At 42.5% G+C, this 288,358-nt stretch overlaps 1 protein-coding gene across 2 annotated transcripts; it reads left to right on the top strand.

Annotated features, from left to right (window-relative positions):
- Nucleotides 1-107,793: 107,793 nt before the first annotated feature.
- LOC117531108 (carbohydrate sulfotransferase 15-like) lies at nucleotides 107,794-281,459 on the top strand. Of its 2 annotated transcripts, XM_034194146.1 has the most exons (9): nucleotides 107,794-107,969; nucleotides 149,309-149,444; nucleotides 203,995-204,582; nucleotides 213,154-213,493; nucleotides 245,014-245,157; nucleotides 265,967-266,123; nucleotides 272,386-272,542; nucleotides 280,423-280,570; nucleotides 280,996-281,459. In XM_034194146.1, the coding sequence occupies exons 3-9, from the start codon at nucleotides 204,142-204,144 to the stop codon at nucleotides 281,193-281,195; spliced, it is 1,587 nt and encodes a 528-aa protein (XP_034050037.1). In that variant the 5' UTR covers nucleotides 107,794-107,969; nucleotides 149,309-149,444; nucleotides 203,995-204,141; the 3' UTR covers nucleotides 281,196-281,459. The 2 variants fall into 2 exon arrangements, with proteins under 2 accessions (XP_034050037.1, XP_034050036.1); XM_034194145.1 differs by lacking the exon at nucleotides 149,309-149,444.
- Nucleotides 281,460-288,358: the final 6,899 nt, after the last annotated feature.

Genomic DNA, 288,358 nt, shown 5'->3' with positions numbered 1-288,358 from the left:
GGGGTGTGGTTTGAACCCAGAACCTTCTGCACCAAAAGCTCACACACAAACCACTTAGCCACCACCCCTGCAAACAGGGGTGTAGCACCAAATTCTGGGCCCTAGGTACTAGCCATATTGAAGCCCCCCCCCCCCCACCCTCACTGTTATGTTCTTTTTTATTAACGCAAAAACCAAATTTCTAATGTGTAGTCAAACCAGGTCTAAATCATGTATACCTTAGATCACACCTGGGAGTCAGAACCCTTTTAAAGTTGGGGGAGCAATATTGAGTTTGGGGGTCTGGGGGACCAAATTGCAACCATTTTCTAGAAAAATGGTGCAATTTGGTGCATCCCCCGTCTGTTAAAATGCACAGGAATGCACCAAATTGCGCCATTTTTCTAGAAAATGATGCAACTTGGTCCCCCAGACCCCCCAACTCAATATAGCTAGCTTTCAAGCTCACCTCTCTTTTCAAAGAATTTGGTTAGCAGCTGCTTTCCCTCATTTAGTTTTCTTTCCCTGTCCTTTTTTCTCTTCTTTTTTGAAATCTAGACTTTGATTTTTTAGGAAAGACATATTTTATTTCAGCCTAAACACTAGGGCTGCAACTAACGATTATTTTACTAATCAGTTCATCGGTCGATTATTTTTCGATTAATCGTTTTGTTTGTTTTTTTACTTACATGTGAGTTTTGCCATTATATCTTGAAGTGAGTTATTATTAAAAGGCCTTTATCACGTAACATAAACGTTTGACCTTGTAACAAAGTTATGTTATATTCTTGTCAAAAACATACCTGGAGTAGTGTTTTGTTTTATTTTGCACATACATACATCACCGACACACCACAAAGAGATTCCATCAGGTTTCACCCGATTATGAGCATTTTAGATGCCTACAGTAACTATCTCAACCACTGACAACATATTACAGCAAGAGTCCACAAAACTATTAAAGGCCTGACTAAAGTGTAATATGTTATATTTAAAAACATATTTTCATGAAAAAAGACACAAATGTGCAGTTTATTGCATTTTATTTTTTTCTTTTGTAAAGACACAGCTTAGATGTGGTTTGACTGAAACAAATTGTTATTAAACTTAAATAAAACAGGGATGAAGTGGAGGTGTAAGAGTCCACTAGGTATTCACAGGAAACAGTTATTTCTATATTATGTATGTTCATTGTTAGTTGGTTTAATCTTTTCTGTTTTGTTTTATCAGATTCTTTTAGTCCGTTTCTCTAAAACTGTATTGTGGCATTATTAGTTATTATATTACTATTGTTGTTTCTACTATTATTATTATTGATATATAAATAAAAATAAATGAATAAAATATTACAATTTGTAATACATTTGACTCTTTTATGACAACAAACGCTGAGCCATGAATTATTATACAGAAAACAAATGTGCTGTACTGCAACAGCTTAATGCTAACTTTAAAATTGAAAACGCCATAGACATGCTAACGCGTTAGCATCGGTCCCGTTTTTAAGTTATAAAATACATCTATCAACTGTTTCAGAAGACCATAAGAGGTCAGATTAACATAAAAAGGTGAATATTACTCACAGACATATGCCATTTGGGGTTTTAGTGGGGAAAAGATTAAGTGAACTAAAACACTGAATCAAGAAAGCACCAGATCAAAGCACTGCTGTATTTAATGCCAGTTTTTTGTGCCCCCCCCCCCCCCATGCTCTGGGCCCTGGGTACATAGTACCCTTTACCCCCCCAGTCCGATGCCCCTGCCTACAAAGTAGAAATAAATAAAATAAAACCAAAATTGTTCAAGAACAATGACAACAGCAACACTTCACATGTATTTGATCAGACCCTAAGAAGAATTTGATGTGCCTACCCCACTACCTCATTTAGGATGTCTAGTTAAAATTTAGTGAGGGGGTGCACAGCTTTTCTTAGATTGAAAATAGGGAGCCTATAAGGACAAAAATGTTGGGAACCACCGTCTTTAGAGAAACTTGATCATGGTGCCGTTGGAACTCATCCAAGATACAGTAATCCTACGTCCAGTTCAAACTTTGTGAAAATCTGACAAATCTTTACAGTTACAGTGCATCTGGAAAGTATTCACATTGCTTTACTTTTTCTACATTTTGTTATGTTACAGCCTTATTCCAAAATGGATCAATTTTTTTTTCCCTGAAATTCTACACACAATACCCCATAATGACAATATGAAAAAGTTTTTTTAAATAAAAAATTAAGCAATCAGCCTTTACCATGAAGCGCAAAATTGAGCTCAGTGACATCCTGTTTCCACTGATCATCCTTGAGATGTTTATACAGCTTAACTGGAGTCCACCTGAGGTAAATTCAGTTGATTGGACATGATTTGGAAAAGCACACACCTGTCTAAATATAAGGTCCCGCAGTTGACAGTGCAGGTCAGAGCACAAACCAAGCATGAAGTCAAAGAAATTGTCTGTAGACCTCCAAGACAGGATTATCTTGACGCACAAATCTGGGGAAGGGTACAGAAACATTTGTGCTGCTTTGAAAGTCCCAATGAGCACAGTGGTCTCCATCATCTGTAAATGGAAGACATTCGGATCCATGAGAACTCTTCCTGGAGCTGGCCACCTGTCTAAACTGAGTGATTGGGGAGAAGGTCCTTAGTCAGGGAGGTGACCAAGAACCCGATGGTCACTCTCAGAGCTCCAGCATTCCTCTGTGGAGAGAGGAGAACCTTCCAGAAGGACAACCATCTCTGCAGCAATCCACCAATCAAGCCTGTATGGTAGAGTGACCAGACGGAAGCCACTTCTTTGTAAAAGGCACACGGTAGCCCACCTGGAGTTTGTCAAAAGGCATCTGAAGGACTCTCAAACCATGAGAAACAAAATTCTCTGGTCTGATGAGACAGAGATTTGGCGTGAATGCCAGGCATCATATTTGGAGGAAACCAGGCACCATACCTACAGTGAAGCATGGTGGTGTCAGCATCATGCTGTGGGGATGTTTTTCAGCAGCAGGAACTGGGAGACTAGTCAGGATTGAGGGAAAGATGAATGCAGCAATGTACAGAGGCTCCAAGAGAGACACAATTACTCCATATTTACTTGTCATTTTGCAGCTGGAAGACTGTTGAAAAGAAGACGAGGACTCACTGGCTGGTCAGCTATCCATTGTCTGCTTGACTGCTGCTTACAGATTTGGGAACCCTAATTTCCCTAATTTTTTATGAAATGGAGGATCATGTTGCTTATGACAAAAGAAAGAAAGGAAGCATGGATCACCATCACCAGAGGAACGAAAACATGAAGAGAATCAAAACTGTCACTGGCAGGCCAGTGTCTGCACCCTCACCACGAGATGGCACTACATCTTACATACTGTAGCTTTAAGAATCATCCCAGATGTCCATCTGGCTCAATAATTAAGGAACTGATCTTTGACCTTTTCCACACAAACTTACTTATTTTTCCACACAGAAAACAAAAAACATCCTGTGGCAATAAAACAACAATTAAAAAGATAATAAAACATCATCTCCATCAGGTCATGAAGTGCGTTTGAGTCGGTGTTTCTGGACCAGGAGCTTGGAGATCAGTGACCTTGCCCTTGTGCCTGTAGTTGTCAGCAGGCTGTGTGCTCTTGATGCTGCTTCAACACCTGTTTGAGCATGAAACAGCACAAATTGTTCAAGATGAACAAGGTGCGAGTGTGGATTTATGGGTTTCCGTGCAGCGCATACGAGAGCATTCATGTGAACCAGCTGTTCAAGAATACAACAGGCGCTGTCGCACGCACACACAAAAACAAACAAAAAGACAAATCGTCCTCAAAACCTGAGCTTTGCATTAGTCACTAGTCAAAGCAAACAGTGTCATCGTCAATCATCAAGATAACACTGTTTTTTGTGTGACAATGATGAGCCAAAGTGTTGTCAGTTTCTAATTTCAGGTGGTTTCAGTTATTTTCCCTGGACATGTCAAGCCGGTGTCATCCCAGGATGACCACACAGTTATGTTTTTATCTATAAACACAGTCAGGCACTGTAAAAATGAGGAGTTACCTGGATGTAACTCCTGTTCTCAGAGTATGTTGCAGCCTTCTGTCCGTCCGCCTTAAAGACACACATATGTTGGTGGGTTATGAAACTATCCACCTGACATCAACTTTTCCACATGTCAATCATTAGAGTAAATGCCATTGGGGTCAAAGGTCAAATACTAAGTTTTTCTTTTTTAAAACTCCAGTTTTCACCAAAACCTGGCACACACATGTAGCTGGGTTCTGAAGTGCCCAGCAAGGTCACATATGCAAAGATACATAAGTGTGACCAAGGGTCACGTCTGCCTGTCTGTTTGCTGGCATTACCAATACTTGTGTTGTACTGAATCATTTTACCTCTCCTCAATGTGTCTTAACAGTGGAGGCAGGTCTCAGCCTCATTATATCTAAATTCTGGGTCTGTTAGTGAAGCAAAGGGCTAACTGCCAGAGACAACATTAGTATCCTGTGGTGTACTCTGTTGGTTTACTGTTGGCAAGTAATGCTTATATGGGCTGATGGTGTCCTCTGATTCCTCTATCTTTCTCTCTGTTTGAGGTACTATACTTACCTATGACCCCTGCCCTAAGGATACTAAGGGGTGACATTTATAACAACCTATAAATTAGACTTTGAATTTGTTTGCATAATTGATGATTCTTTGTTTTGTACTTCATCTCTGTTATTGTTAGAATGGCCTAAGCAGTGGATCACCCCTGTCTGCTTGAGGTTTTCTTCCTAAAAAAAATGCATTTTTCCTTACCAATGTCACCTAGTGTGCTTGCCCAGGGTGGTTGGTATGGTTAGACTTTACCCATGTGAAGCATATAGGGGTGACCTGTGCTGTGACGTGGCACTATATACAGTTGTATGTAAAAGTTTGGGCACCCCTCATGATATCCATGATTTTCCTTTATAAATCATTGGTTGTTTGGATCAGCAATTTCAGTTAAATATATCATATAGCAGACAAACACAGTGATATTTGAGAAGTGAAATGAAGTTTATAGGATTTACAGAAAGTGTGCAATAATTCTTTAAATAAAATTAGGCAGGTGCATACGTTTGGGCACCCCAACAGAAAAAAATAAATCAATATTAGTAGATCCTCCTTTTGCAGAAATAACAGCCTCTAAATGCTTCCTATAGCTTTCAGTGAGACCCTGGATTCTGGTTGAAGGTATTTTGGACCATTCTTTTTACAAAACATCTCCAGTACAGTCAGGTTTATTGGTTTCCTAGCATGGACAACCTGCTTAAAATCACACCACAGATTTTCAATAATATTCAGGTCTGGGGACTGAGATGGCCATTCCAGAACATTGTACTTGTTCCTCTGCATGAACGCCTTAGTAGATTTTGAGCAGTGTTTAGGGTCATTGTCTTGTTGAAAGATCCAGCCCGGGCGCAATTTCAACTTTGTCATTGATTCTTGAACATTGTTCTCAAGATTCTGCTGATATTGGCTGGAATCCATGTGACCCTCAACTTTGACAAGATTCCCAGTACCTGCACTGGCCACACAGCAACACAGCATGATGGAACCACCTCCAAATTTTACTGTAGGTAGCTTTTCTTGGAATGCTGTGTTCTTTTTCAGCCATGCATACCGCCCCTTGTTATGTCCAAATAACTCAATTTTAGTTTCATCAGTCCACAGCACCTTATTCCAAAATGATGCTGGCTTGTCCAAATGTGATTTACTATAGCTCAGCGACTCTGTTTGTGGCGTGTACGCAGACAAGGCTTCCTCTGCATTACAGCATCATGCAGCATGTCTTTGTGCAAAGTGCGCTGTACAGTAGTGTTCAGAATAATAGTAGTGCAATGTGACTAAAAAGATTAATCCAGGTTTTGAGTATATTTCTTATTGTTACATGGGAAACAAGGTACCAGTAGATTCAATAGATTCTCACAAATCCAACAAGACCAAGCATTCATGATATGCACACTCTTAAGGCTATGAAATTGGATTATTAGTAAAAAAAAAAAGTAGGAAAGGGGGTGTTCACAATAATAGTAGCATCTGCTGTTGACGTTACAAACTCAAAACTATGATGTTCAAACTGCTTTTTAGCAATCCTGTGAATCACTAAACTAGTATTTAGTTGTATAACCACAGTTTCTCATGATTTCTTCACATCTGCGAGGCATTAATTTTGTTGGTTTGGAACCAAGATTTTGCTCCTTTACTAGTGTGCTTGGGGTCATTGTCTTGTTGAAACACCCATTTCAAGGGCATGTCTTCTTCAGCATAAGGCAACATGACCTCTTCAAGTATTCTGACATATCCAAACTGATCCATGATACCTGGTATGCGATATATAGGCCCAACACCATAGTAGGAGAAACATGCCCGTATCATGATGCTTGCACCACCATGCTTCACTGTCTTCACTGTGAACTGTGGCTTGAATTCAGAGTTTGGGGGTCGTCTCACAAACTGTCTACGGCCCTTGACCCAAAAAGAACAATTTTACTCTCATCAGTCCACAAAATATTCCTCCATTTCTCTTTAGGCCAGTTGATGTGTTCTTTGGCAAATTGTAACCTCTTCTGCACGTGTCTTTTATTTAACAGAGGAACTTCATGGGGGATTCTTGCAAATAAATTAGCTTCACACAGGCGTCTTTTAACTGTCACAGCACTTACAGGTAACTCCAGACTGTCTTTGATCATCCTGGAGCTGATCAATGGGTGAGCCTTTGCCATTCTGGTTATTCTTCTAATCCATTTTGATGTTGTTTCCATTTTCTTCCATGCATCTCTGTTTTTTTTTTTTTTTTTTGTCCATTGTAAAGCATTGGAGATCATTGTAGATGAACAGCCTATATTTTTTTGCACCTGCTTATAAGTTGTCCCCTCCTCCAGTCAACTTTTTAATCAAACTATGCTGTTCTTCTGAACAATGTCTTGAACGTCCATTTTCCTCAGGCTTTCAAAGAGAAAAAGCATGTTCAACAGGTGCTGGCTTTCATCCTTACATAGGGGACACCTGATGCACACCTGTTTGTTCCACAAAATTGACGAACTCACTGACTGAATGCCCACACTACTATTATTGTGAACACCCACTTTTCTACTTTTTTTTTTTTACTAATAGCCCAATTTCATAGCCTCAAGAGTGTGTGCATATCATGAATGCTTGGTCTTGTTGGATTTGTGAGAATCTACTGAATCTACTGGTACCTTGTTTCCCATGTAACAATAAGAAATATACTCAAAACCTGGATTAATCTTTTTAGTCACATAGCACTACTGTTATTCTGAACACTACGTATAGAGGACAATGCCAATAGGGATGGTAAGATGATAAGATTTTATCGATATTGATGCCATTATCGATTCCGCTTATTGATCTGATTCCTTATCGATAAGGAATCAAATCGATAATCGATAAACTTTTAGTACACTAAAAGTGTACTAAAAGTAGGCTTTACAAGTTTCATATGTCAACAACATTTTAAATTGGTTACTGGATCCTTGATCTGTGGACATAAATAAAAATAAATAAAATCTGTAGTTTTTGTCAAAAGCAGTTCCTTTCAGACATTTTGGCATGAATGTCCTCTCCGTACCTCTGAGCTGAGTTCAGCCAGCTGCTGTACGTCAGCGCAGGATGTCTCATTTGGAGGAAAAAATGTTTTGATCGATTGCAGCTTGTTTGTATTACAACATTTGGAAAGAGGTGTCATTTGATTTAAACAGTGTTTCACTTTGAATTAATTCTGACTGGACTCTATTGTTCTAACTTGACTAGGCAGAGAGCGGCGCAGTGTTTGGAGCTGTGTGAACAGAACAGGGGACAATTCTTGTTTCTTTCTCCCAGCAAGACAGGAGACCCAGTTAGTGACTTTAATCTGCACAAAAGTGAGTCACGATTGACATATTCAGGGATAAAAGTGGTGAAAACAAACAAACAAACAAAAAAGCTGAAACCCAAAATTACTCCCCAACACCACCCGCATGAAAATGTTTGAATTGTAGAACCTCTGAAATACAATCTGGGGCTAGTTCAGATAATAAACTACATCCATTTAGGTGAGAAAAACCCAACTTTCCTTATTCAAATTCATTCCAGTAGTATTCTGCTCTTACTAGGATGCAGCAGTTTTCTAGCTTGGCAAATAGTTCTGGAGGAAATCACTGAAAAAATTAACACATTGAAAATATGGTTTGACCAAAACAAACTGTCATTAAACTTAAATAAAACATGGATGAAGTGGAGGTGTAAAAGTCACTAGGTGTTCACAGGAAACATTTATTTCTATATTTATTTATGTTCATTGTTAGTTGGTTTTATCTTTTCTGTTGTGTTCTGATTTATCAGGTTCTTTTGGTCTCTTTCTCTAAAACTGTATTGTAGCATTATTAGTTACTATGAGTTATTATTACTATTATTGTTGTTGTTGCTATTATTATTAGTATATAAATAAAAATAAATAAAAAAATACAATTTGATTGTTTTACGACAATGACCGCTGAGCCATTAATTATTATACAGTAAACAAATCCACACAAACGTGCTGAGATGCGAACAGCTTAATGCTAACTTTAACATTGAAAATGCCATAGACATGCTAACGCTTTAGCATCGGCCCAGTTTTTAAGTTATACAATACATCTATTAACTGTTTCAGAAGACCATAACAGGTTGGTTTAACATTAAAAAGGTAAATATGGTCTTTAGTGTTTTAGCGGGGAAAAATTAAGATAAAGCGAAATAAAACAATGAATCAACAAAGCAGCAGATCGAAGTACTGCTTCAATCTGTGAATCACTGCTTCGATTGGTTCAAGGTTCAAAGCAAAGCTGCACTGCAGAAAAGTTGATTACAGACCCACTGAAGGGTCTATAATCATTGTACAGAAATGATCATTTTCCTGACAAACACCCCCAAAAACAACGGCCACTCTGATGGACCGATAAGGGAATGGTTAAGCAAAAAGGTCATTGATGTCGGTGGATCGAATCATTTCTTAACGATACCTGAAAGGAACTGGTTCTCGATACCCATCCCTAATGCACAGAGACACTATCTGCAGCAAGATCATGTTGTAGGTTTTTGGAGCAGGTCTGTGGGTTGACTATGACTGTTCTCACCATCCTTGGCTTCAACTGAGATTTTTCTTGACCTGCCACTTCGGGCCTTAACCAATATTGTGCCTGTGGTCTGCCATTTCCTCATTATGTTCCTCACAGTGGAAACTGACAGCTGAAATCTTTGAGATAGCTTTTTGTATCCTTCCCCTAAACCATGATGTTGAACAATCTTTGTTTTCAGGTAATTTGAGAGTTGTTTAGAAGCTCCCATCTTGCCACTCATTAGAAGAGAAACATTAGAAGAAACATTTGCAAATGGCCACCTTAAATACCCTTTCTCATGATTGGATTCACCTGTGTAATATAGGTGGGCGATACCGGAAATTTTGGTATTGATCCGATACCAAGTAAATACAGGCCAGGTATCGCTGATATCGATACTGGTATTTTTCATATTTAAGCTTCATAGATCCAAAGGATCCAAAAGACCTAGGATAGAATTTCGCCAAACATTGTACGTGACAACAAAATACTTTATCACAATCAACATTTTTGTTTAAAAAAATACCACTCAACACAACTTAAAATCTCCTGAGGTAGAGGGCTGACAAACTACAATACAAAGGTGCGCTGCTCCGTGTTGTGTGACACAGCGCAGCGCTGCTCTTACAGACAGAGAGTAGACTTTGATGAATCTGCATGCGCAACAGTCAGTGCATGCGGGAAAGAAAAAAGCTTGAGTATCGATCTTTTTACACGAGGATCGTTCAATATCAATACCAGTGTTGGTATCAATATTATTGATATTAGGATTGATCTGCCCACCTCTACTGTGTAAAGAGGTCAAGGGTTAATGAGCTTACCAAATCAATTTTGTGTTCCAATAATTAATGCTAAATGTATTCAAATCAATAAAATGACAAGGGTGCCCAAATTTATGCACCTTCCTAATTTTGTTTAAATAATTATTGCACACTTTCTGTAAATAATAGAAACTTCATTTCACTTCTCAAATATCAGTGTTTTCGTCTGCTATATATTTAACTGAAATTTCTGATCCACACAACCAATGATTTATAAAGGAATATCATGAAATTATCCGGGGTGCCCAAACTTTTACATACGACTGTAAATAAACTTGATTGAACTGCTGATTTCTAAGCCTCACCCTGAAATTGCTGTTAATTATTAACTGCTGTTAATCATTAATTTGAGCAAAGGTGAAGGAATTTGATTTTCAACCCAGCCTGCACTAAATGTTACACTTATTAGGTGGATTCCAGAACTTCCCTGACAAAGTCAGCCAGGAGAAGGTCAAGGTCTTTGGAGTCAAATGTCAGATTGCTGAAGTTGTTAAAGTCTTCATGCCCATGGGTATTATTAACTAGTATTACAGATTTGCAGCACATATTTTGTTTTTAGACTTGTTCTATACTAATAAATACTTTATTTACTATTAATGAACAGTTGTTTATTCTCCATAGCGAGTGGCAAAGCAGATTCTTTCTAACACAACACAGGTTAACTCCAGCAGCAGAAAATATGCCACAAACAAATTTTGTGCAAAATATAGGAACTGTCATGGACTTATTTAAAACATCAGTGCAAAAGCACAATACATATGCAACATTGGCAATAAATGCAACTGTACATGGAGTCCAGCAATCAGCAAGCAGATTATCACCCACAAGCATATGGAAGCTACGAACCCTATTGGTTGTTATTTGAGTACCTCACTCACACTCACTCATCTTCAACTGCTTTTCTGGGTTCGGGTCACAGGGACAACGGCTCCAGCAGGGGACCCCCAGACTTCCCTTTCCCGGGCCATTGACCACCTCTGACTGGGGGATCCCGAGGCATTCCCAGGCCAGTGTGGAGATATAATCTCTCCACCTAGTCCTGAGTCTTCAGGCCCGGATCCAGACCGGTTTGGACCAATGCAGTTGCATCAGTCAAATTCTTTTCTGCATCATTCGTCATTGGTAAAAAAAAAAAAAATCTTGAATAATCCTGAATAGTGCCGAACGTGTCCTCGCGGTGAACACAGCTTTGGTTTTCATGTCAACCTATAGTCGGTAAATTATACGGATTTTTCCGAGTTTCAGAGTCATACAGATGTACAAATAAAGTCAGATATTCAGGGCTAGGTCTGCAGCGGGTCTGTAATCAACCGTTTCTGCAGCGCGACTCCACTTTAAAGCCGTGAACCATTAAAGCAATGCTTCGATTCAATGGCTCGTTGGTTCTTTGATTCGCTGCTCTTCAGAAGCAGCAAGTACGCTTCTTAACTCCTCTCAAAGCCATTAAAATATCATGAGTCACTTTTGTGTGTATTAAAGTCACTAACTGGGACTCTTGTCTTGTTGCTGTCAAGAAAAGAGAATCGTCCTCGGTTCCGTTCACACAGCTCGAAACGCTGAGCCGGTCTCTGCCGAGACAGAGTCCGGTCGGAATAACTTCAAAATGAATTGCCGCTTTAAATAAAATGACACCTCTTACAAACGTTGTAATACAGACAAGAAACTACAATCAACTAAAACGTTTTTCCTCCCAAAATGAAACGTGCTGTATTTCTTTACAAATTACATCCTGAAGTGCGCAGCAGCTGAAAGAGCTCAGGTCAGATATATGGAAAAACATTCATGCCAATAATGTCTGAAAGGAAATGCTTTTGACAAAAACTACAGATTTTGTTTATTCCTGTTTATGTCCAGAGATCAAGGATCCACCATGTAGAGTTTATTATGTCCAAAGTTTAAGGATCCAGTGACCAATTTCATATTTATTTACTTTAACACTCAATAAAATGTTCAATTTCAATTTAATCAGCTTATAAAGTGCCAAATCACAACAAAATCTAAATATACTAAAACAGATACATCACAATTGCACACATATCACAGTTGTGATATGTGTGCAATTGTGATGTATTTGTTTTAGTATATTTAGTCATGGACATGAATATTGTTACCTGCTGGACTGTTTCTAATTTTGATTGGTATAGTGGAAAATGTCTTCTGTGAACTGTCTGTATCTCAATATTATTAAGCAGTGGTGTCAAAAGTACACACATTTGTTACTTAAGTAGAAGTATAGATACTGCAGTTTAAAAACACTCTGGTAAAAGTTGAAGTATCAACTTGACCTCTTTACTCAAGTAAAAGTGAAAAAGTATGTGCTCGAAAACCTACTTAAAGTATAAAAGTATAAAGTAACCTTTAAAAAAAAAAGTAAAAAAAAAAAAAAAAAGGTAGATGCCACTATATGAATTGAAAGCTTAATTTAAAAACTGATTTGTTCTACATGTGGCCCAAGACCCAAAACCCAAAATTACACCACCTGCACAAAAATGTTTCAATTCTAGAAGCTCTGAAATGCAATCTGGGACTATTCCAGACAATAAACTGCAGTGTGTGCAGCATCCATTTAGTGAAGAAAAAAAACAAACAAACACAACTTTCCTTATTTAAATTCATTCCAGTAGTATTCTGCTCTTACTAGGATGCAGCAGTTTTCTAGTTTGGCAGACAGTTCTGGAGGAAATGTTGTGTGGGCCGCTGAAGAGGAGGTACTGCTGGCCCACCACCACCAGAGGGCGCTGCCGCCTCACGTGAGCAGCCAGGGTGACAGCTGTCACCCATCACTGGACACAGCTGTTCCCCTCAGCACGGAGGTATATCAGCAGGACAGCGTCTCCACCTCAGTGCCGAGATATCGCCTTGAGATAGAGGTAACCTTCTCTGCAGCATATTCTGTGTTATCTGATAATACTTGTTAAACCTTTCAGGACAGCTGACTACCGAAAGCCGATTGCTTGGATAAGTACTCACCTTCCTGCTTTATTGTGACGACAGGTGGAGGCCGGCTTCCTCCCCTCTCCGTGTTACTGGGTGCAGCCGCATCCACACCTGTGTGTTTGTTGCTCTCTCTTGCCAGCAGTACCGGATCCGACGAGCGGAGGCAGTGGCCACCTGGGAATTCGGGACTTGGCGGTTCCAGTACTTTCCAGGGTTCGGTGGCAGAGGAGATCTGGGTGGTTCCGGTTCGACTTGGACGGACGTCTCCTACCTTCGAGCCTGCCCACACGACACCAGCAGAATTCGGCTTAAACCCCAAATTGTTGATTGTTGTATTGGTTGTGCTTGTTTCACAACAGTAAAACTTGTTTATTTACCTTCTCCATTGTCCGTTCATTTGCGCCCCCTGTTGTGGGTCCGTGTTCCTACAACTTTCACAACAGAATATCTCGGCCAGCGTCATGGATCCCGAGGGGCGTCAACCGGACTGTTGAACGGCCAATGGAAGAACAGGGCGCGTCGGCGTCTTCGGGAGGGGTAATCGGTGAGTTGCAGCGGATCCTCACCGCTTTCACCACTCGGATGGATTTAATGACCGAGCAGAACGTTCTCCTAAACCGCAGGGTGGAGGCTCTCGCCGCACAAGTGGAAGCGCGCCCCCCCGGGCGCCGCTGCGGCTCTCCCTCCCGAGGACCCTGCGCGTAATAGTGACGTTTCACTGGTCGTTCAACGGCCCCTATCCCTCCGTCCCCAGAAGCATACATAAGCCCTCCAGAACCGTACGGAGGCTGTGTGGAGACGTGCGCGGATTTCCTTATGCAGTGTTCCGCATCGTCTTCGCACAGCGTCCCGTGATGTACGCGACTGACGCTAGCAAAGTAGCTTATGGTAATAAACCTGCTTCGCGGGGAGGCACGCGCTTGGGCTACAGCGCTCTGGGAGCAGAACTCACGGCTCCTTCATACATACGATGGGTTTGTGCGGGAGCTCAGAACGGTGTTCGATCATCCCAATAGAGGAGAGACCGCTTCAAACCGTGCTACTGTCTATGAGACAGGGGCGTCGGAGCGCAGCTGCCTATGCAGTCGCCTTCCGCATCGCGGCTGCGAGGTCCGGCTGGAATAGCACTGCCCTCCGCGCCGCCTTTGTAAACGGACTGTCACTGGTCCTAAAAGAGCACCTGGTGGCGAAGGACGAACCGCGGGATTTAGATGGGCTCATCGATCTAGTCATACGACTTGACAACCGGTTAGAAGAACGCCGTCGGGAACGAGGCGAAGGGCGTGGCCAGGCACGCGTCGTCCCTCTCCCTTCCGGTTCCGACCGAGCTCCCGCCCTCCCCACGCTCCCACTGTTCCTGCGCTCCGTGCGGCTTACGGCTCCCCCTGCTGAACGAAGCTATGGACACGAGCAGGGCAACATTTAGGGCACCTGGAGCACAAAGGAGGCGGGCCCACGGAGCTTGTTTGGTTTGTGGCTCGATTGAGCATCTTACAAAACGACTGCCCCGAGCGGTTAAACTCCAACGCCCGCCCCTAGAGACTGGGGCCTGGGGTGGGCCGAAAACAATTCACGTGGGACACACCCACATTGCCACACGACTCCCATCACGATCCTGTATGAGGATTCACCCTGAGGCCCCAGCACTGGTGGACACGGGCTCTGAGGGAATCTGCTAGACAGTAGATGGCCAGGGAGATAGGGCTCCCTCTGGTGGCTCTTACCTCGCCTGTACAGGTTCGGGCACTAGATGGCTCCCTACTCCGCCGATCACGCATAAGACACCACCTGTAACTCTGGTGGTGTCAGGTAACCACCGGGAGGTGATCGAGTTCTTTGTGACTCAGGCCACCTCCCGTGTGGTTCTGGGTTTTCCCTGGATGTTGAAGCACAATCCCCGGATCGATTGGCCGTCCGGGGTAGTGGGTCAGTGGAGCGAGACCTGCCCATCGGGAGTGTCTAGGTTCCTCGGTTCCTCCCGGCTCCCAAGCTAAAGAGGAGGGTCAGAGTCCCGCCCAATCTGAGGACGGTGCCGTCGGAGTACCACGGTCCTTGCGGACGTGTTCAGCAAGGATCTGGCTCTCACGCTTCCTCCTCACCGCCCGTATGATTGTGCCATTGATTTGGTGCCAGGCAGTGATTCCCGTCCAGTAGGCTGTACAACCTCTCACAGGCCGGAGCGCGAATCAATGGAGACCTACATCCGGGACCTCATTAGCTGGCCGGTTTGATCCGGAATTCCACCTCTCCGATGGGTGCTGGTTTCTTTTTTGTGGGTAAAAAAAGATGGCGGGCTTCGTCCATGCATTGATTACAGGGGTTGAACGAAATCAACGGTTCGCAACCGATACCCTTGCCCTTATTGGATTCAGTGTTCACCCCCTTGCATGGAGCCAGGATCTTCACCAAGCTTGATCTTAGGAATGCGTACCATCTGGTTCGGATCCGGAAGGGAGACGAGTGGAAGACGGCATTTAACACCCCGTTAGGTCACTTTGAGTACCTGGTCATGCCGTTCGGTCTCACTAATGCTCCCGCGACGTTCCAAGCGTTGGTAAACGATGTCTTGCGGGACTTCCTGCACCGGTTCGTCTTCGTGTATCTAGACGATATACTCATCTTTTCCCCGGATCCTGAGACTCATGTCCGGCATGTCCGTCAGGTCCTACAGTGGTTGTTGGAGAACCGCCTGTTTGTGAAGGGCGAGAAGTGTGAGTTCCACCGCACGTCTTTGTCCTTCTTGGGGTTCATCATCTCCCTGAACTCCGTCGCTCCTGATCCGGCCAAGGTGGCGGCGGTGAGAGACTGGTCCCAACCCACAAGCCGTAGGAAGCTGCAACAGTTCCTCGGCTTTGCTAATTTCTACAGGAGGTTCATTAAGGGCTACAGTCAGGTAGTTAGCCCCCTGACAGCCCTGACCTCACCAAAAGTCCCCTTCACCTGGTCGGATCGTTGCGATGCCGCGTTCAAGGAGTTGAAACGGCGCTTCTCGTCTGCACCCGTCCTGGTGCAGCCCGATCCTAGCCGCCAGTTAGTGGTTGAAGTGGACGCCTCGGACTCAGGGATAGGAGCGGTGCTCTCCCAGAGCGGGAAGACCGATAAGGTCCTTCACCCGTGTGCCTATTTTTCCCGCAGGTTGACCCCGGCCGAACGGAACTATGACGTCGGCAATCGAGAACTCCTTGCAGCGAAAGAGGCCCTCGAAGAGTGGAGACATCTGTTGGAGGGAACATCGGTGCCATTCACGGTTTTCACTGACCATCGGAACCTGGAGTACATCAGGACCGCCAAGCGGCTGAACCCCAGGCAAGCCCGCTGGTCACTGTTCTTTGGCCGTTTTGACTTCCGGATTACCTATCGTCCCGGGACCAGGAATCAGAGATCGGATGCATTGTCCCGGGTATACGAAGACGAAGTCAAAACGGAACCGTCGGATCCCCCGGATCCCATCATCCCGGAGTCCGCTATCGTGGTCGCCCTCACCTGGGACGTGGAGAAGACCGTCCGGGAGGCCCTGACCCGAGACCCGGACCCCGGAACCGGACCAAAGAACAGACTCTACGTCCCACCGGAAGCCAGAGCTGCAGTGCTGGACTTCTGTCACGGTTCTAAGCTCTCCTGTCACCCTGGGGTGCGAAGGACCGTGGCAGTCGTCCGGCAGCGCTTCTGGTGGGCGTCCCTGGAGGCCGACGTCCGGGACTACGTCCAGGCCTGTACCACCTGCGCCAGGGGCAAGGCCGACCATCAAAAGACCTCAGGGCTGCTACAGCCGCTGCCCGTTCCACATCGCCCCTGGTCCCACATCGGCCTGGACTTTGTCACGGGTCTCCCGCCATCCCAGGGAAACACCGTCGTCTTCACGATAGTGGACCGTTTCTCCAAGGCGGCCCACTTCGTGGCCCTCCCGAAGCTACCAACGGCCCAGGAGACAGCGGACCTCTTGGTCCACCACGTCGTCCGTCTGCATGGGATACCATCAGACATCGTCTCCGATCGCGGTCCCCCAGTTTTCCCTCGCACATTGGAGGAGCTTCTGCCGGGAACTGGGGGCCACGGTCAGCCTCTCGTCCGGGTATCACCCCCAGACCAACGGGCAAGCAGAGCGGGCCAACCAAGAACTGGAGCAGACACTACGCTGTGTGACAGCCGTGCACCCGACGGCCTGGAGTACCCACCTGGCCTGGATCGAGTACGCCCACAACAGTCAAGTGTCGTCCGCCACCGGCCTCTCCCCTTTTGAGGTGTGCTTGGGGTATCAGCCCCCCTTGTTTCCGGTGGTTGAGGGAGAGGTCGGTGTGCCCTCGGTCCAGGCCCACCTACGAAAGTGCCGTCGGGTGTGGCGTGCCGCCCGTTCTGCTTTGTTGAAGGCCCGGACGAGGGCGAAGAAACATGCAGACCGGCGGCGGGCCCCGGCCCCCACGTATCGTCCTGGGCAGGAAGTGTGGTTGTCCACCAAGGACATTCCTCTGCAGGTGGACTCCCCAAAACTCCAGGAACGATACATCGGACCCTTCAAGATCCTTAAAGTCATCAATCCCGCCGCAGTGAGGCTCCAGCTCCCGGCCTCACTGCGGATCCATCCAGTATTTCATGTTTCCCGGATAAAACCCCATCACACCTCACCCCTCTGCACCCCGGGTCCGGCACCACCTCCTGCCCGGATCATCGACGGGGAACCGGCTTGGACTGTGCGCCGGCTCCTCGACGTCCGTCGAATGGGCCGGGGTTTTCAGTACCTGGTGGACTGGGAGGGGTACGGTCCCGAAGAACGCTCCTGGGTGAAGAAGGGCTTCATCCTGGACCCGGCCCTCCTGGCCGACTTCTACCGTCGCCATCCGGACAAGCCCGGTCGTGCGCCAGGACGCGCCCGTTGAGGGGGGGGTCCTGTTGTGTGGGCCTCTGAAGAGGAGGTACTGCTGGCCACCACCACCAGAGGGCGTGAGCAGCCAGGGTTGACAGCTGTCCCCATCACTGACACAGCTGTTCCACTCAGCACGAGGTATATCACAGGACAGCGTCTCCACTCAGTGCCGAGATATCCCTTGAGATAGAGGTAACCTTCTCTGCAGCATATTCTGTGTTATCTGATAATACTTGTTAAACCTTTCAGGACAGCTGACTACCGAAAGCCGATTGCTTGGATAAGTACTCACCTTCCGGCTTTATTGTGACGAGAGGTGGAGGCGGCTTCTCCCCTCTCCGTGTTACTGGGTGCAGCCGCATCCACACCTGTGTGTTTGTTGCTCTCCTCTTGCCAGCAGTACCGGATCCGACGAGCGGAGAGGCAGTGGCCACCTGGGAATTCGGGACTTGGCGGTTCCAGTACTATCCAGGGTTCGGTGGCAGAGGAGATCTGGGTGGTTCCGGTTCGACTTGGACGGAACGTCTCCTACCTTCGAGCCTGCCCACGACGACACCAGCAGAATTCGGCTTAACCCAAAAATTGTTGATTGTTGTATTGGTTGTGCTCGTTTCACAACAGTAAAACTTGTTATTTACCTTCTCCATTGTCCGTTCATTTGCGCCCCCTGTTGTGGGTCCGTGTTCCTACACTTTCACAACAGGAATCACTGAAGAAATTAACAATTGAAAATATGGTTTGACCGAAACAAACTGTCATTAAATAAGACAGGGATGAAGTGGAGGTGTAAGAGTCACTAGGTGTTCACAGGAAAAACTTATTTATGTATGTATGTATTTATGTATGGGTGATTCTTAGACTACAGGCACTTATTATGGTCCTTTGATCATATTGTATGAAAAACAGAAAAAAAGGGGAAATTTCACACTTTTATAGTTTATCTTTACAATGAAAGTGTGTTAAGAAATTTGTTTCTAGTAGTCTATGATGACTTTTTCACCTTTTTTCAGCATCATTATATGCAAATATTGCCGTTTTGTGCTTGTCCCACACCCAGACTTTTGCTCTTCAATGATAAAAATGAATGGTAAAAAAACGTTTTTCTAATGTTTTAAAATATCTCTGAATAAAATACAGTACAATAATCAAAACATAATAGGGTATTCAATGTCATACAACTGTTTGTGATTTTTTTTAAACAAAATGTAGCTGTCCCACACTATTGCCGTAATTTCCACCACAACACTGTAATGTCCCTTTAAACAGTTTGTATGAAAGATGTTTTGGGTAGTTTCTATGGAGATAAACAGTGACATCAGAGCACATGTATATAGCGCCAAATCACAACAAACAGTCGCCCCAAGGCGCTTTATATTGTAAGGCAATGGTGTGGTGGAAATTACATTTACAAGGCCAATACTGCCTGTAGTTAAAGAATCGCCCGTATGTTCATTGTTAGTTGCTTTTATATTTTCTGTTGTGTTTCAATTCAGGTTCTTTTTGCCTCTTTCTCTAAAATTGTATATAATAATCATTAGATTATTAATATATAAACAAAAATAAATTTAAGAAATATTACAATTTGAAAACAATGCACCCAAACGTGATGACAGCTGCAATTGCTTAATGCTAAGTTTTAACATGAAAATGCCATAGACATGCTAACCGCGTTAGCGTCGCTCCCGTTTTTAAGTTATAAAATACATCTATCAACTGTTTCAGAAGACCATAACAGGTCGGTTTAACATAGAAAAGGTAAATAATACTCACAGAAGTATGCTCTTAGGGTTTTAGCGGGGGAAAATTAAGCGAAAGAAAGAAGCGAAGCAACAGGTCGAAGCATTGCTTCAGTCTGCGAACTACTGCTTCGATTGTTCATGGTTCAAGAGCAAGCCGTGCCGCAGAAAAGTTGATTACAGGCACACATGACGTGAAATATATATATAAACATTAAACTGAAGCCAAGAGTAACGAGGCTGTTTGTTTTAAAATGTAAGGAATAGAAAGTACAGATACTTGTGTGAAAATGGTACTGAAGTAGAAGTCAGAAGTAGGCAGAAAAATAAGTAATGGAGTAAAGTATAGATACCTAAAAAGTGTACTTAATACAGGACGAAGTATTTGTACTTCGTTACTTGACCACCTCTGTTATTAAGAATATATGCAGTCATATCTTCATTGATTTTATCAACTGAAAAAAAATCATATATAGATTCAGGTATAATTGAAAGATTTTGGCAGTAAATTTGATCCTGTTTACAGTCAATTTTTGTTATAGTGTTTTTTTTTAGGACATCGTATTTATACAAATAAGAAGTGTTCACTATGGTCCATGAAGTATAATAAATATATTAAAAGAGGTGTGACAGTGTATGTTGCACATGAATAAAAGAATGATTATTGAATAACAAGAGCATATGATTTTTATTTTATCATTGGGCAAAAAATGCATCTGTCAGATTTTCACTCTGGATCCAGCCCTGGTCTTCCCTGGGATCTCCTCCCAGATGGACGTGCCTGGAACACCTCCCTTGGGAGGCGCCCAGGAGACATCCTTACCAGATGCCTGAACCACCTCAGCTGGCTCCTTTCAATGCGAAGGTGCAGCGACTCTACTCCGAGCTCCCCATGAATGACCAAACTTTGAGTACCTACAACCCCTGGCAAAAATTATGGAATCACCGGCCTCGGAGGATGTTCATTCAGTTGTTTAATTTTGTAGAAAAAAAGCAGATCACAGACATGACACAAAACTGAAGTAATTTCAAATGGCAACTTTCTTGCTTTAAGAAACACTATAAGAAATCAAGAAAAAAATTGTGGCAGTCAGTATTGGTTACTTTTTAGACCAAGCAGAGGGAAAAAAAATGGACTCACTCAATTCTGAGGAATAAATTATGGAATCACCCTGTAAATTTTCATCCCCAAAACTAACACCTGCATCAAATCAGATCTGCTCGTTAGTCTGCATCTACTCGTAAAAAGGAGTGAACACACCTTGGAGAGCTGTTGCACCAAGTGGACTGACATGAATCATGGCTCCATCACAAGAGATGTCAATTGAAACAAAGGAGAGGATTATCAAACTCTTAAAAGAGGGTAAATCATCACACAAACTTCTTTCATTTATGGATGATGGAGGCCACTGTGCTCACTGGGACCTTCAAAGCAGCACAAATGTTTCTGTACCTTTCCCCAGATTGTGCCTTGAGACAATCCTGTCTTGGAGGTCTACAGACAATTCCTTTGACTTCATGCTTGGTTTGTGCTCTGACATGCACTGTTAACTGTGGGACCTTATATGTAGACAGGTGTGCACCTTTCCACTTCATGTCCAATCAACTACATTTACCCCAGGTGGACTCCAGTTAAGCTGTAGAAACATCTCAAGGATGACAATTGGAAACAGGATGCACCTGAGCTCAATTTTGAGCTTCATGGCAAAGGCTGTGGATAGTTATGTACATGTGATTTCTTATTTTCTTATTTTTAATAATTTTGCAAAAATCTACAAGGAAAACAACAACAACAACAAAAAACAACCTTTTTTCACATTATCATTATGGGGTATTGTATATAGAATTTTGAGGGGAAAAGTTAATTTAATCCATTTTGCAATAAGGTTGTAACATAAAATGTGGAAAAAGGGAAGAAACACTGCAAGTACGTCTAGGTGCATTGTATATTTGGGTGAAACCACCAAGGTGTAAACATTGGATACCTTCAGCAGCACTGAACAGTAAATACTTCAGTATCTGAGGAAGGCTGGTTGCAGCAGGTGTATGGTTATTTCCCAGAAGTCCGGATGGACCGTTTGTCTACCTGGGAGTTTGTTGTCTAGGACCTAAGATGATTCCGTAGAGCCTGACGCTGCAGTTAATGAGATCCTGCAACACAAGACAGAAAAACATTTCTTTATAACTTTGTAAAGTAACAATGCTGCACAGGTGGACAGAACCATGAATAGTGTTAAATATATAAACAGCTGTCAATTCAATTTAACACATTTAAAGTATAATTGGAGAGTAATAGCTCACAACCAAATCAACAAACATCAGTTCAACTGAATACACTCTTGTTTTCTATTTTAAGGGTTTAATGAGCACAATGTGTATTTTTGCCAGTTTTTTGTGCTCCTTCCATTCTCCTGCTCCAGCCCTCCAGTTGTGAATGAATGAGGCTTAGTGTTCCTGAAGGATGTGAAGTCACACTATTGGCAGAAGAACACAGGTTGACACCTGGATGGAGCAGCTGTCTGTGACTGATAGATTACAGTTTGGGAAGCTGGACAGAAAACCACACAGCTGGGCGGACAGCGCCATGGATACGGGCCAGACAGTTAATCTCCGCCACAGTCGGCATCACAGCTTTTACCTCTGCCATTGCTGCCTTCGGCTTTATTCACCTGCGTTCCCACTCCAGCCCAGCGAAAGGGCTCCACATGCACCCCCACTTAGACAACGTCACCTCTTTCCCAACTCTAGAGCCGAGGACGACGAAACACACGTCCAAATCATAACCAGTTCAGAGCAGTGTGAAGTTGGCACCAGGTTCGATATTCGAATATGGAGCTAGCTTTTGTCAGATTGTACTTGAAGAGCATACTTCAGTGTGCCATCCTAAACTTACTGTCCTGCAATACTGTCCACAGCATTGTTGATGGTTTGTTTGCCATTGACCTTTTCTGACATATCGGAATTTTCTGTAATGGGAGGGATTGCCATCTTTGCATTGTTGTTGCATGCTAAATTGCCGCTGTTCCACCCAAGACACCATCTGATTTTGACCATCTTGGATAGGTGGTTGGAGAGCCATCTTGTCTAGGGTGGCAGAGTGGATGATTTCTTGGCCATTGACTTTATTGTTGGACTATTGGGATTTTCCAATTGTTACAGAACTAAATTGCCCCTGCGCCCTCCAAGACACCATTTGGTTTTGACCAACATCTTGGAACTGGAAGTTGGATGGATTGTTGCAGGGCAGTAGTGTGCATAGGATGGCACACTGGAGCATGTTCTTAAAATACAGTCTTACAAGAGATAGCTCCATATTTGAATATTGAATATCACACCCGATGCCAACTTCACACTGCGCCAGTTCAGCTGCTGATTTATGCACAAATCTGTACGTCTCCATGCTTGTTTGACAGGCCTGTTCACGTACGCCCAACAGCATGCGTTCCTCCTGTCGTTTCATCAGCTAATCTTTTGCACAGAGATTGATTTTGGCTCTTGCATGAATATGAAGAGCTCTGTTTTCCACAGTCTGCAGCAAAACAACACTTTCAGTCACTGAATGACTGAATCTGTTGAAGTTGCAGCGAAACATTACGCTTCCATCAATGCCGACTTGATTTTTCTCTGTGTGGTTGACTCAAAGTTTGAATTTTGGAGGTGAAGTGCGTTTCAATTTGAACTCCATTCACGTACCTGCATTTATAATAAAGGAAGAAAAAGAAGAAGTAGAAGGAGAAGAAGAAAATCATCACATCTATTTAACTTGGCACCAAAAGACAATATGCGAAAATTAGTTCGGTTTTTCACCGGTGTCCCTTTATGAGCAAAGCTTGTCCAATTTTACGCACCGCTGTGCACAGTAGACTCAGCACCTGCTCTCATTTTACTCATCACTTAAACATATAATATCTGCCTGCGCCCTGTAAGCGTGCACAGTCTTTTCTCTCTAATGGGACTTACCTTCATGGCTAATCTGCGTATTGCATTTTCCAAAAGTTCCAAAGCTTTTATGACCTTGTGCTCTGTGAAAATCTCTTGTGATCACAGAGCTAAAAATCCAATTTAAGCTCTTCACGCAGGCCGTAATGTTAAATGAAATAGGTTGCTGGTGGCCACTCTGGTGGGGGTTCCTGCACCCACTGGATCACACAGCAGCCCACAGTGTGTTAACCCATTAAAACCACCTTCATTTGCCTGTGAACGAAAGTGGAGGTGACACACAAAAATGTTTTCTTGATTCCAGTTCAAAATTCAAGTTTGTTACTTTGACACCCTGAGACCCTTTATTTAACCAGTTTAACAATGATTTAAGTGCTTTAAATCGGTCTGTCATTTATGTAAACCTGTTAGAGTTTAAATCTAAATATCGTTAAATGAATTTTTGTTGAGTGGTTCAAATTAAACACACAGATACAATACCAAAGTTGCATTACTACTGGATAGGAGGATATACATCATTTAATGTTAATCTTTGGTCAGTCTTGACTAATTATCGCACCACCGTTGCTTCACAGCAGTGAGCTGCTGTAACAAGAATAAAGGACCAACAGACTGAAAAACTCCTTTGTCCTTCAGGCCATCAGACTGTACAGCTCCTCACTTGGGGGAAGGAGGAGTAACAGGAAGACAGAGGACAGGAAGGAGAGGAACAGTGGTAGCCAGTAAACCAGTATTGATCAGTATGTCTGGTATTTATATTGTGTATTTATATTTACATTTGCAAACTGTTTTTCTTTTTTACTTTCACGTTTGATACTCTGTGTGCTTCTTACCCTGTGTGCTACTATATAATGCTGCTGGAACCTCAGTTTCCTGGAGGGGGTCTTCCCATGGGATCAATAAAGTTCTATCTAATCTAATCTAATCTATTCTAATTTCATCTAAAGAAGCTGTGCAAAAGAAGAAGAGGGCAGTGTGAATCTGGCTTCAGCTGCAGTTCCACAGAACCCCAAAACTATTGTTTAGCACAGTGGTTCCCAAAGTTGTGTACATCCTGAATAAAAACAGGAAACTCCTTGTTGCCATTGACCCCCCCCACCCCTTCCCCCATCACAATAACCAGTCCTGTGCACAATAGCAGGTATGAAAGCTGCCTCATTAGTCCATCCAAGATGTGGTCTTGGTCCAGATCAAGGTGAATCATGGTCCAGTACGTTTGCAGTGTGAAAACTTTTTTTTTGTATCGTTTGGACTTTTGGACAAATTGCAGAAAGTTGGCAAGGTACTGTCACCCATTAAACAGCAGAAAAAGAAAATAAAAGGTCAATATTGGGTTCAATATAGCTGATTAATCCCAGGTGCCTGCACCCCTGTCCATTTTTCTCCTTGTTTAAGATAAAATATCAGTATTGTGTGGCAGCAGGCAGCAGTTGAAAACATTTCCCCTTTGATGGCAAGTTCTGTGAAATTGCTCACCACTCGCTCCAAAAAAGAAAACAAAATGTTCAACATTCAGGGAAATGCTGTCCAGTGATGGCTATATGAGTCAGAAACAAACAAATGCTGAGCACACTGACTGGACTCAAACTAAATGCATGGAGGCTCATAACAGACAAAAGTAAATAGTGATCATTTGTCCAAAACCATTTATTATTTTTTTTTCCATTCATACTGAAGTTTTTGTGTGTTCAAACTAAACTATACACCAAACTGCAAGAAGTCGATGTCAGACGCACACACGTCAACAAGCCAATCAGTATGCAGAGACACAGTCTACATAAATGATGTCAGGACATAATTATGTCATGAAAAGGTTTTTAGTTGTACCACAACATTGCAGCAACTAATCAGATCAAATGTATATGAACATGAACACTTCAGATTCAGTCTTTGTTCTGGATTTTTATATGTGAAAATGCCCTTAACTGTTTTTCATAGATTATTTATATGTCGAAATGTTCTCTTGGGCACCCCTGAGTGGCAATCCGCACACTCCCATTGATGCATGCGCCCCCAGTTTGGGAAATCCGGTGTTGTGGTCTGCTCGGTCCCCCCTAAAAATCGATCCCCTTTGGCATACCGTGCATATGCCATTTCGGTGGGTCAGCAGTGGTTCACCGATTATTACCTCGTTTCTGCTTAAAACTGCACTCAAGTCATCATCTATCTCAGCGACAGATATCTGAAGCTTTTGTACAACAATCATTTCCACATAAATTCAGCATTATTTCAGAATAAAACAAGGGCGAAGCGATCAGAGTGCGACACATCTGAGTCTGACACTCTATACCCAAAGAGATCACAGGGAATAATGTGATAATTAACCATCAGATGACAAAGTAAAACATCTTAAATCATTTTTAAGGTGAAATGAGGTGATAATTGGTGAATCACTCCTGATGCTCCAAAATGATGCATGCACAGTGAAAGCAGGGGACAAATTTGTAAGGGAGACCGTTCAGTCTGCAATTGCATCTAGAGATTGACTGTTGCTCAGGTCTGACAACTGTTCTACATCAGATTTTCTTAATCTAATCTAATCTATCTATCTATCTATCTATCTATCTATCTATCTATCTATCTATCTATCTATCTATCTATCTATCTATCTATCTATCTATCTATCTATCTATCTATCTATCTATCTATCTATCTATCTATCTATCTATCTATCTATCTATCTATCTATCTATCTATCTATCTATCTATATATATATGTTATATATATGCAGTGAGGAAAATAAGTATTTGAACACCCTGCGATTTTGCAAGTTCTCCCACTTAGAAATCACGGAGGGGTCTGAAATTTTCATCTTAGGTGCATGTCCACTGTGAGAGACATAATCTAAAAAAACAAATCCAGAAATCACAATGTATCATTTTTTAATAGTTTGTTTGTATGTTACTGCTGCAAATAAGTATGTGAACACCTACCAACCAGCAAGAATTCTGGCTCACACAGACCTGTTAATTTTCCTTTAAGAAGCCCTCTTATTCTGCACTCTTTACCTGTATTAATTGCACCTGTTTGAACTTGTTACCTGTATAAAAGACACCTGTTCACACACTCAATCAATCACACTCCACCTGTCCACCATAGCCAAGACCAAAGAGCTGTCTAAGGACACCAGGGACAAAACTGTAGACCTGCACAAGGCTGGGATGGACTACAGGACAACAGGCAAGCAGCTTGGTAGAAGAAAACAACTGTTATGATTATTTATTAGAAAGTGGAAGAAACACAAGATGACTGTCAGCCTCCCTCGGTCTGGGATTCCATGCAAGATCTCCCTTAGTGGGTTAAGGATGATTCTGAGAAAGCTCAGAACTACACAGGAGGACCTGGTCAATGATCTGAAGAGAGCTGGGACCACAGTCACACAGATTACATTAGTAGCACATGATGCTGTCATGGTTTAAAATCCTGCAGGGCAGCAAGGTCCCCCTGCTCAAGCCAGCACATGTCCAGGCCCGTTTAAAGTTCACCAGTGACCATCTGGATGATCCAGAGGAGGCATGGGAGAAGGTCATGTGGTCACATGAGACCAGAATAGAGCTTTCTGGAATCAACTCCACTTACCATGTTTAGAGGATGAGAACAACCCCAAGAAAACCATCCCAACTGTGAAGCATGGGGGTGGAAACATCATAGTTCTGTGCTCTTCTGCAAAGGGGACAGGACGACTGCACCGTATTGAAGGGAGGATGGATGGGGTCATGTATTGTGAGATTTTGGCAAACAACCTCCTTCCCTCAGATTACTAATGTAATCTTTGTGACTGGTCCCAGCTCTCTTCAGGTCATTGACAAGGTCCTCCTGTGTAGTTCTGATCTTTCTCAGAATCATCCTTACCCCACAAAGTGAGATCTTACATGGAATCCCAGACCGAGGGAGATTGTCAGTCATCTTGTGTTTCTTCCACTTTCTAATAAATAATTTGTAACAGTTGTTGTCTTCTATCAAGCTGCTTGCCTGTTGTCCTGTAGTTCATCCCAGCCTTGTGCAGGTCTACAGTTTTGTCCCTGGTGTCCTTAGACAGCTCTTTGGTCTTGGCTATGGTGGAAAGGTTGGAGTGTGATTGATTGAGTGTGTGAACAGGTGTCTTTTATACAGGTAACAAGTTCAAACCGGTCTGTGAGAGCCAGAATTCTTGCTGGTTGGTAGGGGTTCAAATACTTATTTGCAGCAGTTACATACAAATAAATTATTAAAAAATTATACACTGTGATTTCGGGATTTTTTTTTTTTAGATTATGTCTCTCACAGTGGACGCGCACCTAAGATGAAAATTTCAGACCCCTCCATGATTTCTAAGTGGGAGAACTTGCAAAACCACACACACACACACACACACACACACACACACACACACACACACACACACACACACACACACACACACACACACACACACACACACACACACACACACACACACATATATATATATAAATTTTTATAGAAAAAATAAATATATAAAAATAGAAAGTTGGTATTGATGATGTGTAGCCAAAGAAGGGAAGGTAGGAGAATTCAATTTCCAGGTTCCTCAAAAGCAACCAGGCTTTGTGCCTGTAGCTTTTAATAAAAACGAGCTTGCTGCTGGCTTCCCCCACAAATAGTGTGGATGTGTCACATAATTCAGACTGTATCCATGGGTGTCTCACACAGAAAGGAGCTCAGACATATGTCACAAAGGGCTAAAATGAGACATTTCCACAAATTTTGTGTAAAACTGGATCGTGTCTACAATTACAGACAGAAATACAGGACACGAAGTTGAAACCTGAATGCGATTGATCTGTATATGATAGATTAGAAATGATAGTATATGATCCCTTTAAAACAGTTAAAAAACCCCATCTGAAGGTTAACAAAATATTTGAAAACATTCTTTCCATGGTGTGAAACAGTTCAAAAAATTGTTGTATGTTCTTGTTTAAGTGGCTGAAAACCAATTTATGACAAACAAACTAAAACTTATTTATTATTATTATTATTTTATTACCATTTGGAATTCTGGAACAAGTCAAAATGTTGGTCAAATTTTGATCAAAGTAGTTGCTTATTATTTTCTCAGGTGACAAATCAGTTTGTTAACTAACTACAATTATTGCATGGAAAGACATAGTCAGGTCCTCCAGTATTTGGACACAGCAATATTTTTGTTCAAATGCTTTAACTTAAAACTGAACGTCAAAGCAGCTAAATGCACAAATGCCTGTTGATTGTTCCATTTCAACTCTATCACAAAATTACGTCAATGTCCAAATACTTATGGACCTGACTATATTGATTGGCAGCAATGGCAGCAGAGCCTGAAGTCAAGTCTGTCACTGGAAATATTCCTTTTTTAGTGCCCACACTGTTCTCTCAGGGAACACAACAGTCATGAGATGAACAGGTGGTCGTGAAAATGTTTGAAAAGATGTGCAGGGCCTCAGATGTTGAAATCCAGCGGCAGCAGCAGAGGAGATCCAAAGGTAAGGATATCAAACCGGATACGCCATCCGACTGTTTCATATGAAACAGAGGAAATGTAACCCCCCCCCCCCCCCCCCCAACACCACCACCACCACGGCACTAGATTTGAAGTGCGTTAAATAAAGAATAATGTGTGCATCCAGACATCACTTCAAAAAGCCTCCATGTGGTCTCGCTCACTTCAAACATGTTGTTGTTGTTTGTCTTGTTCTGATCCCTTTTTGTTCAGAGTCACCACAGCACATCCAGCACAGATCCGTATTGGGATTTCGCACACGTTTTACGCTGGATGCCCTTCCTGAAGCAACTCCAGGTTTACCTGGAGAAACATCTCGCTTCAAACATAAACATCACAAAAACGAGAGCATCCAAGATTTCTGACGTCCGCCAATCCGGATCCGGATTGCTTCCAGAATTCTGTGGCATCTTTCTAATATCTATCTGTGGTGTAAATCTGGTGAGAATCCATAAACTTGCTGTTTTTGACGTAAATAGTTTTGACATAATCTTTCAAAGCCTATACAAAGTGAAACCTTGATCCAGAATCCAAATCCGGATCCGGATCACCTCCAAAATTTAATGGAGTCTTCCGTGGCCTAATATCTGTCTGTGGTGAAAATTTCATCAAAATCTGTGCAGTAGTTTTGATGTAATCCTGCTAAAAGGCAGACAAATAAATAAACAGATGATTTTATTAAGTCCTTGGCATACATAATACTAAAGCGCTCTTGCTGCGCATGTGGTGACTTAACTGCCATCACCGAGTGGATGCGTCTGACCAATATGTCTGCAAACACTGCTCGTGTGACTGACACATTTCCATTATGCCGCCATCATTACTTCATTATAACCCCGTGAGTCGATCCAGTAAATTTCTACACCAGTTCCATTTCAAAATCCCATTAAATCTCACTCAAAATGCAAATGGAAAGTAATTTTATTTACCTCCAGCTGCCTTAAATTTGGTGTTTGTGTCTCAGCTGCCATTTGAATTCCTTTGTCGACTCTTTAAAACCTTCTAAACCAGTGAGATTTGTTTCCTGGCATCCAGTATGCTTCAAATTTTCCTCAGGAATACACATCGCATGAGAGTCAGAATTGATTATGCATTAAAATACAGTTTATTTCTCCGTATTAAGCACTTATCAGCAGATTTGGTGTGGAAAATGCCAAAAAAAAAACCCAAACAAACAAAAAAAAGAAAACCCACAAGCCTGCCAATATTATCATCCTAGAAGCAGAGGCTTGTTGCAAGTTATTGCAGGTGTTATATGTAAAAACATGCAAAGTGTGCAGAAAATTATTCTTTCAGCCTCCAAGGAGACCGCTGCTGTCAATGCACGATATCCAAGATAACTCCTGCAGGAAACTCCATGATTTTTAACACCTTTGACTACAAGCACCTCAACACAGAGGATAATAGTTGAAGATGCTTGGAAATATCAGTTCCATTAAGTAAACTTGATGAAGATGTGACTGGATGAGTCCCCTTCACTCATATTTCAAAAATAAGAAACCCCAGTGCTGAAAGGTTTAAATTCTGGCTTCACACTAAAGAAATCAACCACATCATTGCTCTGCAAGTATTCCTGGAATACAATAACAAAATTTAGCAGGGAAGAACTGTTTCAAGGTGCCTCCTGGAAAGTCAGCTGCTCTTATTTTATTCCCAATTAGCATGTTGACTACCCATGACATAGTGACGTAAATGCTACTGCTGATCATCTATATACATAAAGAGGTACATCTGTCTGTCTGTTTGGGATAAACTCCCAAACTATAATATGTAGCCCCAAAAACTATATATATTCTGAATCCTCATGACATGGGGAACAAACTGGTACCATTTTTAAAAAAGTTGAACTGAAAATTACTCCCAAAATAGCCGGCTGTGGGTGTGACCAGGCAGATTCAAATTCCCAGCCCTGTATATGTGTTGGCCATCTCTGTTTATTTAATCCCTTTCTTCAGCTACTTTATGTTCTCAACTGTTAAGCACCTGACTGTCCTGTACAACCCAGTTCGCCTTCCTGTCTGAATACATTCATTTTATGTTTGTAAAATTGCAATGTAAAAACAGTGAAATACACCACTATCTCAATTTTGATTCATTGATATTTACATTTACTGTTACCTACCTTTTGTGTGTAATTGTGTTATAAATTGGATTGCAAAACAAAGTCTGCATGAAGGACTTCAAATGTGTTTGTCTTTTAACCAAGTATTTCCACTTAGTTTGGGGAGTCCACCTCTTATAGTTCTGCTGGACAAACTTTAGCCCATTATCTATTATATTTATAAGACATCAGCATTACAAAAAAAAAAAAAAATGTTGTGCAATTGTTTGATTAAAATGACTGGCATCTGGCTTATGTCTAAAACAGGTTAACCCGGACAGCTCCAGGTACCCCAGCTAGTAACTAATAAAAAGAGAAAGAGAACTAATATTATCATGTTAAAGCCTCTTTATATACAATATTTTTGTTACATTGACTGTCACATGAAGCTCTTTGTCTGGCACTTCTTGGATTTTTTTTTTCTTTCCTCAGTTTGGATGATCTTTCTCTTTTATCCTGCAGGAACTCTTCTTTTTCCTCACCAGTTTTTGAATGTCTTTTAAATTGTTTCCGTTTGCTTTGCCAGTTCTTCTTCCTTTCCTTCAGCTAACATTTTCCTTCTTTTTTAGTGCTGTTTAACTTTCCTTTGATTTTTCCATGAATTATGTTTCCTTCACGACTACACACACTCATGTGTAAAACAACAACAACAAAAACCAGCAAACAAACAAAAAGTTATCTTGGAGTAATAAGTAGACATCCTTTCCCACCAGTCATGAAAGCATTTTGTGTTTCAATTGTAGTTCCAGTGGCACTGTGGCTTAGTGGTTAACACTGCTTCCTCACAGCAAGAAGGTACTTGGATCGCTTCTCACCTGGTGCTTTCTGTGTTCAGTCTGCATGTTCTCCCTGTGTTTGTGTGGGTTCCCTCCAAGTGCTCCGACTTTCTCCCACTTCCAGATTAGGTGAATTGGTGATTCTAAATTGACTGTAGATGTGAGTGACAGTATGAATTTGTTTGTCTATATGTGGCATCTTTTCTAGGGTGTACCCTGCCTGTCACTCCCTGTGACCCTTAATTGGAGTAAGCGGGTATATAAAATGAATGAATGAATAAAAATAAGATCAACAGCGTACCGAAACAGCGAGCGTAAACAGTGAACTATTTTTATTAAAGACATTTGCACAAGATGTTTGACAATATTGCACATAACTCTGAGTAACTGAATAACTCTGAATAACTCTGTTCATTATGTATTCATCCTGCAGATGGGGGAGGAATTATACAGTCTGATTGCCACAGGTAGGAAAGATCTCCTGTGGCGTTCTGTGGTGCACCTCTATGGTCTCAGTCTGTGGCTGAAGGTGCTCTGACATCATTGTGGCATGCAGGGGGTGTGAGGTTCTGTCCCAGATGCTGAGCAGTTTCCTCAACATCCTCCTCTCTGACACCTCCACCACAGAATCTAACTCAACTCCCAGGACAAAGCCAGCTGTCCTGTTGAACTTGTTGAGTCTTTAACTTGAAATTAACCTTGCATTTGTGACACTACATATTTGTGTATGATCATTAGCTGCACACTAACAACACAGCAGACACGGTCACCCCCCCACAAATAAACCTATAGAGTGTCTACACTTGGCCTGCACCCCACGCTCTGTGACTGGCTCTGAGACATAATGACTGGCAGGAACCCAGTCTGTCAGGACTGGTAGTAGGACTTCAGCGAGCATTATTACAAACACAGGCACTCCACAGGGATGTGTCCTCAGCCCCATCCTCTACACCCTATTCACCCATGACTGTGTCGCCTCCCACAAGGATAACATCATCCTAAAGTGGGCAACACCATAGTGATAGGATGCATCACTGGTGGCCTACAGGAGTGGACAGTCTGGTGTCATGGTGGAAGAACAGTAACCTCACCCCTCAACACGAACAAGACGGAGGAGATGATAGTAGACATGAAGAAGGAGAAGGGACAGTGAGGACCTCACTTGGAGACTTACCACACAGCTGGTTCAGACGGCTCAACAACAGCTGTATTTCCTGAGGAGTCTGGTATGCTGCCTAGGATCCTTAGCAACATCTACAGTTGCACTGTTGAGAGCATCTTGACCAGCTGCATGACCAAGTGGTATGGCAGCACTACTGCAGAAATGCCTACAGAGTGGTGAAGACTGTTGAGAAGATCACCAGGAGTCCACTGCAGAGCATCTTCAGTCAACAGGAGAGCTAGCTCCATCCTCAAGGACTCCACCCACACCCAGCTGATGTAGCTCACTAGTTTGCATGAATATGTACATAGTTTATTGCAGCTCTTATTTTATCCCCATGGCTAAATTTTATCATACTCATATTTTATTTTTCATATGTTGCCTTTATAAGTTTTTTTTTATTGTGTATTATTGCTATTATTTTACTATTATCTATTCTATACGCTGATTCTCTATATTCTTTTGCATTCATTGTGGGCAGCAAAGAAAGATTTTCATTGTACAGGGAAACATGTTTGCTTACTGTGCATATGACAATGAACTTTGAATCTGAAAAAACATCATTAACATCATCGTACTACCAGTGCCATATACAGACTATATGAATAAAACTCATGATGATGATCCCCTGAGTAATTGCAGTATAAAACTGTGTAAAACTATTCAACTACGGGTCTCTTTCCAGAGTTGTTCATGGGACCTTTATGGGTGCATCCCAACACGATATCATACTTTTATTTAATGATTTGAAATACCTCCATCACCCTCTGTGGAACTGTGGAACCTTGAATGCCTGTCAATGTCCTTTGTAATCGAATTTCCTCAATATCCCTCATCATATGACCTCATTATAAAGTGAGTGACAGCCTCCCAATGTGAATTTCAGACTGACTGTACTGCTGGCAAAGCAGGGGCCTCATTTATAAAACATTATGGAGGGTTCATACTAAAAGTATACATATGAACAAAACTCAAAAATTCACGCATTACTTTAAATTGTGTGCAGGTGCTATGGGGGAGCTTGGCATTTTTATAAGGGTGCTATGGACTTGTGTGTCACGACGGCTTTCTGCTACACCTCTACTTGAGCTAATGGTTTGTGATATTTTGACAAAAAGCGCCTCATTTTTGTCACGGCAGCACAAATTCATTCTAGGAGTGGCTGTGGTTAGGGTAGGGGTGGGGGGTGGGGGGGGGGAGTAGGTTCAGTAATAGTGACTTAAAAAACCCCCATCACGAAAATTTGACTCATTTCGTGATGGGAGCATGAAAAAAAAAAACAAAAAATGTGAGACTGTGGCTGCCACATTCGCGGGCATGCGTACGCATAGCCACATTCTGATCTGCGACAGTCACTAATGACATACAGAATGACCAAAATCACACACAAACCTAGGCTACTGTCCAATATAAATATTCACAGACTTCCACATGTAGCCTATAGCCTCAGGAGAAAAATGTCAACGGCAGGCAGAGAGAAAATCTTTCACCTATGTCTTCATAACAGCACAATGTGCCTCTTGTTATGATTAAGAGCAAAAGCATCAATGATTTGGTTGCTGTCCAGAGGCCGTGTTCTGTGAGGGTTAAATGCCAGGAGTGACACTGGGTCACTGGTTTGTCCATGCCTACTGCTGTTTTTCGGGTAGTTCTTTAGGTGACACAGGCTTCACTTCTTCCTCAAGCCCCACACATCCTGTCGTTCACTCTGTTTATGCAACACTAATCTTCTCCGCCCCCCTTGCACAAAGCTTCACACCATGGGAGACAGGGCCTTCTGTTCAGCTGCCCTCCATATTTGGAACTCCCTCCCTGACCATTAGAGGGCTCCACAAACTGTGGAAGCCATCTATTGAGATATTCCATAATCCTTTGCACTCCAGAGAGTTGCTGCGGTCTAAACAGCACAGAGAGAATCCACATGACAACAATTGTAAATGAACATTATACAACTAAATAGATACATTTTTATTCTTTTCATCATGTTAATAAGAGACTGCAGCAACTCTCTGGCACGCAAAGGATTATGGAATATCTCAATAGGGCGAATACTGCCATCTACTGGCCAGTAGATGGCAGTAGAGACCCTGAAAACTTGCTAAAACAAATATTCCAAATAATCTGTGTTTGATACGATTAATCTGCGTGGAATTTAATAAATTTCAGACATCTTATACAACCCCAATTCCAATGAAGTTGGAACGTTGTGTAAAATGTAAGTAAAAACAGAATACAATGATTTGCAAATCTTCTTCAACCTACTGTATATTCAATTGAATACACCACAAAGACAAGATATTTAATGTTCAAACTGATAAACTTTATTGTTTTTGTGCAAATATTTGCTCATTTTGGAATGGATGCCTGCAACACGTTTCAACAAACCTGGGACAGTGGTATGTTTAGCACTGTGTTACATCACCTTTCCTTCTAACAACACTCAACAAGCATTTAGGAACTGAGGACACTAATTGTGAGTGTCATGCTTGGATATAAAAAGACCCTCCCCAAAAGGTTCAGCCATTCACAAGCAAAGATGAGGTGAGGATCACCACTTTGTGAACATCTGCATGAAAAAAATAGTCCAACAGTTTAAGAACAATGTTTCTCAATGTTCAATTGCAAGGAATTTAGGGATTCCATCATCTACAGACCATAATATAATCAGAAGATTCAGATAATCTGGAGAACTTTCTACACGTAAGCGGCAAGGCCAAAAACCAACATTGAATGCCCGTGACCTTTGATCCCTCAGGCGGCACTGCATTAAAAACAGACATCATTGTGTAAAGGATCTTACTGCGTGGGCTCAGGAACACTTCAGAAAACCATTGTCAGTTAACACAGTTCGTCGCTACATCTACAAGTGCAAGTTAAAACTCTACCATGCAAAGCGAAAGCCACACATCAACAACATCCATAAACGCCGCCGCCTTCTCTGGACCCAAGCTCATTTGAAATGGACAAATGCAAAGTGAAAAAAGTGTGCTGTGGTCGTATGAGTCCACATTTCAAATTGTTTTTGGAAATCATGGATATCGTGTCCTCTGGTCAAAAGAGGAAAAACACCATCCAGATTGTTACCAGAGCAAAGTTCAAAAGCCAGCATCTGTGATGGTATGGGGGTGTGTTAGTGCCCATGGCATGGGCAACTTACACATCTGTGATGGCACCATCAATGCTGAAAGGTACATCCAGGTTTTGGAGCAACACATGCTGCCATCCAAGCAATGTCTTTTTCAGGGATGTCCATGCTTATTTCAGCAAGACAATGCCAAGCCACATTGTGCACGTGTTACAACAGCATGGCTTTGTAGTAAAAGAGTGCGGGTACTAGACTGGCCTGCCTGCAGTCCAGACCTGTCGGCCATTGAAAATGTGTGGCGCGTTATGAAACGCAAAATACGACAACAGAGACCCCGGACTGTTGAACAACTGAAGTCGTACATCAAGCAAGAATGGGAAAGAATTCCACCTACAAAGCTTCAACAATTACTGAATTGCTACTGATGCGCCAAATTGATGCATGCGCTGTAAAGGCAGGGCGGACTGAGTTTTAGGGGGGACAGTTCAGCCGGCGACACTGGCATTCCAAAAGAGCAATCCTTTCCTCATCCTTTTCTTCCTTTTACTTTCTTAGGTCTTTAATATCTGCCATTAAGTTCATAATAACTTTTTGCTATTTTGAAATTTTTATTTTTCCAACATGAAGTTCAGTGTGTCATGATCTGCCTTTGTCTGCCTCTCTCCTTCCCCTTTTTAACCTCTTGTGTGTAGTTTGTCTGTTTTCTCTCCAGGTGGTGTGCTGCAGAGCCGAGAAACACCTGCAGCTCATTTTCTCCTTGCAGCTGACTTGCATGAGTGCTTGATGAAGAGCCAGCTACTTAAACCCCGGTTCTGAGCTCAGTCTTTGCCAGAGTCTTTGTTCCGTGACCCTGACCCACCAGATTCGGCTCTTTCGTGAGTCTTCCATGATGAATCCGTGTCCTTGACCATGCCAAATTGTTGTGATTCGACAACTGTGTGATATAACTGGGCGCCAGTAGATGTGTTCTATGCATTTTGACCCCGGTTGTATCACACGGGTGTTGACCTGAACCACAAAGTAACACACTTTTTGGTTTTTGGTTTTGCAAATGCCAGATTTTACAAAGCACATTTATTTGTAAACACACACACACACACACACACACACACACACACACACACACACACACACACACACACACACACACACACACACACACACACACACACACACACACACACACACACGTTACTTTAACTTGTGCTGGTTTTTACAGAGAATGAATTAGTCAACCAATCAGTATGAGTGGAGGCTCAGTTTACCCATAATCCCTTTGGGCATCTGTGTGTTAATGTTCAAATCTTCAGAATTAGTGCATCATTTTAAAATGAACAGATATGTGTTATATTTTCACTTTTTACATTTTAAGAGTTGACATTAATGTAGTTATTCTATCCAGATTTATAAATCAAAACCATAAGTCAAATCTGCTTTCCTTTTCAAAACATCGGCCTCATGGCTGGACCGCTGTATGCTGTTAAGGGTAATGACTTTTTTTCTGTGGCAGCCTGGCGGCCAGCCCCTTCTGCTGGGGTAGAGTTGAGCTCAACTCCTCTCAGTTTCCTCACTGCTGCAAAATACATAGCAGACATGAGCCAACAGGGTTTATAAATGTTTTTCACACGTTACTAACTATGTAAAAATCATTAGCGGTCTAAACGTTATCGGAACTAAATTTATCAGAAGCTAAGTGGTTCACTGATGGTTTCTGAAGTTATCTGAAAAGCTAATCCACAAACAAAAAAGTTAGCTTCGCTAATTAGCGGTTAGCGGATTAGTAGAACTGTGCCCAACACTGTACGACACTAACAAAAGACACCGAAACCAAAACGAAACAAGAAATCTTGACTTATGTTGACTTTCGGAGACATTGTTTAACCGTCGTCCAGCTTCGTTCCTGTAGCTGGCATCAGAATTTTCAAACTGTTGAAAAATGTGAATGAATCCTGATGACAACCTCAGTTCATCCGTATTCTGTTTTGCTTTCTGTGTTGACAGTTCCTCATCGTTTGCGTAGTTCCCATATCGTCAGCGTTCTGTTTGATTGTCATCCAACTTCATCCAACCTTCCAAGATCGACGTCTTGCATGAACATTGACGATATCTGAACGGTATCAATAACTAACGCTCAGACAAGCTGAACATCTCACACATGGACATGACTCGTCCATGTGTGAGACAAAAACATTTTCATACAGAAACAATAGCGGCAAGAATGTTTTATTAACTACTTTAACTATTTACACACACACATTGCAGCCATCTCTGGCTGAAACGTGCGTGTGCGCACGCATGTTGCAGCCGTGAAGACAAACCTGTTGTCAAGACAACTAAATCTTGCACCTGGAGGTGCTGTGCAGATCACAGGGTGGCTGCAGAAATTATCACAGGCTGGCGCACTGTCTGATACCCGCTGTCAAGTCACGTCATCAAGAATGTTTCTTTTTGATTTTGTTTAAAGCATCAAGGTCGCCATTTGCATTGTTTTTCTTTTGCTAGTTTTGTTTTTGTTTTGTTCTTTTATGCAGTCTGGACTCACAGGCTTTTCAGTGATGGGAGAAGTGCAGGATCATTCGTTCACTTTTTCTCAACGATTTGTGACTTTTTTCCTTCATTCAGCTGTTGCCGTGTGCCATTTGACTGGGCCCTTAGTCAAATGATGGCAATAATCCAGTCATGTCCAACACTATATTTCAGGAGCTGTGGAGAGCTCCTGAAATATTTAATGTGTGGTTTGATGCTGCTCACACTTTCTCACTCTCTGGCTTCACTGAATCCTCTCTGTCACCTGGATGCAGCAGATACAGTGCATCCAGAAAGTATTCACAGCGCTTCACTTTTTCCACATTTTTAAAGGTTACAGCCTCATTCAAAAATGGAGTAAATTAATTTTTTCCCTCAAAATTGTAATCACACAAATTTATTACAAATATAAAACTAAGAAACCACATGAACAGAAGTATTCACACCCTTTGCTCAATACTTTGTTGATGCAACTTTAGCAGCAGCAATTACAGCCTGACAGTCTTCTTGAATATGATGCCACAAGCTTGGGGTACCTGTCGTTGGGCAATTTTGCGCATTTCTCCTTGCAGCACCTCTCAAGCTCCATCAGGTTGGATGGGGAGCGTCGGTGCTCAGCCATTTTCAGATCTCTGCAGAGATGTTCAGTCGGATTCAGGTCTGGGCTCTGGCTGGACCACTCAAGGATATTCACAGAGTTGTCCTGAAGCCACTCCTTTGATATCTTGGTTGTGTGTTTAGGGTCATTGTCCTGTTGAAAGATGAACTGTCGTCCCAGTCTGAGGTCAAGAGCGCTCTGGAGCAGGTTTTCATCCAGGATGTCTCTGTACATTTCTGCATTCATCTTTCCCTCAGTCCTGACTAGTCTTCCAGTTCCTACCACTAAAAAACATCCCCACAGCATGATGCTGCCACCACCATTCTTCACTGTAGGGATGGTGCCTGGTGTCCTCCAAACATGACACCTGGCATTCACGCCAAAGAGTTCAATCTTTGTCTCATCAGACCAGTGAATTTATCTCAAGAGTCCTTCAGGTGCCTTTTGGCAAACTCCAGGCGTGCTGCCATGTGCCTTTTACTAAGGAGTGGCTTCTGTCTGGCCTCTCTACCATACAGGTCTGATTGGTAGATTACTGCAGAGATGGTTGTCCTTCTGGAAGGTTCTCCTCTCTCCCCAGAGGAATGCTGGAGCTCAGACAGAGTGACTATCAGGTTCTTAGTCACCTCTGTGACTAAGGCCCTTCTTCCCTGATTGCTCAGTTTAGATGTGCAGCCAGCTCTAGGAAGAGTCCTGGTGGATCTGAACTACTTCTATTTATAGATGATGAAGGCCACTGTGTTCATTGGGACCTTCAAAGCAGCAGAAATGTTTCTGTTAAATAATATCTGTGCTTTCAGTCTTTTGTTCATGGTAATGAGTCATTCACGTCATCAGGAGAGTCGTTAAGGGAGCCATCAGGGGAGGCTTCCGTCCCATCATTAGAAGGGACAGCTGCCCTGTCATTAGGAGGGTGCTAACTAGAGCACAATAGGTGCTAATTAGAACTATTGTTTAGTCACTAGCCTATAGCAGTCGGCCTCTCCGTAAGAGGGGTCTGGTTAGGTTTAAAAAACTCCAGCTTTTGTTGGCTTCTGTTTATTCTTCTCTACAAGAGACAAGCCAGAAGTCAGACTACCAGAGCAACAATTTTAGCTGAGGAAGCTTCTGCGATTTGAAGCGAAATGTCCTCGCGTCAAGCAACCCAGTCCAGTCGACGATTCAAGCTTCTCTACTATGGAAACCACCTGGACAACTGAGAGCCTACACAGAAATATCTGTGCTAATTCTTTTTTCTGTTAGTTATCAAGTATTTGTCTGTGTTAATTGTTTGGAAGTTCTGAGAAATATAAGTTAAGTTTCACTTCCATCTTATGTCCAAGTTTCAGGCACAGGGAGCGCTCCCCCTTTTGGTGAGAGCCAGTAACATTAGAAATGTGAGACTAAACCACACCCATTGTTAACACCCACATTGTATAAAAATGTTGTACAAGATACTTTGTGTGCCTTCACAAGATGGACATTGTCTGTGAGGGACACAGGCTTGGTTTTTGCCGTGACCTTTAATAAACTAAATGAGGAATACAATGGTTTGGTTCTTGGTAATGGGCAGTAAATTATATGAAAGAACCAGGTAGAAATAACAATTCTATACCCTTCCCCATATTTGTGCTTCAAGACAATCCTGTCTCTGAGGTCTACAGACCATTCGACTTCATGCTTGGTTTGTGCTCTGACATGCACTGTCAACTGTGAGACCTTATATGTAGACAGGTGTGTGTGTGCCTCCAAATCATGTCCAATCAACTGAATTTACCCCAGGTGGACTCCAGTTAAGCTGTAGAAACATCTCAAGGATGATCAGTGGAAACAGAATGCACCTGAGCTTGATTATGAGCTTCATGGCAAAGGCTGTGAATACTTACGTACACGTGATTTCTTAGTTTTTAGATGTTTTTAATACATTTCCAAAAATCTCAAAAAACCTTTTTTCACATTGTCACATTGTCAAAATGTGGGAAAAGTGAAGCGCTGTGAATAGTTTCTGGATGCATAGTAGTACACAGTCAAATATTTGGACACACGTTCTTATTCATTTGAATGGAAACGTGTGTGTTTGGGTGTTTTCTAGTGGTGTTAATAGAGTGGTTATCTGTCAAGGTGGTTGTTATCCACATTCCTAGATGTTTTCTGTACTGTGGTGGATGCGGTGATGCAGCTGACAACCGGACCATCAGCCCACTTCATCTGTTTGTGAAATGTGGACGTCTCCTTGTTGTTTTTCAGTTGCTGTGATTCCTCCACACAGATGCACTTGCATGCTGGAATACACTCCAGGAAGTGTACCACATGGCCATAGTACCATAGCTGATGTTCCTTCACAGACAAGTAGTATGCTTCACCTGGGTCTCCCTAGGTAACCACTCATGACGGAGAAATCACAAAGACGGGTTTTGTTAAAAAGATATAAAATTTTAGCTGTGCATTACCAGAAGATACCAGGAGATACTTAAGCCTAGATTTAATCTGTTTTTGTAAAAAAAATAACGAAAAAAACCTTGTGTGCGAATCTACCATAAAGGTATACTTGTTGAAGCAATGGACAAAAGTTGCCCTATACTCAGTTTCTACAGTCACACCCTTCTGAGTTGTTATTGGTGTCCTGGAAGTTTCCCTCATTAGTTTTCTTTGTCTACTATCACTGTTTTTGAAGTGTATCTCCTGTAATCTTAACAGATCCTTGTCTCCAAACATGAGATCGAATAATGTGGTGGAATAATTCAGTCTAACAGTGTTTGGTTCAACACTTTCTTGATTAAGACTGATTATTCAAGAAAACGGTAATTGATCAAAGTATCAATGATCAGTTTTCAAAAATGGACAACATTTTTAATTATAAATGTACTTGAGATAACGTGTTACAAAACACAAAGCATCTGCAAACGGGATTATCTGATGACTAGAGCAAGTGTATATAAACTAGAGCAGGGGTGGCCAAGTTCGGTCCTCGAGAGCCACATTCCTGACACTCTTAGTTGTCTCCCTGCTCCAACACACCTGAATCCAATGAAAGATTCGTTAGCAGACTTTTAATGAGCCTTTCATTGGATTCAGGTGTGTTCGAGCAGGGAGACAACTAAGAGTGTCAGGAATGTGGCTCTCGAGGACCGAACTTGGCCACCCCTGAACTAGAGCCAAACCGATATTTGAGTTGGCTGATGATATCAGCTAAGACTAATCTTTCACAGACATATTATTTTTACTGATTCATTTCCTGAATAAACGATGATGAAAAACCCGTAGGGTGTTGGAAATTGTGTCATTAAATAGTTAGAGTACACTCCAGAGGCATTCTTTACAATGTTGTTAAGCATGGCTGGGACCCCATCACCCCTTAGTCACATTAGCTACAAGAGCCAGAAGCAAAGTAACCAGCTGCCATTCATTTTCAACTGGAGTGAGCATTTTGCAGCAGTAAGAGGCAAGTGATCGCTACTCCTCCAGCTAGGTAAATCGATTTTATGAAGTCTGTTTTATGCAAATACTGAGTGATGCAACATAGCAACTGCCAGTCTGAGTGAAGGTTGTGTAACATCAGTGTGATTGATGTATGCTGGTTGGTTGTTGGTTATGTTTATAGTTATTTTTAATAAAACATCAAGTCTTAATTACAATTCTTTGTCATAAGGGTTTGATAATAAAATGTTAGGATTTATTCCCATTTTTATGTATATATCAGCAGATCGGTATATCAGAACTGTAAATTTCTCTACAGCATAATATCAGTATCAGTATTGGCTCCCAAAAAAATTGGTAGTGGTTGGGATCTATTTTAAATGGCATAAATGACTATTTGATTATCAACTGATGTAATTTAATATTCTCTCCAATCAATGGAAAACAACAAACTAACCCTTTAAATATTGCTCTGCATTTTGGTTTGCATGCAAGATTTGCCGCCTCCACTGCATTTCATTATCTCATGTTTGTGTTGCGTAACCACACTCCCTGTTTCTACTGTTTCAAGGGTATATGGAAACACGTGTTTGCCTGGAAACTGATGTGTGGCATCACAGTGCTGCAGCATTGACTCTCTCCAGAGACAAGACCTCTTTAGTACAAAAGTGTTGCCTTTGCTGTGAGAAGCAGCTACAAATACAAGCAGCAACTCATAAATCAAACATGCACTTCAAGATGAAAACTCCTTGCTTTCCATCCCAGCGCCTCTCGGAGCTCAACTTATCTAAAGAATGTTGCACTTCATTGATTCTATAGAGCAGTGGAAATGCACAATTTTGACTCTCGTCTACGGCTCTGAAAAGAGCGGCGTGAAAAGCAGCCAGAGGTATGACAAAGACGGAGTGCGGCAGCGTCGATCAGAATCCCCAGCAGTGCTGAGGCAGCGCTGTTCTCAAAGGAGTCAGGTACTGACGTCTAACCTCTTGTTCACTCAAGTATCTTGGAGAGATTACAACAGATTAACACATGCAATACTGTTTCTTTTGATGTGGGTTTGGGCTGGACGCCAGCTTTCACTGCTTTGACAGCCCTGAACTCACAGGAAGCTCCGTGCACCAAGAGGAGCGTTGTGGTCCCAGCTGCTCGACACGCACCGCGGTAAATTTAGCTTCCTCTGTGTCAGGCCATGAGGGGGTTTTGAATTATTTATTCACATAATGTTAGCCCATCTCAAACTAGACTTGAAAAAAGTACGAGTGCATTTAAGATCTCTGTAACGCCACATCGTTTCCTTAAGATATGACAGTTCTCTTGCTATCGGGCTACAACTCCAGCTTTTCAGATTTTGCACCAAGGATATTTGTGCTAACTCTCCCTCTCTTGGCTTGGCTTTAGGCATGAAAATTTATGCAGGTGCTCCTGCCCTGGTGCAGACTTTTTTGGTGTCTAGTAAAGTCTATGCCAGACAGGCACAACCTGCCAAATTCCTATCCTCCGGTTTTGAAAAGCAAATGCCAAATCTTGGAGTTCCTAAAATGGCCGGTTAAGGCTGGCTACAAATGCACTTCACTCCCTATAGAAGCCCATGTTAAAATCTCAAACCTTACAGCAGAAATAGACATATTTACAGCCTAGGACATAAACAGGTTTGGTCTCCATACAGTTTTTCATGGGCCCTCACAATCCCTTGCAAATGGTGTGTTTCCAATAGTCTCTGAGCCAGTAATCAATTTTGACATAATCAGTAAGTAAGTAAGTAAGTAAGTAAGTAAGTAAAGTTTATTTAAATACCTTTCAAGAAACAATCACAATTATCTTACTGCTTCACAGTAAGATAAAAAAGTAACACTAAAGGGTCTGCCACACCTTCAAGATTTAGCTTATGCCGACGTATTAAAAAATACGCGAAATATGCTGGTGCACATCTAATAACTTATGAGTACGTTTCGTATACGTTAAGAGCATGTTGAAGCATGCTGTTATACATCATAGTACAGTAAGTTAGTCGAAACATTTTGGGCATGCATAATATTTTTGACGTATGCCAGTGTGTGTCTCATATGTCCTGCATACATGGGCCATACGTTGTAGGTAAGTTATGCAATTGTTGACACATGTTACTTGTAAGTTGCTCATAAGTCAAAATATGTCCACTGATGCTGTCCATTGATTGGCTCAACAACTGAAATCTGCAGTCCTCATGCAAACAGTTCAGAATGTTTCAAATATTAAAACCATTCACACATGGAGTAAATATAAAGTCTTAATCTTACCTGTTACATCATTTCAGATTCATCATCACAGCCTGACAAAAACACATCTACATAAAGTGTCCAGATTTTGGAAAACGACATCTGAAAATACTTTAGTTCCATGTCATGGCTGAAGAAACTTAACGTTTAGGTCCCTCGTTAGTTTATCTGCTCCCAGTGCATATCTCAGCCTCTTCAGCATTCTGCATGTGATGAAAATAAATCCCATCATCCACTAAGACAAAAATAAAATCAAATAAAAAAGTTAATTACTCTGTTTGGGCATTGTGTGGAGGGACGAGGCAGCGCAACAGAGTAAGCGTGCTTGATGACATACATGTCAACATCTACATGCTCTGCCTAACAACACAAGGTACTGCTGGTGGTGGAAATGCAAAGGCTTAACCTTTCCGAACTGTACCACACTGTGCCTTACCAACAAGGACGGCTCCTTGCAAACAGGGCTGTCGGCATATGCTGGCTAAATCGTCAAGATGTGACAGGCCCATAAATGACACTTATAATCCACCCTCAGTGTACCATGAACTACACAAAAATGTATGATAGCCATCCCAGGGTGGTAGCTATAGCCACGTAGAGGTCAATGAAGAATTTCACAGAGGTCAAAATTTATTTATTTATTTATGTATTTTTACCAAAATCGGAGCAACTTTAACTTTTTGAGCCCTGTACAAACTGAAATTGACCTTTGCCACCATTTTTCCTGTTTTTACCCCATAACTCCATAACATTCAGCTATAGTTAGTACAAATGATACCTTTTTGAAATCATTATCAGACAAAAAAGTGGTATAGTTTTCAATATGATTGGAGCATTTTTAAATTTTTAATTTTAACTCTTTATTGGTCCCTACCTGGCTACAGCTGCCACCCTGGGATGGCTATACTACAACCCCAATTCCAATGAAGTTGGGACATTGTGTAAAACGTAAATTAAAACAGAATACAATGATTTACAAATCCTTGTCAACCTATATTCAATTGAATACATCACAAAGACAAGATATTTAATGTTCAAACTGATAAACCTTATTGTTTTGTGCAAATATTTGCTCATTTTGAAATGGATACCTGCAACACATTTCAAAAAAGCTGGGACAGTGGTATGTTTACCACTGTGTTACATCACCTTTCCTTCTAATAACACTCAATAAGTGTTTGAGAACTGAGGACACTAATTGTTGAGGCTTTGTAGGTGGAATTCTTTCCCATTCTTGCTTGATGTACGACTTCAGTTGTTCAGCAGTCCGGGGTCTCTGTTGTCCTATTTTGCGCTTCATAACGCGCCACACATTTCCAATGGACAACAGGTCTGGACTGCAGGCAGGCCAGTCTAGTACCTGCACTCTTTTACTATGAAGCCATGCTGTTGTAACACGTGCAGAATGTGGCTTGGCATTGTCTTGCTGAAATAAGCAGAGACGTCCCTGAAAAAGACGTTGCTTGGATGGCAGCTTGTGTTGCTCCAAAACCTGGATGTACCTTTCAGCATTGATGGTGCCATCACATCTGTGATGGCACCATCAATGTGGACTCATTGAAACGTGGACTCATCCGACCACATCACACTTTTCCACTTCGTGTCTGTCCATTTCAAATGAGCTCGGGCCCAGAGAAGGCAGCAGCGTTTCTGGATGTTGTTGATGTATGGCTTTCGCTTTGCATGGTAGAGTTTTAATTTGCACTTGTAGATGTAGCGATGAACTGTGTTGACTGACAATGGTTTTCTGAAGTGTTCCTGAACCCACGCAGTAAGATCCTTTACACAATGATGTCGGTTTTTAATGCAGTGCCGCCTGAGGGATTGAAGGTCACGGGCATTCAATGTTGGTTTTCAGCCTTGCCGCTTATGTGTAGAAAGTTCTCCAGATTCCCTGAATCTTCTGAATATATTATGGACTGTAGATGATGGAATCCCTAAATTCCTTGCATTTGAACATTGAGAAACATTGTTCTTAAACTGTTGGACTATTTTTTCACACAGTTCTTCACAAAGTGGTGATCCTCACCCCATCTTTGCTTGTCACCGGCTGAGCCTTTTGGGGATGCTCCTTTTATACCCAATCATGAGTGTCCTCAGTTCCCAGACACTTATTGAGTGTTGTTAGAAGGAAAGGTGATGTAACACAGTGGTAAACATACCACTGTCCCAGCTTTTTTGAAACGTGTTGCAGGCATCCATTTCAAAATGAGCAAATATTTGCACAAAAACAATAAAGTTTATCAGTTTGAACATTAAATATCTTGTCTTTGTGGTGTATTCAATTGAATATAAGTTGAAGAGGATTTGCAAATCATTGTATTCTGTTTTTATTTACATTTTACACAACGTCCCAACTTCATTGGAATTGGGGTTGTATATTTTTGTGGAGGCCATAGTACACCGAGGCCAGATTATAAGTGTTGTTTAGTCCCCTTAAATGATACCAAAAACCTCCTTGGCCCACATACTACAACAAGCCGAGCACACGCAAACAGAAGCAGTACCATGCTTTGAGTTGAATTAATGGCAATCTTTACTTGGTATTTATTTGAAATAAAATAAAAAATGAATATGAAGTGGCTTTTCAAGGTATCCCAGCATTCCCTGAGCTCTGATGTGGTTCAAATGTAAACAGACCCACTGTGTGTCTTACAAAGTTTTTGCAGCCCTATGTGGCAATACGCCGAGGGACACAAAGGGGTTCGCGAAATGGATGCAAAAAATTAAACATTTAATTTTTTCGTGGACTTTCAGCATAGATCACTGGACACAGCGCTCTATGCAAGTCTATGCAACACTGCACTACTGTACACCATACCTCCGCAATTGTACGCTACCCGACGCCAGTCCGGTGAATAATCCTTTTTGTTTTTTTTATCAGTACATACCTGCATTGCTATTTTTTTTTCCATCCCCCTGGACTCTGCTAAACTTTTCTGGCAGTGAAGCTTCAAAACTATGGAAGAAGAAGAGGCGAGCACAGCTTCCCCCTATGCGCAACATACACAGCCATTCCTGCGTACTAGATACGCAGCACAATGGAATTCTATGCAGGCCGGTATGAAAGGGGCTTTAGTAACCTGTTCTTGGATACTGTTCTGTGAAAACCTTCACAATAATGTTGCATTTTTCTCACAGAAAATGTGCTTGAAATCAAATAAAAATTCAATATTTTACTTTTTAAAAACATTTTAAAGTAATTTCCAAATAAAACATTGCTGTTATAAACTACTGCTTACATGTGCTTGGCTTGTTTGAACCACACCAGCCGCAAAGGATTGTGGGGAATCTCAAAATGTCTATAGCTAGTTTCTTCATTCATGACAACTATAGGGGGCAAATGTTTATATAACATATAATTTAAGGTATTTTAATCCATCAATTTATGAATAATTAGGGGAGTGGCAGAGTGAGTGACAGCTCATGTGTGTCGACAGGTTTAGGACACTGCTAGCTGCTAGCAGAGGGAGTTAGCTGTTCAAAAAGATGATAATTAGTCCTGCATTGAATTATAATGCTAATGGCTGCAGTGTAAGCCTAAAAGTGACAATATTATTAGATGGGATTATTCCTGTTGTAAATAAAAGACTGAGGCCCTCATTGAGAATCAAACTGTCTGTACTAAACGGGAAGAAGCCTACAGTAAGTTCATCCATTCTAACTTATCTGAAACAGTGGATGTGGGTGACAGGGATCATAAGTTATTGTTACCTGAAAAGTAACACTGAGAAAGAAACTCTCCTTCATGTGCAACTGAGGGGTGTTTTATCCAAATTTGTTCAGTCCAGATTTGACATTAGGGAACATGAGCGGCACCAAGGGGGCTCTCGGGGTTGCTAGAGCTCCCTCTGGATTTGTCATAGCACCCCCAAGAAAATAATTACTCATTTATTATTTTAATTTCATTTCATCCCATGTTTTTAAGGCCTTGTCTACACTGAAACTGAACTTCTGCTATACAATCTTTTTTTTTTTTTTTGTTGGTCATTTTCAAGAAGTGTTCCATTCAATAAATATTTCCATTGTCACAGATCCAGTGAAACTGCGTGAAAATACTGTAGTACACATGCCAGGCCTGTATGTAGCGCTGTAACGCTTCCACAAAAAATGAAGAAGATGACGTGGGGCTAATGTAGCAACGAAAGCTAACACGTTAGAAGCTGGCTCAAGGATTAAATAAAGTCTTTTAATCTGACCTGTTGCCAGAATTCATCATCACAGATGAAAACTGTTGTGCACATGACACTTATTTTGGAAGATGATGTCTGGAAATGCGCTAATTAATCAGAGTTTTAAAAGAAGTCCCTCAGCGTCTCTCTGCTCTGGGTGAGTTTCTCAGACTGAACTGGAGGACACCAGCACTTTGTCCCACCACCAAAAAAGAAAAAAGAAAAAAAAAGAAAGAAGCTAAATTACACTGTTAAATTACACTGTTAATATTATGTGGGGGCGCAAGTTAAAAGGGCGATCCAAGGCCCAATGGAACCCAGCATAAAATAACTAGAAGCAGTTCCAAAGAAACAAATTTATTTATCACCCTGTCGTGCTGTACATAAACGTCAAAATAAAATACATCTGGTGGTGACTAAACAGGCGGCGCGCTCTCTCTGCGCCTGGACTGACCGGAGCCCGAACATTTAGGACTCAGGATCTCCGCCGACACCCCCCAGGTGGCCTTTCCCGGACTATACTCTGTGAGGAGGGAACAAAGGTGATATCCTTTAATATAAATATCAGAAAACTATTAGAGGCTTACTTATCAGCAACACGTTCAGTTTGATCTCAGCGTTATTTAAAAAAACAGCTGCTCGCAGCCGGTGGAGGATTATCACTCCGCACGCCACCGCCGCGAGGAGCAAACAAGACACTGACTTTTAGTATTTAAATTTAGCTACGCAAAATTGCCACATTATTTTCATAGATAAACATTCAAAGAAAGTCACCTCTGACGTGTGCTGACAGCATTTGCCTCTCACCCTCGTCCTCCTTCACAGACGTACGGTCAGGCTCTGGAGCGACCCTCAGCGTCCCCAAACGGTTGACACAACGTTGTTTTGAGCTGTGAAAAGTTGAATTCTCCGGCAGCCAGCACTCATCACCGCTGGCTTAAATGCAGCTCCTCATTTCTCTATTGACACCAGCTGAAAGTCCTTACTCTGCATGTGAATGCCACAGGTGCAGCAGATTGTCCTGAGTAAGCGCTGCACGTGAATGCCACAGGTGCAGCAAATCCTTGTATCAGAGGTGAGAGACTCTTTTGCAGCACAATTTACCCAGAGAACAGTCCCAAACCACCTGGAAAGGAAAACAAACACAAACACCAACACAATATCCAACCCCGCCCCCAACACACAACAGTTAACATGTTACAGAGGCAGGGCGATGACATCATCATTTCACTTTTCCACAGTAAGACATTTCAGGCATTTTCAAATAAAACCAAGGATAAATAGGAGAATAAAAACATAAAATCTTAAGATAAAACCAGTCACCAGTATGTAATAAAACCAAAATAAAATAATAGAATAAAAAGACTAAGATGCAACAGATTCAAATGATTGAGACCTGTGATAAGGCTGTCTAGGTATGTCTAGAGACTTTTTTAAGTTAAGTTTCCACAGTCTGTGGAGCCCTCAGATGGTCAGGGAGGAAGTTCCAAATATGAGGAGCAGCTGAACAGAAGGCCCTGTCTGCCATGGTGTGATGTTTTGTGTGAGGGAGATGGAGAAGATAAGTGTTGTATGAACGGAGAGAATGGGAGAGTGTGTGTGGAGTGAGGAGGTCTTTGAGGTATGTGGGGGCATTACCATGGATGCATTGGTGGGTGATGAGAGCAATCTTAAATTGGATTCTATAGGTGATGGGGAGCCCGTGAAGGTTATGGAGAATAGGTGTAATGTGCTCCTGTTCACATACTCTCATCAGAATTCTAGCAACACTGTTTTGAATGTATTGGACCCTTTGAAGGTTTTTTCCAGAGAGCCCAAAGAGCATGGAGTTACAGTAGTCAAGCCTAGAGGACACAAAGGCATGGACAAGTTTTTCCAGCATCAGTGATGACGTCGTACTGCAGTGAGTGTAGTTTCAAGTTGTTGAAATGGTTCAGGTTTTTGCTGCCCAAATATCCATGAGTGGAACTGAAAAGAAGTGAAGTCTGTGTCACCTAAAGAACTACCTGAGGAACAGCAGTAGGCACAGACAAACCAGTGACCCCTCAGAGAACATGGCCTCTGGACAGCAACCAAATCATTGATGCTTTTACTTTTAACGATGAGAACAACAGGTGCATTGTGCTGTTATGAAGACATCAATGGTAGGCGAAAGATTTTCTCTCTGCCTGCTGTTGCCATTTTTTCCCTGAGGCTATAGGCTACATGTGGAGGTCTGTGAATATTTGTATTGAACAGTAGCCTAGGTTTGTGTGTGTGATTTTGGTCATTCTGTATGTCATTAGTGACTGTCACAGGTGAGAATGTGGCTATGTGTACGCATGCCTGCGAATGTGGCAGAGGTTTAGCAGACAGCTGTCACGACACATGAGCCCATAGCACACTCATAAAAATGCCAAGCTCCACCACAGCACCTGCAGAAAAAAATCTCTGGAGCCGCCACTGTTAGGGAAACATGTATTGCATAATGATGCATTCCTTGACTATATTTACCATTACAACCATATTTTACACCCAGCACAAAGCATCATTTCCACCTGACGAGGTTATTGTTTTTATCCTTGGAATAACAACACCACTTGAAGTATGATCAGGGAATAGAACAGGCGCATTGACATCGTCTAGTGTTGTACGTGTTGTGAAGGTGTCGTGACACGGACCCACAACAGGGGGTGTTAATGAAGGGACAATGGAATAGCCAAAAAGTAACAATTTAATGTTGTATTAGGAAGTCCGCGCACGTCTCGACACAACCTCCGTACGGCTCCGGAGGGCTTATGTATGCTTCAGGGGACGGTAGGGGGGGTCGTTGAACGACCAGTGGAACGTCTGTGTCTGACAAGGGACCAGCAGGAGGAGGTGCTGCAGTAGCGCCTTGGTCGCGCGCCTCCACCCTGGCGGTGAGAGCCTCCATCCTCCGATTGAGGATAACGTTCTGCTCGGTTACCAGATCCAACCGAGCAGTGAAAGCGGCTAGTATTTGCTGCAGCTCCCCTAACACGCCTCCTGCTGGCGCCTGTGCACCTCGCTCTTCCATTGGCCGGTCAGGCTCGAGTTGACGCCCCTCGGGATCCATGACGCTGGCCGAGAAATCCTGTTGTGAAGGTGTCGTGACACGGACCCACAACAGGGGGCGTTAATGAAGGGACAATGGAATAGCCAAAAAGTAACAATTTAATGTTGTGAAGGTGCACAACGTAGTACAGCTGAATACAAATAGGCGGAATATCAATTTGACACCAGGTGACGTGTGGCAGGCTCGAAGATAGGAGACGTCCGGTGCGAGAAGAGCCGGATCCCACACAGCTTCCACCACCAACGGATCTGAAGAACACCGGAGCCGCCAAGCCCTGCGCCCCAGGTGGCCACTGTCTTCAGCAGTCAGACCCGGTACTGCTGGCAGAGAACAGAAACAGTTCTTGGATGAGTGTGAGTTCGCACACTCAGTAATCCCACAGTCTGTATACAGTTAGGAGGGAGAACCTCCACCTCCAATCACACACTCGTGCAGCTCCCGAGATAACCACTTATCTGAGTGGGGTGGGAGGCGAAGCCGTCGCAGTCCACACCTAACGCCAACTCAGCGGACAGGGTATCCGTCCCAGGAAAACGGCTGCAAAAAGAGATCAGACTAATGCTTGAATTAAGGTTCAGCAGAGAATTAATTACCTGTATGGTAGAAGATTTCTCGGCGAGGAGGTGGAGTTGCAGTCCGGCCTTTATAGTGGTGGTGATGGGTGACAGCTGGTGTTGATAGATGACAGCTGTCACCTCCAGCGGCTCCGACGCCCTCTCGTGCTTGGAGCCCGCACTCCAAGCAGGGCGCCATCTGGTGGTGGTGGGCCAGCAGTACCTCCTCTTCAGCGGCCCACACAACAGGACCCCCCCCCCTCAACGGGCGCCTCCTGGCGCCCGACCAGGTTTGTCCGGGTGCCGGGTGTAGAAGTCGGCCAGGAGGGCCGGGTCCAGGATGAAGCTCCTCTTCACCCAGGAGCGTTCCTCGGGGCCATACCCCTCCCAGTCCACCAGATACTGGAAGCCCCGACCCTTGCGACGGACGTCCAGAAGCCGACGCACGGTCCACGCACGGTCCACGCTGGCTCCCCGACGATGATCCGGGCAGGAGGCGGTGCAGGTCCAGTGGTGCAGAGCGGTGAGGTGTGGTATGGCTTGATCAATGACACATGAAAAACAGGATGGATCCGCAGTGAAGCTGGCAGCCGTAGCTTCACTGCGGCCGGGCTGAGGACCTTGGCGATGGGAAATGGTCCGATATACCTGTCTTTCAGTTTTTGGGAGTCCACTTGGAGCGGGATGTCCTTCGTTGACAACCATACCTCCTGCCTGGGCTGGTATGCAGGGGCCGGGGAACGCCAGCGGTCTGCATGGGCCTTGGCCCTCGTCCGGGCCTTCAACAGGGCAGAACAGGCGGTCCGCCACACCCGGCAGCATCTCCTGAGATGGGCCTGGACCAAGGGCACACCGACCTCTCCCTCCACAAGCGGGAACAATGGGGGCTGGTACCCCAAACACACCTCAAACAGGGAGAGGCCGGTGGCAGACGACACTTAGCTGTTGTGGGCGTACTCGATCCAGGCCAGATGGGCGCTCCAGGCCGTCGGGTGCGCGGAGGTAACGCAATGGAGGGCCTGCTCCAGCTCCTGGTTGGCCCGCTCTGCCTGTCCATTCGTCTGAGGGTGATACCCGGACGAGAGACTCACGGTGGCCCCCAGTTCCCTGCAGAAACTCCTCCAGACCTGAGAGGAGAACTGAGGGCCACGGTCCGAGACGATGTCCGCTGGTATCCCATGCAGACGCACCACGTGGTGGACCAGGAGGTCTGCTGTCTCCTGGGCCGTGGGGAGCTTCGGGAGGGCCACGAAGTGGGCCGCCTTGGAGAACCGGTCCACTATCGTTAAGATGGTGGTGTTGCCCTGGGACGGCGGGAGGCCTGTGACAAAGTCCAGGCCGATGTGGGACCAGGGGCGATGAGGCACCGCTAGGGGCTGGAGGAGTCCTGAGGTTCCCTTGTGGTCCACCTTGCCCCTGGCACAGGTGGTGCAGGCCTGGACATAGTCCCGGACGTCGGCCTCCATAGACGCCCACCAGAAGCGCTGCAGGACCACTGCCATGGTCCTGCGCACCCCGGGATGACAGGAGAGCTTGGATCCATGACAGAAGTCCAGAACCGCAGTTCTGGCCTCTGGTGGGACGTACATTCTGTTCTTCGGGCCAGTTCCCGGGTCCGGGTTCCGTGTCAGGGCCTCCCGGACGGTCTTCTCCACATCCCAGGTGAGAGTGGCCACGACAGTGGACTCGGGGATGATGGTCTCTGGGGGGTCTGACAACTCGGCCTTGGCTTCCTCTTCATGCACCCGGGACAGTGCATCCGACCGTTGGTTCTTGGTCCCGGGGCGGTATGTGATCTGGAAGTCAAAGCGTCCGAAGAACAGTGACCAGCGGGCTTGCCTGGGGTTCAACCGCTTGGCGGTCCGGATGTACTCCAGGTTCTGATGGTCCGTGAAAACCGTGAAGGGCACCGTCGCTCCCTCCAACAGGTGTCTCCACTCCTCAAGAGCCTCCTTCACAGCTAAGAGTTCCCGATTGCCGACGTCATAATTCCTCTCAGCCGGGGTCAACCTGCGGGAAAAATAGGCACAAGGGTGGAGGACCTTATCGGACTCCCCACTCTGGGACAGCACGGCTCCTATCCCTGAGTCAGAGGCATCCACTTCCACTGTGAACTGGCGAGTAGGATCGGGCTGCACCAGAACTGGTGCAGTCGAGAACCGGCGTTTCAACTCCCTAAACGCGGCTTTGCACCGATCCGACCAGGTGAAGGGGACTTTTGTGGAGGTCAGGGCTGTCAGGGGGCTAGCTACCTGACTGTAGCCCTTAATGAACCTCCTGTAGAAGTTCGCAAAACCGAGGAACTGTTGCAGCTTCCTATGGCTTGTTGGGTGGGGCCAATCTCTCACCGCCGCAACCTTGGCCGGATCAGGGGCGACGGAGTTAGAGGAGATGATGAACCCCAGGAAGGACAAAGAAGTGCGGTGGAACTCGCACTTCTCACCCTTCACAAACAGCCGGTTCTCCAACAACCACTGTAGGACCTGACGTACATGCTGGACATAAGTCTCAGGGTCCGGAGAAAAGATGAGTATGTCGTCTAGATACACGAAGACAAACCGATGCAGGAAGTCCCGCAAGACGTCATTAACCAATGCTTGGAACGTCGCGGGGGCGTTTGTGAGGCCGAACGGCATGACCAGGTACTCAAAATGACCTAATGGGGTGTTAAATGCCGTCTTCCACTCGTCTCCCTTCCGGATCCGAACCAGGTGGTACGCATTCCTAAGATCAAGTTTAGTAAATATTTGGGCTCCATGCAGGGGCGTGAACACCGAATCCAACAGAGGTAAAGGGTATCGGTTGCGAACCGTGATCTCGTTCAGCCCTCTGTAATCGATGCATGGACGGAGTCCGCCGTCTTTCTTACCCACAAAAAAGAAACCCGCGCCCATTGGGGAGGTGGAGTTCCGGATCAACCCGGCAGCTAAGGAGTCCCGGATGTAGGTCTCCATTGATTCGCGTTCCGGACGTGAGAGGTTGTACAGCCTGCTGGACGGATGCTCAGCGCCCGGGATCAAATCGATGGCGCAATCGTACGGTCGGTGCGGGGGAAGGGCGAGTGCCAGATCTTTGCTGAAGACGTCAGCAAGATCGTGGTACTCACTCGGCACCGCCGTCAGATTGGGGGGGGACTTTGACCTCCTCTTTAGCTGTCTCACCGGGTGGAACCGAGGATCCTAAACACACCTAGTGGCAGGTCTCGCTCCACTGCGTCACAACCCCAGACGGCCAATAAATCCGGGGATTGTGTTTCAACACCCAAGGAAAACCCAAAATCACTCGGGAGGTAGAAAGTGTTACATAAAACACAATCTCATCCCTGTGATTCCCAGACACCACCAAAGTCACTTGCTGTGTCTGGTGTGTGATTACTGGAAGAAGAGTGCCATCTAGTGCCCGTACCTTCACAGGGGAAGGCAGAGCCACCAGGGGGAGCCATACTTCCTTTGCCCATCTGCTGTCCAGCAGATTCCCTTCTGACCCCGTGTCTACAAGTGCTGGGGCGTGAAGGGTTAAATCCTCACTAAGGATTGTGACTGGGATTCGTGCTGATTTTCGGGGTTCCCCCGCGTGCGTGTTATGGCCCACCCTTAGCCCAGTTTCTAAGGACGGGCGTTGTAGTTTGACTGTTTGGGACAGTTCCTCTGTATGTGACCACTATATCCACAGAAAAAACACTCCCCGCGGGCCAGCCTCCTTTGTCTGCCATTTGATTTGATTTCGGCCCTGCTCGTGTCCATAGCTTCGTTAGCAGGGGGAGCTGTAGCCACATGGGGCCCTCTGGCTGTGGAGCGTGGGGACGACGGCACCCTTTCGGACCCGGAAGGAAGAGGGACGGCCCGTGCCCGGTCACGCTCCCCGCCCTGCTCCCGACGGTGTTCCTCTAAATGGTTGTCTAAGCGTATAACCAGGTCGACAAGCCCGTCAAAATCCTGCGGTTCCTCCTTAGCCAGCAGATGCTCCTTCAGGACCGGAGACAGTCCGTTTATGAAGGCGGCGCGAAGCGCAACGGTATTCCAGCCAGACCTCGCAGCCGCGATGCGGAAGTCGACTGCATACTCGGCTGCACTCCGGCGCCCCTGTCGCATTGACAGTAGCACACTCGAAGCGGTCTCGCCTCTGTTGGGGTGATCAAAAACTTGTTTGAACTCCCTTACAAACCCAGCGTATGACGTTAGGAGCCGTGAGTTCTGCTCCCAGAGTGCCGTAGCCCAGGCGCGTGCCTCTCCTCAGAGCAAATTAACAACATAAGCCACCCGGCTAGCGTCTGACGCGTACATGACGGGACACTGTGAAAAGACGAGCGAGCACTGCATTAGGAAGTCCGCGCACGTCTCGACACAACCTCTGTACGGCTCCGGAGGGCTTATGTATGCTTTAGGGGACGGTAGGGGGGGTTGTTGAACGACCAGTGGAACGTCTGTGTCTGACAAGGGACCAGCAGGAGGAGGTGCTGCAGTAGCGCCTTGGTCGCGCGCCTCCACCCTGGCGGTGAGAGCCTCCATCCTCCGATTGAGGATAACGTTCTGCTCGGTTACCAGATCCAACCGAGCAATGAAAGCGGTTAGTATTTGCTGCAGCTCCCCTAACACGCCTCCTGCTGGCGCCTGTGCACCTCGCTCTTCCATTGGCTGGGCAGGCTCGAGTTGACGCCCCTCGGGATCCATGACGCTGGCCGAGAAATCCTGTTGTGAAGGTGTCGTGACACGGACCCACAACAGGGGGCGTTAATGAAGGGACAATGGAATAGCCAAAAAGTAACAATTTAATGTTGTGAAGGTGCACAATGTAGTACAGCTGAATACAAATAGGCGGAATATCAATTTGACACCAGGTGACGTGTGGCAGGCTCGAAGATAGGAGACGTCCGGTGCGAGAAGAGCCGGATCCCACACAGCTTCCACCACCAACGGATCTGAAGAACACCGGAGCCGCCAAGCTCTGCGCCCCAGGTGGCCACTGTCTTCAGCAGTCAGACCCGGTACTGCTGGCAGAGAACAGAAACAGTTCTTGGATGAGTGTGAGTTTGCACACTCAGTAATCCCACAGTCTGTATACAGTTAGGAGGGAGAACCTCCACCTCCAATCACACACTCGTGCAGCACCCGAGGTAACCACTTATCTGAGTGGGGTGGGAGGCGAAGCCGTCGCAGTCCACACCTAACGCCAACTCAGCAGACAGGGTATCCGTCCCAGTACGCATGTACACTCTTCTTGCCTGTACATGTCATCACCAGTCACCTGTATATGTAAAAAAACAAAACAAAACAAAAAAAACAAGTAATTTTATGAAAGAGCTTTCCCTTTATGAAAGTATTAAAAACAGCCATGAAATGAAATAAGAGTAAAAACTCATGGTAAAACAAAACAAAACAAAACACAACAAAAAAACACCTCACCTTGCTGCAGGCTTCACCTCAGGGAGCTTTGGTGGCCACTGTGTGCTGTGCTGTTTGACAGGTTGGTGTTATTCTGTTAATGCGCCAGAAATCCTATCACTTGTATCCACTTGCTCGATATTAAAGGGCTGAGCAGCTGGTGCAATCCAATTTAAATGAAAGAGCAGGTGCCATTCTGAGTAGTTGACATCATGTTTGGTCTACAATACCTCCAATCCTAGTGAACAAATCTGTCCAACCCCTTTCTATCCAGCACCTGGCTTTATGTGTCAGCATTTCTTATTTTCTTAAGTAGCAAAGCTTGCTTGGACACCTTCCAAATGAATCTCCCTCCTCTGCATTACTTGGTTTAGCATCTTTTGTCAAAAATACTGCCTTTAGTGTTACAACTATGGATATCTGTACCTCACCTCAAAGGTAGTTGTGTAGAAATTCTCTTTAACACAGTGATGAAGATGTGTGGCATCTTTTTGAAAACCAAATATATGATGGAATGACAAACAATGGCTTTTCTCAGATGTTCTATAATTCCTATTGCATATCTGAAAATACTGCATATAAAGTACAGTAGTGCAATAAAGATAAAGATACCTGCTGAAAACCTGGATTGGTCCTGCAAGTGTCCACTAGAAAAATCCAGTGAGTCTGAACTGTCCAGAGACATTCATTCCTGTCTAAATGCTGGTCTCAGTATGCACATTTCTTGGTCCGTTACATTGCCTAAGCAAAGTTACGCCATTTTACAAGTAGAAACACAGGCGGACAGGACCTGACTGTGCTTACAGTCTCACTGACTTTATTGGAAAAATCGTAACCGCTCCATCAGCCACTCATAGTAATTTTTGCAACCATATTTAAATATTCATAAAGTATCTGGCATGTACATGAACACAATCCTGCAGCGGTCATGATGGTCACACTATTAGCATGCTAACAGCACTTTATTAGTGCCAGTGTGTATCTGTGGCATTTCCATATGGTTCTTGTTAACATTTGAGCACATTATATACAAGAGTGTATTGTTGCCATCTGTCAGCACATAGGCGTCTGGTCAGAATGACTGCTGACTGCACGGAAACAGTGACAAGATTAATCAGGCCTAGCTGTGAGGGTGGCCATTTCCATAGCAATGAAAAGGGGGACATTTTTCAAGACTGAACAAAATCCAGATAAAAACTCAAAAATAACATTAAATCCATACATAAGATGACTCTGGTGTACTGAACAAAGAGGTAAATGTCTATTTTTTTTTATATTTTAGGCCTTTCCTGGCTGCTTCCAAGAGTTTTTTGTTTGCCAAGAATTTTTGGTGCATGTCTGTGCACTTAAATGTGAAGTTCATACAAATCTGCAGCTCTCCTCAAAGTGAAAATATCTCAATACTGTAGGAAAACACTTGATCGTACCTTTATTTGATGCATCAGTTGTCAGTGAACAGTGCCGTTTTTCTTTTATGTAGTCCACATGAGCCTGGATGGAGTAGGGTGCTAAGACATTTTCACACAAAACTTTAGCCCTTGTTTTTTCCATAGGTTACCGCCTTAGTTGTAGATGTCTCGCTCAACTTTAATGCCACAGTCGACACTCCTGTATGACTGGTGATGCTTGACAACGTGATAAACTTTACAAAGTTTTGCAGCAGAAATTTTGTCATCCTGGGCTGATATGGCTTCACAGAAAAAACAAAAAAGTGAAGATGCGTCCGCGCTTCGATTGTCTCTCCGATGCTTGTCTGTGCTAGCATGTCGGTCGATGCCTCCTTTACCTTTGCTGCTTACATCCACATCACAACACAGTGTGCAATAAGCACGGAAGTCATCCTTTCTACTTTTGGACATGAATCCATACTCTTTCAAATTAAACCAGTGGCGGCACTAGGAAATTTTTGTGTGGGGGGGGGGGGGGAGCTGAGGGGGAGCTGGGGTAAAAGTTGGAGGGGCTCCACAAAATGTTGTCGAAATGAACAATATATAGTAAATTGCTTTATAAATAACAAGGTATATGTTTTAGTCACCTGTGCTCCTCTAAAATGTGGCATCAGTGCACACACACACATCACTTAGAATGATTGCAAGTTCAGTAAACTTGCAAATAGGTATACAAACTGAATTCATTGAAATGGTACTCAAGACAATGCATGGAATCAACCTTACACAAATCATCTATATCAAAGATTTATTGCCAATTTAACACCAAGGTCATAACCATTAAGTAAGCAAAAGTAATTATTGGCAGAATTATTGGGGGGCTGAGGGGGGGCTTGGCTCATTATTGGGGGAGCTTGAGCCCCCCCCAAGCTCCCCCCTTGGCGCCGCCACTGAATTAAACAAAATCTTTTGTTTCGGCATTTCTGTGGCTTGCTACCGCTGCAGGTGGACTGGGTGTGTTCATGTCACCTGGCACGACCTGATGTTAACCACATGGCTAATTTGGATATGTTCAGCTGTTGGCCAATAGAATAAGAGATATTTATTTGACACCGCTTTCATCCAATAATTTGTTAGAACAAACATCAAAAGGGGATGCGTAATTGCATGTAACATGTTCGTTATTTATTGTTTATTGATTTATTATTATTTAGACCTACGAGGTCTGTTAAAAAAGTATCGGACCTTTTTATTTTTTGCAAAAACCTGATGGATTTGAATCACGTGTGCTTGCATCAGCCAACCTTGAACCTTCGTGCGCATGCGTGAATTTTTTCACGCCTGTCGATTGTGTCATTTGCTGGTAAGCAGCCTTTGTGTGATGACATGTGTAGTGCGCTCGGCGGATTTTCATTGCAAGGAAAAAGACGGAACAACTGGAGCAGCGCCGCATCAAATTTTGCCAGAAACTGGGCGACAGCCAGGTGGAAACCATTTGGATGATTCAGACGGCTTTCGGTGACTTTTCAGTCATGTGACTATCCAAGAAATTGTGGAAGAGGTGGGCATGTCACAGCATGTCCTGTGAGACGTCAACACGGAGGTGCTTTTGCTCCGCTGTCAGCAGCTTTGGCATGAATTTCACAGCCACTCTTTTTATGGCCAAATCTTCTGTCACAATGGAATGTGCCGAAAAAGTGCTGATGTCCACCTCTTCCGCAATTTCTCGGATAGTCACACGACGGTCCCGCATCATCACAGCGTTCACTTTGGAATTATCTGGTCATTTCAGCATGTTGATGGCTGACCGGAGCGTGGCTCGCTCTCCACCGTTGTGTGGACGTCTTTAAACCGGTTGTACTGCTACTTAATCTGTGTGATGCCCATAGCATCATCACCACAAGCTGTCTGAATCTTCCGAATGGTTTCCACCTGGCTGTTGCCCAGTTTCTGGCCAAATTTGATGCAGTGCTGCTCCAGTCATTCCGCCATTTTCCTTGCAATGAAAATCCGCCAAGAGCACAACACATGTCCTCACACAAAGGCTGCTTACCAGCAAATGACGCAATCGACAGGCGTGAAAAAATTCATGCATGCGCACGAAGGTTCAATGTTGGCTGATGCAAGCACACGTGATTCAAATCCATTAGGTTTTTGAAAAAAATAAAAAGGTTGGATACTTTTCTAACAGACCTCGTATTTACTTTTTCATTATATACAATTAGATGAAATACAAAATAGTCATTATCTCAAAAGGAGGAGAGGCCTTTTTAAAACTGGACTGTCCGACTTAGAGACATGTGGTCACCATACTAGCTGTTAGCTTGACCTGTAGGAGGCTATCTGCACACAACATGCCTGTGTGGTAATTTATGCACCTCTGCCTTCATAAAACCAAATCACATCTTAATTCAACAAGGATACATGGACAATCCAGCCTTAATTAGCTGTCTAGGTTTCGCAAATACCCCTCTAGTGAGGTTCAACAGTGGGATAAGGCGTTGTGCTAACAATATGTACTGTAGCTCAGGGTTCGATTCCTGGTCACACTACTTGTCTGTCTCCTTGGACAAGACACCTCATCTGCATAATCTCAGTCTATGCAGCTGTAAATTAGTACCGGTGTCACTGGCCGAACGACACCCCCCCCCCCAAAAAAATGGGTCCGCCCTTCCTTCACTGTGCATGCATCATTTCAGAGCTCAGCAGCACGTCTGAGATGCTCTACACCCAAAGCGATCAAAGGGAATAATGTGATTATTATCCATCAGATGACAAAGTAAAACCTCTGAAATCATTCTAATGCCGCATTCACACCAGACGCCACACGAGCGACAGCGTCGAGTGGTTGCCATGTAATCCCTATGGAAGGACACAATGTGGCGCCACAAAAATCCAAGCCATGCAATGTGATGCGATGGATGCGAATAGAGCAATTTTGAGCGATTGGCACGTTTGCATTGCCCTCTTCCCCAAGTTGAAAAATCTGAACTTTTTCATCTTGTTGTGTCACGATGACCAATCAGGGACTGGATATATAGTGACGTGGAGATGTCTGTTTCTTTGTTCACATGTACGCGTGCGAACGAATCGTCCGTGAAGACAATTTTATTAAGTACATAGCTGTATAATAAAACAAATAGTGACTGGTTTATAACACAATTATGACAGAGTTTGAGGGGAGAGTGATGAACTGCAGCAGCAGCCAGTTTTTTTTCTTTTTGCTCACATGTGCGTGCGCGAACGGGACAGGAGGTCCTCAAACTGGGTCCTGTCAGAGGCGGAAGTACCGCTAAAAGAGGTCGTTATCCAGACGCAGCTCCTGCAGCAAATGATGAATTTGTGGTGTTGACTTGCATCCGGTGTGAATGCGGCTTAAAGTCAGTTTTAAGCAGAAAGATGCTATAATCAGTGAGTTGCTACTGACGCTCCAAAATGAGGCTGCTGACGCTCTGAAATGACGCATGTGAAGGCAGGGGGGACCGATTTTTAGGGGGGACCATTCAGTCAGGGACACTGGTGTCCTGACGAGATGACCTAACCGTGGAGAGGATCTCCACCGCGCAACTGCACATATGCACGCATGCGCAGTTCTCTCTACCTTGAACTTTAACACCTCCCCCCGTCGAGTTTATCTGCCTCTCTTTACCTCGCAACTGCATGTGCGCATCTCCCCGTCATCTAATGATCTAATGACAATATTCTGCTTTAAAGACAGTGGGCCTCATGTATCAACGTTGCGTACGGCGATATTTCAATCAATCAATCAATCAATTTTTTATATAGCGCCAAATCACAACAAACAGTTGCCCCAAGGCGCTTTATATTGTAAGGCAAGGCCATACAATAATTATGTAAAACCCCAACGGTCAAAACGACCCCCTGTGAGCAAGCACTTGGCTACAGTGGGAAGGAAAAACTCCCTTTTAACAGGAAGAAACCTCCAGCAGAACCAGGCTCAGGGAGGGGCAGTCTTCTGCTGGGACTGGTTGGGGCTGAGGGAGAGAACCAGGAAAAAGACATGCTGTGGAGGGGAGCAGAGATCGATCACTAATGATTAAATGCAGAGTGGTACATACAGAGCAAAAAGAGAAAGAAACAGTGCATCATGGGAACCCCCCAGCAGTCTACGTCTATAGCAGCATAACTAAGGGATGGTTCAGGGTCACCTGATCCAGCCCTAACTATAAGCTTTAGCAAAAAGGAAAGTTTTAAGCCTAATCTTAAAAGTAGAGAGGGTGTCTGTCTCCCTGATCTGAATTGGGAGCTGGTTCCACAGGAGAGGAGCCTGAAAGCTGAAGGCTCTGCCTCCCATTCTACTCTTACAAACCCTAGGAACTACAAGTAAGCCTGCAGTCTGAGAGCGAAGCGCTCTATTGGGGTGATATGATACTACGAGGTCCCTAAAATAAGATGGGACCTGATTATTCAAAACCTTATAAGTAAGAAGAAGAATTTTAAATTGTATTTTAGAATTAACAGGAAGCCAATGAAGAGAGGCCAATATGGGTGAGATATGCTCTCTCCTTCTAGTCCCCGTCAGTACTCTAGCTGCAGCATTTTGAATTAACTGAAGGCTTTTTAGGGAACTTTTAGGACAACCTGATAATAATGAATTACAATAGTCCAGCCTAGAGGAAATAAATGCATGAATTAGTTTTTCAGCATCACTCTGAGACAAGACCTTTCTGATTTTAGAGATATTGCGTAAATGCAAAAAAGCAGTCCTACATATTTGTTTAATATGCGCTTTGAATGACATATCCTGATCAAAAATGACTCCAAGATTTCTCACAGTATTACTAGAGGTCAGGGTAATGCCATCCAGAGTAAGGATCTGGTTAGACACCATGTTTCTAAGATTTGTGGGGCCAAGTACAATAACTTCAGTTTTATCTGAGTTTAAAAGCAGGAAATTAGAGGTCATCCATGTCTTTATGTCTGTAAGACAATCCTGCAGTTTAGCTAATTGGTGTGTGTCCTCTGGCTTCATGGATAGATAAAGCTGGGTATCATCTGCGTAACAATGAAAATTTAAGCAATACCGTCTAATAATACTGCCTAAGGGAAGCATGTATAAAGTGAAAAAAATTGGTCCTAGCACAGAACCTTGTGGAACTCCATAATTAACTTTAGTCTGTGAAGAAGATTCCCCATTTACATGAACAAATTGTAATCTATTAGACAAATATGATTCAAACCACCGCAGCGCAGTGCCTTTAATACCTATGGCATGCTCTAATCTCTGTAATAAAATTTTATGGTCAACAGTATCAAAAGCAGCACTGAGGTCTAACAGAACAAGCACAGAGATGAGTCCACTGTCCGAGGCCATAAGAAGATCATTTGTAACCTTCACTAATGCTGTTTCTGTACTATGATGAATTCTAAAACCTGACTGAAACTCTTCAAATAGACCATTCCTCTGCAGATGATCAGTTAGCTGTTTTACAACTACCCTTTCAAGAATTTTTGAGAGAAAAGGAAGGTTGGAGATTGGCCTATAATTAGCTAAGATAGCTGGGTCAAGTGATGGCTTTTTAAGTAATGGTTTAATTACTGCCACCTTAAAAGCCTGTGGTACATAGCCAACTAACAAAGATAGATTGATCATATTTAAGATCGAAGCATTAAATAATGGTAGGACTTCCTTGAGCAGCCTGGTAGGAATGGGGTCTAATAAACATGTTGATGGTTTGGATGAAGTAACTAATGAAAATAACTCAGACAGAACAATCGGAGAGAAAGAGTCTAACCAAATACCGGCATCACTGAAAGCAGCCAAAGATAACGATACGTCTTTGGGATGGTTATGAGTAATTTTTTCTCTAATAGTTAAAATTTTGTTAGCAAAGAAAGTCATGAAGTCATTACTAGTTAAAGTTAATGGAATACTCAGCTCAATAGAGCTCTGACTCTTTGTCAGCCTGGCTACAGTGCTGAAAAGAAACCTGGGGTTGTTCTTATTTTCTTCAATTAGTGATGAGTAGAAAGATGTCCTAGCTTTACGGAGGGCTTTTTTATAGAGCAACAGACTCTTTTTCCAGGCTAAGTGAAGATCTTCTAAATTAGTGAGACGCCATTTCCTCTCCAACTTACGGGTTATCTGCTTTAAGCTACGAGTTTGTGAGTTATACCACGGAGTCAGGCACTTCTGATTTAAAGCTCTCTTTTTTAGAGGAGCTACAGCATCCAAAGTTGTCTTCAATGAGGATGTAAAACTATTGACGAGATACTCTATCTCACTTACAGAGTTTAGGTAGCTACTCTGCACTGTGTTGGTATATGGCATTAGAGAACATAAAGAAGGAATCATATCCTTAAACCTAGTTACAGCGCTTTCTGAAAGACTTCTAGTGTAATGAAACTTATTCCCCACTGCTGGGTAGTCCATCAGAGTAAATGTAAATGTTATTAAGAAATGATCAGACAGAAGGGAGTTTTCAGGGAATACTGTTAAGTCTTCTATTTCCATACCATAAGTCAGAACAAGATCTAAGATATGATTAAAGTGGTGGGTGGACTCATTTACTTTTTGAGCAAAGCCAGTAGAGTCTAATAATAGATTAAATGCAGTGTTGAGGCTGTCATTCTCAGCATCTGTGTGGATGTTAAAATCGCCCACTATAATTATCTTATCTGAGCTAAGCACTAAGTCAGACAAAAGGTCTGAAAATTCACAGAGAAACTCACAGTAACGACCAGGTGGACGATAGATAATAACAAATAAAACTGGTTTTTGGGACTTCCAATTTGGATGGACAAGACTAAGAGTCAAGCTTTCAAATAAATTAAAGCTCTGTCTGGGTTTTTGATTAATTAATAAGCTGGAATGGAAGATTGCTGCTAATCCTCCGCCCCGGCCCGTGCTACGAGCATTCTGACAGTTAGTGTGACTCGGGGGTGTTGACTCATTTAAACTAACATATTCATCCTGCTGTAACCAGGTTTCTGTAAGGCAGAATAAATCAATATGTTGATCAATTATTATATCATTTACCAACAGGGACTTAGAAGAGAGAGACCTAATGTTTAATAGACCACATTTAACTGTTTTAGTCTGTGGTGCAGTTGAAGGTGCTATATTATTTTTTCTTTTTGAATTTTTATGCTTAAATAGATTTTTGCTGGTTATTGGTAGTCTGGGAGCAGGCACCGTCTCTACGGGGATGGGGTAATGAGGGGATGGCAGGGGGAGAGAAGCTGCAGAGAGGTGTGTAAGACTACAACTCTGCTTCCTGGTCCCAACCCTGGACAGTCACGGTTTGGAGGATTTAAGAAAATTGGCCAGATTTCTAGAAATGAGAGCTGCTCCATCCAAAGTGGGATGGATGCCGTCTCTCCTAACAAGACCAGGTTTTCCCCAGAAGCTTTGCCAATTATCTATGAAGTCCACCTCATTTTTTGGACACCACTCAGACAGCCAGCAATTCAAGGAGAACATGCGGCTAAACATGTCACTCCCGGTCCGATTGGGGAGGGGCCCAGAGAAAACTACAGAGTCCGACATTGTTTTTGCAAAGTTACACACCGATTTAATGTTAATTTTAGTGACCTCCGATTGGCGTAACCGGGTGTCATTACTGCCGACGTGAATTACAATCTTACCAAATTTACGCTTAGCCTTAGCCAGCAGTTTCAAATTTCCTTCAATGTCGCCTGCTCTGGCCCCCGGAAGACAATTGACTATGGTTGCTGGTGTCACTAACTTCACATTTCTCAAAACAGAGTCGCCAATAACCAGAGTTTGATCCTTGGCGGGTGTGTCGTCGAGTGGGGAAAAACGGTTAGAGATGTGAACGGGTTGGCGGTGTACACAGGGCTTCTGTTTAGGGCTACGCTTCCTCCTCACAGTCACCCAGTCAGCCTGCTTTCCCGGCTGCTCGGGATCTGCCAGGGGGTAACTAATGGCGGCTAAGCTACCTTGGTCCGCACCGACTACAGGGGCCTGGCTAGCTGTAGAATTTTCCACGGTGCGGAGCCGAGTCTCCAATTCGCCCAGCCTGGCCTCCAAAGCTACGAATAAGCTACACTTATTACAAGTACCGTTACTGCTATTTGAGCGTATATGGGGTGTACGCCAAAACGGCTGCACTACTTGGCATTTATCAATGTGGTCGTTGGTGTACGCTGCTCTGAAAATATACACCAGGTCGAGAGGTGGCGTAAATTATACACCAAAATGAACCAGTGCTGGAATCCACATAAAAATGAAGATGATCAACATGATAAACAGTGCCATTATACAAATCAATGCATATGTTACATAAATAACACTTTCCTGATTATACTACATAATAATCAATACAAATCCCACCTTTGCGAGATTGTTATGGAGCACCATCCGTGGCTACAGCGTTACTGCAAAGAAAGCGCTGCTCGCCTTTTTCTCCAGACTTAGAGCCTGGAGCCAGAGCAGCGCTGAGCTTAACTTTATGTGGTGTGTTCGCTTTAGACTATGAAATTGATAATAACAACTGTAGTTTCATCATTCCCTTAATTCGCCCGTGCTGCAACCAGGTTTTGTCGTCTCCATTCGGTTGTCACAATAAAATAAATACAGAAATACATTTAAAAAATAAAGAAATCTGACAGATTAGGCATGTCTTATTAATTGAGCGAGCAAATATCCACATGTCAAGAATTATTGACGTGAAAAGAGAATACAGTGGTGCCTCGCTATAACGGCGTTCACCTGTCGTGGCCTCGGAGTCTCACGGAGTATTTAGTCCAATTTTGCATGCCTTTGTTACAGTGTTCTGTGTTCTGCGTATCTGTTTATAAGAATGTTGTCGCCCAGAAGAAAAAAGAGCGCCAACAACTACTCATAACTGTGTTTGTCACACGGAAACAAACACCTGCTGCAGCGAGATGTGAGTGGGAAAAGGCGCAGCGCCAGGACGCAGAGGCCCGATCTGTGAAATACTGGTGAGTCACTATTAATAATTTCTTATGTGTCCGACCTCGTTCGTTGATCGTTAAAATTAATTTGTTAGTTCTAAATGCCATCATAATTATTTATAGGAAAACGTTCTATTTTTATTTCTCAAACAAATGTTTGGGCCTGAAAACAGTTTGGTATTATTTTCCTACTAAGGTTTGAACTTTGAGAGTGTTTACACATGAGAGAAAAGTGAGAAAATGTTCATGCCTGATTGAGAAAGTGTATAAACTGTGTAGTGAGGGGTTTTACAGCTTTGAAACATCTATAATAATTGTAAAAAATAACGCTGCCTAACGTCGCGGTTTCGCGTATTATGGGATATTTTTTAGAACATAACTCCAGCGATTAATGAGGGACCACTGTAACACTTTACTGATTATATACTACAAAACAATTGATACGACAGCCGCTTTTGACGCTCTATTGGCACGCGTCGTGATTGGTGGAGTTCTTTTTCATTGCCGTCTTTCCGGCTTCCATGTCGTAAAATGAGGGTGTGTCTGAAGCAGAGTCTGAATATTTATGGGCGTGTTTATTATAATTGCAATCGTTTCCACCCGCCGCATTTATCAAGATCACGTCACGCGTATGCCAGAAATGGGCAGGTGCGCACTGCTTGATACATGTCACGGCGACTTTGGTGTATTTCAAGTTTACGCCGTAAATTTACGCCACAAGTGCACAACATTGATACATGAGGTCCAGTGTGTGTACATGCAAGTCTTTACTTTTTCAAATTGAAAAGACACATTACTGTATTTTTATGTAAAGACAAAACTTACGTTTGCTTTCTACTTTTCTTCGGTGGGTGAGCTCAGCTTGACTGGTGAGGTGCGCATGCGCAGTTGTGCAGTGGAGTTCATTTCGAGGGGACACGGTCACCCGTCGAGATGAGCTCGAAATGAGCCCGTCGAGATGAGATGTGTGACCATGTCCCCGCGACATGAGCTCCACTACTGAAGAAAACCCATGTAAGTTTTATAGGTACATAAAAATACAGTAACAAGTGTCTTTTCAATTTAAAAAAGTAATACTTACATGTACACACGCTGTCTGTAAAGCAAAAAATATTGCCGTTCGATTATGGGGAACTCAGCTCGACTGGGGAGCTTAACTCAGCACACGCAACTGTCGATTTGCGCTACAGGGAGATCAACTCGAGGGGGAAGTTCATCTCAACAGAACGCCACTATCGCAGACCGAACGGTCCGCCCCTAAAAATCGCTCTGCCTTTTGCATCTGCGCATGCATCATTTCGGACCACAGCAGCACGTCTGAGATGGGGTCTCTTCACTCAACGCAATCAAATGGATTAATGGGATTATTAACCATCAGATGATAAAGGTAAAAAGTAAGTCCCTTCAGCTGCTCCCTTGTTTGCACTCGGGGTTGCCACAGCAAATCCAAGGTGGATCAGCAACAGTTTGTTTAGCCTTTTAGCTCTGATCGCTTCCTCCGCAAAAAAAAAACACAAAAAAACCAGAGACTCGTGGAAGAAAACAGAAAACAACCATCAAAATGGATAGAAGAAAAACCAGAATGGCAAAGGCTCACCCATTGATCAGCTCCAGGATGATCAAAGACAGTCTGGAGTTACCTGTAAGTGCTGTGACAGTTAGAAGATGCCTGTGTGAAGCTAATTTATTTGCAAGAATCCCCTGCAAAGTCTCTCTGTTAAATAAAAGACATGTAATAAAAGACAGAAGAGGTTACAATTTGCCAAAGAACACATCAACTGGCCTAAAGAGAAATGGAGGAGTATTTTGTGGACTGATGAGAGTAAAATTGTTCTTTTTGGGTCCAAGGGCTGCAGACAGTTTGGGAGATGACCCCCAAACTCTGAATTCAAGCCACAGTTCACAGTGAAGACAGTGAAGCATGGTGGTGCAAGCATCATGATATGGGCATGTTTCTCCTATTAATGGTGTTGGGCCTATATATCACATACCAGGTATCATGGATCAGTTTGGATATGTCAAAATACTTGAAGAGGTCATGTTGCCTTATGCTGAAGAGGACATGCCCTTGAAATGGGTGTTTCAACAAGACAATGACCCCAAGCACACTAGTAAACCAGCAAAATCTTGGTTCCAAACCAACAAAATTAATGCCTCGCAGACAGGGTTGGGATGGTTACTTTAAAAATGTATTCCGATACAGTTACTAGTTACCTGTTGAAAAATGTAGTCAGTAATGTAATCCAAGTACCATAATATTAAAGTAATGTAATTTGATTACTTTCAATTACTTCTGGATTAATCCAATATCAAATATGCTAATACAGACAAAAGAAACTAAATAGAAATAGTCTTGAACATTATTAAGTAAAAATAAAACTGTTTCTTTTACATGGCATGCTCTGTTTTACTTCACATTGTGTATTAAGAGCGCCACAATATTGTTTTAAACACACCCAGTGTTCATCTGCTAAATTTTCAACAAAAAATGCCAAACAAATGAAGGATAATGAAAACTCAGGTGGTGGGTGGATGAATTTGTAATTAAAAGTGGCTTGCAGAACAATATACAAAACAAAAAAAGTCTACTACTTGTTCAGTAAACATAAAATTATGTTACTTTAGTCGTTCACATAGCATTCGCACCATGTTTAACATATCAGTCCACTTATTGAACTTTCAAAATAAGAACATCATCATAATGAAAACCATTAAGTAAATACTGTCAGTAAGGAGGCGTGGTCACCATTTTAATTCCGGGCAAGTTAGTGATTTGCGTGCATAGAAGTTCAAGAAACAGGTGGAATGTGCCGGAAAGCTGCGCATGTTGGCAAAGCCACAAATGGAGGAACAAGGGAGACAATATTTCCTTCCATAAGTAAGTGGTTTTGGTTCTTCTTGTCACTTTGTCCGTGATATTTGGATGATAAACAGCTGTATGTTTCCTGCCGTATGTTGTGAAGGTGTAGGAACACGGACCCACAACAGGGGGCGCTAAATGAACGGACAATGGATAAGCCAAACAGTAACAATTTAATGTTGTGAAGTGCACAATGGAATACAGACAAACAGTTTTGGTACCACAGACAATTAAATGTTGAGTGACGTGTGGGCAGGCTTGAGGATAGGAGACGTCCGTCTAGAACCGAGCCGGATCCCACACAGCCCTCACCACCAACGGATCTGAAGAACACCGGAGCCGCCAAGTCCTGGAGCCCCAGGTGGCCACCGTCTCCAGCTGTCAGACCGGGTACTGCTGGCAGAGAACAGAAACAGTTTTGATGAGTGTGAGTTCGCACACTCAGTAATTCCACCATCTGTGTTCTTTTAGGAGGGAGCACCTCCACCTCCAATCACACGCTCTTGCAGCTCCTGTCTAACCACTTATCTGGTTGGAGTGTGAAGTGAAGCCGTCGCTGATCACACCAAACGCCAATCCCCCAGATAAGGCAACACCACAGGAAAACGGCTGCAAAAAGAGTTCAGACTATTTGTCAAAGTTGAATACAGCAGAGAAATTACCTCCAAGGTAGCTGATTTCTCAGCGGGGAGGTGGAGTTGCAGTCCGGCCTTTATGGTGGTGGTGGTATGATGTGGATGAGTGACAGCTGGTGCTGATGACAGGTGACAGCTGTCACTCCCGGTTGCTATGACGCCCTCTCGCTTGAAGCCCGCACTTCAAGCAGGGCGCCATCTGGTGGTGGTGGGCCAGCAGTACCTCCTCTTCAGCGGCCCACACAACAGGACCCCCCCCAATGGGGCGCCTCCTGGCGCCCGACCAGGCTTGTCCGGGTGCCGCCGGTAGAAGTCGGCCAGGAGGGCCGGGTCCAGGATGAAGCTCCTCTTCACCCAGGAGCATTCTTCGGGTCCGTATCCTTCCCAGTCCACCAAATACTGGAACCCCCGGCCCTTCCGACGGACGTCCAGGAGCCGGCGCACAGTCCAAGCCGGCTCCCTGTCAATGATCCGGGCAGGCGGCGGTGCCGGTCCGGGGGCACAGAGGGGAGAGGAGTGGCAGGGTTTGAGTCTTGACACATGAAAAACCAGATGTATCCGCAGTGAAGCTGAAGCTGCCAGCTTCACTGCGGCTGGGCTGAGGACTTTTAGGATGGTGAAGGGTCCGATATATCTGTCCTTTAGTTTTTGGGATTCCACTTGTAGGGGAATGCCGCTCACAGTCACACCCACACATAGAGATGTGTACCAACACCACTGACTTCATTAATGAAACTCAGTCAATAAAGGATAATTGTGTAAAAATATAATATAATAAATAAATGTATTGAATGGTTTTAGGAGCTGCGTTGAAAAGCAGCTGCTGCTGCAGGATGCCTCAGCTCAGCAGCTTGAACAGCGCAGATCCGTGTAACTTTCAACACTAATATTTGAGAATGTGTGTGTGTCAGAGTAAGTTTAAAGCCCCGTTTATACATAGACGGTTTTGTCGGCAGGTAGTATGTAGACCGAAGTTCGCGGTAGTTCCGGCTGTTTTCGCGGTGGAAAGGGGCGGAGGATTTCGCCAGCGTTTTGACCGCCGTACTAGCTGCAAATATGCGGATAAAACGCCGCTAAATCCGCCGAATAAAGCAGCGTTTTGACGCCGTGGCATCCGGCACACATCAGGCAATGTGTAATACCCAGTTCTATCCTTTACAATCGCAGGTTAAGACGCGCGTGAGAACGGCGGTGTTCTGCTGCCGCCGATAATGCCCTGTGTACCGCTGGATTTATCCAGGCAAATCCTGCGTTACTCCAGGAACTTTTGCATATAGGCACCGCCCCCAGAGTATAATAGGCTGAAGCAGCAGGAATACATGCCTCTGTCACTGCAGGGGGAGGGAGATCATACTCAGCCTTTTCTTCTCCTTCCTTTTCCCCCTCCTCAACGTGTTGCTCTGTCTCCACCACAGGGCTACCCTCTGCTTCTGAACCAGACCTCTTGGTAAGTCCTTGCCGCTGCCAATTTTCTTTTAGGAGGCATACTGGAGCTTCTCTGCAAAAATATCTGGAGCTGGCTGCGAGTGAGAGGCCTGCATGCAGCGTGCTAGCGTTTTTATATTGACCGCCGCCTATCAGCCGTTTGGAACGCCGTTAACTGGGAGGTGGCGTTTAGAACGGCGTACTGTCCGCTAGCGCTGCCGTTTTGTTTGCCTCTGTCACCGGTTAAAATGCCCTTGAGGACGCCGATGTGGGCTCTATCGCCGTTTTACACGCTGTTGATTAGGGATACAACGCCGGCCGCCAATTACGGCGGTGTGAACTGTGGCACTACAGGAAGGGGCAGGATGAAATGGCGATTAAAAAGTATCAAACGCCGTTGTTCGAGTTGTCTCCGTCGTCACGCGAATTCTCCGGGAGCGCTCCCGCAATTATTTGACATGTTGAATAATTTTTTCAACGATTCCCGGTAAAGCCGGAACTAAGCCATGCCCCCTAGTGCCGGTGTTAACAACGGCGTGTGATCCTTAAGATGGCCAAAAACTGTTCCGGGACGCTTCCGGGAGCTCTTACCGTCTATGTGTAAACAGGGCTTAATACTTTCCTGACATAATGTCATTCAATTTTACTGGCTCGACATCCAGGTCAAAATAGCATTTTTTACACGTATTTTGCGAGCATTTTTCTGAGTATGTTCAGTCATGAATCTGCATTGAAAATGCATTAACATCCGAGTACTTCATCAATATTTTGCCCGGTTAGGAGACGTCATGCTGTCCACATTTTCGTTTCAAAGAAAAAAAAATTATATACAGATATCAGGGTTCTAGCTAAGATAAAATTTTAGCGTAGTGGTAATGTCAGGGAGCGAAGCGACCAGGGGTGGGGGGTGGGGGGTACTGGGGGATGGTGCGGAAGGGAGGAAGGTTTTGAAAATTCAAGGTACAAATTGGCCATTCTAGGGGTACCCAAAAGGGGAAAAGCCGGGTACGACAGCCCACGTCCCTTCATCATGTCCATAAGGCTGGGGAAGTTTGTTGAGTGGGCAATCTCATTCTGGGTTAGCCAGTACATGGCCCTCAGTGAGGCAGTCGGAGTCCGTGGACATTTTTAAGTCAAGACTTAAAACCTATTTTCATTCTCTTTCTTATGAGTAGTTTTTATTTTGTTAAGTTTTATTCTTTTACTTCTGTTTTTAATTAGGTATTTGAATTTTTTATTTTTATTTATTTATTTTAATTTTTTGTGTTGAAATGTTCTGTGTGAGGCACCTTGAGATGGCTTTTGTTGTAATTTGGCGCTTTATAAGCTGATTAAATTGAAACCGAACAACATTTTATTGAGTCTTAAAGTAAATAAATAAATTGGTTACTGGATCCTTAAACTCTGGACATAATAAACTCTACATGGTGGATCCTTGATCTCTGGACATAAACAGAAATAAAATCTGTTAGTTTTTGTCAAAAGCATTTCCTTGCAGACATTATTATTGGCATGAATGTCTTTCCATACCTATGAGCTGAGCTCTTGCAGATGTGCTGCAGGTCAGGTTTATAAAGAATGCAAGACATCTCATTTTGGGAGGAAAAAACATTTTAATCGATTGTAGTTTATTGTCTGTATTACAACATTTGTAAGAGGTGTCATTTTATTTAAAGCTGCGATTCGTTTTGAAGTTATTAATTCCGAGTGTTATTAATTCAGAGAGCCGCGCAGCGTTTGAAGCTGTGACAAAACGGAGGACGATTCTCGTTTCTCGACTGCAACAAAACCAGAGTCCCAGTTAGTGACTTTAATCCACACAAAAGTGACTCATGATATTTTAATGGCTTTCAGAGGGGTTAAAAAGCGGACTTACCGCATCTTAAGAGCAGCGAATCAAAGAGCCACGAGCCATTGAATCGAAGAATTGCTTCGATTCACGCTTCAACTGGAGTTGCGCTACAGAGACGGTTGATTACAGACGCTGTATTGAAAATAAGCGTAACGGTCCAAAATTATAGCGTAACGGGCCGTAACGCAAGTTTGCCCTAGCTAGAACCTTGGATAATATCATAAAATGCATTAAAATCCTGCGAACTAATCCCCATTTTTACTAAATATACCTGTAATCTGAATACGTCTTTTTTTCTGTAACTGTAGCGGAATACAGCTACCTTTTTTGTATCCTAATTACGTAACGCCGTTACATGTATTCCGTTACTCCCCAAGCCTGCTTGCAGATGTGAAGAAATGAAAAAATGTGGCTATACAACTAAATACTAGTTTAGTGATTCACAGGATTGCTAAAAAAAAAAAGCAGTTTGAACATAATAGTTTTGAGTTTGTAGTGTCAACAACAGATGCTACAATTATTGTGAACACATTATTATTGTGAACACACATATCAAAGAGATAACAAGGATTGCTTTTTTATTTGCAAATTATTGCAAAAAAATTGACACCAATTCTGTCCCAGGCTGATGCAGAGGTTTCGATTCATACATTTAATTCATATCATCTGGAGTTGACTACTGCAACTTCATGTGTGCTGCCTCCTGCTGAAAAACATTACAAGTCTTCAGATGTGCAGAATTCAGCTGTTGGAATATTGACAGGGACAAAGAAATTGATCAAATTACGCCACTGTCTGCCTGTTCATGCAAGGGCCGATTTTAAGGTTCTGTTGTTGACCTATAAGATCCTGAATGGTTGTGCACCCTCTTGTATAACTGAAGTGGTGCAGCCATATGTATCGGTGTCGCAGATCAAACGGTCCCCCTAAAAATTGGTCTGCCCCGCCTTCACTGCGCATGCGTTGTTTGGGACCACAGCAGACGACAAGGTAAAATGTCTTAAATCATTCTAAAGTCAGTTTGAAGCAGAAACGAACTACTGACACTTTGAAAATGAAGCTTCAGATATCTGTCGCTGAGATAGATGATGACTGGAGTGCAGTTTGAAGCAGAAACAAGGTGATAATCAGTGAACCGCGGCTGATGCACAGAAATGATGCATGCGCAGTGACGCCAGCGGGGACTGATTTTTTTGGGGGAGGGGGGGGTGTTCAGTCAGCAACACCGGCACCTACACTGCGATCTCCGGAGGCTGGGCTATTTTGTGTTCCTAGGGCTAATAAGAAGGCGACAGGTGGTAGAGCATTTGTGTATCGAGCACCAATTTTGTGGAACAATCTACCAGCTGAAATTAAACAGTCAAGTTGTACGAGTACTTTCATGTCCAGACTCAAGACCTATTTATTTTCTACTGCTTAGAGTTAATGTGGATGCATACCTGCACCAGGGTCTTTGAGGGTTTTTTTTATTATTAACTTTTTAATTTGAGAGATTTTTATGTTTTTAATCACTTTTTAATGTGAGATTTATTTTATGTGTTATACTATTTTATATATGCATTGTTGTATTGTAGTTTTATTTCAGGGGTTGATTTTGTTTAGTGCTTTGATTTTTGGAACGTGCTATACAAATAAAGTTATTATTATAGATTCAACTTGTGGATCTGAATAACATTTAAAGTAGCCAGAAAACCCAAGTGAGAAATTCCAAAACTGAACTTTCTAGGTAATAATTAACCCAGTTTCAAAATACCAGATGAACTTAGTACATAAATATTAAGTTGAATATCCTGTTTGAATGATGAAATTTCACAATGTGGTTGACATCAAAACTACAACCGTTATGACACTACCCTACACGATTTCATACAAAACTCATATTGTAATAATTATTGTAGGAATTATTGCGATTTCAATATGGAAAACATGAATTCATAAGCCCATTTCTCAGTTTATCAGTTAATGAGCAAAATCACTGTGGGTCACGTTTAACAAGAAATAAAAATATAAAGCATCTCCCATCCTCCCTCTGATTTATGAATCCTATCTAAATTTATAACACGGCCATTAAACTATTCAATTAAAGCAGAAAAAGAGCTGGAGGTGTTGCTGTGTGGTGCCAGTTTTCACTTTGAATATTAGGGTTATTTCTAAGATCTTGAAATAGAGTGGTAATCCCAGCCTGTTGAGTGAAGGTTGGTGTTTTAATAATTTGACATACTATGTCACAGAAGCCTGAAATGAGATTTGTCAGATCTGCGTTATGTTCATAGCGGGAGAATGCCTTTTAAAACAGACACTGAGGTTTTTTTGGACATTTTCTCATGAAAACTCATACTTATGAAAATTTAAAAAGGATGTAAAGACTTATTTTGGTGGAATTATGGTGCTTAATCAACTGTTTAATATGGACTGTTTTTGATTTCAGAGCTTCTCCTTGAGTGTTACCACCAAACTGCTGATATGGTCTATTTGATGGTGACACGTGCACTCTAAAACTGAGTTGATTTGTAGATAAGTTTAGATAGTATTTTATTAATCCCTCAGTGATATTGAGGTTCCAGCAGCATTATATAGTAGCACACAGGGTAAGAAGCACACAGCGCATCAAAAGTGAAACAAAAAGAAAAAAAAAACATTTTGCAAATATAAATATAAATACCAGACATACTGATCACTACTGGTTTATTGGTTACCGCTGTTCCTCCTTCCTGTTCTCTGTCTTCCTGTTACTCCTCCTCCCCCCGAGTGAGGAGTTGTACAGCCTGATGGCCTGAGGGACAAAGGAGTTTTGTATTCCAAAGGCTTGAATTTGCTGAGTACCTATAACAGTACTTTTATTTTGTAATGGTACAAGACATCTGTGGCAGGGGTGTTGGCCAAGCGGTTAAGTGTACTTGTTTCCAATGCAGAAGGTTCAAGCCCCCCTCCCCCATCCATTCTCTATGTAGAGTTGCATCAGGGAGGTTTAAAACTTACACCAAAACAGCTGTGGCGACCTTGAGTGAAACAACGGACAAACCGAAGGGACTTATTACAAGACATTTGTCCTGAAGGACCAATAGAGCTTGCTGAATTAGTACTGTCGAGTAGAGGGACAAGAAGTCAGACACTGGTGCACATTTGAATCCTTCTTGACTTGATCCGGAAAATAAAATTCATCCCAAATATCTTAGGTCTGTGACAGTTTGGTATTGAGAAATCATACAGACACACACAATTGGGCCTCATTGTGTTATCAAGCATACAGTATATCTACTTGTTTCTTAGACCACCTTTGCCAGATTATTCTGCCTTGCTGTGCGGTACGTGCTGGATCAGAGTTACTTAATAAACAAGAACAATCAGAGATTCCCGACATCCGCCAATCCAGATCCGGATCACCTCCAAAATGGAGTGGAGTGTTCCATGCCCTAATATCTACGTATCTGTGGTGCAAATTTGGTGAGAATCTGTGAAGTAGTTTTGAAGTAATCCTTCAAGCTTATATAAAGTGAAATCTTGATCCAGAATCTGGCTCTAGATCCAGATCCAGATCATCTCCAAAATTCTGTGGAGTCTTCCATGACTTAATATCTATCTGTGGTGCAAATTTGGTGAGAATCTGTGAAGTAGTTTTGAAGTAATCCTTCAAGCCTATATAAAGTGAATTCTTGATCCAGAATCTGGCTCTAGATCCAGATCCAGATCATCTCCAAACTTCAGTGGAGTCTTCCAAGACTTATTATCTATCTGTGGTGCAAATTTGGTGAGAATCTGTGAAGTAGTTTTGAAGTAATCCTTCAAGCCTATATAAAGTGAAATCTTGATCCAGAATCTGGTTGTAGATCCAGATCCAGATCATCTCCAAAATTCAGTGGCATCTTCCATGCCCTAATATCTATCTGTGGTGCAAATTTGGTGAGAATCTGTGAAGTAGTTTTGTAGTAATCCTTCAAGCCTATATAAAGTGAAATGTTGATCCAGAATCTGGCTCTAGATCCAGATCCAGATCATTTCCAAAATTCAGTGGCGTCTTCCATGACTTAATATCTATCTGTGGTGCAAATTTGGTGAGAATCTGTGAAGTAGTTTTGTAGTAATCCTTCAAGCCTATATAAAGTGAAATCTTGATCCAGAATCCGGCTCCAGATCCAGATCATCTCCAAAATTCAGTGGCATCTTCCATGCCCTAATATCTATCTGTGGTACAAATTTGGTGGGAATCTGTGAAGTAGTTTTGTAGTAATCCCTCAAGCCTATATAAAGTGAAATGTTGATCCAGAATCTGGCTCTAGATCCAGATCCAGATCATTTCCAAAATTCAGTGGTGTCTTCCATGACTTAATATCTATCTGTGGTGCAAATTTGGTGAGAATCTGTGAAGTAGTTTTGTAGTAATCCTTCAAGCCTATATAAAGTGAAATCTTGATCCAGAATCCGGCTCCAGATCCAGATCCAGATCATCTCCAAAATTCAGTGGAGTCTTCCATGCCCTAATATCTATCTGTGGTGCAAATGTGGTGAGAATATGTGAAGTAGTTTTGTAGTAATCCTTCAAGCCTATACAAAGTGAAATGTTGATCCAGAATCTGGCTCCAGATCCAGATCATCTCCAAAATTCGGTGAATCCTTCCATGCCCTAATATCTATCTGTGGTGCAAATTTGGTGAGAATCTGTGAAGTAGTTTTGTAGTAATCCTTCAAGCCTATATAAAGTGAAATCTTGATCCAGAATCTGGCTGTAGATCCAGATCCAGATCATCTCCAAAATTCAGTGGCATCTTCCATGCGCTAATATCTATCTGTGGTGCAAATTTGGTGAGAATCTGTGAAGTAGTTTTGTAGTAATCCTTCAAGCCTATATAAAGTGAAATCTTGATCCAGAATCTGGCTGTAGATCCAGATCCAGATCATCTCCAAAATTCAGTGGCATCTTCCATGCCCTAATATCTATCTGTGGTGCAAATGTGGTGAGAATCTGTGAAGTAGTTTTGTAGTAATCCTTCAAGCCTATATAAAGTGAAATCTTGATCCAGAATCTGGCTCTAGATCCAGATCCAGATCATCTCCAAAATTCAGTGGCGTCTTCCATGACTTAATATCTATCTGTGGTGCAAATGTGGTGAGAATCTGTGAAGTAGTTTTGTAGTAATCCTTCAAGCCTATATAAAGTGAAATCTTGATCCAGAATCCGGCTCCAGATCCAGATCCAGATCATCTCCAAAATTCAGTGGAGTCTTCCATGACTTAATATCTATCTGTGGTGCAAATTTGTTGAGAATCTGTGAAGTAGTTTTGAAGTAATCCTTCAAGCCTATATAAAGTGAAATCTTGATCCAGAATCTGGCTGTAGATCCAGATCCAGATCATCTCCAAATTCAGTGGCATCTTCCATGCCCTAATATCTATCTGTGGTGCAAATTTGGTGAGAATCTGTGAAGTAGTTTTGTAGTAATCCTTCAAGCCTATATAAAGTGAAATGTTGATCCAGAATCTGGCTCCAGATCCAGATCATCTCCAAAAGTCGGTGAAGCCTTCCATGCCCTAATATCTATCTGTGGTGCAAATTTGGTGAGAATCTGTGAAGTAGTTTTGTAGTAATCCTTCAAGCCTATATAAAGTGAAATCTTGATCCAGAATCTGGCTGTAGATCCAGATCCAGATCATCTCCAAAATTCAGTGGCATCTTCCATGCCCTAATATCTATCTGTGGTGCAAATTTGGTGAGAATCTGTGAAGTAGTTTTGTAGTAATCCTTCAAGCCTATATAAAGTGAAATCTTGATCCAGAATCCAGCTCCAGATCCACATCCAGATCATCTCGAAAATTCAGTGGCGTCTTCCATGCCCTAATATCTATCTGTGGTGCAAATTTGGTGAGAATCTGTGAAGTAGTAATCCTTCAAGCCTATATAAAGTGAAATCTTGATCCAGAATCTGGCTCCAGATCCAGATCATCTCCAAAATTCGGTGAAGCCTTCCATGACCTAATATGTATCTGTGGTGCAAATTTTGTCAAAATCTGTGCAGTACCTTTGATGGAGTCTGTTAGACAGACAGACAAATAAATAAAGGAAGATGATTTTATTAGCAGTCTCTGCACCTTTATCGCTGCAAATATTTTTCTCCCCTATGTTCTCGTAGTTTTCCCACCAGGTTTCCACCAGCTTCATCCCTGTATTCCTGGCTCCTCCCGAATTCTCCTCCCAGTGCTTCCTGCTCTGTGCTTCAGCCAAACCAAAGAGATTCGACACCATTTGCACGTTCAGTAACCTGTTTACAATAAATCATTGTTGATCGTGCCTCACCTGCCTGCTGCAATTGAGCCATCACCCTTCACTCTGCCAATTTACAACATCACTACAGCGGCAGGAGCTGCAAAATGGAAAAGCATGAACAGTTCTCATTTGAAGGCATCAAACAGCGCTGCTGCATGCCCTTTGGAGAATGAGGTCTGTTGCGGTGCAGAGAGAGAGTTTGGTGTTGGATTTCATTTTAAACCTAATGAATTTCCCTGAAAAGAGTTGAAGATGACGGCAGGGCTCACCTGATTTCCTACACAGACAAGAATATCAGCAGATTTTATTGCCTACATGTCTACATCAGCGTTACCTCCCCGAGATTTGGCGTGCTTGTTTGGGAAATTGCATTCCACAGTACGTATTGCGTTCCTCTTCTATAGAAGCCAGATGTAAGCAATAAAAACATTCATAACTAGAGGAACTCATACTCTGGCTTTTTTTCTAGGACATTATCTGTTCACCAAATTTCATCAACATCAACCTTTTGAGCTAAATGCTGCTATATCTGCCAAAAATTCTTCTGGAGCTCAGAATGTATTCTACATCACTTCTGTGTAGGCTCTCAGTTGCCCAGGTGGTTTCCATAGTAGAGAAGCTTGAATCTTCGACTGGACTGGGTTGCTTGACGCGAGGACGTTTCGCTTCAAATCGCAGAAGCTTCCTCAGCTAAAATTCTTGCTCTGGTGGTCTGACTTCTGTCTTGACTCTTGTAGAGAAGTACTTCTTCTACATCACTTCCAAAATTGAATCACTTATATTTCCTAGAACCTTATGCACCTTCACTCACTCATCTTCAACCGCTTACTCCAAGTAAAGGTCATGGGGGTGGGGGTGAAGCTTATACCAGCAGTCATAGGGCGTAAGGCGGGGTACACCCTGGACGGGACGCCAGTCTGTCACAGGGCCACATATAGACAAATAAACACATTCACACTCGCACGCACGCCTATGGACAATTTAACATTTACATTCCACCTAACCTGCATGTCTTTGGATGTGGGAGGAAGCCGGAGCAAACACAGAGACAACATGCAAACATCACACAGAAAGACCACAGGTGGGAACACGATCCCATGACCTTCTTGCTGTGAGTCATAAAATAATTTTCTGTTGGGGAAGTGTAATGACACGGACCCACAACAGGGGGCGCAAATGAACGGTCAATAGATAGTCCAATAAATACAATTTATTGTGGCAAATGTGCACAACAGGTCGAATACTGCTTTTATACAGTCAATTACAAAATACAACAGGTGACGTGTGGGCAGGCCCGAGGGTAGGAGACGCCTATCCAGAGAAGAGCTGGGGCCCACAAGGTTCCGCCGCCAACGAAGACCTGCAGTACACTGAAGCCGCCAAGTCCCGAGTCCCCAGGTGGCCTCTACTTCAGCTGTCAGATCCGGTACTGCTGGCAGGAACAAAAACAGGTTAATGGTGGGTGTGTGGACACCCAGTAAGCAGTCAGCAACTCACAATGTTTATCCACTTGGAGGGAACACCTCCACCTCCAACTCTGGAACCAGTTAACGGCAGAGCCTGAACTACTACTTATCGTAAGTGGAATGAGGAGTGAAGATCGTCACTCCCCCACCATCCACAAACCCAGCTCCAGCTGTAAGTAGAGTTCCAGGTACTCCTGCAAAAAGTTCAGAACAAACAAGGTATGTGCGTTCGGCACAGAAAACAACGGCTGAGAGAATTACCTGAGTGGTAAACTGATATCTCGGCAGAGATGTGGTGTCTCCTCCAGGCTTTTATGGTGCAGTGATGATGATTACTGACAGCTGGTAGTCCGGGCTCCTGGGTGGTGACTGCGCCCTCTGGTGCCTGAAACCCGGCTACAGGCAGGGCGCCCTCTGGCGTTGGCCAGCAGTACCTCCTCTTCGGGCGGCCCACATAACATTTTCTTTGGCACCACTATAATTTTATTCCTTAGCATTTAGATAAGGGATTCATGATACGATATTGCCAATATGATCAAAATTCATGCTGTCTGGAAACAGTTTAGAGTTTCAACTTTATTGTTAATTCATACCTGTATTCCACAGAGCGCCGTTCCTTCCCATTTCATCCTGAATAGCAAATTGGGGAGTGTTTTGAAGCATCACAGTAACTTCTTGATCCATCTTTTGTCAATCTTGAACAAACTTGGTATAAGCAGTAGTTATGGCCATCATCATGGCCATTTTTGACAGGAAGCAGTATGATTGACCACATTACACCCATTTTGGCATCTCTTCACTGGCTTCCTGTCCCTGTGAGGTCAGATTTTAAGGTCCTGCTATTAACCTCTAAAACTATTCACGGACTAGCACCTCCCTACCTAGCTGACCTAATTAAACACTACGTACTGGCCGGGGCTTTGCGTTCTCAGGGTGCAGGACTACTTTGTGTCCCTAGGGTGAATAAGAAGTCTATGGGTCATAGAGCTTTCTCTTATCTTGCCCCTGTTCTGTGGAATGATCTCCCTGTATCAATAAAACAGTCAGATTCTGTAGAGATTTTCAAGTTGAGTCTTAAGATGCAATTATTTTCCCTTTCATATGGCTAGCATACAGGCCATAGTATATTACTATGCTTCCTACCCTTTTAAATTAATTTTATTAGGAAACAGTGTGAGCTGTGGCCTCAACTTTATATAAAGTCTGGATCTTTTAGTGAAGCTTAGTTTTTCTGGTTGCTTAATGCTGAAAAAATATACCGTATTTGTTGTCTTTCTGCCACCTGATTCTGTTTTTTTTTCTCTCTGTTTGAGGTGCGGCCAGAAATGGGGGTGGCGTATTCTTCTGCAGGGCTCCCGTCCTGTGCACCAGCATGGACTTCCAAAATTTCCTGTATTTTTATTTTGTCAATTGTGTTTGTAGCATGGCCCAAACAGGGGGTCACCCCTCTGAATCTGGTCTGCTTGAGGTTTCTTCCTCAAATCATCAGAGGGAGTTTTTCCTTACCACTGTTGCCTGTGTGCTTGCTCTAGGGGTTGTTAAGGTTAGACCTTACTCATGTGAAGCGCCGTGAGGCAGCTTTGTTGCGATTTGGCTATATAAATGCTATATAAATATAATAGATTGAACTGAATTGAAATTGAATCATCTGTGCCAGATTTAAAGTCAGCATGAAATTTTCAAACAGACAAAGAGAAAAGAATGTTACAACATCACATTAAACTGCTGACGATTCCTATGAAAGTGACGGTCCAACATTCATTCAAATCAGTGGACCTGCAAGTAGATGCTTGGAAAAAGTCGGGAATACATTATTTTCAGGAGATAATGGACGTCTACCAACTTGTGGATGTGCACAAGCATAGTGTGCCTCCCGGTTCAGTGCTCTATACAGAGAGGAGGACAGGACACTTCACTTCCAGTTCTTTTAATTTTTGAGGAAAGTCTGTTCTGTGTTACCGTGGCAGGATGCTATTTTAATTTATAATTCCTGCTGTGAATGTGCACGTAAAACACTCCATGATGCTCTTTTAACCCATTTGGATATGTATCTGAAACTCTGCCACAACGCTGTTTTTACAGGCTGCCTTAACATCCATGTGTTTGTTACATTGGAAAAAGTTGGGAATATGTTATATTCAGGAGATTTAGGATTTTATCAGCGTGCGGATGCACACTCGCTGGATTACCGGAATGGATTTCTCGACGTTTTGTAGTGGGGAGTTTATCACAGGGGCGAGACTGAATTATGTCAAGTCCTGTCTATGTGTAAAGTGCACACTATAAAATGAATTATGGCCACCAATAATGTGGAATGATGACACCAGTTTAATGGATAGCATAAAACTCATCAGGAAATAGTCTTTTTACAGTAGACCGGAAATATTACTGCCACTATTGGCTCTATGATCCTTGGCAGGCCATTTTTTTTAAAAAGTAGTGTGTGACCAAACAAGCAATTGAATCCACAGAAATGCTGGGGTGAAATGGAATGTTTCCAATATCTGGTAACTTATTTCACAGAAACTGGCTTAAAAGTGGGGGGGAAAAAAGGACACAAGGTGAATGAGCCCAGAGGTCAGCACTTTTCCATCTGTGCTCCTGTGTGCCGGTCCACACAAAATCAACACTGGTATCCAGAATCATTTTCAAAACTCCAAATTATCATGAGAGGAAATAAAGAAGGCAGACGGGTTATTTTTAGGACTACATTTCATTTTAGATACTGTCTACTGGGGCTTTGAGAGACAAAGACAGGCTGCTGCTGTGAGGTGGTGCGCTGCAGGCGCGGTGACACGTGTGCGCTGGATATCCCTTCATCATCATCATCATCTTCTTCGTTGTTGTTGTAGCAGCTACACTCTCTGAGGCAGAATACCTGCAAAATGTCTTAACAAATATCAACCGTGATGAAATTCGTCCAAAATATACCAGCCCTTGAGATTGTTTTTATTGCAATAAATGAAAGCAAATACAGCCAAAAATGATGAAACTGAAAATGAATTTCCTTTGTATGGCTGCTGGAATCAACCTAAAAACACCTGGGCAGAGCTCAGAGTAGAACTGCTGCTACATCTTGGTTAAAATGAGTTCCCAAGTGAAAGGATAACTGTGATAATGCTAAGCTGATAAACTGATAAAACATTTAGCTGGAGCTACTGTGAACTGCTATCTTTTATTATATGCTTTGGCTTGGTTTTTACAACAGTATCAGTCTACGGCCTGGAAGACTACAGGACACTTAGATACAAACAGACACACCAGAACGTGCAAACTTGACACAGGAAGGGGTTAGCAAATGTGGCTAAAAGTATTTGTTCAGAAGTATAGAAAGGGTTAGTTTAGGGTACATATGCTAAATTAAGATAAAGTATAAGATAAGACATTCCTTTATTAGTCACACATGAGGAAATCTGCAGCGTAAAATCAAATTTAACACTGGTCTACTAATTAAACATCTAAACCAATGCGGCTAAAAGTTAGCCACATTTGTTCAGACGTTTAAAAGGGGTTAGGATAGGGTGCATATGATACATTAAGTAAGATAAGATATTCCTTTATTAGTCCCACGTGAGGAAAATTGCAGTGTCAAATCTAAAACACTGGTCTACTAATTAGAAGTCAACAAATGTGGCTAAAAGTTAGCCACAAGCTGAAGTTTAAAAAGGGTTAGGTTAAGTTACATATGATAACATATAAAATAAGATTTTCCTTTATTAGTCCCACATAAAGAAATACGAGGTCTGTTAGAAAAGTATCCGACCTTTTTATTTTTTGCAAAAACCATATGGATTTGAATCACGTGTGATTGCATCAGCCAAGCTTGAACCTTCATGCGCATGCGTGAGTTTTTTCACGCCTGTCGGTTGCGTCATTCGCCTGTGAGCAGGGTTTGTGTGAGCACTGGTCCACCCCTCTCGTCGGATTTTTATTGCGAATAAAATGTCTGAACGATTTGGAGCTTTGCTGCATCAAATTTTTCCAGAAACTGTGAGAGACCTCCAGGTGGACACCATTCGGAAAATTCAGATGGCTTTCAGGGACGATTTTATGGGGATTACACAGATTAAGGAGTGCTCCAGCCAGTTTAAAGACCGCCCACAGCGGCTGAGAGCGCGGCGCACTCTGAGCGCCGATCGACAGGCTGAAACCCTGCTGAAACAACCAGATCATTTCCAAAGTGAAGGCTTTGTTGATCTGGGACGTCGTCTGACTTCCACAGAAATGGCAGAAGACGTGGACATCATCACTTTTTCGGCACATTCCACTGTTACAGGAGTTTTTGTCATGGAAAGAGAAGCGGAGGGATGCGCCACGGAGCCGCTCATGGCGCGGACAAAAGCACCTCCATGTTGGTCTCACAGGACGGCTTTCAGATGGCTTTCAGTGGCTTTTCAGTCGTGTGACTATCCGAGAAATTGTGGATGAGCTGGACATGCCAGAACATGTCCTGTGAGGCTTCATCACGGCGTTGCTTTGCGCCATGAGGCTCCGTCCCAACGCGCGAATTTCTCCGCACGTCTGTCTCAATGTGCCGAAAAAGTGCTGATGTCCATTTTTTTTCAAAAACTATATGGATTTAAATCGTGTGATTGCATCAGCCAAGCTTGAACCTTTGTGCGCATGCGGTTGTTCCAGCCTGTCGATGGCCGCTCGGTGCGCCGCGCACCCTCTGCTACTGTGGGCTGTCTTTAAAAAGGTTTTAACACTCCTTAATCCGTGTGACGCCGACAGAATCTTCACCGAAAACCATCTGAATCTTTCGAATGGTTTCCAACTGGCTGTCTCTAACAGTTTCTGAAAAAAATTTCATGGAGCAAAGCGGCAGTCGCTCTGCCATTTCACTGACAATAAAAATCTGACGAGAGGGGTGGACCACTGCTTCAAGCTTGGCTGATGCAATCACACGTGATTCAAATCCATATGGTTTTTGAAAAAATAAAAAGGTCCGTTACTTTTTGGACAGACCTCGTATGCAGTGTCAAATCTAACTTAACATTCGTCTACAAATTAAACATGAACAAATGCGGCTAACTTTTAGCCGCCTTTGTTTAGAAGTTTGAAAAGGGTTAGGTTAAAGTACATATGATACATTTAGGTCAGATATAAAATAAGATATTCCTTTATTAGTCCCACATGAAGAAACTTGCAGTGTCAAATCTAACTTAGCATTGTTCTACAAGTTAAAAGTCAATAAATATGGCTAAAAATTAGCCGCCTTTATTTAGCAGTGTGAAAAGGGTGAGGTTAAGGTACAAGGTACTCTCTCTCACAAGGATCCTGGAGGGTGCCTGGGAGTATGCCCACCCAGTCTACATGTGTTTTGTGGACTTGGAGAAGGCGTATGATCGGGTACCCTGGGAGATACTGTGGGAGGTGCTGTGGGAGTATGGAGTGAGGGGTCCCTTCTCAGGGCCAGCCAATCTCTGTACTCACAAAGCGAGAGCTGTGTTCGGGTGCTTGGCAGTAAGTCGGACTTGTTTCCGGTGGGGGTTGGCCTCTGCCAGTGCTGTGCCTTGTGACCAAATCCTGTTTGTGATATTCATAGACAGGATATCGAGGCGTAGTCGGGGGAAGGAGGGTTTCCGTTTTGGTGGTCTCAGGGTCTCATCACTGCTTTTTGCAGATGATGTGGTCCTGTTGGCTTCATTGGCTGGTGACCTCCAAGACTCACTGGATCAGTTCGCAGCCGAGTGTGAAGCGGCTGGGATGAGGATCAGCACCTCTAAATCTGAGGCCATGGCTCTCAGCAGGAAACCGATGGATTGCCTACTCCGGGTAGGGAATATGGCCTTGCCCCATGTGAAGGAGTTCAAGTACCTTGGGTCTTGTTCACGAGTGAGGGGACGATGGAGTGTGAGATTGCATTCGCTCTGCCGTACTATTGTGACGAACAGGGAGCTGACCCAAAAGCCGAAGCTCTCGATCTACTGGTCAGTCTTCGTTCCTGCTCTTACCTATGGTCATGAGTGTTGGGTCATGACCTAAAGAACTAGATTGTGGGTACAAGCAGCCGAAATGGGCTTCCTCGGGAGGGTGGCTGGTGTCTCTCTTAGAGATAGGGTGAGAAGTTCGGTCATCTGTGGGGAGCTCGGAGTAGAGTCGCTGCTCCTTTGCGTGAAAGGAGCCAGCTGTAGGTAGTTCGGGCATCTGGTAAGGATGCCTCCTGGCGGCCTTGCAAGGGACGTCCATCTGGAGGAGACCCCCGGGAAAGACCCAGGACTAGGTGGAGAGATTATATCTCCACACTGGCCTGGGAACACCTCGGGATCCCCCAGTTACAGGTGGTCAATGTGGCACAGGAAGGGAAGTCTGGGGTCCCCTGCTGGAGCTGTTGCCCCCCGCGACCTGAACCCGGAAAAGTGGTTGAAGAAGAGTGATGAGAGTGATAAAATAAGATATTCCTTTATTAGTCCCACATGAAGAAATTGAAGTGTCAAATTAACTTAAAGCTGTACGGCCTTTCACATTTCACAAAACGGCAAAATTTAGTTCTGCGCTTAAATCCAATGCATTACCAATGTCAATTTATTTTTGAATCGTGTTTCAGGAATTACAGCTCATTTTAATGAAGAAAACACATTATCTGGTGGCAATTCCATACAGCGTTTTTTGACTCCAAGCTACCCACTTTTGCTACCGTTCTGGACTCATGCTTTTGCCTTGCCGTTTTTTGCTCTCGTTTATAGCGACTCCACAACATAAAATCATCTCCAGCCCCTGCACACACGAAAACTTGATAAAATTTAAGCAAAAATAATTAATGAGGAGACATGAGGTCACGGACTTGAGTTGGCTGACCTCACTGTTGCCCTACACATCTCTGTTGCTATTGACCAAATTTGTGACTATAATATTGCCTATTGAAACATTTGCTTGTATCAGAGAAATCCTGTTTATTTTTCCAATGCAAATCATATATTAGTTCAAATATTGGTTCAGTTCTTTTTCTTTTTTTTTTAACTTCTCCTCCTGCATCAGTTCTATGACCCCTACCTCCCACCTCCAGGTTTGGGAATTACAGTATTATTATTACAGTAGAAGAAGAAATAAGCTGTGTACAGTGTCTGAGCCCCATTGGTACCAGTGCTTATTGCTGAAATATGTAATGTGAAGTGGATGAGTCTACAACTCCCAAAAGTCATTCCGGTACTATCAATATGTGGACCTGAGTTTGATTGTTGGTTCATACAGAGAGGTAGACTGGCCAAAAATCAAACCCAAGTCTCACATATTGGTTGTCCAACTCTTTATCCCACTGAGCTACATGCTTGATTAACCGTCTGTTTTAGGCAAGGTTATACGCTATAGCCCCGGAACTAGCTGTGGTTCCAGCATTCCAGCATGCTGGAGATATACAACTCAAGAGAACTTTAGCCTAAGATGCTTTTTGGCATTTCAGAAAAAAATCATCTTAGTATGTGAGTTGCAGTTATGTTTGAAAATAAATGACAAATTGAGGTTGCACAACAACCAAAAAACCCCCAACAACCTCACATTACCCAACACGGGAGACGGGAGCCTTAAAGTCACACTGTGTTAAATGTAGTCACCATCATTTTGCTCCTGGACTTCTAGTATGCCGACGACAACAGTGTGTCATCCTTTACGCGTCTTCAGAAAATCCTTGAAACCTTTGACGAAGCCTACACCAAGCTTGGTCTTCCCATCACCCTGAAAGAAGACACAGATAATGTACCAGCCTGGTCATGATAGTCAAAGCTCCCTGCTGTGAAACTGCACAAACATGTCCTGGAGAACATGACCCACCTTCCATATCTGGGCAGCCATGTGTCCTCAAACGCTGACATCGATGAGGAGATCAACACCAAACTAAAGTGTGCAAGAACTGCCTTCTGCCGGGTATGTTACCCGTTTTCAACAACAGAGACTTTGTCATGAGGTTCAAAACTCCTTGTCTACCATTGTGCCATCATGCCATCCCTGCTGTATGGATCTGAGACCTGGACCTACCTACCGCCACCACCCTGAAGGACTCTCAAGCAATGGACTACAGTACCAACATTAGCGTCCAGGTTGGAGCTAAGCTCCAGAGCATCGAAGTGCGTCACCATCATCATCATCAAGAACCAGCTTCAGTGTATGGGTCTCATTGTTAGGATGGATCACAGCCTGCTTCCAAAGCAGATCTTCTGTTGCGATAACACCACTTAAAGGAATAAGTGGACCCCAGGATGCTGAGGCAGTAGACACAAGAGGTAAGGTGCGAAAAGGCAGGTGTTTATAATCCAAAACTTAGAAGTAGCAGTGATAACAATATGATTCAGAGGCCAAAATCCAAATAATCCCACAATATTGCAAAACATCTTGGTGAGGACAAAAAGTATGGATAACAAAAATCTACTGTTCAAAATCACAGCAAAATGTCACTTACACAACAGGGATTTCAAATGTAAGGAAATCCAAAGGCAAGATAAAACAGGAGACACAAGGAACCAGAACAAACCCACCAGCAACTAGCACAAACAAGAAGGTAACTTAAATACAAGTTCACTAATTGATCACATGTGTGATGATACATGAGGACATGGCCAGCACGAGCAGACTGAACGTGACACAAACAAATTACAAGTGACCCTAATAACAAAATAACGGTGATCATCTGGTAAGAACCTTAGACATCCCCAAAATGATACACCTAAACCTAAACAGAATGGCCAAAACAATAAATGAGAGGAAATCAAAGACATAGCAAAAACGGTGGGACACGAAGTATATGTGAGAGGCGGGGGGCCCTAGACGCGAGCACCTGCCAAACGCATGCGCAATCCTGAACCAAAGAGCATGACCGCGGACCAGGACACTAACAGGTAAGAGTAGAAAACAGGAATACAAGCGGATCAAAATGAACAGAGAAGTGAGGGAAATCAGACCTGATCACAGGGGCCGGGAGCCCACAAACACAGACACTGACACATGCTACATGCAGCCGCAACAGACGGACTACGTGCAGCCAGAAAACATTCATGCACGTATACATTCCTACATGCACAATCAAGGACGGGATATGCAGGGAGACAGACACTACGGCGCATCCACACCACACTCACTCATGCACACCCTTACCCGACCCACACTACCGTTGGCATGGTGATTGCACTGTTCCCCACGTGCCACCAAGAATAAAAGGGACCCTCGGCAGGAACCACATAAACAGAGCCCCACCATCTTTCTACTTTTAGTTCGAGCAAGAAAAAACTGTCCAGCAGAAACCTCTACAAGGACCTACTCTGAAACCACAACTCCAAGAAACTGCTCCGTTGAATTGGAAGACCTGGGACGATCATAGGCGGGAACGAGGCCCGCGGTGAGGCGTGATCTGTACTGGAGGTAACTCTTAGAACCAATGTGAACAAACACACAGAGGAGAAGCGGCAGACAAGACGAAAGGAAAGAGGAGCAAGATCCTGACCGCTAGACGCTTCCCGGCGAAACCATGTTTCAGACTCTGTAAGAAAACAGGCACATCAAGACTGGGCTTGTTCATCTCTTCCTCCACCATCCTGTCTGGGAATCCATCAAGAGCTTATCTCTTGTGCCACCGAGGGGCAGCCATGATATTTAGTACCATCTAGTGGTGAGGTTGCAAATTGTATTATGGCGTAGCTGTCCTAATATTGCTTCCTTTAATATTTTGCTTCTTTGGTGAAGGGATTGCATGCTCCCTTTCCTCCTTGTGAAAAATAATACGGACAATACCACACTACACCACTACCACAAAAATGACAATTCTCAAGGTGGTTAGCCTCCACTAACACAGTGGACGGTGCATACTGAACAAGCGCACATCACAGATTTCTGATGTCCACCAATCCAGATCTGGATCACCTACAAATTCAGTGGAGTCTTCCCTGCCCTTACTATCTATTTGTCGTGCAAATTTGTTAAAAATCTGTGAAATGCTTTTGAAGAAATTTTTTCAAAGCTACATAAAGTGAAATCTGATCCAGAATCGGATCTTGATCTGGATAACCTCCACAAATTCAGTCGAGTCTTCCAGCCCTAATAACTATATGTGGTGCAAATTTGGTGAGAATCCGTCAAGTCTGTTTTTGATGTTAATTCCTTCAAAGTCTATATAAAGTGAAACTTGATCCAGAATCTGGATCTGGATCACCTCCAAAATGTAATGGGCTCTCCATGGCCTAATATGTATCTGTGGTGAAAATTTCACAAAATCTGTACAGTAGTTTTGGCGTAATCCTGCTAAAAGACAGACAAATACAATACATGAATAAACGCCAATGATTATTATGTCTTGGTGGACGTAACACCCCCTGATTCCTATTGGACCACTGTAACAACATATGCGGCACTCTATGAGGTCCACAATTGAAAAGAAGGCCTCATTCTAACCTTAAGAAAACACTGATTTGTTATTGGTCGTAATTACACATAAGAACAGAAGGTCATGAATGCAATATTCCATTTATGCTAATAAACATCCCTCATTTATAACACTATAGCTTTAAATACTACATTACAGAATAAATAGCCTCAATAAATGAAATTATGAGTTTGACATCATCCAAGTATGGACAGCTCCCAGGCTAATGTTCTAAATGGATAGATAAAGCACAAAGAAAAAGGGAACCATATTATACTTAGAATTTCTTCTTCAGATGGGATTCAAGATCTTGCCAGAGGAAACCTCAACATGCCACAGCAATTAAGGCTGTCTTGGAATTCTCGCATCCGCTTTTGTGGAAAGGCAGATTCTACAAACAAGTGCAGAGACCACATTTTCAAACATCCTGATATTTGTTAAAGCCTTGGTGAGACTGCCGGATTTTTACATCCAGTCGGACACTGGATGTGTGCAGCATTGTGACCAAAGACAGAGGGGAGATCCTGGTGGGTGAGACCAAACAGATGACTCAGAGCCTTGTATCATTAAAGTTTTTTTTTTATTTTTTTTTTCCAAAGTATATGGGGGATCCAGTCTTGTCTGGTGTAAGTTTGGTTTGGAAGACGCCTGCTGACTACACATTTATTGAGGCCTGTTTGATCTACCATACGCCAAGTCAACGCTCAATCGTCAATCATGTTGGTGGTGATGCTAATTAACCCAGCGTAAGCACTACGAGTCTTGGTGGCTGATATGGAACAAATGATTCATCTGAATGTGCCTTTAATGAAACCTCTCGAAGGCAGAATTGGAACCACATGCAGCTACAATGTGGTCAATCTCTGATTCGCTTAGACCCCAAATGGTACCAATGCGTCACAATGAATCATCTGCCACATCTATAGCTGACATAGAAACCTCGGCTAATCCCTACTTTGCTGTGCAATCCATCAGAATGCATCACAGCTGGATTTATCCCTCTTGCAATCATTATCCCGCTTGGATAAACTTTGTTACTGTAAGACTTACTCAATGTGAAAAAATCTGTTTCAGTGAAAACACCTATTCAGCTGCAGCTCCTTAAAATAAAAGAATAATAATACAAAAAATTCTTCTTTACCTATAATAGTTTAGATAACCACCTTGTGCAGCTGCCTTGGTTGCTTTAATCGCCTCTCCCACATTATGCTCCAAAATAATCCAATGATATTATAGGCCAAAACTGAACACTGGGTTAATGGCCAATTTGCTGGGTTGAATGATGTACAATAAATTCTACCATTAAGTCTCAGGAGGTAAACGACTAGAACATTTATTCCATAAATAAAATTGTACAAATGAGATGGTCCCCTTTCCCTATGCCATCGGGGTATATTACACTTGAATCCTGCCGTTGGAAGAAGCCAGGGGTGAGGTCTACCCACAGGCATAGGATGGAGACCAACTGGTGGTGGTATGGAGGAGGGCGTAAGACAGGATGGTGACCAAGGAAGATGCAGGAACCAGAGAAAGCGACACAAAGAGGAGGCAGAGATGAGGCCAGCAACAGACAGGGACCAATGGGATGCAGCAGAATACAGAGGCACATCTGGAAGCAACCAGGAGGCGGCGGGGTGGAGGGGGGAAAGCCTCAGACAGCTTCTGTAAACAGGCAAAAGGTGAGTCAGGATTGGCATCTATAACTGGCTTCAGCATTTACTATTGGTCGCCGTTGATGCCGAAATTGAGAACAGCTGTTTCTATAGTAGAGAAGCTTGAATCTTCGACTGGACTGGGTTGCTTGACGCGAGGATGTTTCGCTTCAAATCACAGAAGCTTCCTCAGCTAAAATTCTTGCTCTGGTAGTCTGACTTCTGTCTTGACTCTTGTAGAGAAGAATAAACAGAAGCCACAAAAGCTGGAGATTTAAACCTAACCAGACCCCTCCTACCGAGAGGCAGACTGCTATAGGCTAGTGGACTAAACAATAGCTCTAATTAGCACCTATTGTGCTTTAGTTAGCACCCTCCTATGACAGGGCATCTGTCCCTCCTAATGATGTGACGGCGCCTCTCCTGATGGCTCGCCTGAAGACTCTCCTTATGACGTGAATGACTCATTACATGAACAAAAGACTGAAACTGCGTTGACCTGGTACCCCATTTAAACAGGGGACAAAGCATGTCTCAGACCCCCTCCCCGGTTAAGGCTGGGTTTCAACTGTTTCACATAAAATGCCTCCTTCACTCCTCTCTCAAACCAATTCCTTTCTCTGGCTAAGATTTTAACTTGAACTGTCAGTGCTGTTACCGGATGTCATGGAAGACAATGCTCTATGAAGCAAACTTTCTTTTGTGAGATTTTTGTGGTTAACATGCACACAGTGTGTCCCTTTCCGACAGTGCCATGTGAAAGAAAGGATATGAAACATGTATTTCATTGAAGACATGAAATTGGTGTAAACACAAACTTTATTTCCTTGGAATAACAACTTCCAAATAACAAAATGACAAGAATCCAATAACACGATAAATTCAGCGGTCATAAAAGGATGACATACGAATGGTATGAAACACGGCATAACCCTTCTGTCAACCCTTTTTAGATCAAGAAATTTAACCAAAACAAAGGGTAACAGGAATGAAAACCTAGTAACAGTACTGACCTATGTCAGTGCTGTGACTTGTCATTCCTGTCACCAGTACATTACCAATTAAATTCAACACATAAACAGAAACAACTTTTATTCATAGAATAAGGTACTACACACCCTATCAACATTTCTTTATATCTTGAGTTTTTTACTTCTTTTCCATAGATTTGCACACTGAACAATGACCATCACAATGTGCCTCTCCTCCAAGGCAATTTGTGCCTTCGAAATGCCATTATCAGCTACTTACGAGGTCTGTTAGAAAAGTATTCGACCTTTTTATTTTTTTCAAAAACCTGATGGATTTGAATCACGTGTGCTTGCATGAGCCAACCTTGAACCTTCGTGCGCATGCGTGAATTTTTTTCACTCCTGTCGATTGTGTCATTTCCTGGTAAGCAGCCTTTGTGTGAGGTGCGTGTCATGCGCTCGGCATTTTTTCATTCCAAGGAAAATGGCGGAACAACTGGAGCAGCGCGACTGCATCAAATTTTGCCAGAAACTGGGCGACAGCCAGGTGGAAACCATTTGGATTATTCAGACGGCTTTTGGTGACGATCCTATGGGCATCACACAGATTAAGGAGCGGTACAACCGGTTTAAAGACGGCCGCACAACAACGGAGAGCGAGCCACGCTCCGTGCGGCCATCAACATGTTGAAATGACCAGATCATTTCCAAAGTGAACGCTGTGGTGATGCGGGACCGTTGTGTGACTATCTGAAAAATTGCAGAAGAGGTGGACATCAGCACTTTTTCGGCACATTCCACTGTGACAGAAGGTTTGGCCATGAAAAGAGTGGCTGTGAAATTCATGCCGATGGCTTCGGCACGAAGCTGCTGATGGAGCAAAAGCACCTCCGTGTTGAAGTCTCACAGGACATGTTGTGACATGCCCACCTCTTCCACAATTTCTCGGATAGTCACACGACTGAAAAGCCACCGAAAGCCGTCTGAATCTTACGAATGGTGGAAGAGGTGGGCATCATTTTTCAGAGTCCAGCATGTCCTGTGAGACTTCAACAAGGAGGCGCTTTTGCTCCGTCAGCAGCTTCGTGCCGAAGCCATCGGCATGAATTTCGCTCTAACTCTTTTCATGGCAAAATCTTCTGTCACAGTGGAATGTGCCGAAAAAGTGCTGATGTCCACCTCTTCCGCAATTTCTCGGATAGTCACACGACTGTCCCGCATCATCACAGCATTCACTTTGGAAATGATCTGGTCATTTCAGCATGTTGATGGCCGCCCGGAGCGTGGCTCACTCAAACGTCAACTCAAACATTTGCAACAATACCTTAGCTTATGTGGAGTTTACCAATTCAGAGTTCAAACCCCACCATCAAAACGTTTGAGAAAATTACAACCTCAATTCAATTAAAGTTGGGACATTGTGTGAAATGTAAATAAAAATAGAATACAATGATTTGCAGAATACAATGAAAAGGATCTTACCGCATGGCTCAGGAACACTTCAGAAAACCATTGTCAGTTAACACAGTTCACTGCTACATCTACAAGTGCAAGTTAAAACTCTACCAAGTACAGCAAAAGCCATACATCAACAACATCAAGAAACGCAGCTGCCTTCTCTGGGCCTGAGCTCATTTGAAATGGACAGACGCAAAGTGGAAAAGTGTGCTGTGGTCTGATGAGTCCACATTTCAAATTGTTTTTGGAAATCATGGACGTCGTGTCCTCCGGACAAAAGAGGAAAAAGACCATCCAGATGGCACCATCAATGCTGAAAGGTACATCCAGCTTTTGGAGCAACACATGCTGCCAACCAAGCAACATCTTTTTCAGGGATGTCCCTGCTTATTTTAGCAAGACAGTGCCAAGCCACATTTTGCACGTGTTACAACAGTGTGGCTTCATAGTAAAAGAGTGCGGGTACTAGACTGGCTTGCCTGCAGTCCAGATCTGTCACCCATTGAAAATGTGTGGCGCATTATGAAGCGCAAAATACGACAATGGAGACCCCGGACTGTTGAAACAACTGAAGTCGTACATCAAGCAAGAATGGAAAGAATTCCACCTACAAAGCTTCAACAATTAGTATCCTCAGTTCCCAAACACTTATTGAGTGTTGTTAGAAGGAAAGGTGATGTAACACAATGGTAAACATACCACTGTCCCAGCTTTTTTGAGACGTGTTGTAGCCATCCATTCCAAAATGAGCAAATATTTGCACAAAAACAATAAAGTTTATCAGTTTGAACATTAAATATCTTGTCTTTGTGGTGTATTCAATTGAAAATAGGTTGAAGAGGATTTGCAAATCATTGTATTCTGTTTTTATTTACATTTTACACAATGTCCCAACTTCATTGGAATTGGGGTTATACTCCATATCATGAACAAAGTCCTCCACAAGCCTCCCACAGTAGGCCTAGGCTATAAAAAGCACTGTTTTCAATAAAATATCTGGGAAATATAAGGGTTAATATTAGAAAACTCAGCCACATGAGGTGTGCAGCCAGTACATTCTGAGTGCCGGTCCCAAGCCCGGATAAATAAGGAGGGTTGCGTCAGGAAGGGCATCCAGCATAAAACAAGCCAACCCAACTATGCAGACTAAGAATCGAATTTCCATACCGGATCGGTCGCGGCCTGGGTTAACAACGTCTGCCACTGGTGCTGTTGCCCAACAGGGTGCTGGTAAAAATTGGGCTACTGCTGGGTGAAGACGGTGAAGAAGAGGAGGAGAACGTTTCCACAAACGGCGGGAGAAGAAGAAAACTAGAATGGTGGAAATGAGAGCAGGGACTTTGAATGTTGGTAGTATGACTGGTAAAGGGAGAGAGCTGGCTGATATGATGGAGAGGAGAAAGGTACACATATTGTGTGTGCAAGAGACCAAGAAGAAGGGAAGTAAGAGCAGGAGCATCGGCGGTGGGTACAAGTTGTTGTACCATGGTGAGGACAGGAAGAGAAATGGTGTTGGGGTCATTTTAAAAGGAAAGTATGTAAAAGTGTGTTGGAGGTTAAGCTAGTGTCTGACAGGGTGATGAGTGTGAAGTTGGAAATTGAAGGGGTGATGATGAATATCATCAGTGCATATGCCCCACAGGTAGGTTGTGAGATGAAGGAGAAAGATGTCTGGAATGTGTTAGATGAGGTGGTGGAGAGTGTGCCCAAACATGAAAGAGTGGTGATAGGGGTAGACTTCAATGGACATGTTGGTGAAGGGAACAGAGGTGATGAGGAAGTAATGGGTAGATATGGTATCAAGGATAGAAATGGGGAAGGACAGATGGTAGTTGATTTTGCAAAAAGGATGGAAATAGCTGTGGTGAATACCTACTTTAAGAAAAGGGAGGCGCACAGGGTAACATATAAGAGTGGAAGAAGGTGCACACAGGTGGACTACATGCTTTATAGGAGATGCAAGCTAAAAGAAATCAGAGACTGTAAGGTGGTGGCAGGAGAGAGTGTCGTTAGCATAGGATGGTTGTTTGTAGGATGACTTTAGAGGTAAAGAAGAAGAGAGTGAGAGCTCAACAAAGGATCAGATGGTGGAAGCTGAAGGAAGAAGACTGTTGTGTGAAATTTAGCGAGCAGGTGAGAGAAGCACTGGTTGGAGGGGAAGCAATTTTGGACAGCTGGAAAAGTACTGCAGATGTGGTGAGGGAGGCAGCTAGGACAGTACTGGGTATGACATCTCAACAGTGGAAGGAAGACAAGGAGACTTGGTGGTGGAATGAAGAGGTCCAGAAAAGCATAAGGAGAAAGAGGTTGGCGAAAAAGTTTTGGGATAGTCCGAGAGATGAAGAAAGTAAACAGGAGTACAAGGAGATGCGGCGTAAGGTGAAAAGAGAAGCGGCAAAAGCAAAGGAAAAGGCATATTGCGAGCTGTACAAGAAGTTGACTAGTAAGGAAGGAGAAAAGGACTTGTACCGATTGGCCAGACAAAGGGACAGAGCTGGAAAGGATGTGCAGCAGGTTAGGGTGGTAAAAGATGCACATGATAATGTGCTGACAAGAAAGGAGTGTGTGCTGAGAAGGTGGAGGGAATATTTTGAAGAGCTGATGAATGAAGAAAATGAACGAGAGAAAAGGCTGGATGATGTGGTGAGAGTAAATCAGGAAGTACAAGAGATTAGTAAGGAAGAAGTGAGTGCTGCTATGAAGAGGATGAAGAGTGGAAAGGCAGTTGGTCCAGATGACATTCCAGTGGAGGCATGGAAATGTCAAGGAGAGATGGCAGTAGAGTTTCTAACCAGATTGTTTAATAAAATCTTGGAAAGTGAGAGGATGCCTGAGGAGTGGAGACAAAGTGTGCTGGTTCCTATTTTCAAGAACAAGGGTGATGTGCAGAGCTGCAGTAACTACAGAGGCATAAAGCTGATCAGCCACATGGGAAAGAGTAGTAGAAGCTAGGCTTAGAAAAAAGGTGAAGATCTGTGAGCAGCAATATGGTTTCATGCCGAGAAAGAGCAATGCAGATGCAATGTTTGCTCTGAGAATACTGTTGGAGAAGTACAGAGAAGGCCAGAAGGAGTTACATTGTGTGTTTGTGGACTTAGAAAAAGTTTATGATAGGGTGCCAAGAGAAGAGTTGTGGTATTGTATGAGGAAGTCTGGAGTGGCAGAGAAGTATGTTAGGGTAGTGCAGGACATGTACAAGAATAGTGTGACAGCGGTGAGATGCGCAGTCAGATTGACAGACTCATTCAAGGTGGAGGTGGGATTACACCAAGGATCAGCTCTGAGTCCTTTCTTGTTTGCAGTGGTGATGGACAGGTTTACAGATGAGATCAGACAGGAGTCCCCATGGACTATGATGTTTGCAGATGACATTGTGATCTGTAGTGAGAGTAGAGAGCAAGTTGAGTCTAGTCTGAAGAGGTGGAGATATGCTTTGGAGAGAAGGGGAATGAAAGTCAGTAGAAGCAAGACTGAGTACATGTGTGTGAATGCGAGGAAGCCCAGTGGAAAAGTACAGTTACAAGGAGTAGAAGTGGTGAAAGTAGATGAGTTTAAATATTTGGGGTCAACTGTTCAAAGTAATGGAGAGTGTGGTAGAGAGGTGAAGAAGAGAGTGCAGGCAGGGTGGAGTGGGTGGCGAAAGGTGGCAGGAGTGATTTGTGACCGAAGAATATCAGCAAGAGTGAAGGGGATATTTTACAAGACAGTAGTGGGACCAGCTATGTTGTACGGCTTAGAGACGGTGGCACTAACAAAAAGACAGGAGATGGAGCTGGAGGTGGCAGAGCTGAAGATGTTAAGATTCTCTTTGTGAGTGACAAGAATGGACAATATTAGGAACAGGGACAGCTCAGCTGGGACGGTTTGGAGACAAAGTCAGAGAGGCGCAATTGACATGGTTTGGACATGTGCAGAGGAGGGACCCAGGGTATATAGGGAGAAGGATGCTGAGGATGGAGCCACCAGGCAGGAGGAGAAGAGGGAGGCCAAAGAGGAGGTTTATGGATGTGCTGAGGGAGGACATGCAGGTGGTTGGTGTGACAGAGGAAGATGCAGAGGACAGGGTGAGATGGAAATGATTGATCTGCTGTGGCGACCCCTAACGGGAACAGCCGAAAGACAAAGAAGAAGAAGAAGAAGAAGAAGGGTTAATATTAGAACATATCCCTGAACTGTCATTGCTGTTACTCTGTGTCAATGATGTTACCACATGCAACTTAACAGCACTGAAAAAAATGACAAAAATACACTTTTATTCATGGACCACAAGCTTACTGTGCTGATACTTTCACCTTGGTTGCATCTCTCATCATGCCTCTTACGTCCCTAAGTTGTTCCTCCTTTCTCTCGAGCATATAACGCAAATTACAGTAACAGCACTGACAGTGAATTAACATACTGGGCCAAAAATCAGGAGTACTTACCAAATTTAGAAGACACAAGCCACCATTTCTGCCATTTTTAATTCCCTCCAAAATTAAGTCCAACCTTTTGGCCACTGAAAGAACTGAATTAATAGTCAGTCTGTTCAGCCTCTCTGGAAAATGTGGTTTGGTAACAGCACTGACACTGAATCGCAGAACAGAGACTGTCAGTAAAAAATAAAAATATACTTTGTGAATTAGTAACCTTGTCCCTGGGGAAATGAACTGACCACAATCTTTTTAGTAGATTAAGCCAAAACTACTAAATTCACGCTAAATTCGACAAAAAAAGGCATTGCAAATTTTAACCCAGCCCATTGGACAGCCCAGTTTTGTGAATTACTAATTTTATATTTATTATTTCTAAAATATAAGATAAGATAAATTTTATTGATCTCAGAGGTGAAATTCACGTTACGTCAGCTCTTAAAAACACACAAAATGGGTGCAAGTAGAGTAAATGTCATCAAACAGCGTGTGCAAGGATAAGCAATATAATAATAATACTTGTAACAGTACAAGACAAAGAAATGAGGTAGAAGATAGAATATATATATATATATATATATATATATATATATATATATATATATATATATATATATATATATATATATATATATATATACACACACACACACACATATACATACACGCATACACATATGCACACACATACCTATACACCTACACATATACGTATCTGGGTAGGATTACTTTGAAAGAATACATGTGGATTACATGTGTGTATGTACATACATTTGGATTACTTGTAATCTGATTACTTTTGGATTACATTTCAAAGTAATCCTACCCAACCTTGTACATATGCATATATAAACATGATTGGGATTGAAAAGGAGATAGGAGCATCTTATTTACAATATGTGAAATGGAGTTTAGATGTGGTAAGGTGACATTAGTGCAGGGATTTGTAAACAAGTTGTCATTGCACATGATTTGTGGACATATTATTGCATGTGGTTATTTCACAGTGTTATTGTACAGTCTGACAGCAGCAGGAAGGAACGACCTGCAGTATCGTTCCTTCTTGCACTGAGGGTGCCTCAGTCTGTCACAGAACGAGCTGCTCAGCTCCACTACAGTCCAGTGCAGTGGGTGAGAGGAGTTGTTCATGATGGACTTGAACTTGGTTAACACCCTCCTCTCACCCACCTCCTCCAGAGACTCCAGAGGACAGCCCAGGACAGAGCTGGACTACCTGACCAGCTTATTCAGTCTCTTTCTCTCTAGCGCTGTGCTGCTCGGGGCCCAACAGACGACAGCATAGAGGAGAGCAGAGGCTACAACAGAGTTGTAGAAGGTCTTAAGCAGAGGCTTGCTCACTCCAAAGGATCTCAGTCTCCTCAGGAGGTGGAGGCGACTCTGGCCTTTCTTGTATAGGGCGTTGGTGTTGTGAGTCCAGTCCAGTTTGTTATTGAGATGAACACACAGGTATTTGAAACTGTCCACACTGTTTATGTCCACCCCCTGGATGTTCACCAGTGGGTGAGGTGGTGGTTTCCTCCTGAAGTCGATCACTATCTCCTTCGTCTTACTGGTGTTGAGACACAAGTGGTTGCGCTCACACCAGTTCACAAAGTCTGTGATGACCGACCGGTACTCCAGCTCGTTCCCCTCAGACACATGACCCACAATGGCGGAGTCATCAGAGAACTTCTGGAGGTGGCAGCTGTCCGTGTTGTAGGTGAATTCCGAGGTGTAAAGGGTGAAGAGGAAAGGTGAGAGGACGGTGCCCTGGGGGGCCCCGGTGCTGCACCTTACCACCTGAGACTGACAGCCGCGCAGCCGCACGTACTGCGGGCGGTCAGTGAGGTAGTCGATGGTCCAGGCGGCGAGATGTCCATCCACACTTGCGTTTTCCAGCTTCCCCCCCAGCAGCGCCGGTCTGATGGTGTTGAAAGCGCTGGAGAAATCAAAGAACATGTTCTTTGATGAGAGTCATGTTCTTTGGACTCCATCTCCAGAATATAGTTCTTCTTAGTATTTTAGGGCGTTTAATTGCCTTACATGAGTTGTCTGATGAACCTTTATTCCAGCAGCTAGCCGAGGACACAAAATGTTCAGTTACTGTGAAATGACCCTCCTGTTATCATCTATGGAACTGTGGGTACAGGGTTGTGGATACAAGCAGCGGAAATGAGACTCCTCCCTCAGGTATCTCTCAGCGATCATTTATTTTTGTGTAACACCTGAATAGATCGTCATTTGATAGGTGGATCATGTGGCATACGTCCCATCGTATAGAAAATATTCCATTGTATGATTTAAGCAATTTTCATGCAATTTGGTTTGATTTCCTGTTCATTTTGGGTCCATATGTTTTGCCCTGTTGAATGACCTTTTTGGAAAAATATGTTCATGATACAGAGGATGCTATCTACAGCCTGTGGACTTTGCCTTGATTATGTGGTTACAGCATTGGATCTATTTAGGTGTTTTATAAAGCAAATAATGAATTTTCCCAATTGTGCAATGGAAAAAATGTTTTAATGCTTTTAAAGCATAGACAACATTGCTGCTCTGTTTGTTGCCACGTTGGCAGCACTTAGTCTGTCTACATCACCACAAACCCATATTTGGATAAAGAGGTGGAGCATAGGCAAGAGTGTGCATGATGTGGGTGGGACGAATGAAGCACTGACATACCTCCATGTTTCAGTCCAAACCCAAAATCAGCTAGCAGGCTCAGATTGGTTCTGGTGGTCATTAAATTAGATTTTTGAGGACTGTGTGGTGCTTCTTGTAATGGTTTGCTTTGGTGTAGGCATTCAAAATTATGACCCGCTTCTTTCATCTTAGATGATCTGTTGGGACAATTAACCACACAACAAGCCATATTATTCCAGATATTTGTAATAAAATGCTCAAAAATGACACAACCCTCCACAGCAGCCACTGCCACAGCAAGTGGCCTTTGAGCAATCGACGCTCAGAATCTGAGGTCTTGGCTCAGTGACATCACACAAACTGTCACTCAAAGTAGCCACACCCCAATTAGGCATATGTCTTAAGTAAGGATTAAACAACTCGAAGCTGTGCATTATACGGTTTGAATGCACGACGCGGAGTCTAAAACACCACGACGTGAAGCGAAGTGCATTCAAACCGTGTAATGCACAGCTTCGAGTTGTTTAATCTGCTTATACCATGGTCCCACACAGTGAGCTAACACACAAATATTTATTTAAGTTAACAGAACTTGATAAAAATGCGTAAGTATTTGGGACTCTTTTATGGCAGTCTCAAGATATTTTGCCTCCGATGCGCTTACCGAGTCTGCGGGCTCGGTAAACGCTGCAGCGGGCCGCTCACACCGCCCCCCCTCTCTGCTTTGTGGAGCTGCGGTCAACTCTGGAAACAGGTCCAGAAACTCCGACAGCCCGCAAGGATAGAACCGTTCTCTTCTTCTTTCCCGTCTTCAATGTTGTCCAGTTCGTCCAATGTTAAATCTTTACGCCGTTTTATTTTGGTCAAAAATATTAAAATTCACTTGGAAATCCATGTTTTATCACGTTTCTGTCATTCACCTGTCAAAACACAGCTGATCTGCGCCAGCTGATTTGCGCGTTGCTATGGTGACAACCAGAGCGGAGTGATTATAATAGTGACTTAACTCGCCAAACTACATGTGCGTATACACAAAAATAATGCACGCCAGTTATGGAATTCTCACTGACCATGGTATAAAAGATCTTAAACTAAGACAGTTGTGATAGAGGGAGAAACGTTTATTTCTTCTCAAAGGTTGGACATTTTAACATGGGCTTCTATGGGACGCTGTTCCTTTCTGGAGCCCGCCTCAAGTGGCCAGTCAAGGAACTGCAACTTTTTCTGCTTCCTGCTGTGTCTCACTTTGGACCAAAGCTTCCTGCTTGGTTGAAAGATGGAACATTCCATATTTCAGCACATGAAAATAATCTTTCCATTGCCCTCATAGACATTCATTATTTGTGTACTAAAGTGAGTCATAGTGCATTTAGTGGTTTGTTTGCGATGAGGTTAAAAGTGTATCTTATGACCTCCACCACGGATGTTATGGGATCACTCCCATCTCTGTCTGTTAGCACGATTGCTTAAAAAGCTTTCAACCCATCTGAACCCATATGAAACTTAATGGAATTATCAATCTTATGAAGATGAAGAACACATTATACCCATTACACTTTAGTGTGGATTAAGATCCATATTTATGACAGCAGCTATCTTAGAAATGTGCAGTTTTGCATGAGTTAAGAGGTATATTGAGTAAAAGCGTGTTACATGAATGAACGTGTGAGAATTTATGTGGGAAAGGTATAAATAAATCTATGTGCAGAGTGTGGAGATGTCAAGAAGCATGTGATGAGTTGTGAATTATTGCGAGGGGTTCATACAGCCAGAAACATGCAGGTGAAGCCCCACGGCTTCATAGGGACCAAAAACTGCGGCAACACCATAGGGCACAGAGTGCCCCCTGCTGCAAGGGAGGGGCTATAGGATCAATACGCACCGTTGCAAGGGGGAGAGAATTGACCCTATAGGAACCATAGACCAACCTGCAGGTGTGTGAGCTAGCAGCATCTCCAAGCATGGTGTGCTAACATACAAAGTAAATAATACTAAACTTTTATTCAACAGAAATACTGAAACACAGACTTCTTATAAATGGTTCATTAGTACAATTAGTACAATTAACCACACAGTAGGCCATATTATCTCAGATATTTGTAATAAAAGGAACAAACACGGTCAAGTCTACAGTAGCTAGCAGCTAGTGCTAGCAAGGCCCTCTGAAACATTAGCTGTCACTTAAAGCGACCACGCCACTAATTATTCATACCTATATGTCTTAATACATATAGGTATGAATAATTAGTGAATAATTGTAATAATAAAAATATTACTAAAAATATTAATGAATAGTTAATGTGCCTGCCGAGTTAGCAGCATGTGGTGAGAGGCCGCGCGATGGGTGCAGTTGAGTGACGAGTGTTTTGAACATGACCAAATCACTCGCCATGATGTGGCATTGAGTGTCGTGCTTGTAGCGGTGATGTGGTGAATGCCATGCACACGCCTTCTGTGTGAGAGGGACTTTATACAAAAATTAATATCTGTACATTTATTTATAGAAATCAAAATTGTTGTAATTGTTGTAACTTTTTGTTTTTTCAGGCTCACTTTTGCTAGTGGCCATTCAAGGAACTGCAGGTTTTGCCACTTCTGCTGTGACTTCATTTTTAAGCCCCGGGAGGATGTCTAACCCAATCGCACACCAGTTCATGATGGCATCACGAAAAGTGATTTAATCTATTAGTTCACGATAACGTCAAACAAGCGTAACACAGAATTTGTGGGGTGGCACGTGGGGTGGTTGTGGTTATGGTTGGGGTTAAAATTGTGAATTAAACTTGACTGTGTCACAAAATGTGGCATTTTGTGACAGAATCATGAAAAAAAAATACGAGACTATGCTAAGACAAAATTGAAGGACACCCTCTAATACCCCGTTTTACATCTTACTGAGACCTATATAAGACCCACAACATCATGACAATCTGTCACCTCTCACAAGTCTTGGCTGGTCTCCGTTGTGATCTGTTAACTGCGTTTACACCAAGCTTGCATTGTGACTGAATTGTGCAAGTGAAAAAATATGTTAATATCCGCGATCATTGACTCAACCCCATGCAGAGCCAATTGGGAGTCTATTATGACCCATAGGATCAAGCTGAGAGTGAGTTGAAACGTGAGAGTTTAACAAGACCGATTATGAGACCCATAACTGATTAAGTGAGAGTGAACATTTTTCTATTGCAACTCGGCCGTGGACACGGTGTAAACGGGGTGTTAAAGTGCCATATGTACTCAGTTTTGCATGCAAAATCAAATTTGGCTGAACTGTGAGTGCTCCGAGTGCCATTCTAGTTAAACAGTTTAATTTTGGCAAAGAAGCCCCCTCCACTGCTCCCTCCCACTGTGGCTCACCCTCACCTCACCCCTAAAGGAGGGGGGGAGAGAGAGAGAGAGAGAGAGAGAGAGACAGAGTGTGTTCATATTTGGAGCTGCAGACAGACAGAGCAGCTGTCACACACACACACACACACACACACACACACACACACACACACACACACACACACACACACACACACACACACACACACACACACACACACACACACACACACACAGTCTCCAACTCACGTTTCCACCAGCGAGGAGTGACAAAAAGACACAGTGACAAAGGATTTACTGGCATTAATGCTGTGATCGGAATGGAAACCGATCCACTGGCATTCACAAGGACTTTGATCCGGATGCTGGTGTGATCGCGCGCGCCGACGACAAGCACATGGTAGGTTTACTTTCCGTTCAAAACCACGTGCAGTATGAATTATGTCATAAAATCTACGTTATAGGGTGAAGTCCGTGCTGTGTGTGTGTGTGTGTGTGAGAGAGAGAGATCGGAGCTGTTTGGATGCAGCATAAATGGAAGTTTGTGTGTGTGTGTGTGTGCGCGCGCGCGCGTGTGCAGAGCCGGTATAACGGGCTCCTTTCAGCGGCGCGGCGCCGGCTGCTCCTTCACAATCAATGGCTCACTATGTTATTCTAATCCGCCTCTTGAGTTCACTTTTTCACTTTAAAGTGGTTTAAAAAAGAGAGAGAGAAGCTGCTGCTTATGTCGGAGAATCAAGTCAAGAAAATCTTATCAAATGTTGTTGCGCTCGGCTCGAACACACGCTTACATGATAAACCAACTCATCCTGATTTTTTTCCATCATCCCCATCCTGATTAAAAAAAAAAAAAAAAAAAAAAAAAAATCAGATTCAAATTCAAAAAATTCAAACCCTGATTTTTTTAAAATAAAAAATTCAGGAATGAGTTGGTTTATCATGCCAGCTCATCCTGATTTTTCCCTCATGCTTCCTGATTGTTTTCATCATCCTCATTCTGATTAAAAAAAAAAAAAAAATCAGATTCAAATTCAAAAAATTCAAATCCTGATTTAAACAAAAATCAGGATGAGTTGGTTTATCACGCTTGAGATGCATGACAGGCAGAACAAAGGGGTTTTACCTGCTGACCAATGGGAGATACCAAAACCTGACTGCTGTATGGGCTTAGATTTGTGTCAAAACATATATTTTAAAAGTTGTAAAACAGAAGTGCCATTTTATTGTGATATATTAAAAACAGGTAATGTATTGAAGAGGAGCCTAAAAGCACCTTGACACTTGCATGAATTTGAACTCCACACTGCATTTGTCATGCCAATGCGTCGCACTTTGCCCCATTTGACACCATGCTATAAAATAAAGCCTGCGCCGTGTCATTTCGTAGCCGATGAGACATTTGCTCTCTTGGCTGGCTCTCTTGAGTCAACTTGGCTGATGAAGTCATTCTCTCATCACTCCCAAAATCACAGAGAAATTATCTACAGCTACTGGTTGTCTCGTGTGGTGGAGAATGCACTTGAAATCTCGTCGCAAAAGTAATTATTTAATATATATATATATATATATATATATATATATATATATATATATATATATATATATATATATATATATATATATATATATATATATATGTATGTATTGCAATGGATTGGTAAAAACGTTGCATTTTCATTCCTTCTTATGAGTTAGATAATGTATCTGTAAAGTTATGTTTATTATAGATGTAACATCTCTTCATAATCTAATTTCAGGTCCAGGTGCCCTGCAGGCAGTGACACGCAATGACACACATTGACACGCAGTGTTTTCGAATAGGTTGTGCAATGGTCACGACTAGTTCACGCAAGTGGCACGAAATTAATGCATACCAGAAATTTTGAACATTTCAAAAGTTTCTTTGCACATTGGCACACAGCCACGCACAGTTCACACACAGTTTATGACGAGTTTACTCATTGACGCACAACATTGCCTGCCAGTGTGGGGGTCAAATTTGTGCAAGTGTCAAGGAGGCTTAACAGGTGAGTTTGTAGCATAATTGACAAATATGACGTGTGATGTAATATGATTTAAATATGATTCATAAAAAAACTCAAGCAAAGTCCAATCCTCTGACCTTGACAATAACCAACCAATCAGAATTATTTTCTTTCCTTCATGCACACTCCACACATTCCAGCCAGATAGTTTTCAGACTTGTTTTTCAAAGCAAAGCTGAGAAAGTATGTCTCTAAATTTCTAACAGAACATCAAATTTGAGTTTTTCTTTGTGTGTGTGTGTGTTATAGATAAACATATTTTGTCTTTAAATATTTAATTTCGGAGATCAGTATATCTTGTACATTTGCAGGGATACTTAAATGCTGATAAATACTGGTCATCAAATTACATCTTCAGGGTTTTTCAACGTTTAATGTAAAAAATGAAGGAACGCTTCTTCTTCTTCTTCAGAATGGTACATCCCAGTGTGGTACAGCATTGTGTGGTGCAGCCCTGTGTAGTACAGACTGCTATAGTTCAGTATTATGCAGTGCAGCCTAGTGTGGTACACTAATGTGTAGTACAGCCCAGTGTGGTAGAGCCCAGTGTGGTGCAGGGTTTTGTAGTGTCCAAGTCACACAACCCCCCAGTCACTGATGACTCCTGTTTGGATTTCGTCCACAAGTGCAGAGACAGAGACACATTGTAGTGGGAACACTTTGGAATTGACCCTGGCTCATAGGGTCCTATATCACTGGGCTGCGACCTTCAAGTTGGAGATGCAAATTAACAACTAAACACAGTTGGTATCTCACTGAAGTGGTACAAATGACACGTCAGCACATGTTGTCTGAATGCCAGCCGAATTTCACATGGACCCACGGCGAAGACGTCCATATACATATCGTGTGAGTGCCGCTCGAATGCCAAGCACAGACTTTGTTGATCCAAGGATCTGCTACTTTGCACACGAAATCCGTGCGGCACTTTCACAGATGACTTAAGGTGCCCTGACACTTGCACAACTTTGATCCGTGCACTTGCACGCACTCTGCCGTTCAGGAGACTAAATTTGTTGTAAACTGTAGTAAACCGTTGTAAACTGTGTGCGGCTTCGTGCAAGAGGGCAAAAATGTCTGTCACGCATTAATTACGTGAACTTCACATGACATTGTTTAAACAATTAAAAAAACACTGCGTTTGAGTGCAAGTGATTGCGTCAGTGCACCGCATCACAGCGCAGCTCATTTGAACGATTATAATGAGATGTTAAATCTATCATAAACATTCTTTTACAGCTACTCATAAGAAAAAATGAACACGCAACAGTTTTACCAAGCTATTACCAGTGGTGGGAACAGTTCCGATAATCCGATAATTATCGAAGATAATGTCTTCATTATCGGATTATCTTTTCAGATAACTTTGAAAACCATTATTGGACTAATTATCTTCCGATAATTTTTAGACCATTAACGTGGTAAACAAAGCTGAACAGCTACAAACACTTAGAAAATTTTAAATCAGTTGAGCACCTACTTGTTAAATGTTTTGTAGCAGATGTGTAGTTCTATCCTCTGCAAACAGAGCAGAGCTGCTTCTAGAAGAAACTACTCTATTCTCTGCAGGGAAAGTCTTTGGGAAAGTCACCCAAGTCTTTGGCTTTTAACACCGCGTGAGTGTGTGGTCTTCTGTGTGTGTGTGTTTTTTTTTTTTGTACAGCACTTTGGAAACTATGTTTGTGAAATGTGCTATATAAATAAAAGGTATGGTATGGTATGGTAAGTCATCCAGAGGCATACATTTTTAACTTATGGTTCAAATTTTAACCAAACTAATTTCGGACAAGTTATTTAAATTAACGTAACGTCTGAAGTTTTATAAAGTGAAAATATCAGATATATGTTTTAGTTTTAAAGTAATGCGCTAATTTTTAAGGTTTTAGTGTGGACATGCTGTGTCCAGGTGCCTTATGGGTAGCATAGGGTAATCTCAGTACGTTCATGACATGAGAAATGCATTTGAGACACTCTGATCAGGCTCCACGGACAACAGCATTAAACTCTAGTGCCTAAAACTCTCGTGAATATATTCTCTGCGCTTATAGATGTTGTTATTGTGTTTGCATTTATTAAATTCCATGCATCTTAAACGTAGCAACACAGATTATCTGGAATTTTGTTTTGGCATGTTTTCAAGGTCTCTACTGCCATCTACAGTAGATGGCAGTAGTGTTCATGGCAGTATTCGCCCTGAAGCTGGACTGATATTTTCAATCACTGTACTCGGTTGTAGCTCAAACTGTACCACAGAACCGCATGGTGTAAAAGTTCAGAGCGCACGATTTATGTTCTCACACACGTATGTTCAAAAATCACACATCGGACTCATGTTTCCAGAAGCAAAATGTAAACAGAAGCTTTTTTCAAACTTAATTTACAAAAACTCTTGATGGGAGACATCAAAGTTAAAAAAAAAACATTACAAGACAGGTCTTTGGTGTTTGCACAGGCACAATGCAAGAGGTTGGACGCCTGTAGCACTTCAGCAGCAGGATGTCCTCACGACGGCCGACCAGAATATCAAACAGGTTTGATTTTCATCTGACCATACGATCGCCGATCAGGAGGTGGTCGTGAGATGTTAAACACAGCTCGTTACTCCATGTATACTAAACAATGCAGGACGTGCAGTTAACCTGAAACTCTGTGCAATCCAAAAAATTCTCACATGAAAGAAAAATCAGATGAAAAAGGGCCGAAACTCACACTGGCACCAGTAGATCATGGCAGTGTTCTATTTATTTTGACACCGGTTATATCAGATGGTTATCTAATTACAACTTGGCTTTTTTTTTGAAAATGCCTTTTTTTTACAAATAAAAAATGGCATATTTTACAAAAGCACATTTATCTGTAAACACCAACACACGACACACCTCACATTAACGTGTTGGTTTACATAGAATGAATGAGTCAACCAATCAGTGTTAGTGGAGGCACATTTTACCCAGAATGCCATCTGTCTGTGTGTGTTATAAAACTTCAGAATTAGTGCATTATTCAACCTTAAAAAGATATATGTTATATGTTAAATTTGCACAAATGACAGAATTGACATTAATGGAGTTATTCTAGCATCCAGCCCCTCTCCAGGAGTTGGGTACCAGAGCCCAAGCTGTGCATGGAGGTGAGCCCGACTATCTCTAGTCGGTATCTCTCAACCTCCCTCACAAGCTCAGGCTCCTTCCCCCCTAGCGAGGTGACATTCCACGTCCCAACAGCCAGGGGCTGTGAGCATGGACCGGGCCGCCGAGCCACCCTCCCTCGACCGCCACCCAATCCTCTCTGCACCCGACCCCTATGGCCCCCTCTGCAGGTGGTGAACCCACAGGAGGGTGGGCCCACGTCACTCTTTCGGGCTGAGCCCGGCCGTCCTGAGTACCTTAAGTCTCTGGATGTTGTGGGACTGTCTTGGCTGACACGCCTCTGCAACATCGCGTGGCGATCGGGGACAGTGCCTCTGGACTGGCAGATCGGGGTGGTGGTCCCTCTGTTTAAGAAGGGGGACCGGAGGGTGTGTGCCAACTATAGGGGGATCACACTCCTCAGCCTCCCCGGTAAGGTCTATTCCAGAGTACTGGGGAGGAGAATTCGACCGATGGTCGAACCTCGGATTCAGGAGGAGCAGTGTGGTTTTCGTCCTGGTCATGGCACACTGGACCAGCTCTACATGCTCCATCGGGTGCTCAAGGGTTCATGGGAGTTCACCCAACCAGTCCACATGTGTTTTATGGATCTGGAGAAGGCGTTCGACCGTGTCCCTCGGGGCACCCTGTGGGGAGTGCTCCGAGAGTACGGGGTCCGGGGCCCTTTGCTAAGGGCTATCCGGTCCCTGTACGACCGCAGCCGGAGCTTGGTTCGCATTGCCGGTAATAAGTCAAACCTGTTTCCAGTGCACGTTGGCCTCCGCCAGGGCTGCCCTTTGTCACCGGTTCTGTTCATTATTTTTATGGACAGAATTTCTAGGCGCAGCCATGGTGTAGAGCGGGTCTGGTTTGGGAACCACAGAATCTTGTCTCTGCTGTTTGCGGACGATGTGGTTCTGTTGGCTTCGTCAAATCAGGACCTTCAGCGTGCACTGGGGTGGTTTGCAGCCGAGTGTGAAGCATCTGGGATGAAAATCAGCACCTCCAAATCCGAGGCCATGGTTCTCGACCGGAAAAGGGTGCTTTGCCCTCTTCAGGTCGGTGGAGTGTCCTTGCCTCAAGTGGAGGAGTTTAAGTATCTCGGGGTCTTGTTCACGAGTGAGGGACGGATGGAGCATGAGATCGATAGACGGATAGGTGCAGCATCTGCAGTGATACGGTCGCTGTATCGGACCATCGTGGTGAAGAGAGAGCTGAGTAGGGGGGCAAAGCTCTCGATTTACCGATCGATCTACGTTCCGATCCTCACGTATGGTCATGAGATTTGGCTCATGACTGAAAGAACGAGATCGCGAGTACAAGCGGCCGAGATGAGTTTCCTCCGCAGGGTGGCTGGGCGCTCCCTTAGAGATAGGGTGAGGAGCTCGGTCACTCGGGAGGAGCTCGGAGTCGAGCCGCTGCTCCTCCATATCGAAAGGAGTCAGTTGAGGTGGCTCGGGCATCTTTTCCGGATGCCCCCTGGACGCCTCGCTGGAGAGGTGTTCCAGGCACGTCCCACTGGGAGGAGGCCCCGGGGAAGACCCAGGACATGCTGGAGGGACTACATCTCTCAGCTGGCTTGGGAACGCCTTGGGGTTCCCCCGGAGGAGCTGGGGGAGGTGTGTGTGGATCGGGAGGTCTGGGTGGCTTTGCTTGAGCTGCTGCCCCCGCAACCCGACTCCGGATAAAGTGGAAGAAAATGGATGGATGGATGGAGTTATTCTATCAGTATTCATTTTATTTACATCAAACCATAAGTCAGCATTGCTTTATTTTCCAAGACCTCCGCCTGACGGCAGCGTTGTGATTGAGTTGAGAGTTGAGCTTTGTGGCTCCTCTCAGTTGCTTCTGTGCTGGAAGCCATGTAGTAAACAGGAGCTTCCAGCAGGGGGCAGGGCGCTCAAAGACAGAAGTGCTCACTCATTGTTTGGGTCTGGGTCTGTCATCGCCTTTGATGCTTCCGGCAGCAATCATGGTGTTAAAACTCAAACTCAGCTTGTTAGTAGTTGCAAGTGTACCAGAGACAATACTGGAATTTATCAGTTATCTGTAACGTCCGAATCATTTTTGGGTGGTTTATCATTTTAACTTCATCAAAGATAACTTTTCAGTTATCTGATTATCTGTTATTGAAGTTAATTTTTTGGTTATCTGTGCCCACCACTGGCTATTATAATATAAACATAACAAATAGTTACCTTTTAGATGGTTCCAAATGCATTCTCCACCTCATGAAGTGCAGAAAAGTGAGAGAGAGAAAAAAAGCTGCAGATGAAACAGTCCTCTGTAATTCTGGAAGTGATTAGAGGTGTTTTCAACAGCCAAACTCTGAGAGAAAATGATTAATCTACTAATAAATAATTATTTTATATATGCAGTGTCCACCGCACAAAGTGCGGCATCCAGCTGGGAACACAGCAGGTGGCATTGTCACAACGACGTGTGCGAGAGTGTGGAGCCAAAATGCGTGCAAGTGTCAAGGCACGTTAACACCACTTGCAGCTGAAATGATGATACATTTGTTCAGCTGGTATTATCCTGCTATTATGTGGTTAGACACTGTGGAAATTCCCCTGACTGTACCCAATAAGTAACAGCCCTGTAAATAATAATAAAATAAAATAAATAATAATAATAACAATAAAAATAATAACAACAACAACAAAGCCTAGTGTGGTTCCAGTGAGGAGAAAAAATATAAAAGGAAGAAAACTGTGAACAGGGCAGTCACCCACTTGTACCATGGTTTCCCTCTGGATGAAATATGTAATGTCCAGCAGGCCGCACAATCAAATAGGCCCCTGCTGGCACCGTTATGAATGGATGGCGTACAGTCACCAGCTGGAGGATGAAATATGTAATGTCCAACAGTCCACGCCATTAGGGCCCCTTCACACATAGTGCGAATACGTACAGCTCCAGGGTGACCCACAGCAAACAGCTCATATGATCGAACCACAAAACATTACGCCGACGGGCAGGTGTGCACAATGCTGGTGCGACAGTTCATGCACATGGGAACACACTGCCAGCAGCTGCACCACATCGTGCAGCTGGTGTGAAGAAGAAAAAAAAATACATGCTGCAACTGTTTTCTGCACGCGGGAACACAGCCAATTTTCAAAATTAAAAAAAAAAAATTACATGCCACCCACAGGACTCGAATCTGTGCCTTCCAAAAGCTCTGATTGCCAGTCAGAAACTTTACCACTGAGCTATGATCACAGTCCTGTGAAAGTTGCAAGAATCTGCCTCATATGAGGAAGGAGATGGACGTATTTAAAATGAAATAAACCCACACGCCATATAAAAACACAGCATTTATCAAGCGGGCAATACAAATATGATCCGTCTGTTAGATGACCCATGGTCACAGACATACAGTTATGAAGGGGCAGTTAAATAACTCTGGTTAAATAAAAAGAAAAAAATGCTACAGGATTTGAACCCACACACTCTGATTACCAGACAGAAACTTTACCACTACACTACAATCACTATCTTACAATAGGAGCATGAAATGCATAAAATCAACAAGCAGATAAACGCATATCGCAAAAGCGATATATGATTTTATGTATTTCCACACAAGCACACATGCACGTGTCCGTCAAAACATGGGATGTGTGCTGCAGCTGTGATGTCCAGAACCTGAGATGTCCCAACAGCTGTGGGCAGCCAGCCACGCCCCCTGTCCTGTCAGCATACAGACCAAGATGTCACTCTGTGATCAGATGAGAGATGCCTCATCTGCGGGGGCAGCAAATCACACGCACAGATGTGTTGTGAGGGGGGAGCAAAACACACGCACATGTTGTGGGGGGAGCCGACACTCTGGCACGCCACATGTACACTCGGCAATTTCACAGTCATAGGGCACTTAGACAAATTTCACATCCAACTCAATAGTGATTGTCTGCAGACTGTTTTCATGATGATAGTACGAATGGCTACACCTTTTCTAAGTGCTATGCGAGCGGTGTTAGATGTTAGTGTGTGTCAGTTGGAATTTGGCCGACATCTGCCGTGAGAGGGTTCAGTCGGCTCGCACAGTGCACACTCAGCTGCTGGTTGTAGCAACAGGTGTACAGGGCGTTGGAGGCAGCTACAAAATTACACGTTTTGCACACGATTCTTGCTTCATGCACACTTTCTGTGCAAATCGACCAAATTGGCACTATGTGTGAAGGGGCCATTAACGAGCTCCTGACTGGGTCAGTCACGAACAGATGGTGTGCAATTTCCAGCTGGAGGATGAAATATGTAATGTCCAGCAGTCCATGCCATCAAAGAGCATGTGGCTGGCACATCATACACAGATGTCGCGTGATCGCCAGCCGGAGGATGAAATATGCAATGTCCAGTGGATGAACCTGTGGATAATTTTTGTGTGAATATGGACTGAAAACCAACCAACCAACAAATGAATAAATGAAAACAGTAATGAGCAGCCTGGATTAAAAGTATTTTTTTTTAAATAGATCCATTATCAGCCTATTTAACGGCTGAGTGGATTCTTGTCATTTGATTGGTGCTTTTTATGTCACATGACATGGATTATTTGTTCCATTTCTGTTGTTTTGCATTTAGCGTTGAGCGTGACCAGACCATTGAGTCTGGTCTGCTTGAGACCTTACTTGTGTGAAGCGTCTTGAGGCAACTCTGTTGTGATTGGCACTATATAAATGAAAATAAATTGAAATTGAAAAAAAATTTAGTGTGCAAATATGGTTCCATTTATGGTGCAAATTTGGTTCCATGTGTTCTGTACCATTGCACACTGCAAACACCACCCACGCACACACCAGTGGGGGCGCCATTTAGCTAAACATGGCAGAGTTTGTTTTGTTGACAGACGGCAATTTGAATGCGCTAACTGGCAGTGTTAATTCTTCAAACACACATAACAAGCTGTTAGGATGAAAACCTGGACAAATTTCTGATGTGATTTTTCGCTGGACCGAGGAAGTACACAAAGTCTTTTTTTTTAAGTATCTTGGACTACATCTGATATTCCAAGTTGACTGAAAACAATTTTGGACTCCTATTTAAAGTTCCTGTTGGGCTGTTGACCTCAAAGCACCAGGGATGAATACCAAAATGTAAGTCCCTTTTCTTTTGTCTATAAATTAATATAATGTCAAATGACAAGGATCTATTTTAGCCGTTATATAAAACAAATAATGAATATTTTTACATTCTTTCAGTGGAACAAATATGTAATTCGGTGAACGATGGAACATTCCATCTTTCACCTCATGAAATATTCATACCATTGAAATCATAAAAATTCATTATTTGTATGCTGAACTATATTTTAGTAGTTTTGGTCAAAATCTATAATTTTGAATGTAATACACCTTAGTTGGGATTTGTGACGTACATCGAATAGTTAACTGAAAACGGTCTGACAGTTTGATAGTGGAGCTTTGATATTTATATGTCAAGGTGAAGCGGGTAGGCTGTTTGTTTTTGTGGGTTATAAAAATACCGCTGTTAGCACACTCGTTAACAGAGCCTGTGTGGGCAGGTAATAAGACGTGCGGGATTCTCTTTCTCTGTGCAGTGTATGATTACACAGTGAGTAGGACGAATGATTATGATGATTTAATGCCACAACTGGGTGTCGTGCGCGTGGCCTCTAGCAGGCACTCTGTTTTGTTCAAGTTCATTTCATCCCTCCCACCACGAGTTTGGGTGAAGATGAATTACCATGTCGGGAGATAAGCTGTAATATTTCTGCATGATAGGTGTTGATTTAAATGCAGCGTTGATTCGGCTCTTTGTGGCGCATTGATGAAGTATTCACCGGGACAAACTTCAGTAAATAAACAATGAGTCACAGTCGGTGCCTGCCACACCTTGATGAATGCGTGTGTGAAGGAACATTTTGTGAAGCACAATGGAACATTTCAGAGAAAATATATTAGGATTTTTTTTTCTCCAATTGTGGCACAGCAGACTGGTGTTTCTCGGGAAGTTTGTAATGACAGATCGTATCAGTGCTGTTTTTATTGGGGTAGTCTCCCACAGCAGATTTTTGTATACCCAATTGTCTATGTTTTTAACCCCCCCCCCCCCCCCCCCCCCAAAAAAAAAACAAAAAAACAAAATAGAATACCCAGTTGGGGCCTGAAATCAGGTGTAATCTGTGGTAAAAGTAGCATTATACGAGAGCACTACGAGAGCACTCGTAGAGCACTGTGAGCACTGTGAGCAATCAGGAAAGTTTTAAACATGATGAAAATTTGTGATGGACTAAATCATGATCCAGCGAAATGAAAATTCAGATTTAACTGGTACAGATCAATCTTGTGGGCGGCACGGTAGCTTAGTGGTTAGCACTGTTGCCTCACAGCAAGATGGTCATGGGATTGATTCCCACATGTGGCCTTTCAGTGTAGAGTTTGCATGTTCACCCCGTGTTTGCGTGGGTTCCCTCCGGTTGCTCCGGCTTCCTCCCACATCCAAGACATGCAGGTTAGGTGAACTGGAAACTTTAAATTGACTGTAGGTGTGCGCGTGGGTGTGAATGTGTTTCCCTATATGTGGCCCTGCAGCAGACTGGCGTCCTGTCCAGGGTGTACCCCATTTCACGCCCTATGACTGCTGGGATAGGTTCAAGCCCAACATAACCCTTAATTGGAATAAGTGATTAAAGATGAGTGAATGAGTGAGATCAATCTTTTGTAAAAGTAGGTGCCCAAAAACATAAAAAGGCGAGAAGTGTGTGTGTTGGTCCCAATATGGATATTCCGGATGATTTTCTCATGGATAGTATGACAATGAACAGCGTGTTGGGAAGGTGTCGTAGCACGGACCCACAACAGGGGGCGCAAATGAATGGACAATGAGTAAGCCAAAAGGTAACAATTTAATGTTGTGATAATACACAACGAATTGTACAGTAATTTGCACAGTCAATAAACACCAGGTGACGTGTGGGCAGGCTCGAAGATAGAAGACCCCTGACGAGAGAGAAGCCGCGTCCCACACGGCTTCCACCACCAACGGTCTGAAGAACACCGGAGCCGCCAAGTCCCGAGTCCCCAGGTGGCCTCTGTCTTCGGCTGTCGACCCTGGTACTGCTGGCAGAAAGCAGAGATATGATGTGTGAGTGTGAGTCCGCACACTCAGTAATTCACAGTCCAAACACAGTTAGGAGGGAGCTCCTCCACCTCCAATCACACACACTCGTGCAGCTCCTGGTCAACCACTTATCTGGGTTGGGGTGTGAGGCGAAGCCATCGCTGTCACACCAAACGCCAATCCTCCAGATAACGCAACACTCCAGGAAAACGGCTGCAATAGAAGTACAGGTTAAACACACACAGTGTCTGTCAGCAGAGAAAATTACCTTGTTACTGGTAGTCGATTTCTCGGCGAGGAGGTGGAGTTGCAGTCTGGCTTTTATGGTGGTGATGATGATGAACGAGTGACAGCTGGTGCAGGGGATGAATGACAGCTGTCACTTCTTCTGGGTCTGGCGCCCTCTCGTGCTTGGAGCCCGCACTCCAAGCAGGGCGCCCTCTGGTGGTGGTGGGCCACCAGTACCTCCTCTTCAGCGGCCCACACAACAGGACCCCCCCCCAACGGGCGCCTCCTGGCGTCCGACCAGGCTTGTCCGGATGTCTTGCGTAGAAATCGGCCAGGAGGGCCGGGTCCAGGATGAAGCTCCTCTTCACCCAGGAGCGTTCTTCAGGTCCATATCCCTCCCAGTCCACCAGATATTGGAAACCCCGGCCCTTACGACGGACGTCCAGGAGCCTGCGGACTGTCCAGGCAGGCTCCCCGTCAATGAGCCGGGCAGGAGGCGGCGTAGGTCCCGGAGTACAGAGGGGCAAGGTGTGGTGTGGCTTGAGACGGGAAACGTGACAGACGGGGTGAATCCGCAGTGAAGCCGGGAGTTGAAGCTTCACTGCGGCCGGGTTGATGATCTTGAGGACACGAAAGGGTCCGATGAATCTGTCCTTCAACTTTGGGGAGTCAACACACAAAGGGATGTCCTTGGTCGAGAGCCACACCTCCTGCCCGGGCTGGTATGTGGGGGCCGGGGAACGCCGGCGGTCCGCATGGGCCTTGGCCCTCGTCCGGGCCTTTAACAGGGCAGAGCGGGCGGCCCGCCACACCCGGCGGCACCTCCTGAGGTGGGCCTGGACCGAGGGCACACCGACCTCTCCCTCCACCAATGGGAACAATGGGGGCTGGTACCCCAAACATGCCTCAAAAGGGGAGAGGCCGGTAGCAGACGAAACTTGGCTGTTATGGGCATACTCGATCCAGGCCAGATGGTGACTCCAGGCCGCCGGATGCGCGGAGGTGACGCATCGAAGGGCCTGCTCCAGCTCCTGGTCAGCCCGCTCTGCCTGGCCGTTTGTCTGGGGGTGGTACCCGGACGAGAGACTCACGGTGGCCCCCAGCTCCTTACAGAAACTCTTCCACACCTGTGAAGAGAACTGGGGACCACGATCCGAAACGATGTCCGATGGTATCCCATGCAGCCGCATGACGTGGTGGACCAGGAGGTCTGCCGTCTCCTGGGCCGTCGGGAGCTTCGGGAGGGCCACGAAGTGGGCCGCCTTGGAGAACCGGTCCACTATCGTGAGAATCACGGTGTTGCCCTGGGACGGCGGGAGGCCCGTGATGAAGTCCAGGCCGATGTGAGACCAGGGGCGATGAGGCACCGGCAGGGGTTGGAGGAGGCCCGTTGTCCTCCGATGGTCTGCCTTGCCCCTGGCACAGATGGTACAGGCCTGGACGTAGTCCCGGACGTCGGTTTCCAGGGACACCCACCAGAAGCGCTGCTGGCCTACTGCCACGGTCCTACGCACTCCGGGATGACAGGAGAGCTTGGACCCGTGACAGAAGTCCAATACGGCAGCTCTTGCCTCTGGTGGGACGTACAGTCTGTTCTTGGGGCCAGTCCCCGGGTCCGGGCTCCTTGTCAGGGCCTCCCGGACGGTCTTCTCCACGTCCCAGGTGAGGGTGGCCACGACAGTGGACTCGGGGATGATGGTCTCGGTGGGGTTCGACAGCCCCGCTTTGGCTTCTTCTTCGTGCACCCGGGACAATGCATCTGATTTTTGGTTCTTGGTCCCGGGGCGGTACGTGATCTGGAAGTCAAAGCGCCCGAAGAACAGAGACCAGCAAGCTTGCCTGGGGTTCAGCCGCTTGGCGGTCCGGATGTACTCCAGGTTCCGATGGTTTGTGAAAACCGTGAAGGGCAACGATGCCCCCTCCAGCAGGTGTCTCCACTCTTCAAGAGCCTCCTTCACCGCGAGGAGCTCCCGATTGCCGACGTCATAGTTCTGTTCAGCTGGGGTCAACCTGCGGGAATAAAAGGCACAAGGATGGAGAACTTTATCAGCCTCCACGCTCTGGGACAGCACGGCTCCTATCCCTGAGTCAGAGGCGTCCACTTCTACTATGTACTGGCGATCAGGATCAGGCTGCACCAGAACTGGTGCAGTCGAGAACCGGCGTTTCAACTCCTGGAACGCGGCTTCGCACCGATCCGACTAGGCGAAGGGGACCTTGGTGGAGGTCAGGGCAGTCAGGGGGCTAACTACCTGACTGTAACCTTTAATGAACCTCCTGTAGAAATTTGCAAAGCCGAGGAACTGCTGTAGTTTCCTGCGGCTTGTTGGTTGGGGCCAATCTCTCACCGCCGCAACCTTAGCTGGATCAGGGGCGACGGAGTTGGAGGAGATGATGAACCCCAGGAAGGACAAAGAAGTGCGGTGGAACTCGCACTTCTCGCCCTTCACAAACAGCCGGTTCTCCAACAACCGCTGTAGGACCTGACGTACATGCTGGACATGGGTCTCAGGGTCCGGGGAAAAGATGAGTATATCGTCCAGATATATGAAGACGAACCGATGCAGGAAGTCCCGCAAGACATCATTTACCAAAGCTTGGAACGTCGCGGGGGCGTTAGTGAGGCTGAACGGCATGACCAGGTACTCAAAGTGACCTAACGGGGTGTTGAATGCCGTCTTCCATTCGTCTCCCTTCCGGATCCGAACCAGGTGGTACGCGTTTCTAAGATCCAATTTCGTAAAAATTTGGGCTCCATGCAGGGGCGTGAACACTGAATCCAACAGAGGTAACGGGTATCGGTTGCGAACCGTGATCTTGTTCAGCCCTCTGTAATCAATGCATGGACGGAGTCCGCCGTCTTTTTTACCCACAAAAAAGAAACCAGCACCCATCGGGGAGGTGGAGTTCCGGATCAGCCCGGCAGCTAAGGAGTCCCGGATGTAGGTCTCCATTGATTCGCGTTCCGGACGTGAGAGGTTGTACAACCTACTGGACGGGTACTCAGCGCCCGGGACCAAATCGATGGCACAATCATACGGTCGGTGCGGGGGAAGAGTGAGTGCCAGATCTTTGCTGAAAACGTCAGCAAGATCATGGTACTCTTTTGGCACCACCGATAGATTGGGGGGGACTTTGACCTCCTCATTAGCTGTAGTGCCGGGAGGAACCGAGGATCCTAAACACTCCCGGTGGCAGGTTTCGCTCCACTGCGTCACAACCCTGGACGGCCAATCTATCCGGGGATTGTGCTTCACCATCCATGGAAAGCCCAAAATCACTCGGGAGGTAGATGGTGTTACATGGAACACTATCTCCTCCCTGTGATTCCCAGACACAACCAAAGTCACTGGTTGTGTCTGATGTGTGATTAATGGAAGCAGGGTGCCATCTAGTGCTCGCACCTGCAATGGTGCCGGCAGAGCCACCAGGGGGAGCCCTACTTCCTTTGCCCATCTGCTATCCAGCAGATTCCCTTCCGACCCCGTGTCTACCAGTGCTGGGGCGTGAAGGGTTAAATCCCCACAAAGGATTGTTACTGGGATTCGTGCAGATTTGCGGGGTTTTCCCACGTGCGTGTTATGGCCCACCCTTAGCCCAGTTTCTAAGGACGGGCATTGTAGTTTGACCGTTTAGGGCAGTCCTTCTGCATGTGCTCACAAGAGCCGCAGACAAAACACTCCCCGCGAGCCAGCCTCCTTTGTCTAATGTTTGTTTTTACTTTGGCCCTGCTCGTGTCCATAGCCTCCTCAGCAGGGGGAGCTGTAGCCACACGGAGCTCTCTGGCAGTGAAGCGTGGGGACGACGTCACCTTGTCGGAACCGGAAGGGGGAGGGACGGCTCGTGCCCGGTCACGCCCCCCGGCCTGCTCCCGACGATGCTCGTTTAAATGGTTGTCTAAGCGTATAACTAAATCGACAAGCCCGTCAAAATCCCGCGGTTCCTCCTTAGCCAGTAGGTGCTCCTTAAGGACTGGGGACAGTCCATTTACAAAGGCGGCGCGGAGCGCAACGTTATTCCAGCCGGACCTCGCTGCCGCGATGCGGAAGTCGACTGCATACTCGGCTGCGCTACGGCGCCCCTGTCTCATAGACAGCAGCACGTTTGAAGCGGTCTCGCCTCTGTTGGGATGGTCAAACACTTGTTTGAACTCCCGTACAAACCCAGTATAAGACGTTAGGAGCCGTGAATTCTGCTCCCAAAGCGCCGTAGCCCAGGCGCGTGCCTCTCCTCGAAGCAGATTAATAACATAAGCCACCCGGCTGGCGTCTGACGCGTACATGACAGGGCGCTGTGAAAAGACGAGCGAACACTGCATGAGGAAGTCTGCGCACGTCTCAACACAGCCCCCGTACGGTTCCGGAGGGCTTATGTATGCTTCAGGGGACGGTGGGGGGGTTCGTTGAACGACCAGTGGAACGTCTGATACAGGCCCAGGACCAGCCAGAGGAGTGGTTGCAGCAGCGCCCTGATCGCGCGCTTCCACCCTGGCGGTGAGAGCCTCCACCCTCCGATTAAGGAGGACATTCTGCTCGGTCACTAAATCTAACCGAGCCATGAAGGCGGTTAAGATCTGCTGCAGCTCACTCAACACGCCTCCCGCTGACGCCTGCGCTCCTGGCTCTTCCATTGGCCATTCAAGCTCGGGTTGACGCCCCTCGGAATCCATGACGATGGCCGAGAAATCCTGTTGGGAAGGTGTCGTAGCACGGACCCACAACAGGGGGCGCAAATGAACGGACAATGAGTAAGCCAAAAGGTAACAATTTAATGTTGTGATAATACACAACGAAATGTACAGTAATTTGCACAGTCAATAAACACCAGGTGACGTGTGGGCAGGCTCGAAGATAGAAGACCCCTGACGAGAGAGAAGCCGCGTCCCACACGGCTTCCACCACCAACGGTCTGAAGAACACCGGAGCCGCCAAGTCCCGAGTCCTCAGGTGGCCTCTGTCTTCGGCTGTCGACCCTGGTACTGCTGGCAGAAAGCAGAGATATGATGTGTGAGTGTGAGTCCGCACACTCAGTAATTCACAGTCCAAACACAGTTAGGAGGGAGCTCCTCCACCTCCAATCACACACACTCGTGCAGCTCCTGGTCAACCACTTATCTGGGTTGGGGTGTGAGGCGAAGCCGTCGCTGTCACACCAAACGCCAATCCTCCAGATAAGGCAACACTCCAGGAAAACGGCTGCAATAGAAGTACAGGTTAAACACACACAGTGTCTGTCAGCAGAGAAAATTACCTTGTTACTGGTAGTCGATTTCTCGGCGAGGAGGTGGAGTTGCAGTCCGGCTTTTATGGTGGTGATGATGATGAACGAGTGACAGCTGGTGCAGGGGATGAATGACAGCTGTCACTTCTTCTGGGTCTGGCGCCCTCTCGTGCTTGGAGCCCGCACTCCAAGCAGGGCGCCCTCTGGTGGTGGTGGGCCAGCAGTACCTCCTCTTCAGTGGCCCACACAACACAGCGCAGCCAAAGCAGCCAGCTTGATGAGGACGCACTGCCGAATTTGGAGAGCAGCGCGTGCCAGCCGACACGACAAAAGTTAAAGTGAGCGAACTTGTTATGTACGCATTACGCTTTGTGTATCTCAGTAAGTGATAATAATGCAAATAACATGCTGTTGTCGTGCAGTATGCATTTCCTGAGTCCCTCCGTCCATGCCGTCAGCCAAAGTGACAGATATTCATCATCGCCTAACTCGGGCGAATGTCTGTCATTTTGGGCGACTAGCCATGAACGTCGGGTCTCTGAAAATGCATACCGCCCTCCAAAAGCATGTTACTGTATTAATATGAATTTTGTCTAACATTTTAAAATTTGAAATCAGGGCAGAAGTTGGTTCCAAAAATCAGCAATGGGAGACCTCCATTAGTCAGGTCAAGTCTGGGAGCATGGGGCGGTGACACGTGTGCAACATGCATTACACCATGGAACTGCCTGGGCCTGCTGATACATAGACCTGGGTTAGATTCCCACTGATGCTCTGTGTCCTTGGGCAAGACACAGCATCGGTAGCATTCCAATCAACCCAGCTGTAAATGGGGACCGGTGTTGGATGAGGAAGTAACTGGTGCCCCACTGAGGTGGAATTGCAGATTCCACCTCACCTCACCTCAAAAATTAGTCATCTCAGTGAGTTTAGTTGACAAAACAAGTCAGATTGCTTTATGAAACCGAGCCATGGTCTATGATATGTTATATAAGCCAAACAAAATTAGTTTTTGGATTGATCCAGTTGACCAGAGTTTCATTAGTTCAGCCTCATTATACACTACTTTAACAGGGTGAGCTACAAGATAATAGCTTTTACCAGGTACATGCCTCAGCTTTTCCAAAGTCTAGGAAGTGCATTTGCTGCACCTGCTCATTATCCTGATTCATGTCTGAAATATAAAAAAAGCGCCGGTCCTTTAAGGCCAATAGATGTTGACATTGATAAAATGTCTCCTGTTGTTCCAGTCTTTGCGCCATCACAGACACATTAGTGCGGCTTCAGAAGATGAAACAAAGATGTTGCTTTTCTGTGTGTGGGTGTGACCACTGTGGGAATTATTTGGCATTATTTGACTGTTTGTGTTTTTCGAGAAACGTCTTTGTGTGTCGTGGACGCTGCACACCACACAATTATTTTTTTTGCAGCAGCAGCAGAGCAGCTTTTAATAGCCAAGACACTCGGGCTGCAAATAAAGGTTTGCATGTGAAGTGTTCTGCTGTGGTGTGTTTAATGTCACGCAGATTTAACACACTGGTGCACATTTTATTTCAATGCAGTTTATTTTGGAGAGTAGAATGCTTCTTTATGGAAGCATTTTTGTTGCGTCCATAAAATCATTAAAAAAAAAACCCAATCGAAAACAGATTTTGTATTTTGTCAAAAGTGGTGCAGTGTTACACTTCAGAGAAATTCAAGCAATAAACATTCTGCTGAGTGGCCTTAAACTTACTGCCAAATTTCTGTGCTCCTTATTTTGTCCCTTCTGAAAACGCAGGCTCGCTTGACACATTTTGCACCAAAGAAGTGACCGAGTTCTCCAGACGCTCAGAGCTGCAGTGTTTCATCTGAATATCTCTGAGTAGGTCTTTAGTTATGCTGTGTTCTTTCACTTTTCTCTGCGACTCACACATTCTGCCCTGCTCTGATAACTCTGACACCTTTTTTTTGATCCATCTCTCTTCGTTCTGAGAGTTAGAAGCGGTGTTTGTCAAATGAAGCATTTGAACCCTCTTTCTGGGGTGTTTCACTTCACAAGCAACATAAACACAGCACAGTCAGCTGACTTTCACAAACATAACATTCTAATGTGTGTTCATTTCATTCGGTTTTTATTGTAATACAGTCCCTTACGAAGTACAAAGTTAAACTATTTCATACTTCAAATTTATTTAAAGTCACGGTGGAAAATCAGGCTTGGATTCTGAAAAACGTCTCTCTTGCAGGAGAGCCATTCATTCAGAACTTCGAACAATGGAATAAAACAGTTTTTATTAAGCATGACATGGGCGTGACAAAGGTGGACCTTATTTTGCAAAATCCTTGCCTTATTGGTCCTCGTGGGCATTCAAGGGATGTCCAGCCCCCTGCCTATAACCCGCGTGATAAGGGGACATATGATTTATATTATAACTTGAAACTCTTTGTTCTAAGTGGTAAAACCGGTGTCGTAGACCGAATGGTCCCCCCTAAAAATTGGTCCACCCTGCCTCCACTGCTCATGCGTCATTTCAGACTCCCTTCACCCAAAGTGATCAAATGGATTAATGGGATTATTAACTATCAGATGACAAGGTAAAACCTCTTAAATCATTCTAAAGTCAGTTTTAAGCAGAAACAAGGCAATATAATCAGTGACAGTTTGAAATGACAGATGTGCAGTGAACGCAGCAGCTAGTAGCTCATGTAGCTGTGGTGCTCTGATCGCTTTCTCTATCTTTTTTGATGAAATAATGCTGAATTTAGGTGGAAATGATTGTTGTACCAAAGCTTCAGATATCTGTCGCTGAGACAGATGATGACTGGAGTGCAGTTTTTATCAGAAACGAGGTGATAATCAGTGAACCGCGGCTGATTACGCATGTGTACCGATATTTAGGGCGCACCATTCGGTCTGTGACACCGGTTCAACGCAGTTCGACATGCATATTTAGACAAATAACAGACTAAAAGTATATCAAATTAGGAATATGATCATTTAAGTAAAGTAATTACTTAATACCAAAAGAAATAGCAAAGAAAGCAAAATAACAGATAAACAGAAATATATCTAACATGTGTCTGTGTTTGTTTGTCTGTTTGTGGCCCTGCGACAGACTGGCGTCCTGTCCTGGGTGTACCCCGCCTCGCGCTCTATGGCTGCTGGGATATGCTCCAGCCCCCCGCGACCTTTAATTGGACTAAGCGGTAGAAGATGAATGAATGAATGAATGAATGTGTCTGCAACAGATTTTATAATTGCGTTTTACAATCAGACTGAAGCTCAAGGTTTGAATTGCAGTGGGTACTGGAGGTGTTTGATCCTCCCCCATTATGGCTTAGAGCCTCACAAAAAATCAGAATCAGAATTGAATTTATTGTCAAGTAATTAATGATACATGACAGTTTTATGATGACTTTGAAAACATGTTTTTATTTATCAGTTGTTCCTTACTTTTTCATTGTAACTGCTACCAGTATAATTAGGTTTGTTTTTATTTACAGACATTTAACTTAAATGTAACATCACTTTTTGACTACAACGAATTGTCATTTAACATTAACCTTATATTTCGTAACAAACGTGACATTGCCAGACATCTCACTGCAATGTAACTTGTGGACTTCAGCACTACAAAATATACAACACCACGAACAGAACTGAGACTGTCCATCACTAACTTTATGTCTGTGAGGACTGAAAGCCTTTTTTGAGCGCAGATTCTTTTTGATGAAAAGAAGCTTCTCTGCATTATTTCTGTTTTATCTTCATTGTGTGACACTGAGCTAAATAGCCTTTCACTCTCAACACTATTTTTAAATTTTTAATTAAATACGTACCAGTAACATACACAAATACAAACCGTAAATGTTTTTTTTCCCCAAAGGTGTAACATGTCATATTGGAGGAACACAGCGTACGCGCGCGTGCGCACACACACACACACACACACATGGTGTCGTGCAGATTTTCCACAACACGCAGAGGCCAAGCAGAGTAATTTTAACATTATTTTATTTTATTTTTTCTTTGTGGGTCATGGGATAATTTCCTTGCATTCAGACAGAATAGCCCGTTGCCTGTAGTAAATGAGCCGTTAACGAATGAGGCGTGCAGTGACTCTTTAAACTTCTGGCGGAAAGTGCAGCTTGTGGAGGCGAGCAGAGGGTCCAAACGCAGCACCACAGACATTCCACAAACGGATTACAGCTGCAGCAGACCAAGACGGTTTTCCATCGGCCTGAACACTCACACCAAGGAATGAAACTCACCAAGCTGATGGACGACCTCCGCTGCTGAAACTCTGCTCTGAGCTCTGATGGAGGAACTGTGGAGCAAAGTGCCAAAGTCACGGAGGAACTTTTTTTCAGACACACGAAGAATTAAAATATTTTCAGATGTTGTGTTCTAAACTCAGGAGGCTTTATGTGGATTATTTTTCTTCAGGATTGTATGATAATCCACGAACAGGTAAGAATTTTTAATTACTGTGTGTGTTCAAAAACGTATGAAAATGTAGTGGCTTATAGTCCAGAGATTTCGGAGCCTGGGGTGAAAATCCCACATTGAGAGGTTGACATCACGCTGCTGTAAAGCGGTATCGGCTTATGGAGTATCAGATACGTTTTATAATTACGAGTACGAGTAAATGAAAATGGGATTGGGCTGATACCTGATACTGGTAATGCATCCCTAGTAAGAAGTAAAAGAGTCAAATAGGCAAAAGTGTATTCACTATTAAATAAATATAATGGAATGGGGCTGTGCAAAAACAGATGATTGGAATACAGATGTACAGTACCTTTCAGTGCATGTACCGTACATAAAAAGGCAAAAACAACAGTTTGAGGGATTCAAAACATGTATATATCTGTAATTATAAACATTACAAACTAGAGTTCTTGGCGAAATTGTATTATACCAGTTTCGCAGTCTGAATGGTCCCCTCTAAAAATTGGGCCCCTTTTGCATACTGTGCATGCGCGCAACAGTGGTGATGCATATAGTTTATTTCCAGTAAAACTGGTCCCCCTGGGTGTCTCGCTTTGCCGCAGAAGGAATAAGAGGCTTGCTTGTGATCTCACTCTTGATATGTATATCTAGTGACAATGGATGCCACTGAACAGAGAGTTTTAGATGATGGAAAGACATTTTGTGACTACAATGAACTGATGGAGGTGATTAAGCAGTACTTGAAGGATTACACTTACCCTGCTAGTTTTACAAGCGTAATGGATTCTTTTAATTTATTCATATCACCCAATCAGATTGCCACATTAATACTGCATATTAAAAAATGACAAGTGTAATAGATCCTTTGAATTTATTAATGATATGGCGCGATCAGATTGGCACATTAATATATTAAAATATGACGAAGGGTGTAGTTTACAATCTGCCCAAGTAAATTGAAAGTAATATTATTACTCTGTTCACATTAACCTTTACATCTACAAGAATTAAGACTTCATGTCTGGGGGGACCGATTGTGTAGACTCATCGTTGCCCTCTGAAATGACACATGCGCAGTGAAGGCAGGGGGACCGATCAGTTGGTGTTGACTAATTGTTCCCCTCCGAAATGACGTATGCAATGTGAAAGGGGACCGATTTTTAGGGGAGACCGTTCAGACCGCGACACTGGCATTAAATATCCAACAGGTGGTGATATTCCATTTCAAGAACCCTGGGACACCATGACGACCATTCTGTTGCTTATAGTAGTAGAAAGTTGATCTGTGAGCCACTCAGAACACCCCACCCATGGTTTCAAATGCATGTGAACCACAGATTAATTGCAAAGAACATAATGTGAAATACAGATTTGTTTTCACAGGGAATTGCTTTTAAAGTAATAACTGTAAATCTTAATGCAAACAAGAAACTCAAAACAAGCGTGTATTCACTTGAGTGGCACAAGCTGATAGCAGACAGCCTCTGCCGCCTTACGGTTGGCCTGGTGCAGGCTCAGTGCACGTCAGGGTCCAAGCAGAGAAAGAATCACTCTGAAATATCAGGAGTTGAGCATGATGTGTATGCAGGGGCTTCCCTGTGCCATCCTGAGTAGAGTGCAGGCAATGTCGAGGTGGCTGAGAGTCCAGTGAGCTCTGGGAAAAATTATAATAATAATAACAACTTTTCACGACTTTTTCTGAGTGGAGTGCCGTTCAGAAAGTGAAGATATGTTGGTCTCCCCTTTCTAGCATTTTTCATAATCTAATACCTGGAAGAATTAAATTACTCTACATAGACAGAAAATAGAAATGTTCACTTTTCTGTAATTTATAGACAATCATGCAAAAGATTGACAAAGGCATCAACAGTAATAATAATAATAATAATAATAATAACAATAATAATAAAATAAAATAAAAAAGCATCCCTTGTAGCCCTAATGCAGTCCTCTGTACCAGAGATTATGTGTGGTATATTATTGATGGTTAACAAATTGGAGCTTGCTCTCACTGAATCCCCTCTAATGGATGCATGCTGCTCCCTCATTGAAATGCAGATGGTGCTTACGTCAGCATAAACAAGATGGCTGTCAGACACTCTTTCCTTCTTTGTTTCCACTGAAAAGTTCATCCCTCACAACATGTCACATCTTAAAGATGCCATCTTTATTGTCACGCCTGTCACCGGCATCCCTTTGAGGCATAAATGTTTCATGGACTGCTATTTGGGAGCCTGCGCTTGAGTGACATCAGGCTCCAGCTTTAGAATGAGCGATCAGCGCCGAAGAAGGCACTCGAGTGACGGAGCCGGACTTTTAACTGTGTGCAGACTAATGGCCCGTGAGAGAGCTTGGAGATGGATGGATCTGCGAGTGAAGTTATGGTATGTGTTCCTGACAGGCGTGGTAGATCACTGGAGACGATTTATGCGGATGCAAAGGAACAACCGCTCCACAAAATGCTGTTTGCTTGAAATGGGAGTCAGAGTGCCCCCTGCCAGATTGATGATCTTCCTGTGATTAAGCGAAAGCACTGACGGTCAAGTTATTTTACCATTTAAAAAAAAATGAAAGAGCCATTCCTTTAATGATATTGGTGAGACTAAACAGGCAAAAGTGGGCAGTGTTTTAAACACCTTGTTTTCTCTTCAGCCTCATTTTTACTTAGTACAAATTAAGGTGCCTATGGTACATTCTTTGGCACAAGATCTACGGCGTGTAGTGCACATCCATTCTAGGCCATGCACAAGTCATTTTTACTATTTCGAGGTCATGTAATCTGAGTGCAAATTAAAGTGCAGGACATAAAGGGGTGGTCATCGGTGTATTTTGCCCAAGTTAGGTTTCAAGTTTGGGAGCATGTGTTGGTACTGCATGCCTTCACATCCACCACACCATGGAACCACCCTGGGTCATGGATGGCAAAAATCCAGGTAGACAGCCGATCCACTTCCAAATCCTGAAAGTAACCATCTCCTGCAGCCAGGGGAAATGTAGGCATCCCCTTGGCCTTCTTCAACTGCTGGAGTGCTGGAGTCCTCAACATTGAGGCACCTGCACGCTGGATCATGCACAGAGAAATGGGCCACATGGCCAAAATGTTGTAGCCGACGGTCCCTCTCAATGCAAGTGATACTCCTCATCTGAGTAACTACTCATTTGACAGAAAGTCATTCCAGCAGTACTTGATCCAGTCTTGATCCAGGACAATTGCAAATCCAGACACTCTGACTGCTCATTGTGATGCTCAGTTGCTGCATGTTTTAATTGATTCTGCAAAGATGACACTCAGTCCATGCAAGCACTGAACAGTGTAGGAACTAGAACACATCCCTGAGGAACGCCAATATTCACTGTGAAATTCAGTTTTCCCTCCACCCCTTACATCACTCACAGTGCCAGTATAAATTGGCTATAATATGCAGTAACTTTTTGGAGATCCATTCAATTTCACTACATTTTAATCAGTTTAATATTCCCTTTTAATTTGGAGACCAAGAAGATGATAGCATTTATTGAGTTATACTGTTAACAAACCCTACCTACCTCCCAACCTACCTACCTACCTACCTATCTACCCATCTGTCATAGCTACCTACCTATCACATGGTACATCTCCTTAAACCCAGCAACATTTGTGCTGACAGTTTGAGTGATATAAAGTAAAAAACAGTAACATTACAGTATGATCTGTTAAAACTGCACATAAACCCTTATCTATTTAAATACCAGGCTTAAAAAAGTATATAAGGTGTATAATTTGGACATTATGATTGGACTTCAGAGTGCTGAGTAAGGTTGCAAATCTGGTAACCTTTGCTGCTGTGTGCTGCTGCCAAGCTGGGGGTCATTGCTAGTATTAATGATGCATGAGAAGCTAAACTAGTCTCATTTCCCTCACCATCTGGACACCATATAGTTGGAATCTGGTAAATGAGGACACCCCCCTAACATCTCTTTGATTTATGGCTATGTGGTGCCGGGGACCATTTTCCCCATCACTCTGATTGGGAAATTGTCTCTTTAGAAGGTAATTATCTACATTTGACAAGTACATTGGTCATTGGTGGTAGTCTTCAATATTAGTGTTCAAATTACAGCACAGTGATGTATAGTTATGCCTCATTATTTTAAATTCAATTTGTCCACCATGATCTCATTTAGAGATGTCAATTATCAACACTTTTGTGGAGTCCTTGGGTAAGTACAGGGGCAGTGAAGGTGGCTTTTACTCTGAACTAAACTAGGTGGCAGTGTGTGGGAGATGATTCACAGGGGGCGCAGAGCTTCATCAGTTTTCCTCTCATTGTCAGAGCCAAAAATAACCCAAGGGTTGCAATAGATCAGGGAGACATTATGGTTAAGGTTCAAGATTAATGTTACCTTTAGGACGCCACATGTTCAAAGTGAGGCACTCACGTTCACCAATCAAAACTAGGTCTAACCTTGATGTGTCCTCATGAGTTCTTACATGCAAGAGGGGACTTCCTGATGGGTCGGTCAGGGCAAACATAAATCACCACTAGATGCCAGTCAGAAGCAGGTAAATATTCTTGACAGTAAAGCTGTGGAACCTTTGGGCAGGTATGGATGAGCAGTTACAAAGGAGTTAAAGGGCTTCAGCAGCAGTATACCAGCCAACATACGGTAGAGTATACATTTCAGCATTATGTGACGTGTGAGAGGGCAAAAATCAATATAATGAAACGCACAACCAACCATAGGTTCTCACTCTAGGCTCAACCAGTACCATATGTATGGACATACCAGTATACGTACAATATGGTGCAAACGTTTTAGGCACCCCAGAGTTACAATAAAAGTAGCATTTGATGCCCCTCTCTCAACACAAAATCAATTACAATAAAAGTGAATATGTGAGCTTTATTTTTTATTCAATAATAATAATAATTTATTTGTGAGTGTACTGGCCAGTAGAATACCACACAGTTTGAGGGATCCAAAACATGTATATCTCTGTAATTATAAACATTACAAACTAGAGTTCTTGGCGAAATTGTATTATACCAGTTTCGCAGTCTGAATGGTCCCCTCTAAAAGTTGGGCCCCTTTTGCATACTGTGCATGCACGCAACAGTGGTGATGCGTATAGTTTATTTCCAGTAAAATTGGTCCCCCTGGGTGTCTCGCTTTGCCACAGAAGGAATAAGAGGCTTGCTTGTGATCTCACTCTTGATATGTATATATCTAGTGACAATGGATGCCACTGAACAGAGAGTTTTAGATGATGGAAAGGCATTTTGTGACTACCATGAACTGATGGACGTGATTAAGCAGTACTTGAAGGATTACACTTACCCTGCTAGTTTTACAAGCGTAATGGATTCTTTTAATTTATTCATATCACTCAATCAGATTGCCACATTAATACTGCATATTAAAAAATGACATGTGTAATAGATCCTTTGAATTTATTAATGATATGGCGCGATCAGATTGGCACATTAATATATTAAAATATGACGAAGGGTGTAGTTTACAATCTGCCCAAGTAAATTGAAAGTAATATTATTACACTGTTCACATTAACCTTTACATCTACAAGAATTAAGACTTCATGTCTGGGGGGACCGATTGTGTAGACTCATCGTTGCCCTCCAAAATGACACATGCGCAGTGAAGGCAGGGGGACCGATCAGAAGGGGGGACTGTTCAGACTGCAGTTTGTGTTGACTAATTGTTCCCCTCTGAAATGACGTATGCATAATATGCGAAAGGGGATCGATTTTTAGGGGAGACCGTTCAGACCGCGACACTGGCATTAAATGTCTAACAGGTGGTGATATTCCATTTCAAGAACCCTGGGACACCATGATGCCCATTCTGTTGCTTATAGTAGTAGAAAGTTGATCTGTGAGCCACTCAGAACACCCCACCCATGGTTTCAAATGCATGTGAACCACAGATTAATTGCAAAGAACATAATGTGAAATACATTTATCTACATTTGACAAACACAGTTACAAATGATCATGTAATATTAAAATGACTGTAATACACAAGTACTCATACTTTAAGTGGTGTTATCCTTAAAATAGTTCAGACATCCTGCAACTTATATTCTGGTGTGACTTATATACTGAAAAATCACAAGTAAATGGAACCCAGTTGTTATATTGATTATCATCAAAGTTGAAATTCATCACACATTTAATTTACTTAGGAATATTTATCAGATATTCATAATTTAATACTTATATGATGCACTAAATGTGCCTAAAAGTTTTACATAGTACTGTAAAGCATTAGACCCAAATTTTGACCTTGACCTTTGGGAGGGGAATTGCGAACAATTTCATTTGGGAATTGGTTCAGATGATATTAGTTCCTGCTGCCATGTGTTGCAAAAACTCATGACATGACAACAAGGAATCAGCTGCACTGATGCTGATGACCTATGTAGAACTACATTTTTTCCACACAGAAAATGTATCAGGAATCAATAAAGAATCAGACCAATAATCAGAATGTTTCTGAGGCTCACAGTTGTCCAGGTGGTTTCCATAGTAGAGAAGCTTGAATCTTCGACTGGACTGGGTTGTTTGACGCGAGGACGTTTCGCTTCAAATCTCAGAAGCTTCCTCAGGTAAAATTCTTGCTCTGGTAGTCTGACTTCTGTCTGACACTTGTCGAGAAGAACAAACAGACTACGTTTACATGCCGTTAATATTCGGGTTAAGGTCAATATTCCAGTTTCTGAATCATTAGGAATAACCCGTTTACATGCTTAAGCAGACAGAGTTACTCCTGTATACATGGTCATTGGTATCATTTGGAATATCTCCATCTAAACAGTGATGCACGTCTTCCACCGGTGCTTGATTTGGTCTGGCGTTCGTGCAAATCCTGCTTCGTGTAAAACCCCTCACTACACCCTTTTCTCAAACAGGCATTAGCATTTTCTCATTTTTCTCTCCCGCGGGCTGCCTCCGCATCAAAACAGCGAGCGTAGTCTCTGGAGCTGTTGCCAGATTTGGTGCAGCTACGCATAGAAGGGAGGGGGGCAGTGTGAGTGGCCCGCTGCGGCGTTTACCGAGCCCGCAGACACGGTAAGTGCATCGGAGGTAGAGCAATCGCGGTGATATGCCGACCGTTGCCGCGACCGGCCCGCCTGATAAGGACACAGAACACAATGAGCTGTTTATCTCTGCTTCTGTGGTGTCCGGTGGGCTGCACGCGCTGCATACAAGTAGTTGCTGTACTCAAAAGACCAAGATTCCTTGTGGATAGGACATGCGCAGAACACAAAATAATGTTCCTTTCTATGGGGATATCCCGATGTGCGTTTATATGACCTGATATTCGGGTTAGAAAAGGAGTAACCCAGGGGTCTTATTCGGGTTTTTAAAAACCGGAATATGAGCATATTCGGGTTTTTGCGAATGTTTACATGAGCGTGCACAACAGGGTTATTGCTAATATTCTGGTTATGAAAGGGTTGTTGGCTGCATGTAAACGTAGTCACAGAAGCCACAAAAGCTGGAGTTTTAAACCTAACCAAACGCCTTTACCGAGAGGCAGACTGCTATTGGCTAGTGACTAAACAATTGCTTTAATTAGCACCTATTGTGCTCTTGTTAGCACCCTCCTAATGACAGAGTAGCTGTCCCTCCTAACGATGGGACTGACGCCTCTCCTGATGAAGTGAATGACTCATTACCATGAACAAAAGACTGAAAGCAGTTTCAAAGCAGTTTCAGTCTTTTGTTCATGGTAATGAGCAAGCAACCCAGTCCAGTCGAAGATTCAAGCTTCTCTACAATAATTAGAATCAATAAATAGCATCAATTTTCCCATCCCTAGTGGGCCAAGACCTTGAGTTTTTACAGATTTTTTTTTCTCTCACAATCAAACCACTTTGTGGCTGGACAATCCTGATTCAATCCACCAAGTCTGGTCTAAATCGGATCAAAACTGTTCTGAGATATTTTGTTTACACACGGATGGAAACACAAAATGTGAAACATGTCCAAGGAAACGTCCCTGTTTCACCTGACTGTGACACATAGATGGTTACTTTCTAGAGGGCGGTGGGGATGACTAAGGGTGGACTGCTTGTCTGTCTGGATGCTTCCCATCCATGACCCTAGGCGGTTCCACGGTGTGGTTAATGAGGTGACACGTGGCTCCAGTGCATGCTCCAAGAATTCCCTTGACAGATGTAAGGACGCATGGCACCACAAACAATACCCCCACATGTGCTACTGCTGCCTGTAGGTGAAACACCCCCCGCCCCAATTCATTACAATACATAATACAACATATTTAAACCTATATATTGTCAAGACTCTTGTCGTGTTTCATATAACTCCCTTCAGTTTTGTAACTGCAATCACTATTTTTGTGTGTAGCGAGTACTTGTAGGCCCAGAGAGCAGACTTTATTCTGCAGTGAAAATTCCCCAAAATTTAGCATGCCACAAACCTCCTCACTTTGTTATATTAATGAGCCTATTCAAAGAGCTGAGTACCTGCCAGCACCCCCCCCCCCCCCCCCCCCCCACACACACACACACCCACACTCACTCACAGAACACCTGAGAAATAGCTTCTTTCAAGTTGAAGAGCAGGGGGCGAATGGGACTGCTTTGAAGTTGATGGAACCATTTATGGACCAGGGAAGGACTGTTACTATGGACAATTTCTAAGGTCGAATTTGTTTAGCATCAAAATATTCAGCCTCTAAAATAACAACAAAAATATCAACCTCAAAAAAAAAAAAAAAAAAAAAATCATCCTCCAAAAATTCATCCTCAAAAATTCAAACTCAAAAAACAGCAAGACCAAATCGAAAGAAGAAGAAAAAGAAGAACACGATGACATAATATATTGCTGAACATTGGATGATTGAGACAGGGATTGATTGTTTCTCCCTGCTTTTCTGTTGTTTTGAGGTTGAATTTTTTTTAGGTTGAATTTGTGAGGTTGAAATATTTTTTGTTGAATTTTTTTTTTTTTTAGGTTGAACTTTTTGAGGCTGAATATTTTGATGCTAAACAAATTCAGCCTTAGATATTCAACTTCGAACTCTGATTCTGATGCTAAAAAAATTCAGCCTTAAATTCATCTTCAAATTCTGATTTTGATGCTAAAAAAAAAATCAACTTTAAAAATTCTAATTCAAACTCTGATGGCACAGATTTACTTCCATACGATCCCCTGCTTTTCTGTTTTAGAGATTGAATTTTTTAGGTTGATGTTTTTGAGTCTGAATATTTTGATGCTAAACAAATTCAACTTCAAACTCTGATTTTGATGCAAAAAAAAAAATTCAACCTTGACAATTCAACTTCAAACTCTGATGGCACAGATTTACTTCCATACTGGCACACAGTATGTTGTGCTGATGAGACTTCAATCAAACAAGCAGTTTAGTTTGGCTTTTGTCATTACAGGTGGCAACCTCTGGGTGTGTTACCATGGAGACCTCTCAATATGTTAGCATATTGTGTGATATGATGAATATATCAGAGCAGTAAATTGATGAGTCTGTGTGAATGCCAAGCACTGACTCACATATGTGGTTATTTCCACCAGGTGCAGCACAACATGAATTCTGCCTTCCAGAACAGCTCTTATATAATCTTCTGGATCATCTACCTGTAACCACATGCACAGAAGGGCTGGATTGTCATTCCTACACTCATATTGTTATATTTTCTAAAAAATAATAGGCGCATGCAGGAGGCCATTGCTGCTGCTGCTGCCGCTGCATTCGAGTACCATTTGAAATTACACTTTTTACACAATTACACTTAACTTTTTTGTTGTTTCAAATTCAGCAGCTGCCTGTGTCACGAGCGTGGTTTTCATTTTATTTTTGGTAAAATAATTCATTGTATCCACACAAAAGATTAATTTGGGCCTATATTAGGTGCCTGAGCCCAGTGAAGTTGACCCCACACACAGGAAAAAAAAGAAAAAATCCAAGCAAACAGACTGAGTGTGCCCTGTAATTTCCATTGGTACATGAACGCAGCAGCAGCAGCGCTCACAAACATTCAGCTGGTCGGACGAAGTTGAACTGAACACTAACATTACAAAAACTAAACAAACGATAAGAAACCATCAAGAACGACAGCAAAATGAAATATGGAGGAATTGAGGTTTTCGGCAGCATTCATTCAAATTTGTCAACAGTTTAAAAATCCTGATGAAGCGCCAGCTTAGGGCTAGCGGCCGGCGATCACCTTAGTATTTCTTCTGTTTTTCTTGTTGCTTAATGCTGAAACATGATACTGTATTTGTTGTCTTTTTGATGCCTGATTTTGTTTTTTCTCTCTGTTTGAGGTGTGGCTCTATCCAAAAGTGGGAGCAGGTATCTTCTTCTGCAGGCCGCCCGTCCTGTGCATTAGTATGGACTCCCAAAATGTCCTGTATATTTGTATTGTCAATTGTGTTGGTAGCATGGCCCAAGAAGTTGGTCACCCCTTTGAGTCTGGTCTGCTTGAGGTTTCTTCCTCAAATCAACTTACCACTGTCGCCTGTGTGCTTGCTCTTGGAGTTGGTAAGACCTTACTTGTGTGAAGCACCTTGAGGCAACTTTATGATTTGGCGTGATATAAATGAAAAAATAAAGTGGCTGCTGAATGTATATAGATACTCGTAGACAAATCACCTTTTTCAAAAATACCGCTATTGACATCAAAGTCTACACATTGCACCCCAAAGTGAGCCAACATGTTAGCCGTGTAACTGTGGAGTAAAACCAGCATAAACCAGGTGCACACATAGCATAAACGCCTTTATGCGTAGCAAGGAGTTTCCAACAGCCATGTTGGAATTATATTGGCAAACGTGTGACTTATATATGTGTATGTGTGTGTGCATGTTGGGGGGGGGGGGGGGGGGGTGGTGGTGGTGGTGGTGGTGGTGGAGGAGTACTAGTATTTTTGGTTATGTTTAGAATTTACCATCTGGGTCCTGTCGTCTGGAGTCACCAATTCACCCAGTGGTTGGTCATCTTTAAATATGTCAGGTAAATTGTATTTGGAATTGGCCTGTTGGCGTTGTGTCGATTGTTCTCAGGGGGTGTCTGGTCCAAATCTGGTGCTTGTTTTGTCATGAGAATAATTTGCCTGCGATACAGGCAGGAGTAATTTAAACACCGGGTGGCTGTGTGTTCTTTGTAACCGTGTTCACAGACCTGTTTTCCATTACTCTTAGAATCTCTAAAGTTTCATTGATGGTCTCACGTGGCGCCATGGATCCCTGATGTTAGCAGAAAGGCTTGGCGTTATAAGCATGGGTGACACATGTATCCATCTTGCAGAAGTCATCTTAATTGGCCCGAGCACAGACCTGTGGGGACTTTAACAATGTACAGCACCAGCGAGAGATGTGTTCATTCTCCAGTTTCCTCCGGCTGCTCCTCTAAATGAGCAACCATGAAACCTTTCAATGCCACAGTCATTTTTCACGGTGTAGCATTTCCCCCGATAAGGGATAAATCTTTGAGATCAATCCTGATAATTTCACACAACTGGCCGCTATCTCAGTTTCACATCAGGCCGCGGGCGAATTCTATTTCTGTTTGCTCCTTCTGCGTTGACACCTATAAGCAGGGGCGGCCGCTGGGCGGATTTCAACCCAAACGAGCGGCTGCGTGTCATCGCTCAGGCTGGTAAACAAAAAACCCGCGCGCACCTGCCAGGCAGACACACGTCTGTCTGGGTTCAAAAGGTTGGCATTGGGTTGCGTTTCTCAGACAGCTGAGGAATGTCCAGCCAAAGTGTCAGACACACCTGCGGGGCTGTTTACATTTTTCAGAGTTTTATTTATTTATTTTTTGGCGGCGAGGAGATGCGCTGCGACCTGACCCCAGGTCACTTTGGGACTACTAAAGGAATTTGTGCAAATGTTACTTCCATTGCCACAGCTATCATTCTGTGGGATTACTCCTGCCAAGTTCGTTTCAGTCTGGATGCTTTGGATCTGAGCAGGCAGGCTGTTTTTTTATAAGAGGGATGTGTTGTTGCAGTTCGAACATCTCTCTTCTTCCTCTATTTGTCACGACTTTGCCTAGCAGGTACAGCTGTAATTAAACTGTCGCTGCTGCAATCTACCTCCCGAGTGTGCTGAACAGGATGGGTGCAGAATTGTGATTTATGTTAAACCCCCACAATGAAATTACAGTGTAAGTGGTCTTTCTGAGTGAGACATGAAACATTTTTGCAACCGTAAAGAGATATTAAATTTTAAAAAGCCACAATTAATTCAATCACATCTTTGTGAACCCTCTTAAAGGACAAGTTCACTTTTCCCCCCTGCTATTAGAAGGGAAAGGATAGGAAGTCTGTAAAAAAGTAGAGCCCGACTGATATATCCATTGGCCAACGATATTGGTCAATAGGAGCCTTTCTGTTGAGAAAGTGTAGGAACACGGACCCACAACAGGGGGCGCAAATGAACGGACAATGGAGGAAGTCAAATAACAACACTTTACTGTTGTGAATAAGCACAACAAACACAACAGATTACAACAATAGACAAAGAAGTCAATTCACAAAATGTGTCACGTGGGCAGGCTCGAAGATAAGAGACATCTGTCCAAAGCAGAACCGGAACCACACGATTTCCTCTGCCACCGAACCCCGGGAATACTGGAGCCGCCAAGTCCCGAACTCCCAGGTGGCCACTGCCTCCGCGTGTCGGATCTGGTACTGCTGGCGAGGAACAAAAACAGTTAAATGTGGGTGCGTTTGCACCCAGCAACCCGTATGGCGGGAAAACCACCTCCACCTCTCGTCGGAAGAATGTCTGCTATTTAACGCACAAAAGTAACAAAGTGTTAATGTCAAAAAGACAACACAGTCGGCTGAGTACTGTACCTCCTAGGTAGAGCGATATCTCGGCAAAGAGGTGGAGATGTCGTCTTGCTGATATACCACTGCTGATCAGATGATTGGTGACAGCTGTCATAGGCGATAAGTGACAGCTGTCACCCCGGCTGCTCCTGTGAGGTGGCAGCGCCCTCTGGTGCCTGGAGCCCGCACTCCAGACAGGGCGCCCTCTGGTGGTGGTGGGCCAGCAGTACCTCCTCTTCAGCGGCCCACACAACAGGACCCCCCCCTCAACGGGCGCCTCCTGTAGCCCGACCAGGCTTGTCCGGGTGGCGGCGGTAGAAATCGGCCAGGAGGGCCGGGTCCAGGATGAAGCTCCTCTTCACCCAGGAGCATTCTTCGGGTCCGTACCCCTCCCAGTCCACCAAATACTGGAAGCCCCGGCCCATCCTACGGACATCCAAGAGCCGGCGCACAGTCCAAGCCGGCTCGCCATCGATGATCCAGGCAGGAGGCGGCGCCGGACCCGGAGCACAGAGGGGTGAGGTGTGATGCGGCTTTATCCGGGACACATGGAAAACAGGATGGATCCGCAGTGAGGCCGGAAGCTGAAGCCTCACTGCGGCTGGACTGATGACCTTAAGGATTCTGAAGGGACCGATGTAATGGTCCTGTAGTTTAGGGGAGTCCACTTTCAGGGGAATGTCCTTTGTGGACAACCACACCTCCTGCCCTGGCCGATACGCAGGGGCCGGGGTCCGTCGACGGTCTGCATGGGCTTTTGCCCTCGTCCGGGCCTTTAGCAAAGCAGAACGGGCTAACTACCTGACTGTAGCCCTTAATGAACCTCCTATAGAAATTAGCGAAGCCGAGGAACTGTTGCAGCTTCCTACGGCTTGTTGGTTGGGGCCAATCTCTCACCGCCGCAACCTTGGCCGGATCAGGGGCGACGGAGTTAGAGGAGATGATAAACCCCAGGAAGGACAAAGACGTGCGGTGAAACTCGCACTTCTCGCCCTTCACAAACAGTCGGTTCTCTAACAACCGCTGCAGGACCTGACATACATGCTGGACATGGGTCTCAGGATCCGGAGAAAAGATGAGAATATCGTCCAGATATACGAAGACGAATCGGTGCAGGAAGTCCCGCAAGACGTCGTTAACCAAGGCTTGGAACGTCGCGGGGGCGTTGGTGAGGCCGAACGGCATGACCAGGTACTCAAAGTGACCTAATGGGGTGTTAAATGCCGTCTTCCATTCGTCCCCCTTCCAGATCCGAACCAGGTGATACGCATTTCTAAGATCCAGCTTAGTAAAGATTTTGGCTCCATGCAGGGGGGTGAACACGGAATCTAACAATGGCAACGGGTATCGGTTGCGAACCGTAATCTCATTCAGCCCCCTGTAATCAATACATGGACGAAGTCCACCATCTTTCTTGCCCACAAAAAAGAAACCTGCCCCCATCGGGGAGGTGGAGTTCCGGATCAGCCCGGCAGCTAATGAGTCCCGGATGTAGGTCTCCACTGATTCGCGCTCAGGTCGTGAGAGGTTGTACAGCCTGCTGGACGGGAAGTCAGCGCCTGGAACCAAATCAATGGCACAATTGTACGGACGGTGCGGGGGAAGGGTGAGTGCCAGATCCTTACTGAAGACGTCAGCAAGATCATGGTACTCAACCGGCACTGCCATCAGATTGGGAGGGACTTTGACCTCCTCCTTAGCCTGTGAACCGGGAGGAACCGAGGATCCTAAACACCCCCGATGGCAGGTTTCGCTCCACTGAACCACCACCCCAGATGGCCAATCAATCCGGGGAATGTGCTTCAACATCCATGGGATGCCCAAAATCACGCGGGAGGTAGAAGGAGTTACAAAAAACTCAATCTCCTCCCGGTGGTTTCCAGACACCACCAGACTTACTGGTTGTGTCTTGTGTGTGAGTAAAGGGAGGAGGGTGCCATCTAGTGTCCGCACCTGCAACGGCGAAGGAAGCGCCACCAGAGGGAGCCCTACCTCCCTTGCCCATCTGCTGTCTAGCAGATTCCCTTCTGACCCCGTGTCCACCAGTGCTCGGGCTTGAAGGGTTAAATCCCCGCTCAGGATTGTGACTGGGAGTCGTGTGGCAATTTGTGTGTGTCTCACTTGAATGTTTTGACCCCCCCTTAGCCCAGTCTCTAAGGGCGAGTGTTGTCGTTTTGGCCGTTTGGGGCAGTTTCTCTGTGTGTGCTCAGTTGAGCTGCAGAGAAAACACTCTCCACGGATCAGCCTCCCCATTTTGGCCCTGTGCGTTTCCCTAACAACGTCAGCAGGGGGAGCTGTTGCCCCACAAAGCGCTGCGCCTGTGGAGCGTGGGGAGGGCGGCCCCTTTTCGAACCCGGAAGGGAGAGGGGCGGTGCGTATCTGGTCACGTCCTTCGCCTCGCTCCCGACGGCGTTCCTCCAACCGATTCTCTAACCGTATAACGAGATCGATAAGCCCATCTAAATCCCGCGGTTCCTCCTTAGCTACCAGCTGCTCCTTCAGAACCAACGACAGTCCGTTTATGAAGGCGGCGCGGAGCGCAACGTTATTCCAGCCGGACCTCGCAGCCGCGATGCGGAAGTTGACTGCATAAGCGGCTGCGCTCTCGCGTCCCTGTCTCATTGACAGCAGCACGGTTGAAGCGGTCTCTCCTCTGTTAGGGTGATCAAACACTGTTCTGAACTCCCCCACAAACCCAGTGTATGCTGATAACAACCGTGAGTTCTGTTCCCAGAGCGCCGTAGCCCAGGCGCGTGCTTTACCCCGAAGCAGAGCAATCACATAAGCTATTTTACTAGCATCTGACGCGTACATGACGGGACGTTGTGCGAAGACGAGCGAACACTGCATAAGAAAATCCGCGCACGTCTCCACACAACCTCCGTATGGCTCAGGAGGGCTTATGTATGCTTCAGGGGATGGTGGGAGGGGTTGTTGAACCACCACTGGAATGTTTATATCCTGCACAGGGTCGGCAGGAGGACGAGCTGCAGCAGCGCCCTGAGCGCTCGCCGCCATCTGTGCGGAGAGAGCCTCCACCCTGCGGTTCAGGAGAATGTTTTGCTCAGTCATTTGATCCAACCGAGCCGTAAAGGCGGTGAGAATGTGCTGCAGCTCACCAATCACGTCTCCTGCAGACGCCTGCGCTCCCTGCTCTCCCATTGGTCGTTCAGCAGCCGGGTGACGCCCCTCGGAGTCCATGACGCTGGCCGAGATATCCTGTTGGGAAAGTGTAGGAACACGGACCCACAACAGGGGGCGCAAATGAACGGACAATGGAGGAAGTCAAATAACAACACTTTACTGTTGTGAATAAGCACAACAAACACAACAGATTACAACAATAGACAAAGAAGTCAATTCACAAAATGTGTCACGTGGGCAGGCTCGAAGATAAGAGACGTCTGTCCAAAGCAGAACCGGAACCACACGATTTCCTCTGCCACCGAACCCCGGGAATACTGGAGCCGCCAAGTCCCGAACTCCCAGGTGGCCACTGCCTCCGCGTGTCGGATCTGGTACTGCTGGCGAGGAACAAAAACAGTTAAATGTGGATGCGTTTGCACCCAGCAACCCGTATGGCGGGAAAACCACCTCCACCTCTCGTCGGAAGAATGTCTGCTATTTAACGCACAAAAGTAACAAAGTGTTAATGTCAAAAAGACAACACAGTCGGCTGAGTACTGTACCTCCTAGGTAGAGCGATATCTCGGCAAAGAGGTGGAGATGTCGTCTTGCTGATATACCACTGCTGATCAGATGATTGGTGACAGCTGTCGTAGGCGATAAGTGACAGCTGTCACCCCGGCTGCTCCTGTGAGGCGGCAGCGCCCTCTGGTGCCTGGAGCCCGCACTCCAGACAGGGCGCCCTCTGGTGGTGGTGGGCCAGCAGTACCTCCTCTTCAGCGGCCCACACAACACTTTCACCAATATATCGGTATCTACATTACTTTTGCCTATATGAAATTTTTTATTTGACTAAACTATGTAGAAAAACACTTTAGCTGTAGGAAATGGTGCCATTATATAGTTTGATCAACAGCGTTATTTGCAGTGTTGTCAAGCGTGGCTGGGACCCCATCGCCCCTTGGTCCCATTAGCTATGTACAAGCAACAGAGGCAAAGTGAACAGCTGCAATTCATTTTCATTGAGAGTGGGTGTTTTACAGTGACAAGAGACAAGTGGTCCCTATACCAGCAGCTAGGAAGGGTCAGAATGGGTATGTTGTTGGCTGTTGGTTATTTTTAAAAATGATCTATAAGAACATTCATGTTTAAATTTTAAACATCAAGCATCAGTTTCTTTGTCATAATGGTTTGATAATAAAATGTACCAAATCATTGGTACTCTTATGTATTGGCAGATATACTGTATCTTAAAATTTTTACCCCCAAATATCTGTATCATATTTATATTAACACCACCACTAAAGAAAAAAAAAATAAATATTGGTTGATCCCTAATAAACAATACTGCATAATCAAGTCAATTCTGTGAGTATGTGCTAGTGCTGCCCTTTGTGGCATTCACAGCACCATGGAACTGCCTTGGATCCTGGATGGCAGCCACCCAGGCAGACAACTGGTCCATTCTCACTCTAAAATAACCATCTAGCAGAAGCAACTGCATCTGGAAGTCTCGCAGGACATGCTGGAATGTGCAAACAGTGACCTTGACTTCCTAAACACCGTCATCACTGGTGATGAGACATGGGTTTAAGGGTATGACCCAGAACCCAAATCTCAGTCATCGCTATGGAAACATACAACATCACCGAGGCCATAGAAAGCACGACAGGTGTGCAACAACTTCAAAATCATGTAGACCGTTTTATTTTACTCTCGTGGGGTGGTGCATGATGAGTATGCACTAGAAGACCAAAATGTTAACAAAGAGTACAACCCCTGGCAAAAATTATGGAATCACCAGCCTCGGAGGATGTTCATTCAGTTGTTTAATTTTGTAGAAAAAAAGCAGATCACAGACATGACACAAAACTAAAGTAATTTCAAATGGCAACTTTCTGGCTTTAAGAAACACTATAAGAAATCAAGAAAAAAAAATTGTGGCAGTCAGTAACGGTTACTTTTTTAGACCAAGCAGAGGAAAAAAATATGGACTCACTCAATTCTGAGGAATAAATTATGGAATCACCCTGTAAATTTTCATCCCCAAAACTAACACCTGCATCAAATCAGATCTGCTCGTTAGTCTGCATCTAAAAAGGAGTGAACACACCTTGGAGAGCTGTTGCACCAAGTGGACTGACATGAATCATGTTTCCAACACGAGAGATGTCAACTGAAACAAAGGAGAGGATTATCAAACTCTTAAAAGAGGGTAAATCATCATGCAATGTTGCAAAAGATGTTGGTTGTTCACAGTCAGCTGTGTCTAAACTCTGGACCAAATACAAACAACATGGGAAGGTTGTTAAAGGCAAACATACTAGTAGATCAAGGAAGACATCAAAGCGTCAAGACAGAAAACTTAAAGCAATATGTCTCAAAAATCGAAAATGCACAACAAAACAAATGAGGAACGAATGGGAGGAAACTGGAGTCAACGTCTGTGACCGAACTGTAAGAAACCGCCTAAAGGAAATGGGATTTACATACAGAAAAGCTAAACGAAAGCCATCATTAACACCTAAACAGAAAAAACAAGGTTACAATGGGCTAAGGAAAAGCAATTGTGGACTGTGGATGACTGGATGAAAGTCATATTCAGTGATGAATCTCGAATCTGCATTGGGCAAGATGATGATGCTGGAACTTTTGTTTGGTGCCGTTCCAATGAGATTTATAAAGATGACTGCCTGAAGAGAACATGTAAATTTCCACAGTCATTGATGATATGGGGCTGCATGTCAGGTAAAGGCACTGGGGAGATGGCTGTCATTACATCATCAATAAATGCACAAGTTTACGTTGATATTTTGGACACTTATCCCATCAATTGAAAGGATGTTTGGGGATGATGAAATCATTTTTCAAGATGATAATGCATCTTGCTATAGAGCAAAAACTGTGAAAACATTCCTTGCAAAAAGACACATAGAGTCAATGTCATGGCCTGCAAATAGTCCGGATCTTAATCCAATTGAAAAGCTTTGGTGGAAGTTGAAGAAAATGGTCCATGACAAGGCTCCAACCTGCAAAGCTGATCTGGCAACAGCAATCAGAGAAAGTTGGAGCGAGATTGATGAAGAGTACTGTTTGTCACTCATTAAGTCCATGCCTCAGAGACTGCAAGCTGTTATAAAAGCCAGAGGTGGTGCAACAAAATGCTAGTGATGTGTTGGAGTGTTCTTTTGTTTTTCATTCCATTCCATACTTTTTCCTCAGAATTGAGTGATTCCATATTTTTTTCCTTCTGCTTGGTCTAAAAAAGTAACCGTTACTGACTGCCACAATTTTTTTTTCCTGATTTCTTATAGTGTTTCTTAAAGCCAGAAAGTTGCCATTTGAAATGACTTTAGTTTTGTGTCATGTCTGTGATCTGCTTTTTTTTTTACAAAATCAAACAACTGAATGAACATCCTCCGAGGCCGGTGATTCCATAATTTTTGCCATGGGTTGTATTATTGGGAAGTCCTACATTACGTTTGTGATGCTGTGTGCTGCAAACAACTGGATCTGTGGGTGGCAAAAAGTTGGCAGCTTCATCATGAGAATGCACATTCTGCTTAACTGATTCAGGTTTTCCTGGCAAAACACAACACTCCTGTGAGTTGTCACACTTTCTACTCTCCCTACATTGTGCAGAATTTGATGTCTCAGCTGGACACCATTCCAACAGAGGCCTTCCAGAAATCCTTCCAACAATGGTAGAACTGCTAGGAGAAATGTGGGCAGTTCAGAAGAGACTATTTTGAAGGGGATTGGGATTTCAGACTCCCAGGTGAGTTAATTGTATTTTTTTTTTGGCCAAAAGTTGAATATTTTTTGAATGCAACTTGCAACTCTGTTTTCACTCAGATTGACAGTCGCTGTGTTGCTTCACTCAGCAGTGGCATGAAATAGACTTCTGTTCTATTATGGCCCTGCTTAGGCGGCATAGCAATTGCTTGTCTCTTGTTGCTGTAAAACGTTGCCCAAGGCGGGTCTCTCTCTCTCTCTCTCTCTCGTTATCAACCGTAATCCTTCCTGTCCACTGCACAGACACACTGCCCTGAGAGGAATCACTGGACCAAGGCAGAAAAAAATTACTTGTTGCTTTTCCCCCACTGTACTAAACTTCTACTGAACTATAATGTACAAACTGTGGCATGAACGAAACCACGACTTCTGTGTACCACACCACCCCTAGTCTGAATACAGATAGATAGAAAATAGTCTTCAAAAACTGCAGTCATGCAAAATGAGACTAGTGAGGGAATCCAACAAAACTCCTAGATAACTCTGAAAGGAGAAATTGCACATAGTGCAGTTTTGTTCTGTTGCATCACCAGTTACTCAACTTCATGGTATATCTTAAATGTTATGCCCTTGAGTGCCCTCTCCAAAACTTCTGCACTGGACGCATTTCCGTGCGGTGCAGTGAGCCAACTGACTCCTTATTACCCTACGATGTATTTCACACATTTTCTTGCCAGTCACAGTTAAAGCTCATATTCTTACCTAGCAGAGGGCTCGGTGCCGTCGGAGACGAGGCACTGCCTGTTAATGAAGCATGAAACACCACTGCAACGGATTATCGAACGTCTCCTGGACACCTTCAGAAAGCAAGGATTTACAGACGTATCCCAAGCAAGAAAAACGCACCATGACACAGCTCGTAGTATTTTCACAAATAACTTTGAATGTTGGCTGAGTTTTGTCAGCGCAGCGAGACGAGGCGGTGCTTTGCTGGGCTGCAGTTGCATGGAGAAAAACTGAATTTCTCTCATTGTGCTCCAGAATTGCCAGACATGCTGGAAATGTGAGATTAAGGTGTTCACTTTGCAAAATTGGCACAGGTTGTTTATTGAATTTGACAAATACATCATAGCCATCCTATGATTTGTCACATGACTTAGTCATGAGCCATGAGTGCAAATGACACATTACTGGGCAGCAGATCATTATCAGAGAAAATTATATATCAGTACACAATACACAACCTGGACATGGACTTTGAACCATATTATTGTTCAGTGAATTGCAAATGTCTAAAAGTGATGAATTACTGGTTTAAAGCTACAGTGTATAAGATTTATTGTCTTCTAGTGGTGAGGTTGCAGATCTCTGGTCAGACCATTGTTTCTTTTCATATTTTGGCCTTTTTGGTGACAAGTTTGGTGATTTGGTGATTCATGCTCCCTTGCTTTCTGTTGTAACATGTAATATCTATCTATCTATCTATACACAGTACTGTGCAAAATTTTTAGGCATCACAGAGTTACAATAAAAGTAGCGTTTGATGTACCCTCTTTTTTATTGGCATGTCAACACAAAATCAGTTCCAACAGAAGTGAATATGTGAGCTATATTCCCCCATAATAACAACAACAACAACAATAATAATAATAATAATAATTTCTTTGTAAGTGTACTGGTCAGTAGAATACCACGCAAACACATTGCAAATGATCATGCAATATTAAAATGATTGTAAAAAATAATTATTCATACCTTAAGTCATGTTTTCTTAAAATAGTTTTTGAGGTCCTGCACCTTATTCTCTGATGACTTATAAATCATACATTTCATTTATTTATGAATATCTACCAGGTTTTTAGTACTGTACACACACACACACACACACACACACACACACACACACACACACACACACACACACACACACACACACACACACACACACACACACACACACACACACACATATGTACATCACCAATCCCAATGAAGATGGGACGTTGTGTAAAATGTAAATAAAATCACAATATAATGATTTGCAAATCCTCTTCAACCTATTTTCAATTGAATACACCACAAAGACAAGATATTTAATGTTCAAACTGATAAACTTTATTGTTTTTGTGCAAATATTTGCTCATTTTTGAAAAGTATGCCTGCAACACTTCAAAAAAGCTGGGACAGTGGTATGTTTACCACTGTGTTACATCACCTTCTGCATCTGACGATACCATAGTTTGCTCTGGGAAACTCTAATAAGAATTCATTGGCACCATTTTCTATATGAGATGATTAATTGGGGCAAAAATCGAGACATTAATTGATAATGAAAAGCATAATTAGCCTTCCAAAGCTGAAGGAGTTGTCTTAGTTTTGGAGTTTTGTGTACACAGACTGCCGACTGCCAACATGGCCAAAGCCTTTGGTAATTAGGCTTAAACATGATGGATTCAAAACAATTAAGCTATATTTTGTTGGATTCCTCAAGCTGGCATCACTAATTAGGAAGTTAGTGTAGAGTACTATACCACTTTTGTCAGGTGTAAAATCCCCTAAGTGTGGCGTGAAGGCTTTCCTCCCTTTATTAGACAGCTGCATCTTCCTCTCTGTGGTGAACAGCATTTAAAATTTATTCCACCTCAAAACTGCAGGGAGGCAAGATTCTTTTTAGTTTCTTCTGTGGCAAAATAATTACAGCACGGCAGCTCAAGAGGGGGTATTACTTTGGGGCTCATGTGTCCGTCCATCTGTGTGTGTGAATAAAATAACTTGAAGAGTTTTGTTATGATTTGGCTCAAACTTGGTGGAATGGCCATTTATGTGAATTGATTAAAGAAACGCCTGTTATTTATACAAGAACATGATTTTGGAGGCGCTATGGTTGATTGTCGACCCTCCAACTATGGTTAGCAGTCCGTTTCACAGGCAGCCCGAGGCTTAATTAACCCAGAATAATGTTCCTGTACTGCTAGTTATCTTCCAAACGTCTCTGATGATGTCTTCACCTCACCTCAGAGGTATTATCTGGTTACAAAAACAGGGTTTTTCATTTTAGAAGTGTTTATTCCTTGCTAATGTTTTCAAAATGTGAGATGCCAAGTATGTTACATTTATGCAGATATACGAGGGCTGTCAATAAAGTATAGGTCCTTTTTATTTTTTTCAAAAACTATATGGATTTCATTCATATGTTTTTACGTCAGACATGCTTGAACCCTCGTGCGCATGTGTGAGTTTTTCCACGCCTGTCGGTGACGTCATTCGCCTGTGAGCACTCCTTGTGGGAGGAGTCGTCCAGCCCCTCGTCGGAATTCCTTTGTCTGAGAAGTTGCTGAGAGACTGGCGCTTTGTTTGATCAAAATTTTTTCTAAACCTGTGAGGCACATCGAAGTGGACACGGTTCGAAAAATTAAGCTGGTTTTCGGTGAAAATTTTAACGGCTGATGAGAGATTTTGAGGTGATACTGTCGCTTTAAGGACTTCCCACAGAGCGGGACGTCGCTCAGCGCTCTCAGGCGCCGTCGTCAGCCTGTTTCAAGCTGAAAACCTCCACATTTCAGGCTCTATTGATCCAGGACGTCGTGAGAGAACAGAGAAGTTTCAGAAGAAGTCCGTTTCAGCATTTTATCCGGATATTCCACTGTTGAAGGAGATTTTTTTAATGGAAAACGTGCGGACGGGTCCGCGTGTCGGGACGCAGCCGGCGCGGTGCGGCGGCACAGGAAATACACCTCCGTGTTGATAACCATTTGTAAAATCCAGGCGGCTTTTCATGGCTTTCAGTGGAGTGAGTATATGAGAAATTGTTTAACAGCTGGACATGTTCCAACTTGTCCTTAAGGCTTCCAACAGAGGTGTTTTTCCTGTGGCGGAATGTCGCAGCGGCTGCGAGCCGATGCTGCAATCCGTCCGCACGTCTTTCATTAAAAAAAATCTTTAACAGTGGACTATCCGGATAAAATGCTGAAACCGACTTCTTCTGAAACTTCTCTGTTCTCTCACGACGTCCTGGATCAATAGAGCCTGAAATGTGGAGGTTTTCAGCTTGAAACAGGCTGATGACAGCGCCTGAGAGCGCTGCACGACGTCTCGCACAGTGAAAAGTCCTTAAAGTGACAGTATCACCTCAAAATCTCTCATCAGCCGTTAAAATTTTCACCGAAAACCAGCTTAATTTTTCATAAAATGTTGCAGCTGAGGTCCCCTCAAAATGCAAGTGATACTTCTCATCTGAGTCTAGCTGCCCTTTTGACACAAACTAATTCCAGCAGTGGCACCCAAGAATTCTCTGAAGAGACCTAGAGTCCAAGAGACCACGTCTCACCATGTAAACAGCTTCTTTCCACAAGCTGTGATGGCTTTGAACTGTGCACACTGACTGACAAGCACTTTACTATTTTTATTATCTCTTATTGCTCTTATTGCTTTTATTGCGGCAAGTGTTATCTATTTATTCATTTATTATTTATTATGTCTTTGTGTCCATGTTTTTAAAATCTATGTTTATGCACACTAAGCTCTTGCAACGTTTTTTCCAATGTAGTTTTACTGCAAATGGCAAATAAACTGAACTGAACTGAAGATATCCTGCCATTGCCTTGAGTCACTGTTTATTGCCCAAGTCTCAGAACCATACCGTAAAGGCACCTGGACAATTGCACAAATTTAATCCCCACGCTACCACGCAATTCATCATGTCAATGCAACCTATTTTGTCCTGCTGAATGCTGCGCTTTGTGCCGCTGGATGCCGTGTTGTCTAAAATAATTATTTTGTAGCGGATGACGCATTTGCTCTTGTGTACTTCATGAGGTGTAGAACGTATTTGGAATTGTCTCAAAAGTAATTATTTATAATATTTATATTGTAATTCTTCTGTCCTCAGTTACATGTCTCTAATCTAACTTAGACAGCGAGCTAAACATCTTTCAATGGCTCCAAAAAATGATGAGAAGTGTGTCGTGTTTGAAGACCATTTACTTTCAACTTCTTTCAGTTTCTTTTCTGTAAAACTGTAACACAAATACAAAACATATATGTAAAATTACAAATCAACCTACATTCACAACATAAAATAAAGTAAGCACACATACAGTACTAACCGATTATGATTTGTCACCGGTTTTCCCAAGAAGTCTGCAGAGAGGTGTGGTGTGCAGCTTAACACCTCCAGTGTTGCTCTCAAAATGGCTGCTCTAACAAATTTCCTGCTGCTTACAGGTGGAAACCACTAGATGGCATTACCATAAAACCAAAGAACAAAGGAAATAACAAGAAACCAAGAAAGAAAAGATTGCCCTTGGCTGGACAAACTAAGAATAACATCAAATTGAGACAACTTGGTTTACAAACTAAAACACATTCACTTCAAGAGATTGAGGGACAGAATAGTAATGATTGGTAAAACAGTTGCATTTTCATTCCTTATTATGAGTTAGATAATGTATCTGTAAAATTATGTTTATTATGGATGGAACATCTCGTCATATTCGTTTAGATGTGCTGCGGCAGTGAGACTCGCAGTAATACACTGTTTTCGAATAGACTGCACAATATTCACGTCTAGTTCACGCCAAGTTAATGCGTGTGTTATGTGTCGACGCGGATTGAGGAGCGAACCTGCGTCAGACAGAACCCAGCGCTAAAAATAACCAGAAAGCGGTTCCAACAACAAAAACAATTTATTTTTCACCTGTGCCTAAATAAAATGTACAAAACCAAAACCAACGTCCTTCTGGAGGAGTGACTGCTGGCACGCTCTCCAGCGCCCGCAAGGAGAGAAGTCCGGCGCTCCTGGACCCACTACCACCAGACAAACACCCCCCAGGTGGACACGACAAACTGACTCTCTGTGAAGCAAAGAAGATGTGAGGTAAGTCAGCAGTTACAACAATATCTTTCAAAAGACACACGCTATCAGCAACACATTCAGGTCTGTACTTTTTATCTTTATGCAAATGAGCAGCTTCTCACAACAAGTGGAGGATCACTTATCCTGCACGCCACAGCAGTGAGAAGCAAACTGCACAATTCTCATCACAATTCAAGTATACTATGTAACAAAACACCAAGTTACTATCAACAATTAGTCAAATACTTAATTACCTTTAATGTGTGCTGACAGCATGTGTCCTCACCCTTCCTTGCTTCACGGGCTCGATGTGTCAAACCCAGGCGCGGTCCTCAGCGTCTCACAAACGAACATCACAAGGTCGAGTTCCCGGCAGTTCTGCTTGAATCACACATGCCTTAAAAGCAGAACGCCATCCAATTATCTGCTTCAGCTGAAAGTCTTTAAGGTTGCATGTGAGCACCAGTCACAGGTGCTTCACATGATGTTGATGAGGGTGAGGATTCTTCAGTCAGCACCTTTTCCACAGACAAATCAGTTTCCATGCCACCTGAGGAGCAAAGAAAAGAAAAGAACACCAAAACATCCAGCCACACCCCCCAACACACAACAGTACCCCCCCATCAACGGGAAGCCTCCCGGCGACCGAACAGACCAGGCCCGAGAACAGCACCTCCCTCCGGGGTCCACGTCAGGAAGTAGACAGCACCACGCTCCCAAGGTCCACCACAGACAGCAGGACAGGCACCGCAGCTGGAAGGCTGGCTGGAATCAACAAAAGCCCCAAAACATACCCCAATACACTCCAACACACAGAAAAAAACATAAAACCCACCCAGAACCTCCCCAGGGGACCGTCCCATCAAACCCCGGGAAGAAAAGAAAAACTCCCAAACGCCCAAAACCCAACACAGCCCCACAAACACAATACAAACAGAAATGCATAAAAGAAAAATAACAAACAACCCCCCCAGAATGACCTGCAGAGTCCAACCCCCCCCAGAAGGCCTTCATCGCCAGTTCCAGGAGGAACAGCCAGAACCATGATCCCACACAGGTCCCCAGGTATACATGGAGCAAAACGGCGCCCCCCAGGGGACCGTACCATCAACCCCAGGAGGTACCCTCCCCACAACCCCGGAACCCCAGACCCGGTCACACTTGGCCAGTTGGCCCCAAGCCAATTCCCCCCCAGAGGACCGTCCCATCAACCCTGGAGGTGGAACCCGGAAGGAAACAGAACAAAATCAAACATCAACCCCCGGAGGACTACCAAAAACAACCCCGGGGGGATATAAAACGACTGTAAACCCTGTTACCCTCCCCGGCACCTCGAAAGACCCCAGGTCCCTCCCAGAGCCTTCGGCGGCTCAATTTTGGCGAACGGCTCAAAATATCAAGCCGGAGAAGGGAACAGAAAAAAAACTAACCCAGCTACAACCCCAAGGCGCAGCAGAGAACCGGAAATACGTCCGGTGCCCCAACTCGACCATACCCCAGCCTCTCGGGAGGGGTGGAACTACCGAAATGGCGAACGGCAACAGATCGGCCCACCCCTCCGACTGAGGTAAGTCTCCGCTGCACCACACCCCGGCAACACCAATGACGAACGGTACAAAGGCTCACCGAGGCTGGAGTGGAACTGGGCCCTAACCAAACCAAAAAAAATGCCTCTAACACCCCCCCCCCCAGGTGCAGAGGTCTTCTGAGAATGCTCAGCGTGACCAACCTGCACCACCCCACCACCCACAAGACAAACGGTCTTGGGGCAAGTGAGGTTGGGGTTAGGAATGTAGAGAAATAAAAAACAACAAAATAAAACGACCCAACAACCCAAACAGAAAATACCTAAAAACACATAAAAAATTAATAATGACGTGAGCTCAGGCGGACTTCCAACCGCCTAACAGTCACTCCACCAGATACGCCTCTGACTCCCCATACAATTATAACCCCTATTTAAGGAAAAAACATTTACCCGTGCTAGATTTTTTTTTATTTTTATGTGTGTTATGTTGCCTGTCCCGGAACACTTGGAGACACGTCACCATTATTTCTCTTGACGTTTACATGTCGGGGCAATACAGTAATCTCTGCTCGTCCGAGCTGCATGGGCTCGTCAACAGGAGGAGCCAGAGGTCCCGTCGGAGGAGCCTCAGTGGGGCAAAGAAGAGGCGGCCCAGATCTGTGTCGGGGAAAGCCCCGACACAAAAAAACCCGCTCTGATGGGCGTCCTCTCTTGCGTCCACGCTCCTTCATCCGATCATCTAGACGAATCACCAACGATATTAGCTCATCTAATTCGTTTGGCTCGTCACGGACTACCAGCTTGTCTTTCAATGACTCACCCAACCCATCTACAAATATGCCTCGTAAAACTGCGGCATTCCAACCTGTGGGTGACGGAGTTATCGGCACCGGTATCGATAGTGCCGCAGCTGGAGCAGCAGGAAGCACAACGGCTTGCGCTGCAAGCTCCGTAACACGGGCGTCTGTTTGTTTAATTTGGTTCGCGAGATGCTGTAATTGCTCCCGTATGTTCTCCAAGTGTTCTTGAACTTTTTCGACAAAAGGAACCGCTTCTGCCGCTGGGTCCATTATGGAATGGCCGGGAACTACTGTTATGTGTCGACGCGGATTGAGGAGCGAACCTGCGTCAGACAGAACCCAGCGCTAAAAATAACCAGAAAGCGGTTCCAACAACAAAAACAATTTATTTTTCACCTCTGCCTAAATAAAATGTACAAAACCAAAACCAACGTCCTTCTGGAGGAGTGACTGCTGGCACGCTCTCCAGCGCCCGCAAGGAGAGAAGTCCGGCGCTCCTGGACCCACTACCACCAGACAAACACCCCCCAGGTGGACACGACAAACTGACTCTCTGTGAAGCAAAGAAGATGTGAGGTAAGTCAGCAGTTACAACAATATCTTTCAAAAGACACACGCTATCAGCAACACATTCAGGTCTGTACTTTTTATCTTTATGCAAATGAGCAGCTTCTCACAACAAGTGGAGGATCACTTATCCTGCACGCCACAGCAGTGAGAAGCAAACTGCACAATTCTCATCACAATTCAAGTATACTATGTAACAAAACACCAAGTTACTATCAACAATTATTCAAATACTTAATTACCTTTAATGTGTGCTGACAGCATGTGTCCTCACCCTTCCTTGCTTCACGGGCTCGATGTGTCAAACCCAGGCGCGGTCCTCAGCGTCTCACAAACGAACATCACAAGGTCGAGTTCCCGGCAGTTCTGCTTGAATCACACATGCCTTAAAAGCAGAACGCCATCCAATTATCTGCTTCAGCTGAAAGTCTTTAAGGTTGCATGTGAGCACCAGTCACAGGTGCTTCACATGATGTTGATGAGGGTGAGGATTCTTCAGCCAGCACCTTCTCCACAGACAAATCAGTTTCCATGCCACCTGAGGAACAAAGAAAAGAAAAGAACACCAAAACATCCAGCCACACCCCCCAACACACAACAGCGTGCCAGAGATTTTGAACATTTCAAAATTTTCTTTGCGCACTTGCATACAGCTGTGCACAGCTCACGCACAGTTTGCAACAGTTTGCAACAAGTTTACTCTCTGGCATGCCAGATTGCGTGCCAGTTTGGGGCTCAAATTTGTGCAAGTGTCAAGGTAGCTTAAGACAAGAGCCACTAGGAGACCTTGAGACTTGGACCATCATTCTCCTGCAATGATACCGACGTCACCAAGCATCTAAAATTGAGAATGAAACTGATGTTACAGAAACACCAGCAAAGGAATTGGTGTGATCTGCAAAGTAATTAATGATTCATTCTCGCATTTGACATTGTTAAACTGTATCAAAGTGAGTAAATATGATTCTAGGCTTGAAGTGGAGCACAGCGGGTGCACCATGTGTGGGCGGCCACACATCACCGTTCAAAAAATGGCACGACTAAAAATAACTGCACAAATTAGATAAACTGATAGACTTGAACTTCTGTAAATTTAAATTTATTATTTCATAACTTACTTTGAGATTTTATGGCAAAATATATTTTCATTAAAAAATGAACTTCAACAACAGACAATTTTAAAATGAAGTCATTCACATAAACAACTGAAGCAAATGAATTATTGCTTAGCATATGATAATCACTGATATGTGTTAATTTTATGCTACTTTGTAACTGACAAAATCAGGGAGAAGACCCAAAAGCTGCAAACTGCACCACATCAAAGTATAGAAGAACAGAAGGGAAATCAAAATTTTACTGAATGAAATCAACACCCTTCAACAAGAAAAAAGAATAAGACAGTTATGAATGAATAACAAGAAGTAATGGAAATAATAAGCCCAGGCAGATGTGCCAAGTGTCCCTTGGAGGTGTGAATGGGGGGTGGTTACGTTTTAAACAGTTGTTGAATACAGTGATACAGGACAGGTGAGTGATTACAAATACAGCACAGGTGAGTAGAGACATCAGGAATAGGAATAGTACTGATTAAATGTTATGGCGCCACTCAAAAATAAAGTTTCTAATTTGTTTTGTCCCAACCCCCAGATTTGTTCATTATGTGAAAAGAAAAAAGCTGACAAAATTTGGATGTATTATAATAATATTTACTGGTAGCTCAAAAGCATCAAAGTTTTGTAATTTTTGGAGATATTTGGATATGATGAATAACAGTTGTTTTAACATAAACATAAGAATATTGCAGAAATACTTAAAATGATTTGAACGAAAACAGATTTAATTTCAATTTCAGTTCAATTCAATTTCAGTTTATTTTCATTTATATAGTGCCAAATCACAACAGCGTTGCCTCAAGGGGCTTCACACAAGTAAGGTCAGAGCAGCAGTGGTAAGGAAAAACTCCCTCTGAGGAAGAAACCTCAAGTAGTCCAGACTCAAAGGGGTGACCCTCTGCTTGGGCCATGCTACAGACACAAATTACAGAACAGAATTACAGAAGTCACAAAACAAATATGCAGGAAATGCTGTTGGTGCACAGGACAGGGGGGTCTCCAGCACAAATACCATATCCCATCTCTGGATGGAGCTGCACCTTAAACAGAGAGAAAAAAAAAAACTGAATCAGACATCAGAAAGACAAGAAATACTGTATAATTTGCCAGCATCAAACAACAAGAAAAACAGGAAATACTAAGGTGATCGCCGGCCACTAGCCCTAAGCTTCACTAAAAGACCCAGAATTTAGGTAAAGTTGAGGCCACGGCATGCTCTGTTTCCTAATAAAATTAATTAAAATGGTAAAAAGCGTAGAACTATACTATGTCAGTATGTTAGCCATACGAAAGGGAAATAAGTGCGTCTTAAGTCTGGACTTCAAAGTCTCCACAGAATCTGTTTTTTTTTGTTGTTTTTCTTTTTACGCAGGGAGATCATTCCACAGAACAGGGGCACGATGAAAGCTGTGTGACCCGCAGACTTCTTATTCACCCTAGGGACACAAAGTACTCCTGCACCCTGAGAACACAAAGCCTGGGCTGGTACGTAAGGTTTAATTAGGTCAGCTAGGTAGGGAGGTGCCAGTCCATGAACAATTTTATAGGCTAGTAGCAGAACCTTAAAATCTGATCTCACTGGTGAAGAGATGCCAAAATGGGTGTAATGTGGTCAAACTTTCTGCTTCGTGTTAAAAGTCTGGCTGCAGCATTTTGAACCAATTGGAGACCCCTAATGCTAGACTGCGGATGTGTCGACGGATTGGCCTAAAGTATTCAGTGTGAAATACCCTTCAACCTATCAAATCACTTGAACACAGACACACGCCATATCCGTTTCTTTTAAAATTAATTACTTTAGTTAATTAATTTGGTTTATTTGTTAAATATGTGATATTATTGAATAACTAATATTTTGCTGTATTTTCCAGTATTTCTTTTTCTTTCTTTTTTATTTTTTGATAACTCTCACATCCGAAGGGGTGGGGTTGATGACGTGAGGGGGCATCGCTCCCAAACGCCCCCTTGTGGCGCCGGGTGTGGTTAGAAGTGTCAGTTTGCGGTAGTGCGTCATGGTAAAACAAATATTTGTGACCGTATAATAGCATTAATATCCGCAAATCATCAGACACAACAAGGTTATTCCCTAAATGCACTGTCCAGAGAATGACTTTACTGCAGCTTTAGCAATAGCTTAATTTGTCCTCTTGTAGCTGTCCAGCGCACGCAGTAGCTGTAGATCATTTTGTCGAGCAGCTGATGCACACATGCATGTGAACCAAGCCTTGAGGTACACCTTTATCACAAATGCATTGAAATGACCAAGAGATGAGAGCTCACGTGTAGTCAGTCAGAACTGGGAGCGATAGATGTATATCTACAGACTGCATATGAGCTTTGCCATCATCTAGCTTGATGCACTTTCAACATCAATCTCACACTCTCATGCACAAGCAAGAAATATCATGCCAAAATAAAAATATCTCCCGTTAAGTTTCTGTTGATGACTAGATTAGACCAGACCAGACCACAGCGCGTTGTTTCTTAATGAAAGGAGTTTAAGATGCACACCCAAAACAGCTGTGAACATCTGCTTACAACACTGCTGACTACAGTATTCTATAATCGCTGATTCACTGAAAACCTTGCACCTGATATGTCAGCTGTGGGTGAAGAGTCCAGAGAGAGTTTGAGCAAAGCTTCAGAGCTTGGTTCTGAGTCGGCAAACTGATGCGTAAGTTTTGGATGACAAGATAAGCCAATAAATAGCCTAACAATTCAAATAATCTATAGTCTAATAAAATTGGGTCCTTTGTCACTATAGACGTAGCCCAATCAGTCCAATTGTGTGTTGACACAGTAGGCTACAGACTTCAACTAGTTGTAAACTAGGTAATTTAAAGGACATATGATACGTTATTTAAATGTCCTAGTTAGCAAGTAGTCATGATTGTAAGTCTATCTGTGCACATGCACTGCAAATGTGTAGTTGCTGATGCATTTTAGAATTATTACTGATGGAGAAACTGAAGCGTTTGAACCACTGAATCAATATGAAGCAGTTGTGTTGAAATTGTTCATTGTTTGAAGCATTTGATACAATTAAATATGGTGACATCTGCTGGCCATTTTTAACATAGCAATTGCATGGAACAATGAAACAGTCTGGTGTTTAAAGACATTAACAGTATGAGTGATTCTTTAACTCCGGGCACTATTGGCCTTGTAAATGTAATTTCCACCACACTATTGCCTTACAATATAAAGCACCTTGGGGCAACTGTTTGTTGTGATTTGGTGCTATATACATGTGCTCTGATGTCACTGTTTATCTCCATAGAAACTACCCAAACAATCTTTCATACAAACTGTTTAAAGGGACATTACAGTGTTGTGGTGGAAATTACGGCAATAGTGTGGGACAACTACATTTTGTTTAAAAAAAAATCACAACAGTTGTATGACATTGAATAACCCAATTATGTTTTGATTATTTTACTGATATTTTATTCAGAGATATTTTAAAACATTAGAAAAAACGTTTCTTTACCATTCATTTTTATCATTGAAGATCAAAAGTCTGGGTGTGGGACAAGCACAAAACGGCAATATTTGCATATAATGATGCTGAAAAAAGGTGAAAAAGTCATCATAGACTACTAGAACAAATTTCTTAACACACTTTCATTGTAAAGATAACTATAAAAGTGTGAAATTTCCCATTTTTTTCTGTTTTTCATACAATATGATCAAAGGACATAAGTGCCCGTAGTCTAAGAATCACCCATATACGTGTGTTATAATGTGATTGTGTCATCATAAAATACTGTATGTAATACAGATGGATGTTTTTTTAATTTAAAAACAAGATCATTTCAGCGGTGTTAGGCTCCAATCTGTTCCTCCTCTCCAGTTTTGGAGGAGACTCATGTGGCACAGAAGTTGCTGGCATATGAAGATAGATTTTGTCAAGCTTGTAAAGAGTTGGATACACAGCTGCCTCCATCCTTCCTATCTCGTCTTACAAATTCATTGCCTCCATCCTTCCTATCTCTTCTTACAAATTCATTGCAGAAAATGGTTCTGGGCAGCATTAGCATGGCTAAAACCCTTCAGCTTCTGGGGGGCTTTACCAAGCATTCAACACAGTAAAAACTATTCCATTTCTTAATCCTATTAGTTCAACCAATACTTTGCACCTCTTTATACCAAAATTGGAGCAACTTTAACTTATCACTCCTGTACAAACTGAAATTGACCTTTGTCACCATTCTTGCTGTTTTTACCCCATAACTCCATAATATTCAGTCATAGATAGTCCAAACTATACCTTTTTGGAATATTTATGATCAGACAAATAATGTGTTAAACTTTTCAATATGATTGGAGCATTTTTAAATTCTGACCCCTGTGCAATTCTTCATTGACCCCTACCTGTCCACCATATTGGATTTTCAAGTGGCCAGCACTTTTTTTTCCGCAAACACTGATTTATGAAGAACATTCTTACCAAATCTGATGCTTGTATAACCATGTGAAGGATTATTTCAGTTATCTGCTGTTCTATAATATGTACTTTCCAATTAAATTCCACAGTTTTTTTAAAAAGACATTAAGCCTGCTTTGTGTCCTAGTCGCCTCCGTGCCTGTTGTCCTTTGGATGAGCTGCAAGTTGATTTGGGTCGGAATTACTCATGCTGCACTGTGGGCTCAGACACATTCCACTGGAAACAGTAAACAATCCCTTTGGATTAATTACCAACTACATTTCCTCAGGACTCGCTGCCTCTTAACAGAAAGTGAGATTAACAGGAGATTGAACCTCAGCCCACATGTTGGGAGCCTCCTTGTCAAGTGGAATAAATAGAAAGAGGAAACAAATAGGAGCAGATGCTGGAGGGGATGCCGAACAAATCAAAAGACAGTTCTGTGAATGAAAAGGTCAGATTAGATAAAGTGCTTTTGTGTAGCTTTGGCACATCCTGTTGTCTCCAGCAGCCCGAGGACAATTTGTTGCTTCCCTCAGTTCGTTACAATGAAAACTAATGTGCCACATTTATTTATTTATTATTTTTCTTAGTGGAGTTTGGCATAAATGTAAAAATATTTAGAAAACACGACATTTTAATTATAAATCAACTGCAGATGTATGATTTAATTACCCCCGCGGGTGCTATTGTTTTTGGTTATGTATGTCTGTTGGCGTGTGAACAATATAACTTCAGTTTTGATCTGATTTAGAACAAACTTGAATGACTGAGGAAAAAAAAAAAAAATCAGTTAAAATCAAGTGATAACCTCCAGTGCTAAAAAATGAAGCCAAGGAAGAAGTGCTAAATCTTACAATGGGGCAGTGGAGTTCCGTTTTAATCCCTTCGTAATATCACGGGATTTGACCACTTCTGCGGCTAGCCTCCCAGTGCGCAACACAAACACAGCATCACTTCACACCGAAAAATGGTGTACTGTTTTGTTTTCGGCTGCAATCACCGAAGCAGTCACGAAAAGTGCATTTTTTTCTGGTTGCCAGTGGAAAAAATGGGAAGACAAGGCAAATGGGAGCGGTTGTGTTGGTAAGTTTTAACCTGCTCACCTTGACAGAGGAGCTGCGTTCTCTCGCCTGCACAATCACCGCCACATGTTTGTGATCCGGGTCATAAACAAACTGCACACATGTCCACTTTCCACCGCATCGTCACTTTTTCTTTGCATTTTTACTTTTGTTTGCTGTGTAATTTGCCTTAAAACTCAGAAAAAGTGCTATGTTTCTGATGGGGACATAAAAGGTTTGTCCCCGGATGTAGGATTATTACGCCATATTAGCGCCCACCCTCAAATGAGACTGCACTGCCCAATTAATTGAGTGGCCACTTGACACTGGCTCCAAAAGTTAGTCACTTCCCGCTGTGAGAAAAGGGCCTTGGCAGAGGTGTGTGTGTGATATAATAAGTGCTGTTGTAGTTGCTTCTTCTAACACCCCTATTTGCCAGGACACTGTTCTACTACGATCAACCCACAATCCAAAAACATGCAAAAACTGGATGAAACGGCTTATAAAGTACAGACCTGGCAACTGCCTGGCTTTTAAATTGCAGACCTGGCAACCCTACCGAAAAACGAAAGAAAGGAGCAGCGCCCTCGGCCACATATGATCAAAAAAAGCAGCAAATGCTGCTTCTGCTTCAAATGTTTACCCCAATGGAGGACGATCTAACAAATTTCAAGCCGTAGTCACGACAAATACTCTGTTTAAAGAAGCTTGAACATGATCGGATCCGTTAAGACTATGAATACCCAGAAGTTACCACCTACTGTCAAAGATTTTGAGAATCGGGATGAAATTTTTAATGAGTTCAAAAACTGGATCCTGATTTCAAATCTGGCACCAATGATGGCCGTAACTACTATGTCTGCCATGTTTGTTCAAGATTGACAAAGATGGATTGAGATGGTTACTAAGGTTCCTTCCTGTTTAATCCTGAGTAGCAAACCAGGCAATGTTTTGAAGCATCAAAGCCGCTTCATCTTGTTTTTTTCCACTTGTTTGGATCGCGGGCAATCGTAGTAGAACGGCGCCCCGTGGAATGGAGTCTGTCTGTTTTGTGTGTTTTGGCTCTTCTTGTGTTCTACATCACGTGGTTGTCAACAAAAACAGATTCCAACACAAAATCGCTGACACCAAACTCAGCGGGAAATGCTAAAAATCGTGGTAATTGGATTAAAATGGCTGGAAGACGCTGTTGCAAAGACCTTGGAACTAAAACAATCTCTGCATGAAAATATGGAAATATAAGCAAGGATGCCTCCTCACGGGGATGTGAAATTTCTAAAATTAGGTAATACATTACAGACACATCAAATTCAAGTTGCTGCTGATAAATTATTCATCATCAGCTGCTGCAGAGCTGGTTTACATACGTCTCTCAAACTTGCAGCTCCTTTTCACTCACACAACAAATTAGTTATTGTCTAAATCACAGAATATTAATCAGTTATTCATTGATTCATAGAATAACTGTCAATTATTTTGGTAACTGATTAATTGTTTGGAGTCTAAATTTGTTTAAATATCTAAATTCCCTAATTCCATGCTTCTTAAATCTGAATACTTTCTGTTGTCTTCTCTCCTCTCTGACAGTAAACTGAGTATTTTTGGGTTGTGGACAAAACGAGACATTTGAGGACGTCATTGTGGTCTTTGAGAAACACAGATCGATAGTTTTCATTATTTGCTAACATTTTATGAACTAAAAAACTAATGTATGATGAAGCTGCGTCCGCGGGAGCCGACCAGTGAAATTGAAATAATGACTAAAAGATCTGGGCATCCCAGAGGAACCTGCAGTCATAATTTTGAGGCCAAGGCCACGCTGTGATTGGTGGTCGTGGGGTCGGGTCATCTTGTCTCCTGGGAGGATACAGCCGGACATTCCTGGAGATTAGATTGTGGGATCTTTGGTTGGCAGCATGTGTGATCTGAGGAATGTGACGGATGAAGAAGCCACATCTCACTCCTGTGATTACAGATCCTGCATTTCTTCCTCGTGTTGCACGGCTGTAATCTTCAACAGACGGGGTGCCGCTCCCGGGGCTCTGCACAGCTCCGCGCCATGTTCTCGTATAGTCAGTTTGTTGTAAAGATGTCGCTCGCACACTTCCACATGGATCTGTGCTGAAACTCAAAGCATTAATTTCATGCTTCAACAGCCAGCTTGTTCTCACTTCATTTGTTTTTTACCAGTGATGCCTGTTTTAATTGATTTAATTTAATTGATTTCATATATTTTCCCCAGTGGTGGTTCTACACTGAATTACTCCCCGGGCAAGACCCCCCCTCCCACAAAAAAAAAACACAAAATTTTGCACAAACGGGCATTTTTAAAATTATTTTATCATTATTTTTAATATTTTAGAAGTGCGTCTGAAATTGCAATTGAGATGGACATCAAAGACCGCAGGCTACAATATAACTCTTATAACAAAACAACCATGAATTGCAAATTTGAATAAACACTCCTTTACATGCTGACTGTGTGTTATTAGACACTTTATTAATCTGTCTTTCAGGGAGGGACAATTAGCTCTTTTATTAAGGTGCATATGTGTCTCAACATTTAGCTAAATACTTAGCTTGATGTTTGTAAATATAATGCTAAATGTGTAAATACGTAGCATTAACTCATCTGCAAAAGTTTTAGGTATGACAGAAATTTGATAATGTAGTGTTTGCCTTTTTTTTCTCTCTAATTTGTGGTCTTCATCTGTGGGTCAAAAGACAATCTAAACTGAAATGTTACTAGAACTCCCATGTCATTTTTTTTAACTGTGAAAACCGCAAAAATGTTTAACAAACCATTTTTATTACTTAGAATGCAAATATAAATTGTAATTATTATCTCTTCAAGATTGGACTACTGCAATGTTCTATTTTATGGTTTACCGCAGTGTAGCATTAGGGGTCTCCAATTGGTTCAAAATACTGCAGCCAGACTTTTGACACGAAGCAGAAAGTTCAACCACCCATTTTGGCATTCCTTCACTGGCTTCCTGTCTCAGTGAGATCAGATTTTAAGGTTCTGCTACTAACCTATAAAATTATTCATCGACTGGCACCTACCTACCTACCTAGCTGACCTAATTAAACCTTACGTACCGGCCCAGGCTTTACGTTCTCAGGGTGCTGGACTACTTTGTGTCCCTAAGGTGAATAAGAAGTCTGCGGGTCGCAGAGCTTTCTCTTATCGTGCCCCTGTTCTGTGGAATGATCTCCCTGCTTCAATAAAACAGTCAGATTCTGTGGAGACTTTCAAGTCCAGACTTAAGACGCACTTATTTTCCCTTTCATATGGCTAGCATACTGATACAGTTTTGTTTTACGCTTTTTACTCTTTTAATTCATTTATTAGTATTTGGAGCGGGCCGCAGCCTCAACTTGACCTAAATTCTGGGTCTTTTAGTGAGGTTTAGGGCTAGCGGCCGGCGATCACCTTAGTATTTCTCTGTTTTCTTGTTGTTTAATGCTGGCAAATTATACAATATTTTTTGTCTTTCTGATGACTGATTCTGTTTTTTCTCTCTGTTTAAGGTGCAGCTCCATCCAGAGATGGGAGTTGTATTCGTGTTGGCGATCCTCTTGTCCTGTGCGCCAATAGCATTTCTTGTATATTTGTCCATGAATTGTTCTGTAATTTATGTTTGTAGCATGGCCCAAGCAGAGGGTCACCCCTTTGAGTCTGGTCTGCTTAAGGTTTCTTCCTTACCACTGTTGCTCTGGGGGTTGGTAAGGTTAGACCTTACCTGTGTGAAGCGCTTTGTTGTGTGGGCCGCTGAAGAGGAGGTACTGCTGGCCCACCACCACCAGAGGGCGCCCTGCCTGGAGTGCGGGCTCCAGGCACCAGAGGGCGCTGCCGCATCATGGGAGTAGCCTGGGTGACAGCTGTCACCCATCACCAGACACAGCCGTTCCACTCAGCACAGAGGTATATCAGGAGGACGGCGTCTCCACCTCAGTGCCGAGATATCGCCTAAGACTAAGGTAGTATTCTCTGCATTTATATATTGCATAACCAGCTAAACCTGTTCAACCTTTTCAGGACTGGTGACTACAGATAGCTTCATTGCTTGGATAAGTACTCACCTTCCTGCTGTTCTTTGACAAGAGGTGGAGGCGGCTTCTCCCCTCTCCGTTACTGGGTGCGGTCATCCACGCCTGTGTGTTGTTGCTCTCTCCTGCCAGCAGTACCGGATCCGACGAGCGGAGGCAGTGGCCACCTGGGAATTCGGGACTTGGCGGTTCCAGTATTTCCAGGGTTCGGTGGCAGAGGAGATCTGGGTGGTTCCGGTTCGACTGAGACGGACGTCTCCTACCTTCGAGCCTGCCCACACGACACCAGCGGATTCGACCCCAAATTGTGTTTGTTATATTAATTGTGCTTGTTTCACAGAAGTAAATCTTGTTATTTACCTTCTCCATTGTCCGTTCATTGCGCCCCCTGTTGTGGGTCCGTGTTCCTACACTTTCACAACACGCTTTGAGGCAACTCTGTTGTGATTTGGCACTATATAAATGAAAATACATTGAAATAAATAAATTAAATTGAAATTAAATTTCAAAAACCTGTTAAAATATAGGAAACTAGAGTTATATACAACTATCTACATTAAATGCAGGAAATGCCTCAGGTATTTTTTTTTACAACTATTTACCATGAGATGCCACACAAATTATATTTGTGCCACTCAGAAAAACAATTCCTGTCCAAAAACAAGACTTCTCTGACTTCTGTTGGACTTGTCACAGACGAAACACTTCCTCCTGTTGTCCACCCGGAGGCAGTATTGGGGCCTTGGAGGATTTTTTTTTCTCTTCTCAATTTGAGTAACAATTGTACCCATGTGGATTGGGGGTGAATGCACATTGATGTCATGCGTTTCCAGCAATGGTAAAGGGGAACACTTATTTTCATCAGCTAGAGGTGTCAAAACGGCCTGACGTTCACGGCCACGAAGGCAGTGTGCATCCATAACCAAATACGTGGGTCTGTGAAAATTTTATTTGGCTTTGGGTATGCCTTTTCTACCAAATGGTTGGTGTTTTCCACTAAAAGATAAAGGGAAATCCTGGTTTTCTTTTCCCATTGTAATTGCTCCAAGCAGAGAGAAGAAAAGTGAGGAAAACCACCTGTTTGCGCGTGCACGCTGGACAAAGCAATCGCAACTAGGAGATCGGTGTGGCTTTGTGTGTGCCTTTTATTACCAAATGAGTGGGCTTTTCTGCCAAAAGATAAAGGGGAAATCATGGTGGTTTTTTCCCATTGTAATTTCTCAGCACAGAGAGAAAGAAAGAGTGAAGACCTTTCATTTGTGCTTGTGCAGGGCAACGCGATAGGTGGAGCGGTGCTCCACATGTTACCATAATAATTCAGGATGGGCGTACTGCTTAATTCGATCATGTGACTTTGACGCAAATACATGTCGAACGACTCTAGAGGGTTAAATGGTTGTTTGGTGCTTATATGCTAAGTAATCATCTACCTGCAACAGATAGACGGTTATGTTCATGAGGTGGGAATGGACCCATTGTCTGGCTGGTGGAGGGAGAGTATGACATCCAGGACCCAGAAAGATTCCATGGTGTGGTGGATGCGGTTACATGCAACACCGGTACATAGTTCCAGATGTGAATGATGGTTATATGTCTGTACTGATGAGAATGGAGTAACCACCCCCAACCCCAGATAATACTTGACTTTTTAGCTACCTGGGACTTTACATGAAGCAAATCAAGTTCTTGTTGTCGAAAGTGTCAACACGGGGAACTGGTGACCCAGAAGGTTTGGTAAGTAATTGGTTCAATCCCCAGTCCACAGGCAATGTGGGTGGGGTATATTATCATCGCTAAGTTGACTTTGAGCAAGTTCCTTAATCCCTAAGTTGCCCTCAGTCGGCACTTTGAGCACTTTGCCTTGCAGCAGCCTGACATCAGTGTGTGTGTGTGTGAGAGACCGTGACATATTATTGTAAAGTGCTTTGAGTGTCTGCTACAGATGGAAAAGCACTATATAAATGCAGTCCATTTACCATACTTCATTTTCAGTAAAACCCGGGGCCCTAGGCTTAATTGGTAAATGGACTACGTTTACATAGTGCTTTTCCATCTGAAGAGTTCAGGTGCAAAACCCTGTATCTCCACCAACAGAATGGCCACTCTTGTTTTAAATAAGGATACGAGGTCTGTCCATAAAGTAACGGTCCTTTTTATTTTTTTCAAAAACTATATGGATTTCATTCATATGTTTTTACGTCAGACATGCTTGAACCCTCGTGCGCATGCGTGAGTTTTTCCACGCCTGTCGGTGACGTCATTCGCCTGTGAGCACGCCTTGTGGAAGGAGTGGTCCCGCCCCCTCGTCGGATTTTCATTGTCAGGAAATGTCGGAATGAAAAGGACTTTTTTTCATCAGAATTTTTTCAGAAGCTGTTAGAAACTGGCAACTGGAAACCATTCGAAAAATTTATCTGGCTTTCGCTGAAAATTTTACGGGCTTCACAGAGAATAAGGACTTTAACTACAGCTTTAAGGACCCCTTTAAGGATGGTCGGTGCGCCGCGCTCCGAGCTGCGATATCGCAGCACAAACCACTGGATCATTTCTAAACGGATGGCTCTGTGGATACGAGACCGTCGTGTGCTCTTTCTCTGGTTATCACAAGAGCTGGACATCAACCATTTTCCGGCAGATTTCACTTTTAACAAGAGATTTTGTCATGGAAAGCCACGCGGAGGCTTCGTGCGTCACGACCGATTCGCTGATGAAGCAAGACAAAGGAACACCTCCGTTTCGGAGTGTTAGAGGACAAGTTTGGACATGTCTATCTCTCCACAAGTTCTCTTATACTCAGTCGACTGGTAAGCACTGATCCAGTGGTTTGTGCCGCGACATCGTAGCTCGGAGCGCAGCGCACCGACCATCCTTAAAGGGGTCCTTAAAACTGTAGTTAAAGTCCTTATTCTCTGTGAAGCCCGTAAAATTTTCATCGAAAGCCAGATAAATTTTTCGAATGGTTTCCAGGTGCCAGTCTCTAACAGTTTCTGAAAAATTCTGATGGAAAAAAATCCTTTTCATTCCGCCATTTCCAGACAATGAAAATCCGACGAGGGGGCGGGACCACTCCTTCCACAAGGAGTGCTCACAGGCGAATGACGTCACCGACAGGCGTGGAAAAACTCATGCATGCGCACGAGGGTTCAAGCATGTCTGACGTAAAAACATATGAATGAAATCCATATAGTTTTTAAAAAAAATAAAAAGGACCGTTAGTTTATGGACACACCACGTATTTACCTGATGGAAGTTGTACATCTTCATGAATCATTCTTTCTTGTTATGAAATGGTTATGGTGCACTGAACAAAATAGCAGAATCTCAAAAATCAACCTTTATTTAGAAATGTGTTAATTAGCAACATTTAATAGATTTGGCTGCAAAACCTGGTATCTCCGCCTTCACTTTGTTTGCAAATCTCAGTAAGTCCATCACTTTAATGTACGCTAATGCTGCATTTACTCATAGGCAGAACGCGTTATGAATGTCGTATTTGTGTCATTCTTGGTACATTCCTGACATTCTTAATGTGACTTCACGCATCTGAATAGGTTTCTTAATAGTGCGTGTTGGTGTGTGATATTTGTGATTTTCGTGGAGCATGTTTTTGTTCTGTCAAAAAATCTTCCACAAATGTCACGCACCACCCTCATTTCGCCTCATGTCGTGGAGGTTGCAACTGCGTGTTGATCCGTCTTGATTAGTGGTGATCCTTCATGGAGCGTGACAGCGTTCTTCACTGACGTGCGCACAATTAAACCCTGTTGCACCGCATTCAGTTTCATTGCTACGGTATGCTGAAGGACAGTGACGCCAAGTCGGCTAAAAGTCTCGTTCTAATGCTCCTCAGTGTGCTCCTGCAGGTGTTCCACCTGCTGCTGTGCCTGATGTTTGGGAAAACAAGCGAGACAGGGCCACGTGATACCACACATCTGGCTCTCTCAATCTCCTCCTCCTCTCTACACTTACGCGCAATAGCTCGCAACAGTGCGGAACATTATTTTTGACCATGCGTAATGGTTCCTGATAATTCTCCACCAACCTGATGCCTCTGACTCAAATCATCACATTCGTGATCAGCGGCCAAGAATGTATACTTTGTGGCATTGGTGACGTGCCGTCGTTATGTGTAAACGCAGCATCAGAGAAGCTCTCGTGGGCGCCACAATCTTTGCGTCACGTGACCGAAATACATGCCAGTGAGTGGTGAGCTGTTCACTACGTGGTTTTGCGCACAAACTGGGATGGCGCTTATGAGGTTCTGCATACAAATCGCATCTTGACTTGCATTTACCACAGGATTTATGGGGTGTTGCAGCAGAATTGGTTTTGTTATCGGATACGAGCCTCGGTAAGCTTTCACTTGCAATGATTATCTCATTTTCACACGCTGATGTCACGGTGCTGTAGTGCAAAGTGCTGCACTGCACTGCACACTGCATTTTCATTGTGCAGTGCAAACAGAACAGAAAGAAAAAAAATGTTGCGTGCTCTGTTGCACAGTCAACCCAAATATGCAGGTAGTAACCACACAGGATGTAAATGGAACACAAGGAGATTTTTTTCACTAACACATGGGAGGGAGTCTAAGGGTACACAACAGGAGTCAATGTCAAACTCAAACCTAAATGCAGCCGGAGATAGGCAGAAAACAATCAGATTAAACAAAGGAGCAATTAGTGCAGAGAAGTCACAAAATAGCAAAACTTACCAAAGGTATCAAAGAATAATCTGACAACTGAAATAATCTGTCAACGGAAACAGTGCAGTACTAAAATAGTGACACAAATGAACAGACAAGTGAGAGGTGGTGTGATTGTGGAATGTGAAGCAGCCGTGTAGGGGAGACCGGTGACAATGACACACCTACAAACACACAGAAACTGACAGGCACAAAACAACACAAACCTCAAGGAACCCTGGGGGTGAGTAGCAAACAAACACATACAAAAAGCAAATAACAAAACAAAGGTTAAAAACCCCCCCCACAAAAAAGACTAACAACTAAGGTGGAACTCAAACAGGCTAAAGTGTGCAAACAGAAAAATCACATGACCAACAGATAAGGACACAGGGCTGAAAACACTGACAATTAAGATAGAGACACAGACAGGGGACAGATTACAACAAAAATTCTGCCTCTAATCCTGGACTGGGTCAGGTCAGCTCAGGTCTGTCCAATCCACAGAACCATCTAGAGTCTTGGATGGCAACCACCCAGCTGGTTCATCCCCATCTCTCTGGATTGGGTTCCCAATCCACTATTGGTTTATGGAAATACACCAATAATTGTTTAAATAATCCTCATTGAAATGCACCAGTTGAGAGTCAAGAATGAGAAATGTGATCTCCTTCATGGAAGGAACTTCATCTGCAGAGGTAATGTCAAAAATGTTTTTGCACTGGTTTTGTTGTGTGGGCCGCTGAAGAGGAGGTACTGCTGGCCCACCACCAGAAGGCGCCTTGCCTGAAGTGCGGGCTTCAGGCACGAGAGGGCGCTGCCGCCTCAGGAACAAGCCGTGGTGACAGCTGTCACCCATCATCCGTGACAGCTGTCACTAATCAACACATCTGGTATAAAAGCAGGAAGACACCTCCACCAAACTGCCGAGATATCATCTTCATCTGGAGGTAATACTCTCAGCCCTTTTAGTGAGATTTATAAATCTGTTATTGTGAGTGTTCGCAGGAGAACCGGTCGTTTTTGTGGAGGCTGTGCAAGACGGCGCTCCTTTTCATCTGAGACCGCTGCAACGTGTTGAGTGAGAGGTGGAGGTGGCATTCCCACCATTGTTACTGGGTGTTCACACACCCACCCTTTGACTGTCTTTTGCTTTCTGCCAGCAGTACCAGATCCGACACGCCGGGAAGGTGGCCACCTGGGGACTCCGGGACTTGGCGGCTCCAGTATTCCTCGGGTTCAGGTGGCGGTGGAAATCGTGTGGTTCCGGTTCGTTTCCAGACGGGCGTCTCCTATCGTCGAGCCTGCCCACACGACACCTTTATTAATTGACTGTTGCACATTCTGATTCTGCTGTGTTTGGTTGTGACATTCACAACAGTAAAGTGTTATAATTTGACTCCTTCCATTGTCCGTTCATTTACGCCCCCTGTTGTGGGTCCGTGTCACTACACTTTCCCAACAGGTTTCTGTTTTAGCAGATCCTTCTTATTAAATGAGTTGGACATTAATTAGGGAAAAACAGGAAGAAAATAAAATTTTACAAACTTGCATTTTCAACAAAACATTCTGTTGTGTCACCATTTTCTGTCACCATTTGTCCATCTGTTAGTTATTTAACCAAGAGAAAATCTCAAGAGGACATGAATGATTTTCAGTAAAATTACTTGATTCAAATTCCAGAATTTAATCAACACTTCCTTGATTAAACTTTGGTATTTGAATTGAAAGGTGGATCTTGTCTTTGATCATGAACATTTAAAAAAAACTTTAAAAACTTCAGCTTGTGTAATAAAGGATGTTGATTGGTTCAGACTGGGATCCATCTATAGAGCCTACTGGCTTTGATCCTGAGAACTACAAAATCAAAGCAAGAAAGAGACAAATGGTGGTTAAAAAAAACTCCTCAAATCTGAAAGATCAAAGCTCTGCATCAAAGACGAGTGATCAGAGTCAAAGGTCTGGCAATCAGGAGCTAAGATCAACAATATGACGTGTGATCAGCATGACAAAAGGACCTTTTGTCCTCACCCCCCCCCCCCCCCCCCCCCCCCCCCCGCATGATCTGAGATTGCTGTAACTGGAGCGGTAGAGGTCATGTGTTGTGGTCATTCTTATCAACCAGTCACAAGGCCTGTTCAGTGTCATATGTCAGATATCACCCATGCTTTCGCCTTGTTCTTGCTCTACTTTAGTCATGATGAGTCGTTTTGTGGAAAAAACCATTCATTTTTTTCTTGCTGACACAGCAATGGCGCTGCCATTGATCATCCATCTGTCATGCTCTTTTGTCCGGCAGGACTTCCTGTGTCTTGGGTGGATTCTGAGCAAAAAGCCACTTTTGTGTTTCATGGAAATGTTAAGAGGCTGTAGCAGGGAGTGTGAACAGATGGTTCCCAAAAACTCACCAGGTATTACGTAAATGTTTACAGCCCTTCAGCCACGAGTGATTATTACACTCAGATCATCAGTTGTTAAATGTTTAGAAAGCCATAACAGGAAACAAACCCTCGTTACGCATTAACTCTGTGCTCCATCCTAATTGTGTTGTTCTTTTCTTTTGCCTGTTTTGTTTTGGAGGGTCTCTAAATGTTCCTTGAGGGGAACACGCCACAACAATGTGATCTGGGCGAGCTTGTTCCTGAAAGACAAATTGCTCCAACGGTGTAGCAGTTGTTCATTAAAGGGAACAAAAACAAAATATTGTTACTAGAAATATGGCATAAAACATGAAGATAGAAGAAGATCAAGTTCAGATGGTATCTGAGGAGATAGACCTCGTCAAGGTTGGGGTTCCTGGTCTTACCAAAAACCCCTGCCTGGTCAGGTGGACAAATCAGATAAATACATCGTTTGACACAGAGAGGCAGATGGAGATTGGATTTGGGTGCACACTTGGTGAAAACTAACCATCAAAACCATTTTACATCCTCATTGGCAGAGGAGTCATAAACAATGAAAGGCACCAGAGGGCTGATGCAAACCCTGCACCATATATATATATATATATATATATATATATATATATATATATATATATATATATCACCAAATTACTGTAAAACTGAATCACTTCTACATTTCTATTCAAATAATATTTCCAACAGGTTTGATCCATCTAGGCTCCTTGGTTGTTGAGATACACACAAAAAGGTGCTTGTCAGACCATGTTTTCCTTGACCTTTGACCAAACTATTCCAAAATGTGAGCACCTCTAGATATCCATCCAAGTCACATTCCCACAACGTTTGAAGGAAGTTTGTCCTGCCGTTTCTGAGTTATCTTATTCATAGGCACATACTTACACATATGCCAGTGAAAATAATACTGTTATCACTACTTCACTCATGCACAGTGTATTAATGAGTACACTGACACTGAACTCTATCCCACAAGTGGTAGTGATGATATGTAGGTATAAGAATTGGCAGTAATACAAAACAGCCCATTTTACTGTGTTTTAAAATCCTGTTTCCTTGTCTATTTTGGAATGTTCTTTTACTTTGGCATAGTGTGTTGCTGATTACTATGTTTAGCCAACTTTAAACTGCTGAAAGGGTTCTATTTAACTAATGTTTTGATGAAAGACAGCTGACATTAATTAACCAGAGTGAGTCTTACTGAGCCTAGTTATCAACACAGTTTAATGGATTTGGCTACTTAGGGCCAAATTGTTGGGGTTTCAGTTGATTTACCTCTGTGTCTTTTATGTGTGTCCCATCACCTGTTGTGTGTGTCCCCAGTGTCCGTGGTGGTATGTGCCCGGTTGGCCCTGCGGTCTGACTCTGTGTTATCTGTCTGTTTGGTTGCGAGTGTGTGTGGGCACGCCCCCTGGCCTGCGTCCATATTTTTGTGTATGGATGGGCGAGCGTGTTTACCTCTAGTTGTCATCTGTGTGTGTGTATGAAGGTATGAGCATGAGTGTCGTAGTATGAATCCTTGCTGTGTGTCTCAGCTCTTGCGTGTGTGTGCGTGTGTGGTGGTTACGATCCTCCTGGTGTCTGTATGTGTTTGGTATGGTGTGTTTCGTATTGTTGTGTAAAAGTGTTTTTGGTGAGAAGTATTGGTTGAACTAATAAATGGAATAGTTTTGACTGTATTGAATGTTTGGTCTCCACAGTAAAGGTCAAACAATGTCGACGTCCATTGGATTCTATGATATGCGCCATATGTTACCCCATAATGTGATAACTAAACATGACACATGGTGCACACTATTCCTTTCCAAAACCCTATTAACTCAACCAGTAATTTGCATCACTTTTTACCAAAATTGAAGCAACTTTGACTTTTGACCCCTGTACAAACTGAAACTGACCTGTCACTATTCTTGCTGTTTTTACACTATAACTCTGAAACATTCAGTCACAGATTGTCCAAACTATAACTTTTTGGAATCTTTAAGTTCAGACAAATAATGTGATATAGCTTTCGATATGATTGGATCATCTTTTAATTTTGACCCCTGTGTAATTCTTCAATTGACCCCTACCTGGCTGCCGACTGAAAATTCAAATGGCCAATCTTTTTTTTTTTTCAAAACAATAACATCTAAGGAGTATTTGTGCCAAATTTGGTGCTTCTATCACCATTTGCATGATTCCTCTGTAAATATTCTGTTATTTCCGCACTATTGTAGTCTTTAACACAACAGTTGAAGTTGATGAGTACACTCACTTATTTTGCCTGTTATGTAAAATAATGCAGTCACACATGGCAACTGAAAGAAAGTTTATTCATGACATTCTGTTATTCTGGGTTTTTTTTTTTTTACTGTTATCATACTGTTGCAGCAGAGGTCAGCAAAGGACATTGCATGCTGTTGCTGCTTTATGTATCCTGATATTAAATGATCACATTCCTGCAAACAAAAGAGCAGGTAACTCAGAAGTTGACCTACCAACGTTACAATGTGTAGATCTTTTGCGATGACTGTATTACAACTGGAGACCCCACAGCAGAGAATGAGACAGGTAGATGAGTAAAACAGAGTATTTTGACAGCTAGTGAGCAGGCAGGGATCAAGTAATCAGTCCGCACGATAACAGCGTCCATGAGGGCGGAGGCAGAAAGGCAGTCCAAAAATACAAGCAGATTGGTAGTACACAGCAATTCTTCGTACCAAGCTACAAGTTGAGAAGTTTTGAACATTGAACCAAATTAGTCAAAACGTTACACATTCTCGAAAAATGTTGGTTTCTCAGAATGCAAAAGATAAAGAGCCGTGCCCTACTTTTACTGAGTCAAGCTCAAAACTTCCATATTGCTCCTCATAACAAATGCAGATGGCAGGCAATCTCAGAAACAATGGTAATGGCAGCAAAGGTTGGAAACAGGAAATCAAACATGTAGAAACAATGCAAGAAGACTATTCTGCGAATGAGACATTCTGGCACTGGTATGAGGGGAAAATGAAAGGTAAATCAACCCTGAAGTGATCAGTGAGGAAATAGGCGTGCACCTTTTCAAGAATGAGGGCAAATCAAAAGTAACCCCAATATTTTTGACATGGGGTCTACTCTTATTCTGAATATCTTCAAAACAAAACATGGAATCTGTGTTATATTTGTGTTTTGTATTTTGTGGTCCAGCTATTAATTGTCAGTTTTTGCCATATTTAAATAAAGAAGATTAGTTGAAAGTCAGGCTACATTGATGAACAGACAGCTCAATAATGTCACAGGGAAGGAGCTGTGTGCACCAGCATAAAGTGGAAGTCATCACTGAATTCATGGAAGATGAACAATATTGGGTCAAAGATAGAACCTTGAGGTACACCACAGGAGAGTATCTGTCTGTTGATGGGTTGTCATTGTCTTATTCAATTGTTTTTCCATTGTTTGACATCTTCATTTGTTTCTACATCATTAATCTGCTTGTGCACAATATAAGTCCTATGATATTTTGTGGTCCAACAATTAAGAGGTCTGTTTTTACAATATTTAAATGAAGAAGATTAGTTGAAAGTCAGGTTATATTGATGAACAGACAGTTCAATAATGTGACAGGGAAGGAGCTGGGTGCTCCAGCCATAAAATGGAATTCCTCACTGAATTCATGGAAAATGAACAAAGTTGGGCCAAAGACGGAGCCTTGAGGTGCACCACAGGAAAGCATCTGTCTGTTGATGGGTTGTTATTGTCTTATTCAATTGTTTTTTCCCTTGCTTGATGTCTTCATTTGTTTCTACATCATTAATCTGCTTGTGCACCATATACGTCCTATGATTAATTTATCTTTAAGGACATTATTTTTGCTATAATATTAATCAAGATGACTGTTGCTTTTCACAGACTACAGGGCCTCATATATCATTCTGTACTGCATCCCAGTTTCCAGCAAAACCTCTAATCTGCTTGTTGCTTCTTGCAGATAAGTGAAGTTTAAGCTGTCACGCATTGTAAACAGTACTGAATAATAACAGATACTCTGACATTTACTGTAAGACCTCCTCCTCTGCTCCACTGAAGACAGATGCAAGCAAATTGTGCAACAGAGTGTTTTCCACAGATTTCAGCAACAGTTTTTCCAAAACACAAGAAGTATGGTAATTTGAGTTCCACGAGCAAGTAGCTCAAAAGAAAAAGGGCGTTTTAATCCTCCCCATTAGTCACACCAGCGCAACAAGGATCTCTGTGATATTAGAACAACATTATCTGAGTCACTGTGGTGTTATCTCTGGAACCTGCAGAGCTGGTGCTGTGCTTTGAATCAAAACATAAAGGACATTACAGGGGCCCATCAGCAGATCATGCAATTAATTTCCTCCAGTTGGAATACGAGAGTGCGGAGGAAGTAGGACAGTGAACTTTCCCACTGTGCACTCCACTTCTATAAATGATTACTGTCTGCTGTCAGGTGAGGAAAAACTAAAACATCACAGGGTGTTTTTGCCATTCCTCTTGTTAGTGCAACACATAACAGAATATTTACACAGGAATCCTTCAAATGCTGATGCAAGCTTCAAATCTGGCAAAAATATTCCTCAGACATTACTCTTTTGAAAAAAATGGACTGACCACTTAGTAGAGAAGCTTGAATCTTCGACTGGACTGGGTTGCTTGATGCGAGGACGTTTCGCTTCAAATCGCAGAAGCTTCCTCAGCTAAAATGCTTGCTCTGTGTTGAACACAGAGCCCTACAGGTGCCCACAACTGCAGAGGGAAGGGCTAAAGAACAACAACATGTCCGGAAAGCCCTCACAGTATGTGGGTACCCACGATGGTCCCTGGACAAAGTGCAGAAGTCCCAGAGAACAAAGAGACCAGATAGACAGGAGACGGAGACAAGAAGAAGAGGAGTGTCTCTCCCTTATTTAGCAGGAGTAGGGGAAAAACTACAGAGGATCTTCAGACAGCACAAAATCCCAGTTTACTTTAAACCGGTTAACACCTTGAGACAGAAATTAGTTCACCCTAAGGACATGATCCCTAGTTACAAACAGAGCAATGTAGTGTATTCTATCAGATGTCAGGAAAACTGTAACGAACACTACATAGGTGAAACAAAGCAACCTTTACACAAAAGGCTATACCAGCACCGCAGAGAGGGCACCAGTGGACCTCAGTCTGCGGTTCATCTCCACCTTAAAGACACTAACCACACGTTTGAGGACAAGGAAGTTAAAATCTTAGCCAGAGAGAAGAAATGGTTTGAGAGAGGGGTCAAGCAGGCATTCTTTGTGAAACGTCTGAAACCCAGCCTTAACCGGGGAGGGGGTCTGAGACACACTTTATCCCCTGTTTAAAATGGGGTACTCAGGTCAAAGGAGTTTCAGTCTTTTGTTCATGGTAATGAGTCATTCACGTCATCAAGGGAGCCATCAGAAAGGCATCCATCCCATCATTAGAGGGACAGCTGCCCTGTCATTAGGAGGGTGCTAACTAGAGCACAATAGTTGCTAATTAGAGCTATTGTTTAGTCACTAGCCTATAGCAGTCTGCCTCTCAGTAGGAGGGGTCTGGTTAGGTTTAAAACTCCAGGTTTTGTTGGCTTCTGTTTTATTCTTCTCTACAAGAATCAGACAGAAGTCAGACTTCCAGAGCAAGAATTTTAGCTGAGGAAGCTTCTGCGATTTGAAGCGAAACGTCCTCGCGTCAAGCAACCCAGTCCAGTCGAAGATTCAAGCTTCTCTACTATGGAAACCACCTGGACAACTGAGAGCCTACACAGAAAGACTGACCAGTTGAATTTTCAGTAGGCAGCCAGATAGAGGTCAGTTGAAGAATTACACAGGGGTCAAAATTTAAAAACGCTGCAATCAAATTAAAAACTATACCACATTATTTGACTGATCATAAAGATTCCAAAAAGGTATAGTTTGAACTATCTGTGACTGAATATTATGTAGTTATGGGGTAAAAACAGCAGGAATAGTTACAAAGGTCAATTTCAGTTTGTACAGGGGTCAAAAGTTAAAGTTGTTTCAATTTTGGTAAAAAAAAAAAAAAAAAAAAAAACTGGTGCAAATTATTAGTTAACAGGGTTTTAAAAAGGAATAGTTTGGACCATGTGTCATACTTAGTTTTCACGTTATGGAGTAACATATGTCACATGTCGACAGCGACCTTGTTTGACCTTTACTTTGGAGACCAAACATTCAAGGCATTTTAATCCACAAACTGCTGCTCATTGGATATCTTCTCTTTTTTGGACCATTCTTCGTAAACTCTAGAGATGGCTGTGTGTGAAAATCCCAATCCCAGTACTTTTACATGTACATTGTTGCATCCAGACCTTTGGACTTATCAGTTTGTTCCAATCCAAAACAGCAGAGGCTTCATGTACAAAGACTTGAGTGGATTTCCAGTTGAAACATGGTGTACACCAAAACCCAGAAACTGGCATACGCACAAAAAAAATTCAGATGTATCAAAGTGTGCATACGCATGGATCCAAGCACATTCCATTTGTACATTTTACAGGAAGGTGATGAATGTTTTTGTCATCCATTAAACCGTATAAGAAGAAAAGAAACAGAATAATTTAATGAATTTATTTGATTAAAACTGGGTGACTCTCTGCACTCTTGCCCATCTTTTCTGCATATTATTGATAAAATAAAACTTTATTTCACATGCTGTTGGTAAAACTGAACTTTTTGTGTGTGTGTGTGTTCAAATGGAACTATGCAATAAATAGACTAAATAGACAACAAACTGATGTTAGAAGCACACGTCTACGAGGTCTGTTAGAAAAGTATCGGACCTTTTTATTTTTTTCAAAAACCTGATGGATTTGAATCATGTGCGCTTGCATGAGCCAACCTTGAACCTTCGTGTGCATGTGTGATTTCTTTCATGCCTGCTGGTTGCGTCATTTGCTTGTAAGCAGCCTTTGTGTGAGGATGGGTGGAGTCTCTCGTCGTTTTTTCTTTGCAAGGAAATGGCGGAACAACTGGAGCAGCGCAACTTCATCAAATTTTGCCAGAAACTGGGCGACAGCCAGGTGGAAACCATTCGGATTATTCAGACGGCTTTCGGTGACGATCCTCTGGGCATCACACAGATTAAGGAGCGGCACAACCAGTTTAAAGACATCCGCACAACGGTGGAGAGCGTGCCGCGCTCCGGTCGGCCATCAACATGCTGAAACGACTGGATCATTTCCAAAGTGAACGCTGTGGAGATGTGGGACCGTCATGTGATTATCCGAGAAATTGCGGAAGAGGTGGACATCAGCACTTTTTCGGCACATTCCACTGTGAAAGAAGATTTTGCCATGGAAAGAGTGGCGGCGAAATTCATTGGCACGAAGCTGATGGCGCAACAACAGCGCCTCCGTGATGAAGTCTCACAGGACATGCCTTGACATGCCCAGCTCTTGCATCATTCGGAAGATTCTAACGGCATTCGGTGGCTTTTCAGTCCTGTGACTATCCGAGAAATTGTGGACGAGGTGAGCATGCCACAACATGTCCTGTGAGGCTTCAACACGGAGGTGCTGTTGCTGCGCCATCAGCTTCGTGCCGATGAATTTCGCCGCCACTCTTTTCATGGCAAAATCTTCTTTCACAGTGGAATGTGCCGAAAAAGTGCTGATGTCCACCTCTTCCGCAGTTTCTCGGATAATCACACGACGGTCCCACATCACCACAGCGTTCACTTTGGAAATGATCCAGTCGTTTCAGCGTGTTAATGCCGATCGGAGCACGGCGCGCTCTCCACCGTTGTGCGGACATCTTTAAACCGGTTGTACCGCTCCTTAATCTGTGTGATGCCCAGAGGATCGTCACCGAAAGCCGTTTGAATAATCCGAATGGTTTCCACCTGGCTGTCGCCCGGTTTGTGGCAAAATTTGATGCAGTTGCGCTGCTCCAGTTGTTCCGCCATTTCCTTGCAAAGAAAAAACGACGAGAGACTCCACCCATCCTCACACAAAGGCTGCTTACAAGCAAATGACGGAACTGACAGATGTGAAAAAAATCGCACATGCGCACGAAGGTTCAAGGTTGGCTCATGCAAGCACACGTGATTCAAATCCATCAGGTTTTTAAAAAAAATAAAAAGGTCGGTTACTTTTCTAACAGACCCCGTATAAACCAATCAATGTCAGGTATCGGGAGATGCACCCTCCATGACGTCAGGACGTATGTACAAGAAAGGGTCTTTAGTTCGACCGTAACATTGCAATGCAAAAACAAACTAACCCAACTGAACGTACATAAACATGAGACTTAGTTCAGTGCTTGTTTTGGACTTTCACTTGCAAAAATGCCCTTTATTGGATTTGGACAAATAAGCCACACCAACAAATAGACAAAAACCCAATACTGTTGGTGGAGATGGTCAAGATGAGCAGCTTTACAAATTACAAAATAACACAAAATAGCAGGTTATTCCGGTGTAAATAGAATGTTCACAAGTAAAAACAATCAGCCGCCAGTGTTTTGGACTGTTTGCTTTTCCAGAACAAAGATGGACAGCTACCAGCGGACAGACGGGAAGACTTTAAATGAATCTTCCTGATTGCTCGTTTCACTGATCTATTTCTGAATGACGAGGCTGACAGTACAGAGAGGTCTGTCTCCCATGAGTTATTAAAGCTGTGGCAATTCCATTTGCACCACATCGGGAGGGAAGTGTCAGGAAAACACGCATGCCATTACTACTGATGCTTGTGTCTTTGAAGTTAATGGTAAACACCATCACTTTGTGTTTGATCTTTGCAGTTAGATGACAGTTTGAATTTTATGACTTGCAGACCTAACTCATCAGACTGGGCATTGAGATAATTAATTAAACACCAGTTAAATTAACCATTAGACACTAACCATTTAATTACAGCATTTATATACATGTGCCCTCCATTTTCAGAGCCTGTTTGTAACAGAGCGACTTTCCTTCCAGTTTAATTCCGAATAGCAAATCTGAGCATGATTTGAAGTACAACCCCAATTCCAGTGAAGTTGGGACGTTGCAAATCCCCTCCAGCCTACACTGGAGTTGCGCCAGGAAGGGCATCCGGCGTAAAACTTGTGCCAAATACCGATGCGGATCTGGCTGTATCCACTGTGGCGACCCCGAACAAAAATGGAAGCAGCTGAATGGACAACAACAGCAACAAAAATAACAATGATTTGCAAATCCTCTTCAACCTATATTCAATTGAATACACCACAAAGACAAGATATTTAATGTTCAAACTGATAGACTGTTTTGTTTTTGTGCAGATATTTGCTCATTTTGAAATGGATGCCTGTAACTCGTTTCAAAAAAGCTGGGACAGGGGCAACAAAAGATTGGGAAAGTTGATGAATGCTCAAAAAATACCTGTTTGGAACATTCCACAGGTGAACAGGTTAAATGGAAACAGGTACTCACCTGTTTCCAATTAACCTGTTTCAAAATGAAACAGGTTACAGTTTGTGGTGTCAAACAGATGACAGTTTGTGGTGTATTTGAAATTGGGATGAAATTTTCTAGACTGTTGATATTACATGGTAATTTCCGGGTATTTGTAGTCTTAACGGCTTCAGTCATGTTTGAATGTCTTTAACCTCTTAAACCCTAGGGTCCCCAAATTTGGGGACTTGCCCTGTTTTGGAACATTTGAACACTCTTAACGAACCAATGCTGACACAATATACACTTATTATACATCAAAATGTCAAGATAAGTCTCCTCTACAAAAGTATCCACTTCAATCACATATCAACTAACCACAGCTGAAACGCCAAGCAAATAAAGACATAAACTGGAATTCATTTTTTGGGAAAAAACCTCATGTACTCCTACCAAGTACTGTTCACTTTCAATTTTTTTTGCATCCACAACATCCCCTAGGACCTGTCTTTTAGCTGATCCAAACCTTTGCATTTTGGACCTTGTACAAGCTGAGAAATAAATCATAATGTATGGGTATGTGATTTTGGCTCTAGGGCTTAAGGGGTTTAAACAGGGTATTTGCAGTGGTGGGCCAGTTCCGATAATCGATAACAGATAATTATCAAAGATAATGTTTTCATTATCAGATTATCTTTTTAGATAACTTTAAAAACCATTATCGGATTAATTATCTTCCGATAAACTTTTGTGCGCTAACTTTTAGACCGCTAACATAGTAAACAAAGCTGAACAGTGGCAAAAAAATTTAAAATTTAAAATCAGTTGAGCAATTACCTGTTAAAGTTTCATAATAGATGTATAGTTCTACCCTCTGCAACAGAAGAGAACTGCTTCCAGGAGAGAACTGTTCTATCTGCAGGCAAAAAGAGACTGGTCACAAAAAAAAAGAAAAATCATTTCCTTTAATACCATACTGATACGCTGGCAATATCACCCAAGTCATCCAGAGGCATTCATTTTTAACTTATGGTTAAAATTTAACCAAACTATTTTGGACAAGTTATTTAAAATTAGTGTCATGTCTGAAGTTTTATAAAGTGAAAATATCAGATATATGTTTTAGTTTAAAGTAATGTGCTAATTTTTTAAGGTTTTAATGAGCACATGCTGTGCCCAGCAGTGCATTATGGGTAGGATAGGGTAATCTCAGTACGTTCAGACAAATGCTGTCATGGCAGTTCATGGCAGTATTCGTCCTGAAGCTGGGCAGACACTGTATGATATTTTTAATCACTGTACTCAGTTTCAGTTCAAACTGTACCACAGAACCGCAGTGTAAAAGTTCAGAGCACACGATTTATGTTCTCACACACATTGTACGTTCAAAAACCACACGTTGAACTCGTGTTTCCAGAAGCAAAACGTAAGCTTTTTTTTCAAACTTAATTTACAAAAAACTCTCGATGGGAGACATCAAAGTTTAAAAACAAAACAAAAGAACAAAAAACATTACAAGACAGGTCTGCGGTGTTTGCACATGCACATTGTGAGCGGTTGGATGCTTGTAGCTCTTCAGCAGCAGGATACCCTCACGATGGCCGACCAGAAATAATATCAAACAGGTTTGATTTCATTCGACCATACGATCGGCAATCAGGAGGTGGTTGTGAGATGTTAAACGCAGCTTGTTACTCCATGTACACTACACGATGCAGGACCGCATTAACCTGAATCTTGGGCCACAAAATTCTCGCACGATTGAAAAATCATCTGAAAAAGGGCCAAAACTCGCACAGTGTAAAGCCAAAATTTATGTGTCAGGACAATATTGAGTGCACGTTTTACAATATAATAAAACGTGCGCACATCATAAAACGTGCACACATTCTCCCCACATGCAAAACATTTTGCGATGACACTTCCAGGGCTCCATAAAAATGCCTGTTTTTATAAATAAAAAAATTGAATATTTTACAAAAGCACATTTATCTGTAAACACCTACACATGACACACGTCACATTAACATGTTGGTTTACATAATGAATGACTGAACCAATCAGTGTTTAGCAGAGGCACTTTTACCCAGAATCCTTTGCAATCTGTCTGTGTTTGTTAAAACCTCAGAATTAGTGCATTATTCAACATTAAAAGATGTATGTTATATTTTAACTTTGTACAAATGACAGAATTGACATTAATTGAGTTATTCTATCAGTATTCACACCAAACCATAAGTCAGCATGACTTTATTTTCCAAGACCTAAGCCTGACCACAGTGTTGTGATTGGTAGAGAGCTGCTTTGTGGCTGCTCTCAGGTGCTTCTGTGCTGGAAGCTGTGTAGTAAACAAAAGCTTCCAGCAGGGGGCATGATGTTCAAAGACAGAAGTGTGGGCTCATTGTTTGGGGTGAATGATTCATTTTTTGGGTTACAGCTTGTGTACACATAGGCATTAAGAAGTGCTAAAAACCTTTACAAAGCGCTATTAAAAAGAAAAAAATCAGTTACATGACACTGGGGAGTTACTGTGCAAGTATTTATAGTGGCAACTGGGTGTAAGTAAGAAATTGGCAGTGCTAAAAAAAAAAAAAAAATGCAGGTACTTTCTATTCAGTATGCTCTACTGTGCATGCCACATCACGTCTGTCAGCGTGCACCGGGGCCACACATTGCCACACCTATCACACTATGTAACTGCCGCACCGGGTCCTTTTTGGCAACCACCCAGGCAGAGAAGCAATCCATCCCCACCTCCTGAAAGTCACCATCTATCTGCCCAGAGTGACACGTGGGTGTCGTCTTAGTCTTTTCTAGTTTCTGGGGTCCTCAACACTGAGGTACCAGTGTACTACGACATGCTGAGGGGTGTACTGACGTTAGCTGACATTGCACTCTGCAAGTGATCAGGCCGAGTGCTCACCACCAAAAACTTCGACAAGAATAAAACCGAAATTCTGTCCTCATTAATTGTTCTTGCTTATTAATTAAACATTAATGTGTAACTGATTTATTAATTGCAGCTTAGAAGCCTTATTATGGAGCTTTCAAGTTTTAACTGGCCAGTGATCAGAGGTTTTACTTCATGTCAGACTGCAGCCATGCATTCAAGCTCGGTCTCTCACTTTTTCGGATTGAAGGTTCATCAGCTGAAAAGGTGGATGATGCAAACTCATTTCCTTTTTTTTCCGTGTCCTTCAGCCGTAGCGCTTTTCAAATTAAACTGTAAATGTATTTACTTTATGAATGGAGCCCATCCATCAGGCTGCCAGGCTCCCGCCGCTACCGTTAGCTGACTGATTGATTTAGATATGCATCCCCTTGAGCATTACGTTCGCTCATCAGTGTCACGTCCCTTTTGTCTGTCTTTTTCTGTCCCTTGTGCATGCTCTTTTCATCCCACTATCCTTCGCTCCATCTTATTTAGCTCTCAGCACCAGTACCTTATTGACTTCAGCCTTGATGAAGGACAGTCAATAAGTGCTAATGGCATGACAGCTCCAGATGATTGCATATATACGCTCACAAATAGAAAAACACAGCGGGCTTGTCGCTAAAAGTGCATTCCAGACAAAGTGGCCTTCCCTTTTAGTGCTGTAGTAACATGAAGTGTCCATCACGATGCATCCAGACGTCTAACTAATTACATTTTGGCTGAAAGCACACAAGTGACTTTGAAGACCTTTCAACACTTCGAAAAAGTTGAGATTCTGTCAAATGCCACCAAGGCAGTTCAGACCACTGACGGCCCCCTTACTATGTATATACAGTAATTTTGACTGCTACTGTCCATGAATGCATCACATCAAGAGTACTGTGGGGATGTCCAAATCATCACATTTTTATGCAAAACCTTTGTTAGGACAGAATGTGAACGTTAACCCTATCCCTAACCCAAGTCAAGCCTGGGAGCATGTGCTCACACCCAGATTACGTGCCATTGATATTCACGTTCCAGAAGGTCCTTATTTCCTGATAACTGTGATGAATTTCTGTGAGACACCATGTTACCCCCTCCATGTGTGCAAAGAATCATAGGACCCTGAAGTTTGAGAATATCCAGTGTCCGCATGTGACTCTACCCATACTATGAAGCTGCTGAAATGACCACCCGAAATGAAATACATTCGTGACCCAAAGCAAAAAAATGAGTTTTCACAAGGGTTTTCTCTTTGTTCTCGCATTCTGCTTGTGTATGATGTCATCAGTTTGCATGAGTCTTTTCTCACTGTCAAGGCCTTGCTGCATGGCTCAGAAATGGAGTGGACACAAATGCAAAACTCACAGACAACAGCACAGGAATAATAAAGGCTTTATCTTGGAATCAGGCTGGGTTTTGGTACACAGTTTGACAGTCGGAGAGGCGGCGGTAACAGGCAGGTGTCAGACAGAGGCGTGGTTAAAAAAGAAGCACAGTTCAAGACACAGAGAAAAGTTCATGGGCTGAGGCCAAAAGTCAAAAAACAGAACACGGTCAAAACATGGCTAGGAAAAACAGGGCAAAGACGAAAAGGCTGGAACAAGAACTCGAGAATCAACAAACTGGCAGCGACTGACAGAACACATTCACTCACTCATCTTCAACTGCTTACTCCAATAAAGGGTCGCTGGGTGTGCAATCTATCCCAGTAGTCGTAGGTGGGGTACACCCTCGTCAGGACGCCAGTCTGTCGCAGGGCCACATTTAGACAAACAAACACATTCACACCCGCATGCACACCTACACACAATTTAAAGTGTCCAATCCACCTAACTTGCGTGTCTTGGGAGGAAGCCGGAGCACCCGGAGAGAACCCACGCAAACACGGGGAGAACACGCAAACTCCACACAGAAAGGCCACAGGTGTGAATCGAACCCATGACCTGTGAGGCAACAGTGCTAACCACTAAGTCACCGTGCTGCCACTGACAGAACACACAAGGTTTAAATAGCACAGGAAGGAATGACAGAAAAGGAGACATGGGTGTGGGGAACAGTCAAGGGGGCGTGGTCAGACAAAACAAAGATGAGGGAAGACTGGTGCAAGAGAGTGCAGTTGTACAAATGGGGTGTGACAGTGACACTAATGAAAACAGGTGTGGATGAATGAAATGGAGATGAGGAAAGACTTGGTGAGGGACAAAAGTGTACAGTCACAAAATGGGAATGACAGTGACATAACCTAAAGCCAACAATAAACAAAACATAACAAAAACACAGATACCAAAACCAAAAGACAACTAAAACATCCATACGAAAACAACAAAGGGAAAAACTGAAAAGCGAACATCAAGACAGAATCTAGAATGGAACTCAACACTTGGCAACATATATAAACAGAAAATAAAACCAGTAATTAAGTAAAATAACAGCTAAACAAAGATCGCGGCAGACAGTGATTCAAAGAAAGGCGACAACCAATAACAGGATGGGGCAGGACCATGACACTCACACTCAAGAGCTGTGCTCCCAGAGCCCTGCTAGCCATAGCTGCTGGTTGTTGTGGAGGACTGAGCATTTTATTACAATTATCTGTATTAATATAGTTTACTGCAGAGTGAATTATCCAAAAATATAATCTAAAAGTCTATGTGACAATATTTATGTCAAGTGAAATTTTGACGTTACTTAATTTCAGATGTTAGCAAGGCTAGCACCAGTTACTACTTCTAGAATCAGTAGCTTGATGATTTGAAGTCCAGAATCCTTGATTACTGAGGAAATAAGATGGACCCAATTTTTTAATACCCACATGCAAAAACAGTTATGAAAGCCACCATCCAGTTCCCAAAAATATGTTTTAATAAAACAGCTGAACCAAGGTTGGCACCAGTTAGCAGTGTTAGCAGCTGTCAGTAGCGTGATGTCTTTAGGTAGTTAGTCATGATTGCTGAGGAAATCAGATTATCATAATATTTAATACCCACACCCAAGAAAACCATTACGAAAACCACCTTTCAGTCCCCAAAAATATGCTTTAATAAAGCATGTGAACCAAGGCTAACATCAGTTACTACTTTTAGCATCTATTGGTAGGCTAATCAGTGATTATTGATGAAATAAGATGGTCATAATATTTTATACCCAGACCCAAGCAAGTTGTTATAAAATCCACCATTCAGTTCCCAAAAATATGTTTTAATAAAACATCTGAAGGGGGGTGGGCTTGTTAGCAGTAGGTTCCAACACAGTTTCATGTTTTGTTTTGTTTTTTTGTTTTTATTTGTGATACCGTGAGGAAATATATTACATTATCATGATGTGGTCACTCTTAGCTCACTAATTTTAACCCTAACCATAACTGCAACACCCAGTCCCTTGTAACCCCAAATTTCGTGATACCATCACAAAATCTTTTCATGACACCACCATGAAAATCGACTGCATTTTGTGACAGTATGACAAACTAATACATTAAATGACATCTTTTTGACAGTATCACAAACTAATACATTAAATGACATTTTGTGACACCATGATGAACTTGGCGTAGTAATGGACGGTGTGTTCAGGCTTCATTTGTCCTGCCCAGGTCACGCAGGGTAACGCCAATGCTCCATCTCCTTATCCCGTAGCTGGGACGTGATGGACATTCCACTGAATGTAATATTGACTATGTGGTTGTGCACCCCCCCCAACATTTTTAGACTCATTTACAAGCAGACAGACCTTGGCAGTCCAACACACGAGTTCAGTAGTTGCAGTGCAACATAAACACTCTCGGTAGGAAAGTTTTTAAAAGCTTGTCTGTCTTGTGTGGGAGATGCTTGATTTAGGCATTTCACCAGGATAGACCTGGGACTGTTGCTCTCTGGGAACTCCGAGCACCCAGCTTGGGGTAAATGACATTGTTTAGGCAGTGAGCCAAGAATTTGCCAAGTGCCCTCTAACTGGCTTTGCCTCGAGTAGCGTGAACACGCGGTTGTACAAATCGGGCAGGCAACAGTGAGGAGGAGCGATGAATCACTTCTAAAGAGCTCTCACATTTTATACGTGCAGCCTGCAGGTGGAACATGTGTCAAGCCCATGGCTGTGATTTGGAGTGCGAATGCACAAATATCACCCGAAGCTCTGGCTTAATTCCTGAACATCCCACTTCTGCTGTGCAAAGTGTCCAGCTTGTTTTATCGTAGTTCTGTGTTGGAGTCACTGCTGATGTTGGCCTGGCTCCACACATGAAGAACTCCTCAAGGGTAAAAGTGGCGCTGCTGCTGCTGCTGCTGCAGGTGCATTATCATTTAAACCCCCCGGTTCTTTCACCCTTTAGCTACTGGCTGCAGTTTTATCAGTAAGTAGCTGTTGATCTGTGCAACTTCACATGAGGAATAACATTTTCTGATAATATAATCCTTTCTGCAGCCCACACTTGGTATCTCTTATATTCACATCTCTCCTCAGGAGAGTATCGTCCTTATCACACTGTCTCCATATTGCGATTGTGATGCACGGTGGCTGGGAGGATACAGCTGTGAAGTTTTGACGCCGGTGCCAAGCGGGGTGTATTTACTGGAACTGAATCGCGAGCCTGTGATGTCACGTTAACTTGTCTAACAGGATTATTACTCGGTTATCATGTATATTTAAGCTTTTGCAAGCTTGTGGAGGATCTTCTCTTATTTGTGCATCTGCACTGGCAGAATATTACTGTTTTTGTTTGTATTCAGCAGGTTATTTTTTAAAAAAATTTTTAACACTGAAGGTTTGGAGTCTTGGTAGAGGTATGCACTGTAATATGTACCTTTGGTTTTTTTTTCACTTATTGTCTTTATTGTAAATTAATTTTGTTGACACATGTTGACAATGGTTTCCAAGTTATAGCAGAGATATTAAACTGGTGGCTCTAGGGCCACATATGTCATATCATCATTCATATCAGGTCACCCTCACAGATTCTCCTGAAAAAATCCATAGGTGCTCCTATACCAAACATATGGAGAAATCCCAAATATTAGGCCTGTTTATGGAATAATGTTGAAACTACACTGTAGAAAAGTAACTGCTGTCTCAACAAGAAAAATTCATGTAACAATCTAGATAGACTTTTTAAAGTTAATTCAATTCAGTTAATGCCACAAGACTTCTCTAGTTATGTTGAAATAACTTTAGTTACGTTGAAATAATATAAAAAGAAATCTATGCAAATTGTTACATCACTTTTTCTCATTGAGACAGTGGTTCATTTTTTTTGTGCCCCTTCACACATAACATGAAAGATGCAGAAACCGGAAGAAAATCCATGAGCCAAACACGAAATGGGGAACGATGAACCATCCACCTGCTGTCGTGAGGGACACACGGTTGCACAGGTGTTCACGACACACCGGTGACGGTTTCATGCACGCTCATACGTGTGCACAAACACAGTGCGAGCAGCTGGAATGTGTTGCACCACATCACGCTGCTGACATGGAGAAGAATTAAATAAAAACCAGCTGTATAATTAATGAAAATCACTGGGATGATATCAATAATAAAATAATAAATAAAAGGGGATGCAATACAGAACCCTGTGGTTAAATAACACTAGTTACATAAAAATTAAATGCCACTCATGGGATTTGAACCTGCAATTTACAAAAGCTCAGATTACCAGACAGGAACTTTACCACTGCACTACAATGTGATTATGTTTACACTCCAATTACCTCAGACAAGATACAGCAATTAATCCACAATTATTACTTGTTTACTGTAATAATGGCACACATCAGAATTAAAGACAACACATACCTGTATACATTTGACATTGTTTATGTGCACTAAACTTGAGGGAGTCCGTCATCTGAATTGAGGCAAAGTGGGTGAAGGCTGCAGCAGGAGGGGCCCGCACCACTCAGCTTGGGGGGGTTGAAGACTGCAGCAGTAAAAACTACGCTGCCTTCGAGGTTGCAGGGAGGAAGCCAGGGTGAAGGGAGAGGAGAGACAAGGGGGGGGGGGGGGGAATAAGGATGGAGGGAGGGAGACGTGTCATGTGCAGATGAGTTAAGTTTCTGTCAGTTTCTGTCCGTGTGCGTGTAAAGTCTGACGCTGCTAGGCAACAACAGGCTGGGGGATAGATAGATGAGAAGGGGAGCCAAATTCCTTCACTGAGGCCGTAGATCCTTCTGGGGGAAGAACAGGGTATTTGACCTTCAGGAGCCGATAAGGCTGCCATGTTGATGTTAGGCGGAGAGATACAGAATTCCATTTACTGCACCTCTGACCGTCTAGAATACAAATTTATGAAGAATATTCTCCGGTCCTCAGCAAACTCAGCCACATGGGGTGTGCAGCCAGTACATTCTGAGTGCCGGTCCCAAGCCCGGATAAATGAGGAGGGTTGCGTCAGGAAGGGCATCCGGCATAAAACAAGCCAACCCAACTATGCAGACTCAGAATCGAATTCCCATACCGGATCGGTCGCGGCCCGGGTTAACAACGTCCGCCACCGGGTGCTATTGCCCAACAGGGTGCCAGTGGAAATTGGGCTTCTGCTGGGTGAAGACGACGAAGAAGAGGAGGAAAACGTTGCCACGAACAGCGGGAGAAGAAGAAAACTAGAAGGGTGGAAATGAGAGTGGGGACTTTGAATGTTGGTAGTATGACTGGTAAAGGGAGAGAGCTGGCTGATATGATGGAGAGGAGAAAGGTAGACATATTGTGTGTGCAAGAGACCAAGTGGAAGGGAAGTAAGATCAGGAGCATCAGCGGTGGGTACAAGTTGTTGTACCATGGTGAGGACAGGAAGAGAAATGGTGTTGGGGTCATTTTAAAGGAAGCGTATGTTAAAAGTGTGTTGGAGGTTAAGAGAGTGTCTGACAGGGTGATGAGTGTGAAGTTGGAAATTGAAGGGGTGATGATGAATATCATCAGTGCATATGCCCCACAGGTAGGTTGTGAGATGAAGGAGAAAGAAGATTTCTGGAATGTGTTAGATGAGGTGGTGGAGAGTGTGCCCAAGCATGAAAGAGTGGTGATAGGAGCAGACTTCAATAGGCATGTTGGTGAAGGGAACAGAGGTGATGAGGAAGTAATGGGTAGATATGGTATCAAGGATAGGAATGGGGAAGGACAGATGGTAGTTGATTTTGCAAAAAGGATGGAAATGGCTGTGGTGAATACCTACTTTAAGAAAAGGGAGGAGCACAGGGTAACATATGAGTGGAGGAAGGTGCACACAGGTGGACTACATTCTTTATAGAAGATGCAAGCTAAAAGAAATCACAGACTATAAGGTGGTAGCAGGAGAGAGTGTCACTAGACAGCATAGGATGGTTGTTTGTAGGATGACTTTAGAGGTAAAGAAGAAGAGAGTGAGAGCTCAACAAAGGATCAGATGGTGGAAGCTGAAGGAGGAAGACTGTTGTGTGAAATGTAGCGAGCAGGTGAGAGAAGCACTAGTTGGAGGGGAAGCAATTTTGGACAACTGGAAACGTACTGCAGATGTGGTGAGGGAGACAGCTAGGGCAGTACTGGGTATGACATCTGGACAGTGGAAGGAAGACAAGGAGACTTGGTGGTGGAATGAAGAGGTCCAGGAAAGCATAAGGAGAAAGAGGTTGGCGAAAACGTTTTGGGATAGTCGGAGAGATGAAGAAAGTAGACAGGAGTACAAGGAGATGCGGCGTAAGGCGAGAAGAGAACTGGCAAAAGCAAAGGAAAAGGCATATTGCGAGCTGTACAAGAAGTTGAATAGTAAGGAAGGAGAAAAGGACTTGTACCGATTGGCCAGACAAAGGGACAGAGCTGGAAAGGATGTGCATCAGGTTAGGGTGGTAAAAGATGCACATGGTAATGTGCTGACAAGTGAGGAGTGTGTGCTGAGAAGGTGGAGGGAATATTTTGAAGAGTTGATGAATAGAGAAAATGAGCGAGAGAAAAGGCTGGATGATGTGGTGAGAGTAAATCAGGAAGTAAAAGAGATTAGCAAGGAAGAAGTGAGGGCTGCTATGAAGAGGATGAAGAGTGGGAAAGGCAGTTGGTCCAGATGACATTCCAATGGAGGCATGGAAATGTCTAGGAGAGATGGCAGTAGAGTTTCTAACCAGATTGTTTAATAAAATCTTGGAAAGTGAGAGGATGCCTGAGGAGTGGAGACGAAGTGTGCTGGTTCCTATTTTCAAGAACAAGGGTGATGTGCAGAGCTGCAGTAACTACAGAGGCATAAAGCTGATCAGCCATAGCATGAAGTTATGGGAAAGAGTAGTAGAAACTAGGCTTAGAAAACAGGTGAAGATCTGTGAGCAGCAATATGGTTTCATGCCGAGAAAGAGCACTACAGATGCAATGTTTGCTCTGAGAATACTGTTGGAAAAGTACAGAGAAGGACAGAAAGTTACATTGTGTGTTTGTGGACTTAGAAAAAGCTTATGATAGGGTGCCAAGAGAAGAGTTGTGGCATTGTATGAGGAAGTCTGCAGTGGCAGAGAAGCATGTTAGGGTAGTGCAGGACATGTACAAGAATAGTGTGACAGCGGTGAGATGCGCAGTCGGAATGACAGACTCATTCAAGGTGGAGGTGGGATTACACTAAGGATCAGCTCTGAGTCCTTTCTTGTTTGCAGTGGTGATGGACAGGTTGACAGATGAGATCAGACAGGGGTCCCCATGGACTATGATGTTTGCAGATGACATTGTGATCTGTAGTGAGAGTAGAGAGCAAGTTGAGTCTAGTCTGGAGAAGTGGAGATATGCTTTGGAGAGAAGGGGAATGAAAGTCAGTAGAAGCAAGACTGAGTACATGTGTGTAAATGAGAGGGAGCCCAGTGGAATAGTGCAGTTACAAGGAGTAGAAGTGGTGAAAGTAGATGAGTTTAAATATTTGGGGTCAACTGTTCAAAGTAAGGGAGAGTGTGGTAGAGAGGTGAAGAAGATAGTGCAGGCAGGGTGGAGTGGGTGGAGAAAGGTGGCAGGAGTGATTTGTGACTGAAGAATATCAGCAAGAGTGAAGGGGAAAGTTTACAAAACAGTAGTGAGACCAGCTATGTTGTATGGTTTAGAGACAGTGGCACTAACAAAAAGACAGGAGGCAGAGCTGGAGGTGGCAGAGCTGAAGATGTTGAGATTCTCTTTGGGAGTGACAAGAATGGACAAGATTAGGAATGAACATATCAGAGGGACAGCTCAGGTGGGACGGTTTGGAGACAAAGTCAGAGAGGCGAGATTGAGATGGTTTGGACATGTGCAGAGGAGGGACCCAGGGTATATAGGGAGAAGGATGCTGAGGATGGAGCCACCAGGCAGGAGGAGAAGAGGGAGACCAAAGAGGATGTTCATGGATGTGCTGAGAGAGGACATGCAGGTGGTTGGTGTGACAGAGGAAGATACAGAGGACAGAGGACAGGGCGAGATGGAAACGATTGATCTGCTGTGGCGACCCCTAACGGGAACAGCCGAAAGACAAAGAAGAAGAATTCTCCGGTCCTCAGCAGCACATTCCTCAATCACTGTCTTATAACAGGAGCGTAAAATGCCTAAAATCGAAAAGGAGAAAAAAGCATTTTGTTTAAAAAAAGAGAGAAAAGCGCTGTAATAACTGACAAAACACCGTTTGTTACGGCATATTTTCGGTGATTCGTGACTGAAAGTTGTGTATTTGTGGCACTGTTGGCTTGTCATTTTGTCATAGTCCTGCAGCGCATGTCTGGCCCGAAACGCGTGTCCGGTAGAACGCGCGTTTCGGGCCAGACACGCGTGACATTCAGATTGCCTGCTGTGTGATCTGATGCTCCGTTTCACATGCAGCAGCCCACCAAGGTGCGCTGTGTGCGGCCGCTGCAAATGCAGCGATACAAATGCAGCCACATGTGTGTTGCTTTTTGCAGTGCCACACTTGTGGGGGCACTTAGATAAATTTCACATCCAGCTTGAATAGTGATCGCCTGCTCACTGTTTTCATGCTAACAGCGCAAACGGCATCATATTTTTTCAGTGTCAAGTGAGTGGTGTTAGATGTTCTTGTGTGTCACCTGGAATTTGGCTGACACCTGCTGCGAGAGGGATTGAATGATCTCTCACAGGGCACACTCTGTCTTTCAGCTGCTGGTGTAGCGAGAGGTGTACGAGGCGTTGGAGGCTGCTCCAATTTTTCACAAATGGCATGCAATTCCTCCTTTGTACGCTAGTCGGCTTCAATCGTGTTATGTGTGAAGGGGCCCTTAGAGTGTACAGACCTTTCAAATATGAAATAATTTATATTTTTGCACAATGACCCTCTGAGTCCAACTTCAAAATTCGTAGCTCCTTTGACATGACATGTAACGGTTTGGTACTTTGAGGCTCGGGACAACATTTTCTGCAAAATTCACAACTGTAAGCTAAAGCTATTTCATCTTAACCAGAGAAGTCTTGTGAAATTAACTCAGTCAATTGACACCTGAAATAACTAAGGTGAAATAACTTTTAAAAAATGTATGCAAATTGTTACATCAATTTCTCTCAGTGAGACAGCAGTTAATTTTTTAGAGTGCACATCAGATGTATGAGGTCTGTTAGAAAAGTATCTGACCTTATTATTTTTTTCAAAAACCATATGGATTTGAATCACGTGTGATTGCGTCAGACAAGCTTAAACCCTCGTGCGCATGCGTGAGTTTTTCCACGCCTGTCGGTTGCGTCATTCGCCTGTGAGCAGGCTTTGAGTGAGGAGTGGTCCACCCCCTCGGCGGATTTTCATTGTCAGGAAATGGCGGAATGATTTGGGCTTTTTTTCCATCAGAATTTTTTCAGAAACTGTTAGAGACTGGCAGCTGGAAACCATTCGAAAAATTTATCTGGCTTTCGGTAAAAATTTTACGGGCTTCACAGAGAATAAGGAGTGTTACTGCAGCTTTAAGGACGGCTTTAAGGACGCTCGGCACGCCGCGCTCCATGCCGCCATAGAGAGCCACAAACCACCGGATCATTTCTAAACGGATGGCTCTGTGAAGCCGGGACCGTCGTGTGCACTTTCTCTGGTTATCACAAGAGCTGGACATCAGCCATTTTCCATCAGATTTCACTTTTAACAAGAGATTTTGTCATGGAAAGCCGAGCGGAGGCTTCGCGCGTCATGACCGATTTGCTGATGGAGCGAGACAAAGGAACACCTCCGTTTTGGTCTCACAGGACGGCTTTGAGATGGCGTTCAGACAGCTGTCGGTGGTTTTTCCATCGAGTGATTATCTGAGAAATTGTGGATGTGCCTGGACATGCCAGAACCATAACTTCAACAGATTTTTTTTACAGTGTGTCTTCAGAACTTTTCCTCCTACACAGCTCTGAAAATGCCCATAAATTCTAATAGTACCAAAACAATGTCCCTTCTGAGAGCATCTCACTCAAACACTACTTTGAATAAAGCACTGTTTTTTTCCAGCCATTTATGACAAATTAAATCATGTGTATGAAGTCATGACATTTATAGCTCCTAGAAGAGTCAGAATAATTTTTTTAAAATTTTTTATTCTTTGAAATGCAGTCTGTTTTGAAATATCCTCAAAATTGCATATTTTCATTCTCTCATTTGACCACGGGGCAGTTAACTATTTTTCTGAGCTTCCTTCTGGAGTTACGATTTTTTAAATACATGTTAAATCCTTAAGATTGTATCAGTATCACAAACAGACTCAGAAAGTGAGAAAACTACTTATATTAGTTTCAAAAGTGTGAGATGTACAGACTTAATATTGGGAATTTCTCTACAGGTTTATACCATACATCTGCACTTTTTAAGGGAATCTGAGATGGTAACCTGGGAAAAAAAATTCTCAAACTGGTTGATTTGACATTGAATGAGTCAATACTAGTCAGAAAATTACTGTCCGTGGCATAATTTAGCTTTTTTCATTTTTAAATACAACCATTTCATCATTTTATTGTTATACTTTTAACTTTGTAGAGGTTAAAGACCATATACTATTGCCAGTTTTAACTTTCAGCTATGTGATTGCCTATTCTAATCCAATTACATTTTTTCCACAAATCTGATTGGTTAATCGTGTGATTTCAGATCGTATAATATCGGGGTAACGGTGGCAAAACATTTTGTGTTCTGGCGAGATGTCATTCCTGTCGAGAGGCCAGTCCTCCCGGCAACTGCGCATGTGCACGTATGTGCATTATTGTCGGGATGCAGAACTGTCGATTTATGCAGCGAGATGCACATCTCGAGAGAACACTGGCCACACGTGTTGCTATGCAGATGTCATAATGGCACTAATGTCACATACCGCCCCCGCCGACATGGGTAAATTTAAGCTACCATACGAAAGTATTGATGTAGATTCTGATACAGAATTACCGTTTCTTATTTGATGGATTTGATGGATTTTCGCATTTGATGGATTACTCTGCACCCTGACCGCTGTTGGAGCAACACTGTCTCGATGGTAAGCCTCGCCGACCAAATTCCCTACAGAAAAATAAACTGTGCAAACAATGGAAATGGATTAGAATGGGAATAACCCCCTTATGTCTGATGATTTGCAGACATTCATGCTGATTATACGGTCGCAAATATGCGTTTTACCGTATAACAAAGGTAAAGCTCAATTTGCAATCGTAAAACCAGCATGAACGCCCGCAAATCATCAGACACAACAGGGTTATTCCCTAATTGTAAGTCAATCATACTGTGTTTTTGTGGGGGGTGGTGGTTATCAGTTATACAATAGTTTTACGTCAGTATTATTATTATTATTATTATTATTATTATTATTATTATTATATTATTATTATATTATTTTGTTGTATAATTGTACTAGGAGAAAATAGTTTAACCAGTGGCCCAGATATCATTACTTCTGCCAAGGAGCAAATATTTTCACCGATATTTATCTGTTTCTTAGCAGGATAACTCAAATAGTCATGAATGGATTTCAGTGAAATTTGGTGAGCAGACAGATCGTTTTCAGCACTCTCTGAGTGCTTTCTAATTTGAATATGAGATCACGGATTTACAGACTACGTACACCTTTATACTTTCACTGGAGTGATTATTTGGAAATAAATGACAATTTACCCAATGAAAGCTAAGAAAATGCTCCCAACAGAAAAGTTAACAATCAAGTTAAATAATCAGTCAGGTTTTAATTCAAAGCTAAGACATTTATTAGGTGAAATGTGATTGCATGCATGATAGAAATTAGGAGCAGGTGTGGTTGAATTTGCATCTATCTTGAAATGAGCTAGTTTGTCAGCACCTTTCAGATCCAAAGCCTCCATCTGCACTGAAAACCCAAATGTTCAAATTAATTAAAAAAGATTAAGTAGTATAAACTAAAGGTTTTAAGAAAACATTCTACTTACTTAAATATTTCAAGTTTGTGTAACATGATGGTGCTTTTTGAGTAAATCAAATTCAGAATTTTTGATTGACTTGACGTAATTGTATATTAAGTAAGCAAAACGTCAAAGCATACCTTAAGCCCAACTTAAAACAATTAAGTAATTATATATCAAAATATGTGAGTGACTAAACGAACACTTTAGTAGGGCTGGTTGCCAAGTGGTTAGTGGGCTTGGTTAAGGTCCAGAAGGTTCCCAGCTCAAACTCCAGCCCTGCTACATTTCTCCTTGTAATGTGGAATTGAGTCACACTGTAAAACTCAATGAGTTAGTTGAACTCAAACCATTTGAGGAAACTGATTGCCTTAAACCATTTGAGTTTGCCAACTTAAATAAAATAATTTTCAAAAATTTAATTGTTAAAGTTTTAGTAACTTAACAATTTATAGTTAGATAAACTTATATAAATCTAGTTTATGTTTTTCAATAAAAAAGTGACAAATGAATTTCTGCCTAAAAAATTTGCATTACATTTTGGATTAGATTTTTTGATGCATTCTTTGGTTTACTTGTTGACTCTGCGTTGTATCGTTATGACTCTGCCCATGCACTCCCCTCTGGACGCGAACCCACAATCTCAGGCATGGAAGTCGGACTCTCTAACCAGAAGGCTAAAACCCAGGGCTCTGGCCTTGTGACCAGAGAATTCACAGCGACACCTGCTGGCCTCGTTACATAAACTCAATAAAAATGAGTGAATGGAATGCACTGGAAATACATCACCAACACTTAAATGCGCCAAAACTTTAAATGCACTTAAAGGAACTAAGTTGTCATGACAACAATGTTGTGTGGGCCGCTGAAGAGGAGGTACTGCTGGCCCACCACCACCAGAGGGCGCCCTGCCTGGAGTGCGGGCTCCAGGCACCAGAGGGCGCCGCCGCCTCACGGGAGCAGCCTCGGTGACAGCTGTCACCCATCACCTGAGACAGCTGACGGCAATCATCAGTGGGGTATATCAGCAGGACGGCATCTCCACCTCATTGCCGAGATATCGTTCTACCTGGAAGGTAATATTCTCAGCTGACTGCTTGACAGTAACCTTTTGTGACTTTTGTGAGTGATAACAGACCTTTTTTCCAACGAGAGGTGGAGGTAGCTTTCCTGCCGTGTGGATTACTGGGTACAAACGCGCCCACCTTTAATTGTGTTTTTGTTCCTCGCCAGCAGTACCAGGTCCGACACGCGGAGGCAGTGGCCACCTGGGAGTTCGGGACTTGGCGGCTCCAGTATACCCGGGGTCCTGTGGCGGAGGAAGCCGTGTGGTACCGGTCTTACCTTGGAGAGGCGTCTCCTATCTTCGAGCCTGCCCACACGACACTTTTGTAAATTGACTGTTGTCCATTTCTGTGATTGGTTGTATTCGTTGTGCACATTCACAACAGTAAAGCGTTGTTATTTGACTTACTCCATTGTCCGTTCATTTGCGCCCCCTGTTGTGGGTCCGTGTTCCTACACTTTCCCAACAAACAATCCATTTTTGAGTTAGTTTAATTAATGGAAATGAGTGACTATAACTGTTTTCAAAGTTTGAGTTACATTAACTTAATTATTGTATTAAAATGGAGTGTTCGGTTTAACAGTGCAGGAAGGGCACCCGGTGTAAAACTTGTGCCAAATTGAATCTGCTGTGGCGACCCCGAGTGGAAAAACAAGGGAGCAACCAAAGGGACTTAATGAACATGTTAATTTAATTGTCATCATGAGGTACAAGTAGCGCATAATCAAAACTTTTAAGTTCTGAGAACAATTGACTTTTAAGTTTATGAACTCAAAACTTTTGTGCCAATTGATTGCCTGAATATTTTTGAGTTCTGCTAACTTGTTTGGGTTTACAGCGTGGTGGCCACTAAGGTCACTGCTGCTTGCTAATAAGGTAACATATAAAAGCAGCGCTCTGCATGTGCAACATCTACCGAACAGCATGAATCTGAATAATGATGTGTAGCGGCATTTGGGGCAGTCGAATCCACAGTAACAACTGCTAAAGCAAATCGTTTCTTTCCTGCAGACCCGTCAGTGACATCACAAGCGAAGTTGTCCGATTGCTTTAACAAAGCAGTGTTGCTATGTCAGTGAGATTTTGTGAGATTGCAGAGATGAAGAATGTAGTGTAGACTCTGTGCAGCCTTGGCAGCGACCTGGTTCCTGATTGAGACAGATATGTATGTAAATGCGTCAGCATGTTGACAGGATGTGAGTAGCTGCTTTATTCTTCCACAGTGTTGCATCAGTGAAGGTCCTAGAAGCTGTTGGCGTAATACGTGTGACTCACAACAATTGAGCTACACAGAAAAGTGGAGGTGGTAATAAAAGATTACGTTTTTTTTAAGGTTTTGCGAAACGCTGCATCAGCCTGAATATGCCGTATATAAAAGAGTGTCACCGGCAGCAGCTGGATGCCACTCTGAGTCTAATTTCTCTTCTTTTTACCAGGGAGGCGCCAGTAGGGGAGGTGGACTGTGCTCAGCAACCCATCATGATCATCGTCCTTCAGCTATTCCTCCCCAGTAAAACCTCCTCCTCCATGTCACATCCCTGCGTCTGAGCTGGGGCACCTGGGAGTCGCAGGCCAACGACACCATGGCGCAGATAGACTACAAATACAGGATACTGGGCTCGCCATTGGATGATTACCGCAAGAGACCGCTGCTACTGCAGGTGGATGATGCGCTGCTGAACCTGTTTGCGGTTCTGGAAGTGAAACGGGAGCTGCCGAGGCGCTGGGGCACACTGGGGTGCTTCCGTAAGGTCAGGCTCTGCAGCTTCCTGTTCGGCCTGGTCATCACATTCCTCATCATGGCGTCGTATGTTCTGACAGGAGACAAGAAGGGCCTTCTCCTCACGCCATCTCCGTATCACTTCAGCGGGCTGGTCAGTCAGGGACCATTTGCATTCAACTTCTCGTCAGTCAAGGATTTCACTCATATCAAAATAGTCGTCAAGGCGATCACGTCCAAAGTGGACTTTGGCAGGAGTAGACAGCTTCCGTCTTTCAAAGCTTTGGTTTACAGTGAGCCGCATGTGAGTATCAAAACACAAATCTGTCATCATGTAGTGGAACAATCTGTCATGAAAGTGTCACATGTCACATGTATAACAAGAGCAATTGGAGATTTCTGACGTCCACCAATCCAGATCCGAATCACCTCCAAAATTCAGTGGAGTCTTTCATGCCCTGATGAAGTACTTTTGAAGTAATCCTTCAAAGCCTATATAAAGTGAAATCTTGATCCAGAATCCGGATCCGGATCTGGATCACTTCCAAAATTCGGTGGAGACTTCCATGGTCTAATATCTATCTGTGGTGCGAATTTTGGGAGAATGCACAAAGTAGTTTTTATAGTAATCCTTCAAAGCCTGTATAAGTAAAACTTGATCCAGAATCCAGATCCAGATCACCGCCAAAATTTAATGGAGTCTTCCATGACCTCATATGTATCTGTGGTGAAAATTTCATCAAAATCTGTGTAGTAGTTTTGATGTAATCCTGCTAACAATAATCCTTCAAAGCCTATATAAAGTGAGAGTTTATCCAGAATCTGGATCTAGATCACCTCCAAAATTCAATGGATTCTTCCGTGGACTAATAACTATCTGTGGTGAAAATTTCATCAAAATCTGTGCAGTAGTTTTGATGTAATCCTGTTAACAGTAATCCTTCAAAGCCTATATAAAGTGATACTTGATCCAGAATCTGGATCTAGATCACCTCCAAAATACAATGGATTCTTCCGTGGACTAATAACTATCTGTGGTGAAAATTTCATCAAAATCTGTGTAGTAGTTTTGATGTAATCCTGCTAACAGTAATCCTTCAAAGCCTATATAAAGTGAAATCTTGATCCAGAATCCGGATCCGAATCTGGATCACCTCCAAAATTCGGTGGAGACTTCCATGATCTAATATCTATCTGTGGTGCGAATTTGGTGAGAATGCACAAAGTAGTTTTTATAATAATCCTTCAAAGCCTGATCCAGAATCCAGAATCCAGATCCAGATCACCGCCAAAATTTAATGGAGTCTTCCATGACCTCATATGTATCTGTGGTGAAAATTTCATCAAAATCTGTGTAGTAGTTTTGATGTAATCCTGCTAACAATAATCCTTCAAAGCCTATATAAAGTGAAAGTTGATCCAGAATCTGGATCTAGATCACCTCCAAAATTCAATGGATTCTTCCGTGGACTAATAACTATCTGTGGTGAAAATTTCATCAAAATCTGTGCAGTAGTTTTGATGTAATCCTGTTAACAGTAATCCTTCAAAGCCTATATAAAGTGATACTTGATCCAGAATCTGGATCTAGATCACCTCCAAAATACAATGGATTCTTCCGTGGACTAATAACTATCTGTGGTGAAAATTTCATCAAAATCTGTGTAGTAGTTTTGATGTAATCCTGCTAACAGTAATCCTTCAAAGCCTATATAAAGTGAAATCTTGATCCAGAATCCGGATCCGAATCTGGATCACCTCCAAAATTCGGTGGAGACTTCCATGATCTAATATCTATCTGTGGTGCGAATTTGGTGAGAATGCACAAAGTAGTTTTTATAATAATCCTTCAAAGCCTGATCCAGAATCCAGAATCCAGATCCAGATCACCGCCAAAATTTAATGGAGTCTTCCATGACCTCATATGTATCTGTGGTGAAAATTTCATCAAAATCTGTGTAGTAGTTTTGATGTAATCCTGCTAAACAGTAATCCTTCAAAGCCTATATAAAGTGAAAGTTGATCCAGAATCTGGATCTAGATCACCTCCAAAATTCAATGGATTCTTCCGTGGACTAATAACTATCTGTGGTGAAAATTTCATCAAAATCTGTGCAGTAGTTTTGATGTAATCTTGCTAACAGACAGATAAATATATAAATTAAAGAAATGCAGATGATTTCATTACGTCCTTGTCAGATGTAATAATCAGTGAATACATCAAAAAACAGTATTCCGTGACTAAATATCGTGCATTCCTTTGACCTTGACCTTTAAGGATACTCAAAGTAAAATTGAGTGGTACGTATATTTGGAATGCCTACATATCACTTCCCATTTAGGCCAAATAGTAAACACGGGCCACTCTGTTTCCGTGTATCCACCAAAGGTGATCAATGTTTGAGTAACCTTCATTTTGACCTTCAGGTTCTCTCAAGGTCAAATCTGATGGCATATTTTGAAAGCCACCACATGACTTCCTCTTCATGTCTAAAAGTAATTATGAGTCTTTTAACTCTGTTTCAGGAGTTACAAACTTTTCCTCCTGTCTATTTTCATTGGGCCAAAATTTTGACTTTGCACTGTGAGCTTGATCTCTGACTTCAAACACCTCATCCTTGAGTGGAGCACAACTCATTCATGAAATTTGGTTGAAATCCATCCATTGGTTCTGGAGATACACAGGTGAAAACAATAAGCCCTTTGACTTCTTTCATGTGCTTCATAAATGCTTATATACAGCACTGACCTGATGGCCACCATCAAATTGTGAAGCAGTAAAATTTTCCCAGAATTTATGAACAAGGAGTGAACCATGACACATATCACTATGCACTGAATTTAACTCCTGTTCCTGATTTCATTTCTATTTTCATGGAATTTGATCTTGATCTCTGGCTTGAATCTTTGACCAACACTAACCAAAGTCAAATCACTTCTTCCCATCCATGGGCTCAAGGTATTTGCCAAGTTTGATCATGAACAATCTTTCAAGGTGTAATCCCTCTGAATGTTTCACAAAATTTATGTATATGTAAATTTATGTTGAAATAGTTGTTAGAAAGTAACTATTTCTGTGGTCTATCACAAAGTTACAGCTAATTTTATTGCTGGTAAAGTATTTATTTTGTGGGGAATCCATGGCAAATGTAACGACTTCACTCCCAGAGATTTTTCAGCCAACATTACAGAGGAAGTGCACACTGTAACTGTAATTGATGTTAGTATCGATAACTAAAACAGGCCCATGTGAGTTTAGTTTTTCCTTTCCGGCAGATATCCAGCAAAACGTTCTTGTGAAATATAGTCATATTTTACCCAGAATTTTTTCCAACAGCAAATTGGGTGGTCTATGTTTATTTGTTGTCCATTCACTGTTTTTCCATGTTACATCATATACATCTGTACAAACTGACACTGACCTTTGTCACCATTCTTGCTATTTTTACCGCATAACTTTATAACATTCAATCATTTTTAAATTTTGACCCCTGTGTAATTCTTTAATTGACCCCTACCTGGCCGCCATATTGGATTTTCAAGTGGCCAGCACTTTTTTCTCAAGTACTGATTTACGTAGAACATTCATGCCAGATCTGATGCTTGTATCACCATGTGAAGGATTGTTTCAGTTATCTACTGCACTACATCTCGTAGTCAGTCCATCACCTTGTGGTGCAAAGCTATCAGCCTTGTGAGACACTGTCAGTACCTCAGACAGAGACAAAAAAAATGAATCAGTCAGCCAGAAAAACTGCACCTAAGGTATGAGTTCACCAGCAATAAATCGACAGGGAAGCAGAGAGAATACTAAGGTGCTTGCTGGAGGCTAGCCCTAAGCTTCACTAACAGTCCCAGAATTAGGATAAAATGAGGCGAACACCTGTTCCGCTACTAATAAGATGATTTAAAGGGATTAAAAAGCAGAGTACCATACTATGCCAGTATGCTAGCCATACAAGAGGGAAAATAGATGCGTCTTAAGTCTGGACTTGAACGTCTCTACAGAATCTGACTGTTGTATTGATGCAGGGAGATCATTCCACAAAGGAATTCCACAAAGCTCTGTGGCCCGCAGGCTTTTTATTCACCCGAGGGACACATAGTAGTCCTGTCCTATGCTATGTTAGTAACAGAATCTTAAAATGCGACCTCACAGAGTGATGCCTAAATGGGTGTAATGTGGTAAAACTTTCTGGTTCCTATCAAAACTCTGACAGCGGCATTGTGAACTAACTTGAGACCGCTAATGGTGAATTGCAGTACACCAGAAAATAGAACATTGCAGTAATCAGGGATTCTGCATCAGCCATAGACAGGATAGCATGAATCTGTGCTATGATTTGCAGGTGAAAGAAAGGAGTCCTCATAATATCTCTGTGTAGATCAAAGGACAGTGTGGAATCAAAACTCACCCCAAGGTTCCTCATTTTGTCTTTGTGATGTATGACAGGTTAAATGTTAGCAGGTCAAACTAATGCCGATGTTTTGCTGGACCAAGAGCTGTCATTTTGGTCTTATCTGAGTTTAAAAGTAAGAAATTACCAGCTTTTTACTGACGCAAGACATGACGGACCCCTGTGGAACTCCATATTTCATATCACCAAAGACAGAGGTAGTATTGTTGTACAGGACACAATGACAGCGACCGTTTTGGCAAAATGTCAATCATGCAAGGACAATCCTAGTAATTCCAAAATAATTTTCCAGCCTATCAAGTAAAACAGGATGACCCACCATATCAAACACAGCACTAAGATCTAACAACACCAGAACCGTAGTGGTGTCTGAAATCCATTACAAGCAGAAGATCATTTACCACTTTAGTGAGAGCTGTCTCCGTGGAGTGATGCCTTATAAATGCAGACGGCAGTGGCAGAAAGAGAGTATTCTCAGTAAGGTGGTCCACGAGCTGCTGTGAAACCACTTTTTCAGAATTTTAGAACAAAATGATATCGACCTGCAACAGTAACTTAAAGTCACAGTTTCTTTGGCTTTATGATGCTACCACCAGAATATGCATAGTGTGGAAAACTGAGTTTCTTGTTGCACTTTTTACCCATGTGGTCCAAAATTCTAAAAAGTTGTCCTTCCCCCCGCCAGAAAATGTACATTTTGATCATATAGGTGATATAAGACCACGAAACACTATTTGAATACTATGGAACAAAACTGTAGCAGTAACATAGAAAATTACTTTTATGACTTAAATTGTAAAAAAATTTAAAATGCTTACTACATTTCCCCGATTATAAGTTGCACCTGTCAAAAAATACTTCTTGAAGAGGAAAATCCGTATCATCACCTTCCTAAACTAATGGCCTAAGTCATGTTTTGGAAAATATGACTTAGGTCATTATTTTAGGAAGGTGACGATATATAAGTCAATCAGACGATAAGTCATACCTTTTTCTTTTCTGTATTATTAACACTTTAATGTGTAATTTTTGTGCATCATTGTAGTGTACTTTTTATTATTGGCTTTTAATCTTTTATTGGAGTTTATTTTGTTTAGTACATTGATTCCTTGGAAAGCCCTATATAAATAGCAATTATAGTTGTTTTTTTTAAAAACGAACAAGTAATTAATTAGTATACAAGTCACACTGGAGTATAAGTCACAGGATCTCCCAAAATAGTAAAAAACCTCATGACTTAGAGTCCAGAAAATATGACACACCTTTAAGTTATCTTACCTACAAACATAGGTACATTGAGACCAAGGTGAAGAATCGCTATTAATAATAATCAGAATCAAATTTATTGCCCAGTATGTTCTCACATACAAGGAATTTGATCTGGTGTCACCGGTGCATAAACAATCATAAAAAGAAAAGGAAAAATACTTCTGTAAGAAGTAATTGGTGCATAAACAATAGAAATAAAAAGGAAAAAAAATACTTCTGTAAGAAGTGAAGGAATCAAATACACAAATAGGCAAAGCTATGTTCACTGTCTAATAAATATAACATAGTGGAATGGGGCTGTGCAAGGAATGCAAATGTACAGTACAGGGATGACCAGTCTGTACTTTGTGGGAGTGGGAGGGGTTAGGGTAAATGGTGTCTCTGGCATTATTTATAAGTCTAGCTGCGGATGGAAAGAAGCTGTTTTTGTGTCTTGAGGTTTTAGTCTTGATGGACCTCAGCCATCTATCAGAGGGGAGGGTGACATAAAGTTTGTCCTGGGTGAGAGGGATCGGCCACAGTCTTCCTTGCTCGCCTCAGGACCCTGGAGGTGTATAGGTCCTGTAGGGATGGCAGATTGCAGTCGATCACCTTCTCTGCTGTGTGGATGATACGCTGCAGTCTGCTCTTGTCCTTAGCAGTGGCAGCAGCATACCAGACGGTGATGGAGAAGGAGATCAGATAATAATAATAATAATGAAAATTCCACAGCTGACAAAAGATTTTGAGTGGCAAATGTAACCTAATTTTCTGGTTGAACTCCTGAAATACTTGGGGAGGCTATAGTGTTATCGTGCCTCCCCCCCTTTTACAACTGCCTATGCCCCAAGTTTGAAGACTGTTTCATACGTATTTCATGTTTGCCTCTAATGAAAACAAAATCTGGAAGACAAATATCAAAAGCACTTTTTTCCCTGATTGATTAGTAATTAATGTCAGTGTTCATGTCATCTCCCCAGTTAGTCATTGACAAACGTGGCCTGCATGATGTTGATCCATGTTCCAATCGACAACCACAGATGTGTCTTGAAGCATAATTAAATGCTAAGATGAAGGTAACTTGAATCAGTATTCCGAGCTACATATTGTCTGTGGCAGGTTCAATGCACTCATGGCGATGTAATTCCCCACTGGGCTGCAATTTTAATCTAATTTATGAAGAGATATAAAACCGCACTGAAAAGCTTTTATGGCACTGTATGTCATACCAGATAATTGCTTATGTCACTGCCTGTTTTTGTTACAAGATTTAAAGCTGAAAGAATCTTCTGGCTTCCACGCAGTGTCTGTCTCTCCTCACAGCCTGGCTCTAATAATCTCGTCGATAATGGATTGTGCCCAGGCGTTTGCAACATAACTAATTTCTTATTGAACAAGCTAATGAATCAGAGAATGTGGCTGCGGGGCAATCAATAGCACATCCTGCATTAATTGTCCTTAAAATACTGTCTCATATATGCAGATAGTAAATCATATGGACTCGTGGTGTTGGGTAATCTTCACCAAAAGACAGTGATGAATCCCGCAGAGTAAGTTCATGAAACTTGGTGAATTAGCACTGATTCACACCACACACTGGGCACCTCAAACCATCATTAGGAATCAGAACCGTGATTACAAGACAGCTTGCTTTTTCAAGACATATTGTTGGAAAAAGACTTTTTGAAGACCAAATATATTTTTTACCTGAGGCCATCAAAATATAGCCATCGGGTATTGCGAAGGCTTTGTGTCCGTTCCTCTGTTCATCCGTCTGCCCGTCCGTTCATCCGTCCATTCATCTGTGCATCCGTCTGTTCATCTGTGCATCTGTCCGTCCATCCATCTGTCTGTGCTCAGCACAAATCCAGTCCTATTACTGCCAGGGTCTTGAAATTCATAGGGAACATTCTTTCGATACAGACCTTGGACAAGTTCAAAGATGGCTAACCTTGATCTATTTTAACATGCCAAAAGGTCACATTCTGTTTCCTGTTTTTGTGCTATGAATCATGCAAATCGTTTTTTGTGGGGGGTGGGGGTAGTGACAGCCAATCAGAGTAGAGAGGCACTGTGACATCACCGGCTGGTCTCTCTCTGGTTGCTAATCCAACATAGTGGAATCCACTCAAAAACCGCTTTGTTTCTGTGTAAATATAACTTGTTTCTCATTTATATATTATGTAAAAGCTAGCAAGAAATAGACACTTCTAAAACTGAAAATGCTGCTTTTGTAACCTGATAACACCTCTGATAACACAAGACATCTCACGGGCGTCAGTGTGCACGCACATCACACTCGGTCAAAGGTAACTTCCGCTCTTTTCAAAAGCTCATGTACACGCACACGCACGCCCTCCTGCAGGTGCCATTAAAATGTAAATAAAATATGGTTTATGATTTTTGAGTGATTGATTAAGTTTATTCTGCAACATCAATATAAACATACAGAGGTAAATATATATATATATATATATATATATATATATATATATATATATATATATATATATATATATATAACACAATAAAGCATAAACACTTATTTCCATTATGATCCTTGTGAAATTAGCATGTGACCAAAACGTTGGGCTTCATTGAGCATGTACAAATTGTACATATATATATAAAATTAAACAACTGCAAAGTATAAAGAAGACAATGCTCATATGGGTATTTGAGCATTGCTGTATTTGAGCATTGCATTATATTTAATGATAACAAAAAATTATTTTATTTAAAAATACCTCATAAAAGCAGCTCCTCATTTCTTTTTTCTGACTGCTAGCATTTTCAAGATGTGCTTGTCATCTTCTACCATTACAATTGGTCACACCATTACTTCATGGCTGCTTGAGAGTTGTTTGATGACTCTTGTATTTATCACTATGGGCTTACAGTTTGCATCACAACTTCTCCTCAGTTGCCCAACCCAGATTTTTCCTTGGAGAAATGCACTGTCATAAAAAAGTAGGGAAAACATTTTCTGGCATTTCAGACCAAATAACTACTAAAGTGTGAAAATAATTGACAGCTTAATCAACAATAAAAAGAATGGTGTGTGTACATTTTCAGATGCACATGAAGGTTTACATATCTACAGATTCTATATATATGTGCATGTCAATGTGTGTGTGTGTGTCCTGAGTTGACGCAGCAGAAGCTCATTACAGCCTGGGTTGCTTTTTTGTTTTTTTTTGTCTTGACAGATGTTTTCTGTTATCCCACGCACATTCTTGCCTGGTGTCAAGAACCCCTGCTGGTATGAGGAATACACTGGGAATATCACTCTGGACCCTTACAGGACAAATTTATATGCACACTACTCCAGGCGCTTCCGGATTGTGTTTAAGAACCTGAGGAATACCTTCAGAGAACACTTGTTTTACCGTGACAGTAAACCGTACCGGATCCGGTGTCTTCCTTATTTCTATATCATTGGACAGCCAAAGTGTGGCACAACAGACCTGTACAACACACTGAGACTTCACCACGATGTCAAGTTCACTACTTCCAAGGAGCCACATTGGTGGACACGCAAGAGGTTTGGTGAGTAGGTCAAGCTATAATGTTACTTCTTCAAGTTGGTGTAGCTCCAGTCAGTGGGCTTCAGAAAATCAGTGACAAAAATTTGAAAAAGTCCCAACTCAAACCACAGGGCTGTTTTTGAACATAATTAAATGCACCTGTTTGTCATTATATCATTAAGATGTTTGCAGTTTTGCCATTTTTCAATCATAGAGGGACGTCCTTTGGGTATTGCCCAGCCCATTGCACAAAACTCAAATACATATGTCAAATAACACAATAATTCAAATGTCAAAGAGTACTCGGGTCTGTTTGGGGCCCCACACCTATGAAGTCACTGAAAAAAAATCACTCACTAGCACTGAGGGACTCAGACTGACACCTATATGTGGTGAGTGTCAAATGTGTAGAGAGATTCACTTATCTCAGTGGTAACATTTGTGTCTCTGGATGCTCGGCCCTTGAGAGCGAGATGCTGTGAAGAATTAATGGAGTTATTATTTTGCTGGATAGAGGTGGTTGGTCTTTACTGGAGAATGAAGGACCAAGTCTTTTGGGTCCTGGTGCTTCCTGTGTTATTGTGCAATTGTGAGAGTTGGATGCTAACCATTGACCTGAGGCAATAACTGAATGTCTTTCGCACTAGATTCCTGCCTCATACCACTGGAATGACTTTGTTTCAAACAAAGACTAAGATGAGAAGTATCACTTGCATTGTGAAGAAACAAGAACTGCAACATTCTGCCCATGTGACGTATTTGTCTGGGTTTTGATCATAAAGTGCTATGGAAACTTTTGTTGCTATGGAATCAGATTAGTCAAAGAATGTGAGAAACTGACACTGAAAACATTAGAGTCTGGAAACCACGTGTCAGTTTTCTGGTGGGATAAGTAGCAGGGCTTCTGAAATGCCCACATCCCCATCATACCCCATGGCAGAGCTGCTATTAAACATTGTCATATTGGCAATTAAGCTGAAATACGTGCAAATATTCAAATTCTGAATGCTGCTGTTCTGACACATTCAATGCTTATATAACTTTTCCAGTGACAGACTGGCATCCTGTCCAGGTGGTACCCCGCCTCACGCCCTGTGACTGCTAGGATAGGATCCAGCCCCTCGTGACCCAATCTGGGATAACGGTTGAAGATGTGTGTGTGTGTGTGTGTGTGTGTATATATATATACACAACATTTTGCCTGCTATTTCAATAAATCAGGCTCGAGTTCCTCTATTTTGGAAAAGAGATGCAAATTGGCGCCAGAAATTGGCAATGGGACTGTCCATAGACTGTTCAACTACTCAACCTGTGACTTTAGCAAAGGAGCAAGAGCGAGATAAAACACAACAAATAGGTTAATTTACACAACCAATTTCTCATTGCGGCACATTTGCACATTACAATCATTAAAAAAAAGAGTTCAGTGGAGACATATGGTCCAATCACAGCTGTGGCCTTACCTAGCTTCATAGCTAGCAGTGGTACTTAATACACAAACATCAATTAGCCAAAAAGGCATGCAGCTGGATGTCACACAAATGTCTGATACACACAGCTTAGTTTAGTTTCATTTAGCTTAACCTCTCAATGAATATTCAAGCTGTTTTGTGATGTTTTTGACACAACATTGAGAGTTGTTAGCCTGTGCTACAGCTTTAACAGCATATTTACGCTCTTTATTACATGCTGTGTTTTGTTGCTGTGCTCTTGAACACTTATAGTGGGGTTTTTCCTCATCATTTGTGTTCTTTAACTGTCATTATCCTCTTAGCAGGGCAGTGTTCTGACACATAGCTAGTCGTCAGTGCTCATTAGTGGCTCAAGTACGACTGCAGGAACATGTAGACTGTCGATGCCCTCGTGACATAGATTTACCAAACCACGTCAAAAGACGTGACAACTGCAGTATGTGAAGCCTCTTCACTTTGAACACACTCGTGTGGGTGCAACTTCCTGCACTTTTTTCTTTTGTTAGCAAACTTTAGCTTTGCACTGATATGAACCCCAAATCAAACTTTGCTCACGTTTCACACTTTGACTTCACAGATGTCTATTTACAACACCTTTAACCAGGTTAAAATTTAATTCTCTGATTTTAATTTAAAGGAAATTAACAATTGGGATGTATGAATGAATTGTGTGGGGGTTTTTTTTAGGTCATACAGTTTTGTTGGTTTTGACTATAGGAAAAGAAAAACAATGGTTTTGATTCTTTGTCTCTTTTTACAGGCAGCTTGATAATGTCATTGTGTGTGTTTATTTTTATTTTTAATCTTTCGTTTGTATTTAACCAATGATGTATACTAAACATCTTATTTCATTATTTTAATTTGGATTCCTTTGGTCAAATACTTGTAGACTACTACTAAATTCACTAGTCTAGAAAAGCTGATTGTACGGTTTGTAGCTGAAATGAGAAACTTTTTCTTGCAAAACATATCAATATTTTGCATATATTATATTTTTGCAAGAAAAATCAAAACGTGTCAACCGTTGCTGTCATACAGCTCATTTACACTCTATTGAATATCAGTTAAAGCTACAGTGTGCAGGATTTATGGATGTTTCTTTACCGAAATTTAATATAGCATTCATAACCATGTGTTCATTAGGATATAATTACCTACAATAGTGAATCAATGTGTTTTCATAACCTTAGAATGTGCGCTTAATAGCTACGGTGCATCCAGAAAGTATTCACAGTGCTTCACAGTGCTTTTATGTTACAGCTTTATTCCAAAATGAAGTAAATTCATTTTTCCCTCAAAATTGTGCTCACAACACCCTATAATGACAACATGAAATAGGTTTTTTAAATTGTTGTAATTTAATTCCTGAATTTAAAAAACCTAAGAAATCACATGTACTTAAGTATTCACACCCTTTGCTCAGTACAGTGTTGACGCAGCTTTGGCAGCAGTTTCAGTCTCAAGTCTTCTTTAGGCAGTTTTGTGCATTCCTCTTTGCAGCACCTCGCAAGATCCATCAGATTGGATGGGAAGCGACGGTGCACAGCCATTTTCAGATCTCTCCAGAGATGTTCAATCAGATTAGGGTCTGGGTTCTGGCTTGACCACTCAAGGACATTCACAGAGTTGTCCTGAAGCCACTCCTTTGATATACTGACTGTGTGCTTAGGGTCATTGTCCTGCTGAAAGATGACCTGTTGCCCCAGTCTGAGGTCAAGAGCGCTCTGGAGCAGGTTTTCATCCAGGATGTCTCTGTACATTGTTGCATTCACCTTTCCCTCTATCCTGACTAGTCTCCCAGTTCCTGCTGCTGAAAAACATCACCATAGCATGATGCTGCAACCACCATGCTTCACTGTAGGGATGGTGCCTGGTTTCTGCCAAATATGACGCCTGGCATTCACACCAAAGAGTTCAATCTTTGTCTCATCAGACCAGAGAATTTTGTTTTTCATGATCTGAGAGTCCTTCAGATGCCTTTTACTAAGGAGTGGCTTCCATCTGGCTACTCCACCATACAGGCCTGACTGGTGAATTGCTTCAGAGATGGTTGTCCTTCTGGAAGATTCTCCTCTCTCCACAGAGGAATGCTGGAGCTCTGACAGAGTGACCATCGGTTTCTTGGTGACCTCCCTGACTCAGGCCTTCCTTCCCGAGCGCTCAGTTTAGACAGTGGCCAGGTCTTAAAAGAGCCCTGGTGGATCTGAACTTCTTCCATTTATGGATGATTGAGGCCACTGTGCTCATTGGGTCCTTCAAAGCAGCAGAAATGTTTCTGTACTGTTCCCCAGATTTTTGCCTCAGAGGTCTACAAACAATTCCTTTGACTTCATGCTTGGTTTGTGCTCTGACATGCACTGTCAACTGTGGGACCTTATATATAGACAGGTGTGTTCCTTTCCAGATCATGTCCAATGACCTGAATTTACCTTTGGTTTGCTCTAATTAAGCTGTAGAAACATCTCAATGATGATCAGTGGAAACAGGATGCACCTGAGCTCAATTTTGAGCTTTGAGCTGTGAATACGAATGTACATGTGGTTTCTTAGTCTGTTTTTTTTTTTTTTTTAAATAGCACAAAATCTCAGTTTCTCACATTGTCATTATGGGGTATTGTGTGTAGAATTTTGAGAAAAAAATGAATTTCATCCACTTTGTAATAAGGCTGTAACATAATAAAATGTGGAAAAAGGGCAGCGCTGTGAATACTTTCCTGATGCACTATATATGGGAGTGGGCCCCCTCATGGAGGCTGCCGTATTGCACCACCATGTTGATACAGTAGCCCAAAAGCGGCATACTTACTTCACTTTATGCATTTTGCAGTGTGGCAGGAACAGTGAAGAAAAATGAATAAATGGTTGCTCACCTATACTCTGTCTACGGGCTGCTAGGTCAGGCTAACAAATATGAGAACCGTGATTTTTGTGAACTGGAGGATCAGACATATGCATTGTTTATCACAAGAAAAGACAAGGGAGGTTGATTCCCTCTTGCCATAGAAGTGAAAATGTGAAAGGAAATAAAATTGAGTGGGGCCAGCATCATGCTGCAAACTGCAACCTCACCACTAGGTGACACTAAAACATACACACTGTAGCTTTAAGACTGATGCATAATTAAAGAATAATGGAGAGAAGCAGGAATCATAAATGTTAGTCAGTGCATGTATGTGTGTGTGTGGTTTTGTTCATCTTTTTTTTGGGAAAAAGGCACATTTGACTGATGCATGATTTCAACGTCATCTCTGTGCAAAAAAGGAGATCAGATTAAATAATGACTTTGCTCCGACTTGCGCATGCATTATGTAGATAATCTCCTAATTTTCTTTAAGGATCTGCTGCACCATCACATCACGGCGGCACGTGGACGCAGTTTTAATGGTGATTCCTCACTGGTGCCTCGCTCCTTTCATCTCAAAATCACTTTTGTGATCATTTCATCCATGTTGCCATTTGAGGGGTTTGGCTGCATTTTTTGTTTGTTTTTCAAATAATTTCTCCACATAGATATGAGAAGAGGCTTAACTGTGGCAGCCAAAAGGATCCTTTTGAAGCTCAGCCAGTGGCTGACTATGCCCTTAATTCTTGGTACATTCGCCAAACCTAATCAGCGCATTGATCAGTATGCATGAAAAATGAAAAACTTGCTTTTTAAGTTTTTTTTTTGTTGTTTTTTTTGCAGGACTTCGTTTAATTGCTTTTTTTCTTATTTTTTTTTTTCTGCCTGGTTTGTTCCAGAGCCTGTGATGGCTCGAAAACAACGGTATCCCAAGGACGCAGGGTCCTGGCACACCATGCTTTCATCCATGCTGTCACGTTCAATTCCTCTGAGCTCCCGTAATCAGCGCTTTTCTCTTTACACGCCCCCTTTTGGGAACCAAATTCAAGTGTTGCTGTTTTTGTATTTGGTCATTTCATTTCCTCAGAGGTTGCGCTCAGCTGATGCAGGGAAAAGGTGATTGAATGTGATCTGTGCTTTCTCGAATCCCATCAAGTTACACGGAATACTTGGAAACGTCTTGACGCACGGATAAATAAAAAGACAGGGACGGGCGAATAACCACAGAGGCTGGGCTTCTGGAGAGTCTGCCAGTGTTTTCTGAAGGTGTGTTCTTGATAACTTGAGAAAAGTGTTTCATTGCAACACCATCAAAGCATCAGTAGGTGTAACCGAGGCCTGAGCACCATGGTTTTTCTCAAACTCTATAACGGGCCATACTAAAATACGAAATGGACCAAAATGGAGCAAAAATGAGTGAAATGGGGACTAATAATCACGAAATGGGGGGTGGGATGTAACGAAATGGAGCAGAATGAACCAGACTGACTCCAAATAAGTACTTTTATTTAAATGTTTGCTTCTGATTTTGTGAGATGTGCTCAGTACATGTAGTAGGGGCAGGTGCGCCTTCTGGCATTCAATAGATGAAACATCAGTCAATGGGTTACTCTGCTCCATTTCGTTACATTTTACCCCCATTTCCTTATCATTCCCTATTTCGTCCCATTTCGCTGAAAGATTAAATAAAAGTACTTAATTGAATCATATTTGGAGTCAGTCTGCTCCATTTCGCTACGTTTTACCCCCGTTTCATTATTATCAGTTCCAATTTCGCTCCATTTCGCTTAAACATAATTAAATAAAAGTATTTAATTGAATCATATTTGGAGTCAGTCTGCTCCACTTCGCTACGTTTTACCCCCTGTTTCATTATTATCAGTTCCAATTTCGCTCCATTTCGCTTAAAAATAATTAAATAAAAGTACTTAATTGAATCATATTTGGAGTCAGTCTGGGTCAGTCTGCGCCATTTCGCTACGTTTTACCCCCGTTTCATTATTATCAGTTCCAATTTCGCTCCATTTCGCTTAAAAATAATTAAATAAAGTACTTAATTGAATCATATTTGGAGTCAGTCTGGGTCAGTCTGCTCCATTTTGTTACATTTTACCCCCGTTTCATTATTATCAGTTCCAATTTCTCTCCATTTTGCTTAAAAATAATTAAATAAAAGTACTTAATTGAATCATATTTAATCACATTTGGAGTCAGTCTGGGTCAGTCTGCTCCATTTCCCTACGTTTTACCCCCGTTTCATTATTATCAGTTCCAATTTCGCTCCATTTTGCTTAAAAATAATTAAATAAAAGTACTTAATTGAATCATATTTGGAGCCAGTCTGCTCCATTTCGCTACATTTTACCCCCGTTTCATTATTATCAGTTCCAATTTCACTCCATTTCTCTTAAAAATAATTAAATAAAAGTACTTAATTGAATCATATTTAATCACATTTGGAGTCAGTCTGGGTCAGTCTGCTCCATTTCCCTACGTTTTACCCCTGTTTCATTATTATCAGTTCCAATTTCGCTCCATTTCGCTTAAAAATAATTAAATAAAAGTACTTAATTGAATCATAATTAATCACATTTGGAGTCAGTCTGGGTCAGTCTGCTCCATTTCCCTACGTTTTACCCCTGTTTCATTATTATCAGTTCCAATTTCGCTTCATTTCGCTTAAAAATAATTAAATAAAAGTACTTAATTGAATCATATTTGGAGTCAGTCTGCTCCATTTCGCTACGTTTTACCCCTGTTTCATTATTATCAGTTCCAATTTCACTCCATTTCTCTTAAAAATAATTAAATAAAAGTACTTAATTGAATCATATTTAATCACATTTGGAGTCAGTCTGGGTCAGTCTGCTCCATTTCCCTACGTTTTACCCCTGTTTCATTATTATCAGTTCCAATTTCGCTCCATTTCGCTTAAAAATAATTAAATAAAAGTACTTAATTGAATCATATTTAATCACATTTGGAGTCAGTCTGGGTCAGTCTGCTCCATTTCCCTACGTTTTACCCCTGTTTCATTATTATCAGTTCCAATTTCGCTTCATTTCGCTTAAAAATAATTAAATAAAAGTACTTAATTGAATCATATTTGGAGTCAGTCTGCTCCATTTCGCTACGTTTTACCCCCGTTTCATTATTATCAGTTCCAATTTCGCTCCATTTCGCTTAAACATAATTAAATAAAAGTACTTAATTGAATCATATTTGGAGTCAGTCTGCTCCATTTCGCTACATTTTACCCCCGTTTCATTATTATCAGTTCCAATTTCGCTCCATTTCTCTTAAAAATAATTAAATAAAAGTACTTAATTGAATCATATTTAATCACATTTGGAGTCAGTCTGGGTCAGTCTGCTCCATTTCCCTACGTTTTACCCCTGTTTCATTATTATCAGTTCCAATTTCGCTCCATTTCGCTTAAAAATAATTAAATAAAAGTACTTAATTGAATCATAATTAATCACATTTGGAGTCAGTCTGGGTCAGTCTGCTCCATTTCCCTACGTTTTACCCCTGTTTCATTATTATCAGTTCCAATTTCGCTTCATTTCGCTTAAAAATAATTAAATAAAAGTACTTAATTGAATCATATTTGGAGTCAGTCTGCTCCATTTCGCTACGTTTTACCCCCGTTTCATTATTATCAGTTCCAATTTCGCTCCATTTCGCTTAAACATAATTAAATAAAAGTACTTAATTGAATCATATTTGGAGTCAGTCTGGGTCAGTCTGCGCCATTTCGCTACGTTTTACCCCCGTTTCATTATTATCAGTTCCAATTTCGCTCCATTTCGCTTAAAAATAATTAAATAAAGTACTTAATTGAATCATATTTGGAGTCAGTCTGGGTCAGTCTGCTCCATTTTGTTACATTTTACCCCCGTTTCATTATTATCAGTTCCAATTTCTCTCCATTTTGCTTAAAAATAATTAAATAAAAGTACTTAATTGAATCATATTTAATCACATTTGGAGTCAGTCTGGGTCAGTCTGCTCCATTTCCCTACGTTTTACCCCCATTTCCTTATCATTCCCTATTTCGTCCCATTTCGCTGAAAGATTAAATAAAAGTACTTAATTGAATCATATTTGGAGTCAGTCTGCTCCATTTCGCTACGTTTTACCCCCGTTTCATTATTATCAGTTCCAATTTCGCTCCATTTCGCTTAAACATAATTAAATAAAAGTATTTAATTGAATCATATTTGGAGTCAGTCTGCTCCACTTCGCTACGTTTTACCCCCTGTTTCATTATTATCAGTTCCAATTTCGCTCCATTTCGCTTAAAAATAATTAAATAAAAGTACTTAATTGAATCATATTTGGAGTCAGTCTGGGTCAGTCTGCGCCATTTCGCTACGTTTTACCCCCGTTTCATTATTATCAGTTCCAATTTCGCTCCATTTCGCTTAAAAATAATTAAATAAAGTACTTAATTGAATCATATTTGGAGTCAGTCTGGGTCAGTCTGCTCCATTTTGTTACATTTTACCCCCGTTTCATTATTATCAGTTCCAATTTCTCTCCATTTTGCTTAAAAATAATTAAATAAAAGTACTTAATTGAATCATATTTAATCACATTTGGAGTCAGTCTGGGTCAGTCTGCTCCATTTCCCTACGTTTTACCCCCGTTTCATTATTATCAGTTCCAATTTCGCTCCATTTTGCTTAAAAATAATTAAATAAAAGTACTTAATTGAATCATATTTGGAGCCAGTCTGCTCCATTTCGCTACATTTTACCCCCGTTTCATTATTATCAGTTCCAATTTCACTCCATTTCTCTTAAAAATAATTAAATAAAAGTACTTAATTGAATCATATTTAATCACATTTGGAGTCAGTCTGGGTCAGTCTGCTCCATTTCCCTACGTTTTACCCCTGTTTCATTATTATCAGTTCCAATTTCGCTCCATTTCGCTTAAAAATAATTAAATAAAAGTACTTAATTGAATCATAATTAATCACATTTGGAGTCAGTCTGGGTCAGTCTGCTCCATTTCCCTACGTTTTACCCCTGTTTCATTATTATCAGTTCCAATTTCGCTTCATTTCGCTTAAAAATAATTAAATAAAAGTACTTAATTGAATCATATTTGGAGTCAGTCTGCTACATTTCGCTACGTTTTACCCCTGTTTCATTATTATCAGTTCCAATTTCACTCCATTTCTCTTAAAAATAATTAAATAAAAGTACTTAATTGAATCATATTTAATCACATTTGGAGTCAGTCTGGGTCAGTCTGCTCCATTTCCCTACGTTTTACCCCTGTTTCATTATTATCAGTTCCAATTTCGCTCCATTTCGCTTAAAAATAATTAAATAAAAGTACTTAATTGAATCATAATTAATCACATTTGGAGTCAGTCTGGGTCAGTCTGCTCCATTTCCCTACGTTTTACCCCTGTTTCATTATTATCAGTTCCAATTTCGCTTCATTTCGCTTAAAAATAATTAAATAAAAGTACTTAATTGAATCATATTTGGAGTCAGTCTGCTCCATTTCGCTACGTTTTACCCCCGTTTCATTATTATCAGTTCCAATTTCGCTCCATTTCGCTTAAACATAATTAAATAAAAGTACTTAATTGAATCATATTTGGAGTCAGTCTGCTCCATTTCGCTACATTTTACCCCCGTTTCATTATTATCAGTTCCAATTTCGCTCCATTTCTCTTAAAAATAATTAAATAAAAGTACTTAATTGAATCATATTTAATCACATTTGGAGTCAGTCTGGGTCAGTCTGCTCCATTTCCCTACGTTTTACCCCTGTTTCATTATTATCAGTTCCAATTTCGCTCCATTTCGCTTAAAAATAATTAAATAAAAGTACTTAATTGAATCATAATTAATCACATTTGGAGTCAGTCTGGGTCAGTCTGCTCCATTTCCCTACGTTTTACCCCTGTTTCATTATTATCAGTTCCAATTTCGCTTCATTTCGCTTAAAAATAATTAAATAAAAGTACTTAATTGAATCATATTTGGAGTCAGTCTGCTCCATTTCGCTACGTTTTACCCCCGTTTCATTATTATCAGTTCCAATTTCGCTCCATTTTGCTTAAACATAATTAAATAAAAGTACTTAATTGAATCATATTTGGAGTCAGTCTGGGTCAGTCTGCGCCATTTCGCTACGTTTTACCCCCGTTTCATTATTATCAGTTCCAATTTCGCTCCATTTCGCTTAAAAATAATTAAATAAAGTACTTAATTGAATCATATTTGGAGTCAGTCTGGGTCAGTCTGCTCCATTTTGTTACATTTTACCCCCGTTTCATTATTATCAGTTCCAATTTCTCTCCATTTTGCTTAAAAATAATTAAATAAAAGTACTTAATTGAATCATATTTAATCACATTTGGAGTCAGTCTGGGTCAGTCTGCTCCATTTCCCTACGTTTTACCCCCGTTTCATTATTATCAGTTCCAATTTCGCTCCATTTCGCTTAAAAATAATTAAATAAAAGTACTTAATTGAATCATATTTGGAGTCAGTCTGCTCCATTTCGCTACATTTTACCCCCGTTTCATTATTATCAGTTCAAATTTGGCTCCATTTCTCTTAAAAATAATTAAATAAAAGTACTTAATTGAATCATATTTAATCACATTTGGAGTCAGTCTGGGTCAGTCTGCTCCATTTCCCTACGTTTTACCCCTGTTTCATTATTATCAGTTCCAATTTCGCTCCATTTCGCTTAAAAATAATTAAATAAAAGTACTTAATTGAATCATAATTAATCACATTTGGAGTCAGTCTGGGTCAGTCTGCTCCATTTCCCTACGTTTTACCCCTGTTTCATTATTATCAGTTCCAATTTCGCTTCATTTCGCTTAAAAATAATTAAATAAAAGTACTTAATTGAATCATATTTGGAGTCAGTCTGCTCCATTTCGCTACGTTTTACCCCCGTTTCATTATTATCAGTTCCAATTTCGCTCCATTTCGCTTAAAAATAATTAAATAAAAGTACTTAATTGAATCATATTTGGAGTCAGTCTGCTCCATTTCGCTACATTTTACCCCCGTTTCATTATTATCAGTTCCAATTTCGCTCCATTTCTCTTAAAAATAATTAAATAAAAGTACTTAATTGAATCATATTTAATCACATTTGGAGTCAGTCTGGGTCAGTCTGCTCCATTTCCCTACGTTTTACCCCTGTTTCATTATTATCAGTTCCAATTTCGCTCCATTTCGCTTAAAAATAATTAAATAAAAGTACTTAATTGAATCATAATTAATCACATTTGGAGTCAGTCTGGGTCAGTCTGCTCCATTTCCCTACGTTTTACCCCTGTTTCATTATTATCAGTTCCAATTTCGCTTCATTTCGCTTAAAAATAATTAAATAAAAGTACTTAATTGAATCATATTTGGAGTCAGTCTGCTCCATTTCGCTACGTTTTACCCCCGTTTCATTATTATCAGTTCCAATTTCGCTCCATTTCGCTTAAACATAATTAAATAAAAGTACTTAATTGAATCATATTTGGAGTCAGTCTGGGTCAGTCTGCGCCATTTCGCTACGTTTTACCCCCGTTTCATTATTATCAGTTCCAATTTCGCTCCATTTCGCTTAAAAATAATTAAATAAAGTACTTAATTGAATCATATTTGGAGTCAGTCTGGGTCAGTCTGCTCCATTTTGTTACATTTTACCCCCGTTTCATTATTATCAGTTCCAATTTCTCTCCATTTTGCTTAAAAATAATTAAATAAAAGTACTTAATTGAATCATATTTAATCACATTTGGAGTCAGTCTGGGTCAGTCTGCTCCATTTCCCTACGTTTTACCCCCGTTTCATTATTATCAGTTCCAATTTCGCTCCATTTCGCTTAAAAATAATTAAATAAAAGTACTTAATTGAATCATATTTGGAGTCAGTCTGCTCCATTTCGCTACATTTTACCCCCGTTTCATTATTATCAGTTCAAATTTCGCTCCATTTCTCTTAAAAATAATTAAATAAAAGTACTTAATTGAATCATATTTAATCACATTTGGAGTCAGTCTGGGTCAGTCTGCTCCATTTCCCTACGTTTTACCCCTGTTTCATTATTATCAGTTCCAATTTCGCTCCATTTCGCTTAAAAATAATTAAATAAAAGTACTTAATTGAATCATAATTAATCACATTTGGAGTCAGTCTGGGTCAGTCTGCTCCATTTCCCTACGTTTTACCCCTGTTTCATTATTATCAGTTCCAATTTCGCTTCATTTCGCTTAAAAATAATTAAATAAAAGTACTTAATTGAATCATATTTGGAGTCAGTCTGCTCCATTTCGCTATGTTTTACCCCATTTCATTATTATCAGTTCCAATTTCTATCCATTTCGCTTAAAAATAATTAAAGTACTTAATTGAATCATATTTGGAGTCAGTCTGCTCCATTTCGTTACGTTTTACCCCCGTTTCATTATTATCAGTTCCAATTTCGCATAAAAATAATTAAATAAAAGTAGTTAATTGAATTATATTTAATCATATTTGGAGTCAGTCTGAGTCAGCCTGTTCCATTTCCCTACGTTTTACCCCTGTTTCATTATTATCAGTTCCAATTTCGCTCCATTTTGCTTAAAAATAATTAAAGTACTTAACTGAATCATATTTGGAGTCAGTCTGCTCCATTTCGCTACTTTTTACCCCCGTTTCATTATTATCAGTTCCAATTTCGCTCCATTTCGCTTAAAAATAATTAAATAAAAGTACTTAATTGAATCATATTTGGAGTCAGTCTGCTCCATTTCGCTACGTTTTACCCCCGTTTCATTATTGTCAGTTCCAATTTCGCTCCATTTCGCTTAAAAATAATTAAATAAAAGTACTTAATTGAATCATATTTGGAGTCAGTCTGGGTCAGTCTGCGCCATTTCGCTACGTTTTACCCCCGTTTCATTATTATCAGTTCCAATTTCGCTCCATTTCACTTAAAAATAATTAAATAAAAGTACTTAATTGAATCATATTTGGAGTCAGTCTGCTCCATTTCGCTACGTTTTACCCCCGTTTCATTATTATCAGTTCCAATTTCGCTCCATTTCGCTTAAAAATAATTAAATAAAAGTAGTTAATTGAATCATATTTAATCATATTTGGAGTCAGTCTGGGTCAGTCTGCTCCATTTCGCTACGTTTTACCCCCGTTTCATTATTATCAGTTCCAATTTCGCTCCATTTCACTTAAAAATAATTAAATAAAAGTACTTAATTGAATCATATTTGGAGTCAGTCTGGGTCAGTCTGCGCCATTTCGCTACGTTTTACCCCCGTTTCATTATTATCAGTTCCAATTTCGCTCCATTTCACTTAAAAATAATTAAATAAAAGTACTTAATTGAATCATATTTGGAGTCAGTCTGCTCCATTTCGCTACGTTTTACCCCCGTTTCATTATTATCAGTTCCAATTTCGCTCCATTTCGCTTAAAAATAATTAAATAAAAGTAGTTAATTGAATCATATTTAATCATATTTGGAGTCAGTCTGGGTCAGTCTGCTCCATTTCGCTACGTTTTACCCCCGTTTCATTATTATCAGTTCCAATTTCGCTCCATTTCACTTAAAAATAATTAAATAAAAGTACTTAATTGAATCATATTTGGAGTCAGTCTGCTCCATTTTGCTACGTTTTACCCCCGTTTCATTATTATCAGTTCCAATTTCGCTCCATTTCGCTTAAAAATAATTAAATAAAAGTAGTTAATTGAATCATATTTAATCATATTTGGAGTCAGTCTGGGTCAGTCTGCTCCATTTCGCTACATTTTACCCCCGTTTCATTATTATCAGTTCCAATTTTGCTCCATTTCTCTTAAAAATAATTAAATAAAAGTACTTAATTGAATCATATTTAATCATATTTGGAGTCAGTCTGGGTCAGTCTGCTCCATTTTGTTACATTTTACCCCTGTTTCATTATTATCAGTTCCAATTTCACTCCATTTGCTTAAAAATAATTAAATAAAAGTACTTAATTGAATCATATTTAATCACATTTGGAGTCAGTCTGGGTCAGTCTGCTCCATTTCTCTACGTTTTACCCCCGTTTCATTATTATCAGTTCCAATTTCGCTCCATTTCGCTTAAAAATAATTAAATAAAAGTACTTAATTGAATCATATTTGGAGTCAGTCTGCTCCATTTCGCTACGTTTTACCCCGTTTCATTATTATCAGTTCCAATTTCGCTCCATTTCGCTTAAACATAATTAAATAAAAGTACTTAATTGAATCATATTTGGAGTCAGTCTGCTCCATTTCGCTACGTTTTACCCCCGTTTCATTATTATCAGTTCCAATTTCGCTCCATTTCGCTTAAACATAATTAAATAAAAGTATTTAATTGAATCATATTTGGAGTCAGTCTGCTCCACTTCGCTACGTTTTACCCCGTTTCATTATTATCAGTTCCAATTTCGCTCCATTTCGCTTAAAAATAATTAAATAAAAGTACTTAATTGAATCATATTTGGAGTCAGTCTGGGTCAGTCTGCTCCATTTCGCTACGTTTTACCCCCGTTTCATTATTATCAGTTCCAATTTCGCTCCATTTCGCTTAAAAATAATTAAATAAAGTACTTAATTGAATCATATTTGGAGTCAGTCTGGGTCAGTCTGCTCCATTTTGTTACATTTTACCCCCGTTTCATTATTATCAGTTCCAATTTCTCTCCATTTTGCTTAAAAATAATTAAATAAAAGTACTTAATTGAATCATATTTAATCACATTTGGAGTCAGTCTGGGTCAGTCTGCTCCATTTCCCTACGTTTTACCCCCGTTTCATTATTATCAGTTCCAATTTCGCTCCATTTTGCTTAAAAATAATTAAATAAAAGTACTTAATTGAATCATATTTGGAGCCAGTCTGCTCCATTTCGCTACATTTTACCCCCGTTTCATTATTATCAGTTCCAATTTCGCTCCATTTCTCTTAAAAATAATTAAATAAAAGTACTTAATTGAATCATATTTAATCACATTTGGAGTCAGTCTGGGTCAGTCTGCTCCATTTCCCTACGTTTTACCCCTGTTTCATTATTATCAGTTCCAATTTCGCTCCATTTCGCTTAAAAATAATTAAATAAAAGTACTTAATTGAATCATAATTAATCACATTTGGAGTCAGTCTGGGTCAGTCTGCTCCATTTCCCTACGTTTTACCCCCGTTTCATTATTATCAGTTCCAATTTCGCTTCATTTCGCTTAAAAATAATTAAATAAAAGTACTTAATTGAATCATATTTGGAGTCAGTCTGCTCCATTTCGCTACGTTTTACCCCCGTTTCATTATTATCAGTTCCAATTTCGCTCCATTTCGCTTAAACATAATTAAATAAAAGTACTTAATTGAATCATATTTGGAGTCAGTCTGGGTCAGTCTGCGCCATTTCGCTACGTTTTACCCCCGTTTCATTATTATCAGTTCCAATTTCGCTCCATTTCGCTTAAAAATAATTAAATAAAGTACTTAATTGAATCATATTTGGAGTCAGTCTGGGTCAGTCTGCTCCATTTTGTTACATTTTACCCCCGTTTCATTATTATCAGTTCAAATTTCGCTCCATTTCTCTTAAAAATAATTAAATAAAAGTACTTAATTGAATCATAATTAATCACATTTGGAGTCAGTCTGGGTCAGTCTGCTCCATTTCCCTACGTTTTACCCCTGTTTCATTATTATCAGTTCCAATTTCGCTTCATTTCGCTTAAAAATAATTAAATAAAAGTACTTAATTGAATCATATTTGGAGTCAGTCTGCTCCATTTCGCTACGTTTTACCCCCGTTTCATTATTATCAGTTCCAATTTCGCTCCATTTCGCTTAAACATAATTAAATAAAAGTACTTAATTGAATCATATTTGGAGTCAGTCTGCTCCATTTCGCTACATTTTACCCCCGTTTCATTATTATCAGTTCCAATTTCGCTCCATTTCTCTTAAAAATAATTAAATAAAAGTACTTAATTGAATCATATTTAATCACATTTGGAGTCAGTCTGGGTCAGTCTGCTCCATTTCCCTACGTTTTACCCCTGTTTCATTATTATCAGTTCCAGTTTCGCTCCATTTCGCTTAAAAATAATTAAATAAAAGTACTTAATTGAATCATAATTAATCACATTTGGAGTCAGTCTGGGTCAGTCTGCTCCATTTCCCTACGTTTTACCCCTGTTTCATTATTATCAGTTCCAATTTCGCTTCATTTCGCTTAAAAATAATTAAATAAAAGTACTTAATTGAATCATATTTGGAGTCAGTCTGCTCCATTTCGCTACGTTTTACCCCCGTTTCATTATTATCAGTTCCAATTTCGCTCCATTTCGCTTAAACATAATTAAATAAAAGTACTTAATTGAATCATATTTGGAGTCAGTCTGGGTCAGTCTGCGCCATTTCGCTACGTTTTACCCCCGTTTCATTATTATCAGTTCCAATTTCGCTCCATTTCGCTTAAAAATAATTAAATAAAGTACTTAATTGAATCATATTTGGAGTCAGTCTGGGTCAGTCTGCTCCATTTTGTTACATTTTACCCCCGTTTCATTATTATCAGTTCAAATTTCGCTCCATTTCTCTTAAAAATAATTAAATAAAAGTACTTAATTGAATCATATTTAATCACATTTGGAGTCAGTCTGGGTCAGTCTGCTCCATTTCCCTACGTTTTACCCCTGTTTCATTATTATCAGTTCCAATTTCGCTCCATTTCGCTTAAAAATAATTAAATAAAAGTACTTAATTGAATCATAATTAATCACATTTGGAGTCAGTCTGGGTCAGTCTGCTCCATTTCCCTACGTTTTACCCCTGTTTCATTATTATCAGTTCCAATTTCGCTTCATTTCGCTTAAAAATAATTAAATAAAAGTACTTAATTGAATCATATTTGGAGTCAGTCTGCTCCATTTCGCTATGTTTTACCCCATTTCATTATTATCAGTTCCAATTTCTATCCATTTCGCTTAAAAATAATTAAAGTACTTAATTGAATCATATTTGGAGTCAGTCTGCTCCATTTCGTTACGTTTTACCCCCGTTTCATTATTATCAGTTCCAATTTCGCATAAAAATAATTAAATAAAAGTAGTTAATTGAATTATATTTAATCATATTTGGAGTCAGTCTGAGTCAGCCTGTTCCATTTCCCTACGTTTTACCCCTGTTTCATTATTATCAGTTCCAATTTCGCTCCATTTTGCTTAAAAATAATTAAAGTACTTAACTGAATCATATTTGGAGTCAGTCTGCTCCATTTCGCTACTTTTTGCCCCCGTTTCATTATTATCAGTTCCAATTTCGCTCCATTTCGCTTAAAAATAATTAAATAAAAGTACTTAATTGAATCATATTTGGAGTCAGTCTGCTCCATTTCGCTACGTTTTACCCCCGTTTCATTATTGTCAGTTCCAATTTCGCTCCATTTCGCTTAAAAATAATTAAATAAAAGTACTTAATTGAATCATATTTGGAGTCAGTCTGGGTCAGTCTGCGCCATTTCGCTACGTTTTACCCCCGTTTCATTATTATCAGTTCCAATTTCGCTCCATTTCACTTAAAAATAATTAAATAAAAGTACTTAATTGAATCATATTTGGAGTCAGTCTGCTCCATTTCGCTACGTTTTACCCCCGTTTCATTATTATCAGTTCCAATTTCGCTCCATTTCGCTTAAAAATAATTAAATAAAAGTAGTTAATTGAATCATATTTAATCATATTTGGAGTCAGTCTGGGTCAGTCTGCTCCATTTCGCTACGTTTTACCCCCGTTTCATTATTATCAGTTCCAATTTCGCTCCATTTCACTTAAAAATAATTAAATAAAAGTACTTAATTGAATCATATTTGGAGTCAGTCTGCTCCATTTTGCTACGTTTTACCCCCGTTTCATTATTATCAGTTCCAATTTCGCTCCATTTCGCTTAAAAATAATTAAATAAAAGTAGTTAATTGAATCATATTTAATCATATTTGGAGTCAGTCTGGGTCAGTCTGCTCCATTTCGCTACATTTTACCCCCGTTTCATTATTATCAGTTCCAATTTTGCTCCATTTCTCTTAAAAATAATTAAATAAAAGTACTTAATTGAATCATATTTAATCATATTTGGAGTCAGTCTGGGTCAGTCTGCTCCATTTTGTTACATTTTACCCCTGTTTCATTATTATCAGTTCCAATTTCACTCCATTTGCTTAAAAATAATTAAATAAAAGTACTTAATTGAATCATATTTAATCACATTTGGAGTCAGTCTGGGTCAGTCTGCTCCATTTCTCTACGTTTTACCCCCGTTTCATTATTATCAGTTCCAATTTCGCTCCATTTCGCTTAAAAATAATTAAATAAAAGTACTTAATTGAATCATATTTGGAGTCAGTCTGCGCCATTTCGCTACGTTTTACCCCCGTTTCATTATCACTTCCAATTTCGCTCCATTTCTCTTAAAAATAATTAAATAAAAGTAGTTAATGGAATCATATTTAATCATATTTGGAGTCAGTCTGGGTCAGTCTGCTCCATTTCGCTATGTTTTACCCCCGTTTCTGTTGGGGAAAGTGTTGTGACACGGACCCACAACAGGGGGCGCAAATTAACGGTCAATAGATGAGCCAAAAGGTAACAATTTAATGTTGTGAATGTGCACAACGATTATACAGACAATCTCAGAATCTGATAGCAGTCAATACACAAAGGTGACGTGTGGGCAGGCTTCGAGGATAGAAGACGTCTGTTTCGAGGAGAGCCGTAACCACACGATTTCCACCGCCACCGAACCTGGTGAATACTGGAGCCGCCAAGTCCCGAATTCCCAGGTGATCACCGTCCCCGACTGTCGGATCTGGTACTGCTGGCGAGGAGCACAAACAGTGAGATGTGGGTGTGTGCACACCCAGTAACAAAAACAGTCAGAAGGTGGAAAGTCACCTCCACCTCGTAGATCAGTTCCCAATTTTGCTCCATTTCTCTTACAAATAATTAATAAACGTACTTAACTTGAATCATATTAATCACTATTTGGAGTCAGTTCTGGGTCAGTCTGCCTCCATTTTCCGTACAGTTTTACCCTGTTTCATATTCATCAAGTTCCAATTATCACTCCCTTTCGCTTAAAAATAATTAAATAAAAGTACTTAATTGAATCATAATTAATCACATTTGGAGTCAGTCTGGGTCAGTCTGCTCCATTTCCCTACGTTTTACCCCTGTTTCATTATTATCAGTTCCAATTTCGCTCCATTTCGCTTAAAAATAATTAAATAAAAGTACTTAATTGAATCATATTTGGAGTCAGTCTGCTCCATTTCGCTACGTTTTACCCCCGTTTCATTATTATCAGTTCCAATTTCGCTCCATTTCGCTTAAACATAATTAAATAAAAGTACTTAATTGAATCATATTTGGAGTCAGTCTGCTCCATTTCGCTACATTTTACCCCCGTTTCATTATTATCAGTTCCAATTTCGCTCCATTTCTCTTAAAAATAATTAAATAAAAGTACTTAATTGAATCATATTTAATCACATTTGGAGTCAGTCTGGGTCAGTCTGCTCCATTTCCCTACGTTTTACCCCTGTTTCATTATTATCAGTTCCAGTTTCGCTCCATTTCGCTTAAAAATAATTAAATAAAAGTACTTAATTGAATCATAATTAATCACATTTGGAGTCAGTCTGGGTCAGTCTGCTCCATTTCCCTACGTTTTACCCCTGTTTCATTATTATCAGTTCCAATTTCGCTTCATTTCGCTTAAAAATAATTAAATAAAAGTACTTAATTGAATCATATTTGGAGTCAGTCTGCTCCATTTCGCTACGTTTTACCCCCGTTTCATTATTATCAGTTCCAATTTCGCTCCATTTCGCTTAAACATAATTAAATAAAAGTACTTAATTGAATCATATTTGGAGTCAGTCTGGGTCAGTCTGTGCCATTTCGCTACGTTTTACCCCCGTTTCATTATTATCAGTTCCAATTTCGCTCCATTTCGCTTAAAAATAATTAAATAAAGTACTTAATTGAATCATATTTGGAGTCAGTCTGGGTCAGTCTGCTCCATTTTGTTACATTTTACCCCCGTTTCATTATTATCAGTTCAAATTTCGCTCCATTTCTCTTAAAAATAATTAAATAAAAGTACTTAATTGAATCATATTTAATCACATTTGGAGTCAGTCTGGGTCAGTCTGCTCCATTTCCCTACGTTTTACCCCTGTTTCATTATTATCAGTTCCAATTTCGCTCCATTTCGCTTAAAAATAATTAAATAAAAGTACTTAATTGAATCATAATTAATCACATTTGGAGTCAGTCTGGGTCAGTCTGCTCCATTTCCCTACGTTTTACCCCTGTTTCATTATTATCAGTTCCAATTTCGCTTCATTTCGCTTAAAAATAATTAAATAAAAGTACTTAATTGAATCATATTTGGAGTCAGTCTGCTCCATTTCGCTATGTTTTACCCCATTTCATTATTATCAGTTCCAATTTCTATCCATTTCGCTTAAAAATAATTAAAGTACTTAATTGAATCATATTTGGAGTCAGTCTGCTCCATTTCGTTACGTTTTACCCCCGTTTCATTATTATCAGTTCCAATTTCGCATAAAAATAATTAAATAAAAGTAGTTAATTGAATTATATTTAATCATATTTGGAGTCAGTCTGAGTCAGCCTGTTCCATTTCCCTACGTTTTACCCCTGTTTCATTATTATCAGTTCCAATTTCGCTCCATTTTGCTTAAAAATAATTAAAGTACTTAACTGAATCATATTTGGAGTCAGTCTGCTCCATTTCGCTACTTTTTGCCCCCGTTTCATTATTATCAGTTCCAATTTCGCTCCATTTCGCTTAAAAATAATTAAATAAAAGTACTTAATTGAATCATATTTGGAGTCAGTCTGCTCCATTTCGCTACGTTTTACCCCCGTTTCATTATTGTCAGTTCCAATTTCGCTCCATTTCGCTTAAAAATAATTAAATAAAAGTACTTAATTGAATCATATTTGGAGTCAGTCTGGGTCAGTCTGCGCCATTTCGCTACGTTTTACCCCCGTTTCATTATTATCAGTTCCAATTTCGCTCCATTTCACTTAAAAATAATTAAATAAAAGTACTTAATTGAATCATATTTGGAGTCAGTCTGCTCCATTTCGCTACGTTTTACCCCCGTTTCATTATTATCAGTTCCAATTTCGCTCCATTTCGCTTAAAAATAATTAAATAAAAGTAGTTAATTGAATCATATTTAATCATATTTGGAGTCAGTCTGGGTCAGTCTGCTCCATTTCGCTACGTTTTACCCCCGTTTCATTATTATCAGTTCCAATTTCGCTCCATTTCACTTAAAAATAATTAAATAAAAGTACTTAATTGAATCATATTTGGAGTCAGTCTGCTCCATTTTGCTACGTTTTACCCCCGTTTCATTATTATCAGTTCCAATTTCGCTCCATTTCGCTTAAAAATAATTAAATAAAAGTAGTTAATTGAATCATATTTAATCATATTTGGAGTCAGTCTGGGTCAGTCTGCTCCATTTCGCTACATTTTACCCCCGTTTCATTATTATCAGTTCCAATTTTGCTCCATTTCTCTTAAAAATAATTAAATAAAAGTACTTAATTGAATCATATTTAATCATATTTGGAGTCAGTCTGGGTCAGTCTGCTCCATTTTGTTACATTTTACCCCTGTTTCATTATTATCAGTTCCAATTTCACTCCATTTGCTTAAAAATAATTAAATAAAAGTACTTAATTGAATCATATTTAATCACATTTGGAGTCAGTCTGGGTCAGTCTGCTCCATTTCTCTACGTTTTACCCCCGTTTCATTATTATCAGTTCCAATTTCGCTCCATTTCGCTTAAAAATAATTAAATAAAAGTACTTAATTGAATCATATTTGGAGTCAGTCTGCGCCATTTCGCTACGTTTTACCCCCGTTTCATTATCACTTCCAATTTCGCTCCATTTCTCTTAAAAATAATTAAATAAAAGTAGTTAATGGAATCATATTTAATCATATTTGGAGTCAGTCTGGGTCAGTCTGCTCCATTTCGCTATGTTTTACCCCCGTTTCTGTTGGGGAAAGTGTTGTGACACGGACCCACAATAGATGAGCCAAAAGGTAACAATTTAATGTTGTGAATGTGCACAACGATTATACAGACAATCTCAGAATCTGATAGCAGTCAATACACAAAGGTGACGTGTGGGCAGGCTTCGAGGATAGAAGACGTCTGTTTCGAGGAGAGCCGTAACCACACGATTTCCACCGCCACCGAACCTGGTGAATACTGGAGCCGCCAAGTCCCGAATTCCCAGGTGATCACCGTCCCCGACTGTCGGATCTGGTACTGCTGGCGAGGAGCACAAACAGTGAGATGTGGGTGTGTGCACACCCAGTAACAAAAACAGTCAGAAGGTGGAAAGTCACCTCCACCTCTAATCACACACTCGTGCAGCTCCTGTTAAATCACTTATCTGACTGGAGTGTGAAGCGAAGCCATCGTTGATCACACTTTACGCCAATCCCACAGATAAGGAAACGCCACAGGAGTACGGCTGCAAAGAAGTTCAGATTATTACTCAATGTTTAAGTCAGCAGAGACAATTACCTTCACAGGTAGATGATATCTCGGCAGCGAGGTGGAGATGACGTTCGGCTTTTATGGAGTGGATTGATGAAGTGGAGATGGGTGACAGCTGTCATGAGTTGATGAGTGACAGCTGTCACCCCCGGCTGTGTCTGTGGCGGCAGCGCCCTCTCGTGCCTGAAGCCCGCACTTCAGGCAGGGCGCCCTCTGGTGGTGGACCAGCACTGCCTCCTCTTCTGGCGGCCCACACAATAGGACCCCCCCCTCAACGGGCGCATCCTGACGCCCGACCAGGCTTGTTCGGGTGATGGTGGTAGAAGTCGGCCAGGAGGGCCGGGTCCAGGATGAAGCTCCTCTTCACCCAGGAGTGTTCCTCTGGTCCATACCCCTCCCAGTCCACCAAATACTGAAACCCCCTGCCCTTACGACGGACGTCCAGGAGCCTGCAGGCTCCCCGTCGATGATCCGGGCAGGAGGCGGCACCGGTCCAGGAGTGCAGAGGGTGGAGGTGTGGTATGTCTTGACACGTGAGACATGAAAGACCGGGTGGATCCGCAGTGAAGCTGGTAGCTTCAGCTTCACTGCGGCCGGACTGAGGACTTTGAGGATCTGGAATGGTCCAATGTAACGTTCCTTCAGCTTAGGGGAATCCACTTGTAAGGGGATGTCCTTCGTTGATAGCCATACCTCCTGCCTGGGCTTGTAAGCAGGGGCCGGGGAACGCCGGCGGTCTGCATGGGCCTTAGCCCTCGTCCGGGCCTTCAACAAGGCAGAGCGGGCGGTGCACCACACACGTTGGCATCTTCGCAGGTGGGCCTGGACCGAGGACACACCGACCTCTCCTTCCACCACGGAGAACAGTGGGGGCTGATACCTCAGACACACTTCGAACGGGGAGAGGCCGGTGGCAGAGGATACCTGGCTGTTATGGGCGTACTCGATCCAGGCCAGATGGTCACTCCAGGCCGACGGGTGCGCGGACGCGATGCAGCGGAGGGCGTGTTCAAGTTCTTGGTTGGCCTGCTCTGCCTGTCCGTTCGTCTAAGGATGATACCCGGACGAGAGGCTCACGCTGGCCCCAGTTCCCTGCAGAAACTCCTCCACACCTGTGAGGAGAACTGAGGACCACGGTCCGAGACGATGTCCGCTGGTATCCCATGCAGACGCACGACGTGGCGGACCAGGAGGTCTGCTGTCTCCTGGGCCGTTGGGAGCTTCGGGAGGGCCACGAAGTGGGCCGCCTTTGAGAATCGGTCCACTATCGTGAAGACAGTCGTCACGCCCTGGGACGGTGGGAGACCCGTGACAAAGTCCAGGCCAATGTGGGACCAGGGGCGACGAGACACCGGTAGAGGCTGCAGAAGTCCTTGTGTCTTCGTGTGGTCTGCCTTGCCCCTGGCACAGGTGGTACAGGCTTGGACATACTCCCGGACGTCGGCCTCCATAGATGCCCACCAGAAGCGCTGCCAGACAACTGCCACGGTCCTTCGCACCCCCGGATGACAGGAGAGCTTGGAACCATGACAGAAGTCCAAGACTGCAGCTCTGGCCTCTGGTGGGACGTATAAATGGTTCTTCGGACCGGTTCTTGGGTCCGGGCTCCGTGCCCGGACTGTCTTCTCCACGTCCCAGGTGAGGGTGGCCACAATAGTGGACTCAGGAATGATGGACTCCGGTGGATCCGACAGCTCCGTCTTGACTTCATCTTCATGTACCCAGGACAAGGCATCCGATCTCTGGTTCTTGGTCCCGGGGCGATAGGTGATCCGGAAGTCAAAACGCCCGAAGAACAGTGACCAGCGGGCTTGCCTGGGGTTCAGCCGCTTGGCGGTCCTGATATACTCCAGGTTCCGATGGTCAGTGAAAACGGTGAACGGCACAGACGCTCCCTCCAACAGGTGTCTCCTAGTTCCGTTCAGCTGGGGTCAACCTGCGAGAAAGGTAGGCACACGGGTGAAGAACCTTATCGGTCTCTCCGCTCTGGGATAGCACGGCTCCTATCCCTGAGTCAGAGGCGTCCACTTCAACCACAAACTGGCAGCTAGGGTCGGGCTGCACCAGAACTGGTGCAGACGAGAACCGGCGTTTCAACTCCTTGAACGTGGCTTCGCACCGATCCGACCAGGTGAAGGGGACTTTTGGAGAGGTCAGGGTTGTCAGGGGGCTAACTACCTGACTGTAGCCCTTAATGAACCTCCTGTAGAAATTTGCAAAGCCGAGGAACTGTTGCAGCTTCCTACGACTTGTTGGTTGGGGCCAATCTCTCACCGCTGCAACCTTGGCCGGATCAGGGGCGACGGAGTTGGAGGAGATGATAAACCCCAGGAAGGACAAAGAGGTGCGGTGGAACTCACACTTCTCGCCCTTCACAAACAGCCGGTTCTCCAACAACCACTGCAGGAACTGACGTACATGCTGGACATGAGTCTCAGGATCCGGGGAAAAGATGAGTATGTCATCCAGATATACGAAGACGAATCGGTGCAGGAAGTCCCGCAAGACGTCGTTTACCAAAGCTTGGAACATCGCGGGGGCGTTAGTGAGGCCGAACGGCATGACCAGGTACTCAAAATGACCTAATGGGGTGTTAAATGCCATCTTCCATTCGTCTCCCTTCCAGATCCGAACCAGGTGATACGCATTCCTAAGGTCCAGTTTGGTGAAAATTTGGGCTCCATGCAGAGGCGTGAACACTGAATCCAACAGGGGTAAAGGGTATCGATTACGAACCATTATGTCGTTCAGCCCCCTGTAATCAATGCATGGACGGAGTCCGCCATCTTTCTTGCCCACAAAAAAGAAACCTGCACCCATCGGGGAGGTGGAATTCCGGATCAGCCCGGCAGCTAATGAGTCCCGGATGTAGGTCTCCATTGATTCTCGCTCAGGACGTGAGAGATTGTACAGCCTGCTGGACGGGAACTCAACGCCCGGGACCAAATCAATGGCACAATCGTACGGACGGTGCGGGGGAAGGGTGAGCGCCAGATCCTTGCTGAAGACATCAGCAAGATCGTGGTACTCAACCGGCACCGCCGTCAGATTGGGAGGGACTTTAACCTCCTCATTAGCATTTACACCGGGAGGAACCTAGGATCCTAAACAATTCCGGTGGCAGGTTTCGCTCCACTGAGCCACAACCCCAGACGGCCAATCAATCTGGGGATTGTGTTTAATCATCCATGGGAAGCCCAAAATCATGTGGGAGGTAGAAGGAGTCACAAAAAACTCAATCTCCTCCCGGTGATTCCCAGACACTACCAGGGTTACAGGTAGTGTCTTGTGTGTGATAAAAGGGAGAAGAGTGCCATCTAGTGCTCGCACCTTCACTGGCGAAGAAAGCGCCACCAGAGGGAGCCCTACCTCCCTTGCCCATCTGCTGTCCAGCAGATTCTCTTCTGACCCCGTGTCCACCAGTGCTGGGGCTTGAAGGGTTACATCCCCGCTCAGGATTGTAACTGGGAATCGTGTTGAAAGATGTGCATGACCCACGTGAATGTTTTGACCCCCCCCCTCAGCCCAGTCTCTAAGGGCAGGCGTTTGTGTTTTGACCGTTTGAGGCAGTCTCTCTGCTGATGCTCACTCGAGCCACAGACAAAGCACTCCCCGCGGACCAGCCTCCTCTGTCTGAATGTGGCCCTGCTCGTGTCCCTAGCATCGTCAGCAGGGGGAGCTGTAGCCACACGGAGCGCTGTGGCTGTGGAGTGTGGGGAAGACGGCTCCCTTTCGGACCCGGGAGGAAGAGGGACGGCTTGTGCCTGACCACGCCCTACGCCTCGCTCCCGTCGGCGTTCTTCTAACTGATTGTCCAATCGTATAACCAAATCGATAAGCTCAGCCAAATCCCGCGGTTCCTCCTTAGCCACCAGGTGCTCCTTCAGGACCGACGACTGTCCGTTTATGAAGGCGGCGCGGAGCGCAGTCATATTCCAGCTGGATCTCGCAGCCATGATGCGGAAGTCGACTGCATATTCGGCTGCGCTCCGGCACCCCTGTCTCATTGACAGCAGCACGGTAGACGCGGTTTTGCCTCTGTTAGGGTGATCAAAAACAGTTCTGAGCTCCCTCACAAACCCAGTATAAGAGGCAAGGAGCCGTGAACTTTGCTCCCAAAGCGCTGTAGCCCAAGCGCGTGCCTTACCTCGAAGCAAATTAATCACGTAAGCCAGCTTACTGGTGTCAGACGCGTACATCATGGGACGCTGTGCAAAGACGAGCGAACACTGCATAAGAAAGTCCGCGCACGTCTCCACACAACCTCCGTACGGCTCTGGGGGGCTTATGTATGCTTCAGGGGATGGTGGGGGAGGTTGTTGAATGACCAGTGCAATGTCTGTATTCGGCACCGGGTCGGCAGGAGGAGGAGCTGCAGCAGCGCCCTGAGCGCGCGCTTCCACCTGCGCGGTGAGAGCCTCCATCCTGCGATTAAGGATGATGTTTTGCTCGGTCATCAGGTCCATCCGAGCGGTAAAGGCGGTGAAGATGTGCTGCAACTCACCAATCACGCCTCCAGCCGACGCCTGTGCACCCTGCTCTTCCATTGGCTGTCCAACAGATGGTTGACGCCCCTTGGGATCCATGACAAGGGCCGAGATATCCCGTTGGGGAAAGTGTAGTGACACAGACCCACAACAGGGGGCGCAAATGAACGGTCAATAGATGAGCCAAAAGGTAACAGTTTAATGTTGTGAATGTGCACAACGATTATACAGACAATCACAGAATCTGATAGCAGTCAATACACAAAGGTGACGTGTGGGCAAGCTTCGAGGATAGAAGACGTCTGTTCCGAGAAGAGCCGTAACCACACGATTTCCACCGCCACCGAACCTGGTGAATACTGGAGCCGCCAAGTCCCGAATTCCCAGGTGATCACCGTCCCCGACTGTCGGATCTGGTACTGCTGGCGAGGAGCACAAACAGTGAGATGTGGGTGTGTGCACACCCAGTAACAAAAACAATCAGAAGGTGGAAAGTCACCTCCACCTCTAATCACACACACGTGCAGCTCCTGTTAAATCACTTATCTGGCTGGAATGTGAAGCGAAGCCGTCGTTGATCACACTTTACGCCAATCCCACAGATAAGGAAACGCCACAGGAGTACGGCTGCAAAGAAGTTCAGATTATTACTCAATGTTTAAGTCAGCAGAGACAATTACCTTCACAGGTAGATGATATCTCGGCAGCGAGGTGGAGATGACGTCCGGCTTTTATGGAGTGGATTGATGAAGTGGAGATGGGTGACAGCTGTCATGAGTTGATGGGTGACAGCTGTCACCCCCGGCTGTGTCCGTGGCGGCAGCGCCCTCTCGTGCCTGAAGACCGCACTTCAGGCAGGGCGCCCTCTGGTGGTGGGCCAGCAGTACCTCCCCTTCTGGCGGCTCACACAACAGTTTCATTATTATCAGTTCCAATTTCGCTCCATTTCTCTTAAAAATAATTAAATAAAAGTACTTAATTGAATCATATTTAATCACATTTGGAGTCAGTCTGGGTCAGTCTGCTCCATTTCGGTACGTTTTACCCCCGTTTCATTATTATCAGTTCCAATTTTGCTCCATTTCTCTTAAAAATAATTAAATAAAAGTAGTTCATTGAATCATATTTGGGGTCAGTCTGCTCCATTTCGCTACGTTTTACCCCCGTTTCATTATTATCAGTTCCAATTTCGCTCCATTTCTCTTAAAAATAATTAAATAAAAGTAGTTCATTGAATCATATTTAATTATATTTGGAGTCAGTCTGGGTCAGTCTGCTCCATTTCATGATCATCAGGCTCCATTTCATCCTTTTCGTATTTTAGTATAGCCGCTCTACAACTGCTGTACTGGAGTCCCACAAGTGGTGAGGAAATTAGTGTTATACATTCAGGTTTATAAGTATTTGGACAGCAACACAGCTGTTGTCATTTTACTTCTGTGCACCACCCTGAAGACGTTGGAATGAAACAATCAAGATGCACTTATAGTGTAAACTTTTAGCTTTATGTCAAGGGGTGTAACAAAAGTTGCAAAAAATTGCATTAACCGTTTAGGAACAGAATCATTTTTAGACACAGTCTAACCATAAGTAATGGGACAAATTAAACAATTGGATTGCATTTATATAGCGCTTTTCCAGCTGAATCAGAAGGTCAATTTGATGTCTCACATTCACTCACCGATGTCAGGGTGCTGCCATGCAAGGCGCCAGCTGAACACCGGGAGCAATTGGGGATTAAGGACCTTGCCCAAGGGCCCTTAGTGATTTTCCACTCTGGCTGGGGCTTTGACTGTGGATCCTTTGGTCTCAAGCCCAACGCTTAACCACACGACCATCACCTCCCACCGTATAAGGATAAATATAAAGATTAATATTTGTGCAAATAAACACTTCTTCAACTAAATTTCTTTAGTTGGAGGATGAACACATGGAAGGCTCCAGCCCCCCCCCCAGTGATCCTTAATTGTAGTCATCAGGTATAGAAAATGGATGAAAACATGGAGATTTTGAAGGCAAGCAGTAAACCTTTTACTACACCCCAAAATCACAAAAAAACTGGAACATGACGAAAAAAAAAAATTAATTGCAGACAGTATGAACCCATAGTATTTCATGTTTTGTGTGGTCAACTTAATTTCTTTTGTAAATATACAACCATTCCTCCATTTAAGGCCTGCAACACCTTCCAAAAAAGGTCCGACATAAACACACACAAACTCATTTTCAACCACTTATCCAAGATTGGGTCATGGGGAGCTGGAGCTTTTCCCAGCAGTCATAGGGTGTGAAGCAGGGTACACCCTGGACAGGATGTCAATCTGTCCCAGGACCACGTATAGACGAACAAACACATTCACTCCTCCACGCACACCTACGGACAATGTAAAGTTTCTAATTCACCTAATCTGCATGTCTTTGGATGTGGGAGGAAGCCGGAGGGACCCCACGCAAACACGGGGAGGACATGCAAACTCCACACAGAAAGGCCCCAGGTGGGAATCGATCCCCTGACCTTCTTGCTGTGAAGCAGCAGTGCTAACCACTAAGGCACCGTGCTACCCCCGACATAAGCAATGTATTCTAAATATAAAGGTTTAAATCATCAATTTTGCAGCCAGTTTTCCTGCAGTCAGGGGATGGATACATGAACATTTACAAGTCATTGAATATGTCTTTGACTTAATTTACATCAGTCATTAGGAAATACAAACAATATGGTACTGTATGGTAAATCTGTGTCAAGTATGCAGTTCTCAAAAATTGAGTGACCATACTGGAAGGAGACTAGTGAGGGAAGCCATCAAGACCTCCATGACGGCTCTGAAAGAATTCTAGGTTTCTGTGAATGTGAGGTGGAAAACTAGGAATACTCCAATATTTGCAGGTTGCATTCCCATTCAGAGCTTCTTGTTGGAATGGAGTAGAGAAGGATGGTAAAACAGGAAAACTGATCTAATCTAGGCTGTGGGTTCCCATGTTCCGTCTGGTAAACTTCAGATGAAATTTTTCATGTTCTTTTTAAGAAAGTCCTCCTCTGTACCACTTCATTATGAAGCTTTATAACTGCGACGCAACAGACAAAAATTGCACTATGTGCAGTTTCTCCAACCACAACCACAGAAGCCTATAACTCCTTCCGTCTCGGTGTCGTGGTGGCTTCCCTCACGGGTTTCTTACCAGCATGGTTACTCAATTTTTTAAAAACTGCCTACTTGACACAGATTTACCCTGCAGAACTACACTGTTTGTATAAATGAATTCCAAGGCGTATTCGGTGACTTGTAAATGTTCATGTATCCACCCCCTGATTTGTCTCAAGAAAACTAGCTGTATAAGTGATGATTTAATCCTTATATTTAGAATAAATTACCCCTATCCCAACTTTCTTAGAAGGTGTTGCAGGTCACAAAAGCAGGAATGGATTCATATTAAAGGAGATGAAGTTGACCACACAACATGCTTAATATCGCTGGTTCATATTTTCTCCAATGAAATAGAAGTCAAAGTAGGATCACTGAGGGATTTTTTTTAAATTAGCATTTTTTCATATGTTCCCACTTTTTCTGTTTTGGTTTTGTATTTTGTTTGTCTAATTCCACTTGACTAAAAATGGTGGGGCAATGCATACAAATGACTGTACTTTATTGTTAATGTCATATCTTTGTAAAACCTCTTTAATTAAAGATGAATGGCTACGCTACAAGCACATTTTCATTATTTATATTGCAGATCTATTGAGGGGTGATGAAAATTATTTCTTTCCAAATAGTTATCGGCCTGACTTTGTCATAGATCTCAACATCTGAACTGGAAAACACAATTTTGTTTACTGTATTTAAAGCACCATGTTGACATTTACCCTTAATTTGAATTTGTGAAAACTGACTTGGTGCAGTAATCAGCATGGTATCAGGACCGGATCTGGTTTAATTAGGTCACCCAAGTTCTAATGACCTTGTTTGGAATAATTGCAGAAAGATGAGACTAAAAGGGCAAATATTTTTTACGTATATGAAGAGAAACCAAGGTGCTATAAGACTGTAACCATGAGAGCAGTACTCCAGCTGTTAGTCAAAATGTACTTATGGTTACTGTTTCCTGTCATCCTCCAACAGGTATCATCCGGCTGAGTGATGGCTTCCATGACCGGTACCCAGTGGAAGACTACCTGGACCTGTTTGATCAGGCTGCCTACCAAATCCAGGGCAACCTGACAGCAAATGCCAGTGGTGTTCCAAGCCTGCCAAACATCATCATAGGTAAGCAGGACCAGTTTGATCAGAGTGGATGGATGGATGGTGTAGTTTGTACCCTGATAGGGGATTGCATTGAGGAATGTTTTGCAGACTTTGACTTTGCAGATGATGCTGTCATCTTTGTAGATTCATTGGATGCCCTGGTTGGGGCACTCAAGAAGCCGAGTGAGGAATCAGGATGTCTCAGATTGTAATGTCCTGGATCGAGACTTAGAACCGAGATTTCACAGACTTCACGTTTTAAGGTCATGCTATTAATCTATAAAATTATTCAGGGACTAGCACCTCCCTACTTAGCTGACCTAATTACAGTGGGCCCAAAAAGTATTTAGTCAGCCCCTGATTGTGCAAGTTCTCCTACTTAGAAAGATGAGAGAGGCGACAGCCCCAAAACATCACTGCTCTAGAGGAGATCTGCATGGAGGAATGGGCCAAAATACCAGTTACAGCTTGGGACTCCGACGAGGGCGGTTGCATCTCCTCCACTCTCCCTTATCTCTCTACCTTTAACCTTCAAGTCCCTACTTCACCAGACTGTGAATTCCTCAAAACTATATTGGATTCTGGATCTATTGGACTACTATTGGATTAACCATGGAATTGATCAGCTGGTCTCTGAACGCTATTGACACCATTTTTTCTACAAGAAGGTCAGGACCGGGGCATCCTACCTGCCCAGATGGAACGTATCCTGCGGGCTATGTCCTCGACTCCTGGGGGTCTTGGCGTGTTGCATGCTTGGCGCCGTTCTCCGTTGAGGATGTCGAGGATTTATTCATTTTTGGTCTCATGGCAGCAGGGCTGGTACTTTTTGGCTTATGTGCTGCCCTGATCTACCAGAAAATTGACAAGAACCATGGGCCCTCGCTTGTCCATCATGATTAACGAGGTTGGCAAGACAGTGCATTCTCAGACTGCGTTGACTCTTGAACTCAGACACAAATTGGATGACACCTTGGAGCTGATGCGTGCCTTGCAGTTGAAGCTGAAGGTTTTGGAGGCCAGTGAATATTCTTAATTCATAATTGGGATTTGGTTGTTCAAGTGTAACTGTTAAAAGTGTTTTTCACTGCTCAGCTACAACACTCCAGGCTATCTAGCATCAAGGACAAATTGCCCACTGTTTACCTCCAGAGGAATTTATTCAGTCCTTGGTGAGATTATTCAGCTCCATTCTTATGTCAACCCACAAAGACAATAACTGACTTACACATGGACTGAAGCATGCTCCAGCTTCTCCTTTTACCTCCCATCCTGCCCACCCCCTGTGGCAGGCCCCCGTTCTTCCCAAACTGGCAGGCTGCGCGACTCCAGTTGCAGCGGCTACCACACACTCACATCGCCTCAATTTGGAAAACAGACTGTTTCAAGTTTAGTGCGCATAAACAATGTCAAATGTATATGTGTTGTCCTAATTCTGATGTGTGCCATTATTACGGTAAACAAATAATAATTGTGGATTAATTGCTGTTTGTATGTGGAGTGTGAGCGCGGAAATCTCGTTGTTGTAATGACAATGATAATAAAAGCTATCTATCTATCTATCTATCTATCTATCTATCTATCTATCTATCTATCTATCTATCTATCTATCTATCTATCTATCTATCTATCTATCTATCTATCTATCTATCTATCTATCTATCTATCTATCTATCTATCTATCTATCTATCTATCTATCTATCTATCTATCTATCTATCTATTTACATTGTGTGCAAACCTGGTGAAGACTTACAGGAAATGTTTGACCTCTGTCATTGCCAACAAAGATTATGATGCAAAGTATTGAGTTGAACTTTTGTTATTGGTATGACCAAATACTTTCCACCATAATTTACAAATAAATTCTTTAAAAATCCTACAATGTGATTTCCTGGATTTTTTTTTCTCATTTTGTCTCTCACAGTTGAAATGTACTTATGAGGAAAATTACAGACCTCTCTCATCTTTCTAAATAGGAGAACTTGCACAATCAGGGGCTGACTAAATACTTTTTGGCCCCACTGTAAACCCTACGTACCAACCCGGGCTCTGCACTCTCAGGGTGCAGGACTACTTTGTGTCCCTAGGGTGAATAAAAAGTCTACGAGTCACAGAGCTTTCTCTTATCATGCCCCTGTTCTGTGGAATGATCTCCCTTTATAAATAAAACAGTCAGATTCTGTAAAGACCGTCAAGTCCAGATTTAAGACGCACTTATTTTCCCTTTCGTATGGCTAGCATACTGGCATCGTATGTTACTATGCTTTCTACCCTGTTAAATCCATTTTATTATTAAACAGAGCGGGTCGCGGCCTCAACTTTATCTAAAGTCAGGGTCTTTTCATGAAGCTTAGTGTAGTGGCCGGCGATCACCTTTGTATTTCTTCTGTTTTTTTGTTGTTGTTGTTGTTGCTTAATGCTGACAAATTATGCTGTGTTTGTTGTCTTCCTGCTGCCTTATTCAGTTTTTTTCTCTGTTTGAGGTGTGGTGCCATCCAGAGGTGGCCTCCCGTCCTGTATACTAGCATGGATTCCCAAAATTTCTTGTATATTTGTTTTGTCAATTGTGTTGGGAGCATGGCATGGCACCCCTTTGAGTCTGGTCTGCTTGAGGTTTCTTCCTCAAATCATTAGAGGGAGTTTTGCCCTACCTACCTGTCGCCTGTGTGCTTGCTGTAGTCTAGGGGTTGGTAAGGTTAGACCTTACTTGTGTGAAGTGCCTTGAGGCAGCTTTGATTTGGCACTATATAGATGAAAATAATTTAAATTGAATTGAATTTCCTCAACTCAGACATCAGAAGAGTGTATTTGAAAGTTCAGAAGTTTCTTACTGATTGAGCGATATCTGTGTGGCTTGGAGCTTCATCTGCTGGGTGGAGGGACCTTTTGTAAGAGCTTATAAGTCATGAGGTCAGTGAACAGAGGGAGATGGCGATGCTGACATCTTTGCAGAAGGAAGAAAGCACAAGTCTTTAGAGTTGAGACACCTCTGGTCTGGTGTTATGTTCTGGAGACTCAGACCCTAACCACTGACCCAAGACAATAACCTGATGACTTTGGTACTAGGTCCCTCCTGGGAATCCCTGGAAAAAAAAACACCAACAAGATGAAATGGGTAGAAAATATTATGTTTATCAAGAATGTCACCACAAATCCAATATGTTCAGGGAAACAATGATCTGTTTTCAGTAATGATATTAGCCAGATTATTAAAATGCCTGATGGTGGATACACATTTAAAGGAAAGGCATCAGAGGACTGATGGATACCCTGCACGCTCTACATCCCACGATATTTATAAATGTCCAAATAAATATCCATATATCTCTAATGGTGCTTTTGACTACATATGACATCATCATATGAGGTAATTTATACCAATAAATCGCAAATATTTTGTAGATCAATATGTGCTTAAGATCATGCATCTAGGCTGGCCTTGATTGTTGAGATATACAAAAATGTGTTTTGGGGAACAAACGACTCCAAAATCGAAACAGCTCTAGACATCTATGCATGTAATATTACCACCATGTTTGATCCATCTAGGCTTCTTGGTTCTTGAGATGTACTTTTTTGGATAATGATTTCCTTGACCCTTGACCAAACTACTCCAAAATCTAATCATCTCTAGATATTGATGAATGTAATATTCCCACCAAGTTTGATGGAAATCCATCCAGCCATTTATAAGTTATCTTGTCCACACACACACACACACACACACACACACACACACACACACACACACACACACACACACACACACACACACACACACACACACACACACACACACACACACACACACACACACACACACACACACAGAGTAAGAATGCACCAAGGCAAGCAGATACATGGTTATTTTAGAGATGTGGAGATGGACCAGTTTTCTGCCTGGGTGGTTGCCATCCATTACCCAAAGCGGTTCAGAGACTTGACTTGACTTGCAGGCAAATATGCAAAAAGTAACTGTGCAACACACAGGGATGGTACCAAAACCACAACCTGCTGCTTCAATTAACCCTCAAGTGACCAAACTATTTTAGCAACTAATATGACTGAGTGGGGTTATTTATGACCCCATTGACTTTATGTTGCAATACTTCTATATAAATGATTGTTTTAGGGTTCTTCATATTTATTTCACTCTAATATATTTGTTCATTATATTTTTGATCCTCACTGAATCAGTCTCAAAGCATGTGCAGTTGTAAATCTTGCTGTTCTAGGTCTGTTGGCCATGCTTCCCTGAAAAACAGTAAAAAATAAAGATTACAGTTGGCAAATTACAATTCCATCTGAAGCTATAATGTAGAAATCTTATAGATCTTCCCGGGGTCATAAGTGACCCTGCACAAGTTTGGATTATTCTTGCCACACGGAGTGGCCGATCCTTGCAAAATTCTATGAACAAATGCAGGACAAATAGATTGACAAATTCATGGTAGGAAACATTTTTTTTCCTGATTAAAACCCCGGGTATATACTTTTGTATATGCCCGGGGTTTTAATCATAAATGTCATAAATGACCCCATTTGGTTGCTTGAGGGTTAAAGTTACAGACAACCTCTGACGTTAATGGTACTGCTTCCGGTACTGCAAAATAAATTGACGCATTTTTGCTGTGCAGAAGAAAGTGCTGTCTCTCTGTCTTTCTCAGCCTGCATGCGGACTGTTTTCTCCAAACAGTACAAATAAGTACCAATAAGAGTACCTTTAAAGTATCACGCAATATATGGTCCACGGTGGACTTGGAAACATCCAGTATTGTATTACCACTTATGAAGCATGAAATCTGAGCACAAACTAAGGTTCAGTCTCTCATCTGTCATCTCCTTTTAGCCGATGAACATAAGCTGCACAGTGTACCGCTATTTAGAAAGTGGACACATATGAGAGGTTTTCTGGTGAAATAATGGATCTGTGTCACTCTGTTAGCTTCCCAGCATATGGTGGTCACCAAATCTCCCTGAGGTGAAGCATTGAGTTGAAGTTCACCATTTTCCATAAGCGTTTACTTTTATATTCTGCAATGGCTATTTTGCCATTTATTTTCTGAGGCATGTCTGAATATTGCACCATTGAAATACCACAAATACCCTGCGTTCAGGTTTAGAGCTGTTTTTTGTCGGCCTACGGCACAACGACTTTCTGCTTCCACATGATAGTAGCACACCAGCGCCACACCCAACCCATGGGTGTATTGATGAATGCAATTCTACTTACTATTAACTGATGCGGGCACATGGCGTGAAAACCAGAACAGTGTCAGGTGGAAACTAAGAATGATACTTGTGCTGACCTGAGCAATGATTTGTGTTGGGTGGAAGTTGGGCCCAACAACAGATTTGTCAGCTGACTACACACACCTCAGATTCATGGATGTAACTTCTGCCAACATAAGGGATGAAGTGGCTAGTTGATGATTGATATATCATAATTATGGATATTAATATAACACAAGTGAATGGGTAGACAAAAATTTGTTTTCTTGTTAAATATAAGTTTGTTTTTTCAAAGTTTATATATATCAAAGATAGCAGTGCAAGTCAAGTATGGTACATGGTAGTTTGTAGTTTTTTTTTTTTAATTTCTTCCGTGATTTGTGAAGTCACTTGCCCAGTTCTGGATCACTGCTGTCGTTTTTGCATCGCCGTTTCTCGTAATCAGCATGAATAAGCTAATACTTGGTACCAATGGAAAGACTGATGTTTTGTCTACAACTGACCACAAGCTCGACCAGATCCAGCCGTCCTTGTGATCAGCAGAGGAATCAAAACATCCCGGTGTCTGTGGTGTGCGCGCTTTTTCTCACTCACTCATTCCTGCAAGTTTTAAAGTAACGATCTCTAAAACGTAGCAAAGGTGAGTTAGCCATTCGGTGTTTTTGGTTCTAGAGTGGGAAAATACTTACTTACTTGGGTAAAAAAATGTTAGTGTGTTATGTCTTGCTGTTTAATTGCTGCACGCATTTTTATCTCTGACGAGAAAATTTCCTGGTTGTGGATCACTTGAAGCAGCAGCCTCGTGTCAGTACTTGTGACTCATGTGGACTTTGGGGGTCATCTCAAAATCATGAATGGACATGAATGTGGGGGCTTTTACTTTTTAATTCGGGAGAAATCTCACTTCCACACTTCATTTTTTACTAGTAAAAACGTATAACGGCGCCTTTCGAAACGAAGTAAATTCTCATTTAAATAAGTATAATTCCTATCATTTTGTGTTAAAACACATTCTCGGGCACAGTGTGTATCATTCTGCATTAGAAGGGCTCCAGCCAGATGCCAGGAATACCCCCAAAGTGACACAGAGTGTCGTGATCCGGAACTGGCAAAAGTGATCCATTTCTGGCAAATGTTTGCGCCACACATAATGTGGATTCACACTTTAAGTAGAAGCTCTACTCCACCCAGACATTTTCAGCTAAATAACATCCAAATACCCAATACAACAATACACAATTAAAGGACATTCAGTTGCATTATGGCTCCGGTGATCTGGAACTGGGCAACTGTCTGTATGATGTACAATTGTGAATTGGTTAACTGCATTAGAACAAGTTGCATTAGAACTGTGTTTGACTCAAAATAATCAAATATAGAGTGACTGCAGTATTTTAGTGCCGGTAGTCAAACTTATTAATGATTCTGCAAAACGCAAAGGAAGGAAGATTGTGTTAACCTCAGAGTACAAGATATGAGAAATAGCATGCAAAAGCTCCACTAGCATTCTGCTAATCAGATCTCCCAGCAGTTTTGTCGCATGTACATTTCCTGTTCTGAACTGTGGGCCTTCCTGATTTGGCAGAGTGTCACAGCACATCAGATAATGCCGCTTTAGGTATCTCATTCTGATGTATGACGAGCCGTGTATCACTTCTGCGGTCTATGTGAGGTTTGCGGCAACTGATAAGTACTCTGTTGCCTTGTTAGCTAGCAATCTAACAGTTCTATCTCAGGGTGACCTGACACTGTGTTGAAACCTCACTAATAATCTTGTCTCTAATATTACACAGCTGCTGCTAAAGCAGAGGGTAATTCTTTATTTGCTTCTCTCACTCTTACTGATACCAACTCAACCTTTAATAACGCTGGACTAGCTTATCTGCTCCACTTAGCCACTTCACTTGAAGGACGGTAGGATGGAATCCTTGTTTTTATCCCCACCTCAAACAAACGTTTGGACGGCATTTAGTGTAACCACCCTGTCTGTCCTTCTGCCTGACTCTTGTAAGTGCAGATTCTCCTAAATCGGTTTTTGGTTTCAGTGAAAAATGACACAAAGGCACCACACCATATGAAAAAGTATTACTCCATATGAAAATGTGCAAAAACTAAATTAATTCTGGTCTGTCATCTTCAAGGGGCGATAACTCCATTGTAACAAATTTCTTCGTCCTTGAATAAGAGAGTTCACCTGGACTGTCCCAGTCCACTCAGCAGTGTTGATGAACCTCGATACTGAGGAAGGATTAAGATGACAGAAATCCCCATGGTGGAGCTGCTCAAAAAAAGAGATGTCCCACATGAAGGGCAGTGCACAGAAAGTGGGCATAGAAGGTAGACAGCTTCTACAAAAAAAAAGCCAGATACGAGTACCAACATCCAGGTCCAGAACCTCCGTAACAAGAAAGGACCAGAGTCAACTGGTATTAGCCTTGGCTGGGGTAGTAACCTGTGATGGACTGACATTCCATCCAAGAGTCATCGACTCTCATTCACCTCATGGTATAGTGTTCAGGAATAAATACCAATGGGTCTTACCCTACGTTGCATTAGCTACAAGCAGCAGACTCTAAGCAGACCTGCCATTCTTTTTCAAGCAGACTGGGTATTTTGCAGCTACAAGAGATCATGGTCACTATATAATGGCTGAGTAGATCCTTGTCATTTGATTGGTGGCTTGTATGTCACGTGACATGGATTATTCATATCCTTTGCCATTGTGTTTCATAGTCCGTGCAATAGTTTTTTTTTAGCTTGCAATTTTGGTACTATATGAAATGTAGCTAAACATAGCAGAGTTTGTTTTGCTAATGGACGGCGATTTGAAGGAGCTAATTGACACCGCTAATTCTTCTAACACACACACACACACAAACTCCAGATGCCATAAGCCATCTGGAGATATGAAAAGCAGTTTGGATGAAGTTAGGATGAAAAGCTGAACAAATTTCTGACACAATTTTTCACTGGAGTGAGGAAAGCAGACGGCAGTCTATACACAAAGTCAGTGGATGGCATCACGGACTACTGAGAACAGTTTTGGACTCTTATAGTTCATGTTGGACAGTTAAGCACCAGAGAAGTGCACCAAAATGTAAGTCCCTTTTCTGTTGTTTATAAATTAATAAAATATCAAATGACAAGTATCTATTTTTGCCATTATAAAAAACAAATAATGAATGTTTTTCCATTCTTTCAATGGAACAAATATTTAATTGGGTGAAAGATGGATCATACCATTGAACTCATAAACATTCATTATGTTGGGGAAAGTGTAATGCACAGACCCACAACAGGGGGCGCAAATGAACGGTCAATGGATAATCCAATAAATACAATTTATTGCGGCAAATGTGCACAACAGGTCGAATACTGCTTTTAGACAGTCGATCACAAAATACAATAAGTGACGTGTGGGCAGGCCCGAGGGTAGGAGACGCCTATCCAGAGAAGAGCCGGGGCCCACAAGGTTCCGCCGCCAACGAAGACCTGCAGTATACTGAAGCCGCCAAGTCCCGAGTCCCCAGGTGGCCTCTGCTTCCAGCTGTCAGATCCGGTACTGCTGGCAGGAACAAAAACAGGTTAAGGGTGGGTGTGTGGACACCCAGTAAGCAGTCAGCAACACAGGTAGGAATTACACCTCCACCTCCGCAATTACGAACACAGAGTCTCTACAGATCTGATACAAACACTTGTCTGCATGGATCGGGAAGGGTGCGGCTTATCACCCTGTCGTCCATGACCAGCTCAGCCTCCCGCTGACACAAGCTACCAGGAACTCCTGTAGAGGATTAGACAACAAATACGTGCGATACGACACAGATTAAGGCTGAGGAAGGGAGAGGGGCGGCGCGTGCACGGCCACGTCCTTCGTCTCGCTCCCGTCGACGTTCTTCCAATTGGTTGTCTAGACGTATGACTAAATCAATAAGCCCATCTAAATCCCGAGGCTCATCTCTACCCACCAGGTGCTCCTTCAGAACCGAAGACAGTCCATTTACGAAGGCGGCGCGGAGCGCTACCGTATTCCAGCCGGCCCTCGCGGCCGTGACACAGAAGTCGACTGCATATTCTGCAGCGCTCCGATGCCCCTGTCGAATGGACAGCAGCAGAGTGGAAGCAGATTCGCCTCGATTAGGGTGATCAAACACTTGTCTGAATTCCCGCACGAACCCAGTGTAAGTCGTTAGGAGCCGTGAATTCTGCTCCCAAAGCGCCATAGCCCAGGCGCGTGCCTCACCTCGAAGCAAATTGACAACATAAGCCACCCTGCTGGAGTCTGACGCGTACATTACTGGACGCTGAGCAAAGACGAGCGAGCACTGCATTAAGAAGTCCGCGCACATCTCTACACAGCCTCCGTACGGCTCCGGGGGACTTATGTATGCTTCAGGGGATGAGGGGGGTCCGTTGAACGACCACTGGAGGGTCCCTGTTCTGCAACAGGTCGGCAGGAGGAGGAGCGGCAGCTGTGCCCTGTGCACGCGCTTCCACCTGTGCGGTGAGAGCCTCCATCCTATGATTTAGTACATTCTGCTCGGTTACCAAATCCAACCGAGCAGTGAAGGTGGCCAAAAATTGCTGCAACTCACCCATTATTCCTCCTGCAGAAGCCTGTGCACCTTGCGTCTTCATTGACTGTTCAACGGGTGGGTTGTGCCCCTCGGGATCCATGACGTTGGCCGAGATATCATGTTGGGGAAAGTGTAATGCACGGACCCACAACAGGGGGCGCAAATGAACGGTCAATGGATAATCCAATAAATACAATTTATTGCGGCAAATGTGCACAACAGGTCGAATACTGCTTTTAGACAGTCGATCACAAAATACAATAAGTGACGTGTGGGCAGGCCCGAGGGTAGGAGACGCCTATCCAGAGAAGAGCCAGGGCCCACAAGGTTCCGTCGCCAACGAAGACCTGCAGTATACTGAAGCCGCCAAGTCCCGAGTCCCCAGGTGGCCTCTGCTTCCAGCTGTCAGATCCGGTACTGCTGGCAGGAACAAAAACAGGTTAAGGGTGGGTGTGTGGACACCCAGTAAGCAGTCAGCAACACAGGTGGGAATTACACCTCCACCTCCGCAATTACGAACACAGAGTCTCTACAGATCTGATACAAACACTTGTCTGCACGGATTGGGAAGGGTGCGGCTTATCACCCTGCCGTCCATGACCAGCTCAGCCTCCCACTAACACAAGCTACCAGGAACTCCTGTAGAGGATTAGACAACAAATACGTGCGATACGGCACAGATTAAGGCTGAGGAATTACCTGTGTGGTAAACTGATATCTCGGCAGAGATGTGGTGTCTCCTCCAGGCTTTTATGGTGCAGTGATGATGATTGCTGACAGCTGGCAGTCCTGGCTCCTGGGTGGTAACTGCGCCCTCTGGTGCCTGAAACCCGACTACAGGCAGGGCGCCCTCTGGCGTTGGCCAGCAGTACCTCCTCTTCGGGCGGCCCACACAACACATTATTTGTATATGATGCTACCAGCTAAGCAAGGCCAAAATAGACGAGAAGTCTAATTTAAGCAAATGCTGAGTGATGCAACATGGCAACTTCCAATCTGAGTAAAAAGGCAGAGTGACGTCAGCTGGTTGTTCGCTCAAACAAAATAATCCAAGATGGCAGCTAGAATACTCTCCGAAACAGCTGTATTTCTGTATACGAGGTCTGTGAGAAAAGTATCGTACCTTTTTATTTTTTTCAAAAACTATATGGATTTGATTCATATGTTTTTACGTCAGCCAAGCTTGAACGTTCGTGCGCATGCGTGAGTTTTTCCACGCCTGTCGGTTGCATCATTCGCCTGTGGGCAGGCTTTGAGTGAGCACTGCTCCACCCCTCTCGTCGTTGTTTCATTGTCAGGAAATGGCGGAATGATTTGGGGGTTTTTTTCCATCAGAATTTTTTCAGAAACTGTTAGAGACAAGCAGCTGGAAACCATTCGAAAAATTTATCTGGCTTTCGGTGAAAATTTTACAGGCTTCACAGAGAATAAGGAGTGTTACTACAGCTTTAAGGACGCCCCACAATGGCGCGCCGCGCTCTGAGCCTCCATCGAGAGGCAGAAACCACCACATCATTTCTAAACGGATGGCTGTGTGGACCCGGGACCATCGTGAGCAGTTTCTCTGATTATCACAAGAGCTGGACATCAGCCATTTTCCGTCAGATTTCACTTTTAACAAGAGATTTTGTCATGGAAAGCCGCACGGAGGCTTCGCGCGTCAAGACCGATTTGCTGATCAAGCAAGACAAAGGAACACCTCCATTTCGGAGTGTTAAAGGACAAGTTGGGACATGTCTATCTCGGCTTTCAGTGGTTACCAGCCCAGTGAGTATGGCTTTCAGTGGTTACCAGCCCAGTGAGTATAAGAGAAATTGTGGAGAGCTGGTCATATCCCAACTTGTCCTCTAACACTCCGAAACAGAGGTGTTTCTTTGTCTCGCTCGATCAGCGAATCGGTCCTGACACGTGAAGCCTCCGCTCAGCTTTCCATGACAAAATCTCTTGTTAAAAGTGAATTCTGCCGGAAAATGGCTGATGTCCAGCTCTTGTGATAACCAGAGAAATTGCTCACGACGGTCCCGGCTCCACACAGCCACCTGTTTAGAAATGATGTGGTGTTTTCTGCCTCTTGATGGCGGCTCGGAGCGCGGCGTGCCGTGCGCCATTGTGGGGCGTCCATAAAGCTGTAGTAACACTCCTTATTCTCTGTGAAGCCCGTAAAATTTTCACCGAAAGCCAGATAAATTTTTCGAATGGTTTCCAGCTGCTTGTCTCTAACAGTTTCTGAAAAAATTCTGATGGAAAAAAAGCCCAAATCATTCCGCCATTTCCTGAAATGAAAATCCGACGAGGGGGCTGGACCACTCCTCCCACAAGGCGTGCTCACAGGCGAATGACGCAACCGACAGGTGTGGAAAAACTCACGCATGCGCACGAAGGTTCAAGCTTGGCTGACGTAAAAACATATGAATCAAATCCATATAGTTTTTGAAAAAAATAAAAAGGTCCGTTACTTTTCTCACAGACCTAGTAAATCTAAAATGTTTCACATTTTATCTTATATTTTGTGAAAAGTAGCAATATATAAACATTTCTAAATCTAAAAAACACTGTTTTTGTAACCAGATGATACCTCTGAAGTGATTTACAAGACATCTCATGGAGATGCTAGCTAGCAATACAAGAATGTGACTATGAAAGACGTTGGACTGGAACAATTCAAGCAAACTTTGGTTCTGTAAGGTGGTCAAGCATGGAGGAAAAACCAAAAATGGCAATGTTGGGTTTTCTCTTTCTTTATGATCTTTACAATGCCAAGTATCCATGAGCTGGCCACGCCCTGGGAGGGCCCATCAAGCGACAACTGTTTGTTGCTTTCATTTGTAGGTAATGTAGCCGTAGGGTCAAGGACCTGTTTGCAAGTTACTTTGTCTTCAACTTCTTCAAGAGGAGATAATTGGACTTTTTTGAGGATAGGGGTTCTGTCTGCATCATGTTTGTCAGTTACATGTATAAACACACCTGGTGGGCTTTTCCAACATGGAGTTTGACCAGATGGAAAATTCAGTTATTTCACTTTCGTGTAAACAACTGGTATGGCGGAGTGGGAGGTATTGTTTTATGAGACTGCTAACAGATATCACAGTTTTTTGTTTGTTTCTAATATCAGCATCTATATTGGTTAGGCTGACCAAATGTCCTGTTTTCCCAGGACATGTCCTGTTTTCACGTCCTGTCCTGGCCATCCTGTTTTGTTTTTTTTTGTTTGTTTGTTTGTTTTTAGAAAGTGATAAAAATGTCCTGGTTTTCATTGTTTTTCATCTTTGAGCAATTTTAGATTAGATTAGATAGAACTTTATTAATCCCCTGGGAAGACTCCCTCAGGGAAATTGAGGTTCCAGCAACATTGTTTAGCAGCACACAGGGTAAGAAGCACACAGATCATCAAAAGTGAAAGTAAAAAAAAAAAAAACAAACACACACAATTTGCAAATATAAATATAAATACCAGACATACTGTTTGCTACTTATTTACTGGTTACTACTGTTCCTCTCCTTCCCGTCCTCTGTCTTCCTGTTACTCCTCCTCCCCTGAGCAAGAGATCTTTGAGTAAACTTTGAGTATCATTTCAGTATCTCATTGCTGGGCCAAGTGTCTGGTTTTTGGTCATCAAAATATGGCCACCTTAACATTGGTGAATGCTTACCATCCTCCTCCGATCTGAGTGTCCCACCACCCTCTCCCTTTTCCCACCAGCTAAATCTTAAAGAGCCGCCGTGCTGCAAAGAACAACACTTTGCAACAATAGTCTTTTCATATTTGGGACTGAGTCGGTGCATTGAGCGCGGCTTAGCATGCTGCTGTGTTTTGTCTTCCTCTTTAAATAAATAATCCTCGTGAGGGCGAGCGTGCAAAAGCGCCGCTCAGTATTCACACCATGTGCGGGGAGAGCCCAGCGAGGAACGGGCTGACGGCCAGGATCGTGGGGTTGTGAGTCTCTTCATCCGTCAGCCAAAACCAAGCCACTGTGCAACGCCAGAGACACGCTGCTGTTTGTTTGCCCTTTTACAGCCACAGGAGCAAAATATGCTCTTTTAACTTAATATAGACTCGATCATGTGTCTCATTTGAGGCAGTGACAATGATCCTGTTTCACTCTCATGCTCTCTTTACAAAAATACGTCGTGGCTATCGCCCCTTCCCTCAGAGGAAGGGAGGCAGATAGCGGCTGTGCTGCGTTCCCTCCAAACACACCGCAGTTTCACTTCATAGATTAAAGGATAATGAAGTACGAGTTGGCCTAATGAATACTTGCTATCATTTCTCAGCACAGCCAGATACAGTTCTGTTTGTGAAACGTTTGATGAGACGAGCTTCTCTGAGTCGCTACGAGCAGACGTGGATTGAAAATGTTTCACAGCTAGAATTTTTATGATCATACCTTTCTTCCCCCGCTTTTTGCATTTTGCTTTTTAAGCTTTCCCTTCATTTATTTGTTACATTTGTTATTCTTTTAGTTCCACGGGTGAAATCGTGCCTCAAAGCTTGGTGTGTGTGTGTGTGTGTGTGTGTGTGTGTGTGTGTGTGTGTGTGTGTGTGTGTGTGTGTGTGTGTGTGTGTGTGTGTGTGTGTGTGTGTTTGTGTGATGATGCATCCGGTGGTGTATTGTTGTCAAAATAATTGGAAATGTATCAGCGGCCGAACAGCAAATTTCAAAATGGAATCACTATAGAATACTTCATGTTGAAGTTTAAATGTCATTTTAGTTATTTCAATGAAATGCTTAACTTTGAAAACCAACTTTTTGAATTTACATGGTGAGAACTTCAGTTTGTGAGGAGGACCGGTTGTTTCCGACAGTGTCACATATCACCTCTGAGCGTATACTATCAGGCTCAGATTAGATAATCATCGGGTGTGTGTGTTGTGTCAGTGCACATTATGAATGCAGTGAGTGATGTTTCACTGAGGGAGACTTTTTACTCACAGCTTTATTCTGTGAAGAATGTCCACACTAGTCATTACACTGCTCTGGATATCGGAATTTCAGTGCAACCACATATACCGACAGCTAGACCCATTTTTTAAATCGTTATCGTGATATAAAATGTGTCACATTTTTGTGGCATGGTCAAGTTTCAGTCACTATTTTTAACCATAACACTAACCCTAACCCCCCCCCCCCCCCCCACCTCCAAGGGTTAGTCTGAATGGGCTACCAGACATAGGCCACTAACCCTATGTCATAGCGGTGTCCATCATAGTGTTGGCATTGTCCGTTTATTGTGATATCTCAAAAACTGTCAGATAACTTTTTTTCTAATTTGGCAACAGCGCAATATGAGTCGTTGACATTGTTCCTGCCTAAAAATCATATTTGTAAATTTGTTCATTTGGAAATGGGGCCATTTTATGCTGAAAACAGCCATTTTGAGCACTTAAAGTCAGTTTTCTCAAAAACTGATGAGATAAACTTTTTTTTCTTATTTGTCAAGGGCATAATATGGGTTGTTGATGTATTTCAAATGGCAGCCACTTTTATGGCCAAAACAGCCAATTTGGGTATTTGGACCCAATTTTCTCCAAAACTGTCCCATAACTTTTAATTTATCAAAGTCACAATATTCATCATTAACATTGTTCCCATCCCAGAATTATTTGTGTAGATTTGTTTGTTTGGAAATGGCGGCCATTACTATGCCAAAAAATGGTCATTTTGCCTTGGGCTTAATTAAGCCGGTAACCCACAGAGCCCTTGGCACTGTAATTTTTTCCACATTTGTGTGGAGAGAAGACGGGACCGACCTGCATCTCCTCCTTCCTGTCTGTCTGAAGAGAAGGAAGGTGCAGGAAGTGCAGCACACTTAGCACACATTGTTCCGTGGTTCTGAAAACTCTTCATAGTGATACAGCATTATCACATTGTATCATTGTGTATTTTCTTCTGCGTGCACTCTGAACTCTACATTCCACCTTACAACTTCGCTCTGCAAGCTGCTCACATGCAGCACATATAAAACTATGGAATTGAGCTTTACTCCACAAGACACCTTTTCACATAGCTTGGAAGCCTTTTTTTTAAGTTTTGTACTACTAGTCCGATCTGCAGCAACGCTGTAAAGTTTGATACAGAGCCTCGAGCTTTTAAGGTGGGAATGCATGTGGGTGCACTTGATTTATCCACTAGGCAAAATGAGAGCAGTTTGCAAAATGGAAGGCACACCACAAAATAAGCAAGAGAGCACTCTATAAAACGACAGACATTTTCTATCATCATACAATGCATATTACTATATTGCACAGGCCTACTGACAGGGGTGTTGAAGTGAACTGTACTGATCCCCGTGTGGTAAACGTGGAGAAAAATGGCTCAGTTCTCCTTGACTTTGCAAAAAGACATGGTCTCCGAGTTGTCACACCCTGATTTCACCATCCAGACCACTAGACATGATACTGCATTACTGGTGATGTAGGCTGATCTCGTGGGAAGACGCTGAAGACGTCTGCAGAACTGCAGGGTTAGTGTGCAGGCCATGTTTGTGGACTCTGACCACAAAGTTGTTATAGGTTTTCTTAAGGAGTCATGTGAAGTACAGCAGACTACTGTCTGCTCAGTGTCCCAGATTTAATCTGGCTTAAATTTAAGATCAGACCGTTTCAAGGACGTTTGCATACAGTCTGAATGGAGAACTTGCAAACATTGAGACTTCAAATGATCCAAACGGAATGTGGGAGTAGTATTTTTATTTATTTATTTTTATTTGTGGCAAGAAACAGGAAGCTGCCAGAAATTTCACTGAAGTCACAAAAGTTCACATGAGAAGGTGTTTCCTCTTTGAGGGCACTCTGACTGTCATCCAAAGGAGTAATACTGCACAGCTCTGTGGTAATGCTGGGCTGCATAAGGGCCTCAGAAAGCAGGCTGTGAAGGCATTGAGGGAAGGAAAGGAAATATTTGTTAGAGGAAATTCTTTGTTCGTGGAAATTATGAGCGGGTGTTCCTTCAAACCAACACTTCATTCCACTTCTGTCACGGCAAGTGTTGGCGCAGTCCTATAAGATGACACTGCTACACTGTCCTGTTGCGCAAGTTAGCGTGACCATTTCTATAAATCTGATCTTCCTGTTAGGATGTTGGACTTCTCTGGTGTCAGGGACCCGGTAGCTACCGTATTTTCCGGACTATAAGTCGCACCGGAGTATAAGTCGCACCAGCCACTTTATCCATTATAAAGAAAAACAAACCATAAATAAGTCGCACCGGAGTATAAGTCGCACCAGCCACTTTATCCATTATAAAGAAAAATAAACCATAAACAAGGTCCACTGGACTATAAGTCCCATGGACATACAGGTATGTTAACATGAAAAGTTCAGATGATAATATTGTGACGGCTACCGTTTTCGGATGCATATTTCACCAGTCGCAACTTGTAATCTGCAGAGTATGATTTTCTTTTTGGTGGCATTTTTTCGGGCCTTCTCCGTTGTCTTGTTATGTTATCAGTTACGTTAAAATTTTTATTTTTCTATGGTAGTCAGAAGTCGCAGGAACAGTCACACAAGCCTTGAGTGAGCTGCATTTTACCTACAGATATGTTTGTATTTTGCGGACCACATTGCGAGGCGAACCATGCAGCACCTACCTGCGCAGCTCATGACCACCCAGCGGTGTTGATCCAGCTCCTTCCAAGTGCAGACGCTAATCCTCCGCCGTCGCTCAGTGCTCCCATGCAGCTCTCAGCGTCAACTCTGCTCACACTGATATCCAAGGGTTGAAGCTGTTTTGTTAGCCGTCCCGGAATAAACACCATGTTCGTCTGCTTCAAACGCTTTTCACAATCATCGACGCCAGCTCCTTCCAAGTGCACACACTAATCCTCCGCCGTCGCTCACCCGGTGCTCCCACGCAGCTCTCAGCGTCAACTTAAACACTCTGCTCACATTGATATCCAAGGGTTGAAGCTGTTCTGTTCGCCATGCCGGAATAACAGCAAGCACCGTGTTCGTCAGCTTCACACGCTGTGGGTGAGGTGAGGAATACGCATCCAACGTTCTGTTCTCTGATTGGTTATCGCGACCAGCGTGAACTATAGGATGGCCGTCATACTACAGTGCCCATGATGCATTGCATTTCCTTTTCCGGTGGCCATTTTAAAACATAGATCGACTCTGTCACGTAAAATTGTTTTGTTACAGTAAATTAATTGAGATCCTACCGGTATATTTTTCATTTATAAGTCGCACCGGAGTATAGGTCGCACCCCCGGCCAAAACATGTAAAAAAGTGCGACTTATAGTCCGGAAAATATGGTAATCTACCAGTCTGCTGCAGAACACCCAATCTAAGTAAGATTGCAAAGGTGGTGGAACAGATGGACCAATATGTGGTGTCAGGACTGAACTTTTTGGGGCAGGTGGAGATGCTGTTCTCACGTCATTGTAAACAGTGTTTGCTTCCATTTGGTAGACTGATCCTGAAAGAAAGCACAAGGCCTGCTCTTTCCATCTGTAAAAAAAAAAAAAAAAAATGGATGGCTACTCCCACTTGGCCATATCATCAGACAACACAATATCAATTTCCATTGTTACGCCGACGACACCCAGGTCTACATTAAAACACAACCCAACCTCACCAATACCATCTCTCCCCTAAACAACTACCTCCAGCTCAACAGCAATAAGACAGAGGCAATCCTGATCGCCACCCCCAACCAGCTTGCCAACCGGCCAGTATCAGTCCCTCCCTTGATGGTCAACTGATTCTTCTGTCCTCTGTTGTCACCAGTCTTGGTGTTATGTTTGACTCCACTCTCTCATTCCAAGTTCATATCAAACATACTTCCAAGACTTTGTTTTTTAACCTCAAAAATATTTCCAGACCGAAGCCTTCAATTGCACCTGATGACACCAAAAAAGCTGTTCCATGCACTAATTTCTCATGAATCGACTATGGCAATGCTCTCTTCTCCGGTCTCCCAGCCAAATCAATCAGCTCTCTTCTACTAATCCATAACAGTCAGAGTCCTCACCAGCTCAAAAAAAAAAAACAACAAAAAAAAACATCAGCCCACATAACCCCATACTTGCCTGACTCCACTGGTTCCTAGTTCACTACAGGATCAAATTTAAAGTCCTCCTCCTGACTTACAAGCCCTGAATGGCCAAATCTCCAGCTATCTCTGCAGCCAATTCAACATGGAGATCCACCTCGGATTTGCTGTGGTGAACCCAAGTGCAAACAAGGAAGCAGACCAAGAGACTTGTTTATTTAGCTTTTGCCTGTGAAGCGCTTTGAAATTTGTCAGGGCAGGTGAGAAGCCTTATACAAGCTTAATCTAGTATTATTATGGCCCTTTGATTTAATGGTTTAATGGATGGACCGGTGACTCCAATACACTTCCTAGCGGCTTTCATCTACTTTCACAGGCTGCAGCACGGTCTATTTGTCATAAAATGGAATCCAACACTCTACACACAGTTGAACTAAAGTTATTAGTAACAGAATTCACACAGCCCTCCCAACCAAAAACTGACCCAAGAACATCCAGTAAACAAGCAAGTTCTTTTAAGTGTGTAGTTTAAAAAAAAAAATCATGCTGCGAAGACAGTTGTCTCATCATTCTTTGGACATGAAAGTCCAATGGATCATTATTCATTGGCCTTTCTAGTCCAATAAATTAAGATCCAAATTTAACAACAAAACCGCTGCTGAGTGGGATCCTGAAAGCCTAGATGACTGACTTGATTCAGGATAGCTGCAAACCCATGCTCTCAAACTTGCCACTCAGTCTCTCATGTGTTGTAATCAGGACATCCACTGATTCCACATCAATCACAGTATCGTTTGTAAAGTCAAGGTCAGTGAAGCTTTCCAAACAGATATTGGTACCAAAATTGCTGGACTCTACGATTTTATCCTACACCCAAGTCCATGCAAGATATGAACAGAGAAGGAACCAGTACATGTCCCTGATGAACTACAGTGGTCACTGGGGAAAAAAGAAAGAAATTAAAGATTTCATGCTGTTTTTTTTTTTACCTGTAGATAGGATTTCTTCCAGTAGAGAATCAACCTTTTTTTTCCCTCCATCAAAATAGGTTGTATTAACAGCATGTGCTGTATGCGTCATTTGTCTTGCATTAAAATAAACAAATACCTATTTTTTTCCTGGTTCTGTTACATTCTAGAACAAAACAAGGAAAAAAAATAGACCAAACAAACTCATCATGCTTAGCTCTTTTATAGTTATAATAATGCAGCAAACACATGCAAAATAAAAAATATAACGCAAGGCTAAAATACCTTCGGCCGTATGAGCATTGTGTTCTTTATCATTTGAAGCTGTTTAATTAATTATTAAGATCCTATTGTCTTACGTACAATTTGTACGTGTTCAATAAAGCCCCTCTTTCAATCAATCAATCAATAACAATATTTACACTTTAACGGCGTCTGCAGGAGGCCTTGCTTGTGCGCATATATGGGCTTTTGAGAAGAGCAGAAGTTGCATAAATCAAGGAACATTTGTAGATCAACCTCTGTGCATTTGCAGGTATTAATGAGACAAATTTAACTCCATACGAAGTTAGCTTTAAGTTAGCGGAAGTTAGTGTGCATGCTAGTGTCTGTGAATTGTCTTATAAATCAGTTCAGAGGTCGTATTGGGTTCATAAAAACAGCATTTTCAATTTTATAAGTGTTTATTTCTCATTAGCTTTTACATAATATATGAGAAAGGTGTTATTTATTGCCAAAAACAACGCAGAGTTAGCAGTTAGCAGTTAACTACCCTCTTAAAATACCTCTTAAAATAGGTCAAGGTTAGCCATCTTTGACCTTGTCCAAGGTCTGTGTCCCAAGAATTTTCCCTGTGAATTTGAGGACTCTAGCAGTAATAGGAATGGATTTAGACACAGACAGACAGACGGACGGATGGATGGACATACGGACGAAAAGCCTTCGCAGTACCCGATGGCCATATTTGATGGCCTCGGTAATAAAGCCATCCAAGCTGATACATAGTGAAAAGAGTATGTGTTCTTGTATGACTGGTTACTGGTTTGTTTTGCAGGAGAAGCCAGCGCGTCCACCATGTGGGACAACAATGCTTGGGTTTATTTCTATGACAACACCACAGACGGCGAGCCTCCCTTCCTGATCCAGGATTTTGTCCACGCCCTGCAGCCCAATGCCCGATTCATCGTCATGCTCAGGGACCCAGTGGAAAGGTGAGAAGAATTCACCGCCTCCTGCTTCAAACGTAACCAATGACACCCCGTACGCTCCCACCGTGACTCACTTAACACACAGCTGCTTTATTGGTGTTGTTCCTGATGATTTGTAAGCTCTACTGACTCATACATCTGCTGTCAGATGTGCAAGTGCTCCCTTCAAACCGGTGTTACTTCATTGCGATTTTTACTTAAAGGAATGTCTCAACATGCTTCCTATAATTGCTTTTGTCTGTCAACTCGCAGTTTGTGCAACCTTTCCCAAAAGCAATTCAGGGAAAATGAACAGCATGCTCAGTTAGATTAATGATGCCATTTATATTATGTGAGACCTGTTTACAACCTAGACTCTGTTCTCGGAGTAGACTGTTTAACACCTCACGCCGGAGTTTAACTGTGTTGATATGGTTCACATTTTCACTGCTTTTTAATAGAGTCTGACAGGAATCAGGTGATGGTTTTAAATTGTTTTGTTTCATTATATTTGAAGCACCAGACAGAAATGATATATGAAAATTCAATAAGGTATATCTTATATATTATATTCCAATTCTATGGTGGAACTATGCCAGTATATAAAGGTATATCTAAATATCTAAAGAGGAAGAGTAAAATAGAAGAGTAGAAAGGAGTAGAGTAGAGCCACTTAGGTGCCTGGTCTTGAGAACCAGGGATGGTAGGTTGAAAAGCTTTTTTATCCCATGGGAACTCTCCCTACCCACCCAAGCGGCTCAAGAAAAAAGTATATATAATCTTCTTCTTCTTCTTTGTCTTTCGGCTGTTCCCGTGAGGGGTCGCCACAGCAGATCAATCGTTTCCATCTCACCCTGTCCTCTGTATCTTCCTCTGTCACACCAACCACCTGCATGTCCTCTCTCAGCACATCCATGAACCTCCTCTTTGGTCTCCCTCTTCTCCTCCTGCCTGGTGGCTCCATCCTCAGCATCCTTCTCCCTATATACACTGGGTCCCTCCTCTGCACATGTCCAAACCATCTCAATCTCGCCTCTCTGACTTTGTCTCCAAACCATCCCACCTGAGCTGTCCCTCTGATATGTTCATTCCTAATCTTGTCCATTCTTGTCACTCCCAAAGAGAATCTCAACATCTTCAGCTCTGCCACCTCCAGTTCTGCCTCCTGTCTTTTTGTTAGTGCCACTGTCTCTAAACCATACAACATAGCTGGTCTCACTACTGTTTTGATCTGATCACATCTTTTGTTTTGATCACATCTGATCCTTTGTTGAGCTCTCACTCTCTTCTTCTTCTTTACCTCTAAAGTCATCCTACAAACAACCATCCTGTGCTGTCTAGTGACACTCTCTCCTGCTACCACCTTACATAATAATATAAGTAATAAATAATAAGCTATAAAAAGTATCTAAATAATAATAAGCTATAAATTATAACATGCAAGGTCCGACTTTTACTCACTGAAGCAAACAACTCTTTGCGAATGTTGTTGAAGACAAAGACTTTTTGGATATCTTAACCCTCTGGGGCCGACGCTGTTGTATACAACAGCTAAGACCAAGCTTTACTAAATTATAAATAACTTTTTAATGATATGAGATAGAAACTTACTTTTTTTTTTTGCTGAAAAGTTAACTCCGCGGACTTTCGAGCCAGCCATCGGTCATCTTTGTACTCCTCATAGAAGCTGTGTGATGATGTGCGCAATGTGAGTGTCCAATCGGAATTGGTTCACCGTCACATGGTTTTTCAAAATCTAATCCTAGGGCAAATTTACCTCACGTGAAAAGTCAAAGATTGTTTTCAGGAGTGATGTGTTACTAGTTGGCCCGTTTGAATAGCCCCCTGCGTGCTCCAATGAGTACATACTTTTAGTACATACTCAGTGCGCCCTGCGCCATTATGCATAGCGATCACTGAAGCACACGGAGCAGACGGAGAGCCTCTGACAATCTCATGTGCTCAAACAAAGAGTGTGTAACTATCAGGATTGCTCCACTAGTTTGCATGTGAATGTTACTGGATAACTCTGTTGCTTTCTCTCCATAAAGCACTGTTTACCATATCAAAATAACAAAACTCATAGACCATTTTGTATATATTGGTCAAAATGTGCATTTGTGTTTGTTGTTTGAACCTTTTTGTTGTACAGTCTTTCACACAAGACCTCTAATTACCTTTATAAAGTGTCAAAACAGTTGTTTATTATAGTTTGCTGTGTGTTTTGAATACATGTGTGTGGAAAATTATTTTTCGGTTTATTTTTTCCTTGCCTATTTTTGATTGTAAACCTTTATTACACTTACAAAACACAACAAAAACATATATATTCTGAAAGCATAGGTTGTCCTAAAAAAAAAGAGACATAACACTTGATTGTGGGATGCAGGGAGAGCTGTTAACAGCTATAATAAAACATTTATGCCAGGTGAGTGAACTGTCCAAAAAATGCCCTCAGACCCCAGAGGGTTAAGGCACCTTGATGTGAACTTGGCACTGTCGCGCAATTTGTTGTGCCAATACATCCCTCTTTGACCTGCCTTTGTCCCACTGGATGTCGCGCTTTGTTTCGCTGACGCCACACTATATAACATAATAATTTCCTAGGTGATGACGCATTTGCTGTCAGAACATGGCTAATCAAACCATTCTCTCATCGCTCCCAAAATCACAGAGAAATGAACTGCAGCTGCAGGTTGTCTCATGCGCGCTGTGTGGTGGAGAATGCATTTGGAATCTTGTCTCAAAGGTAATTATTTGTAATATATATATTGCAAAGGATTGGTAAAACAGCTGCATTTTCATTCCTTATCAGTTAGCTAATGCATCTGTCAAATTATGTTTATTATAGATGTAAAATCTCATCATAATCGTTCAGATGTTTTGTGCGCAATGACATGTATTGACACACAGCATTTTTGAATGGGTTGTGCAATGTTCACGAAATTAAAGTGTGCCAGAAGTTTTGAAAATTTCTAAAATTTTATTTGCGCACTGGGATGCAGCCGCGCACAGTTCACGCATAGTTTACGATGAGTTTACTCATTGGCACGCAAGGTTACGTGCCAGTGCGGGGATCAAATACGTGCAAGTATCAAACAGTGACGTGCGGTGAGGTTGATGGCTGGTGAGGCACTGACTTCATCACAATCAGATTTACAAACATATAAACCCCACAGAGTAGCTTATTCACCGTTGGACTGACAGCAGTTAACGGGTTACATTTAAAATCTCATATCAGCATTCTTCACACATTCAACCTGTAGCACACAAAAAAGCACATTTAATTAAAAAAATGTTGTTATGGTCTTACCTTTACTTACACTCAACAAAAATATAAACGCAACACTTTTGGTTTTGCTCCTGGGCTGGTGTGGTTACACGTGGTCTGTGGTTGTGAGGCTGGTTGGATGTACTGCCAAATTCTCTGAAACGCCTTTGGAGATGGCTTATGGTAGAGAAATGAACATTCAATACACAAGCAACAGCTCTGGTTGACATTCCTGCTGTCAGCATGCCAATTGCACGCTCCCTCAAATCTTGCGACATCTGTGGCATTGTGCTGTGTGATAAAACTGCACCTTTCAGAGTGGCCTTTTATTGTGGGCAGTCTAAGGCACACCTGTGCACTAATCATGGTGTCTAATCAGCATCTTGATATGGCACACCTGTGAGGTGGGATGGATTATCTCAGCAAAGGAGAAGTGCTCACTATCACAGATTTAGACTGGTTTGTGAACAATATTTGAGGGAAATGGTGATATTGTGTATGTGGAAAAAGTTTTAGATCTTTGAGTTCATCTCATACAAAATGGGAGCAAAACCAAAAGTGTTGCGTTTATATTTTTGTTGAGTGTATTAATGAAGTCCATGTGCCGCTCCTTCTGAACACAACCATCGATGACTTGCTTGTGGAAATTTTCCGTATCTTCCTTCAGTTTTAAACGTCTCTCTGTCTCAGTGGAGATCACTGCCAGGGAAGAAAGTCGTCCTTCATCAGTCCTGCTCTGACTGTATGTATGGAGTCTTTCCTGGCTTTGAATGTGAGTGGTCGACCACTTGTGTTTGACGAGACCTCTTTGAAAATTCTTCAGGTCACAATATCCCATCTGAGTCCAGACATTGTGAGTCTTGCTGCATAGCATTCCAGTAGTTAGCCCAGTGATTGCACAATCCAAGGTGAGGAAAGGCAGGCTGCTGCCTCACCGCATGTTTACTCTCAGTATTTGAACAGCAAATGTGAAAATTCAGCGATTTTGACTAAAATATTATCTAAAACTGGTGAAGTTAAAAAGAAAATAACTACAACCCCTGGCAAAAATTATGGAATGACAGGCCTCGGAGGATGTTCATTCAGTTGTTTCATTTTGTAGAAAAAAAGCAGATCACAGACATGGCACAAAACTAAAGTCATTTCAAATGGCAACTTTCTGGCTTTAAGAAACACTATAAGAAATCAAGAAAAAAAGATTGTGGCAGTCAGTAACGGTTACTTTTTTAGACCAAGCAGAGGAAAAAAATATGGAATCACTCAATTCTGAGGAATAAATTATGGAATCACCCTGTAAATTTTCATCCCCAAAACTAACACCTGCATCATATCAGATCTGCTTGTTAGTCTGCATCTAAAAAGGAGTGAACACACCTTGGAGAGCTGTTGCACCAAGTGGACTGACATGAATCATGGCTCCAACACGAGAGATGTCAATTGAAACAAAGGAGAGGATTATCAAACTCTTAAAAGAGAGTAAATCATCACGCAATGTTGCAAAAGATGTTGGTTGTTCACAGTCAGCTGTGTCTAAACTCTGGACCAAATACAAACAACATGGGAAGGTTGTTAAAGGCAAACATACTGGTAGACCAAGGAAGACATCAAAGCGTCAAGACAGAAAACTTAAAGCAATATGTCTCAAAAATCGAAAAATGTACAACAAAACAAATGAGGAACGAATGGGAGGCAACTGGAGTCAACGTCTGTGACTGAACTGTAAGAAACCACCTAAAGGAAATGGGATTTACATACAGAAAAGCTAAACGAAAGCCATCATTAACACCTAAACAGAAAAAAAACAAGGTTACAATGGGCTAAGGAAAAGCAATCGTGGACTGTGGATGACTGGATGAAAGTCATATTCAGTGATGAATCTCAAATCTGCATTGGGCAAGGTGATAATGCTGGAACTTTTGTTTGGTGCCTTTCCAATGAGATTTATAAAGATGACTGCCTGAAGAGAACATGTAAATTTCCACAGTCATTGATGATATGGGGCTGCATGTCAGGTAAAGGCACTGGGGAGATGGTTGTCATTACATCATCAATAAATGCACAAGTTTATGTTGATATTTTGGACAATTGAAAAGATGTTTGGGGATGATGAAATAATTTTTCAAGATGATAATGCATCTTGCCATAGAGCAAAAACTGCAAAAACATTCCTTGCAAAAAGACACATAGGGTCAATGTCAAGGCATAGGGTCAATGTCAATGAGCAGATCTGATTTGATGCAGGTGTTAATTTGGGGGATGAAAATTTACAGGGTGATTCCATAATTTTTTCCTCAGAATTGAGTGATTCCATATTTTTTTCCTCTGCTTGGTCTAAAAAAGTAACCGTTACTGACTGCCACAATCTTTTTTCTTGATTTCTTATAGTGTTTCTTAAAGCCAGAAAGTTGCCATTTGAAATGACTTTAGTTTTGTGTCATGTCTGTGATCTTCTTTTTTTCTACAAAATTAAACAACTGAATGAACATCCTCTGAGGCCGGTGATTCCATAATTTTTGCCAGGGGTTGTATAATACAAATCACTGGATAAATATAACCATTTAATTTATTTTGTTATTTTACTTTTTTTTTCTTCCCATGATGTGCCACACATGCCTCCCATGATCACACATCATTGGTATCAAGGCACCTTTACTCTTGGAGATCAACAACCTGCAGATCCACATTTGAAATTTGACAAATGGAAAAGTCTTGGTGCAAACTGGATTTAAAATAGCTTCTCGCAGAATATGTCAGTGCATAAAGACTTTTGTACTTATTGAGACTCTGGTGAATACTCATCATGTCTCATTTACACTTTCTTCCTATTTTTGAACTACATTCTGATCTGTCAACATCACAGGAAGACCTACTTAACTACAGCGCCTTTATACAGAAGGAAATTGAACTTTAGCACATATAAGAAGAGGTGTTTAAAAACTGCAGATGCTAACAAACAGTGAACCTTATGGATGCCAACACTAACTCTCTGTCTCTGTCATCTTTGTTTTCTTGCAGGCTTTACTCTGACTACCTTTACTTTGGCATCGCCAACAAGTCTGCAGAGGACTTCCACGAGAAAGTGTCAGAGTCACTGCAGCTGTTCGAGGGGTGCCTGACGGAGTACACAATGCGCTCCTGTGTGTACAACACAACTGTCAACAATGCCATGCCGGTGAGTGCCTGCTCCTCCTTCTGCTTATGTTCCACGGCACTGAAAAAAAACATTATTTAGTACTCAGTGTTGTAGCTTGTGGCAGAGAAGCTGAAGGGGTGAAAAAGACAGATGGAGTGAATTGCACACTTCATTAGCCCATGCTAAGGCTCATTGAATGCACCTTATAAAAGAGGGTTGTGGGCACTCAGTGGTGCACCATCCAGTCTCTTTGTAAGAACAAATACCTTCATACACACTAAAACCAAATCAGGCAGTTGCAGGGGCCCCAAGGTTTTGGGCCCCTGGCCAACTTTTCCCAAAGTACCTTCTGGCTGTGGAGGGGCAGAGGAACCTTGTCCATCCTCATTTGGCTACCTCTTGTATTCTCCAACTGTTGCTGACAAAGCTTTATTCTCTGCTCCTGCTTCATTGTCCACTGGTAGAGCACGACTGATATAAATTTTTGGGGGGGACCAATACAATACCGATATTAGAGAGTTAACAAAATTATGATGCCAATATATAAATTTAATAAATGGCAGTAAGTCCTAATATTTCAATATCAAACCCTTATGACAAAGAAATGTAACTTGTATGTAAACATGAACTTTATTATAAACAACTATGAATATAACCAACAACCTACTAACATAAGTCACATTGCCATCACACTGTTTTCAGTTAGATTGGCACTTGGTAGTTGCCATATTGCATTGCTCAGCATTTGCATAAAGTAGACTTCTCGCCTGTATTGGCCCTGCTTAGCTGGCAGCATAGTGACCACTTGTCTCTTGTTATTTTACATCGGACACGCTGATTGAAATTGAATGGCAGCTGGTCACTTTCCCTCTGTCTCATGTTGGTAATGTGACCAAGGAGTGATGGGGGTTCCAGCCATGCTGTCAACAATGCTGTCAGAATGCCCTCTACTGTGCAAACTATGTCATAACACAATTCCCAACAACCATATAGTTTTTAGCATTGTTTATTTGGTAGAATAAATGTTTTTATATCAGCAAAAATAACAGTGATATCGATATGTTCGAGGCTCCATCAATAATATTTGACCACGAGAAAAGCATTAAAACCATCTTTGCAGCTGACTCCACTGCCTGAGAAGCGTTTGAAAGCTCACCTTCGTCGAGACTGAAACAATTTAAAAGAGAATACCAATATGATTGGGATGTACTGCAGCACCTAATTAATTTGACAAAGGAAGAGTTGCTGCTTCATTTGCTAAAAGAGTGAAGAGTTTATGCCTAAAGCCTTTGAACTACACAGATTTTGTGTTATCTTAGTTGGAGAGATGAAAGTAGACAGGAGTGCAAGGAGATGTGACGTAAGGTGAAAAGAGAAGTGACAAAAGCTAAGGAAAAGGCATATTGTGAGGTGGTGGAGGTGATGGTCTAGTGGTTAAGTGTTGGGATTCAGATTAGAGGATCCTCGGTTCAAACCCCAGCCTGACCTAAAAATCACTAAGGACCCTTGGGCAAGGTCCTTAATCCCCAAGTTGCTCCTGATGTGTAGTGAGCGCCTTGCATGGCAGTACCCTGACATGCGTGTGAGTGTGTTTATGTGAATGGGTGAATGTGAGGCATAATTGTAAAGTGCTTTCAGTTTCTGATACAGATGGAAAAATGCAATATAAATGCAGACCATTTAACTGTATAAGAATAACAAGGAAGGAGAAAAGGACTTGTACCGATTGGCCAGACAAAGGGACAGAGCTGGAAAGGATCTGCAGCAGAGTGGTAAAAGATGTAGATGGCAATGTGCTGACAAGTGAGGTGAGTGTGTTGAGAAGGTGGTGGGAATATTTTGAGGAACTGATGAATGAAGAAAATGAAAAGAAAAGGCTGGATGATGTGGAGAGAGTAAATCAAGAAGTGCAAGAGATTAGTAAGGATGAAGTGAGGGCAGCTATGAAGAGGATAAGGAGTGGAAAGGCAGCTGGCTCAGATGGCATTCCAGGGGAGGCATGAAAATGTCTAGGAGAGATGGCAGTGGAGTTTCTAACAAGATTGTTTAATAAAATCTTGGAAAGTGAGCCTATGCATGAGGAATGGAGACAAAGTGTGCTGGTTCCTATTTTTAAAACAAGAGTGATGTGCAGAGCTGCAGTAACTACAGTGGCATAAAGTTGATCAGCCCCAGCATGAAGTTATGGGAAAGAGCAGTATAAGCTAGGCTTAGAAAACAGGTGAAGATCTGTGAGCAGCAATATGGTTTCATGCTGAGAGAGAGCACCAAAATGCAATATTTGCTCTGAGAATACTGATGGAGAAGTATAGAGAAGGCCAGAAGGAGTTACATTGTGTGTTTGTGGATTTCGAGAAAGCTTATGACATGGTGTCAAGAGAAGAGTTGTGGTATTGCAGACCAATCTCACGTTTTTTTTTTCGTCCTCCCGTGACGAAATGAGTCAAATTTTCATGACGGGGGTTTTTTTTTAACTCACTATTACTAATCCTACTCCTCCTCCCAACCCTAACCTTAACCATAACTTAATCCTACTCCTTCCCCCCACCCTAACCATAACCACCCCCAACAACCCCCCACCCCCGCTTCACTTTTAATTTTGTGCAGCCATCATGAAATGAATTAGAATGAATTTGTGCTGCCGTGATGAAAATGAGGCACTTTTCGTCACAATATCACAAACCAATAGATTAATGTATATTTCGTGCTGCTGAATCATGAGTTTGCATGAGACTGGGTTGGGTATTGTATGAGGAAGTCTGGAGTGACAGAGAAGTTTGTTAGGGTAGTGTAGGACATGTACAAGGATAGTGTAACAGCGGTGAGATGCGCAGTAGGAATGACAGACTCATTCAAGGTGGAGGTGGGATTACACCAAGGATCAGCTCTGAGTCCTTTCTTGTTTGCAATGGTGATGGACAAGTTGACAGATGTGATCAGACAGGAGTCTCTGTGGACTATGATGTTTGCAGATGACATTATGATCTGTAGTGAGAGTAGAGAGCAGGTTGAGTCTAGTCTGGAGAGGTGGAGATATGCTCTGGAGAGAAGGGGAATGAAAGTCAGTCAAAGCAAGACTGAGTACATGTGTGTGAATGAGAGGGAGCCCAGTGGAAAAGTACAGTTACAAGGAGTAGAAGTGGTTAAAGCAGATGAGTTTAGATACTTGGGGTCAACTGTCCAAAGTAATGGAGAGTGTGGTAGAGAGGTGAAAAAGAGAGTGCAGGTAGGGTGGAGTGGGTGGAGAAAGGTGGCAGGAGTAATTTGTGACTGAAGAATATCTGCAAGAGTGAAGGGAAAAGTCTACAAGACAGTAGTGAGACCAGCTATGTTGTACGGCTTAGAGACGGTGCCACTAACAACCGTGGGATGGTTTAGAGACAAAGTCAGAGAGGCAAGACTGAGATGGTTTGGACATGTACAGAGGAGGTACCCAGAGTATATAGGAAGAAGGATGCTGAGGATGGAGCCACCAGGTAGGAGGTGAAGAAGGAGGCAAAAGGTGAGGTTTATGGCTGTGCTGAGGGAGGACATGCAGGTGGTCAGTGTGACAGAAGAAGATGCAGAAGAAAGGATGAGATGGAAACGATTGATTTGCTGTGGTGACCCCTAACAAGTGCAGCCAGAAGAAGAAGGGGAAGGCAAAAATAAGCCTTGGGCTTCAGCATATTCATTTTGTGGTCATTGATTGTATTAATTTTACTGTATGTATGTACTGTATGTATGAATGTATGAATTGTTCTAAAAATGTATGATTTAGGCTTTTATTTATATAAATTGGTGAGTTGTTTCTCCTAATGTATAATCATAATAAACTAACTAAATAATATATTTAACAACAGCAAATCAGCTTTGATTTCATTTCATTTAATATTTCAGATTTAATGATTAAATAGGAAAAATCCCCAAATCCCCTATATGTGCAAATTAACTGCAAATTAATGAAAGAGTAGGACCAAGGTTATAGCCTTCCTCGTTTTCATTAACTTGTAGTCTTTAATTTGACCTCAGCATTTATGAATTTAATGATGTATGTAATGATGATCCCAGAATTAAACTTTCAGCATCATAAGCAGCCAGCATTTTGAACCACACAACTGAACAGAACCTCTATCATGGAGGTTAACAGATGCACGAACACATTATGTGCTCCTGTGTCATCAGAATAAAAATTACATTTTTGCTTTAACATCCATTCTGTTGTCCTGGTGTTAGTATTGTGGCATCTGTGTGTGCCCTGGACTTGTTTTGTTCAGACACAGATCTGCTGCAGTTAATGTGCCCACAGATTTTTCCAAAAGTCCTGCATCATATTCAGTGGTGGGCACAGATAACCAAAAAATTAACTTCGATAACAGATAATCAGATAACTGAAAAGTTATCTTCGATAAAGATAAAACAATAAACCACCCAAAAATGTATCGGAAGTTACAGATAACCGATAAATTCCAATATTGTCTCTGGTACATTTACAACTATTAATAAAACGAATTTAAGTTTTAATGCCACAATAGCTTCTAGTAATGTTAAAAGTAACAACAGACCCAAACAATCTTGCCCCTGCTGGAAGCGCTTGTTTACTACAGCACTCCCAGCACAGAGGCACTCTGAGAGCAGCCATAAAGCCAACTCTCTATCAGTCACAACTCTCTGGTCAGGCAGACGTCTTGAAAAATAAAGTCATGCTGACTTATGGTTTTGACTTATAAATAACATTAATACCAATAGAATAACTCCATTAATGTCAATTCTGTCATTTGTACAAAGTTAAAATATAGCATATATCTTTTAATGTTGCATAATGCACTAATTCTGAGGTTTTGTAACAAATACAGACAGATCGCAATGGATTCTGGGTAAAAGTGCCTCTGCTAAACACTGATTGGTTCAGTCATTCATTATGTAAACCAACACGTTAATGTGACGTCTGTCGTGTGTTGGTGTTTACAGATAAATGTGCTTTTGTATAAAAATTCCATTTTTTTTTATTTGTAAAAACAGGCATTTTTACGGAGCCCTGGAAGTGTCGTCGCAAAATGTTTTGCATGTGGAGAGAATGTGCGCACATTTTCTGATGTTGTAAAACGTGCTTTACACTGTGCGAGATGGTTTTTCATGCAGGAATTTTTTGGACCGAGTTTCAGGTTAATCGCGCGTCCTGCATTGTGTAGTGTACATGGAGTAACAAGCTGCGTTTAACATCTCAGGACCACCTCCTGATCGCCGATCGTATGGTACAATGAAAATCAAACCTGTTTGATATTATTCTGATCGGCCGTCGTGAGGGTATCCTGCTGCTGAAGAGCTACAAGCATCTAACCACTCGCACTGTGCCTGTGCAAACACCACAGAGCTGTCTTGTAATGTTATTTTATTTATTTATTTTTTTGCTGTTGTTTTGTTTTGTTTTTAAACTTCATTTGTAAAAAAAAAAAAAAAAAAAAAGCCATTTGCAAAGCCAAAAAGTTGATTTGGTGCCCAGATGCTTAGTACTTAGGGCGAATACTGCCATGAACACTACTGGCCAGTAGATGGCAGTAGATGCCGTGAAAACAAAATTCCAGATAATCCCTGTCTGCTACATTTAAAATGCGTGGAATTTAACAAACACAAATACAATAATGTCTATAAACCCCGAGAATATATTCACGAGAGTTTTAGGCACTAGAGTTTAATGCTGTTGTCCGTGGAGCCTGAACAGAGTGTCTGAAATGCAATTGTCCTGTCGTGATCGTACTGAGATTACATCATCCTACCCATAATGCACTGCTGGGCACAGCATGTGCTCACAAAACCTTAAAAATTAGCACATTACTTTAAAACTAAAACATATATCTGATATTTTCACTTTATAAAACTTCAGACATGACAGTAATTTTAAATAACTTGTCCAAAATTAGTTTGGTTAAAATTTTAACCATAAGTTAAAAATGTATGCCTCTGGATGACTTAGGTGATATTGCCAGCATATCGGTATGGTGTTAAAGGAAATGTTTTTTTGTTTTTTTTTGGGCCATTTTGTTTTTGCCTACAGAGAATAGAGACGCTTTTCATAGAAGCAGATCTCTTCTGTTAGCAGAGGGTATAATTGTCCATCTGTTACAAAACTTTTAACAGGTAAGTGCTGAACTGATTTTAAATTTTAAAAATGCTTGTCACTGTTCAACTTTGTTTATCGGTCTAAAAGTTACCGGACAAAAATTAATCGGAAGATAATTGGTCCGATAATGGTTTTTAAAGTTATCTATAAAGATAATCCAATAATGAAAACATTATCTTCGATAATTATCTGTTATCAGATTATCGGAAGTGTGCCCACCACTGATCATATTTACGGTATGAATACCATATTTTCCTGACTGTGTCACCTCAGAGTATTAGTCACGTGTCAAAAAATGCGCCATAAAGCACAACAGAACATAAATCACACTAGTCTACAAACTGTATTTTGAAATTAATTTAATTGGTGTATTATTTATTTGTAACGCAAACACCGCATTAGTGAGCAGAAGCTAACAGACTAATTAACATCATTGTATGAGGCACAAAGAACTCACGGGTAAACTACATCTTGTCACCACTAATCAGACAATAACATTATAGCATTTGCATGTTGACCTCACTTAAATGTAAATATATTTTTAATTGATTATACATTTTAAAACATTTTAGTTGCCCTTACCTTAGCCTAGCTATCCTCCTTGTTGTCATCCAGCTGTCCCACAAAATGCAAACAGGTGGAATGCTGAGTAGTATGATGGTTACGCCCCATCTTTACTCAGAAGCGTGGTTTTTCAGTTTGAGAGCATGGTTTGTTAAGTTTGCTTCTTCTCTAAGACACAGTACATCCTCATAATTGAAACCCTCCTCTTCTTTTCTGTTTGTTTTATGGTGACTGGCACCAAGCTTAATACATTCCAGCCACTTTCTGCTCTGGATCAGGTGGTACCTCATTCAGAATAGTATACAGAAACAGCTTCACACATGTGTAGACAGTTCCATCTTGTGGCCACAGATGATAATGCAGTACTTTTGACATATAAGTTGGAGGACCAGTCAAACAAGTAAAAACAAAACAAACAAACAAACAAAAAGTAGTATGATTTATAGTTTCATTTCACAACACTTGAATATGGTAGGAGTCACAACAGACGTCTGTTTTTATAGAAAAAAAGGCTCTTGGTCAATTAATAAAGCAGCTAATTATCATCATCCGCACTATAAACGTGTGGTACAATTCTCTGTGTGCATTCAGTAGTGAGGAGAAACAGTAATGTTTTTGATATTCAATACTGAGGGTTTCAGATTTGCGAATCGATTCACAGTTGTAAGATCATAGCCCTAATTTTGCATCAAATGATTATATTATTATTTCAAACTTTTAATACTGTCAGTTCAATCACTGTCATGAAATAGATTAAAATACCCATCACAGCATCCCTGAGGCTTAAAAAGTCAAATTTTCTGTGACCAACAGTCCAAATAGTAAAATGATTCAATTTATGATTAAAAAAAAAAACTACAACAGGCAGGAAATCCTCACATTTGATGAATTGGAACCAGTGACTGTTTGGCATTTTGCTTGATAAATGATGAAGAATGTGGTTTCCAATTCATTTTTTGCAAACTGAAAAATGATCTTGCCAGCAGTGGCAATTTGTAACTCAGAAAGTGTAGAAAACATTGTCAGTGAATTAAATGAACGTTTAAGAGGGAAAAAAAATATATCTGGTCCAGTGGTAGGCAACCAATTGCACCACATGATGCTGCTACATGCTCACATGACCACACAGCTCCTGAGATGACCAGATCAGAGTCATGGAAAAGGTGATGCAGAAAGCTTGTCATTGAATTAAGCATGGATGGTTTTGTGCTCTGTTGCGTCATGTTGACCCTCTTGTCTCATGTCATGTCCTCAGGTCAGACTGCAGGTTGGCCTGTACGTTGTCTACTTAATGGACTGGCTGACTGTCTTCAGCAGGGACCAGATCCTGGTCCTGAGGTTGGAAGACCATGCCTCTAACAGGAAATACACCATGCACAAAGTCTTTGATTTCCTTCAACTGGGTGAGTTAGCAGCACATTTGTAGTAATCCTACCTGGCAAATTAGATCAGTACATGAATATGCATACAAGACAATACAAGAATGCATTTTTTAATCACCCCATATGAACTTGAGGTTGCCTTGATTGTGTATTGCTCGGTGAGTAATGTTCTATTTGTGTATTTTCTAAACTAGTTCAGGTTTTGTCATGTAGTCTGGAATTACTTTTATGTCTGTCTCTCTTGGTCTCAAGCTGATTATGGCTCAGACTCCGACTAAATTCTTCCAAGATGTGTCAGTGTTATTCCCTTTTAGCACCTCTGAGATACCATCACATTTTATACTCCTTCAGTGAATTTTGATTCATCTGTTCAGAGTTGTGCCAAAATCTGAAATGCCCCGGAAAGAAAGGATGTGAGGGAAAAAAAATCTATTTGTGTGTTCCAGAGCCGCTGACCCATGAGATAGAGTCCGAGATCACAAGAAGTCCGGCGTCAAACACCAGGAGGCCAGCTGACAAAAACCTGGGACCCATGCTGCCCATGACTAAGGAGATCCTACGGGATTTCTACGCACCATTCAACGAGAAACTGGCCAGAACGCTGCGGAATGACTCTTTCCTCTGGGACAATGTATCCAGTCTCTGAAGACACCGCCATTTACGCCGCTTAAAACCACTGACACGTCAGCCAGCCTCTTTGTTTCATCTCTCTCAAGTGCCCATGAACATTTTCAAATTTAAATTATTTTTTAAGTTATAAAAGCAGAGATGATTCAAAGAGAGAACAGAGCACAAGAAGAGTGAATGAGAGAGTGAGTGAGAGAAATTTCAGTGAGGCTAGCAAATCCTAATTCTCAGCCTTTCTCATCAAACGTCCAAAATGAAACAATTAATTAAAAGATTTCAATGCTTAATCTTGTGTTCTCTTTTCTTACTGAATATTATTTAGCTAATGTTATGTAAAGCAAATGTTAGCTTCAGCTAGCTAATGTTAGTTAAACAGGAATTTAAGGCAAAAGATAAAAAACTAGCTAACATTCGTATTTGTGTGTAGATACAAGACACAATCAAATTCATGCGTGAGTTTTTCCACGCCTGTCGGTGACGTCATTCGCCTGTGAGCACACCTTGGGAAGGAGTGGTCCCGCCCCCTCGTTGGATTTTCATTGTCTGGAAATGGCGGAATGATTTGGGCTTTTTTTCCATCACAATTTTTTCAGAAACTGTTAGAGACAGGCACCTGGAAACCATTCGAAAAATTTATCTGGCTTTCGGTGAAAATTTTACAGGCTTCACAGAGAAAAAGGACTTTAACTACAGCTTTGAGGACCCCTTTAAGGACGGTCGGTGCGCCGCGCTCCGAGCTGGACATGTCCAGCTCTCCACAATTTCTCTTATACTCACTCGACTGGTAAGCACTGAAAGCCGAGATAGGCATGTCCCAACTTGTCCTCTAACACTCCGAAACGGAGGTGTTCCTTTGTCTCGCTTCCAAAACGAATCGGTCGTGACGCGCGAAGCCTCCGCGCGGCTTTCCATGACAAAATCTCTTGTTAAAAGTGAAATTTGCCAGAAAATGGCTGATGTCCAGCTCTTCTGATAACCAGAGAAAGACCACACGACGGTCTCATATCCACAGAGCGATCCGTTTAGAAATGATCCAGTGGTTTGTGCCACGTCGTCGCAGCTTGGAGCGTGGCGCACCGACCGTCCTTAAAGGGGTCCTTAAAGCTGTAGTTAAAGTCCTTATTCTCTGTGAAGCCTGTAAAATTTTCACCGAAAGCCAGATAAATTTTTCGAATGGTTTCCAGGTGCCAGTCTCTAACAGCTTCTGAAAAAATTCTGATGGAAAAAAAGTCCTTTTCATTCCGCCATTTCCAGACAATGAAAATCCGACGAGGGGGCGGGACCACTCCTTCACAAGGCATTCTCACAGGCGAATGACGTCACCGACAGGCGTGGAAAAACTCACGCATGCGCACAAGGGTTCAAGCATGTCTGACGTAAAAACATATGAATGAAATCCATATAGTTTTTGAAAAAAATAAAAAGGACCGTTACTTTATGGACAGACCTCGTATATTGCAATGTTTCCAATTACAGTTAAACAGGGCACGTAGATCTTTTACAACCCCCAAACTGATGTGTTTACCTCTTTTGGGGAGGTCCAAGACCTAATTATAGGAGTCAGACCCCCCCAGTAACCCTTTTAATTTGAACTATGTTTTACTCTCTGATCACAATTCAGATTTAGAAAGTGAAAACAAACTGCCTTCACTACTCTATGATCAATACATTGGGGATTCATGAAAAAATACCACCATCTAGTGGTAAAATACCATTAACTGCCATGTTAAAATTGCCTCAGTGTAGCATTGCAACAATACCATATGGTATACTACTGAACTATGCATCGGATTGAATTAAAAGCTGTTTTAAAAAACTTTTCAGACAGTGGTGTAAGATATTTCTGTGGTTTAATGAAAATTAAAGTATTTGAGGGTTCATTTTTCAGTTTGACAAATTCTGACACTCCTGAAAAGCAAACATATAATCACTGTTCAAGCCTTCACAATGATTTCCTAACCTCGACTTGGTAATAAACACTGAATAATCACCTGGGAGCATGCCGAATTAAAATGGTTGGATTTAAGTCCATTAAATCTGTCAAAACAATTTGCTGCTTTGCCACTGCCGCAGTTCGGCATAAGCAGACTACGCAGCCTGCGTGGGGCACCAACCATGTTGCACTAGTTTGCAGGGCCTCCAATTGACTGAAAAATGTGTTGAAATTATTACATTATTACCAGTCATGCCGGTGTTACTCTAATCTAACCACTTTTTTTGGTAACGAGTAATCTAACGCGTTAATCTTTCCAAATCAGTAATCAGATTAAAGTTACTTCTCCAAGTCACTGTGCGTTACTATTATTTTTGCATTGTGGGTCGACAGCAGCATTAAACTTGGTCAGTGAGCAGGTGGTCGGGGTTCAACTGAACTGCCCACTTTAAGCGAGCTGTGAGCTTTTCATCAGCTACGACTCGTCCTCACCTTTTAAAGGTGAGGTGAAAACAGCACACCTGCACTGAGCTTTACAAAGTCATTTTTATGCTTTTGAGGACCACATGATGTGAAAATACAATAAAACTTTCTTACCTGTAAATCTGGTCATGTTTTCTGCATAAATAAATGTTATCCATTCTTTGTGCTCAAACGCCAAAGCAGGGGCGAATCCAGATGGAATGGGGGCATGGGGCAGGGATGTGCCTCCCTCCCCCACAACACCCCTAGATTAAAGGTCCAGTTTTGAAGCCATTTTTTTACTACAACTACTAATACTACTTAAAATAATAATAATTTTGACAAGTAAAATGTTTATAGAGAATTTAAATGTTAGAAAAATGTTAGAATTTAATAGTTACATTTATAAACAATGTAGGTTACAAATTGCAAGTTTTACTGTTACAGTGCTGTCAACAGTTAAATATGAGGTCAAGAAAGATTATTTTACTTTTTATAAAACAAGTATTTATTTTCATTGAAGTCAAGAAAGGGTGACTATAAAGTGAGTTTTGGCAAAACAGGTATCACTGTCATGTTGAGGTGGCAGAGAGTTGTTGTCGGCAGCTGGGGAAAGTAACAAAAAAAGTAACCAGTAATCTAACTTAGTTACTTTTACAATTGAGTAATCAGTAAAGTAACTAAGTTACTTTTTCAAGGAGTAATCAGTAATCAGTAATTGGATTACTTTATCAAAGTAACTGTGGCAACACTGATTATTACATTTCAAAATCAATATGAATTATTTATGAATAGGCCCATCGTTTTTGTCTTTAAACATTGTGTAGGCCCCTACCCCATTACTTAATTGGGGCAAATTAACAGTTTTTTTTGCCTAATATAAAGCCCCCATCCACCCCCGCCCCGATTCCCTGAAATGGTACAGCCCTGTTTGCGTCTTTCTCTGTTCGCTGTGTCGCCTAACCAGGGTTGCCAGATATGACGATTTCCAGTCCAATAAATGCTCAAAAATGCATGGAGGCACTAAATCCTGCGCAATTTGAACTGATTTTTAAAATGTGTGTGGCAATTCTATACAAAAAACTTTTCCAGTGCCATATTTTTACCCTAAACAAACCAACTGGATGGGAAAACACCCAATCTGGTAACCCTGCACCTAACTGAAGTAGCACTGCTAGCCCACATTCGATTCTGACACGAGACGACAAGTTGCCACTATGCCACAATTAAACATTGAAGCGACAGCAGGAGTCTGGAACTGAAAAACGAAGGAAAAAGAAACAAAAAGATGATGCCCGTGCATCCCTTGCTGGTAAGTACGTGTTAAAGGTTTAAATTGTTTTGATTACTTAATGTTCAGTGGTGCTGCTTGAGCTAGGTTGCGTTGGCTTTGCTGATTTGATGTAGCTTTAAACGCTAAACTTAAACGCTTTAATAAATAGTAACGGTTTGAGTAGAACTTTTGTGTGTGTGTGTGGGGGGGGGGGGGGGGGGGGTTCTCTTGTATGGGGGTGGGGGGGCCTCCCTGACCAGTTATGCTTAGGGCATCCAAAACCTTAGCAGCGGCCCTGCTGCTTGCATCTTAAAATACCATAAAGTAGGGATGGGCAGCCATGTGCCCTAAAGAGACAATACCCTACAGGATGGTGTTACAGAAATACTCAATGCAATAGTTGAATGATGGTTCTCAGAATGTGGTGCCGGCCCCCATTGGGGGTGAGTCCCGCAGGACACTGGCGAATAAAAATTAAAAATAAGTCAGATATAGAACCTGAGGTGCATTTCTACCTCAGAGTCTGTATTGTGAAGTGGATGAAAGTTGGGATGCAAATCCAACAAAGGTTAATCCTAAACCATTTGCATCTGGGTGTACTGAGACAACACAGATAAAGTGTCTTGTTCAAGGATACAGACAGGTGGTGTGACTGGAAATCAAACTCAGGTCTACATATTTTACTCCGAGGGGAGTAAAATGAGTGAACAAGAGGTGGGGTGTAGGCAGTGACATTTTTAAAAGTGATTTACAGATGTTACAAGAAGGGTAAAAAGGACAATGGAAAACTAACAATGAAAAGAAGAAAGGTAAGAAGTGAAGGAAATGGACCTGGCATTGGGAAAGCAAGACAACAGACTGTCAGCGATGAACAGCCTGACACACTCTGTTCAAACAGTCATGAGGATTTTCCGGAACGTCTCAGCACATGGAAAGCAACTGGTACAGATGGTATAGCAGGGAGGGTGCTCAAGGACTATGCTGATCAGCTGGCAGAGGTATTTGCTTACATTTTCAATCTTCCTGTCTTACTGTACTGTCCCAAGATGCCTTAAGTCAGCTACTCCAATCCCCCCCCCCCCCCCCCCCAAAAAAAAACCCATCTGCTGTCTCAATTCTTTTAGACCATTTGGTCTAACAGTACAATGAACTGCTTCAAGAGATTGGTATTAATATGTATTAAGATCATCCTCCCATTCAACATGTCTGGGTATATGATTGTCCTGGATCAAGACTAAGATCCAGGCTTTTAATAACTTCCTGTATTCTGCCATCAAAAGTATACCTCTATGTGGTCAACTTGTAGGCATTCACATATAGTATGTCTGTACTGACATCCATCTCTCTGGGTTCAGAGACACCTGGGAAGACCTTATGGGGTTATGAGGTCATTAGACAGAGTTGTTCGATGATGCTGATATCTTTGCAGGAGAATGAAGGTCCCAGTCTTTAAGGTCCTGGTGCTTCCTGGTTGTGAGACTTTGTAACTAGTGACCCAAGGTGTAACCAGTGACCCAAGGCAATGATGCTTCTGGTACTTGGTCTCTTTGGAGGATTTTTGGGTTCTGCTGGAATGACTTTGTGTCAAATGAGCAGTTATTTAGTGTGGCACCAGCGCATGCTCCCAAATCCGACTTAACCCATTCAACCAGGACTAACACCAATAGTCTAGAGCCTATAGGGCCAGCAGATCAACTGAGGATGTTGTCACTGCTGCCCTCCAAACTGTACTTCCCCAACTTCAAAGCCCACAAACCTACATTAGAATGCTTTTAAATCGTAGCACCACATTAAATATGATCAACACCTGCAGACTGATCAAGCTTGTCCTTGGTCTCAGCTAGTCCAAATGGATGTGGATAAAGGCCTTTCTATCGAATCACTGTTAGAAAGAGTCAAGCCAAATCACTAAGGTTTGTGGACAGCACCACAGTGGTGGGGCTCTTCATGGTTGGGGATGAAACATATAACAGAAAGGAAGTGCAGGACCTGACCAACTGGGCCTCAGAGGACAATCTGAATCTCAACGCATACCAAAATGAAAGAACTCATCATTAGGGTCAGATGGCAACACAAGACCACTGCTCCATTACACATAAAGAATGGAGGGGTTCAGTCACATCTGGAATATGCATGAGTACCACACCCTGCCAGGGGCCCTGCTTGGCAGCCAACTATACCATTCCCACCTCCTAAAAGTAGCCCTTTATCTGTTACATCCACTGATGTATTGGCTTCCCCAGATATTCCAACGTACTCAGCGTCTCAAATGCAAAGATCAAGGCATCTTTTGATTCCACAAAGATGACAGCATTGTTGCTAAAGTCAAGCTCAGTGAACCTTTCCTCATAGACAAAGTTGTTGGACTCCACAGCTTTTCCCAACACACAGTCCATGCATGCATTAAACAAACCAGAAACCAGAACACATCCTTGACAAACTCTAGAACTGACAAGGAAGAAGTAAGAGACTCTTTCTCCACTTAGCACAACATTCACAGGCCCAGTGTGAAGGGGAGAGGTTTTCACGGTTTTAAATTTCTGACAACATACATCTCTCAGGACTTCACATCGACGTTCGACTCCCCCTCCCTTGCTGTGGGTAAGCAAGGTGGAAAATTTCTCAGATGAGTGTATTTTTATTTGAAGTTATAACAGACATCTTTGCAAAAACTGTAATGCTGTTAATTTCAATAATGTATAAGGCTCTTAAGGCTAATTTTTGTTTTCAGGCCTTGTCCTTGATCTTAGAGGCCTTAGCTTTGGCTTTGGCCTTGAGGGTTCAAACTATCAGTCATCTTTTAAATATAACTTAGTAATAGTACATGTGGGCATGAAGACAGTAGGTAAATCTGCCATTTGACCCTGTAAACATAATGCCATGCATGGTGAGATAAGACAGGCAGTCTTGTGTCCCCACCAGTTTGCCTCTCTGGACCTCCACATTTGATTCCAAGTGGTGCACAGGTGTGCCACAAACATAACAGACATGCACGTTGCCTCACAGTGACAACTCTTGTGTCTGGTGATGCCATCTGTTGATGAATAGTGTGGTTCATCTGCATGCCATCTGGTGATGTGCTGTTGACCTGTGAGTTCTTCTGCCACACTAAGGACATCCTGCTGCCGACACCCCAGGATGTATTTTAACAACATTGCCAGGTTGGGATGCAGTTTGACCACTTGCCCAATGACCTTGACCTTCACCAAAGTGATTGACTTCTGGATGACCTTGCCAGGGCAGTTCTGGAATCCACCTAAGTGTGTGCCACATTTGGTCAAAACCGGGTTAAAAATCAAATTCCTTGGCTTTGACCTTTGCCACAAATTCTTTAACGGTAATTTCAAGGTCATCCTTCATTGACATACCAAGTTTGGTGGAAATCAGCAAAAGGACATTGAAGGAGTAGGCCAACAAGCAGACAGGTAGACATAACCTTGGCCTCAATAACTGACCTTTGGAGAAGTTCTCCTTGCTGGGCAGTTCCATGACCAATATGATCCAGAAGATCCAC

The sequence above is a fragment of the Thalassophryne amazonica genome, chromosome 18, assembly GCF_902500255.1.
Source record: "Thalassophryne amazonica chromosome 18, fThaAma1.1, whole genome shotgun sequence".
In the NCBI taxonomy this organism is placed as follows: domain Eukaryota; kingdom Metazoa; phylum Chordata; class Actinopteri; order Batrachoidiformes; family Batrachoididae; genus Thalassophryne; species Thalassophryne amazonica.
The sequence above is the reverse complement of the archived record's forward strand: the minus strand, read 5'-3'. Positions and strand labels throughout refer to the sequence as shown.

Bases quoted from the DNA above. Each gene is read 5' to 3' on its own strand.
- LOC117531108 (XM_034194145.1), top strand. From the start codon at position 204,142: ATGGCGCAGATAGACTACAAATACAGGATACTGGGCTCGCCATTGGAT. The intron at 266,124-272,385 runs GTGAGAAGAATT...GTTTTCTTGCAG, and splicing joins CTCAGGGACCCAGTGGAAAG to GCTTTACTCTGACTACCTTT. The intron at 280,571-280,995 runs GTGAGTTAGCAG...TGTGTGTTCCAG, and splicing joins CTTTGATTTCCTTCAACTGG to AGCCGCTGACCCATGAGATA.